This window comes from Bos mutus, chromosome 12, assembly GCF_027580195.1.
Source record: "Bos mutus isolate GX-2022 chromosome 12, NWIPB_WYAK_1.1, whole genome shotgun sequence".
Classification (NCBI taxonomy): Eukaryota; Metazoa; Chordata; class Mammalia; order Artiodactyla; family Bovidae; genus Bos; species Bos mutus.
In genome coordinates, this window is record NC_091628.1 from 18012724 (window position 1) to 18301081 (window position 288358).

At 39.4% G+C, this 288358-nt stretch overlaps 4 protein-coding genes, 1 long non-coding RNA gene and 1 other non-coding gene across 18 annotated transcripts; 1 reads left to right on the forward strand and 5 right to left on the reverse strand.

The window, feature by feature from the left end:
- Positions 1 to 30068: 30068 nt before the first annotated feature.
- Positions 30069 to 30890, reverse strand: LOC102279795 (large ribosomal subunit protein uL2). Its single transcript, XM_070380832.1, has one exon. It carries the CDS (start codon positions 30860 to 30862, stop codon positions 30089 to 30091), a length of 774 nt encoding a protein of 257 aa, XP_070236933.1. The 5' UTR covers positions 30863 to 30890; the 3' UTR covers positions 30069 to 30088.
- Positions 30891 to 35273: 4383 nt separating this feature from the next.
- Positions 35274 to 52831, reverse strand: LOC138990182 (uncharacterized). The gene is made up of 3 exons (XR_011466279.1): positions 52696 to 52831; positions 51868 to 51993; positions 35274 to 40790 (listed from the first exon to the last, which is right to left on the reverse strand). It is a non-coding gene; the product is annotated as an uncharacterized lncRNA (long non-coding RNA).
- TRNAS-ACU (transfer RNA serine (anticodon ACU)) lies at positions 42709 to 42781 on the reverse strand. Its single transcript has one exon. It is a non-coding gene; the product is annotated as a tRNA-Ser (tRNA).
- Positions 52832 to 53210: 379 nt separating the features above from the next.
- Positions 53211 to 173699, forward strand: RB1 (RB transcriptional corepressor 1). Of its 3 annotated transcripts, none has more exons than XM_070380301.1 (27): positions 53211 to 53506; positions 56256 to 56382; positions 78611 to 78726; positions 81063 to 81182; positions 90197 to 90235; positions 91243 to 91310; positions 93567 to 93677; positions 96057 to 96199; positions 98666 to 98743; positions 101199 to 101308; positions 102272 to 102349; positions 104712 to 104799; positions 110669 to 110785; positions 112217 to 112273; positions 112358 to 112389; positions 112475 to 112551; positions 113573 to 113769; positions 155634 to 155752; positions 158894 to 159039; positions 160502 to 160647; positions 161283 to 161387; positions 161861 to 161974; positions 162072 to 162235; positions 164504 to 164534; positions 167149 to 167291; positions 167809 to 167858; positions 171265 to 173699. In XM_070380301.1, exons 1-27 carry the CDS (start codon positions 53379 to 53381, stop codon positions 171333 to 171335), a joined length of 2775 nt encoding a protein of 924 aa, XP_070236402.1. In that variant the 5' UTR covers positions 53211 to 53378; the 3' UTR covers positions 171336 to 173699. The 3 variants fall into 3 exon arrangements, with proteins under 3 accessions (XP_070236402.1, XP_070236399.1, XP_070236401.1); XM_070380298.1 differs by having other exon boundaries at positions 53214 to 53506; positions 171296 to 173699; XM_070380300.1 differs by lacking the exons at positions 53211 to 53506; positions 56256 to 56382; positions 78611 to 78726; ... (13 more) ...; positions 113573 to 113769; positions 155634 to 155752 and having other exon boundaries at positions 158900 to 159038; positions 160500 to 160647; positions 171296 to 173699.
- On the reverse strand, positions 138829 to 140716 carry LPAR6 (lysophosphatidic acid receptor 6). Its single transcript, XM_070380313.1, has one exon. The coding sequence runs from the start codon at positions 140035 to 140037 to the stop codon at positions 139012 to 139014; it is 1026 nt and encodes a 341-aa protein (XP_070236414.1). The 5' UTR covers positions 140038 to 140716; the 3' UTR covers positions 138829 to 139011.
- A 2724-nt stretch (positions 173700 to 176423) lies between the features above and the next one.
- On the reverse strand, positions 176424 to 219907 carry RCBTB2 (RCC1 and BTB domain containing protein 2). 11 transcript variants are annotated; one of them, XM_070380306.1, is made up of 15 exons: positions 219749 to 219907; positions 208010 to 208102; positions 207275 to 207352; positions 205752 to 205802; positions 199641 to 199796; positions 199262 to 199412; positions 198070 to 198236; positions 197374 to 197532; positions 197138 to 197245; positions 196000 to 196142; positions 190588 to 190778; positions 189958 to 190084; positions 188194 to 188333; positions 183926 to 184056; positions 176424 to 177693 (listed from the first exon to the last, which is right to left on the reverse strand). In XM_070380306.1, exons 3-15 carry the CDS (start codon positions 207335 to 207337, stop codon positions 177553 to 177555), a joined length of 1728 nt encoding a protein of 575 aa, XP_070236407.1. In that variant the 5' UTR covers positions 207338 to 207352; positions 208010 to 208102; positions 219749 to 219907; the 3' UTR covers positions 176424 to 177552. The 11 variants fall into 11 exon arrangements, with proteins under 11 accessions (XP_070236407.1, XP_070236403.1, XP_070236406.1 ...); XM_070380302.1 differs by lacking the exon at positions 219749 to 219907 and adding an exon at positions 219392 to 219545; XM_070380305.1 differs by lacking the exon at positions 219749 to 219907 and adding an exon at positions 211076 to 211091.
- Between the last annotated feature and the right edge of the window lie 68451 nt (positions 219908 to 288358).

A 288358-nucleotide genomic window follows, 5' to 3' on the forward strand; every position in this document is an offset into this window, starting at 1 on the left:
GCTCAAAATCCATTTCTAAGTGGCATAAAACAAGGTAATCCTAGCTTTCTTGCTTATATTTGTAAATAACTTGATGGGGTTTCTATATTCAATTTTCAGCTTACATTTGTATTCACGTTTTTATTGTAAAAGTCGTGTTATATAGAAATGTTGATGTAAAAAGCGAATGCGCCCCTCTTTCTACCATCCTTTTTAGTCCCATTCCCACCATTGTTGACAGTTGAAAGCGAATGTAGCGTGTAATTTTTAGATGACCAGGGCAAGATGTAATTCTTGCCCTAGTGAGTAAGAAGGTGAGAACAGGGACTTCCCTGGTGGTCCAGTGGCTGAGACTCCACACTCCCAGTGCAGGGGGCCCGGGTTCCATCCCTGGTCAGGGAACTAGACCCCACATGTTGCAACAAATGATTCAGCAAAGACGGAAGATCCTGCATGCCACAGCTAAGACATAGCCAAATAAATATTAAAAAAAAAAAAAACAAACTTCTAGTCAGATGATGTGCTCTTGTCATGAACTGGGAGCGTGTTTTTAGAAGCCCAACCCAGAAACCCCATCCTTTCCCCAGTCACCAAGTCCTTCACCTCCCAGCATCTTCATGGTTTTTGCAGAGATGGCTCAATATCCACTTCACCCCCGCAATCTATTCTTCATACTGCAGCCACAACAATCTCTTCAAGACGCAAATTTGATGTGTGTGTATGTGTGTTTTAATAATAATACACGCGGCTTTAAAACATGTTCAAGGCTTTCCCTAGCTCTTAGAATAAAGGACAGATTCCTTACTGCTGCATAATACAGTGCTATCCCACCTCTGCAACCTCGTCTTCATCAAACTCCCCTTTTGCTCTTTGGAGTCTCTCACACTGGCTTCCTTACAGTGTAAATGCTGTTTTTCCTCCCTTGAAAATTATTCCTATTCATTCTTCACCATGCCCTGTAGTTGACTTCTAGTCAATCTGCAGAATCTAGTTCCCTTTCTCAAAAGAGACCTGAAACGTTAGGAAAAGTTTCACGACTTCATAGTATCACGTATTTCTCCTTTATGGTACTATGATTGAAAGTTTGTTTTGTTATTCTTGCTTATTTCCCCCACTGGACTCGTCAGTATCTTAACAGGCCGCTGGCATATAGTTGGAGCTCTTAATTACTTACTCAGTGAATCAATCATTCCTCCCTGTTCCACCTTCATTCCCTTGTCTTGCCCACCATCACCTTTACTACGTAATAACGTTGCCCACCCAGTTGTCTAGCTGTCACTTCCAAAATCTAAGTTGGCTTTCTCCAATCTATCCATTCTGGATCTGAATGAGTTGGGTTAAACGTAAGTCTGATCGTGTCTTTTTTGTTGTTAAATTTTATGATGGTGTTTTGCTACACTTAGGAGAAAGGTCGAAATCTTCCAAGCCCTAACATTCTGCACTCACTAGATTTGTCTGCACCACTTTTCTGTGTTCATGCTAACCTGTTCTGGCTATTGTATAATCTGGTGCCCCTGCCTAAAACAATTTTCTCTCTCCCTAAACCCCTCCTGATCCCCACAAACAAAACATTTAATTTCTATTCATCCTTTATATCTCAATTTTAAAATTTCCTCAGGAAAAGTCACTATAACTCTTTAATTCTTATATTAATAACTTCTGTATTTATTATCTATTTCCCTGAAACCTTCTAGTAGACTATCAGCAAAGCTTACCACTGTGTCCTCTATGCTTGGCGGGTAATAGGTCTTAACACTGAATGAAGGTAACTTCCTGATCAGTTGTATCTAGAAAACAAAAAGTTTTAACATCAATTTTATTATAACCAAAGTATTTGGGGCAGATAATCTTCATTCGAATGGACAGTTCAATTAATATTTATTGAATGAATGAGCAACATTTTGTGGGTTCAACTAATTCAGCTGCTGAGGATTTTACTTGCTGTTTCATTCTGGTAGGCTCATCGTGTAAAGACATAGCCTTGTTCTAAGTAAAATGCTCTGTGAGAACTGTATTCAAGTTTTTGTATGACAGACGTGGATAACTGATATTATATGTCCCCCAAATGTTTCCCCTAAACCAAGCTTATATCTTTTTCTGTGTCATGTGATTCCACTGAATTTGGGATCAGATGCTCTTCCACATTCAAAAGGATACCAACTTTGTTTTAAGCCCCAGTGTTTACTGAAAGGGGTGATGCTAAGTTTAAAAACAGAGCAGGACTGTTTGGTTGTCTTAAGGCTATGGATGCTACTTGTACTTCCTGAGTGGAGTCAAGGATGCTAAATGTGTTAAAAGCTGGGAGTCCTGAACAAAGTACTGTGTGTGTGTGCGTGCTCAGTCATGTCCGACTCTGTGACGCCACGGACTGTCGCCCGCCAGACTCCTCTGTCTGTGGGATTCCCCAGGCAAGAATACTAGAGTGGGTTGCCATTTCCTCCTCTAGTCGGTCTTCCCAATCTAGGGACTGAACCTGGATCTCTTACTGTCTCCTGCATTGGCAGGCAGATTCTTTACCAGCTGAGCCACCATGAAAGCCCTAACAAAGTACTTCCTGCCTAATTTTGTCAATTACAGCGCTGCTGGGAAGCACAGGAAGGAGTTGCAGAAGAGGTACCTAAATGCCAGAGATGAAGTTATCGATTAAGTCCCAACGAAGCAGACCCAGGCATGGTTTTCTATGTGGGTGTGAATATGGCAACTTCTTAGAACTTTTTTTCTTTTAAGGCTTTTTTTTTTTTTTTTTTTAATGGACCATTTTTAAAGCCTTTATTGTATTTGTTACAATACTGTTTCCATGTTTTGGTTCTTTGGCTGAGAGGCATGTGGGATCTAAGCTCCTCTGACCAGGGATCCAGCCTGTACCCCTGCATTGAAAGTCAAAGTCTTAACCACTGGACCACGAGGGACGTCCCAGAAAGGTTCTTAAACATATAATTAACCAGATACAAGTTCAGTAGCTGAACTCCACATATATGGTTTTAACCAACTCCAGAGAACATTCCACTTTAGTTAACCCCTAATTATCTGATATCCAACTCCTGTCACAAACCCAGCTGAGGCATGCAGAAAAGTGAGCTTATGAAATCTGAGAATCCTTTATTTCTCAAGAATGAGTCCCTAGATTATATCCTTGCAGCTAGGTGGCAGTCTAGAAAGCTACCTTGAATGCCTCCTTCAGGTTTCCCATAGAAATTCCTTCATAGTGAAAGTTGCTCAGTGTCTGACTTTTTGCAACCCTATGCACTGTAGTCTGCCAGGCTCTCTTTGCCCGTGGAATCCTCCAGGCAAGAATACTGGAGTGGGTAGCCGTTCCCTTCTCTGGGGGATCTTCCTGACCCAAAAATCGAACCCATGTCACCCGCATTGCAGGCAGATTCTTTACCACTGAGCCACCAGGGAGGCCCTCCTTCATGGACCCATAACTTAATATTCTCTTCCTTCTGTTGAGGACTCACAGAAATAAAAATGAGCCTGGAATGTTTCTTCAACTTTTATGAAGGTTTTATTGCAAAAAAATTGTAATATATTTTTATCTAAATAGTCTTTTTTGTTTTTTGACTGCACTTTGGCATGCTGGATCTCAGTTCCCGGAGTAGGAATGGAGCTCATACCCTCTGCATTGAAAGTGCTGAGTCTTAACCACTGGACTGCCAGGGAATGCCCCTGGATATTCTTTAAAATGTAGTGATAGGAAAATTTTTTAATTTTATACATGCTGATACTAGATAATAGAGCTAAATAATGCTTCCCTTTTGCTTTGATTGCTGGAAAACTCAGAGCTCCCAGTTTGTGCTCAGTTAGATTAATTGCTTTCTGCCCAGGTTTTTCAGTGGTATATAACCCTTTCAGTAGTTGGCTTATGTCCTGTTGTGTATTCTAGATAGAATTTACATTTAATAAAATGTACATGTATTCAATACAGTGAATTATGACAATTTTCTATGTCTGGGTTAACAATCATCAGAACAACTTCATTACCCCAGAGAGTTTCCTCGTACTCCTTTCCAATCAATTTTTCCTCCATCTGATGCAACTACTTGCTGAATTCTATGACCCTAGATTAGTTTTTGGTTGTTCTTGAAATTTACTTGAGTCATAGAACTTGTAATCGTTTAGTCTGGCTTTTTTCACTCGATATTTTTGACATCCACGTTGTTGCATGAATCAGTGTTTCTTTTTAGTTGCCGAGTAGTTTCTTTTTAATTGCTAGGGGCTTCCCAGGCTGTGCAGTGGTAAAGAATTCACCTGCCAAAGCAGGAGACACAGGTTCAATCCCTGGCTTGGGAAGATCCCCTGGAGGAGGAAGTGGCAACCCACTTCAGTGTTCTTGCCTGGAGAATTCTATGGACAGAGGAGCCTGGCAGGCTACAATCCATGAGGTTGCCAAAGAGTTGGACATGACTTAGCAACTGAACAACAATTCTACTTTTTAATAAATACTATAATTTATCATTTCTCCTGCATATGGAGTTATTTCCAATGCTTGGCTATTACGGATAAAGTTGGAACGAGCATTCATGCATAGTTCTTTGTGGATAGCTCATGTTTTAAAATCTTTGTTTAATGTTTTCATTGTGAAAGTATCTTTATTGTAAACCTCACATCTGGATGGGGAGGGGGAGTGAAAATATAGCAGTCCCAGTATTAGATTTATATCATAAACACTAAAAACAACTTATAAATTTTAGTTTCCGATTGTTTTGAAACTGAAGGCCAAGGCAAGTACATAACTTATCCCTTCAAATAAACATCTGTCATTTGGGAAACTTCTCATTTAAATCCCCCCTAAGCTAAAGGTTGGATAGCATCACCGATTCATGAACTTGGCCCATAGTGAGGGATGGGGAGGCCAGGTGTGCTGCAGTCCATGGGGTTACAAAGAGTCGGACATGATGTAGCAACTAAACAGCACCAAAGCTATAGTCGCTATCTTTTCACATCCTCATTTTATGTGTCCAGTAGGCATACCAGATTCAGCATATTCAAAGGAAAATTTTATCCACCCCACCCACCTCTGCAAAAAAAATAATAATCTAGCCCTTCCATATTCTCATGTCAACTCTTTTCTCAATTGCTCAAGCTAAAAATGTGTCTTCATCCTTGATACCTCTCTTTTTCAGAAACCTCACACCTAATCAAGGAGCAAATCTGGCGTGCTCTATCCTCAAAATACAGACTGTCAGGAAGCCAGCCCCTTCTCACTCCCTACTGCTAACATGCTGGTCAGAGCCACTGTCAGCTCTTGCTTGGATCAGTGAAGCAGCCTCCTAAGCAGTCTTGCTGCTTCTGTCTTTGGTCCCTAGAGCCTAGTCCCTTTGGTCCCTAGAGCCTTTGTCCCTGCCAAACAGGGCAGCTAGAGTGGTCCTTCCCCAGTCTCGCTTAACGTCAGTCACCGCAATCCATTTTCATTCAGAATAAAAGTCAAAGTTCTCACATGTTCTGCAAGGCCAGAAGTAATCCCCTGACCTCCCCTTCACTGGCTCTCTCTCCCCTTTCTTGCTCCTCTCGTCACGAGGCTGCCTCGCCTTTCTTTAAACTACCTGGAGCAATCCTGCCTCAGAACTTTAACACTTGCTATTTCTGGGTCAGGAATTCCACTCTTCCTACCTCCAGCCCCTACATACAGCCCAAGGCTCACTGCCTTACTTTATCCATGTCTTTCCTCAGCGTCACTTCATTGGATAGGTCTGGTCTGAGCACCTTTTCTAAAGTGAATCCCACCTCCACCCTCAACACCAGCAATGTCAATTTGTACTGTGTTCTTAGCCCAACCCAGGCCAGACCACGAAGACTGCTTCCAGTTAAAGGAAGGGCAAAAATGATGACAAGAACTTGACTCAAAGCTCTTAAAACAGCCAATAAGTAATGTAAAGAAGAAAGCAGTAAGAAAGTGACTGGGGGGACTTCCCTGGAGCTCCCAGTGCAGGGAGACTGGGTCAGGGAACTAAATCCCTCATGCCACGGCTAAGACCTGGAGCAGCCAAATATAAATAAATATTAAAAAGGAAAATTTATTTTTTAAAAAGTGGTTAGGAACACTCTCTACAGCCTCCCCTGTTTTCTCATGGAAGCTCCTCTGGGATTCTGTGGTCCGCTCAGGCCACCTGGAGTGTTGACTCGGGTCGAGGAGCACAGAACTGCGGGCTTTGCCTTCCCCGCCTCCCCTCACCCCCCGGCATCCAGCAGCTGGAAACCACCTGTCTTATCATGCTGCTGCACAGTGAGACCAATCATCAGGGCCTTGTGCGTGGGTGACTTTGTGGCTTTGATAATCTCCTTTTATCTCTGCCTGCACTCCACAGGGTCTAAGAGTTTTCTGATCTGTCCTCTTAGAAGCCATGAGTTACCATAATGCCTTACTTTTTCCATGATTCTTATTATCACCCGACCTATTATATCTTTATTTTTGTGCATATTTGTTGCTTGTTTCCCCAAGTGAAATGTTACGTTCCCTGACAACAGAGACTTGACTCTTTTTGTTCATGCTATATCCCCTCCCCAGTACCTAGAATGGCAGCTGGCACATCGTAAATAATAAAGATTTACTGAATGAATTTTGTTCAGTGCATTTAACATCGTTCTATGTAGTCTCCCCCCAAATTTGGTATCATTGTAAAGACTTTAGCAGCTATTATTGTCAAACCAAACCTCTCTTTTGGCTTTTTTCTTCCCTTTGAGTTTCAGAGTGTCATTTAGGGGTTGGAATGGGCTTCCTTGGTGGTTCAGACGATAAAGAATCTGTCTGCAATGCAGGATACCCAGGTTTGATTCCTGGGTCCTGGAGAAGGGCATGGCAACCCACTCCAGTATTCTTGCCTGGGGAATCCCTTGGACTGAGGAGCCTGGCGGGCTACAGTCCATGGGGTCGCAAGGAGTCGGACATGACTGACCGACTAACACTTTCTTTTCATGACCATGGGAATGCAAGCCACGTACACCTCAGACTTGGCCCTGGTTTTGTTGCCATGTTAGGACAGTGAGCTGGATACTGTGTCTTCAGCAGCCAGAGTATAAGAAAATTTATTTTCTTATTTAATGTCTAAAGTTCAAATTGCCTCTAATCTAGGGATCCCTTGAATGTGATAAGGCTGAATCACATTGGACAATAAAAGGCTGAAGTTCAGTCCAATTGACAAGTGAAAGGCCTCTTGGAAGCAACATTCTGAGAAAGGTCCTGCTTATTCAACTCTGAATATTCTGGGGTCTGAATGAGTGTGAGTGGTATGGAGACTCAAAACAGAAACCGTAACTGCTCATCGATTCAGTCCAACATATAATTTTATCAAGGGTCTAGTATAACAGAGACTCCCTTCAAATATGTAATCCTACTTGTGGTCTATTTTTTTAAGTCAACAGTGCCTCTATAGTAAACTATTTTTGCTAGATGACCCAGAAAATCCAAATCCCTGGTGGAAAATAAGTACATTCGTGAGCACTCTTGTGTGCAGATTACAGCACTAAGCTCTGACCTAAAGGAGTATGCAATTTCTGTCTGCCTGGAGGTACTGGTTGAAAGGAGCATGATAAGCTTCCCTCTCTTTCCCTATAAGTCTCACTGTTTCCAGCAGAAGAAAAGATGTTGACTAATAAAACTGTTTTATAGATCATCTCTTTTTGTATTTCAGAAACAGCTAAAATTTGTTTTGCAGATTTTGATAGGATTTATGAGAGTGATTGGAGAAGGAAATGGCAACCCACTCCAGTGTTCTTGCCTGGAGAATCCCAGGGACAGGGGAGCCTGGTGGGCTGCCGTCTATGGTGTCGCACAGAGTCGGACACGACTGAAGCGACTTAGCAGCAGCAGCAGCATGAGAGTGATATAATATCACTTCGATGGTGTATCAGCTCAGTTTGGAGCCAAGGGTGGATCTCGTGTCTGGGAGGGTAGTGAATCTTGTATACCTGACTCATCTTCCCCAGATACTCGGAGACCATGGTCAGGAAGATGGTTACTATGGCTTTTGTAAGAAAAGGGCATTCCACACCAAATTCTGGTCAGAAATAATAAATATGGAAAACAGAGTAATCGGCTTTTTAAGAAGCCATGTACATATAAAAACTGAAAGTGTAAAGTCAAATATTTATGTGGTTTCTGTGAAGGACTTTGCTAAATTAAACAAGTCTGGAATAGATTAACTCTAGGCAGAGGGGTCTGGCCAAGGATTAAGAGTGCTGGCTCTATTTGGTCACAGAGCCACACAAACAAGGCATTGCAGGTGGGGAGAACTTAAACCAGAGCAGAAAAATCACAGGGTGAAAGAGTTCAGACCAGAAAAAAACCCTAAACAAAACATACAATTAAACAAAAACCCACGAGGAAAACACAAGCTAATTGGTAGAAACTTCTTTGTTTCAAAGTTGATGACTGTCAATGCAGTTCACTTAGAAAGATGAGCTTGAGACCAGGTATGACTTGTTGACCAGTTATTTCACAAAGAATCAATCTTTAGAAAATGGAAGCTCCTTTTCTCTGTAAGTCATACCTTTACCCAGAAGTCACAGGCTTCCTGGAATGACTTTAAAAATCTAAGATCTCTTGGAAATGACTTTGAAACTCAGTTTTCAATATTATTGACCCAGCCAGCCCTTCTTAGACATACAGATTGTACAGCCACATGCTATGTGACTGGACCAGAAGACCAAGCCGAGAGAACAGCAAGGAAAGAGCAGGAACAGAAGAGACATTTTGCTGTTGACCACTACTTTTTTGTCTTTTAAATATCACATACATCTTTGACTTTTTTGGCTGTGCTTGGTCTTAGTTGCAGCACGCAGGATCTTTAATTTTCATTGAGGCATGTGGGATCTTCAGTTGTAGCATGTGGGATCTAGCGCCGTGACCAGGGATTGAACCCGGACCCCCTACATTGGGAATTTGGAGTCTCAGCCACTGGACCACCAGGGAAGTCTTCATCTTTGACTTTTAATTATGAAAAATTTCCAGTACAGATACAAAGATAGAAACAAAAGTATAATAAATTCTCATGAGCTCATCACTGAGCTTTCAGTTCAGTTCAGTTCAGTTGCTCAGTCGTGTCCGACTCTTTGCGACCCCATGAATCGCAGCACGCCAGGCCTCCCTGTCCAGCATCAACTCCCGGAGTTCACCCAAACTCACGTCCATCAAGTCGGTGATGCCATCCAGCCATCTCATCCTCTATTGTCCCCTTCTCCTCCTGCCCCCAATCCCTCCCAGCATCAAAGTCTTTTCCAATGAGTCAACTCTTCGCATAAGGTGGCCAAAGTATTGGTTTAAGCCTTAGCATCAGTCCTTCCAATGAACACCCAGGACTGATCTTTAGGATGGACTGGTTGGATCTCCTTGCAGTTCAAGGGACTTGAAAGAGTCTTCTCCAGCACCACCTGTTAGCAATATTTTCTTTATCATTTCATCTATCCCTCCCTTGTTTTACTTTTATTTCTGTTGGAGTATTTTAGTAAATCTCAAACAAGTATCATTTTACCCATCAATACTATCTTTTTTCTTTTTTTAGCAAAAATCAACATCCTCAACAAAATTAATGTTATTTTTTAATCAACTAATGTATGTTTAAATCTATGGCTTTTGATAGTTGGTTTGTTTGAACTGGGATTTAAGCAAGGTCCATACTTTGCATTTAATTGGTATATCCTTTTTAAAACTTTTTAATTGGAGGATAATTGCTTTATAATGTTGTGCTGGTTTCTGCTGTGCAATAACTGTTATATCCTTTACATCTCTTTTAATATATGATTTCATCTTCCCTTCTCCACTCTCCTAACATTCATTGATTGAAAAGTTGGGTCAAGTGTCCTGTAGTATTTCTTAAATTTTGGACTTCTCTGATTGCATGTCCATGAAATCATTTAAAATTCTCCTGTATCTCTTGTATTTTTTGTAAACTGAGTTAGATTTGGATGAGGAATTAAATTCAGGTTACTTATTTTGGCAAGAGCATTTCATTGGCTGTGCTGTAATCTTCCTATAACATCATGTCAATAGGAAGTGATGATCAGCTTGACTGATGGGTTCAGGTAGATTTTTAATTAAAATCTTGTTTTATTTAAAATTCTTTATTTTAAATAAAACTCTTTTAAAATTCTTAATTATGATATAATACATTCCCTGTGGAACAATTAGAAAATACAGATGGCAATAAATATGAAAATAAAAAATAAGTGCATTCCCACAATCTAAAGAAGACTACCATTTACATTTGGCATATGTCTTTCTAAGTTTTTTCTGTTTGATCAGTCTTGAAAGTTTTTCCCTTCTTTCCCTATTAGTCTTATGCTGCCTTTTAAAATATCATCCAATAAATTCTTCAGTTAACAAATATTTTGGGATACCTATTATTATTATTGTGAATGATATTAGAAAGAAGAAAGGAAGGCAGGAAGAGTGTAGTCTGAGCACCTGCTATGTAGCAGTGCTTTTACATTATTTTTTTATTGAAGGATAACTGCTTTACAGAATTTTGTTGTTTTCTGTCAAACCCCAGCATGAATCAGCTGCAGGTATACATATATCCCCTCCCTTTTGAACCTCCCTCCCATCTCCTGCCCCATCCCACCCCTCTAGATTGATACAGAGCCCCTGTTTGAGTTTCCTGAGCCATACAGCAAATTCCCGTTGGCTATCTATTTTACATATGGTAATATAAGTTTCCATGTTATTCTTTCCATACATCTCACCATCTCCTCCCCTCTCCCCATGTCCGTAAGTCTATTCTCTATGTCTGTTTCTCCATTGCTGCCCTGTAAATAAATTCTTCAGTACCATTTTTCTAGATTCCATATATATGCATTAGAATATGATATTTATCCTTCTCTTTCTGATTCACTTCACTCTGTGTAATAGGTTCTAGGTTCATCCACCTCATCAGAACTGACTCAAATGTGTTCCTTTTTATGACTGAGTAATATTCTATTGTGTATATGTACCACAGCTTCTTTCAGAGAAGGAAATGGCAACCCACTCCAGTACTCTTGCCTGGAAAATCCCATGGACAGAGGAGCCTGGTAGGCTACAGTCCGTGGGGTCGCAAAGAGTTGGACACGACTGAGCAACTTCAATTCACTAACTTCACTCACTTCATACTTTCTCACTGGAGAAGGAAATGGCAGCCCACTCCAGTATTCTTGCCTGGAGAATCCTATGGACAGAGGAACCTGGTAGGCCATGGTCCATGGGGTCACAGAGAGTCGGACACGACTAGAGTGACTAAGCAAGCACCACAGCTTCTTTATCCATTCATCTGTTGATGAGCATATAAGTTGCTTCCATATTCTAGCTATTGTAAATAGTGCTGCAATGAGCAATGGGATACATGTGTCTTTTTCAATTTTGGTTTCCTCAGGGTATATGCCTAGGAGTAGGGCTGCTGGGTCATATGGTGGTTTTATTCCTAGTTTTTTTAAGGAATCTCCATACCATCTTCCATAGTGGCTGTATCAATTTACATTCCCATCAACAGTGCAAGAGTGTTCCCTTTTCTCCACACCCTCTCCAGCATTTATTGTTTGTAGACTTTTTGATGCTGGCCATTCTGACTGGAGTGAGGTGATATCTCATTGCAGTTTTGATGGGCATTTCTCTAATAATGAGCAATGTTGAGAATCTTTTCATGTGTTTGTTAGTCATCTGTAAGTCTTCTTTGGAGAAATGTCTGTTTAGGTCTTTTCCCCACTTTTCGATTGGGTTGTTTGTTTTTCTGACATTGAGTTGTATGAGCTGCTTGTATATTTTGGAAATTAATCCTTTGTCAGTTGTTTCATTTGCTATTATTTTCTCCCATTCTGAGGGTTGTCTTTTCACCTTACTTATGGTTTCCTTTGCTATGCAAAAGCTTTTAAGTTGAATCAGGTCCCACTTGTTTACTTTTGTGTTCATTTCCATTATTCTAGGAGGTGGGTCATAGAGGATCTTGCTTTGATTTATGTTATTGAGTGTTCTGCCTATGTTTTCCTCTAAGAGTTTTATAGTTTCTGGTCTTACATTTAGGTCTTTAATCATTTTGAATTTATCTTTGTGTATGGTGTTAGGAAGTGTTCTAATTTCATTCTTTTACATGTAGCTGTCCAGTTTTCCCAGCACCTTTTATTGAAGAGGCTGTCTTTGCCCCATTGTGTATTCTTGCCTCCTTTGTCAAATATAAGGCACCCATAGGTGCATGGGTTTATTTATGGGCTTTCTATCTTGTTCCATTGGTCTATATTTCTGTTTTTGTCCCAGTACCATACTGTCCTGATGACTGTAACTTTGTAGTATAATCTGAAGTCAGGAAGGTTGATTCCTCCAGCTCCATTCTTCTTCCTCAAGACTGCTTTGTCTATCCGGGGTCTTCTGTGTTTCCATATGAATTGTGAAATTTTTTGTTCTAGTTCTGTGAAAAATGCCATTGGTAATTTGATAGGGATCACATTGAATCTGTAGATTACATTTGGTAGTATAGTCATTTTCACAATATTGATTCTTCCTACCCAGGAACATGGAATATCCCTCCATCTGTTTATGTCATCTTTGATTTCTTTCATTAGTGTCTTATAATTTTCTGTGTACAGTTCTTTTGTCTCCTTAGGTAAGTTTATTCCGAGATATTTGATTCTTTTTGTTGCAATGGTGAATGGGATTGATTCCTTAATTTTTCTGATTTTTTATTGTTAGTATATAGAAATGCAAGTGATTTCTGTGTATTGATTTTGTATCCTACAACTTCGCTGAATTCACTGATTAGCTCTAGTAATTTTCTGATACTATCTTTAGGGTTTTCTACGTACGGTATTGTACGGTATCATGTCATCTGCAAACAGTGAGAGCTTTACTTCTTCTTTTTCGATCTGGATTCCTTTTATTTCCTTTTCTTTTCTGATTGCTGTAGCTAGGACTTCCAGAACTATGTTGAATAATAGTGGTGAAGGTGGGCACCCTTGTCTTGTTCCTGATGTTAGAGGGAATGCTTTCATTATTCTCAAACCATTGAGAATAATGTTTGCTGTAGGCTTATTATATATGGTCTTTACTATGTTCAGGTAGGTTCCTTCTATGCCCATTTTTTGAAGAGTTTTAATCATAAAGGGGTGCTGAATTTTGTCAAAGGCTTTTTCTGCATCTATGGAGATGATCATATGGTTTTTATTTTTCAATTTGTTGATATGGTGTATCACATTGATTTATTTGCATATACTGAACAATCCTTGCATTACTGGAATAAACCCAACTTGATCATGGTGTATGAGCTTTTTGATGTGTTGCTGAATTCTGTTTGCTAAAATTTTGTTGAAGATTTTTGTGTCTATGTTCATCAGTGATACTGGGCTGTAGTTTTCTTTTTTGTGTGTTGTCTTTGGTTTTGGTATCAGGGTGATGGTGGCCTCATAGAATGAGTTTAGAAGTGTTCCTTCCTCTGCAATTTTTTTGAAAGAGTTTTAGAAGGATAGGCATTAGCTCTTCTCTAAATGTTTGATAGAATTCTCCCGTGAAGTCGTCTGGTCCTGGGCTTTGGTTTTTGGGGGATTTTTGATCATAGCTTCAATTTCAGTGCTTGTAACTGGGTTGTTCATAATTTCTGTTTCTTCCTGGTTCAGTCTTGGAAGATTGAACTTTTCTAAGAATCTGTCCAATTCTTCCAGGTTATCCATTTTATTGCCATATGGTTGTTCATAATAGTCTCTAATAATCCTTTATATTTCTGCATTGTCTGTTGTAACCTCTCCTTTTTCATTTCTAATTTTGCTGATTTCATTCTTCTCTCTTTTTTTCCTGATGAGTCTGGCCAAAGGTTTGTCAATTTTGTTTATCTTCTCAAAGAACCACTTTTTTAGTATTATTAATCTTTACTATTGTTTCTTTCATTTCTTTTTCATTTAATTCTGCTCAGATCTTTATGATTTCCTTCCTTCTATCAGTTTTGGGTTTTTTTTTTTTTTCTTTTTCCAGTTGTTTTAGGTATAAAGTTGGGTTGTCTATTCGATGTTTTTCTTAGGACTGCTTTGTCTATTTAGGTATAAAGTTGGGTTGTCTATTCGATGTCCTCTTAGGACTGCTTTGGTTGCAGCCCATAGATTTTTTTCTTTTTTTTTGAGTTGTCGTGTTCTCAATGTCACTTGTTTCTAGAAGTTTTTTTATTTCCCTTTTGATTTCTTCAGTAACCTGTTGGTTATTTAGAAACGTGTTGTTTAATCTCCATGTGTTTGTGATTCTTACAGATTTTTTTCTTGTAATTGATATCTAGTCTCATAGTGTTGTGGTTGGAGAAGATGCTTGATACGATTTCAATTTTCTTAAATTTACTGAGGTTTGATCTATGACCCAAGATACGGTCTATCCTGGAGAATGTTTCATGTGCATTTGAGAAGAAGATGTATTCTTCTGCATTTGGATGGAATGCCCTGAAGAAAACAATGAGATCCATCTCATCTAATGTATCATTTAAGACTTGTGTTTTCTTTTTTTTTTTTTTCTCAGGTGAAAAAAACAAAATATATTTACCAGTATACTTAAACAACTTCCCATCAAAACCTATTTTGTTTTTCCTGCCCAGCCCTTTAGAGCATATGTTCTATGAACTTACCATTTAGTCAAATATCTTCTAAATTTGGAAAAATGTTTATAACCTACATTTTAAATTACAGTTAAAGCACTTTCCTCTCTTGCCTTCTATCCAGTCTGAATTTTAGATAAACTTGATGTTTCTTTAAGCAAAACCTAATGTTGAAGTGAAGTGAAGTGAAAGTCGCTCAGTCATGTCTGACTCTTTGCAACCACATAGACTCAGTCCATGGAATTCTCCAGGCCAGAATACTGGAGTGGGTAGCCTTTCCCTTCTCCAGGGGATCTTGCCAACTCTGGGATCGAACCAAAGGTCTCCCACATTGCGGGCAGATTCTTTACCAGCTGAGCCACAAGGGAAGCCCCAACCTAATGTTATATGTGACCTAATGTTATATGAAACTATTATTCTGAATATTTATTTTCTTACTAAGGAATTTTTCTCTAGCCAAATATTTTCAGTTTTATAGCACTCAGTGTTTTCTTATTAATTTTCTGTTTTGATGATCTGTCCATTGGTGTGAGTGGGGTGTTAAAGTCTCCTACTGTTATTGTGTTACTCTCAATTTTTCCTTTTATGTGTAAGTGTTTGTTTTATGTATTGAGGTGCTCCTGAGTTGGGTGCATAGATATTTACAATTGTCATGTCTTCTTCTTGGATTGATCCCTTGATCATTATGTAGGGTCCTTCCTTATCTCTTGTAATCTTCTTTATTTTAAGGTCTATTTTGTCTGATCTGAGGGTTGCTACTCCAGCTTTCTTTTGCTTCCCATTTTCATGGAATATGTTTTTCCATCCTCTCACTTTCAGTCTATATGTGTCTTGAGGTCTGAAGTGGGTTTCTTGTAGACAGCATATATATGGGTCTTGTTTTTGTACCCATTCAGCCAGTCTGTGTCTTTTGGTTGGAGCATTTAATCCACTTACATTTAAAGTAATTATTGATATATCTGTTCCTATTGCCATTTTCTTAATTGTTTGGGGTTGATTATATAGATCTTTTTTCTTCTGTTGTATTTCTTGACTATATAAGTCCTTTTAACATTTGTTGTAAAGCTGGTTTGTGGTACTGAATTCTCTTAACTTTTGCTTGTCTGAAAAGCTTTTAATTTCTCCATCAATTTTGAATGAGATCCTTGCTGGGTACTGTAACCTTGGTTGTAGATTTTTCCCATGCAGTACTTTAAATATATCCTGCCATTCTCTCTGGCCAGCAGAGTTTCTGCTGAAAGATCAGCTGTTAAGCACATGGGGTTTCCCTCGTATGCTACTTGCTGCTTCTCCCTTGCTGCTTTTAATTTTCTTTCTTTGTGTTTAGTCTTCGTTAGTTTGATTAGTATGTGTCTTGGTATGTTTCTCCTTGGGTTTATCCTGTATGGGAGTCTTTGCACCTCTTGGACTTGATCAACTATTTCCTTTTTCATGTTGGGGAAATTTTCAACTATAATCTCTTCAAAAAATTTTCAGATATGCTTTCTTTCTCTCCTCTTGTTCTGGGACCCCAGTAATTCGAATGTTGGTGCATCTGATTTTGTCCCAGTGGTCTCTGAGACTATCTTCAGTTCTTTTCATTCTTTTTACTTTATTCTGCTCTTCAGAAGTTATTTACACCATTTTATCTTCCAGCTCACTGATTCATTCTTCTGCTTCAGATATTCTGCTATTGATTCCTTCTAGAGTATTTTTAATTTCAGTAATTGTGTTGTCTCTGTATGTTTATTCTTTAATTCTTATAGGTCTTTGTTAATTGATTTTTCATTTTCTGCATTTTGTTTTCAAGGTTTTTGATCATCTTTAGTATCATTATTCTGAATTCTTTTTCAGGTAGTTCCTATTTCCTCTTCATTTATTTGGACTTCTCTGTTTCTAGTTTGTTCCTTCATTTGTGTAGTATTTTTCTGCCTTTATTTTTTTTTTTTTAACTTATGTTTGAGGTTTCTTTTTCCCAGGCTTCAAGGTTGAATTCTTTCTTCCTTTTGACTTTTGCCCTCCTAAGGTTGGTCCAGTGGTTTCTGTAAGCTTCGTATAGGGTGAGATTTGTGCTGAGTTTTTCTTTGTTTGTTTTTTCTCTGATGGACAAGATTGAGTGAGGTGGTAATCCTGTATGCTGGTGATTTGGTTTGTATTTTTGTTTTGTTTGTTGTTTAGACGAGGCGTCCTGCATGGGGTGCTACTGGTGGTTGGGTGATGCCAGGTGTTGTATTACAGTGGTTTCCTTTGTGTGAGTTCTCACTATTCGATACTCCCTAGGGTTAGTTCTGGAGAAGGCAATGGCACCCCACTCCAGTACTCTTGCCTGGAAAATCCCATGGATGGAGGATCCTGGTGGGCTACAGTCCATGGGGTTGCACAGAGTCGGACACGACTGAAGCGACTTAGCAGCAGCAGCAGCAGCAGATTGGTCATAACTTTCCTTCCAAGGAGCAAGCGTCTTTTAATTTCATGGCTGCAATCACCATCTGCAGTGATAGTGGAGCCCAGAAAAATAAAGTCAGCCACTGTGTCCACTGTTTCCCCATCTCTTTGCCATGAAGTGATGGGACCGGATGCCATGATCTTCGTTTTCTGAATGTTGAGCTTTAAGCCAACTTTTTCACTCTCCTCTTTCACTTTCATCAAGAGGTTCTTTAGTTCTTCTTCACTTTCTGCCATAAGGGTGGTGTCATGGGCATATCTGAGATTATTGATATTTATCCTGGCAATCTTGATTCCAGCTTGTGCTTCCTCCAGCCCAGCGTTTCTCATGATGTACTCTGCATAGAAGTTAAATAAGCAGGGTGACAATATACAGCCTTGATGCACTCCTTTTCCTATTTGGAACCAGTCTGTTGTTCCATGTCCAGTTCTAACTGTTGCTTCCTGACCTGCATATAGGTTTCTCAAGAGGCAGGTCAGGTGGTCTGGTATTCCCATCTCTTTCAGAATTTTCCACAGTTTTTGGTGATCCACAGTCAAAGGCTTTGGCATAGTCAATAAAGCAGAAATAGATGTTTTTCTGGAACTCTCTTGCTTTTTCGATGATCCAGCGGATGTTAGCAATTTGATCTCTGGTTCCTCTGCCTTTTCTAAAACCAGCTTGAACATCTGGAAGTTCACAGTTCACGTATTTCTGAAGCCTGGCTTGGCATTAAGTGAGATTAAAACAAATATCCAAAAACGAGAAGCCAAAGATGAACCTAAGACAAATGGCATTTACAAAATCAGGCAAGTTTAAAATAATGGAAAATACACTACATATACATATGTAATATATATACATATACACCCATGAGCAAAGTAAAAACAGTGCAACAAAAATAAAGTACAGTAGATTGATTCAGCCAACAAAGTAAATAAAAAATTATATTTACCAGTTATGAACAAAACTAAAGCACAAAGTGGAAAACAAAACTAAAGCAAGGTGCCAAGTGGAGAATAAAGCAATGAAAACAAAACTAACAAATATGTTGAGAGGAAAGAAAAGAAAGAATAGATATGCAAAGTTAAACAGAGGTAGATGAAGAAGATTTACATACATTAAAGATTAACTGCAAGGGGAAAATAACAATAGGAAAGGCAAACAAAGGAATAAATGTAGAAAAAGTATACTAGGTTTAAAAAATTTTTAAATTTAAATATCAAAAAGAGGAAAAAAAAAGATGGAAGAAGAAAGAAAAAAGGAAAGAAAAGGAAAACTCCACAGAACTGCGAAAGCCCAATGTAGAGGCAGAGGTTTATAGCAACAATAAAAAGTGTGACTGAATATACACATATACATATACACCCATAAGCAAAATCAAAACAGTCCAACAAAAATAAAGTACTATAGATTGACCCGGCAAACAAAGGAAACCAAAAATTATATCTACTAGAACAAAACTAACTAAGCACAAACTGGAAAATAAAACGAAAGCAAGGTGCCAAGTGGGGAATAAAGCAATGAAAATAAAACTGACTAATACGTTGAGAGGAAAGGAAAGAAAGAAAGCATAGATATGCAAAGTTACATAGAGGTAGATAAAGAAGATTTATATATATTAGATTAACTGCAAGGGGAAAAGAACAGTAGGAAAAACAAACAAAGGGATAAATGTAGAAAAAATAGTAATAGGTTTAAAAATTAAAACTAAAAGAAAGAAAGAAAAAAAAACCTCCACAGAGCTGCAAAAGCTCAACGTAGAGGCAGAGGTTTATAACAACAATAAAAAAGGTGACTGAAATAAAAAAGCTCGAAAGCTTAATTAGATTTCATAGTTCCAATAAAATCAACAACTACAACAGAGGGGGTAAAAAAAGAAAAAAAAGGAAAAAAAATCCAGAAGAATCTACAGAACAAGTCAAAACATAAGAATAATAAGTGTTTTTCTGGAGTCACTGCTGTCAGAATCTCCCTCACCGGGAGTCACAGTCCACCTCCCTTCCCTAGGGTGACCGCCAACACTGCGCCCATCTCTGGACCTTCTGTGGGGGCAGCTCAGATTCTCATCTGTTCCTACTCCTATGTGTTCTTGCCTCCAATGTCCACAGCTATCAGAACTAGTGCATTTTCTTTTGTGGGAGCTTTCAATGACATTTTATATATTCTATAGACACAGAGTCTGCCTAGTTGATCATGTGGATTTAATCTGCAGCTTGTACAGCTGGTGGGAAGGTTTTGGGTCTTCTTCCTTAGCCACACTGCTCCTGGGTTTCAATTGTGGTTTTATTTCCACCTCTGGATATGGGCTGTCCACTGGGGTTTGCCCCTGTGAGGGCCAGGTGTGGAGGTGGTGCAGCTGCTTAGGTCGCAGGGGTTCTGGCAGCACCAGATACTCACGGGAGTTGGTGGCCAGGGCAGCAGAAGAAGGGTGCTCTAGAAGGGTATGGCAACCCGTATTGGCCAATATGCTTCAGTATTCTTGCCTGGAGAACCCCTCCCTGACAGAGAAGCCCGGCAGGCCACAGTCTACAGGGTTGCAAAGAGTCAGACACTACCGAAGTGACCCTGTGCGCATAGATCCAAGACTGTTTTTGCCTGTGGCAGCTCTGCCCCAGTGAGAATTGAGCATGAAGGTGGGGCATCTGCTTGACTTGCGTGGACCCTGGTGGCGCCAAGTGTGCAGGGACATGGACTGCCTCCGCCGCAGGAGTTATGGCCCTATCAGAGTCTTTTTTCAAGCCTCTTGTAGTTGGCAATCAGAAGGCTTCTTTCCTCAGTCTTTTTCTGTGCTCCACCTGTTCAGGTACTTAGAGGGCTCCCTTGCCTGGGGTCCTTCTCTATTGTTCAGCAAGTCAGGCACACAGAGGGCACCCCCTGGCTGGGGTCCTACTCTGTAGTTCAGTGCATCAGGCGTTTGATGGGCCAGCCTTTCTTGTTCAGCTGCTGATACTGGCTGTGGGGAGAGAGAGGCTATGGTGATGGCTCCACCCCTTACGCGTGACTCAGCAGTATCGCTTTGCTTCCATGGCTGCACAGCTTTCCTCCACAGGCATTTCCCACCACAGTCTCCTCCCTCACTTCCTTTTGATCCGTCTCTCCACAGTCAACAGCAGCCCTCGCCCTGGGATGGCTCCACAATCCCCAAACTCTGCGTCCCTGTCCGGGGTAGGTATGGCTGTGGCAAGGACTGCCTGATTCTCATTCTATTTAGGCTGCCACAGATCAGCTGTTTCACTCAGCCTTAAATGTTTCTCCTCTGACTCAAGTAATTGCCCCAATGTGGGAATCCGACCCCTGCTTCAGTTCTCTGACCCACTGAGAGCAGGTCAAGTCCTATTAACACTCCTATTTCTCCCCCGAGTTCCTTCGTGCTACCGAGTTTTGCGTGGTTCATTATACTCTTTTCCTCTGATCAGGTACTCCTGTCCGCTCTCAGCTGGTGTTCTCTACATTATTTTTTACTTATTGTCACAATGACCTTGTGAAGAGAGGTGTTAATGTTATACTCCCATTTAACTAAAGAGGAGATTGACACTCAGGCTTCCTGGAATCTTTAACTCTGAGCCCAGACTCTTGAAGTCTTCTGATTCAAATCCAAAGTCCAAACATTCATTTCCTTCCTCAATTTTGTGATACTGATATCAAACAGGGCCATTCTATCTAGTCAGTTAAATATGTACTTGATGGGCACAATAAAATATAATCATTGCTTAACATGTTTGAGAGATTTTATCTGATCTTTAGTAAGGCAAACCCATTTAGGCATACAGAAACAAAGTGCAGAAAGTTTTCCATTTCTCAGAGATTAGAAAAAAGTTTTACATGTTTTCTGTGTTCTTCATCTTTATTATTTCTTGCTTTTCTTGAGCTTCCCTGGTAGCTCAGATGGTAAAGAGTCTGCCTGCAATGCTGGAGATCTGGGTTTGATCCCTGGGTTGGGAAGATCTTTTGGAGAAGGAAATGGCAACCCACTCCAGTATTCTTGCCTGAAGAATGCCATGGACAGAAGAGCCTGGCAAGCCCCAGTCCATGGGGTCGCAAAGAGTTGGACACGACTGAGTGAGTAACACTCATCTTTTCTCATGATAGTCTTTAACTTAAAGTAGGTGAAAAGAATGGAAAAGTGGATAAAAATCTGTGATGGGGGAGACTGGGTTTGGGGTCATCTATAAATCTTGTCATATATAATATATAACCTGTTGCATGGTTTAATTCAAAGCACAGAATTTTAGAACTGGATGGTATTTTAAAGCTGATCTTCTGGAACATTCTTAATATATAACAAAGAGGCTAAAGCCGCAATGGGTTCAGTGACTTTCCTCGGGTCACTCTGTTACAGGGAAGAACTGACTCCTTGTTGCATCTGTTTCTTTTACTTTAACCTTTGCTTCTCCTTGCTTTTGTTTACTAAAAGGACATCGTCAATACATGAAGGCCTGCCTCAGGGAACCCTGCTTCTCTATCTGAGTGTTAAACCAAAATGCCTTTGTTCAGGACCCTGTCCACTTCTAGGTGGCTACAGGAAGGACAAAATTAACACATCCCCTCCCCAAGACTAGCCATTTCAGGAGATATTTGTAAGATTAATGCCCCTTTCTGCTTTACCTCACCTCTCCCCCTCTCTGTTCTAGGAAGGATGCTGGCATCCAGACCCTGATAAGATGGTTATTTTGAGACCACTAGTCTACCATCTTCTCAGTCAGCTAGCTTTCTGAATAAACTCATATTCCGTGCCTCAGCACCTTGTCTCTTGGATGTTACTGGCCTGTGTGGGGCAAGTAGAGCAAGCTTGGACTTGGCAAACAGTCTCAACTGCTTTGATATCAAGTCATGATTTGAACTCAGATCTTTGGCAGTGATCAAGACCATACCCAAGAAAAAGAAATGCAAAAAGGCAAAATGGTCGATCACCATTATGTGAGTTTAACCCATTTTGAAAATTTTTCCCTCTATGAACTGAAGGAAATGCTTGAACAATCTTTTCCTTACACTTGGGGTGGGCACTGGTTTTACCGGATTCTGAAGTGTCCTACAGTTGCAAAAACATGTGCCAAGAATGGCTTCCTACTATTGTGTAAGCTGAGGACCAGGATACAAAGAAGGACTTCAGACAGGGAGATAAAACATATTTAAATAAGGCTATGATTATATTTTTTTTTGTAGTTTCTTTAATCCTCTGCAGGAAAAGTTTAAATAAATGTGCCTTTTACAGCCATTTTAATTCCCAAATAAAAGTAGAAGAATATAAGTTTGTTTGTAATATTATGTATCATATTCTAGAAATACTGAAATATAGAAAAATATAAAAATGTAAAACTCATTAGGGAAAACTGAAGCAAAAATATTTTATTATGCTATACTTTAAAATGCAAACATGAAAGTTAAAAATAAATGGCAGGAAATAACTAATTGTTCACTCAATAACAAGCTCTTGGGACAATGGTTTGAAGCAGCTAGATGATGTGTTTCATATCCAGTTTCCTACCATTTTGTATAAACATCGCCTCTCTGTTTCCTTCATGGATAAATTTAACCTGAAAATCAGTCTTGGCGTCTCCAGCGCTGTCCTGTGTGTAGGGCAATGATCAGTCCACAGGTTTTTGACACTGTGGCTCACATGGTACCGTCAGCTGACAGACGTGCGTTACTTCCCCATTTTCTAATGATATTTCTAGACTGTGAACAGGGACTGGTGGTGCCATGTGGTATATAGCTATTTATTCTGGCTTCTAAGAAATTGGAATGTGGGGAACTATTTAGTTCCACAGCATTTGACAGAAGGGAACAGATTTGCTAGACGAGATTGAAAACAAGCCTGTCATTGTAAGGCTGAGAATAAATTGGCATAAATGTAGTATCCTTCCTATATGTATATCCAGTAGTAAAGAATAATATCAACTACCACCAACATTCAACTCAAAGAAGTATTTAAAAAAAATACATAATGGGGGAGAAGGAACACTGATGTACCTATCAACTAACTTCAACAATTATCGACTCTTAGCTGATCTATTTTGTCCCCAGCTATTCCCTTGCCTTCACTGTATTAAAGCATATTCCAGACATCAAATTATTTTATCCATAAATATGTTAGCACCTATCTCTACAAGACAGGAACTCTTTTTTTAAAAAGCAACCATAATACTATATCTCATCTAAAAATTGGATAATAAAAATTCATTAAATATACAGTTACTATTGAAATTTTTTTCTTTTTTTGGCTGCACAGCTTGTGAGATCTTTTTCATTACTTTTTTCCCCATTATATTTGTGAGATCTTAGTTCCCCAACCAGGGATGGAACCTGGGACCCCAATAGTGAAAGAGCTGAGTGCTAACCATTGGACCACCAGGGAATCCCTCCTCCTTTGTTTTAAGTTCATATGTATGGAACAGAATCCAAGTAAGATCCATACATTGCAGTTGGCTGTTTCTTAAATATTTTTTAAATTAAAATTAAAAAATTTTAATTGTGGTAAAATACACAAAACATAAAATTTACCATCTTAACCATTTTTAAATGTGCAGTTCTGTAGTATTAGTGTATTCATCTTGTTATACCACCATCATCACCATCCATCTCCAGAACTCTTTTCATCTTGCATAACTGAAACTCTATGTTCATTACACCAGCACTCCCCACTCCCTGTTCCCTTGGTTGGCAACCATCATTCTACTTTCTGTCTCTATGAATTCAACTACTCTAGGTATCTCAAATAAGTGCAATCATACAACATTTGTCTTTTTGTGGCTGGCTTATTGCACTTAATATAATGGTCACAAGGTTCATCCATGTTGTGGTATGTATCAGAATTTTATTCCTTTTCAAGGCTCAATACCATTCTATTGTATGCATATACCACATTTCATCTATCTGTTCATCTGTTGATGAACACTAGGGTTGCTTCCACCTCTTTGCTATTGTGAATAATGCTTCCATGAACATGGGTGGGCAAATATCTTCCAGACCTTGCTTTAAATTCTTTTGGATATATACCCAGAAAAGGAATTATTGGATCTTATGGTAATTCTACTTTTTTTTCTTTTCAGGGACCACCATACCATTTTCCTTAGGGGCCGCACCACTTTACATTCCAGCAATGACGCACAAGGGTTCCAAGTTCTCTACATCTTTGCCAACTCTTGTTATCTTCTGATTTTTTTTTTTTTTTTTTTTTTTTTTAGACTGTAGCCATCCTAATGGGCATGAAGTGGTAACCCATTGTGGTTTTGATCAGTACTTCCATAATAACTAATTGTAAGCATCCTTTCACTTGCTTTTTGGCCTTTTGTACATCTTCTTTGAAGAAATATCTATTCAAGTCCTTTGCCCATTTTTAAAATAGTTTGTTTTTTGCGGTTAAGTTGTAGGAGTTCTTTATATATTCTAAATATGAATCCCTTTTCAGATACATGATTTGCAAATATTTTCCTCCATTGCATACGTTAAATTTTCAATTTAATTGTGTCTTTTGATGGCTTCCCTGGTGGCTCAGCTGGTAAAGAATCCACCTGCAATGCAGGAGACCTGAGTTCAATCCCTGGGTTGGGAAGATCCCTTGGAGAAGGGAAAGGCTACCCACTCCAGGATTCTGGCCTGGAGAATTCCATGGACTGTATAGTCCGTGGGTTCGCAAAGAGTCGGACACGACTGAGTGACTTTCACTTTGATGTTGTAGAAGTTTAAAATGTTGATGTATTCCAATTTACTTTCACTTTTGTTGTCTGTGCTTTTGGTATCGTATCCAACAAACCATTGCCAAATTCAAGGTCATGAAGCTTTCCCCCTATGTTTTCCTTTAAGAGTTTTTACAGTTTTAGCTCTTACATTTAGGTCTTTCACCCACTTTTAGTTAATCTTTGTATTTGGTGTAAAGTAAAAGTCTTAAAATTCTTTTAATCCATAGATCCTTCACTTTCTTCTTTTGCTATCCTCTGCCTATCGCTTTCATTTCCCCTCCTGCAATTTATTTGTTGAAGAAACTGAGTTGTTTGTCCCACAGGCTGGGTTTTGTTACTAGAACCCTTGTAGTTTCGTTTAACAAGTTTCCCTGTTTCTCTTCACTGCATTTCCCTTAAGTTGGTAGCTCACTCTAAAGATGTGATTTGATTCTGGTTTCTTTCTCTTTTTTTAGCAAGAATACTTCACAGATGATATAAACACATCAGGAGACACATATTATCTGGTATCCTTTCTGATGTGATGGTAGTCACCACTGAACAATAATTACCAGGATCTATTCATTCATAAAGGGCTTCCCTGATAGCTCAGTTGGTAAAGAATCCCCCTGAGTCAGGAAGATCTCCTGGAGAAGGGAAAGGCTAACCACTCCAGTATTCTGGCCTGGAGAATCCCATGGACTGTAGAGTTCATGGGCTGGCAAAGAGTCAGACACGACTGAGCGACTTTCACTTCCACTCATTGATTAAGGTTACCAAAAAAGTGATATTTTAACTCTCTCACTCCCTTTTCTTATTTATTGGAAAAATTCTGTTTAGAGAAACTTATCATCATCAATTAATTAACTATCTTAGAGTTCATAAATAGGATAAATATTTGATTCTTTCCCTTAATTTAACAATTTTCAAAATGAGTTACTTCCTTAGTAACCTCCAATAGTGAAAAATATGTTTTCTTTTTTGTTTTACTATAAGCACATCATGAAAATGAAAGTGAAAATGTTAGTCGCTCAATTATGTCCAACTCTTTGCGACCCCATGGACTGTAGCCCGCCAGGCTCCTCTGTCCATGGAATTCTCCAGGCAAGAATACTGGAGTGGGTTGCCATTTCTTCCTCCAGGGAATCTTCCCAACCCAGGGACTGAATCTGGGTCTCCTGCATTGGAGATGGATTCTTTACCTTCTGAGCCACCAGGGAAGTCCAAGGACACCATGAATTCAATGGGAAAAAAATGGTTGATGTATCTCAATTCATTTTAGTTATTAATTTTATTTGTGCTCAAGTTGTCACATATTTTCAGTGGGAGACTTCTCAATTTGACTCTTGATTCCTTTTGAAATAGTCATATTAATCTTTGATAGCTTTCTTGCTTTCTGGAACGATAAGCTATTCCAGGCTTCTTTTATTAATATTTTCTTCTCCAGATCAAGAATTGGCCAGTTTCTAAGGATCTCTAATTCGTTTTACTGAGAAATTTGGAGATGAAAATCTAGGGTACAAAACATGCTCATTGCTACTGAATTGGGTATTATTTCTAGCTTGTGGGGTCTTAGTCTCTCAAACAGAGATCAAACCCATGCCCCCTGCAATAGAAGCGCAGAGTCTTAAACACTGGACCACCAGGGAGATCCTTCAAAGTATTTTCTAGTTTTTCTTGTGATTTCCTCTTTTACTGGTAATATAGGAGTACACTGTTAATTTTCACATAATTTTTAGTATCCCAAATTTCTTTCTATATCGATATCTATTTTCATTCCACTGTGGTTAGAAAACATACTTTGTGAGATTTCAATCATTTTAATTTTATTGAGTTTGTATTAAGGCCTAGCAGATATCTGTTCTGGAGAATGTTCTATGTGTACTTAAGAAGAATGTATTTTCTGTTTTTGTTGGGTAGAGTTGATCTATAGATGTGTTAGGACTAGTTGGTTTACAAAGTCCATGAAGTCTTCTGTTTTCATGCTGACCTTCAATCTAGTTGTTTTATCCATATAGAAAGGGGATATTGAATTCTCCCACTATTATTTTTGAATTGACTATTTCTCCCTTAAATTCTGCGGGTTTTGCTTCATGCATTTTGGGGCTTTGTTGTTAGAAGTATACATGTTTAAAATTATTACATCTTCCTAATATATTAACACTTTAATCATCATAAAACTCTTTATCAATAGCAAATAATTTTAAAGTGTCTTTTGTCTGATATTAATATAGCTGCTCCAGCTTTCTTATGCTTATTTACATATCTTTTTTAATACTTTTACTTTCAACTTCTTTGTATCTTGAATCAGAAGTACCTTGTAAATAGTATATAGTTGAATCTTGATTCATGGCCACATCTGCTCAGAGTGAATTTCTTTATACTGAACTGGAGAGGGGTGAAGAGGGGAGTGGGTTGTCACTCAAGTCCCATACACTCTGACTGTTTTTACTGAGGTTTAGTAGATTTTCTTGAGTAAACATTTCATTTGCTGTATGACTTTAGGACAATTTACAGAGATTTTTAATTTTTTTTAAATATATATATAATTTTTTTACCATTGAGGATTGTTTCACTAGAGAGCAGGTCTGTAGAACTCCTCACCCTGACATTCAGATCATCTCCTTATTTAAGTTCTGATTGTAAAAGATTTCAAACATATGAAAAGGAAAGAAAACACTATAATAAACCTTCATAAATTAAATATTCATTTTAAACAATTATGAAACAAGCGATCATGTCTTATCTTTTTCTCCTTCCTGTAGATTATTTTGAAGCAAATCTTTAGTATCATATAATTCTTCTATAAACACTGCTTTTTGAAGTTAGTTAGTCTCTTCTCCCACTCTCTCCCTCTCTCTTCTCTCTCTAACACACACACACACCCTTCCCTCTCTCCCTGCTCTGCAGTCCCACCTCTGTCACATATCAAATATCCATACATGTTTGGATTATTTCTGGGATCTCTATTCTGTTTCATTTGTCCTTTTATTCATTCCTGTGCCAATACCACACTGTTATAGTTATTTTAACTTTGTAATCTTTAACACCTAGCAGATGGTGATTGCAGCCATGAAATTAAAAGACACTTACTCCTTGGAAGGAAAGTTATGACCAACCTAGATAGCATATTCAAAAGCAGAGACATTACTTTGCCAACAAAGGTCTGTCTTGTCAAGGCTATGTTTTTTTCCAGTGGTCATGTATGGATGTGAGAGTTGGACTGTGAAGAAAGCTCAGCACCGAAGAATTGATGCTTTTGAACTGTGGTGTTGGAGAAGACTGTTGAGAGTCCCTTGGACTGCAAAGAGATCCAACCAGTCCATCCTAAAGGAGATCAGTCCTGGGTGTTCATTGGAAGGACTGATGCTGAAGCTGAAACTCCAATACCTTGGCCACCTCATGCGAAGAGTTGACTCATTGGAAAAGACCCTGATGCTGGGAGGGATTGGGGGCAGGAGGAGAAGGGGACAACAGAGGATGAGATGGATGGATCTCATCCAAGTCGGGATCACCGACTTGATGGACATGAGTCGGGGTAAACTCCGGGAGTTGGTGATGGACAGGGAGGCCTGGTGTGCTGCGATTCATGGGGTCGCAAAGAGTTGGACACAACTGAGCGACTGAACTGAACTGAACTGAACACCTAGTAAATCAAGTCTTTCCACAGTTGCCTTCTTCAAAAATATCTGAACATGTCTTGTCCCTTTTCATTTCCATATAAATTTTATAAACAGCTTGTCATATTGCTTTGAAGATTTAGGAAAAATTTGGCTAACTTTTATCAAATTCAAAAACAATAGCATGTATGCTATTATTTTAATACTACTAAGGTTATTTTAAATAACAGACGTGTAATCTAAAAATTAAACACATAAATATAGACTTAATAAATGTCCACTACTATATATAGTACATATATATGCTATTTGTTAGACAGTCATTGAAATCAGAATGCACATAGCTGCAAGTCAATCTATGGTCTTTGTGGAAGGGAAAATTGAAAGGTGCTTTATCTCCCTCTAGCCTCTAATTAAAAATCTGCAGGCTAGACATTTGCCAAAAAAAGCAACTAGAATCTTAAAATTTAGCATTGACTTATGGGATAGCTTAGGGCTCCCCAGGTGGCACTAGTGGTAAAGAACCTGCGTGCCAATGCAGAAGACGTAAGATCCACGGGTTCGATCAGGGCATGGCAACCCACTCCAGTACCCTTGCCTGGAGAATCCCATGGACAGAGGAGCCTAGCAGCTATAGTCCGTAGGGTGGCAAAGTCCCACATGACTGAAGCAACTTAGCATGTATGCATGCATGGGATAGCTGAATGAAGGGCCATATAAATACATAAATATAGAAGCTGATTCGGGAGAAGGCAATGGCACCCCACTCCAGTACTCTTGCCTGGAAAATCCCATGGACAGAGGAGCCTGGTGGGCTGCGGTCCATGGGGTCGCTAGAAGTCGGACACGACTGAGCGACTTCACTTTCACTTTTTGCTTTCATGCATTGGAGAAGGAAATGGCAACCCACTCCAGTGTTCTTGCCTGGAGAGTCCCGGGGACAGTGGAGCCGGGTGGGCTGCTGTCTCTGGGGTCTCACAGAGTCGGACACGACTGAAGTGACTTAGCAGAAGCTGATTCAAATGTGGCATGCATGAAGGAGTACAAAAGAACCTTGAAGGAGCCCAGAGAAGGATAGTGGAAATAAGAGTTCATTGCCTTATCTATTCCATCCCCTTTTCTTCGTTTTAAATCTGATTGAGTCCCCAATAACAAGTGAGATGTTCAGTTCAGTTCAGTGGCTCAGTCGTGTCTGACTCTTTGTGACCCCGTGGACTGCAGCACACCAGGCCTCCCTGTCCATCACCAACTCCCGGAGTTTATCCAAACTCATGTCCATTGAGTTGGTTATGCCATTCAGCCTTCTCATCCTCTGTTGTCCTCTTCTCCTCCTGTCCTCAATCTTTACCAGCATCAAGGTCTTTTCAAATGAGTCAGCTCTTCATATCAGGTGGCCAATGTATTGGAGTTTCGGCTTCAACATCAGTCCTTCCAATGAATATTCAGGACTGATTTCCTTAAGATGGACTCCTTGGATCTCCTTGCAGTCCAAGGGACTCTCAAGAGTCTTCTACAACACCACAGTTCAAAAGCATCAGTTCCTCACCACTCAGCTTTATTTATAGTCCAACTGTCAAATCCATACATGACTACTGGAAAAGGCATAGCTTTGACTAGACAAACCTTTATCGGCAAAATAATGTCTCTGCTTTTTAATATGCGGCCTAGGTTGGTCATAGCTTTTCTTCCAAGGAGCAAGCGTCTTTTAATTTCATGGCTGCAGTCACCATCTGCGGTGATTTTGGAGCCCAGAAAAATAAAGTCTCTCACTGTTTCCATTGTTTCCCCATCTATTTGCCATGAAGTGATGGGACTAGATGCCATGATCTTAGTTTTCTGAATGTTGAGTTTTGTGTGTGTGTGTGTGTGAAAAGAAACCAGTTTTATTGAGCCACAGCCCTAGTTCTCCTTCTCCTGCACAGTCTTGGTTCCCCGGAGACGGCCAGTCCGGCGGGCAGCAATGAGACCCACTTTCCGGCCAGCAGGGGCATCTCTGCGGATAGTAGAGGGTTTGCCGATGTGCTGGTGGTTGCCACCTCCGAAGGGATGCTCGACAGGGTTCATGGCCACACCCCGCACCAGTGGCCAGCAGTTCCTCTTTGCCTTATACTTGTGGTAGGCACAGCCGGCCTTCAGAATGGGCTTGTCAATGCGGCCACCTCCAGCCACCACACCGACCACAGCTCTGTTGGCAGAGGAGATGACCTTTTTGGAGCCCGAAGGCAGCTTCACTCGCGTCTTCTTTGTCTCAGGGCTGTGGGAGATGACTGTGGCATAGTTTCCGGAGGCTCTTGCCAGCTTGCCTCGGTCACCAGGCTTCTCCTCCAGACAACACACGATGGTGCCCTCAGGCATGGTGCCCACCGGGAGCACGTTGCCGATGTTGAGCTGGGCCTTCTTGCCACAGTACCCAGACTGGCCGGTGTGGATGCCCTCAGCAGCGATGAACAGCTCTGTCCGCTTCTTAAAACGGTACGGATCCCGGGAAACCACTTTGGCAAGGGGTGCTCCGCGGCCCGGGTCGTGGATGACGTCCTTCACGATGCCCTTGATATATCCGTGTCGCTCGGCGAAATCCACGGCGCGTAAGCGCGCAGCGCCGTTTCTGTGCTTCACATGTGCGCGGAACACGGAGCCGGCGCCCTTCCTCTGCCCATGGATCACGCGGCCCATGGCGGCGGTCTGCTGCAGAGCGCGGCCCAAAGAGCTGAATGTTGAGTTTTAAGCCAACTTCTTCACTCTCGTCTTTCACTTTCATCAAGAGGCTCCTTAGTTGTTCTTCACTTTCTGCCATAAGGGTGGTGTCATCTGCATATCTGAGGTTATTGATATTTATCCTGGCAATCTTGATTCCAGCTTGTGCTTCCTCCAGCCCAGCGTTTCTCATGATGTACTCTGCATAGAACTTAAATAAGCAGGGTGACAATATACAGCCTTGACGTACTCCTTTCCTGATTTTGGAACCTGTCTGTTGTTCCATGTCCAGTTCTAACTGTTGCTTCCTGACCTGCATACAGATTTCTCTGGAGGCTGGTCAGGTGGTCTGGTATTCCCATCTCTTGAAGAATTTTCCACAGTCTGTTGTGATCCAAACAGTCAAAGGCTTTAGCATAGTCAATAAAGCAGCAGCAGATGTTTTTCTGGAACTCTGTTGCTGCTTCGATGATCCAACAGATGGCAATTTGATCTCTGGTTCCTCTGCCTTTTCTAAAACCAGCTTGAACATCTGGAAGTTTACGGTTCACATATTGTTGAAGCCTGGCTTGGAGAATTTTGAGCATTACTTTACTAGCGTGTGAGATGAGTGCAATTGTGCAATAATTTGAGCATTCTTTGACATTGCCTTTCTTTGGGATTTGAATGAAAACTGACCTTTTCCAGTCCTGTGACCACTGCTGAGTTTTCCAAATTTGCTGGCATATTGAGTGCAGTACTTTCACTGCATCATCTTTTAGGATTTGAAATAGCTGAACTGGAATTCCATCACCTCCACTAACTTTTTTCCTAGTGATGCTTCCTAAGGCCCACTTGACTTCCCATTCCAGCTTTCATTCCAATCCCAAAGAAAGGCAATGCCAAAAAATGTTCAACACACACACACAGAAGTCACTCAGTCGTGTCCGACTCTTTGCGACCCCATGGATTGTAGCCCACCAGGCTCCTCGGTCCATGGGATTTTCCAGGCATGAATACTGGAGTGGGTTGCCGTTTCCTTCTCCAAAAAAATGTTCAAACTACCGCACAATTGCACTCATCTTACACGCTAGCAAAGTAATGCTAGTGTGTGGGATATTAGAAAGGTTTTGATCTCTTGTCTAGATTTTGAGTTTTGTCTAAATACCCACTAAATGGATGTGTTCTATTTTTTAAATTTTTACTCATTTATTACTTATTTGGCTGGGTCAGGTCTTAGTTGCATCATGCGGGATTTTTTGCTGCAGGATCTTCTGGACTCCTTAGGTGTGGAGTGTAGGCTCCAGAGCTCAGGTTCAACAGTTAGGCTTAGTTACTGCACGGCATGTAGGATCTTATTTCTCCAAGCAGGGATGAAACTGTGTCCTCTACATTGCAAGGGGGAGTCTTAATCACTGGACCACCAGGGAGGCCCTGATGTGTTTTATTTTTCAAAATGCCTACTGTTAAAGCACTTAATTCAGTTGAACTTGGAATGACTATGGAAAATTGGAATAGCTCTGTGTTGATTATTGACCTTTGCCCAGAGCATTCTGCAGTACTTATCTCCTCTGCTTCTTGGACAATAGACTGAACTTGCTACTTGCCTCTGTCTGTGATAGTTGCCTTCCATGCTGCCAGCTCCTGCTTCTTCCTAGGACTTACGCTGCCAACTCCTAGGTTTCTCCCCACTAAAATAATGGAGAAGCTAATCACATATCTAGCCACCGTACAGGCTGGAAAAATTCCATGTTGGCACAAAGAAAAGACTTGTCCGCAGGCCCCACAGTTCTGATGCAAGACTTCTTGGCTGTTCTGCCATCAGCCAAACCTTATGTAGAGTCTTGAGCAGTTTGCCACTCCCAGATTCCTTTATTTAGCTGACAGGTGGCCCTGCATCCTACAGCTGTGGTCAAAGTCTCACAATCAGCCTTTTGTTGGAGTGAAATGAAGACTGTTGGTTTCCTATGAAATAACTAGAGTTCCCGATAGAGCCCTTTACATAGGGTTTTCAGGAGTTTAGTGATCCACCAGAGCTGGTAAACATTCCATGCTTATATTCACCACAGTTCTATAACTTTCATCTCCCGGACACAAAAAGAGATTACCACAGACTTTACTATGTGAGTAGTTTCAAGATTAATTCATGATAGCTGATCCACGTTGTTGTACAGCAGAAACTAAAACAACACTGTAAAACAATTCTTCTCCAATTAAAATAATACTAAAAAAGAAAGGCAAAGGAGTGATTCATGGATCTCACCCACAGCAGTGGCAGCAACTTCCCTAATTGAACCCGGCAATAAAACCAGCTGCAGTGAAAGCCTGACATCAGTTCAAGTTTCCTTTATCCAGATCTCAAGTACTCAAGCCTGACATCCCTACCCCTCCGTCTCTGAGGATTCTTTCCCCTAAATCTGACACCCAGGAGTGAGTGAATGCAGCCCATTCATCCACAGGAGGCTCAGTCTGTCTCTGTCAAATGGCCCTAGCTCCAAAGGCAGAGCTCCCTGTCTCTCTTACCTCGACCCATTCTGTCTTTGGCACTGTGCTTCCTGCAATCCATTTGCAGAACTCTTGCCCCACACAGATCATCAGAGCTCTGGGTGCACTAGGGGACTTCACTGTCTTGAAAGACTTGTGGACAAGGACTGACCTGGGGATGGAAGGATCTTCTGAAAGGCTTCTCCTCTTTCATTCGGGCCTTGAGCTTGGAGGCCCAGACAAAAGAACAGTAGGATGCTCTTATCACATCAGGCACTAATGCAATGACTTCCTAAATGACCTCCTCCTGTCTGTTATTTTCCTCTTTTCAAGTCTCCACCCAGCAGTCAGGAAATTTGACTGTGTCCTTCCTTTATTTAAAATCCCTTCCTGTCTCCCACACTGTGGCCTGCAAAGGCCCTGTACACCCGTGCCAACCTCTCCAATTCTATCCCACGCCACCTTCCTCCTGTGCTGTGCTCCAATTTTCTTTTAGTTCTTCATATGCCACGCTCCCTTCTGCCTTGAGGGCTTTCCACATGCCATTCTCTTTGATTCTTTAATTTATTGATTCCCACTCATCTTTCAGAGCTCAGTTCAAATGTGACTTTCTCAGGAAAGCTGCCCTTCTGTCCCCCGATGAATTCCCTCATTTTACCTTTTACCCTACATCCCATTCCTTCCTAGTCTGTAATTATAAATCTGAGTAATTTTTAATGTCTTCCTCCCAATCAGCTGGTAAGATTCATGAAGGCAGAATCTCGGCCTATAAAGGCTCCCCCTCTGAGTATCCACATGGTAGGGGCTTGGTAAATATTTACTGGATGAATAAATTAACAAAAAAAATATGGGAAAGTTACTCTTGAAGGCCTCACCAGCTGGTGAATACACAGTTCTATCACATTTGTGATGAATCTTTTCTTGCATATGACATGCAGACACTAGACAGCTGCAGGAGTGGGTGCCTGGCTTCTCCTCTAGTTCTTTCTCTTAAGTCTCTCTCTTTTCCCCTCTGGCCCACTCAAAATACCAAAGCAAGCGTGGACACACACACACACACACACACGTATTCATACACACAGCATACAGATGGCAAAGGTAGGTTTAGAACTTTGGCTTCTTGAAATATACAAAAATACTTTTCCCTCCTTATTTCTTTATTTAGTGAGATCTGTTAACTAGCCCCTTCTGTTAAAAAATGTCAATCAAAAAATAACGTAGCCCTTCTTTAAGAATTGTAAATTTCTCAAAAGTCTAATTCCTAGAGATTCTAATAAAAACTCAGACAACTTGGAACGATCTTCTAAAGGCATGTTTTTCACTCATACCCTTCTCTTGCTATTTAACTTTCACTTATGGATTTTGCTTTATTAAAAGATCATAGGCTGCTTGAGGAGAGAGTTTATAGGTTTTCTTCTTTATATTCTTCCCATACCTGTGCATAAAGAGGGACTTAACAAATTTTTTCTCAATTGCTTTCAGAAAGAGAAGTTAAATTGAAAAGGGAAAGAAAATGAACTAATCCTTAGGAGAAGTTATTACAAAACTGTACATTCTAAAATTATATTTCTTGACATGACAAAGGAAAATGAAGGCTGTAACAAGAAGGTAAACCTGTACTCTAGCTAGTAGAAATAAAAGCCATGCTAACTGTGACTAAATAGAGTAATAAAGTAAATAAAAGTTACTATTCAGAATGGAAAGATGACAGATTCAGGAAGCACCTTTTTAATGGAAAATTTATTTTCGAAAGCTTCTCTGGATTAAAAAGTCCGTGAAGGAGTACTTCCTGGTAGTTAGGACTCTGCGCATCCACTGCAAGGAGTACAAGTCAACCCCTGGGCCGTGAAGTAAGATCCCAGGTGCTGCTCAGGGCAGCTAAAATAAAATAATACAATTTTTTAAAAAATTAACATTAATTTTAAAAAAGTCCCTATGACTTAACCTTCTATTATGGCCAATTTTAACTCATTCTTAAAAAAACCTTGTTTGGCTGCATTGGGTCTTAGTTGTGGCTCATGGGCTGTGCTCTGCCACACGTGGGACCTCCTTCCACATGTGGAATCTTTCAGGGGTGAATGTGGGATCTGGTTCCCTGCCCAGGTTTTGAACCCAGGCCTCTCACACTGGGAGTGCAGTGTCTTAGCCGCTGAACCACCAGGGAAGTCCCAACTCATTTCCCCAGTTAACACTTTTTTACTTGTCTCATGGAATTTTCATAAACCCTGAGAGGACTCAGGGCATAAGCAATTAAGTAGAAGAAGATAATGAATCAGAGAAAAGCTTCAGTTAATGAATCAGAGAAAATTAAAGATCGTTTGGGTTGAGAGGAAAGGGAAAGTCCAGATGGCAAATAGAACAAGAGAAGAACTTGCTCTATGGGTCACTGAAGACAGACTGATCCTGTTCCCAGTGGGGAGGAGCAGAATGACAGAAACATCGGGTAAGTTTATGGGATCCAAGAGGAGAGGCAATCTACATGTGTTCTTAGAAAGAGGCCCAAGGAGACCCAAGATTTCAGAGGCTGAAGGGCTGTGTGACAAGTCTAAAGTGTGGGACAGCTTATAGAGTCCCATCTGATGCAGTGTGGTAGATGGCTGGTTCTGTGGCCTGAGAGTGCCACAGGAGTGGATGGGGTTTCAGGGAGCACCCCACAGTTTCCTTGACTCAGCCTGGCACTGAAATGAGTTTTTTTGCACCCTAGAGTCTGTATAGAAGTTAAAAGAATAATTGTCAAACCTGCAGGGGCCTTTTTAATGGGCTCATGGGGATGATGCAGTGATCGCCTTATATGTCCAGTAAACAAAGATGAAACCAGATGATGGATGGCTAAATGGAAGCCAAGCCAAAGATGTCACAATACCCAATGCTTTGACACTCCACATGCACCCCAGAAATTAGATATATGTCTTGGATGTATGTTGACTAAATTTAAATTTTTGCCACTTAGAGGGTGGGGACTCTAACTAGAAAATAGTTCAGAGGAAAATAAAGTTATTATTTCTAACACAGCTGGGTTTGGGAGCTAAAAGTGAAACCATTACTTTTATTAATAGTATCCCCTAACCTAGTTTTGCAGTTGAGAAGCAGATCTGAGTGAGATGTGGGTCTCTACTGAACTAGCAGGAGAATAAAAGATGTTTGGGGGAATAAAAAAGGAAATAGGAAAGAAGGGTTGAGAAATCCTCTTTCTAACTGGAAGAGAGAGTCAAGAGGAAAAAGAAAGAAAATAGATGAAAATCCAACATCTCTTTTGTTTTCATTATGATATTCATACTGACTCCATGGGATTTCCTGTTTTTCTAGCATATTCAGGAAGGACACTTTATAGACCACTGAAACTGGAATTTTATCTGAGGTGAGAAAACAAGAATGTTAGACATGAAATCACAATCCAGGTTGAATTTCTGGCTTTGCCATAAATAGATGTGTGACCCTGGACAATCTCTTAACCTCTTCAAATTCAGTTTCAAATCAACTGTAAGTGTTAGTCACTCAGTCTTGTCTGACTCTTTGCAACCCCATGCACTGTAGCCCATCAGGCTCCTCTGTCCATGGCATTCTCCAGGCAAGAATACTATAGTGGGTTGCCATTTCCTTCCCCAGAGGATCTTCCCAACCCAGGGATCAAACCCAGGTCACCTATATCGCAGGCAGTTTTTTGAGCCATCAGGGGAGCCCTCAAATCAACTGTAAAAAGGGTTTAATAAAACACATAGCATTGAATTATTGAGAGAAGTGAATCACTATACATGAAAGAGCTTTGTGGGGCTTCCCTAGTGGTCCAGTGGCTAGGACTCGGCACTACCAAAGCAGGGGGCCCAGGTTCGATCCCTCCAAGGGGAACTAGATCCCACATGCTGCAACTAAGAGTTCAGATGATGCAACTGAAGATCCTGCCTGAAGCAGCTAAGACCTGGGCAAGCAAATAAACAAACAAACACAAATAAAACATTTTTAAAAGAGCTTTGTAAGTGGTAAAAACTGGACCCCATGGGGTATGATTTTGCAGGGGAGGTGACAATGGGGAAAGAAGTGTACAGGTGTAGACGACACATGGGGGTGAACACTGCTATTTTGGAGTCTCTGAACAGATAGTTCAACATGAAGAAATCAGGTTTACTGGAAAAACATGGTCCAGAAGAGGAGAAAACAGGAGAGGAGTTATATGGGCATCAGAGGCAAACCCAGGTATCCTGACTTGAAGTTCAGTAATTACATCAAACTCTTTACTTAGGAGTACCTGTCAGAGTCTCTTGCCCATTCATTTTAGAGATCTGACAGTTAATATATGGTACATTGTCCTATCTTATAGTTTTGAAATAGGACAATCACTTCTCAAGCTTTCAGTGTAAGAAATTTAATAGGAATTGGGGCTTTAGAAACCAAGAGTTAATCTTTTCAACCACTGGAAATTCTTAGTTACAGTCTTTAGGATGAAAGCCCCTGCTATTAGCTCAACTAGTTGTTCTTCCTTTGAGACATCTCTGGAAGCTCAGCACTTATATGTGAAAACTTTTGTTCTTACTCTGAAAGCTGAACATGAGGTTGGATGACATGCCGTAAGTTTAGAAACAGATGCAGTCTTCCTAATTTGGTGCAGTGTTGGAATCCTCTAGTTGCGACATGAGATGAAAATTCCATTCCCCAGATTTCTTTCAAAGTAGCATTTGGTGGGACTGTTTCATTGTGCTACCTAGGGTAGGGAGGACAGCTCAAAAACACATGCTCAGTTGCATATGATGGTTGCTAGACTGTCTTTTAGGGAAGGTAGGCCTTATCAACTAGAGACCCCTAGGTTTCACTGGAAATTGTGATGGGTTTAGGATTGTGAATTTGAGAATAGAAGCCAAGCAGAGGTAAGAAAGAGGAAACATATTTGAAGTGGGAGGGAGAAAGAAATCTTGGATAAAACACTAGAGCCATCAAAAGGATAGGGCAGGACTGGGGAAAGAGTATGCGAGAGAGATCCATTGAAGTGGGGAGCCAAGTGTGGATTTTGGAGAACAGATATATTAAAGGAAATTCCCACCAATGTTTTATTTTGAAAAAGACCAAACTTTTAGAAAAGTTACAAAAATAGTACAATGTAGTATATCCACTGCATCTACATGTATAGAGACAAAGAGTACATTTTATAAATGTATGTATTCACAAATTTTGTATATAGTTAGATAAAAAGTAGATACAGAGAGAAATATATATATATACATATGTATATACTTTTCTGAAACATTTGAAAGTTGTAGGTAGACAGCATGAAACTTCACCAGGAAATACTTCTGTATGTGTCTCCTAAGAATGAAACCATTCTCCTATATGACCACAGTATAATTTTTCCACTCGGGAATTTAAACTTGATACAATAAAATATCTAATATTCAGTACACACAAACACTTTCCCCATTATCCCAAAAACATCCTTCTAAATCTCCAATTTAAAGGGGATTTAAAAACTGTTTGCTGTGTTCAACATAAGTGCCTTCTCCATTTTCCCTATGAAATCACCAAAAACAACCACATTTCTTGTTAATAATTTTATGCCAGTAATTTATTTGGGGGAACATGCAGATGTTGCATATCCAGATTGGCAGGGGATAAAAACAGAAATCACAGCGGGTGCTAGAGAAGAGGCTGGTTGACGCTGACTACAACCGAAGCAACAATTTGGAGGAAAGGAAATGTAACAGACTCAAAACCACTGTTCTATTCCTGGGGTGCTACCCCATTCCTCTGATCCCATGTCTTCTAATCTTCTGTATGTGATCAGTCTCTTACAGTGCTTGTTTCCCAGATCCTATCATGATACAAAACTTCATTCTCATGGCTTTTTTCTTTTTAATAGATTTTAATTTTTAGTGCAATTTTACGTTTATAGAAAAATTGAGAAACTAGTACAGAGAGATCCCATATAGCCTTTCACCCCTACACACAGTTTCTCTAATTATTAACATCTTATACTAGTACATTTTTTACAATCAATGAACCAATATTGACAGATTACTATTAATGAAGTCCGTACTTTATTTAGACTTCTTTGGTTTTTAACCTAACGTCCTTTTTCTATTCTAAGATCCCATCTGGGATATGAAATTACATTTAGTTGTTATTTCTCCTTAAGCTCCTTAGATGATGCCAGATTCTCAGACTTCTCTTGTTTTTGATATCCGTGACAGGTTTTTGCTTCTAGGTCTTTTGATAACTTAATCTCTGTATATAGCTTGGCAGAGCACCACAATAAATATTATTTTGAATTAAGTATTACCTTTGATACTGGGTGAAAGTCAGATCCTGTCTGAAGTAACCACATGATAAAGTTATTTCAGGAGACTTGTTTGTGCATAGATCATATTATGAGTACTCATTGATTATATCAGAGAAGGCAATGGCAAACCATTCCAGTACTCTTGCCTAGAAAATCCCATGGATGGAGGAGCCTGGTAGGCTGCAGTCCATGGGGTCGCTGTGAGTCGGACACGACTGAGTGACTTCACTTTCACTTTTCACTTTCACGCATTGTGGAAGGAAATGGCAACCCACTCCAGTGTTCTTGCCTGGAGAATTCCAGGGACAGAGGAGCCTGGTGGGCTACAGTCCATGGGGTCACAAAAAGTTGGACATGACTGAGTGACTAACACTTGAAAAAGAAAAAAAAGTATACTCTGTTTTTTTCCTTTATTGCACTTACCAAGGAGAAGGCAATGGCAACTCACTCCAGTACTCTTACTCTTACCTGGAGAATCCCATGGATGGAAGAGCCTGGTAGGCAGCAGTCCATGGGGTCACAAAGAGTCGGACACGACTGAGCGACTTCACTTTCACTTTTCACTTTCACAATTTTCACAAATACATTGTGTGTATCAATACACACAATTTCTTTATCTACATTTGTATGGATGGAAATTTATTTTTCCTGAATTTTGGCTATTATGAATGAAGTTATGAATATTTGTATATGGGTCTTTTTTGAGGACTTATGATATTTCTCTTGATTGTAGAATATGTGTGTTTTATGGTGGGTTTCTGTTTAATGTTGTAAGAAAATACCAATCCATCTCCCAAAGTGGTTGTGCCATTTTATAGTCTGTATTAGTTATCTATTATTGCTTAACAATATTACCATGAACATAACAGCTTAAAGCAAAACACATTTATTATCTCCCAGTTTCTGTGGGTCAGGAATTACAGCTTAGCTGATCGTTTGCAAGGAAAGATGCAATCAAAGTGTTGAACAAGACTAGTTTCTCATATGGTGGCTCAACTGGAAAAGGACCTGCTTCCAGACTCATGTGGTTGTCCGTAGAATTCATGTCCTTTTGGTTGCAGGATCGAGGGCTTCATTTTCTTCCTGGCTCTTAGCTGCAGGTTGCCCTCAGTTTCTAGAGGCTGCGTGCAGTTCCTTATGTGGGGTTCCTTAAATGGTCAGCTGCTTCCTCAAGGCCAACTAAGGAGCAAGAGACCTCAGCAAGATGAGTGCTACAATCTTTATACTACGTAATCAAGTAATCAAATACATTTAACCACGTCTATCCCATCTCCTCGGAGAAGGCAATGGCACCCCACTCCAGTACTCTTGCCTGGAAAATCCCATGGACGGAGGAGCCTGGTAGGCTGCAGTCCATGGGGTTGCTAAGAGTCAGACACGACAGAGCGACTTCACTTTCACTTTTCACTTTCACGCATTGGAGAAGGAAATGGCAACCCACTCCAGTGTTCTTGCCTGGAGAATCCCAGGGATAGGGGAGCCTGGTGGGCTGCCCTCTATGGGGTCACACAGAGTCGGACACAACTGAAGTGACTTAGCATAGCATAGCATAGCATATCCCATCTCCTTTGCCACATTCTATTGCCATATTCCATTACAAGTTCCACTCACCCTCAAGAGGAGGGGGCAAACACAGGGCAGGGATACTAAGGGGTAGGGATCACAGAGGGCCACCTTAGGAGTGTGTGGACTGCATTCTCCCACCATAAATGAATGAGAGTTTTGGTTGCTTCCTATCTTTGTCAGCATTTGGTGTTGCCTTCTTTTAAATTCGAGGCATTTTAGTTGTTGGAGAGTATGGTTTTGAGTTTCCCTATGGCAACCCACTCCAGTACTCTTGCCTGGAAAATCCCATGGACGGAGGAGCCTGGTAGGCTGCAGTCCATGGGGTCACTAAGAGTCGGACACGACTGAGAGACTTCACTTTCACTTATCACTTTCATGAATTGGAGAAGGAAATGGCAACCCACTCCAGTGTTCTTGCCCGGAGAATCCCAGGGACGGGGGAGCCTGGTGGGCTGCCGTCTCCGGGGTCACACAGAGTTGGACGTGACTGAAGCGACTTAGCAGCAGCGGCAATGTCTAATACACTGAACATTTCTCCATGTGCTTATTGAACACTCATATATCTTCCTTTGGCAAATGTCTTTTCAAGTATTTTAAAAGTTTTTAAACATTTAAAAAGTTGGGTTGTTTGTCTTTTTATTGTTGAGTTGGAAGAGTTCTTTATACATTCTGTTCACAAAGATTCTCACAAATAGTACTGAAATCACTGAGCCTTTATATGGAAAAAATGAGCCATCACTCCTACATCACACTATATAAAAATGAAGCTAATTGATATTTAGACTATTATACCCATCAACTACAGAATACACATCTTTTAAAAGACACATAGAAGATTTCCCAAGACAGACCATAGGTTGGGCCATAATACGAGTCTGAATAAATCTCAAATGACTGAAATCAAACAGTATGTTTTTTGGGCTTAGCAGATTCAAATTAGAGATCAATACAAAAAAATCTAGAAAATGCTCAATTATTTTTGTGTACTTGTTTTTATCAATTCCTGTGAAATAAGTGCTATGATCACTAACCACAACTAAGGATTTGTCTATTTCTCCCTTCAGTTCAGTTCAGTTCAGTTCAGTCGCTCAGTCGTGTCCAACTATTTGTGACCCCATGAATCACAGCACGCCAGGCCTCCCTGTCCATCACCAACTCCCGGAGTTTACTCAGACTCATGTCCATCAAGTCGGTGATGCCATCCAGCCATCTCATCTTCTGTCGTCCCCTTCTCCTCCTGCCCCCAATCCCTCCCAGCATCAGGGTCTTTTCCTTAAGTTCTGTCAATTCTTACATCATGAATTTGAAGTTATATTTGACATATGCATATTTAAAAGTATTATATCTTCTTGAATGATTCTTTTATCAATATGAAATATCCTTTTCGTCTCTGGTAAAACTCCTTGTTCTGAAGCCTACTTCCTTTTTTTCCTAATATTTGTTTTTATTTGGCTACACCAAGTCTTAGTTGTGGCACGCAGGATCTTTACTTGCAGTGTGCGAACTCTTAGCTGCAGTGTGTGGGACCTAGTTCCCTGACCAGGGATTGAACCCGGGCCCCCTGCATTAGTAGTGCAGAGTCGTAGCCCCTGGACCATCAGGAAGTCCCAGTCTACTTTTTTTATATTAAAATAGAAGCTCTAACTTATGATTAATATCTTCATGGCATATTTATGTCCATCACTTTAACCTAGTCGTGTCTTCGTATTTAAAGTAAATCTCTTATATTACTTCCCTTCTGGCTCAGCTGGTAAAGAATCCACCTGCAATGTGGGACACCTGAGTTCGATCCCTGGGTTGGGAAGATCCCCTGGAGACGGGAAAGGCTACCCACTCCAGTATTCTGGCCTGGAGAATTCCATGGACTGTATAGTCCATGGGATTGCAAAGAGTCAGAGACGACTGAGCAACTTTCACTTTCACTTCCTTATATTAATAAAAAGCATATTGTCATGTCTTGCTTTTGTATCCTGGTTTCTAATTGAAGTGTATTTCTTTTTCAGTTATGTCTTTTTTTCATTTTTTAGAGATTGATTGCTCTGTGATTATAATATGTACTGTGATGAACTAATATTATACAACTTTACATATAATGTAAGAATCTCACAATAATGATTGTATAGATTTGTAAATTAAAATTATAGTTTTCTCGTATCATAGAACACCATACATAGAATTGCACAAGTCTAAACTTATTGTATAAAAATAAAGTGAATGAAGAGAGATAACCTGTGTCTACACATTATTCTTCATCCTACATGTATTAATATATGCACTTTATCGCTTCTTCTATGAACTGGACATTGTGTGAGTGTTTGTGCTCAGTTGCTAAGTCATGTCTGACTTTTACAATCCCATAGACTGTAGTCTGCCAGGCTCCTCTGTGGGATTTCCCAGGCAAGAATACTGGAGTGGGTTGCCATTTTCTTTTTCAGGGATCAAACCTTTGTTTCCTGCACTGGCAGGTGGATCCTTCATCACTGAGCCACCAGGGAAGCCTGAACTTGACATCACTGTATATTAAACACAACTGGTAATAACTGCTCAGTCTTATGAGAGCATCTTTCAAAAGACAATATAAATGACCCTAATCTCAGAACAAACTTCTGGGAAAAAGAAGACAAAGAATTTATGTTAGGGATTTCCCTGGCAATCCAGTGGTTAACACTCCATACTTCCAAGGCAGGGCACACAGGTTTGCTCACTGGTCAGGGAACTAAGAACCCACATGCCTCTTGGTGTGGTCAAAAGATAAAAAAGAAAAAAAATCTGTTAAATCCCCTTGTTTTTTCCTTTGTTTGATACATAAAATAAATAAGAGATAAAATTTTTCTCCTCAGACATTAAATCTCCCACATTTCTGGGTTATGCATGTCTAGGTGTTGTCTGGTCCCTCAACATCTCATTCCTCATTGCCAACTGAAAAACTCTGGGACCAGAACTTGCTGGGCTGTCCAAAGGTTAAGACCCCGCTCTTCCAATGCAGGGTCATGGGTTCCATCCCTGCTCAGGGAACTAAGATCAGGGAGTACAGATGTCATAGATGAGGGGTCAGGGACTATAGATGTCATAGACGAGGCAACTCCCATTTGGCTGAGGACAATCCCCAGTCAACACTCACATTAGCTGGGGGATGAGTGCCAGTAGAAAAAGGAGATTTAAGCAAAGCACCAACAGCATCCATCCACCTCACCCCATGGACTGTAGCCCACCAGGCTCCTCTGTCCTTAGAATTCTCTAGGCAAGGATACTGGAGTGGGTAGCCATTCCCTTCTCCAGGGGATCATCCCAACCCAGGGATCAAACCTGGGTCTCTTGGATTGTAGGCAGATTCTTTACCATCTGAGCCACCAGGGAAGCCCCATTCATCCACCACAAGGGGCTAATTCTATCTCCATTCTTTCTTTCTTATACCCTTATATTTTAGTTGTTGGGGGCCACAGCATCATATATGATCAGTCGGTTTGGTGCTTATACTGTATTTTGCAAGGAGGTTCCTGCAGTCTGGAATGTGCTAAGTCTGGAGTGTTCTGTTAATGCAATAAGATCTATCTAATATAGACATGTCCCACAGTAAAACCAGAGGGGCCCCTGGTCATGTGTTCATTGTTTCTCTTTTGTCATAAAATGGATTATTTGATCTGAGCCATTATTATGAGAGAAATCATGTCAATATATTGTTGTTCTTCAGTTGCTAAGTTGTGTCTGACCCTGTGACCCCATGAAGTGCAGCATGCCAGGCTCCTCTGACCTCCAGTGTTCCCTGGACTTTGCTTAAATTCCTGTCCACTGGGTCAGTGATACCCGACCATCTCATCCTCTGTCGTCCCCTTCTCCTCTCACCTTCAATCTTTCCCAGCATCAGGGTCTTTTCCAATGAGTCAGTTCTTCACATTAGGTGGCCAAAGAATGGGAATTTCAGCTTCACCATCAGTTCTTCCAATGAATATTCAGGGTTGATTTCCTTTAGGATCAACTGGTCAGTATATTAGGCTTCCATAAATTGAGTTGTGGTGCTGGCAGAGGCACTGAGGGCCAGGAAGGCAAGCTCATAACCACAATAGTCACCGGTTCTGATAAAGATGAATCACTATCTCCTCCTTCTCAGTGTAATCAATCTGCCATCAAGTGGCAGACAGTCTTCTCATGAGTAATGCCTCATCAAAGGCTCAGTTTTGGTCTCCGCAAATAGCAAGTTGGGAGTTCAGCAATGGCACCAACTAGTAATCTAGCTAGAACAGAATTGGTGAAGAGACCATAGTTTTGGACCCATGCCAAGACTTTCATCCCTGCCACCATGACCTTTCTATCACAGGCTCTTTGTGCTAGCTGATACCACAATTATCTTGTTCACCTGGTGCCTGAGGACCTCTGCTGTGGTAGATGCTCTTTGGTGAAAATGAACATGAGACACAAAGATAGAAATGCTTTATTCTCATTCCCTTAGATCCATCCACATTCTGTTTTCCAATGACTTAACCACAGAATGTGGTGTTGAGTCAAAACCCCATTGATCCCCATTCTAACTGGAGTTTAGCCTGGTGCCAAGTCTTTTAGCTTGGATTCTCTAGAAAATAGAGCCTTAGGGCCATTTGAAAGAAAAAGGAGTGAAGACGGGAGTGGGCAGGAGAGGAGGGGAAACTAATACTGGGTTGCCAAAAAGTTTGTTTGGAAGATCATATGGAAAAACCCAAACAAACTTTTTGGTCAACCCAGTATAATAGTGTAGTACTAAACTGGCTACCCAACTGACTGCTCAGTGTTGTGGACACATGCTAGTCATGGGGATATGCTACTTAGCGGAACAGACATAGATCTACCCTCATGGACAGACCTGGCTTTTGGGGCATGTAGACCATGCAGTTCTGTAACACTCCACGTTAGAAGGGCCTTGAACTTGATTTAAAGCTCTGTTGTCACCATCTTGGAAGTCTCAATAATTTTCGAACAATAGGCTCTACATTTTCATTTGACACCGAGCTCCATGAATTATGTTATCTGATCCTGTTAATATAAATTACAGTTTAGTAGGGGGATTGATCACGTTTTCTCTCCTGAAGAGTGTGAATTGGTAGCATGGAGAGAAGGTTCTTGTGGCAGGAGAACAGAACAAAGAGATGAAGAATAGCAGCGTTCACAGTGCCTGCTGCTGGATAGATGACAAAATACATGGATGCAGCAGCAGGGAATCTTTCTTTGGTCTTCTACTCTTTTTCCCTCTAAATTAATCATCAGTTCAGTTCAGTTCAATTGCTCAGTCATGTCCAACTCTTTGTGACCCCATGAACCGCAGCACGCCAGGCCTCCCTGTCCATCACCAACTCCCGGAGTTCACCCAAACTCATGTTCATCAAGTCGGTGATGCCATCCAGCCATCTCATCCTCTGTCGTCCCCTTCTCCTCCGGCCCCCAACCTCCCCAGCATCAGGGTCTTTTCCAATGAGTCAACTCCTCGCATGAGGTGGCCAAAGTATTGGAGTTTCAGCTTCAGCATTAGTCCTTCCAGTGAACACCCAGGACTGATCTCCTTTAGGATGGACTAGTTGAATCTCCTTGCAGTCCAAGGGACATTCAACAGTCTTCTCCAACACCAAAGTTCAAAAGCATCAATTCTTTGGTGCTCAGCTTTCTTTATAGTCCAACTCTCACATCCATACATGACCACTGGAAAAACCATAGCCTTGACTAGACAGACCTTTGTTGGCAAAGTAATGTCTCTGCTTTTTAATATGCTGTCTAGGTTGGTCATAACTTTCCTTCCAAGGAGTAAGCGTCTTTTAATTTCATGGCTGCAATCACCATCTGCAGTGATTTTGGAGCCCAGAAAAATAAAGTCTGACACTGTGTCCACTGTTTCCCCATCTCTTTGCCATGAAGTGATGGGACCAGATGCCATGATCTTAGTTTTCTGAATGTTGAGCTTTAAGCCAACTTTTTCACTCTCCTCTTTCACTTTCATCAAGAGGTTCTTTAGTTCCTCTTCACTTTCTCCCCTAAGGGTGGTGTCATCTGCATATCTGAGGTTATTGCTATTTCTCCCAGCAATCTTGATTCCAGCTTGTGCTTCTTCCAGCCCAGCGTTTCTCATGATGTACTCTGCATATAAGTTAAATAAGCAGGGTGACAATATACAGCCTTGATATACTCCTTTTCCTATTTGGAACCAGTCTGTTGTTCCATGCCCAGTTCTAACTGTTGCTTCCTGACCTGCATACAGGTTTCTCAAGAGGTAGGTCGGGTTGTCTGGTATGCTATCTCTTTCAGAATTTTCCACAGTTTATTGTGATCCACACAGTCAAAGGCTTTGGCATAGTCAATAAAGCAGAAATAGATGTTTTTCTGGAACTTCTTGCTTTTTCCATGATCCAGTGGATGTTGGCAATTTGATCTCTGGTTCCTCTGCCTTTTCTAAAACTAGCTTGAACATCAGGAAGTTCACAGTTCACGCATTGCTGAAGCCTGCTTTGGAGAATTTTGAGCATTACTTTACTAGAGTGTGAGATGAGTGCAATTGTGCGGTAGTTTGAGCATTCTTTGGCATTGCCTTTTTAAACCCTGAATAATTCAGGTAAACTGAGTAGGTTTCTATTCCTTGAAATCAGAAAGAATCTAAGCACACACACGTGGGAGGTGACTTAAATCATGGGAACGAAATAGAGCAAGAATAGAAGAGAGATGAAGATCTTCTAGGCCAGTGCTATCTCACAGCACCCATAAAGGAATGAACTTTCTAATTTTAATTTTTTGTGAAACATAAATTTTTGGAAAGTAAAATATGGAAAAGCACTAGAAAAACGAAATGAAACAAAAATGGCACACCAAACACAAGCTCACTCACACTTTCAAGTATTTCAGACATAAAACTGCATTTCGAAAAACAGAATTAAAACAAAAAATAACATAAGATAAAAGGAAAAAACTATAACAACTGCACTTTGTTCACTGAAAGTGTACAGATAGGTGATCAATATAGAGAATAGCTAATACACCCTTAATTTTCCATCACTCCACGGTCTAAACAAAAGGTTGGCAGTGAAGTGACAATTTCCTATATTAAATACTATAACAATATTTAATATTTTACATCTGTTAACATTTAAAGTTTTTAACATGATAATTGGATGTGTTTCTTCCTTGTTAAGTCCTCTAATGTAGCTTGGTTGCTGACAATGCCACTAGCATAATGTATATTTAAATTGTTTCTTTGTTGTTGTTGTTGCTATTTTCCGTTGTTTTTATTTTTATTTTTTGGCCACACTGTGGGGCAGTTGGGATCTTAGTTCCCTGATCAGGGATCAAACTCACACCCACTGCAGTAGAAGTGAGGAGTCTTAACTGCTGGACCACCACAGAAGTCCCTAAACTGTTTCTGTGTTGTATTTAAGAATACTAATAGCAGAGCAATCAGTCTCTTAAAGGTATGTTTAAGGAAATGGAAGAAAAGACTTTACTTTTTTTTTTTTTTTTCGCCACGAGGCTTGCGGGACATTAGTTCCCCAAGGAGGGATAGAAACTGGGCCCAGGAAGCAACAGTGCTGGGTCCTAACCACTGAGATTTTAAAGGAAATTCAGTAAGCTCAGATATTCATTCTTAACTTTTACTCCAAATGAAGCAAATGATGCTTTATTTTAAAAATTCATTTTCAATTCTTCATCAGTAGCCTGCTCCAAAGATTTATCCTATTACGTTAATAGTTACATTTAAATTATCTTTCAATGAAAGAAAGGAATTCTGGATTCATGAATCCCCTATGTGCGTCTATTTTCATAGAAAATAAAAATCCAAAATGTTTTCTCAAATTCATAGTTTTTTTATGTTTTATGTATAAATGCCACTGAAATTTGATGGCCTTGCTTCATCAGTCAGTTCATAGTTTCAGTACTTTGCTATGAGATATGGCTGTGAACTCAGTAGATGGGGAATTTCACTTCTAAGCAAAGTTAATACAAACACTCAGATATTTAATTCTTTGGAATTACTTCTCTGGTTATTATTCGGTTTACTACTATCATTACTAACCCACTACTGATGTGTCTTTTCTTGACAAGACAGAAAAGGCTTATTTCACCATCTGTAATTTAGGGTTAAAAATAAATGACACAAATTTTACTTCCCAACTTTAGCTGTGAATTTCAAAAACAGGCTTGATTAAAAATGAAAATGGCTGTAAAAATAAAATGACTGTAAAAATAACTAGTTGTAAACGGAAAAATTTACATTTCCACATATTTTTATTCACTTTTGGCTTACAGTTGACAAACTAACCTTAAAAATTTCACTCTTTCACTAATGTGGTCCTATAGCACGTGACAAGGACACAGACCTACAATTCGTGCCACACACCTACTATTTGTCACACAAGTTGGAGAAATCTGAACCACTCTATACTCTGTTTAACCAGAGGTGTCCAACGATCACATGCTTGGATGCTGCTGAAATGTTAAACTCCTATAAATGCTGTGAAACATTTACTCTTTTTTTTCATGTTTATAGAATGCTAATTATATTTTTGTGACCCTCATGGACTGTAGTCCACCAGACTCCTCTTTTCATGGAATTTTCCAGGCAAGAGTACTGGAGTGGGTAGCCTTTCCCTTCTCCAGGGGATCGTCCCAACCCAGGGATCGAACCCAGGTCTCCTGCTTTGCAGGTGGATTCTTTACTGTCTTAGCCAGCAGGGAAGCCTGAAACGTTTACTCTTAACTTCTGTCCTTATTTCCTTGTGTACTAAACAGAAGTAGTTTGCAGACTGGCACTGGTCCAAGAACCACACTTTAAGCAGCACTGCTAGAAGAACTAGTAGAGGCGTTTATGAAGTAACAGAAGAGAGGAGGGGAACAAGGAGACCACGAATTTGTGGAAGACTATGGAAGCTTTAAGAGGAAGTAGTTCACTGTGTTAACTGCAATAAAGGTCAAGTAGGTTGAGACCAAAAGGAAGCCATGAGTTGACAATTAGGACACTGGTGACCTTTGAGAGAGTGGTTTCAGTGGAGCGCTGGAGGCAACACTAGCAGGCTGAGGAGTTGCAAGAGAAGCGCACACGGGGACTACCCTTTCAAGAAGCTAGATGGGAAAGAAATGGAGACAGTGTGGCAGTTTACAAGGAGGTCGAGGGGCTTTGCTGATGGGCCAATGTGGTTAAGAATCTGCCTTCCAACGCGGGGGACAAGGGTTTGATCCCTGGTCCTGGAACTAAGATCCCGCATGCCACAGGGCAGCTGGCCTGTTGCTGCAACTACTAAGCCCTCCAACTCTAGAGCTGGTGCTCCGCAACCAGAGAAGGCTCACGCACCACAATGAAGAGGCTGTGCACCAGGACAAAGAACCAGCACAGCGAAAAAAAAAAAAATCAAAAAAAAAAAGTCAAAGGTAGACTTAGACTACGGAAGGCTTAAAAAAAAAAAAAAAGGTCTGATATCACTGAAGGGGCCTCAAACTGAAGAGAGTTCTGTCTCCAGGCAGAAAATCTAAGACAGAATTTTTTTTTTTTTTTGGTTTTACAGTAATCTTAAAACTACTATGAAGGTGCAGAAAGATCGGGGGAAACTTCCTTGGAGAATCTGTAGACTTTCTAACACTTCTTTGGCAATGCAACAGAAAGCTGTGGGAGGAATACAGGGATTTTTAATTGATTCAGTTTCTCCTGAGTTTTGTATAAGGACTTTATTTTGGCTACATCAAACAGTGTACATGACCTTAGTTCCCCAACCAAGGCTCAAGCCCGTGCCCCCTGCTTTGGAAGCGCAGAGTCTTATCCACTGGATTTAATGCTCAGAGACTTAACCACTGGGAATTCCCAGGACTTTAAATGTATCCATGGTAAGATACACATCGTTTTGTAAAGTGAGAAATCTCTGAGCTATCATAATTACAGTAAACTCAGGTATTGACAAAATGGGTTTAATAAAGCAAGTCATATCTATATATGAAGAGAGTTTACTTCAGTTCCCAGATTTTCCTCTACTTTGACTCCATCCCGAGTTTTAGCAAAGAAGCATTTACCGTGTGCCCAACACCATGTTAGGTACTAAGGCTACATTAATGACTAGTCTCTATATGGAAGGAGTTCACTGGAGCAAAATTATTGGTTTTGATGCTTTTTGGTGGAAACAACTGAAAAGCCCAGCTCCATCAAGGTCAGCTCCAGGGCCAGTCAAATCAGAGGCTCAGTCACGTCACCAAAGACCCAGATTTTCTGATATTACTACTGAGCTATCTTTAGTATTTCTGCCTCATCCTCAGGTCAGCTTGTCTTAAGTCACTATGGCTGCAGCAATTGCAAGTGACACATTCTCAAAATAGTTAAGGGGTAGAACTATGTCATCTGTATCTCATTTTAGAGGCTCCCAGCTGACTGTCTTTGATCTTGCAAAAACCAAAACTGCATCTTACAAAAACCAAAACTGTACCCTGTGTTCCTTACTACCCTACTTGAATCCTGGGAAAAATGAGTGGAATTACCGCTGTGATGGTATTTGGCCTCTGAAGTTGGGTCTGGGCATGGACCCTAACTCCTGATAAACTTTTGAGTCCACAAGAGAGAGTTTCTGAACTTAGGCAGAACTTGTTGTTGAGTAGGCCAATAACTGCTAACCCCTTTTCACATTCTGGCATACACCATAATATACACAGAAAATGATAATCCATTGTATGGCCCACAGGGATAAACCCAAGAGCTACCACTTGCCTGAAGGCGTTGGCTGCCTCAGCCCTGCTGAGCTGTTCCACGGATGAGGGAATTCACATCAGAGCACAGCTGTATTTTATTCATAGCACCTCAGTTTCGAAGCTCCGAGCTGGCAACCCATAGCATCTGCCAGTGAGACAAAAGCAGGTACTCAAACTAGGCAATCTATTAGCATAAGTAAATACCAAGAGACAGGAAACAGTTTCTAAGTCAGTGTTTGACCACAGTAATTCCTGCAAACTCTTTTCTGATGTCTTTGTGCCTTGCACATGCTATTTCTCTCCTCTTGGTGTTTTCTTTAACACAACGTAATGGATAAGTAGAGTCAAATATATCTGGGTTCAAAACCTCTACACCCATCGGCTCTCTGTGTGTGTGTGTAAGTCACTCAGTCGTATCTGATTCTTAGAGACCCCATGGTCTGTAGCCTGTCAGCTCCTCTGTCCATGGAATTCTCCAAGCCAGAATACTGGAGTACTGGGCAAATGAATTAACTCTTTTGAGCCTGTTTTCCCTATCTAAAGTGTAATACGACTACAACTCATTTTAAAGGGCTGTTTCTGAGGATTCGGTAAGATAATGAGGTAAAATGGCCAGAACAATCCCTTGCGCACATAGTAAGTCCTCCTTAGAGGTGAGGTCCGTCTGGCAAACTTCTATTCAAATGCCCCTGCTCCTGTGAAGATGTCCTTTAGACGTTTCGATGGTGCTTCCTGGTTTTACGCTACTATTAAAACCGCGCAGCACCTTGTCATCAGTTCTTTGCCCGCAGCCCCCACCCCTCTTCCCTCAAAGAACTCTCAAAAGGCCAGGTTCGTCGTCCCATACTTGGTCTCCGCTAGTAGTGGGCAATATCCAGCTCCTCATAGGTGTCCCAGAGGGTATTTGTTTTTGTTTTGGCTGACTTCGCTTAACGGATTGAGCGGGAGGAGCGCGGGCGAGCGGGAGGGTGCCGCCCACGGAGGAGAGGGGCGTGCCCGCCCCGGGTGCGCTCGCCCGATACTCCCCGGCGGGGGCCTCGGCTGCAGTCCCGGATCCACCCGGCTATAGCGAGGGAGCCCGCGCGTACCCACCGGGCCGGGCAGCGCCCTTACTCGGCCACCCACGCCCGCAGGGGCGAGTTTCGAGAAGAGGCAGGCTGAGGCGGCGGCAGCGGCTGCTGCCTCCGGGCGGCCGCCTGGGTTGCCGGCCCGGGACTCCCCGCCCGCCCGGCCCGCGCCTCGCCTCGCCTTGCCTCGCCTAGCCCAGCACCCCGGTGCCCTCCCGACGCCGGCGGGCCCGGGAGCCTCGCGGACGTGACGCCGCGGGCGGAAGTGACGTTTTCCCGCGGTTGGCCGCGGCGCTCGGTTGCCGGGCGAGGGAGGGCCGGCCCGGTTTTTTTCTCAGGGGAACGTTCAAATTATTTTTGTAACGGGAGTCGGCCGAGGACGGGGCGTGCCCGAGGTGCGCGCGTCCTCTCCCTTCCCCGGCCCTCCTCCAGCGCCCGCCGGCGCCTGCCCAGCGAGCGCGTCATGCCGCCCAAAACCCCCCGGAGAGCAGCAGCAGCCGCCGCCGCCGCCGCCGCCGCGGAACCCCCGCCGCCGCCCCCTGAGGAGGACCCCGAGCAGGACAGCGGCTCCGAGGACCTGCCTCTGGCCAGGTGAGCGGGCCGAGCCACCGGCGGCGGGCGGCGAACGGGGAGGGCGCCCCGAGGCTGCGTCGGCGGGCGCCGCGGCGTCTAGGCGGGGGCGCGTCCCCGCGGGGCGCCGGTCCGGGCGGGAGGACGGTCCCCCCTCCACCACCCCTCGCGGCGGAGCGCCCGGAGGGAGCTGACAGGGGTCTGGGTGCGGGCGCCGCCAGGGGAGGGCGGCCGGGAGGGGGTCTCGGCTCCAGCTTGACAGGTGTCGGGCGGGTGGGGCTCGGGTCGCTGAGCGAAGTGACAGGTGCCGCCTTTGCTCCGCGAGACGGCCCTGCGCATCCGGCGGGTGATTTCAAGACCCCATCACACGCAAAAGAGAAAAAAAAGAAAAGAACTAACTGGTGTCTGCTGGACAGGTTTTTCTCCCCGTTGAGATTTGTAGTCCTCCAGTGGTCTTTTGACTTTCTCTTTTGGTCTCTAACGATGCAACAGTTGGAAGTTGTTTTTTTTTTTTCCACCCCCTCTGGGCGCGCAGCTGTATCTGAAGCCCAGTCCTGGGAGAGACAGCCAGAAAAGCCTTGGATGCGGCGGCAGAGATGCCCGCGGACGTGAAGGGTAGGGTCCTGAGTGTCAGTTATCCCCCAGGAAGCTCGGCTGAGGCGCCTTGTGGCGTTCTCTTAGAAGGGGGTTTTCGGTCTTGAGGATTCACGGCCATCGGTAGTGACTGATGGAACGTAACTCTTTAGAAAGAACTCGTGCCTGGGCAAAAATATTGTGAGACGTTTAGCCCAAGAGCTTAAAAGTTCCTAAACTTTTCTCTTGTTTTCCAGAACTCTTGTTGCGTATTTTCATTGGCTTCAGCGTGCTTCGTTATTTCTTCCATTTTGCCTTTTGGCTTTGAGCCAGCAAGGATCCTGGTGTCCTTGTTGTTTTTTTTTGTTTGTTTGTTTCGTTTGTTGTAGTACAAAACGAGTGTTTTTGTGCTCACGTGGAATTATTTTTCTTCTCGTAAGTGGATTCTAAATTTAAGCAAGTCTACGATAATGCAGTGGAACTTGACAAGGGAGATAATGTATTGCAACATCTTATTTTTCTTGATTGTGATGCTTTATGGTTAGAACCAAAAATTGAACGAGTATAATTATCCATTATTATTGTCAGAGTTGGCCCTGCTTTGAGACTGCACATCAATTACAGTGAAATGAGACTCCTTTCTGTCTCCTTCCCACAGTTCTAGCCCATCAGCAGGTCCTATTTCTTTCACCTCCCCCTGCACTAAGAGAATTCGGGACAAATTGTTAAAGATTGGGAAAAGCTTTTGGAAATGGCTTGTGAAGGGCTATTAGAAATTCATATATGACTGTCTTATCAATTAAAAATCATTCTCACTAGTGGGGGAAAAAAAAAAAAGAAAGCCCAGGGATGTTCTAGGAGAAGACATTAGTTTCTGATTAAACTCTGATATGTCCAGTATTTTCCAGTTTCCCTTTGGTAAGAGCAGTGAAGTCTACTGCAAAGAACCCTGTTATCCACAGAGCTTGGAAGCATTCTTGAATATTGTAGAGTAACCAGAAATATTGAAGTTCTGACCATCACCTGGGAAAAGAAAGTCTTTTTTCCTTCTATTTTCCAACACTTAATTTTATATACTTTTAAATGACGAAACTATCACAAATTCTTTAAGTCAGAACCACGCAAGATAGTCTGTTCTTGATTATTCTTACCCATAAAATGTGTCCTTATGGGCTATCAAACTACAGGTTAACTACTTAACAGAGATAGAACCACTGCCTGGCAGTCTGAAGCCAAGAATTTTACCTGGGGTGGGTTCAGGGCCCAGTCCAACTGCATTTCCAGTGATGGAGCCCATGTCAGCTTTGAGAATTGAAAGTTTACTTAAGGGAAACAGCACACCATCTTCATTCTTGAGATAACCAAAAGTTAATTATGTTTCAGAGAAGGGTTGGCAGTCTGGAATAGTGCTCAAGGGCCAGGATTATAGAGTTAGATTATTGGGTTTCTATCAGGGTTTCTGACATACTGTCTGTGATTTCAAGTGAGTGCTTTAACTTCTCTGATTTAGTATTTATCTGTAAAACAGGGTAAGAGGACTTACCTAATAGGCCAATGTGGGGATTCAATCTACCTTCATCTAAGGTACTTTGTGTGGGATCATAATAAATACTAAAAAATTATAAGCTATTCCTTGTACTACTACTATTATTATTAGAGGTCAAGTAGACATTAACTGATTGAAAAAGAATTAGCCAAGAAGAATTTTTTGACTGCCTGTTTTGGTTAAGGAAAATCAGGAAGAAAAGGCTGAATTTATTCCTCATCTAAGAACTACTAGTAAGTAGATTAAATAAAACACTGTGAAGGGTAGACCGAATTTTAGCAAAAGTTAATGATATTAAATTGGTTTTGTAATATTATCTATTGCTTTCCTCTTGCTGTTAACCAACCCAACTTTCCCAAACAGTTTTAGCTCTTGTACTTACTTTAAGCTACTTTGCTGCTCTGAAGTATGTGATTCACCAGACCAGCAAACATTTTTCACTGTGTGGTATTACCATTCTGGAAAGACTGAAAAAGATGAATATATGTTTAAATTCTAAGTGTAATTTTTTTCAAAGATAAATAAGATTCTAAAGTATTTAGTGATGCTGTCTTTCAGGATAGTGCTATTCTGTGCAAACTATTGAAACAAATATTTATCTGATTAATTTGATTGAAATATGTGCCTATTATATATTTTTTCATTTGGTAGGCTTGAGTTTGAAGAAACTGAAGAACCTGATTTTACTGCATTATGTCAGAAATTAAAGCTACCAGATCATGTCAGAGAAAGAGCTTGGTTAACTTGGGAAAAAGTTTCATCCGTGGATGGAGTATTGGTAAGGAATGTCAAAATTTTTTGAAAACATTTTCTTAATTTCAGAAATAATTTTTAATCACCATAGAAAATTTGGAAAGTGGAAAATTTATAAAGCAAAGCTACTAATAATCCTATTACCCAGAGGTAGTTTATTTCTGATAACATTAAAAATTTTTAAAAACCCATCTCTCCATGTAAGCCCCTTACCAAAGTATTTTAAAACAAATCTTAGGTTTTATATTTTATTCATAAATAGTTCACTATGCTATAAAGACTTTTTAAAAAACAAAAAATGACTCATAAAATAATTTTAATATCATAATGCATAATCAGTATTGAAATTTCCTGATTCCCTTATAATTATTTATTTAGAATTCAGAATCTTTGATAATATTTTGATATTCCATTTTTACATACACATATATATTCAACATCTATGTATATAATAATATCACTAGCAAATAATTATTGACACTTTATATGTACTAGAGAATATTGTAAGCACTTTGCAAGTAACTCATCTGACAAGCCTTTAAGATGTGAAGCATAAAATCCTTATTTTACATGTAAAATGTAAAATCTTCGTTTTATAAATGAAGATACTGAAGCTGAGTGAGATTGAGTAACTTAGGATCTTGACTAATAAGATCTAAAACACAGATTTGGGATCATACATATAGTTATATATGTAATTACATGTAGTTTTTGTAAAATTAAAAAAATTTTTTTTCTTAACATGAGCATTTTATGTTGTTAAATATTTTTTGATATATTTGATAATGTCATTTCCAGTGGTGTTATAATATTTTATCCATTAGATGTATTCTGATTTGTTAGCTTTCTGTTATTTGACATTTCCCCCCCAACTTTTTGGAGCTGTATACACAATGTGATAAACATCCTTATTCATAAGAGTGATACCTGGCACAAATTAAGTCTTCAATTATTTGTTAAATGGATTAATGAACAAATCTCTGATTATTAAGATAAATTCTTACAATTTGAATTACTGAGTCAGAAGCTATGAGCATTTATAAAACTATTGGTAATTTTTGCTAAATTGCACTCTAATCACTTTTAATGAGTTTACGTTTTCATTCAGCATTGTATTAGAGTACACTGCTGACTTGGTTTTTTACTCATCCAATCAACGCAGCAAAATATGTTTATATACATCCCATAAAAATACTATTTATAACTGTTAAAAAAAATCTCTAGTGTTTTAGTCTGTTTGGACTATTAAAATAAATATCTTAGACTGGATAGCTTGTAAACAATAGAAATTTATTTCTCACTCTTCTGGAGCTGGGAAGTCCAAGATCATGGTGCAGGCAGATTCTGGGTCTAGTAAAGGCACACTTCTTTATTCACAGGGAATTCACAGATAGTGCCTTGTCACTGGCCTCAGTTGGCAGAACTGGTGGGAGCTTTTGCTGGCCTCTTTCAGAAGGGCACTGATTCCATTCATGAGGGCCCTTCCCTACTGACCTAATCACTCCTGAAGGCTCTACCTCCTGATATCATCTTGTTGGGCATCAGGTTTTCAGCATCTGAATTTGAGGGGAACACAAGCATTTGGTCTGTCAGTTCAGTCGCTCAGTCGTGTCCAACTCTTTGTGACCCCATGAATTGCAGCACGCGAGACCTCCCTGTCCATCACCAACTCCCGGAGTTCACTCAAACTCATGTCCATCGAGTCAGTGATGCCATCCAGCCATCTCCATCCTCTGTCGTCCCCTTCTCCTCCTGCCCCAATCCCTCCCAGCATCAGGGTCTTTTCCAGTGAGTCAACTCTTCGCATGAGGTGGCCAAAGTATTGGAGTTTCAGCTTCAGTATCTGGTAATAAAAAAAAAGAGAAAATAAACCTCACAATTTCCAAAGATTTGAACATATTCTAGAACTGCATACTAAAAAGGCATTCTTGAAGTATCTTGGATGAATGACTTTGGTATTATCATCCCAAAGCACCTAATATATATTTCCACTGATTTGGGTACATCATGTACAAAGCCATTTCTTTGTGTATGCTGTTAAAGAGAGTCATCACTCCTTCACTTCTCTATCTTCCATAAATACTAAGCTTTTACTTTTCAGAAAGTTGAAAAGGGGTAGTTGATTATAGACAGTATTGGTATAGTATTGGTAAGTGCAGATAGTTGCCAAATAAGTGAGTTGTGTTCCAGCTTTCTTGAAAGTGAAAGTCACTCAGTTATATGGAACTCTGATCCGTGGTATTCTCCAGGCCAGAATACTGGAGTGGGTAGTGTTTCCCTTCTCCAGGGGATCTTCCGAACCCAGGTCTCCCACATCACAGGTGGATTGTTAACCAGCTGAGCCACAAGGGAAGCACTGGAGTGGGTAGCCTATCCCTTCTCCAGCAGATCTTCCTGACCCAGGAATCCAGATCTCTTAGTAAGTATAATAATGTAGTTAGATTTGCAGGCTAGTTCACAGGAAACTTTTTTAAAAAGACTGAATTCTAGCAGTAATAGTTTTGGGCTTCGGACCTTCATATATACATATATAAATAAACAAATGTTACTGCTTTTTATCCTACCCTTTTCTTTCTCCTGGCTTTGTCCCTATCTTCCATGGGAACTGGCATAGTTTAAAACTCATCTCCTGATGATGCTCTTGATGGGGACTAAGAGATGAGAAGTCATTCCTGGTTGTGTGCTGAGGAAAATAAGAAAGGAACTTCATGTTACAGTTGGAATTTGGGGCATCTTTTCGTTGGGTATGACAGGATGATGTTGTATTTTTCTGTTACAGTTCACTAGACTCTTCCAAGAAATGTTATTTTCAGTGATAGTTAAGTTTTTGAGAGTTGGCCTGATAATTTAATCTTCATTTATGTGGTAATTTCTAAGGGAGAATGTGACACAGTGAATGCTGAGAAGCCAGAGAGTGACAAAATGAACCTGTTTCTGATGCAGCCATTCTAGTTGTACTTGGCTATCTTCTTTGAAACAAGAAGAATGTGGTAACTCAGGGTAATTTTTGGCAACTGAAAATAGATAATGTTTATTGAAACAAAGGATGGGTTAAGAGCAAGAATTTGTCATGAGACTGGACTAACTCAAGTTTCAAATCTGCCATTTACTGCCTCTGTGATCTTGAAAAGGTACCTAAAATCTCCAAGTCTCAATTATCTTATTTGTAAATGGAACTAACAATAATTTCTGGGTCTTGGAGTTATTTGGTAGATTAAATTCATGCATATAAAGCATTTATTAGTGTAAATGAGTGCTTATATTTGGTCATGACTAATGAGCTACTGCAGAAAATCTTATATTAATATTTTTTAAAAGAATTTAAGGATCAGTTAAAATGGTTTAAGTTTTAAATGGATGTATAGTGATTCTGATGTGGCACTTTCATTAAAATTCACATTTTTAGGTTCTTGAGAGTAAAAAAAAGTTGTTTATACGTGCAGGAAAGCATATATTAATCCTTTTAAAGGAAAGGTTTGTGGTATTTTGTCTAGAAATTTCTCCTTTTTGTATAAATGTTTAGTAAGTGTGTAATATGTGGTTGCTGTCATATGATTAAATTGTGTTCATGCTGCTTAACAGCATATGAATAAAATAAGAAATTGGTCAGATGTCCTTCTCATACTGTGACTTATGGTAAATCAGTTGTTGGAATATTGGTTCTCTTTCTGCATCTTGAATGACAGTGTGGCAGAGAAGAAATAAACCTTGGACCTCAGGGCAAAAAACTCTTATTGTAGTTGTAATGTAGCTATATGATTTTAGGCAAATTGGTTAATCCCAGTCTCAGTTTGCTCATCTGAAAAGCAGAAATGACATCTGAATATCATCCTTTTAGGCTTTTGCATAGGGGTGTGTGTGTGTATTTGTATGTTTGTATGTTTATTTGTGTGTGTATATATTCAAGGGCTTTGAAATATATTACCCTTGATAGAAGCATTTTAGAGGTAATTACATTTAGAAAGATAATTGAAGAGAATAGTTTGGAATTAGAGTAAAACTAGGCATTCTATTTAAGCTGTGCTGCAAAAATATGAAGAGGTTTCTTAATAACCTTAGCAGAATATATATTTTAAAATTATGTATAATGAAAATTTTCTTTACCTGTAATTTTTTAGTCCTTATACACCCTATCTACTTGAAGATGGTGCTTATATTCTGATTGCTTGTGGGTTTTGCTGAGCAAAATACATTTAAGAACATGTTTGTGTGTGTGTCGTCAGCCGCGTCTGACTCTCTGCGACCCTATGGACTGTGAACTGCTAAAGAACATGGACGTGAGTGTTACATTTGTATTACAGATGTAGGATATCTGCAGGTTCTTTTATTTCTGATTCTAGTTCTAAGATTAATTTCTAAAGACATTTTATTTTGGAGAGTTTCAGATATTTATATAAGTAGGTTAAAGAAAATAGTATGAACTCTCACATAACTCTTAACCAGCTTCAGTAGTATCAGTCATGGCCAAACTCTGTTTCTCCCTGACTCCAGATTATTTTAAAGTAAATCCAAGATATGATATTTCATCTATACATATTTCAGTATGTATGGGGGGAAAAAAAAGAACTCTTTAAAAAAATGACCACAAGAAATTTCCTGGTGTTCCTCTGATCAGGATTCCACACTTCCACTGCAGGGGTCATGGACTGAATCCCTGATTTGGAAACTAAGATCCTACAAGCTGCACCAGAAGACAATCCCCTCCAAACACAGAAGCACCACAGTTCATCATATCTGATAAAATTAATGAAAATTCCTTAATATCAAATATCCATTGTTTGAATTATCTTGTTTCAGAAATTCTTTTCAGTAAGTTCAGGATTTAAATAAGGCCTACACAGTGTGATTGGTTGATTTGTGTCTTAAATCTCTTTCAGTCTGTAGATTTTGCCTTTTCCTTCCCTCCCCCTTTTCCTTTCTTTTCTTATTCTTTTTTTTCAATGTATTTGTTGAAGAAACTGGAGTTTTTATCCTGTGAGATTTTTTACTGTGTGTATTTTACAGATTGTACCTCCTTCATTGTTTAACATATTTCCTAATTCTCTGTGTTTTCTAGAAATGATTCTAGAGGCCTGATCAGATCCTGGTTTGATATTTTTCAGAAGAAATGCTTCAGAGATGTTGTTGTGTATGCCTATTGGTAGACACATAATGTCTTGTTCTCTCTCTTTTAATGTAAGCTATTATTGATGACCATTGACTGGAGCCATTAGAGGAACTAATCTTTCCCTTTTCAATTATTAGTTGTAATTCTTCTGTAAATAGAAACTTTCCTCCATCAACTGTGTTTATTCTGAAGTATAGATCATTCAGGAAAGGTAGGATAAGTGCTTTATTCTTTGTGTTTATTGACTAGTTTTCAAACTGATGAGTTGGTCTTATAACATTCCCCAAAAGTGACCAATGATTATAATCATCTTTTCAAGTATTAATATTATCTTATAATACCAATAGACCAGTTTGACTATACATAGACATTTAATAAGATCTTTACTCAAAAATAACATTCAGGTGATCCTTGAATAGTGCTGGGGTTAGGGGCAGCAAACCTCCACACAGTCGACAATCTGTATTACTTATGGTTGACCCTCTGTATACACAGTTTCTTCATATACATGGTTCCTCCATTTCTGTAGTTTCACATCTGAGAGTTTAGCCAATCTCAGCTCATGTAGTACTATAATATTTACTATTGGAAAAAAAATGCCTATAGTGTAGTACTATAGTCTTGCAAAAGAGCTACCTCACTGGAAAAGACCTTGATGCTGAAAAAGATAGAAGGCAAGGGGGGCCAGGCGGCAGCACAGGATGAGACGGTTAGATAGCATCACCAACTCAATGGACATGAATATGAGCAAATTCTAGGAGATAGTGAAGGACAAGGAAGCCTGGCGTGCTGCAGTCTGTGGGGTCGCAAAGAGTTGGACACAACTTAGCGACTGGAAAACAACAGTAGCCTTTACTATTGAAAAAGTATATAACACACAGTTTGCAGCCATATTCTTCAAGAGTCAGCTGTATTTTGTAATTTCAAGAATGAAATGGAAATCAGATCATGTAGTATTTAACCTTAGGGATTGTCTTTTTTTTCCAAGCATAATTCCCTGGAGACACATTGATGTTAAATGTCATTATATTTGTTTGCTAAGGGTGCCATAAAAAATACCACAGACTGAGTGGGTTAGACAACAGAAATGTGTTTTCTCACAGTTCTGGAGGCTGGAAGTCCGAGATAAATTATGGGCAAGTTTGGTTTCTTCTGCGGCCTCCCTCCTTGGTTTGCAGATGGCTGCCTTCTCCTTGTCTTCTGGAATGGTTTTCCTGTGCACAAATCCCTGGTGCCCTTTGGGTGTCCAGACTTCCTGTTCATGTAAGGATGCTAATCAGATTCAATTAGGTTTACACTTCTGTCCTCATTTTAACTTATGTACCACTTGAGACCCTATCTCCAAACACAGTTATGTTCTCAGATACTTAGGGCTCCGGCTTCAACATAGGAATTTTGTGGAGGGAACACAATCCAGCTCATTGAAAATAGTTTGTTTCTTTGTTATTTTTTGGTAGTATTCCATGGTATGGCTGGACCACAGTTTTGTTTAACCATTCACTTATTGAAAGGTGGCTGTGTTGTTTGTAGGTTTTAGCTGCTATGAATGAAGCTTCTATATCTATATCATTTGTTATAGATTTTTATTGTGGACATCAGTTTTCCACTCTTTAAACACCAAGGAGTGTTGTTGTTGGATCCTATTGCAGAGATCCTATGGTAAGAGTATGTTCATTTTTGTAGGAAACCTCCAAAATGTGTCCAGAGTGGTGGTACCATTCAAGAAAGCACTGCTGCTTTGATATTTTTGCGAGCATTTGGTGTTGTCACTGTCTTGCATTTTGGCCATTCTAATAGGTGTGATATCTCACTGTTTTAATTTGTAATTCTCTTAACGGCATATTATGCTGAACATCTTTTCATATGCTTATTTGCCATCTGTACATCTTCTTTGGAGAGGTGTTGACACCTTGTGCCAATTTTTTAATCTGTTGTTTATTTACTCATTGTTGAGTTTTAGGAGGAGTTTGTGTGTTTTAGAAAACAGTCCTCTTTAGATATTCCTTTTGCCAGTATTTTCTCCCATTCTCTGGCTTAACTTCTCATTCTCTTGACAGTGTCTTTCGGCGAGCAGAAATAATTTTAATAAAGTCCAGGTTATAAATTCTTTCTTTTATGAATCATGCCTTTGGTATTGTATCATTATCATTGCCATCACACTTCCTGATTTCAAACTATTACACAGCTGTAGTCATCAGAATAGAATGGGATTTAGCATTCAGACAGACACATAGATCAAGAGAAAAAGAGAGCCCAAAATAAACCCCTACACATATATGGTCAGTTAATTTATGATAGAAGAAGCCAAGAATATTCAATGGTGATAAGACCATCTCTTCAGTAAAGGGTTCTGGGAAAACTGGACCAGTGTCTCACACTATAGATAAAAATAAACCCATTGGATTAAGAGACTTGCGCATAAGAAACCATAAACTCCTAGAAGAAAACATAGGTGCAAGCTCCTTGACCACCGTCTTGGTGATGATTTTTTGAATTTGACAGTGATGATTTTTTGAATTTGACACCAAAAGCAGAGCGAACAAAAGCAAAAATAAACAAGTAGAACTACATCAAAATAAAAAGCTTCTGATAGGAAAGGAAACATTGACAAAATGAAAAGGCAACCTACCAATTGGGAGAAAATATTTGCAAATCTTGTATCTAATAAGGAGTTAATATCCAAAATACTTAAAGAACAAATAATCCAGTTTAAAAAAAAAATGGGCTGAGGGACTGAATAGGTATTTTTCCATGGAAGACACACAGATGGCTAACAAGTACATGGTGCTTAACCTCTCAAATCACCAGGGAAATGCACATCAAAACCACAGTAAAATACCACTCCCATCTGTTAGAATGGTTATTATCAAAAAGACAAGAAGTAACAAGCGTTGGTGACAATATAGAGAAAAGGGAACTGTACATTGTTCCTAAGAATGTATATTGGTGCATCCACTGTGAAAAACCGTACCTGGGGAGGAGAGATCAAGATGGAGTAGACCTTCACTCACCAACACATCAAAACCACAACTACATATAGAGTGGTGCTTGGTAAAATTGATTTGGGAACCAGCCAGAAGGCTGTAAAGGAAGAACTACACAAAGGCTGGCAGAAAGGGAGGAGAAGCAGTCTGGTCTGGTTGGGACCTGCACCCGCTAGTGGAGGGTACGGAAGGGGAGGGAGATGGCACAGGCTTGGGGATTTTCCCTGGGGGGGTAAGGGATTTGAGCCACGTATTAGGCAACCTAGCCCACGGGTCCAACCCTGGGAAGACGACCCCTTTAGCTGGTTTGGAAACCACTGGGGCTTACCGGAGGGCTCTAAGAAACCAAGACTCGGCCCTTGAAGGACATGCACAGACTTGCCTCCTCCCGGTCACAGCACAGAGTCAGCAGATGGAAAACTTCCTTGGGCTCTGGCCGGCTTACCAGGACCATCCCAGTGTATCCCGCAGCCTGCTCAGGGCTCCTGCTCCAGCGCCTCTTGCCCTGGCGCTGCACCTACTGAGGCGCGGGCTGCTCCTGAGAGTGCGCACACTTGGAGGGCTGCGAGCCTGCTTGCACACTGCTCCTGACTCTGACCAGTGTGGAGGCAGACATTGCCAGCCTGGGTGTCAGAGTGTACACCCTGGAGGAAGCAAAGCCGCATCCCAGGCGGAGAATGTTGTCACTTGGTAGGCCGACCTTGCACACACTTGAGGGGGAGTAAAACTAGCTCTAGGGTGGGGCCTGCCATCGCAGGCTTGTGTGTCCCTGCGCACATCTGGAACGGAGTGAAACCGGGTCAGTGAGCGCGGGCGCCAGCTCAAGTCCTGACCCGGCCTCTAACAAGGCATGCACGCCCGGGGTTGGGGAGGGAGAGAAACCAGCACAGAAGTTCAGCCCCGTGTCCTCAGCACTGGACGCGCCCCATATCTAGACAGGGACTCCTGTCAGAAACCCACTTTTCTCCTAGCAGAAACCCACTTGCCTCGGTACTCTGGTTCCAGCCGCTGGAGCCCCGCCCCCACCCCTTATAGGGTGGAGACCGCCCTTGAGCAGAGAAGCCCCAGTTCGGACTGTAGCTGCTCCAACTTCAACCCATCAGAATGATGGCTGCCCGCACAGCCCGGGGGACGAGAGCCTGCGCTCGCTCGCTTCTGATCCAGCAGCTCGCAGATCAGAGCCACTGGGCACATGCAGACTTTACTGGGGACACCGGCTCTCCCCGCACCCCCCTCGTCCCATGAGGCCATGCCACCAAGACTGGGATAGGTAACTGTTTCACCTAATTTCATGGTGACGGAAAAGGCTGAACAAAATGAGAAGACTGAGAACTATATTTCAAATGAAAGGGCAAGAAGAAACCCCTGAAAAAAATCTCTGATGAAACGGAGGTAAATACCTTATAAAGAATCCAATAGTAATAAGAATGCTAACTGAACTGGGGAAAAGAATAGATGAACACAGAATTTTAACAAGGGATTAGAAAACACATTACAAAAGAACCAGTCAGAGCTAGAAAACAGGATAACTGAAATGAAAAACACTAGAGAGAAGAGCAGGTTAGGTGATACAGAAGAATGCATGAGGTATCTGATAGAATAATGGAAATCACCTGGTCCCAACAGCAAAAAGAAAAAAAATTTTTATTGAGAATTGTTTAAGGGACTTTGGGTGCAACATTAGGTGTACTGAAAATCACATTAATAGGGGTTCCAGAAGGAGAAGAGAGGGAGAAAGAGGTAGAAATTTGTCTCATGAAATTATGGCTGAAAACTTCCCAAACATAGACAGGAAACAGACATCCAGGTGCAGGAAACACAGTCACAGACAGTATGAACCCAGGGCATATCCTCAGTAAAATGGTGAAAGTTAAAGAGAATTCAAAAGGCAGCAAGGAAAAAAGAGGCACATGCGTTTCTATTATAATAATGTGTCTTCTCCTTCACTCTCTTTTTAAAAGTTAATCTGACTGTAGGCTTTTTAAATTTTATTGATCTTTTTAAAGTATCAGCTTTTGATTTCCTTGGTTTTTCTGTTGATTTTCTATTTTCAGTGATTCTTTTGTATTTAGCTGACCTTTTGTATTGAAATGTTTAAATTCCTTTCTTATTTCCTTTTGTGTATATTCTTTGTTTTCTTTGTCATTACCATGGGGATTACATTTAGCATCTTAAAGTTTTATACTCTAATTTGAATTTTTTCAAGCTTAACTTCAATAATATAGAGAATTATACTTCATTAGCCCTGTCCAAACTCCTTTCAGTTATTGATGTCACAAAAGTATGCCTTTTTATATCCAGAGTCCAAAAACATAAACTAATGATTTTGTAATGCATCAGTCTCTTAAATTATATAGAAACAAAACGTGGAGTTATACACTATTATTGTAATAGTAATATCTTTTCTATCTTTTCTTCGTCAGTTTTTCAGCACTCAACTTTCTTTATAGTTCAACTCTCACATCCATACATGACCACTGGAAAAACCATAGCCTTGACTAGATGGACCTTTGTTGACAAAGTAATGTCTTTGCTTTTTAATATGCTATCTAGGTTGGTCTTTTAATTTCATGGCTGCAATCACCATCTGCAGTGATTTTGGAGCCCCAAAAAATAGAGTCAGCCACTGTTTCCACTGTTTCCCCATCTATTTCCCATGAAGTGATGGGACCAGATGCCATGATCTCAGTTTCCTGAATGTTGAACTTTAAGCCAACTTTTTCACTCTCCTCTTTCACTTTCATCAAAAGGCTATTTAGTTCTTCTTCACTTTCTGCCATAAGGGTGGTATCATCTGCATATCTGAGGTTATTGATATTTCTCCCGGCAATCTTGATTCCAGCTTGTGCTTCTTCCAGCCCAGCGTTTCTCATGATGTAATCTGCATAAAAGTTAAATAAGCAGGGTGGCAATATACAGCCTTGATATACTCCTTTTCCTATTTGGAACCAGTCTGTTGTTCCATGTCCAGTTCTAACTGTTGCTTCCTGACCTGCATACAGGTTTCTCAAGAGACAGGTCAGGTGGTGTGGTATTCCCATCTCTTTCAGAATTTTCCACAGTTTATTGTGATCCACACAAAGTCCAAGGCTTTGGCATAGTCAATAAAGCAGAAATAGATGTTTTTCTGGAACTCTCTTGCTTTTTCAGTGATCCAGCAGATGTTGGCAATTTGATCTCTGGTTCTTCTGCCTTTTCTAAAACCAGCTTGAACATCTGGAAGTTCACGGTTCGCGTATTGCTGAAGCCTGGCTTGGAGAATTTTGAGCATTACTTTACTAGCGTGTGAGATGAGTGCAATTGTGCGTTGGTTTGAGCATTCTTTGGCATTGCCTTTCTTTGGAATTGAGATGGATGCCCTTTATTTCTTTTTCTTAGCTGATTGCCCTGGCTAGAACCTCCAATACATTGTTACCTTTTTCCTGATCTTAGTGGGAGAACATTCAGTCTTACTGTTACCTATGATGTAGGCTTTCTGGAGATGCCTTTTGTCAGGTTGAGGAACTTCCCTTTTATTCCAGTTGTGTTGAGTATTTTGTCAAATGGTTTGGGATTTTGTCAAATGATTTTTTTCTGCATCTATTGAGACAACTGTATGTTTTTTCTCCTTATTATAACGTATTATATTCTTCTGAGACTTTAAACCAACATTGTGTTTCTAGGATAAGTTTCACTTGTTTATGGTGCGTAATTATTTTTATATATATATATATTTAAATTTGGTTTCCTTGTATTTTGTTCAGCATTGTTATGCATTTTTTCATAAGAGATTTTGGTCTCTATTTTCTTTCCTTGCAGTGTTTTTGTCTGATTTTAGTGTCAGGGTAGTACTGACTGCTGAAGGAGATGGGAAATGTTTCCTTCGATCTTCAGCTTTTATGGAGCATTTTGGTTAATTGATGGGCTTCCCTGGTGGCTCAGATGGTAAAGTGTCTGTCTGCAGTGCAGGAGACCAGGGTTTGATCCCTGGATTGGGAAGATCCCCTGGAGAAGGAAATGGCAACCCACTCCAGTACTCTTGCCTGGAAAATCCCATGGACGGAGGAGCCTGATAGGCTACAGTCCATGGGGTCACAAAGAGTAGGACATGACTGAGTGACCTCACTTTCACTTGGTGGTGCTGCTGCTGCTAAGTCGCTTCAGTCGTGTCTGACTCTGTGCAACCCCCTAGACGGCAGCCCACCAGGCTCCCCCGTCCCTGGGATTCTCCAGGCGAGAACACTGGAGTGGGTTGCCATTGCCTTCTCCAATGCGTGAAAGTGAAAAGTGAAAGTGAAGTCGTTCAGTCGTGTCCGACTCTTCGTGACCCCACAGACTGCAGCCCTCCAGGCTCCTCCCTCCATGGGATTTTCCAGGCAAGAGTACTGGAGTGGGGTGCCATTGCCTTCTCTGTTCACTTGGTGAATTGATACTAATTCTGCTTTAAATGTTTGGTAGAATTCATCAATGAAACCAACTGAGCCTCGACTTTTCTCGGTGTAGAGATTTTAAAATTACTAGTCTAGTCTCTTAACTTTGTTACAGGTCTTTTCAAATTGTCAGTTTCTTTTTGTGTTGGTTTGGTCATCTCTCTCTTTTTAGAAGTTTGTCCATTTAATCTAAATCATCTGATTTGTCAGCATGCAGTGGCTCATAACATTCCTGTTATGATTCATTTTAAAATTTCTGTAAGATTGGTCTTAATATCCTCATGTCATTTCTAATTTTAACTAATTTGAATCATTTTTCTTGATCAATCTAACTAAAAGTTTCTCTTATCTTTTTTTCAAAAAACCAATTTTTGGTTTTATTGATTTTTCTCTACTTTTATACTCTCTAAATTTAATCAAACCATTTATTCCCTCTTCACCATTTAGTGTCTTAAACTTAATATATATGTCAGATAGCATTATTAAAGTTCATCATGAGCTTTCATCATGAACCACTCAGATATATCTAACATGTAATTATTTATAATTGTTATAATAATATATAATTTGACTGCTATTTTTACTGCAGCATATTTTCTTTTTTCTGAGGACCCATGGAAGGAATTTTACTCTCATCTCTGAATGAAGACTAGCGAGGCTTCTTCTGAGAACCAATTTTATTTTATTTTGTGGTCATTATGACTCTTGTAACTGTTTACGGATTTGAATGCTAACTTTCAAGACATAGCATGTAGTTTTTCTCACTAACATCTTTCTTGTCATTTTTCCCCACTTTTCTATATTTCCCTTTCAGTATTTCAAAGAAATATATATTTACATATGAACATGCATATATAAATGTATATTTATATATAAACACACATATATATTCGAAACTCAAATATACTTGTTTTTAAAATTTTTTATAGTATTAAAGTGAGAAGTGAATATCCATTGCTCTCTTTGTATTCCCACCTCTATAGAAATAACCACTGATAAATTTTTGTTCATTCTGCCCCTCCAACCCTTCCTCATTTCCCCCTTTACACACACACACACACACACACACACGATTTTTTTTTTTCCCACTGAGGTTTTATTATTTATTTACACTTTTTAACCAATTTAAGTAATTATTGATGCTTTTGGAATAGGCAATAGATTCAGATGGTTTAAGATTCAAAAGAAATAAAAATGTAAGCAATGAAAACCTCTGTCATTCTTTCCCCTAAGTTACTCACTTCTCCATAGGCAGCTAATAAAAGTTTCTAGTTTTTGTGTTTTTCTGTACCTTGCTTTTTTCATGTAGTGAAGAGTACCTCTCCTTCTGTGTTTAGCTTAATCTTTTTAGTGGATGTATTTTCCATTGTATGGACGTGTAATTTATTTATATATTCCCCTATTAACAAACATTTAGTTTATTTTTGAACATTTGATACTACAAACTGTTGCAGTGAATAGCTTTATATATACATTTGGTGCACAAAAAAGAGTACTTTTGTAATGTTGATTCCTAGAAGTGAAACCACTGGGTCAGAAGACATTCACACTTACAAAATTTAATAGATTATGTCTTTGCTCATAGGATAAAATCTTTGCTGATATCTCACTTTTCCAATAAGGCCTAGCACTGTTTAATACTGTACCTGTACTCTGCCCTACTTCTCCCTCAGATTTTCTCTTCACCTTTTCCTGCTTTTTTGTTTAATTGAAGTTCACAGTGTTGTTTTGGTTTCTGGTGTACAGCAAAGTGATTCAGTTATGTGTGTGTATATTCTTTTTCAAATTCTTTTCCATTATGGGTTATAACAAGATACTGAATATCTTGTTTCTCCCAAGCTCTTTCCCTTTTGGTAACCCATAAGTTTGTTTTCTCTGTCTGTGAGTCTTTTTCTGTTTTGTCTGTGAGTTCATTTGTATCGTTTTTTAGATTCCACACATAAGTGATATTATATGATATTTGTCTTTGACTTAACTTTGTATGATTAGGTCCGTCCATGTTGCTGCAAATGGCATTAATGATTTCCTTCTTTTATATGACTGAGTGACATTTAGTTGATTATATATACCACATCTTCTTTATTCATTCACCTCTCTTTATTCTTCATGTTAGAAGTAGATACCAGAAGAATGGTAGGTACCAGAAGAACATATCACATACTGTATAGCACCTTTTCCCCATCGGATTGAAATGACTGTGGAGAGTTACAGGCTTCCAGGTTTGCTAGGGTATCTTAAACCTCAATTTAATAGGACTGTTTGTTTTTCTGTACTTTAAACATCTTTATGCCCTATATAATTTAGATAAAACAGGTGTTGTTTTGAAAGAAATGATTATAAATACACTCTCAGTGAATCAATTTTTTTCCTTATGTACATTATAATTTTAGAGGCCTGACATTCATAATTATTGATGTTCAGATTGGTAGTTATTTCTATTACATGTTCAGCTATAAACAAGTAGTCAAGTTTATATGAGACCTAGATATTTAGGAGAGTTTTGAAGTGAGTTATTTTGTCAAAAATGCCTGTTCCTTTTCTGTTTTACCTCCTTTCAGTACGTGCCTTGATTTTTCTCATTCTGCAAACCATTTTTAAAATAAGTTGAATCAAATTTATATTGCAGTCAGAAACCACCAAACTTTCCCCCACCTTGGATCTCTTTTAGAAAGTGTACCAAACTTTGTTTATTAAATAATAATTTTTCCTAATTTTATTCAAGCCTGACAGCCATTGTTTTTTATCAGTATAAAGGTAAATTGTGTTACCTTGCTGCATTGATTTCTAGCAAAAGTGAAACACTTGCTACTTTAGTTACTGAGGCATTATTGAAAGTAAACATATGGGTTCGCTTAAGTTTTTAAAAATTTAAGCAAATTTGCCAAGGATTATCATTTTATGATTTGAACCCTAGAGACTCCCAGACCACAGGACTTCAGTGATCAATGATCTCTTTCATTTTCCCTTCCAACTGAGATTCTTTTATTCTAATGCCAACTCATTTATTCAGTAGTTGTGTTTTCTTTTTTTCAAATGATATTGGTGGAATGAATGGACATGCTAACTTTGAAAAATACCATTTATACACATAATTAAATCTGAGTTGTAGTAATTGACTCTTTGTTTCTAAGATGGGTAGACACTAGTTAATTAATTAGTAGTTGTTTTAATATGGTGGCTGTTTTCACTGCTCTATGGCTCTGTCTTCTTGGGGATCATTTTTTGGGCCTTTGATGCAATAAAGCAGAGAGCTTGACTAGGAACTAAATTCCAGGTCAGTTATGTTATTACAAGTTTAGGAAGTGAAGACTGTAATTCATTTCTTTGTGTGAATTAATCCTGCTGATCCTCAGTAGCTGATCAATGTGTGTGTGATCAGGAGATAAAGAAATTGTGGTAGGACCAATATTCTCACCTTAAAACTTTTTACTCATGATTCAGTTGCTGCTTAGTTCTCTGAGCCTACTAGGGGGAAAAACAAGAAAGTCAAAAAAAAAAGTCATTCTATCCTATACTAGGGTATGACTATTGATGCTGCTTTTAAAAAATATATACATTTAATGTCAAGTTAGTGCTGGCCATTGTACTAGGTTCTTGCGGGTTCAGCAGTGTACTTAGTGTGATTATGCCTTCAAAATGCTTACAAAATAGTTGAGATAGGGACAATTGAACAATCTAGTAAACTGAATTGAGTTTAGTTAGGTGCTTAAACAGTCCTAACCACTGAATTCTGTAGAAGTTCTTAGCTCCAAGTACTCATCTCTTGGGCAGAAGACTAGATGAATCTGAATTTGCCAAGAACATATTTTTCTGGGAGTAGAGTCAACTCTCCCCACAAAGGCATTGTGTAACTGGATGGCTAATTCAGTTGGTGTTTACCTCTGCATGTTGAATCAAAAATATGATCGAGCACAAGTAAAGTTAGCTTTTGTATTCTTCTTGGCTGTGCTACTCTTGCCTTCTGGTTCTTATGAGCACATCAAGAATTTCTTTAGCGCTCAACTGCTGTCAGCTAATATTATACAAGCGAGAGGGAGGATTTTCTGGCATATTAGCATGTTGTTTCTTTTGTTCTTACATATAACCTTGGTAAGGAAATCCCGAGGGGAAGATATAAAGGCAGCTCTTAGCCCCTCTACTTCTATAATACATTTAACTTGTAACTTTATTGCTAATCACTCATTACAGTCTCATGAATCTGGTGTAAGGATGTATCCTTTTGACCCTGAGATAAAGAGCATGTTTACTATGGCTTATTTCCATCATTTTCATGGTTGATATCTTAAAAAGTAAAGATAAGAGAGAGTAGTGTTTTTAACTTTTAAAATTTCAGGTTAAATTCATGCTAGTTATGTTAACCTACTTTTCAGTAAGATAACCTACTTTTCAGATGTTTCTAAGATGATTTATGTTACCACTTGGGGGAGCTCTTTTATAAGTTAGTGCATTGTAAAAGAGCAAGTGTTGGATTGGCCAAAATATTTGTTCAGTATTTTCCATAAAATATCATGGAGAAAAAAACTCAACAAACTTTTTGGTTAAGTCATATCACTAACTCAGGGTTACCAGTTGGGTGATTTAAGTAAACTAAACTAAATGATAGCTTAAATGAGTAGTCTCTTAAGTGTTGATTATAGATTATGATTTAAACTGTAGTATATGTAATTAAAGTTTGACTATTTTAAAAAAGATTTTTCTCAAGAATATTCATAATTTTTCCTCTCACCTGTTTTATATAAATTTAGTACTTCTTAATTGACTTATTTTCCCCTCTATTTTATAATTGTAGGTAATTTAGAAAATATATCTAGGATTAATGAAAACCATTTGTAATCCTACCACCTAGAGATAATAGTTAACATTTTGATATATTTTTGCATATCCTTTCTTTTAAATTTTTTCAACAAATTGGAGTCAAAATATACACAGAATTTTGTATTCTGATGTTTTTTTCTCGTAACATGTCTGGTTTTTTTCCCCATGTCCTTATAATCTTTGAAATGTTTTCTAAGAGTTTTATGTAGCTCTTGATACAGCTCTATCATAATTTATTTAACTATTCTATTTAAAGATGTTTGAATGTTTCCCATTATTTTTGCTGTTGTAATTCTTTGAACATTTATCATACTAAATCTTACTCAGTAATTATTTTCATTGGATAAATCCATAGAGATAAAACTGAACTCTTAAGGTTCTTGATGCAAATTAGCAAAATGTCCTTCAATTAACACTCTTCTGAGGTTCTTATATTCCAAATATGTTTATTGGAAATTACTGTCTTTTTCTTTTGTAAAATGCTTTTTCTTATCCTTTCCTCATTTTTTTCTTCTTTCATTTATTTTTTTGTGATTCTTTTGGCTGAGTAAAACTTTCTTTTCCTCTGTTTTAATGGTTTCAAAGGTGCTATTCTGAGCCCGTTACATAATTCTCAACTAAATTTTTGAGGAAACAAATCAGTTACAAATTTTTGGGTTGTAATTGCCGTTGGAAAATAGGGCCTAGATCTTGAGACAGCAGTGAGGGTTGGAAAGCAGGATGAGTCATGTGAAACAGCTGTGTCGAGGAGTTGGGGCTGCTGTAGAAGTGGATGAAGCTGCAGACGGCAGAAGGAAAAAGAAGGTGGTGGGGAAAAGTCTTTGGAATTAGGAAACTCTGAAAAAGTTGACAGAGATAAAAACGAGAATGAGGATGTTGACTGTGTTTGAAAAGCTGAGGAGAAAAGTTTCATTACAGTGGTGTCAGATGTCGTATAGAGGTCTTTGTAGATGAAACCAAAGAAAAGTCTGTTCAGTTTAGAGAGAGCTCTTTCGACACTTAGACAATAGCCTCAGTAGAATAGCACTTACATAGTAGAAGTATGTGTTCAGTGGGTGCAGTAGATGTGTACTGGGAGAGTGTGTCTGGTGAGTGTGCGTGTGAATAGTAAGAGGTTTGTATGTCTGGTTTGAACAGTGGCTTGATAAAGTCCAGGGATAGAAGGATAGCTTTTTTTTTTTTTTTTTTTAAGTGATGTAAGTTTGTTTGTGGGGCTTCCCTGGTAGCTCGGCTGGTAAAGAATCTGACTGCAATGCAGGAGACCTCGGTTCAATTCCTGGGTCGGAAAGATCCCCTGGGGAAGGGATAGGCTACCCACTCCAGTATTCTTGGGTTTCCCTGGTGGCTCAGATGGTAAAGAATCTGCCTGCAATGCAGGAGCGACCTGGGTTGGGAAGATCCCCTGCCTGGAGGAGGGCATGGCAGCCCACTCCAGTATTCTTGCCTGGAGAATTCCCATGGACAGAGGACCCTGGTGGGCTACAGTCCATGGGATCCCAAAAAGTCGGACACAACTGAGTGACTTAGCACACCACAGCACAAGCTGGTTTGTAGCTAAACAGAAGCATGTGTTTAGAAAGACCTGTAAGATAAATTATGTAAGACAGAGGGAGGAATTAATCAACTAGGTCTTGAAGGAGGTGATACAAAGTGGGAAGAAGTGAGGGAGTAGATTTACTGATTTAAGAGTGGAGGAGGATGTTCATTTGTCAAAGTCAGAAGAGAAGAAGGACCTGAAGCTAGATGCAGAGACATTGGGAGTATATGGTAATTAGAAATTATTTGATGTGGAGAAACATGTTGAGGCCTTTGGAATTGTGATTCTCTAACCTTCTCAACAAAATAAAAATGAAGAGTACAGAACAGTAAAATAGTTAAGAGTACAGGACTCTTAGTGGGGTGGTGAGATTAAGGATTTCAATAGTGAAAATGTTAGGAAATCAATGTAGAAATGTAGTAAGGAAATACTCTTAAATAAAGGGAAGAAGACTAATTTGAGTGTTAGGAAACTTGGGTTTTATAGGCCTGTGGCATTGATAGGCTGTGTTGGGCAAGTCTCCACGCTCTAATCTTCAGTTTCTTAATCTGCACAATGAGAACTGAATCAAATGTCGTTTTACGGATTTAAAAGTCTTGAATCAAACTGAACTAAAAAAAGAACAAAACGTAATCAAGTCATTGTAGTATTGGTGGAAAGAAAGACAAGTAGGTCAGTGGAACAGAACAGAGAATCAGAAAATAGAATTCACACATACGTATCAGTGTTTGCACACAGAGGGTAAGGTAGTTCAATGGAGAAAGGAGTTCCTCTCAACAAATGATACTGGAGCAATTCGACATCCATATGCAAAAAATGAACTTTAGTCCCTTTGTTGCACAATCATAAAAATTAATTCAAATGAAGCATAGATATAAACTTCCAGAAGATGACCAAGGAGAAAACCTTTGTGACCTTGGATTAAACAAAGATTTCATGGATAGTACCAGCAAGGGCATGATCTATAAAACAAGGTAATAAATTGAGCTCCATCAAAATTAAAAACTTATGCCCTTTGAAATACACTATTTAAGAAAGTGAAAAGCTACAGATCAGTTGAAGATTTTTGCAAAACACGTACCTGTTAAGGAGTTTGAATCCAACATGTTTAAGTAACTCTTAACAACTTTATAAGACAAACAACTGAAGAGAAAATTGGCAAAAGAAGAGATCCAGATGCTAAGTGAGATTTGAAAAAGTACTCAGTGTTGTTAGTCCTTGGGAAAATGTACCACTACACACCTACTGGGATGACTGGAAAACAGACGAACAGAAACTAAGTGCTGGTGAGGATGTGAAGAAACGTGAACTCTCATTTGTAGCTGGCGGGGGTGCAAAGCATTACAGCCATGTTGGAAAACAGTTTACCAGTTTCTTACAAACTTAAACTTACATTTAATACAGAACTTAGCATTCCCCAATGAGGTATTCACCCGAGAGAAATGAAAATATGCATCCACTTAAAGATCTGTAGTTGAATATTTAAGGCTAAGGTTAATAGCCTTATTCATAGCAGTGTATTCAGCTATTGGAATCGATAAACAAAGTGTGGTATATTCATACAGTGGAGTGCTACTCAACAAATAAAAGGGATAAATACTAATAGGTACAACAATATGGATGAGTTCTCAGAAGCATTATGCTAAGTGAAAGAAGCCAGACAAAAAAGGCTACAGCCTATATAATTCCATTTGTATGACTTCTAGAGAAGGAACTGAAATCAGATCAGTGATTGCCAGGGACTAGAAGTCAATAAAAATGATTTCTTACACACAAAACTCCAGTATTCCTCAGCATTCCCAGGGATGAATATTTTTGGTGTGGAGAAGATTGGGTTGTGGACAGTTTTTGAGACAGATATGATATAGAGGAATGAGTGCTAGATTCACTGATAATAGTGCTGCTGCTGTTTATTATTGAATGAGTATAATGCCTGGCACTGTGCTGATTACTTAAGAGCATCCTCACTGTTAAATTTTATAGTGACCCAGATAGGATACTATTATATTTCTATTTTAGTAAAAACTGAGGTTTAATTAGATTTAATCAGTTGCTTACAGTTATACAACTAGAGTATGTGTTCAAAGTCTTGAATGTTTGACACAAAAATTCATGTTTTTAACTTAAATAGAAGTGTAACTCCCAGGGAGACAGGGAATTTTTTTGTTTGTTCTGTTTTCATCACTGAATCCCCAAAATGACAAAACTGTGTTAGTTGCATAATAAATATTTCTTTAAAAATTATTCAATTCAGTTCAGTCACTCAGTCGTGTCCCACTCTTTGCAACCCCGTGAACCACAGCATGCCAGGCCTCTCTGTCCATCACCAACTCCTGGAGTTTACCCAAATTCATGTCCATTGAGTCGGTGATCTAAATTATTAGATATGTCCAATTTTAGAAGATACTAAAAAACGAATCGGAAGAGATAAAACTGTATGAAGATAAACATATGATTTTTAAAATTAAGGAAAAGTTTAGAGTTGGATAGTGATCAGCTTTGTATTATCCCTAAAATTTGATAATCTAGAATAATTCTTTTTCCTAAAACTTTTATATAATTGAGATTTCAAAACAATGTAAAATTGTATCACATATTTTTCAGCCCCATTGTACTCTACAATTAAGAGTAAGCAAGTAGTTCCAACTCTTTGATAGAACATTAGATAATTTGTTTTTTTGTTTTTAATTTAATATAATCTAATTTTACCTATAAAACACATATTTAAATAAAGATATATTTTTAGGGGAAAAAGTATTCTAATGATAATGAAAAAATATTCTAATAATAATGATAGCTGTCATTCATTGAGTACTAATTAAATGACAGGCATTGTGGTAAGGGCTTTATATAAAGTCTCATTTAATTCTTACAAAGTGAGGTAAGTATTATTATTTCCATTTTACAAGGAAGGCAGTTAGAGCACTGAGAGATATAAATTTCATAAGGTTAAAAAAATACTTGAATCAATAGATTGGTAAAAGAACAAGTGAATTAGAGCAAAAGGAGGATAATCAAGTGAGAAAATGGGCTTGTTTTTTAAAAACAATTTATTTTATGAAGTAAAATCTTTCACCTTGGCTTGGATGATGTTGTGTTATTGAGAACTGAAAATGTTTACCTCAGAGAACTGACTGGCTTCTAGGTTTTTTATAGAAAGTTGTAGTTTAACTTTTTGACTTATCTGGTAATTTTTTTTGCTTTACAATATAAAATTTAGTTACTAATTTTGTAACTAGTTTGTACTAGCCTAGAATTAAATACTCTCATAAAGACTTGGGAACAAATTTATTTTGTTATGCTCAATAAGAAAAAAGTTGCCTAGTATAGTTTTAACACAGTTTTTGTGTGTAAATGATTTAACGAATTACTTGAACCTTTTTGTTTTGTTTTGTTTGCAGGAAGGTTATGTTCAAAAGAAAAAGGAACTGTGGGGAATCTGTATTTTTATCGCAGCAGTTGACTTAGATGAGATGCCGTTCACTTTCACTGAGCTACAGAAAAACATTGAAACCAGGTAAAATTTCTTGCATTAATATAGGCCTCTGCCATTTAAAAAAAAAAAAAAAAACTATTCCTGAACTATCATTTTAATAGACTTCAGGGAATTGGTGGGAAATGCCAAAATTAACTAAAACATGGAGAACTTGGGTCAACTAGTGAACTCTCCTACTCTGTTGGGGCCCTTAATGTCTTTATGCTGCACTTTCTTTAAAATGTAGCAGTCTGTGTCCTGGGAAAATCTTCATTGTATCTCTCACTGTGTTAACTTTCTTAATTGTAGCTGTTGATAAAGTGGACAAAATAGGCAGATTTATTAAATAGGCTTTATTATATAGTAAAACCTTTGTAAAAGTAGTATGAGCCCATCTTCAAGGAATTTAGTTGATTTATTAAAGTTTAAGACTTTTAATATAATAGATATTGTAATTATATATGTTTTGAGACTGTGTGTTCAGTTAAGTATCTATTATCATACTTGCCCCTATAATTACTTAATGTCTGTATTGAGTTTATAAGCCTAATGAGAGTTTACTAATTGTTTCCAACAACTCAAGAGAAGCCTTCTGATCATTTCTTCTAGTCATTTCTTTTGCAGTATATTTACAATATCTAACAGCAAATAATTTACCAAAAAGATAGTAGTATGTTTCTTCTTAGATAAAGCCATCTAGAGTTAAACATAATTGGTGTTTTGTGTAAATGAGATAAAATTGTTTCACATTTTAGTAACTTTCTTACTACCTCTAAATAAAATGTGAAACAAAGACCTTCTAAAGGCAATGGCACCCCACTCCAGTACTCTTGCCTGGAAAATCCCATGGACAGAGGAGCCTATTAGGCTGCAGTCCATGGGGTCGCTAAGAGTCGGACACGACTGAGCAACTTCACTTTCACTTTTCACTTTCATGCATTGGAGAAGGAAATGGCAGCCCACTCCAGTGTTCTTGCCTGGAGAATCCCAGGGACGGGGGAGCCTGGTGGGCTGCCGTCTATGGGGTCGCACAGAGTCGGACGCGACTGAAGTGACTTAGCATAGCATAGCATGTTCATATTTAACTGATTAAATTAGAAGTTGTTTACCTCTCAGAGATTTCAAAGTTTAACTTTATTAAATAAAATCACTAAACCAAAATAGGTTTTATATAGCTGAAAACAATCTGAATATAGAGGTAAATTTTATATCAGCAAATGTTTTAGTTACCTCAGAGGATTGGAAAGAGAATCAATATTTGGGTTAAGATAGACTGGGTATATTTTACAAGATATATGACTTGAAATAGATTGCTTATCCTTATTAAGTCTCGGGTTCCTTTCCTTTCCTGTGAAATAAAAATTATTAGTGTTAGTCACTAATGGGGTCTACTCTTTGTGACCCCATGGACTGTAGCCTGCCAAGCTCCTCTGTCCATGGGATTTCCCAGGCAAGAACACTGGAGTGGATTGCCATTCCCTTCTCCAGGGAATCTTCCCAATCCAGGAGTCAAACCCAGGTCTCCTGCATTGTAGGCCAATTCTTTACCATCTGAGTTTCCAGCTATTTCCTTTTTCCTTCCCCTAAAACCACTGGTGGGGTAAAGAGAGAAGGTGTGTGCATCTGTGGTGAGGGAGAGCCATGGCTCCCTGAGAAGGCTGTTAGAGCCAAAGTGGGATGAGGAGGTCATCCCCCAAGGGTGTGGGAGGCTTCTTGACACGGGCTGCTTGGTGTGCAAGGGCAGACGAAGCAGGTGTGTGGACAGCTGGTATAGGGAGTCACAGCACATGTGAGGTAAGAGCTGTCTGGGATGAGCGGTCAGATCCCTACTTGGAGGAGTGAGGGCAGTTCAGGGTGGGGGAGTCAGTCTGAGCAGGAGAGGAGGGTGCCAACATGGAGGAGTGGGTAGCTTGGTCGTTACAGGGGGATTGATTAAATGAGTAAATTAGAGATAAGTGGATCCCAGATTTCTCACTGTCAAAGAAGAGTTATAAATATGTAAAGGAAAACATGGGAATGAAACAGGTAGTTTTTGTGTTAGATAAATGGATGTGAACTTAGGATTTTTAAAACATATAGCTAGATATAGAACTAAATATTTGTATATGTCTGTAATAACCCTTATTTTTTCTGTGTTCTTGTTGATAAATAGATGTAGGCTTAGGTGTATAGATACAGGGATATAGGTTGAGATTAGTTGATATTTTTTCCCTTTAAATTCTAGTAAAATGCAAAAACTAATTCCTTCCAAAGGATATAATAGTGATTTGGTACAGAGCTAACAGGCCTTTTGAATTGAAATGTCCATGCTTTGAAAATGAAAAAAAAATGAATTTCTAAAATTGTGGATTCACTTTTTTCTATGCTTTCTTTTGCAGTGTCTATAAATTCTTTGATTTACTAAAAGAAATCGATACCAGTACCAAAGTTGATAATGCTATGTCAAGACTGTTGAAGAAGTATAATGTGTTGTGTGCACTCTACAGCAAATTAGAAAGGTAAAGTAAAAATTTTATTAGGATTGCACCCTGCATTTTCATGTCACTGTTCATATTAGATTCCATCTGGGAACTGTTACATACTTAGTAAAGTTGTTAAGTATTGCACCTTAGATTTGTCCCATTAATAGTCTTGACTTTCTTATTTGTCCAGTCATATACATTCTGAATGTTTCTTCCAAAATTATTTGTTTTATTCATGTTTTACTTGTTTTAATGAACTTCGTTCCCACTTTAGCCTTCTCTGCCAGAAGACTTGTAGTTCTGAATGGAAGAGTCATCTAAATTTAAGATTCTTCCTAGTGGTGACCTTACTCCAGAGAGAATGAAGAGACGGAGCCAAAGCAAAGACAACACCCAGTTGTGGATGTGACTGGTGATGGAAGCAAGGTCCTATGCTGTAAAGAGAAATATTGCACAGGAACCTGGAATGTTAGCTGCATGAATCAGTGCAAATTGGAAGTGATCAAACACGAGATGGCAAGAATGAATGTCAACATTTTAGGAATCAGCAAACTAAAATGGACTGGAATGGGTGAATTTAACTCAGATGATCATTATATCTACTCCTGTGGGCCAAGAATCCCTTAGAAGAAATGGAGTAGCCATTGTAGTCAACCAAAGAGTCCGAAATGCAGTACTTGGATGCAATTTCAAAAATGACAGAATGATCTCTGTTTGTTTCCAAGGTAAACCATTCAATATTATGGTAATCCAAGTCTATGCCCTGACCAGTAATGCTGAAGAAGCTGAAGTTGAAAGGTTCTATGGAGACCTACGAGACCTTCTAGAACTAACACCCAAAAAAAATGTCCTTTTCATTATAGGGGACTGGAATGCAAAAGTAGAAAGTCAAGAAACACCTGGAGTAACAGGCAAATTTGGCCTTGGAGTACAGAATGAAGCAGGGCAAAGGCTAATAGAGTCCTGCCAAGAGAATGAACTGGTCATAGCAAACACCCTCTTCCAACAGCACAAGAGAAGACTCTACACATGGACATCACCAGATGGCCAACACTGAAATCAGATTGATTATATTCTTTGCAGCCAAAGATGGAGAAGCTCTATACAGTCAGCAAAAACAAGACCGCGAGCTGACTGTGGCTCAGATCATGAACTCCTTATTGCCAAATTCAGACTTAAATTGAAGAAAGTAGGGAAGACCATTGGACCATTCAGGTATGACCTAAATCAAATCCCTTATGATTATACAGTGGAAGTGAGAAATAGATTTAAGGGACTAGATCTGATAGAGTGTCTGATGAACTATGGACAGAGGTTCGTGACATTGTATAGGAGACAGGGAGCAAGACCATCCCCAAGAAAAAGAAATACAAGAAAGCAAAATGGCTGTCTGGGGAGGCCTTACAAATAGCTGTGAAAAGAAGAGAAGTGAAAAGCAAAGGAGAAAAGGAAAGATATACCCATTTGAATGCAGAGTTCCAAAGAATAGCAAGGAGAGATAAGAAAGCCTTCCTCAGTGATTAGTGCAAAGAAATAGTGGAAAACAATAGAATGAGAAAGACTAGAGATCTCTTCAAGAAAATTAAAGATACCAAGGGAACATTTCATGCAAAGATGGGCACAATAAAGGACAGAAATGGTATGGACCAAACAAAAGCAGAAGATATTAAGAGGTGGCAAGAATACACAGAAGAACTGTACAAAAAAGATCTTCATGACCCAGATAATCATGATGGTGTAATCACTCACCTAGAGCCAGACATCCTGGAATGTGAAGTCAAGTGGGCCTTAGGAAGCATCACTACAAACAAAGCTAGTGGAGGTGATGGAATTCTAGTTGAGCTATTTCAAATCCTAAAAGATGATGCTGTGAAAGTGCTGCACTCAGTATGCCAGCAGATTTGGAAAACTCAGCAGTGGCCACAGGACTGGAAAAGGTCAGTTTTCGTTCCAATCCCAAAGAAAGGCAATGCCAAAGAATGCTCAAACTACCGCACAATTGCACTCATCTCACACGCTAGTAAAGTAATGCTCAAAATTCTCCAAGCCAGGCTTCAACAATACGTGAACCGTGAACTTTGAGATGTTCAAGCTAGATTTAGAAAAGGCAGAGGAACCAGAGATCAAATTGCCAACATCCACTGGATCATGGAAAAAGCAAGAGAATTCCAGAAAAACATCTATTTCTGCTTTATTGACTATGCCAAAGCCTTTGACTATGTGGATCACAACAAACTGTGGAAAATTCCGAAAGAGATGGGAATACCAGACCACCTGACCTGCCTCTTGAGAAACCTATATGCAGGTCAGGAAGCAACAGTTAGAACTGGACATGGAACAACAGACTGGTTCCAAATAGGAAAAGGAGTACGTCAAGGCTGTATATTATCACCCTGCTTATTTAACTTATATGCAGAGTACATCATGAGAAACGCTGGGCTAGATGAAGCACAAGCTGGAATCAAGCTTGCTGGGAGAAATGTCAGTAACCTCGGTTATGCAGATGACACCACCCCTATGGCAGAAAGCGAAGAAGAGCTAAAGATCCTCTTGATGAAGGTGAAAGAGGAGAGTGAAGAAGTTGGCTTAAAGCTCAGCATTCAGAAAACTAAGATCATGGCATCTGGTCCCATCACTTCATGGCAAATAGATGGAGAAACAGTGGAAATAGTGGCAGTCTTTATTTTTGGTGGCTCTAAAATCACTGCAGATGGTGACTGCAGCCATGAAATTAAAAGACGCTTACTCCTTGGAAGGAAAGTTAAGACCAACCTAGACAGCATATTCAAAAGCAGAGACATTACTTTGCCAACAAAGGTCCATCTAGTCAAGGCCCTGGTTTTTCCAGTGGTCAGAGAGTATGTGAGAGTTGGACTATAAACAAAGCTGAGCACCTAAGAATTGATGCTTTTGACCTGTGGTGTTGGAGAAGACTCTTGAGAGTCCCTTGGACTGCAAGGAGATCCAACCAGTCCATCCTAAAGGAGATCAGTCGTGACTATTCATTGGAAGGACTGATGTTGAAGCTGAAACTCCAGTACTTTGGCCATCTGATGTGAAGAGCTGACTTATTTGAAAAGACCCTGATGTAGGGAAAGATTGAAGGCGAGAGGAGAAAGGGATGACAGAGGATCAGATGGTTGGATGGCATCACCGACTCAATGGACATGAGTTTGAGTAAACTCCATGAGTTGGTGATGGACAGGGAGGCCTGGCGTGCTGCAGTCCGTGGGGTCACAAAGAGTCGGACACGACTGAGCAACTGAATTGAACTGAACTCAGTGGTGACCTTACTACCAAGTTGTGACTTGTATATTAATGGTGATTTAGAGGAAGTAGTTTTTTTGGTCAATATCCTTTAAGAAACTTTAGGCTATCAGCTGTTTTAGTGCATATACATTAAGAAACTACACAGGCATTAATGAAATGACTATTGGTAACCACTATGTGTTAGATGCTCGTAATATGAAATCATATGATACTGTGATCATCAAGAAGTTTATAGTAAATAAGTAAATTATGTATTTCAATAAAATTACATGCAGTAATTGTTTGATGTCCTATTGTAGAGGGTTGTTTGTAAGAAGCAGAAATTATGTAGTGGGTAACAATACTGTGTATTTTTAAAGTAATAAGAATAATTATGGGGTGAAAAAACTGTAGAAGAAGGCAATGTCTGAGTAGAGTTTAAAGGATAATTAGAAACTTACCAAGCAAAATATGTGGAGACTGGGACTGAGCATCCTAGGCAGAGTGATCAGCATGTGTACAGAGCCAAAGCAGTACCATAAAGTACTTTGGATATTGCTAATGGCTAAAAGGTAGGAGGGGATGAGACTGATAGTGAGCTTGAACTTTGCCCAGCAGGCGATGGAGTCATTGATTTTAAGCTAGCAAGTGACAGAGTCTAATTTGGCCTGTAAAAAATCACTCAGGCCTTTGTTAAAGGGATTTGGAATTTTTATTGACTAGTTTATGAGATAATTTAATGTTTATTGGTCTTGAAGTGAATCAGGATTTTTTTTTTTTTTTCTATCTTATGTGTACCTTCTTCTGAAGAACTGCTGGGAAAATTAGCTGTGATACCAAAAGTGAAAGTCACTCAGTTGTGTCTGACTCATGGACACATGGACAAATAAACAGACCTGCCAAAGCCTGTTTATTTCTGGGTTCAGTATATGTATGTGTATGGCAGTGTGCTGTAGTGATTAGGATAACTTTTAAAAAGCTAAACAGATCTAGATATGATTATTAATTTTGTCATTTACCGACTTTGTAAGCTAGAGAAAGATACTTAACATCTTTAAACCTCAATTTCAATCTGTAAGATAGAGCTAATAATGCTCTCCTTGCAGAGTAATTGTAACAATTAAGTAAGACAATATTACTGGTTACCTCACCTCCTAGCACATACTAAATGCTTAATAAACAGTAGCTTTTAAAGCTATTACTAACTACATTAGTGCTGTTACCTAGAAATATAAAAATGCAAGCCATATATTTTAAATAGTAGCTGCATGACAAGTATAAACAAGTGAAATTAATTTTAGCATTTTATTTAACTCATATATCCCCAAACATCAAATTTTGATATGTATCATTCATCCATAACTTGTGTACAGGTGTTCATGGCTGTGTTATTTGTATTAGCCAAAAAATGGAAACATCCCAAATATCCATCAGCTGATGAAAGGATAAACAAAATGTGAACTATCCATATTAGAGGGCTTCCCTGGCAGCTCAGATGGTAAAGAATCTGCCTGCAATGCAGGAGACCTGGGTTTGATCCTTGGGCTGGGAAGATCTCCTGGAGAAGGAAATGGCAGTTCACTCCAGTACTCTTGCTTGGAGGAGCCTGGCAGGCTACAGTCCTTGGCATTGCAAAGAGTCAGACACGACTGAGCAACTGACACACATATCCATATGGTAGAATACTGTTCAGCCATAAAAGGGAATAAAGTATTGATATATACTACAGTGTGGATGAACCTTGAAATCATTGAGCTAAGTGAAAGATACCAGATACAAAAGGCCACATACTTTTATTATATGTTATGTCCAGAACAGGCATATCCATGACATGGAAGGTACTATTTCAGTGAGGTCTTTTCTCCCAGTGTGCTACCTCTGATTTGCTCCTCAGTGTAGCCTTGGACAGGTGCACAGTCACTGAGCTGACAGTGGATTTTTTCCCTTTAACCATCTTTCCCCCTGTTGTTAAGCTAACTGCCTCTGTTAATATCACACTTAATTGTTACCTCTCATTTATTGCTGATTACTTTCTTGTTTTTCACAACGCTCTGAGTCACAAATTGCTTCACAGTTTAATCCAATTAAATTTGGCTCCCTTTGCAGGAGTAGTCTTTGATGTCAGGAGAGTTATTCCTAGCTGTTTCTTTCCCTGGTTGTCCTCTCAATGATCTAGGATTTAGCTTTTTGCTCTCATAAGATCTGTTGGTTTTCTCTTTTTTCTGCCTTTACCAAAATTTGTGTTGCCTTCAACTGTGCTGTTATTCTTGAACATCCCCACAGCATTCTGGGTGAAGTTAATTCCCCTAGGGAGAGCTCAAGGCTCTGTGTTCTTGAGACCTGCTTCTCCCCTAGCTGCCACTTCTGTGCTGGTGGTTGGGAGAGCAAGATGACAGTGGTCTCGTCTCTTGCAGGGCTACCTCTGCTTTAAGAGTAGGGCACTGAGGAGAGACACAGTCTTAGCTCTAGTCTTCCCAGATCGCCTCTCTTGGCTGGAACCTCTGTCCCATGAGCCAGCTGAGACAAGACAAATCAGTATTTTGACGTGCTGTGTGCCTGGAATAAAACTTCACCCTATGAGTGGGTGCAAAGTGGAGGACAGGAGCCCCATGCTGCTCAGCTCCTCTTGCCTGGGCTAGACCTTCTGCAACATAGACCTGTGGGAGATGAGAAACACTGATAGCCTGCCCTCCCCAGAGAGAGTTCCAGGCTGAGAGCTGGAGAGAGAGGAGCCCTGTGTCTTGGCTACACCTGTCAGGCATAGAGCTTCCTTATGCTGAACTGGAGAGAAGGAAGAAACGAGTTTTGCATTGAATTCCTCGGACTCATTGTTCTCATCAAGATTTTCTTGAGGATATGTTCCCTTTTTTGTTGTATGCCCTTAGAAAAATTTCCAGAGACTTTAAATGGTTTTTCAGAAACAGTTTTTACCAATTATAACTTTTATTTTAGGGAACAGGTCTGTAAAGATCCTTACTCTACCCACCATTCCAGAAGTCACTGCCCTAAATAAGTAGGTTTCAGTTAAGTAGTACTTTTCAGTTGTGTTATTTCAGCAAGACTTTATTAAATAAGCTTTTATGACCTGGTGTGAGATTGTAACCAGATCAAGTTTCAATTACTGAATGTATACCAAGTTACAAATGCACACATGGAGTCCAGTCATTTTGTAACTAGATATTACAGGGATGTATGAAAGGGCATAAATTGGAAACATCTACTTTAACTTGGTTTTATAATGCTGTACTTAAAAAATGTACCCTTCTTAAAATAGAATGAATAAAGCATTATAAAATTTTTTTCTTTTTTTTTGTGCTTTTTTTTTTTATTTTTAAACTTTACATAATTGTATTAGTTTTGCCAAATATCAAAATGAATCCGCCACAGGTATACATGTGTTCCCCATCCTGAACCCTCCTCCCTCCTCCCTCCCCATACCATCCCTCTGGGTCGTCCCAGTGCACTAGCCCCAAGCATCCAGTATCGTGCATCGAACCTGGACTGGCATCTCGTTTCATACATGATATTTTACATGTTTCAATGCCATTCTCCCAAATCTTCCCACCTTCTCCCTCTCCCATAGAGTCCATAAGACTGTTCTATACATCAGTGTCTCTTTTGCTGTCTCGTACACCGGGTTATTGTTACCATCTTTCTAAATTCCATATATATGCGTTAGTATACTGTATTTATGTTTTTCCTTCTGGCTTACTTCACTCTGTATAATAGGCTCCAGTTTCATCCACCTCATTAGGACTGATTCAAATGTATTCTTTTTAATGGCTGAGTAATACTCCATTGTGTATATGTACCACAGCTTTCTTATCCATTCATCTGCTGATGGACATCTAGGTTGCTTCCATGTCCTGGCTATTATAAACAGTGCTGCGATGAACATTGGGGTACACGTGTCTCTTTCCCTTCTGGTTTCCTCAGTGTGTATGCCCAGCAGTGGGATTGCTGGGTCATAAGGCAGTTCTATTTCCAGTTTTTTAAGGAATCTCCACACTGTTCTCCATAGTGGCTGTACTAGTTTGCATTCCCACCAACAGTGTAAGAGGGTTCCCTTTTCTCCACACCCTCTCCAGCATTTATTATTTGTAGACTTTTGGATCGCAGCCATTCTGACTGGTGTGAAATGGTACCTCATAGTGGTTTTAATTTGCATTTCTCTGATAATGAGTGATGTTGAGCATCTTTTCATGTGTTTGTTAGCCATCTGTATGTCTTCTTTGGAGAAATGTCTATTTAGTTCTTTGGCCCATTTTTTGATTGGGTCATTTATTTTTCTGGAGTTGAGCTGTAGGAGTTGCTTGTATATTTTTGAGATTAGTTGTTTGTCAGTTGCTTCATTTGCTATTATTTTCTCCCATTCTGAAGGCTGTCTTTTCACCTTGCTAATAGTTTCCTTTGATGTGCAGAAGCTTTTAAGGTTAATTAGGTCCCATTTGTTTTATTTTGATTTTATTTCCAATATTCTGGGAGGTGGGTCATAGAGGATCCTGCTGTGATGTATGTCGGAGAGTGTTTTGCCTATGTTCTCCTCTAGGAGTTTTATAGTTTCTGGTCTTACATTTAGATCTTTAATCCATTTTGAGTTTATTTTTGTGTATGGTGTTAGAAAGTGGTCTAGTTTCATTCTTTTACAAGTGGTTGACCAGATTTCCCAGCACCACTTGTTAAAGAGATTGTCTTTAATCCATTGTATATTCTTGCCTCCTTTGTCAAAGATAAGGTGTCCATATGTGCATGGATTTATCTCTGGGCTTTCTATTTTATTCCATTGATCAGTATTTCTGTCTTGTGCCAGTACCATACTGTCTTGATAACTGTGGCTTTGTAGTAGAGCCTGAAGTCAGGTAGGTTGATTCCTCCAGTTCCATTCTTCTTTCTCAAGATCGCTTTGGCTATTCGAGGTTTTTTGTATTTCCATACAAATTGTGAAATTATTTGTTGTTGCTCTGTGAAGAATACTGTTGGTAGCTTGATAGGGATTGCGTTGAATCTATAAATTGCTTTGGGTAGTATACTCATTTTCACTATATTGATTCTTGCAATCCATGAACATGGTATATTTCTCCATCTATTAGTGTCCTCTTTGATTTCTTTCACCAGTGTTTTATAGTTTTCTATATATAGGTCTTTAGTTTCTTTAGGTAGATATATTCCTAAGTATTTTATTCTTTCCGTTGCAATGGTGAATGGAATTGTTTCTTAATTTCTCTTTCTGTTTTCTCATTATTAGTGTATAGGAATGCAAGGGATTTCTGTGTGTTGATTTTATATCCTGCAACTTTACTATAGTCATTGATTAGTTCTAGTAATTTTCTGGTGGAATCTTTAGGGTTTTCTATGTAGAGGATCATGTCATCTGCAAATAGTGAGAGTTTTACTTCTTCTTTTCCAATTTGGATTCCTTTTATTTCTTTTTCTGCTCTGATTGCTGTGGCCAAAACTTCCAAAACTATGTTGAATAGTAATGGTGAAAGTGGGCACCCTTGTCTTGTTCCTGACTTTAGAGGAAATGCTTTCAATTTTTCACCATTGAGGATAATGTTTGCTGTGGGTTTGTCATATATAGCTTTTATTATGTTGAGGTATGTTCCTTCTATTCCTGCTTTCTGGAGAGTTTTTATCATAAATGGAATTGAAAAATAAAAACCATATGATTATCTCAATAGATGCAGAGAAAGCCTTTGACAAAATTCAGCATTATAAAATTGACTTCTAAATTATGAAAAAAATTTAAAAGTAACTTTCAAAAAAGCCATGATGTTAACATAATTATTTCTTCCTTTCAGGACATGTGAGCTTATATATTTGACACAACCCAGCAGTTCGTAAGTACCTCAGAGCATGTTATTTTTCACTTTTTGGGTTTTTTAATATATGAAATAATCCCAAACACATTGATAATTTCAGGGTTGGTTTGATTGCTTATTTCACACTACTTCATAAATTAAGGTCATAGATTTAAGCCCTGTGCAGATTATAAATATCTTTTCACAAAGAAAGTGGTATGAAATACTGGCCTTTTACTATAAGGGAGAACTAATTGGAAACTAAAGGGAGAAGTTGATTCAGAGCAGTTTTTTTTACCAACTCTGAGAAAAATGCTAATTCGTTGACAGAATCTTTATTGAGAGTGTATTACAGACATTTTATTAACTAAGACTTAAAGCATAATTTTTCTGTAAGAATAAATATGAATGTCTATATTTAAATTTCCAAATAGTCTTTTTAAATGTATGATACATGTTCCAGCAGTATACCATTGTAAGAGCTCTACAGTTTGTTTTTTCAGAAAAAACTGAAAAAAACATAATGAGTAATATATGAGATTTTCTGCCCCAGTGAAATAATGATACTGAAACAATTGATACAAAGAAAAATTGTATATTTATTAATTAACTCTATTAATCTAATTCCACTTGTTAACTCCACCAAGTGAACGATTTAAAGTTTATGAGGGCATAGTGTTAAACTGGTAAACTAGAGTCACCCAGACCTCTATATTTTCTGCTTACATAAAATTGATTTTAATTAGAAAACAGCAGAAAAGAATTAATTGGAAACCAAGTATGTCATATTATACCACTTCCTGTGCATATTTTTAGATTACAATAGAAGGTATTCAGTATTTTCTTTAGAAAAGGTATACTACTCTGTGGGAAAATGTAAGTAACTTGGTAAAAACACAAACTAAATTGAGACAAAATTGAATTCATGTGTAAATTGTGCATTTAAAATGGGCTGTATTCTATTATGCAGTCAACTGTAGTCTGTAATTGTAAAACATGGGGAAAAAGGTATACTTAGAAAACTAATTTTTTTTTTTGTTTACTAGGATATCTACTGAAATAAATTCTATGTTGGTGCTAAAGGTTTCTTGGATCACATTTTTATTAGCTAAAGGTAAAGTCATTGTTACATGATAATGTTTCAAATGTAATAATTGATCCTTCTTTTGAGTAAGCTCAAAATTTTAATTCAGTTCAATGTTGCTCCTCCTTACCTCTAATTCTTGTGATTTTTTTAACTTTTAGCAAATTCATAATTCTGGTACTGGAAGCAACCTTGAAAATGTCTCATTTCACTTCTTTTTCTACTATTTTTTCATTCTTTCCTACTTTCCTATTTTTAAGAATAATGTTACTGTTTTTATAAAAATGATGTGTACTCATGATAAAGAATTCAATAATACAGTGAAATGCAAAGAAAAATAGAAAATTTACTGAGAACCCACCTAAAATAATAATCAAAATTATGCATATGCACAAAATACATCTGAAATGACATTCTGATTAAAATAGATGGGTGAATGAGTGCATTCACAAAGAGATATAATTTTCTAAAAATAAGATCATATTGTTGTGCTATTTAAAATGTAAAAATTAATTTTACTCAAATTTTATAGAAGAAAATAAACAGAAATGGAAGGAATTGCTTAAATTTATCTGAATGTTTTATCACTTAAGCAATATTATTTTCTCAAATATTTCTCAAGCATTATGAAAACATTTAAGAGGTTAGAGTCTACTTTATATACCTTTGTGTTATAAGTTAAAGCGATATATATTAGTCTGCTCTGAAGAAAAAGAATCCTCTCCATGTCACCTTCCTGTTTCCTCCTTTCTCCTTTGCTTATTTTTTTTATCATCATTACATTATACAAGAGTATATTTATATTCTGTTCTGTAATTATAGTTATCACACTTGTTTTATCTCATTTATGTGTTTAAATCAATTCTAAGCTTTTTGTCACTCCTATATCATAGCTTCTCCATTTCTGAGTTCTTTATTTTGATCTATCCTCAGCTGTCTAGATTTTACCATGGAGTTTTTCAAACAAGCTTTTTGGTACCATGTTTTCTATGTTTGGCCTGTTTATGAATCATGTCCTGAAGATTCTGCTCTTCATTTCAGGGAAATCTTAGCATGCTACATTTTAAGATATTATTCTGTTACATTTTGAAAACATCCACTGTCTTAGCTTAGATTGATTTTGTCCTCCCTATTTATTGTCTTCTCTAATGTTATTTTAACCTTTGGTCTTTTTCTTATGTACTATTTTTATTTCAAACTTTTCTTCTGTTTTGAGCTAAACTATGTTTGTAATTGTTACTTGGTCTTGAGTTTTTCCTTACCTTGTCTAGCTCCTTGTTTTATGTAATTCGTGTTCTTTTGAGTTCTCAGTGCAAGGACTCAGGACATTTTCTTCTGATAGATTGATTATCTTCAAGATGGGGTTCTCTACCCAGTTTTCCCCCTTCTTATATCGTGATTCTATTTTTTAATTTTCTTTTTTATTTTCTCTATTTTTATTTATTTTTATGTTTGTGTAACTACTGTGCTTCCCACCCTCTTTCCATCCACCTTGTTGCTAGGACTTTGTTTGGGCCTCTCTGACCTGATGTTCTGTTTTCTTTGATGTAGTGTGAATGCATTTCCCTTAACTCACTTTGCACTTCATGTGTGACTTGTTGTGTTCCCCAAAGAGCTATTGTATGAAAGCAGTCTTTTTAAAAAAATTATACTTACTTTTATTCAGAGGATGAGGGAAAAAGTCAGGACCTCATCTGGAATGATATGAGTCATTGTTCTGAGACTTTGGTTAGAATGACCTGTAAAACAGGCACTTGTCCTGTTTGCATAAAAGGAGTGTGTTAGGATTCAGATTGTCCCCTAATTCAGCATGTTATACTGGAGTCTTTATGCTTGTCAGAGTTGCTGTAGCTGTTTACTTCCTCCGTTTTTCCCTCTCTCATCAGTGATACCTATTCCTTCTAAGTAAAAAGAGGGGAAAGATAAGGATGCTCTGAGTCATTATCTCTCAAATTTGGTATTGTTATTAGCACTTAACCAGTACATATTTTTCTTTTCATTTTGTTAGGTATTGGAAGAGAGATTCTCTGATCTGACCTCACTCTACTATCTTTAGCTAGAGGTCCTTGATATTTTTTACTGCCATATTTTCTATGGCATTTCTTAACAACTTCTAAGTGTATTATAAATAAATTTTTGCACCATACCTAGGGATATAGAAAATGATTTTTAATATGCTCCTAGTGATTGTTGAATCATGAGTATATGAATACACTCATGTCCACAATTTTTCCTGACTTAATATCTCAATCTCTACCTTAAAATGTGGACCATTTTTGTTTTCAGGACAAGTATTACAAATGGAAGATGATCTGGTGATCTCATTTCAATTAATGCTGTGTGTCCTTGACTATTTTATCAAACTCTCACCTCCTGCATTGCTCAAAGAACCATACAGTGAGTATTTTAATTTATACCCCTCCTACTTCATCATTTAAAGTTGTTTATTGACTTCTCCTAGATCCAAAACAGTTCTAGAGCCAAAGGAATAATAAAAAAGAAGTCAGACATAGCCTCTGCTCTTAAGTAGCATAAGATATGGAAGAAGAGATTAGACAAGTAAGCAAGTTTTTAGAGTATATGGTTGAAAGTGGTCTGGGCCAAAATACAGAAAATACTATGGGAGTTTAGGAGATGAGAAAGTTTTCCCAGCTGAGAAAGACCAAGGAAGACCATTTCGAAGTGGTGGCATTTGAGTTGAGTGTTGAAGTGGTAGTTAGGGTTTGAGGGGTTGTGGTAAGTTCGGGGAGGGCATGCCCAGTAAAGAAAAAATCAATAGGCAAGGAACAGATATGAACTAAACTGTATGGAAAAGGGTGGCCCATCCTACAGGAACAGATTAACTACATTTTTTTTATTGGATGCTATAATGATTATGTGACTGATTTTTGTTTTTTGGCATGTGAACTGTAATTGGTCCACTTCAGAGGGTAATGAGATGGAAAGTGTAGTTAAATAATAACTATTACTGAAATAATTAGATAGCATTAAGCAAAGATAAGTATACTCCTCTTAGAATGAAATTGCTTCTTTTGGTGGCATATAGAGTAGGATTTAAAAAAACACTTCTTATACTACAGAAAAATGTGAACTTAACTTAGGCTTAACTGATTCCTTGCTCCTAAAATGATAAAAGTATTAATAATACTAGAAATAATAGAGGACAGATCAAAACATGTAAGTCTCAAAGTATTGTCGGAGTAATTGAAAAGCTGAAGCCTAACTAATCTACATGAGCAATAACTTCATGGAAAAATAAAAGTCTGGAGCAGAATTTTGAAAATGTGTTGAACATGATTTGACAGAAAAGGCAGGTCATTTAGCAGAAACCACATGCTACATGAAAAAAATACAAAATAATATATTCAAAAACTTCCTGAATCTTTAAAAATTTCCTTTATATGCCTTTTCCTCACTTTTAAAATATGTTATAACTGTAATAAGTTGATGAAGAATGTAATTTTAGGTTGACAGCTTTTGTGCTTTTGAATAATTCAGTTAATGTTCAGTTAATTCTCCAAGTGCCATGTTAAAGGAGAAACCAGGATAAGGTATCGAATTAACGTCTATGGTAAACTTTTAATTAGCTTTTTATTAAGAATTTCTGTGAACATAATTAAATCATATAATAAGCCCCCATGTATTTATCACCTGCCCTCAGTGTATAACTTGTGATCAACTCATAGTCCTATCTACTGCCCAGTTCTACCGGCAATATTATTTTGAAGCACATTTTTGCATACCATTTCATCCTTATAAATTTCAATATATAGCCCTGAAAGATAAAGTCTTTTTGAAAAGCATAATGACAATACCATTCTCACACCTAAAAACCAGTTTTAATAGTGATTCCTTAATTCCACCAAATATCTAGTAGGTGCCCATGTTTTCAATTGTTTTATAAAAGTAATTAAAAATGTTTGTAGGTTGACTAAATCAGAATCTAAATAACATCTATACTTTGTGATTGATTGATACGACCTTAAGACTTAAAATATTCCTCCTCCATCTATCTTTCTCTTTTTTGTCTTGTAATTTATTTATTAAATAATCAGGTGGTCTTTCCTGTTGACTTTTCCATGGTTTAATTTTTACTGATTGCATCCTATGGTGTAGTCTAACATGTTCCTCTGTCCTCTCAGTTTCTTGCTGGGCCTAGAGGCAGTTAATATTTTTTATACTTAGTCATCTGTAATCTCTTTAATAGCTCAATCCACATTCAGTTTGAATTGAAAATGCTCAAAATAATCCAGGGGATTTTTTTTCTAAAATCACAATTTAGTATCACATTATTGTATTTGTATGCTTATTTTTTTTAAATCATCATCATTTATATGGTATTTGCTAAAATTTTTAAAACTTATTTTTATACTTTACCTCGAAAGTGAATCCATAAATAATGCTTAACATTCTTAAGACTCTTTTAAGATAGGAAACATTTCCCCCCCACCAACTGAGTAGAATACACTTAAAATTAGTTTATAAGTTGGCTATTTCCCTTGCCTTTTTCATATTTATCCGTGGAGTTTTAGGTTTCTTTTTGGACCAGCTGGGGGCAGAAGAGAATAGGGATGGCAAAAACTATTACCAGTATATAATTTACAATAGATATTCAGTAAATAGATGAAGCTGTTAGCTTTTTCATGAAGCCTAATAAGTAAAAGTAGCAGAATGTTACCAAGATTATTTCCAACCTTCCAAGTTATAATTAGAATACTTCATTATTTTATACAGTGGAATGTGCAATTGTTCTTATCTAATTTACCATTTTTACAGAAACAGCTGTAATACCTATTAATGGTTCACCTCGAACACCAAGGCGAGGTCAGAACAGGAGTGCACGGATAGCAAAACAACTAGAAAATGATACAAGAATTATTGAAGTTCTCTGTAAAGAACATGAATGTAATATAGATGAGGTAATTTAACTTCATGATTTCTTTAAAATAGTTACGGTAGATTTAGATGTAAGTTCTTCCTAACAATATATAATTCTTTCATGATGAGCTTGCTTTTTTGTAATTAGTGCCAACTCTTTTGCAGTAGCAAAATATTTAGAAAAAGTTTAATTTTCATATTCAGCTACTTTGATTTTAAAGAGAATAATAGCTCCCTCATTCTGGAATCACTGAAATGTACATGATTAAGGCAGTAGTTTTCAAATATATTTGTTCTTTAATTCTTCTGTGGTTATTGATACTCCTAATGTTTTAGAGTAAGCTACTAAGAAAACCCTATTGTTTTGATTTTAGTGATAAGTGATACCAAGATTAAATTTCTGTTTGTTGTTTAGTCGCTAAGTTGTATCCAACTCTTTGCGACCCTGTGGACTGTAGCCCACTAGGCTCCTCTGTCCATGGGATTCTCCAGGCAACAATACTGGAGTGGGTTGCCATTCCCTTCTCCAGGGGATCTTCCCAACTTAGGGATCAAACCTGCGTCTCCTGCACTGGCAGGCAGATTCTTTATTGCTAGCCACCAGGGAAGCCCAAATTTCTGTTCAGTCTTGTATAATTACTCTAAGTATCACACCAGATGCTAATGACTGGAAGAACACCCAGGAATTACTTATCTTGTTAATAAAATCTGGAATGTTAGAACTGGAAGGAGTCTTAGAATTAATGTACTCGGCCTCCTTTTACTAATGAGCAGACAAGCTTCTAGAGACTGATGGCTGATTACTAACAAAGTCTGTGCTTTGGAACATCTGCTACCAGTGCTGCTTTCACTGTGCCATGCTCTTTCTCTCATAGATTGTTACATTGTCCACAATTCACTGTATGAAATGTTGCATCTTTGAAATTTCTCTGTCAACTCTGGGAAAGAATGGGGGTATGATATCAAAATCTAGTTTAATAAGTATTGGAGTGATTTATCAAGTCTGAATTTTGGCACTATGAGTTTTGTTAATTTCATCAAATATATAGATATAGACATGTAGATGTATCAACTTTACCCATATAATATACTCTTTTACTTTTCTAGAATGACATTTTATCTTCACTAATAAGGTGACAAATGTAGTTGAAATTTTTTAACTCCAGTCTGCTGTTTAGTCCTTCAAGATAAAGAATATAAATAAAGACAGCTTTCTAATTCCTGGTGGTTAAATCTCTGGATTTCAAAATTACTTATATAATTGCTTGCCAAAAATCAGGAATAAATCATGTTTTTCCTTTTTATTTTAAATAATTCTTTCATAATTTATGATGTAACAGTGACTTATAAAGTGTAGGTGATCAATAGCTTTAGTAATTTATATTAATTAATTTGATACTTATTAAAATATGTAATAATTTGATACTAATTATATTAATTAATTTGATACTTTATATATTAAAATATGTAATATTATTTGCATATAGCATTTATGATTATATAACTATTGGTTAGTTATATTTATGGTCATATCATTATTGGTTAGTCATACTAATTGGTTAAATAGAACTACCCATCTTATAATTATTCCAGTTAAGTGGGAATTAATTGGAAAACAATACTATTAATAAGTATTATAGAAGCTTAATTCTTATAGCTTATTTGTGAAGTAGAAGATAGGAACGTATTAATAGGCATATATTAAATTATTTCTACAAATGTAGACTCCAAAGTTGGAAAAGGAAGTTACATGAAGAAAAGTAAGTTGCTTACAATTCTGTGATAGTTTGTCAGTATAGAATAGTCAGAGATACAATTCCAAGTTTTCCAAATATGGTCTTTATTATCCTTGTTAAATGTAGGGGGAGTTTTTGTATGAAACTGTGTAAGTCCCAAACAAAGCATTTTCATTCAGTTTTGAAGAGAATTGTTAGGTATATGTATGTGAAGTTATTTTCTTATAAAAGCAGGTCCTTTTCCTAAATTTGTGCTAAAATAATTGACTCAATATACATTAAGTTTGATATGTGTATGAAATGGCCCAAAAATACTCTTTGGGGAGAAATCAGAGGCAGTGTAGAGAAGTTAAAGAGCCTTGGCTTTGATGCTGGGCAGATTGGGTTTCAATTCCATCTCTGTCGCTTACTAGCTATGTAACTTTGGTCAAGTTGCTTAATTTTTTTGAGCCTCTGATCTTTTCACCACTTGTTAAATATGGGATTTTGAAGTTGGTTTCAATGGATTTTCTTCTTGTAAATCTCATTTCATTAACAACTCCCCCCTGCACCTCCATTTTAGGACCTGAAATCTGCCTCACATAAATTAAAAAGTGAATAATTGTATTAATTATAAATAAACATCACACTGAGTTGAATGTAACTTATTGATCAAAATGTTAGTTCACTCATTCTAGTATTAATAGTGACAGTCAAAAAACCAGTCAAAAGCAGTTAAAAAACCAGTTTTTTAAAATTTCAATGGTCATGTTGTAACTTTATCTTTTTCAGGTGAAAAATGTTTATTTCAAAAATTTTATACCTTTTATGAATTCTCTTGGAATTGTAGCTTCTAATGGACTTCCAGAGGTAATCTGAAAGAAAACGTAATAAAAAGTTAATATGTTTTGGGACTTTGGGGAGGGAAGAAGAGTTGTCTAAATTTCATAAGGTTACTTTACTATATATTAAATATTTTTCACTCAAGGAAAGAATCTAAGTAGAATTATGGTGACTCAATTTTATATAGTAACAAAAAAACCCTTTGTAATATATGCTCAAACGTATATATATAAACAGCATTTTAACATTTGCACTAGACATTGATTTGTACTGAAAGTTTTCAAAAATCAAAATACAGGCTTTTGAACTTCTAAATGCCTTAAATATTTAAACTAAATTTCTGCAATCTAATTTATTCTGATTTGCTTTATTATGCTTCTTTAAACATAGAAGCCTTGATTAATGCCATCAACATATTGGCATTACTGAATTTTGGAACATCCTTTTGAGTATGTTTTTCTTGGCTGTACCATGCGGCTTGTAGGATCTTAGTTCCCCAATCAGGGATCAGATCTGGGCCCCAGTGGTGAAAGCACCAAGTCTTAACTACTGGACTGCCAGGGAATTTCCTCTTTTGGCTACTTAATTGGAAATAGCTTTGGTTGAAATGACTGTGATTATATTGTAGACATGTTTTAACTTAGTGGTTTGCCATCCATCTATTTCTTTTCCCATTTTGCCTCAAATGTCTTGCTCTTCAGTGAGAACAGAACAGCTGAGAACTTTATGTGGTAACTTGTGGAGAAAAGGATGCCTAAATGATGAAGAGCAAGTTCTCAATGGTGAAGCAGTGTTTTAGACACACCTAGCATCAGTCACCAAGACCAAAAGGCATGAAATCAGAGAGCTAGATTGCTGATTCTGTGACCTGAGTTGGTAGCTAGTCCTTGAGTTAATTCAGCAGTTACTCAGTGAGTGCTTAACCTGTGCCAGGCATCGTGCTACATGTCGTCACTGTAGAGGTTTAACTCACAGTCATCGTCCTTATGATGCTAGTGAATGAGAGAGACATACAGAGAACTTTACTAATAGGAGTCTACAAGAGTTTAATAGATGTATACACAGGGTGTGGTGACATCTCAGAGGAGGGCTACCTAATTCAAATTGGGCCAGGTAGATTTCGCACAAAATTCTTTGGAGGTGATGTGATTTCTGAGTGGAGTAAGATTTATGAGAAGTAGCATTTCCAGGAGTTGGGAATTATAGATTCCAGGGCACAATGATATGTGATAGTATCGTCTGTTCAATGAACTCCAACTACTCCTTAAAGTTGGGATACGGAGCTGCTGCTGCTGCTAAGTCGCTTCAGTCATGTCCGACTCTGTGCGACCTCATAGATGGCAGCCCACCAGGCTCCCCTGTCCCTGGGATTCTGGCCTGGGTTACAGAGCAGGGACTGGTAAGACATGGTACTAAAGAAGCAAGAAGGGGCTGGATGGTGTATTACTGAGTCCTGTTACTAACTTATATATCAAAAAATACGGTATTTACAACTCTAAAGAATCTTAGGCATTTGTAATTTTTTTCCCTTTGAAAGGATTACAAGGTTAGAAAATTCAAGGTAAACTGTACATTATGTAGCACTAATGGCTACTAGTCAATAACCTGTTGATATTTAGTACCTCGCTGAGACAGGGCAGGAACAATGATTAAACAAATAGAAATGCCTGCTTTGCCTAAAAAGCTTATGCAGGCAAGCACAAAGTTTACATTTAAATGAATTTCTTCCTACTACTCCTTTTAGAATGCAGTTTTAGCACTCTCAGATTAAAAAGTCACAGGAGAAGGCATGTTAAATAATTGTCTATCAGGCACTGGTTTTTATATTATGATTGGAAAATTATGAACCCAGGGCGGATAAAAGAATTATTGATTCTAGCATTTGGAAAAGTGTCTGAGATTGGAAATAAATTGTGCAAGTATGTTAAATAGAAAAAAAAAGTATGTTAATTAGGCTAATTAATTGAGATTATATGCCCAAAATATGTTACTAAAGAAAGTGTGAGTAAACCAAAGGATTTAGAAAAGATAGGCAAGATTTGTTAGTGTTTGAAAAATTATTTTATATTGATAAGTGGAGTAGAAGATTAAAAGTGAAAGATGTATAGAATGGAGGATCTTGGCAATTAAGTGGTTACCGCACAGAGTCGGACACGACTGAAGCGACTTAGCAGCAACAGCAGCAGCATATCTATTTTTATCTACATTTCCATCTCAGTATTGTTTTGTAGCGTTGGTGATTCTTGTCTAGATAAAGTATGGGATATTTCCATAAAACAAGATTTAAAATTAGAGTTGAAAAAAGTGTGCAATTTTTGCACTAAAGTACTTCACTTTTAGTTATATGCCTTTGTTTCTATTGCATGTGAAGTCTATGTAATGTAGAACTAGGTGATATTATAGGTACAAAAATTGTTTAAATATGTATGCTGGGATATAATGGCATGAAAAGGATAATTATCAATATTTTTTGGTTTTTGAGGTGGAAAATCTCTCTAAACAATATGAAGAAATTTACCTTAAAAACAAAGATCTAGATGCAAGATTATTTCTGGATCATGATAAAACTCTTCAGGCTGATCCTACAGACAGGTATTTCACATGATATATTAGTATTTGTTGATATGCTGGTTCATTTTTTTAAAAACTTAATAATACCAAAGTATATTCTCTTGAATTGTTGTATAGAATCGTAAAATAGGAATGGTTAAGATAACTGCAGACAAACCTGTAAGATATTATGGGTTCCATTCTACATCATTGCAATAAAGCAAATACCGAAATAAAGCAAAGCACACAAATATTTTTAGTTTCCCAGTGCGTGTAAGAGTTACACTTACATTGTACTATGGTCTGTTAAATGTGCGATAGCATTATGTCCCAAAAAATGATTGTACATACCTTAATTTAAGAACACCGTATTGCTAAAAATGGTAACTATCATCTGACAATGCAGGATTACAAGCTTTCAGTGTTTTAAAAAACCAATTCTGTGAATCACAGTAAAGCGAAGTGCGGTAAAATGAGATATACTTGTACAAAAATTTTGAATGATTGTATGATTATGTTGTTAAGCATGAAATCGTTTAATATTAGCTAAAATATATATATGTATATATAATTTGGAAATTAAACACAGGTAAAATACTTCTAATTTTATTTAAGCCAAAGTAAATTTTGGAAGGCATAATGATTGAAAAACTTGAGCTTTGGTGTTTTTTAATACTGAACAACTTGACTAGTAATATCATCAACATCTAACGTTCTGGAGAAAACAAGCATCTAACTTTCACTTTCAGAAAAATTCTTAATGATTGCACGCCTGTTTGTCCATAAACCTAGTGGAAAGAAACCTAACTTTAAAAAGATGATGAAAAAAAGAGATTTTATTTGTGTAAGCAGCTTTTGGATCATCTATTTCCTTTAACTTCTGTTATTTACTTAACCATTTTGTATGATGTCATGAGGCAACAGAAAGTATTATACTGCTTTTTTGACTCATAAAGCCCAAGTTGTAAATTTTCAGTCTGAATTACTTTGTTTATCACTATTTAGTTTTGAAATGCAAAGAACACCACGAAAAAGTAACCCTGATGAAGAGGTGAATATGATTCTTCCACAGACTCCAGTTAGGTATGACTTTTCTTACTTTTGATTTTCATTATAATTATTTAATCAGTGCTTTATAGTGCTTCAGGTTTAATCATTTGTGAGGGAAAGACATTAAAAATGGTTCTAGTCCTTCTGGGATATATACAGAGCAAATGATAACACTTTTCTCTTTTTTATTTACTAAAATGGAACACATTCTCATTCTAGGTTATACTCCTTAAGGGCAGACAGACCTATGTCTAATAATCATATTGTTGGCAATTAGTAGTACATCTGGCACACAAAGAGCACTCAATATATACCTGTTACATGTATATACAAATATATAATGCAGATGTCTTTCTCTCTGGAATTATTATTTTTCACAGCATCACGTTCTTCCCTTCATAGTGTGTATCACAATTTATAATTATGAATTCATCTGTGTATTTACTTGTTTCTGTCAATACCCATAATAACCTTTAAGTTTATACTGCGATGGAGCATGACTTTTTTGTTCACCATTAAATTAAATAATTAGGACCTAAGATAATACTTGATACATAGTTACCAATCATTAATTTTTTCAAATGACTACATACACGTATACAAATGCATTCTTGTTTGAATACAGTAATAGACTTAGACTTGGCACAGAAGGGACTTTATGAAGTGATGTTTAAACTGAATTTTGAAATGTGTAAGTTTGTGTCACAGAAGACCAACAGCATGTGCAGAGGAATGGACATATGAAACAGCCCAATGTGTCAGGGGAGCTGTAAGCAGCTTTGTACTGACGGACTAAATGGGAAAATGAAATGGCAGAAGAGGAGGTTGGGGACTAGTCATGAAGGGCCTTATTATTATTCCATGCTCAGAAGTTTGGACTTCAGCTTGTGCAGGATATAGTCTGTTGCTATACATGGATTAAGCAGGGGTAGGATAAAGTCAGACTTGGTTTTTGAAAATTTACGTGATAGTCACCTGTGAAGAGAGGGACTGAGGAGGGTGTGGTGAGAAATAGACCTATCAATCTGTCACAGTGGTTCTTAACCATGGATGCAAATTAGATACCCTGAGGAGCTTTTTTCCCCCCAAAGTACATATGCCTTGATCCTGCTGCCATAGACATAGTGAGTCGAAATCCCTGTCAAAATCCTGCATTGCAGTAATTCACTTGAGAGATGCTGAAGATCTAAACCAAAAGATAGGTAGTGGGAATGAAAGAGCAAGAAGAGATTTGATAAATAGTTGATGAATTCAAATTTAGAATATTATTCTTAAGGAATTTATGGGACATGAAGAAGATAATGTAATAAGTAGTAGGACATAAGGATCTTACATAATAGATTGGGGAATCATCAGGAAGAGTTAAAACCAGAAAAACAGATGAGGTTTTCTGAAGTGAGGGTTATAATGACACGGATGGATGACTAAGGACTGAACGCTAAGAGTGCTAGAATTTAAGGACTAGATAGAAGTTAGATTAGAAAGAATGAGGTGTGACTGGGGAGGCCAGAGAGTGGAGCCAAGGAAGCCAAGGCAGTTTCAGAAAAGAGCATGTTTAAGAGTGTGAGATGTCTCAAGAAAATCAAGTATCAGACCGAATAAGAAAGATCTTTTGGTTTTAGCAGTCGGTCATTTATGACTTTAGTCACTGTGGCTTAAGGAATTAGTACAACATGTCATAGAAGCGTTATATTTAAAAGTCGTGGAATTGTAGCTATCAGTTTCGAGAGGCTTGGCTGAGAACCAAACATGGATTATTAAATAATATTTAAGGAACCTTTTGGCCATAAACATTCTACAGCATTCTACAGTGCATACAGAGTAGCAATGTACTTCTACTCCAAAATTGGATTATTAATATTTACCATGTACCCCCCAATACACACAAAATTATAAGAGATTGACTTACATTTACGTTTTAGTAATGATGACTTCTAAAATCATGTATGCCTTCATCTTGAAGATCTCTGTAAAAGAGAGTCACTTGGTTCTTTACTTGAGTTATTAAATATCTTAGTCTTTATTTGACTAGTTTTAATATTTAATTGTAATAATGTTTTGCTTAAAATATTACTATTTTGATGCCCTTTTGTCCTTAAAACAATGTCATTACTTTTATCAATTGTTTTATTGATATATAGTTTTATTAGTAAATAAGCATATGTTTTTTAATTATAAACATATTATGAACATATCAGTTCTTAAAGATCTAACTAAAATGTTAATTCCTTATAAACAACAGTACACTAAGGGATTTGTAAAGTCTTATTTCAGAGAACTTAAAGATTAACAAGAGACAGTGAGATTGAAGATAAGCGTAACTTATGACATAGATACACTTCATTTGTTCTCTTTGTTACTTCATTTCTTAACATTTCTTCATATTTTTTTCTAGAACTGTTATGAATACTATCCAACAATTAATGATGATCTTAAATTCAGCAAGTGATCAACCATCGGAAAATCTGATTTCCTATTTTAATGTAAGCCATATGTGAAACACTTTATTATGATATCTTGGCAAACAAATTTGAAATTAGAAGTTAAAATACTGTTTTTTTAAACACCCATTTCCCAATAAGTTGTCTATTATCTTATTTCTTGCTTTCCTTTTTAACTCTCCAAATTAGGTATTAGTAGTAGTATTGTTTTATTTGGACAGTGTTATTTTCAGATTTTCTCATGTGCACTGTTTGTCTTGTTCACCATTCTTTCTTGCAGCTTAGACCTCTCTTCCATTTTTATTTTCTTCTTTCTTCAGATACATCATTTTTTTTTTAATTGGAGGATAATTGCTTTACAATGTTATGTTGATTTCTGCCGATCAACAGTGTGAGTCAGTCATAACTATATGTGTATCACCTCCTTCTTGAGCTTCCATGCCCCCATACATCTTTTAATAATTCCTTTAGTGAGAGTTAGTTTGATATGAGTTTACAAGCTTTGTGTTTTATTTCTTGTCTTAAAATATCTTTATCTTAATTTTTGTGAGGCGGTTTACCTGGATCATCTATTTTAGGTTGACCTTTACTTTCCCTTAGTAGTTTGAAGGTATTTACTACTTCCTGACTCTCATTGTTGCTAGTAAGAAGTTTTCTGTCAATTCAAATGTTGTTTCTTTACAGTTAATCTGTCTTTTCCCTCTGGCTGCTGTTAAGATACTTTCTTTGAATGTGACATTAGATAGGATTTAATATTTGTCATATCTCTGCAGTCTTTTTTATTTAGCCCATTTTCATTTATTTTTACTGTATGGCCCTGTGTGCATTACAGTATATACTCCTGATAGACCCTAAGTTTGATATCTGAAAGGCACCTGCTACCCTCCCTCCCCTTAAAAAAAGGGAGTGAGAAAGAAAGAGAATGAAAGCTAGTGTCTGTATTGCATGCTTGTTCCTTTCCTCCTTTAAAATTAGATGAGGCTTGGGGCTGACTGAAAGGCTCCTCTGTGGAAGCTGGATGAGGCTTGAAGACTTATTAAAGTTTGGCTTATCCAGTAACTGTGTGCTTTGTTTGGTTAACATTCTGTTTAATATCATAAGCTGCCTGTGGTTTTGTCGTTGTCTTCTTGCTTATATTCCCCCCCAGGGATTAACAAAGTATTTTTCTGTCATCATATTCATAACTGTGTTGGCTCAGAACTGATTTTCTTTGTCCAATTTGCATAAAGTTGTTTTTATTTCTGGGTAATTTGTAGCACAAGAATAGTTCCCAAACATAGGTACTCAGTTACTTAGAACTTTTAGAAGGGATAATGATATAAGTAAAAAGAACGATAATCTCTGTTTCCTTAAATATTGTTTTTGGTATTTCCTCCAACATTTAAAGTATGTAGGACCTCTTTTTTATTTTAAACTATTTCTATTGAGCAGAAAATTCTGTCTCAGAGATATTTTCCAGAACTTAGTTTAAAGTTTAACATTAAATGGAGTGCAACAGTTGGAGTGCAAAGTTTTGCGTGTACTACAAATTGCCTGTCTCAGAGGGGGCATATCTTGAAAATCATTAAGTTTTTCTCTGAATTTGTTTCTTGGTTTCTTCATTTTAAAAATCAGTGCCATTTTTCCTTCCTTGTATAAGTAAAATATTAGAAGCTATAGACATTTTTTCTTACCAATTTTATTGAGATATGACTGACATATTGCTCTGTATAAGTTTACGCATACAGCATAGTGATTTGACTTGCATACATCATGAAATGATGACCTCAATAAGTTTAGTTAACATCCATCATCTCATTTGGATACAGAATAAAAGAAACTGAATAAAATTCTTTTCCTTGTAAAGAGAACTCTTTACAAGGATTTACTGTCTTAACAACTTTCATGTATAACATACAGCAGTGTTAATTATATTTACTGTCTTAACAACTTTCATGTATAACATACAGCAGTGTTAATTATATTTATCATATTGTGTGTTACATCCCTTGTGCTTATTTATCTTATAACTGGAAGTTTGTACCTTTCGTCTGCCTTCATCCAGTTCCCCCTCCCACCATCCCCTGCCTCTAGTAGCTACAAATGTGATTTTTTTTCTATGAGTTTGTTTGTCTTTTGAAGTGTAATTGACCTACAAGACTTGGTTAGTTTCTGGCGCATAGTATAGTGATTCAGTATTGCTGTACATCTCAAAATGATCACCACAGTAAATCTAGTTACTTTTTGTCTCCATACAAAGGTATTACATAATTATTGGCTGTATACCGCACACTGTACATTTCATACCCATAACTCATGTATTTTGTAACTCGAAGTTTGTGCCTCTTAATCTTCCTCACGTGTTTCTCTCTTTACCCACGCCCTCCCTTCTGTTTGTTCTCTATGTCTATGATTGTTTTTGTTTTGTTACATTTGTTCATTTGTTTTGTTTTTTAGATTTCATATATAAGTGAAATCATATAATATTTGCTTTCTTTGTCTGATCTACTTCATTTAGCATAATATTCTCTACATCCATACTTGTTGTCACAAATGACAAGATTTCTTTTTTCTCTATGGCCAAATAATATCCCCTCATAGGGAATGGGTCATTCCTCATAGCTCAGTCGGTAAAGAATCTGCCTGCAATATAGGAGACCTGGGTTTGATTCCTGGGTCAGGAAGATCCCCTGCAGAAGGAAATGGCAACCCACTCTAGTATTCTTGCATGGAGAATCCCATGGACAGAAGAACCTGGCAGGCTACAGTCCATGGGGTTGCAAGAGTTGGACACAACTTAGGGACTAAACTACCACCAAATAATATTCCATTGTGTGTGTGTGTGTGTATATATATATATATACACATATATATACACATACATACATACTTATATGTGCTGTCCTATTCTTAGTTGCTCAGTCATGTCTGACTCTTTGTGACTCCATGGATATAGCCCACCAGACTCCTCTGTCCAAGGGGATTCTCCAGCAGGCAGATTCTTTACAATCTGAGCCACCAGGGAAGTCCAAGAATACTGAAATGGGTAGCCTGTCCCTTCTCCAGGGGATCTTCCCCATCCATAAATTGAACCAGGGTCTCCTGTATTACAGGTGGGTTCTTTTACCAGCCGAACTACCAGGGAAGCCCATACACCTGTATCAGTTCAGTTCAGTTCAGTTCAGTTGCTCAATTGTGTCTGACACTTTGCAACCCCATGGACTGCAGCATGCCAGGCTTCATTGTCCATCACCAACTCCCAGAGCTTACTCAAACTCACGTCCATCAAGTCAGTGATGCCATCCAACCATCTCATCCTCTGTCACCCCCTTCTCCTGCCTTCAATCTTTCCCAGCATCAGGGTCTTTCCATTGAGTCAGTTCTTCACATCAGGTGGCCAAAGTATTGGAGTTCAGCTTCAGCATCAGCCCTTCCAATGAATATTCAGGACTGATTTCCTTTAGGATAGACTGCTTAGATCTCCTTGCAATCCACGGGACTCTCAAGAGTCTTCTCCAACAGCACAGTTTAAAAGCGTCAATTCTTTGGTGCTCAGCTTTCTTTATAGTCCAACTCTCACATCCATGCATGACTACTGGAAAAACCATATTTTTGACTAGATGGACCTTTGTTGGCGAAGTAATATCTCTGCTTTTTTTTTTTAATTTTATTTTATTTTTAAACTTTACATAATTGTATTAGTTTTGCCAAATATCAAAATGACTCCGCCACAGGTATACATGTGTTCCCCATCCTGAACCCTCCTCCCTCCTCCCTCCCCATACCATCCCTCTGGGTTGTCCCAAGCTGTCTAGGTTGGTCATAACTTTTCTTCCAAGGAACAAGTGTCTTTTAATTTCATGGCTGTAGTCACCATCTGCAGTGATTTTGGAGCCCCAAAAAATAAAGTCTGCCACCGTTTCTTCTGTTTCCCCATCTATTTCCCATGAAGTGAGGGACCAGATGCCATGATCTTAGTTTTCTGAATGTTGTTTTAAGCCAGTTTTTTCACTCTCCTCTTTCACTTTCATCAAGAGTCTCTTTCTTTGCTTTCTGTCATAAGGGTGGTGTCATCTGCATATCTGAGGTTATTGATATTTCTTCCGGCAATCTTGATTCCAGCTTGTGCTTCTTCCAGCCGAGCGTTTCTCATGATGTACTCTGCATATAAGTTAAATAACCAGGGTGACAATATACAGCCTTGATGTACTACTTTCCCTATTTGGAATACCTGTATACCACATTTTTATCTATTCATCTATTGATGGGCACCTAGGTTGCTTTCATTCTTGGTTATTGTAAATAATGCTTCAGTGAACATAAGGGTGCATAATATTTTTTCAAATTAGTGTTTTCATTTTCTTCATATAAATACCCAGAAGTGAAGTTGCTGGATTTTATGGTATTTCTGTTTTTAATTTTTTGAAGAGTCTCCAAATTGTTTTCTATAGTGGTTGCACCAATTTAGATTCCCACCAGTAGTGTACAAGGGTTACCTTTTCTTTACATCCTCACCAACACTTAATTATTTGTTCTCTTTTCGATAATAACCATTAGACAGGTGTGAGGCGATATCTCATTATGGTTTTGATTTGCATTTCTCTGATGATTAGCCATTTCTCTTTGAGACCCCATGGACTGTAGCCCTCCAGGCTCCTGTGTCCATGATATTCTCCAGGTACAAATACTGGAGTGGGTTACCATGCCCTCCTCCAGGGAATGATTAGAGTTGTTAAGCATATTCTCTTGTGATTGTTGGCCATTTGTATGTCTTCTTTGGAAAGATGTGTATTCAGTTCTCTGCCTCTTTTTTAATCAGCTAGTTTTTTGTTTTGTTTGTTTGATATTGAGTTGTATGAGTTCTTTGTATGTTTGGCTATTAACCCTTTATCAGATATATCATTTGCAAATATCTTCTCTTATCCTGTAGGTGGCCTTTTCTTTTTGTTGATATTTCCTTTACTTTGCAGAAGCTTTTTGCTTTGAAATAGTTCCACTTGTTTATTTTGCTTTTGTTACCTTTTTTTGGGGGAGTCAATACCAAAATATCTCCAAGACTAATGACAGGGAGTTTGCCATCCATGTGTTCTTCCAAGAGTTTCATGGTTTCAGGTCTTATGTTCAAGTCTTTAATCCATTTTGTGTTAATTTTTGTGTGTAGAGTAAGATAGTGGAATTTCAGTTTTTTGAAACTGGTTTTCCAGTTTTAGCAGCACAGTTATTAAAGAAATTGTCCCATTCCTTACTTTATATTTTGTATTATTGAGTCTTTTGTGGTAATTAATTGATCATATGCATAGGTTTATTTTGGAGCTCTATTCTGTTCCACTGATCTATGTTTTTATGCCAAAGCAAACTGTTTTGATTACTCTAGCTTTGCAGTATAGTTTGATGCCTCCAGCTTTGTTCTTCTTTCTCAAGATTGCTTTGACTGTTTGGGGTCTTCTGTGGTTCTACATACAGCTGCTCTACTCTGTTAAATACCTTGAAATTTTGACAGGAATTTTTTGAATCTGTAGATTGCTTTGAGTAGTGTTAATATTTTAACAATATTAATTTCCTTGAGCATGCAGTACTTTCATTTGTGTCTTTTATGATGAGCTGTTTTTCTTTGGTATCAGTTGTAAAATCTATGAGGCTGTATTTTTTGATGGCTAAGGAAGGGCTAACAAATCTTTCCTAACTTGCCAGCAGAAAATTTAGATAATAGGGGTTTTTTAGTTGTAGTCTAGTAGTTTCTGGTCCCTATCATCCCAGAATGGAATGCTTAATATTTCTCATATTTTCAGTAGTTGTATTTACTTATTTTTTGTGAAGTGTTTTCACAGTATAAAAATTGAAAGTAATAAGTCATGCTGTTATAGAACAGAAGGTGTTAATTCTCTGGTTAGACAGTATCCTCTATCTTAATTTCTATTTTTCCATCTTAAAGAATTGTACAGTGAATCCAAAGGACAGTATCCTGAAAAGAGTGAAGGATATTGGGGACGTCTTTAAAGAGAAATTTGCTAAAGCTGTGGGACAAGGATGTATGGAAATTGGATCACAGGTAACTTCAACTCATTTTGATGAGTACCACTGTATAGTAAATAATTTCAAATGCAATATCTGTCCAAGTTGTGTAAATGCTATCTAATAGTATAAAATTTTGGCAGCTACCAAATCCTAGTCGGCTGTGTATGATGCTATTTGGAAAAAACTTGATGGGCTAGCTCTCCTTACTCTATATAGAAACCAAAAGGAAACATGCAGAAAATTTTGGAAAACTTATGTAAATTTTAGAAAGTACAAGTAAAAAAAAATCAAAATCTTGTTGATATTAAGTTTTTGGTGTATATTCTTTAATTTTTGCACGTATGGAATATTATGTATGCACATACTTATATGAATGGAATATTATACATGCCATTTATTAGTGGTATTATTGAATGATGTTACTTTTACTATTGCTGTTATTATTTCAGAAAATCTAAAACTAATATTTGGCAAGAGAATGGGCTCTGGATCCAAGCCCTGGTTTCATATCTGGCTCTTTCATATATGAGCTGTCAGGTTTCTATATTTGCTTTACTTTGTGGCATTACTGAGGTAATATATAAAATATATTTGAAAACTGTAATCTACTATACACATTTGCTTTAGTGTAGTGAGGTTATATTTTGATACCATCTGTATTTTAAACAATTACATTTAAAAGTTCTTTTGGTCATAATTTGGAATGAAGGATTAAGGTGTATATTTGTGTGTATTTAAAATTGGACTGTTTTTTAAACTAATGGAAACTAGTTATTTGATTAAAACTTTTTGCTGATAAGATCCTTTAGATCGGATTTTTGCCTTTGCCAGCTTTATGGAAAGGTACTATTCTCTTAATCCTGGAGAGCTATCTTAAATACATGTCACAGGAGTGTTATATTCATGTGTAAAATGGTTAGAACAGTACCAGGTTCCCCATTGGCTCAGATGGTAAAGAATCAGTGTGCAATACAATGGACCCAGGTTCAGTCCCTGGCTTGGGAAGATCCCCTGGAGAAGTGAATGGCTACCCGCTCCAGTATTCTGGCCTGGAGAATCCCCTGGACAGAGGAACCTGGTGGGCTACAGTCCATGGGGTGGTAAACAGTTGGACACGACTGAGCAACTAACACTAATATATAATATATTCTTAGTACATATATATCTGTTATGATGTAGACTGAAGTAGGAATGTAGGAAAACCATATACTGGACCCCTCCTCTTAAAAACTTATCGGGAATGTGAAAACCATCATTTTATATGGGGTCGCAGAGAGTCGGACTCAACTGAGTGACCAACGCTTTCAGTTTCCTCAGTTTTAGACAAGCTAGCTTTTGTGCTCTCTTGGTAGCCATATTTCTAAGAAGGGTCAGAGATGTGTCTCAGGGCAAAACTTTTAAAAAATTAGTAATTGTTATGTTTTCTAAAATAGTGGGATCTGATTTTTTGTTTGTTTGTTTGTAGCGATACAAACTTGGAGTCCGATTGTATTACCGAGTAATGGAATCCATGCTTAAATCAGTAAGTTTAAAAGAATATAATAGAAAAAAAAAATTCATTGCTAATGCAAAGAAGGCTTCAGTTAATTTTTTAAATCTGTTTTAGGAAGAAGAACGATTATCCATTCAAAATTTTAGGTAAATTTTTGTTTTAGTAAAACAATTTCTTTTTTTTTTTTTTATAAAAGTAAATGTTACAAAAATCATTCTTTTTTTCCTTTAGCAAACTCCTGAATGACAACATCTTTCATATGTCTTTGTTGGCATGCGCTCTTGAGGTTGTAATGGCTACCTATAGCAGTAAGTTAAATTTTAGTAAATAAACATTCTAGTTCAATTTAAAGTTTAAAAAAACTTATCTGAGGTGTTATGTGGGTTTTTTTAGGGGGGTCGGAGATGGAGAAGTTAAGGAGAAGAAATGCATATTTTAGATCATTATATACGAAAGAATGTAATTGGTCACCTTAGAACGGCTTGTGAACTTGGATTGTTTCAAATCATCTTGGAAATACTTTCACAAGGTCTCTATTTTGGTCTATACTGAATCCAGGAAATGTACCTATTAACCCCCTTTAAAGACTTAGGAGATTGTAAAATCCCTGAGAAGTACCATTGAGCAGCTTCCACTGATAAGGAAGCACTGCCACATATATATATTCAGTGGTTATGAGACCAAAGGTTGGAACTGAAATCTGCCAGATAAATGGAACAGAGGCACCAATAGGGGTTTTTTAAAATACGATTTTCAACATGTATCATTACTTTGCAAATAATCTTGCGACTGTCAAAAAAGTTTTGTTTGTAAAAAACAAAAGAAAAAAAATTGTCTAAGGATAAAAATATATTACATAACTAATATAACCAAGAAATACACAATTGAAACAGATTTTTCTAACCAAATTATCAAAATCTAAACAATCACTTCCCCTCTTAATCAATGATTAATGAGACAGTTAAAATGGATATGCCAGTGCAATCAATGATTAATGAGACAGTTAAAATGGATATGCCAGTGCATTACTGGTTGGATGTTAAACCTGTCCCTGATACAAGTGTAGAATATTTAAACCTTTGAAAATTTGATATAAGCTATGAGCCTTCTGTCTAAAAGAGACATACATGCATATGCCCTCAGACTTGGGAAGCCTATTTCCTAGGAGTCTGTGGACCCCAGAATAAAAAATTCTGTTTTAAGTAAATTTTTTTTGTTTAGCCTTTCTACTGTGTTTTAATTTTTTGTTTAATAAAACCTTTGAACTGAAAAATAATGTAATTCAAGACTTTCTGTTTCATTCCTAAGTTATTTTTCTTTCATTTTTAGGAAGTATGTCTCAGAGCCTGGATACTGGAACAGATCTATCCTTCCCATGGATTCTGAATGTATTTAACTTAAAAGCTTTTGATTTTTACAAAGTGATTGAAAGTTTCATCAAAGCAGAAGCCAACCTGACCAGAGAAATGATTAAACATTTAGAACGATGTGAACATCGAATCATGGAGTCCCTTGCCTGGCTCTCAGTAAGTAACTAGTTAAAGATATTCATATGCATATGGATAACAGTTATCTGTTAGTGACATATATTTGTTAAAATTTACCTCGAGCAAATATGTGATTTAATGAATAATATGATTTCCAAGTAGAGCCCAAGAATCAAGTGGAATATTATCAATTGAATGGTGTCTTTGAGCTCTCCAGACTATCTCATATAGGAATTTATTATGAATTGCTTTTTTTTTTTTTGAATTGCTTTTCTTAAAGCTTGGCACTTCAAAACAAAGCAGAATTCTGTAAAGTATTTGGGAACTTTATTTAAAGTAGGAGTGTCATGTTTGAAAATTTAAGAGCCTGGTCTTAAATTTCAACAGAATACTTAAAAAAAAAATTGACAGGCTATTGAGATGATTTAAAAGAACAGATTTTTATTTCAATTTAATTTGCTTTTTTTTGGTCCCATCGTTAAAGATAATCTAAAATCTACACAGGTGTAGTTATTGCTTATAGCATTGTATGGACAAAAAGAATATTCTAGGTAGTCTATTTATAGCATATAAGCTATTGATAAAGCTTTATTTAAATAAAGGTTATATCTCCTATATAGTAATAATAAAACATTTATATGAAGTTCTTCTGTTATGCTCTTTAAATCTTCATAGTTGGGCAATACTTTGTTAATCATCAGGTTTGTAGATTGATATACAGTTGGTTTCTTTTGAAACTGTTGCATGCTAAGCTTACATCTTTTCATTTATATCAGCATATAGAAATGACAGTGAAAAAATTAAGGCTTTAGTTATATTAGAATCTTAATCTTCATGTAAATGTAGTTTTAAATTTTTTTATATTTTAAAAATGTAATGGCTAAGAGATAACTTGTTTCTTCGTGCTTTTCTTGTATTGCTGTATAGACAGAGTGGATAGAAAAGGAGAGAAGTAGGGGAAGTTGATAGACATTGTATTGCTATGATTGAATTGGCTAAGTCTTTTATACAAAAGCTTCTGCTTTGTTAAAAAAAAAAAGGAGTACTTAGGAGAAAACTCTCAGAATCTGGGGGTTCAATGAAAGTAGCAAAAATAAATACATAGATCAATAAACAAAATAAATAGAGTACTTCTCAGAGGATGCCATGCCCGCTTTTCCTAGAAATTGAAATCAAGACATGACTGTATCATCTGAAAGTGACTATTCTTATTTCTTTTGGAGGACTTTATTTCTATCGATACACATCTGCTATATGCCAAGCATTGAGGTAGATATTGTGAGGATATATAAAAGACATGAGCTCTGAAAATTATGGAGGAAGTAGTAGAAATTTACTGTTGAAAATTGCTTGTGTTCAAGCCTGTTTAGTTCAGTTACTGGTATTCTAGGATTCTAAACAATATTCTTTTATTTTTGAGAATTTTTGGAGGAAAAGTAACATGTACAAAGTCTGGTCAAGGGTACAGTTTTTTAATAATAGAGTAGTGTGGACTTCATAAGCCTCTGAATTTAAATTCTAACTTTGGTATTTCTAGGGGATGAGATTATAGGCTACTTTTGGTTGAATTTTCAAAAAATCAATACAGACTGCTGTTTTAATCATAAACAGAACAGAGTGGTGGTGGGTAACTATGAACATAAGTCATGCCACACAACATAATATGTGAGTCTTTCCTGTGAGAATAATTTAACATTTTAGAGAGTAGGCATACTATAGATAAATTTGAGCTTTCACAGACTGTAGGATTTTTTTCTTTATTGAAGTATAACGTATATACAGAAAAGCATATATCACAAGTTGTAGTACAAAGGATTTTTTACAAATAGAATGTACCCACGTTACTAAATATATAGATCAAGAATCAGAGCAATTGAGCACACCTATGATACCAAAATCCAGATCAAGAATCAGAGCAAACCTGCTTCGTTTTTTGATTCTGTATTACAGTCAGAATCTCTCCTTGAACTGAAGATATTTATGAGAACATACTCACAGGGAAACATCAAGTGAGATACTACTTACTTTATTCATTGGTAATTTAATGAAAGAAAGAACATATTGTATTTTTTTTTTTTTACTTTACAATATTGTATTGGTTTTGCCATACATCAACATGAATCCACCATGGGTGTACATGTGTTCCCAATCCTGAACTCCCCTCCCCCTCCCACCTCCCTCCCTGTACCATCCCTCTGGGTCATCCCAGTGGACCAGCCCCAAGCTTCCTGTATCCTACATCAAACATGGACTGGCAATTCGTTTCTTATATGATATTATACATGTTTTAATGCCATTCTCCCAAATCCTCCCCCGACTCCCTCTCCCACAGAGTCCAAAAGACCGTTCTGTACATCTGTGTCTCTTTTGCTGTCTCGCTTACAGGGTTATCGTTACCATCTTTCTAAATTCCATATATATGCGTTAGTATACTGTATTGGTGTTTTTCTTTCTGGCTTACTTCACTCTGTATAATCGGCTCCAGTTTCATCCACCTCATTAGAACTGATTCAAATGTATTCTTTTTAATGGCTGAGTAAAACTCCATTGTGTATATGTACCACAGCTTTCTTATCCATTCATATGCTGATGGACATCTAGGTTGCTTCCATGTCCTGGCTATTATAAACAGTGCTGTGATGAACATTGGGGTACACGTGTCTCTTTGAATTCCGGTTTCCTCGGTGTGTAAGCCCAGCAGTGGGATTGCTGGGTCGTATGGCAGTTCTATTTCCAGTTTTTTAAGGAATCTCCACACTGTTCTCCATAGTGGCTGTACTAGTTTGCATTCCCACCGACAGTGTAAGAGGGTTCCCTTTTCTCCACATCCTCTCCAGCATTTATTGCTTGTAGACTTTTTGATCGCAGCCATTCTGACTGTTGTGAAATGGTACCTCATTGTGGTTTTGATTTGCATTTCTCTGATAATGAGTGATGTTGAGCATCTTTTATGTGTTTATTAGTCATCTGTATGTCTTCTTTGGAGAAATGTCTGTTTAGTTCTTTGGCCCATTTTTTGATTGGGTCATTTATTTTTCTGGAATTGAGCTGCAGGAGTTATATTTTGAATGGGGAAAGGGTTGAGTACCTTTACTGCACAGTCTTGAGAAATACTAAATCAAGAACAGAATAACTTTAAGAAGGCATAAGCACACTTCTGTTTTTTTTTTTAATCCCAGAGAGATTAGCAGGTGATATATGAATATAAAATGCTAAACAATCTATTGAAAAACCTAGTGAAATCTTGTCCTCTGGAAATCTGGAAGATTAGTTGTGGTTTAAAATGAACCATGCCTAAGGATTGGACCAAAAGACTTACAGACATTTAGGCCTCTTAAATCTGTTCAGCAGTTTATCATGCCAGTAGATGATGAGGTGAGATTTGGATATTTTACTTTCAATATATTCAGACTGTGTTGGATTTTTTTTCAGTAAAATCTTTGTCAACCAAAATAGACCAGGTAGTTTATTCTCTAAATGGTCTTTTTTGTGGACTTCTGTGGATTTTTCCTCTTGATCTACCCACTTCTGTGGCTACCTTAATACTGTTTCTCTCACAGCCACCAGAGAAATTTTTTTATAAATGCAGAACAACTCTCATGATGCTAATTCCTCAGATGAAAAATCTTTTGTAGGGGACCTGTGCCTCTGGTAATATGGAGGGAGACCATACCATATGACTCCTCACAAAAAAATACAACTATAAAACCTGTACACACTCAGTTGTGCCTGACTCTTTGAGACCCCATGGACTGTAGCCTACCAGGCTCCTCTGTCCATTAGATTTTCCAGACAAAAATACTGGAGTGGGTTGCCATTTTCTTCTTCAGGGGATCTTCCTGACCCAGGGTTCAAACCCACAGCTTCTGTGTCTCCTGTTTTGCAGGCCGATTCTCTTCCACTGAGCTACCAAAGGAATTACCTGAAGTCACTGACCTTTTAGAGCAAACAGCCTAGTTAAGAAATGGAGTAGGGGTGCTGTGGGCCTGGGTAGGAAGCTTTTAGCCTGGGGCTGGGAGGTATAGGGGGAAACAAAATGGCTGCCTGAGGAGGCCTTACAAATAGCTGTGAAAGAAGAGAGGCAAAGCAAAGGAGAAAAGGAAAGATATACCCATTTGAATGCAGAGTTCCAAAGAATAGCAAGGAGAGATAAGAAAGCCTGCCTCAGCGATCAGTGCAAAGAAATAGAGGAAAACAACAGAATGGGAAAGACTAGAGATCTCTTCAAGAAAATTAGAGATACCAAGGGAACATTTCATGCAAAGATGGGCTCAATAAAGGACAGAAATGGTAGGGACCTAACAGAAGCAGAAGTTATTAAGAAGAGGTGGCAAGAATACACAGAAGAACTGTACAAAAAAGATCTTCACGACCCAGATAATCACAAAGATGTGATCACTCACACTTAGCTAGAGCCGGACATCCTGGAATGTGAAACCAGGTGGGCCTTAGGAAACATCACTATGAACAAAGCTAGTGGAAGTGATGGAATTCCAGTTAAGCTATTTCAAATCCTAAAAGATGATTCTGTGAAAGTGCTGCACGCAATATGTCAGCAAATTTGGAAAACTCAGCAGTGGCCATAGGACTGGAAAAGGTCAGTTTTCATTCCAATCCCAGAGAAAGGCAATGCCAAAGAATGCTCAAACTACCGCACAATTGCACTCACCTCACATGCTAGTAAAGTAATGCTCAAAATTCTCCAAGCCAGGCTTCAGCAATAAGTGACCTGTGAACTTCCAGATGTTCAAGCTGGTTTTAGAAAAGGCAGAGGAACCAGAGATCAAATTGCCAACATCTGCTGGATCATTGAAAAAACAAGAGAGTTCCAGAAAAACATCTATTTCTGCTTCATTGACTATGCCAAAGCCTTTGACTGTGTGGATCACAACAAACTGTGGAAAATTCTGAAAGAGATGGGAATACCAGACCACCTGACCTGCCTCTTGAGAAACCTGTAAGCAGGTCAGGAAGCAACAGTTAGAACTGGACATGGAACAACAGACTGGTTCCAAATAGGAAAAGGAGTACATCAAGGCTGTATATTGTCACCCTGCTTATTTAACTTATATGCAGAGTACATCATGAAAAATGCTAAGCTGGAGGAAGCACAAGCTGGAATCAAGATTGCCAGGAGGAATATCAATAACCTCAGATATGCAGATGATACCACCCTTATGGCAGAAAGTGAAGAAGAACTAAATAGCCTCTTGATGAAAGTGAAAGAGGAGAGTGAAAAAGTTGCCTTAAAGCTCAACATTCAGAAAACTAAGATCATGGCATCCGGTCCCATCACTTCATGGCAAATAGATGGGGAAACAGTGGCTGACTTTATTTTTCTTGGCTCCAAAATCACTGCGGATGGTGATTGCAGCCATGAAATTAAAAGACGCTTACTCCTTGGAAGGAAAGTTAAGACCAACCTAGACAGCATATTAAAAAGCAGAGACATTACTTTGCCAACAAAAGTGTGTCTAGTCAAGGCTATGGTTTTTCCAGGGGTCATGTATGGATGTGAGAGTCGGACTATAAAGAAAGCTGAGCACGGAAGAATTGATGCTTTTGAACTGTGGTGTTGGAGAAGACTCTTGAGAGTCCCTTGGACTGCAAGGAGCTCCAACCAGTCCATCCTAAAGGAGATCAGTCCTGGGTGTTCATTTGAGGGACTGATGCTGAAGCTCCAATACTTTGGCCACCTGATACAAAGAGCTGACTCATTTGAAAAGACCCTGATGCTGGGAAAGATTGAGGGCAGGAGGAGACGATAGAGGATAAGATGGTTGGATGGCAGCACCGACACAATGGACATAGGTTTGGGTGAACTCCGGGAGTTGGTGATGGACAGGGAGGCCTGGCATGCTGCGGTTCATGGGGTCACAAAGAGTCGGAAGGGACTGAGTGACTGAACTGAACTTAACTGAGTGCCAGTGGGAAAATCTCAGGCTTTCTGACTAGGGAAACTGGAAAATTGAAACAACCATGGACTGTTGCCTGCCAGGCTCCCCTGTCCATGGAATTCTCCAGGCAAAGTTACTGGTGTGGGTTGCCATTCCTTTCTCTGGGGGATCTTCCTGACCCAGACATTGAACCCAGCTCTCCTGAATTGCAGGCAGATTCTTTACTGACTGAGCAACCAGGAAGCCTGTCTCAAAGTGGCTTTAGTGAAAAGCAAAAGGTGTGACTTGAAACAGAAGCTGCTGGTGAATAAACAGTTTACAGCTCAAGTTCAGTAAAAATAATCACCTGCTTTAAGACAAAGAAACAAAAAATACTCATTTGAGAAAAATAGCAGAATCCAGAATCTTTACAACTTAAACATTTACAGTGTTCAGGATACAGTTCTATAATTACCCAGCATACAAAGAGGGTCAAAGGAATCAAATGTATGTTTTTAGTGTGGGAATTTTAAGTAATTATTTGATGCCTGCAAGGCTCTCTTTTAGAAGCTTTGTCTCTTCCTTTTTTCTTATCAGCAGTTTAAAGTGTGGTCTGTGATCCCCTGGTGATCCCGGAAAACATTTTAGGGGATCTGGAATGTGAAAGCTATTCTCATATTACTGTTAAGATGTTATATCTTTTTTTCACTCTGTTGACGTTTATGCCAATGACATTAATTGCAAAACTTTTGGAACCTTTGCACCGGATTAGAGCAGTAGCATCAAAGTGTTTGTGGGGTTGTTTTTTTTTTCCAGCTTTTTATTTTGTGTTTGGGTATAGCTGATTAACCATGTTGTGGTAGTTTCTGGAGAACAGCGAAGGGGTTCTGGTGATCAGCCACATATATACTTGTATCCATTCTGCCCCAAAGTCCCCTCCCCTCCAGGCTTGTGGTCACTGTATTCTTCACCACCACAAACTCTCAGTTAAAAAGAACAAAGCAAAACATGCCTGTTGTCATTTAAAAACATCAATGATGAGCCAGTTAAAAGTATTTATTTTATATAATCTCTATTCTCAAGTACAGTGTGGTTGAAAGCAACTAACAATAAATGTTGCCAATGATAAGTTTTGAGTTCTCAAGGGAAAATTAGAATTTTGATAATCTTGTATTCACTGTAAGCAGAATAGCTTCCCAATACATCAAAGACTTTTCTGTAGTATTAGTACATGTGATTGTTTAACATTACATAAAGAGATTCATCAGCACTGTAAGATCTATGTAATTCAGTGAACTGTTATTTCCAAATGACCAGTGCATCATGCTATAAAATCATTCATGAGTAAGAAGTTTCTTCAGAGTTTAAGGTCTTTGATAGATAGATCAATGGTTTTTAAGGTCTCAGAATGTGGTTTAATTCATGAATTAAAATTCATGAAACTTAAAAATTCAATGAAAATTAAAATTCATGAATATTGCTTCCAATTTCACATTGCAATTAACCTTTAAGAAACTACTGCTTGTTGAGTTTTAGGGTAGTGTCAAAAAAGAGTATCCCTTATTATCTGAAAAGTCTATTAAAATACTCCTTCTTTTTTCAACTACATATTGTGTGAGGCCAGATATTCTTATACTTCAAACAGACAACACATTTCAGTGAAGCAAATACAGAAGCAGCTGTGAGAATTCAGGTCTCTTCTATAGGCTAGGTATTAAAGGGATTTGCAGGATTGTAACCTCTGCCACTGTTGTAATTTTTTGTTTATTTAGGGAAGTAGAGTTAGGCTTCATGAAAATGTTAGCTCTGTTAACACATAGAAAGCTTCAGTTCACTTCAGGTCAGTCGCTCAGGCACGTCTGACTCTGCAGCACTGGACTGCAGCACTCCAGGCCTCCCTGTCCATCACCAATTCCTAGAGCTTACTCAAACTCATGTCCATAGCAAGCTTATTTTGGTTATTTCAGATAAATTGCATTCTTAAATTTTTTCAGTTTTAATTACACTTGAGTTCAGTTCCGTCGCTCAGTTGTGTCTGACTCTTTGTGACCCCATGAATCGCAGCACGCCGGGCCTCCCTGTCTATCACCAACTCCTGGAGTTCACCCAAACTCATGTCCATCGAGTTGGTGATGCATCAGCCATCTCATCCTCTGTCACTCCCTTCTCCTCCTACCCTCAAATCCCTCCCAGCATCAGGGTCTTTTCCAATGAGTCAACTCTTCGCATGAGGTGGCCAAAGTACTGGAGTTTCAGCTTCGGCATCAGTCCTTCCAATGAACATCCAGGACTGATCTCCTTTAGGATGGACTAGTTGGATCTCCTTGCAGTCCAAGGGACTCTCAAGAGTCTTCTCCAACACCACAGTTCAAAAGCATCAATTCTTCGGTGCTCAGCTTTCTTTATAGTCCAACTCTCACATCCATACATGACCACTGGAAAAACCATAGCCTTGACTAGACGAACCTTTGTTGGCAAAATAATGTCTCTGCTTTTTAATATGCTGGCTAGGTTGGTCATAACTTTTCTTCCAAGGAGTAAGTGTCTTTTAATTTCATGGCTGCAGTCACTATCTGCAGTGATTTTAGAGCCCCCAAAATAAAGTCTGACACTGTTTCCACTGTTTCCCCATCTATTTCCCATGAGGTGATGGGACCAGATCCCATCATCTTAGTTTTCTTAATTAACTTTAAATTAAGATTTAATTATTAGCACAGTAATATTGCATGTGTACTAAGTCATTTCAGTGGCGTCCAACATTTTGTGACTCTATGGACTGTAATCCGCCAGGCTCTTCTGTCCCAGGGGTTCTCAAATATTGATAGACACACTCACATGAACAAAAACTTTTGGGTCCTCAATAATTTAAGAATGTTACAAGACGCTGAGTCCAAAATATTTTGAGAATACTTTCCTTATATTCTCTTCTCGATTCTGACTTCTGTTTACTATTACTCACACATCCATGTTTGTCTCTGCCTGTCTCTGAGTCTTTGTTTACTTCACAGGCTCCACCCGAAATGCTTTCCCCTTTTTATTTACCACATTTTCAGGTCTACTTCCACTTTGCCTTTTGAGACCATCCTAAGTCTATAGTCATTCTTTCCTCCTTTGCAGTCTTACAGTGTTGATCAATACTACTTCCTGGTCATTTATAAACTTTGTATCTTATTACATGTGTGTGTTTCATTTTAAATGAGTTAATGTATGGGAAAAGCACTTGGAACAGCATCTCTGGCTTTGTATTATAAAATATGGCAGTTAATTACAGGAGTGAGAATGAAGGACAGAGAAAGGGTCAACTTATGACATTAAGGTAGTGTCATTCATTAAAGATAGCTGGAATTGAATGAGATTTCCTTAGGAAGTGAAATTTGATTATGTTGAGTTTGAATTGCCTGTAGATCATCTAGTAAAGGTGTCAAGAGGCAGTTGGGTATGTTTGGAGTTTAGGAAAGAAATTCTAGGCCAGGAACAGAAACCTGAGAGCTGCTGGCACATATATAATAACAGACATTACCACCTTTTATTGACAATTTATCTTGTGTCGCCCACACTATGGTGAGTACTTATCATCTCATTTGACTTTTATAATAATCCATGAGGTATTATTATTCTAAATGAGGGAAATAATGCTCAGAGAAGTTTAATAACTTGCCCTAAACCATATAAGCTAAACAGCGGAGCTTAGGGCTCGAACACAGGTCTCTCTGGCTCCAAAACTATAAATCCCTGTGTTTTACCAAATGACTAAAGTTTAGGAAATAGAATAAGGTCACTTAACAGGAGAGTGTAGTACAAAAAGAGAACGTAATTTAGGACAGAATCCTAAGGAGCACCAACAGTTAAGGGATAGACAGAAAGCAGAGGCTACAAAAGAGATCAAATCCAGGAATCCTCCTGTCACTAAGGAGAAATATCAGAAGTGGTGTCATAAAGAGAGAATGAAAAGGTCTGAGTGCTTGCTATTTCCAATACTGTGGGAGAAGTCAGTAGCAACTGAAGAGTGGCTATTAGTTTTGGCAACAAGGAAGCCACTGGTAAAGGTAGCAAGGACTGTCAGAAGAAGTGATATGGGAGCAGGAGTAGATCTCAGTGGAATTTGGCTGAGGTATGAGTGAGAGATAACGTGGAGACAGTGGTTATAAATAGTTTCTACCTGTTTTAACTGTAAAGGAAAGTAAAGGTATAGCTGGAGGTATGTGAGGCAGCGGGATAATTATTTTTCAGGATGGGAAAGGAAGGATTAAATGTTGATAGAGACAAGTTATCTATTGCTGAATGGCACATTAGTGGCTTAAAACAATTATTTTATTTTGCTTATGATTCTGTGGGTCAGGAATCTGGGAAGAGCTAGACTGGACAGTTCCTCCCAGACCATGCGGAGTCAGCTGGTGTCTGGGGCAAGATTCACTACTAAAATGTTTCTTAGAAGTCTAGTACCTTGCTCCTGCCTGGTATGTGCTGACCTCTCCCTCCCTTTCTTTTTTTCCCCCTCCTCATCTTATCCTCCTGAGTTCTCATATGAGAAATGGTGCATCTCATAGCATTTGACTGAAGTGACTTAGCAGCAGCAGCTTAGCATTTTTGGTTTTAAAGTAGTTGCCCTTCTTACAGAGCAGCTCTTTATCTCTAGTTTTAAGCAATTTGATTAAGATGTGCCTTAATTCAGTTTTTTTCCTGTTTCTCTTGCTTGGTGTTCTACTTTGAAATGTGGGCTTATAGATTTCATCAAATCTGGGGCTGTTATTTTCTCAAAATGTTTTTGTTGACTCCTCTCACCCCTTCTGCAGGGATTCTGGTCACACATATATTAGGTCACTTAAAATTGTTCCATTGCTCCCTGATGCTCTGGTTGTTGTCCCAAATGTTTTGTTTCTGTTTCACTTGAAATTGTTTCTGTTACACCTATATCTTCATTAATTTTTTTCTTCTGAAATGTCTTATTTGCTATTAATTCCATCTATTCTGCTTTTAATCTTAGGTATTAGATTTTTCATCTCTAGACTCTGATTTGAATCCTTTTCTAAATCGTTCATATGTCTTTTCAGCATGTCTGTGCTTTCCTTTACATTTAACGTCTGGAATATAGTTATAATAATTATTTTAAAGTCCCTGTCCACTAATTCTTACATCTATGTCTTTTTAGTACTGTCTATTGACTGATACTTCTCTTTTGAATGGTCTTTTTTTTTTGGCTGCTTGGTAACTTTTTATTGGATGTCAGGCCTTGTGAATTTTACCTTAGTGGTCCTGGATATTTTCATATTCCTTTCACTATTCTTGTGTCTTGGGACACAGTGTAGTTACTTGGGAGTGTGTGATCCTTTAAAGGCTTTTCTTGTTTCTAGACAAAGCCAGTCTTTAATCTTATGACTAATTTTTCCCCCCACTCTTGAGGCAGTCCCCTTCTAGATGCTCTACCTGATGTCTCATACATTACAAGGTTTTTCCAGACTAGCTGGTGGAAATCAGAACTCTCCTTGGCCCTGGTACAGCTCCTGGAGTGGTTCTGCTTCTTCCCGTGCTTCTTTTCCTGGCCTCCAGTAGTTTGCATGTGTTGATCAGGACTGGGGTAAAGACCGAGAGTAACTCTCTGCAGACTCCTGGAGCACTCTCTTTGCAACTCTCTCTTTTCTGTGTAAGTCTCTCCTCTGCTACTCTGTCCTGCTAATTTTCCTAATTTCTCTGTCTTGAATTCTCAATTCTGTTTCTTCAAGCAGGGAGACCACTGAGTTCTATTTCCGTTTCTCCTCCCTGACTTGTAACCTGGGAACTCTCTCCAGGCAAAGGTGGAGCTTAAGCATTTGCTTCCCCCCACCCCAGGAATTACTGTCTTATACTGCTTGTCCTATTACTAGCCTGTACTCAGTGTCTGAAAACTATTATTTATGTTGTTTGATTTTGTAGTTAAGACAAATCTGGTCTCTGTTCCTTTATCACAGCCAGAAGAGTTATGTATAGTATTTAGTGATTGATAAAGATTTTTGAATATGTATACTTAAAGAATATTTAGGGTTTCATTTCTATTTTCCTGTATTAAATGCATCATATCTTCTGAATAATAGTATTTCAGAGGATACTTATTGTACGGAGAATGTAGAAGTATTAGTAATTAATTGTTGTATTAAATTTTAATAAGTCATAAGAAAGCTGAGCCTCCTCTAAATGTTGTCAAATATAGCTGACTCATTAAATTGGATTCTATTTTTTTTTTTTTTGTAGTCACTACACATCAGCAAGTTTCTTCATTCAGTTTCAAAAATATTGGACCAGAGCACTTTTATATAAGAAAAGATCAAAAATGTTTCCTTTTTTATTATTTTTCCAAAATTTAAATGAAGGTCTTTTTTATACATCAGTACAGTTGCAATGAATAGCTTTTATTTTTAGAGTCCTGATTTAATGACACACTTGTAAACAAATTTTTAAGCTTCTTTGGTATTCTTTTGAAATGTCAAACTTGACAGGAAATGAACACAAAAGGGAGAAAAGCCTGTGGCTCTGAAAAAGCCAAAAAGGATATCTGTTGTGTATTTGGATGGTAGATCATTAACCTCTGGTGCACTTTGCACAATGGTTTTAGTATTTACCATTAGACGTTAGTTTTTTTCAACAGTTATATTTTACGAAGAGCAATGTCTCAGGAAGGCAAATGAATTGTAAGATAATGATTAAGCTGTATTTAACACTTAAAAAAATAAGGATGGTGAGGTAATATGATGTCATATACTATATTTATATAGCAACCATGCTACTATAATGAAAAATGCTTTATGTTGGGTTTTTTAAAAGCTCCTCATGAGTTTTTTTAAGTAAGCATATATTTATCTTTTTTCCAGTAAAACATTTTAGTTTTTAAAAATCTGATTCTTTCTGAAAACATCACTGTGGTTTTATAATGTTTCTCATTCTGACCCAGCATACTCCTAATTTCTTGCCCTTAATTCCCTTGTTTAAGTAGGCGCTTTCAAGTGATTTAGAATATTTGACTTTACCTTTCAAAGCTAAAATTATTTTGTTCTACATACACCTTTGCTTCCCAATATTTGTATTTTTACATTTTACTTTTCAAGTCATCGAGGCTTGAATACTGAACATTTTTTTCTTATTTTTCTCTGTAGTTTTATAGTCTTAATATAAAATGTTGTTCAGTCGCCAAGTCGTGTGCAACTCTTTGCGACTCCATGGACTGCAGCACGTCAGGCTTTCCTGTCCCTCACCGTCTCTTGGAGTTTGCCCAAGTTCATGTCCATTGAATCAGTGATACCATCCAACCATCTCATTCTCTGTTGCCCTCTTCTCCTTCTGCCATCAGTTTTTCCCAGCATCAGGGTCTTTTCCAGTGAGTCAACTGTTTACATCAGGTGGCCCAAGTATTGGAGCTTTAACTTCAGCATCTTTCCTTCCATAAGATTATTCACGGTTGATTTCCTTTAGAATTGACTGGTTTGATTTTGCTTTCCAAGGGACTCTCAAGAGTCTTCTCTAAGAAGTTCTCTAACCACAGTTCAAAAGCATCAGTTAAAGTTGATCAGTAATTATAAATACAAAAACCAAAAAAAAAAAAACCACATGTCATATTTATTTAGTATGTTAAATATCTATTTTCATTTATGTTTTCCTAGATCATATCATTACCTTCTTACCTTGACCATGCTATTATAGACTCCTGCCTGGTCTCCCAGCTTTGGTACTACCCTGCATTCTATAGTTTGGTGCTGAGTGAATATTCTTAAATGCTTTTTCATGCAATATTCCTGTTCAGAAACCCACAGTAGCTCCCCATTGCCATTAGATAAATGCAGCCTCTTTACTCTGGTTGTGATAATTGGACCCTGCTCTGCTGCTGCTGCTGCTGCTAAGTCGTATCAGTCATGTCCAACTCTGCCACCACATAGACGGCAGCCCACCAGGCTCCCCTGTCCCTGGGATTCTCCAGGCAAGAACACTGGAGTGGGTTGCCATTTCCTTCTCCAATGCATGAAAGTGAAAAGTCAAAGTGAAGTCACTCAGTTGTGTCCGACTCTTAGCGACCCCATGGACTGCAGCCTACTAGGCTCCTCTGTCCGTGGGATTTTCCAGGCGAGAGTACTGGAGTGGGTCGCCAGTGCCTGCTCTGGACCCTGCTCTAGCCTTCTGCTATTCTTCAAGCACTCCCTATGTTTATTGTTGTTTTGGTTTGTTTTTCTTATTTTTTTTTATTGGAGTATCCTTCCTTTGCAACATGGTGAACCACTGTGTTCAGAGAATTCTTTGGTCTCTGGAGCAAACCACTTTGACATAGTGAGAGTGAGTATGGCCTAATGTGGGAATCAGAAGACCTGACATTTAGAGCCCACTTCTTCCACGTGTAAGTTAATGTCTTTGTCTTAGATTCTTGCTTTGTAAATTGAGACAGACCAAAAAGATTTTAGTATTTCTAGCTCAAATATTTTATGATTCTACAAAACTATGTAAATGTTGAGAATTAGTTGCCACTGCTGAAGCTGTGCCACTACTTTAGATTGCTTCACAATGTGTAAAATGTTGAAGAAACATTTTTCAAAAAAGGATAACAGAGAGGTCTCATTTCCCTGCTCTCCTTTACCTCAGTTTTTCCCAATTCTCTTTGGATCGTATCTGATATTTGTATATCAGTTATTTGAAAGGAATTATACTTTCCCCAGCGAGGTGTCTAATGACATGGGAAATAGCCCCTACCCTTAAAGAGGCTTGGAACCTATAGGAAAGTAAATCATTGTGATATACTGTGAAATAAGATAAGCCATGAGGGTCAAAGGAGGGAGTGATCAATTGTAAGTGGCTGGGAAAAAACTTAAACTGGGTGTGGAAATGTGGAAAGATATTTGGGGGAAAATTATGAACCACATTGGCAATGGTACATGAGTCCTGATTTAAGACTAGTAAATTAGTCTCAAAAGTCTGTTTTTAATCCTTTAAAAGTGAAGAGCTAGCTCTCTTGGTAAATGAGATATTGTACAAAAGATATTGTACAAAAGATATTATACAAGATAATTTTGTTGTTCAATCGCTAAGTCGTGTCTGACTCTTTGCAACCCCATGGATTGCAGCACACCAAGCTTCTCTGTCCTTCCCTATCTCCTAGAGTTTGCATAGATTCATGTCCATTGAGTCAGTGATGCCATCCAGCCATCTCATCCTCTGATGCTCCCTTCTCCTTGTGCCCTCAATCTTTCCCAGCATCAGGGTCTTTTCCAGTGAGTCAGTTCTTCCAATCAGGTGGCCGAAGTAGAGTTCAACTTTAGCATTAGTCCTTCCAATGAATATTCAGGGTTCAATTTTTTTTATGCACTACTTTAAAATATATGTGTGTATATGTGTGCATGTGTGTAAACACACAGGTTTTTTGAGGGAAATAATTTTGAAAGAGAATATATATGCTTTCTTGTCTTCTTTGGCAGAGTATATTTAAAGTAATTTTACTTTTTGAGCTAGGGACATCATTATAGACATTACTGTATTATTCATGGGTGAGAGTGCCATTTGCTTCTGGAAAATTTTGTGCTCTTTACCCAGTGTTTTAATTTTTTTTTTCCTGCCTTCCCCCTCCCTTTCCTTGTGAATTATTCTGTATTTCTCACAATTTCAGATTCTGTCAATCCGTAATGCCTGTTTTCTCTAACTTGCTCTCCTGAGCTAATTAAATCAGTATGTTCTATTGTAAATGCCCTTTGTGCTTTTGAGTTTTTGGCACAGTTGATATTGATAAAGTTCTTTTCTTCCTTCCAGGCGGAGGATTATTTTCTTAGGAGTATTTTTCAAACTTTACTATGCATGGAGGTCTTATTAAAATAAATTTTCTTATCACGTGGTTCTAGGGCAGGACTTGAGATTCAGCATTTCTTACAGGCCCCCAGGTGGTTCTGATGTTGCTAGCCCGTGGACCACTCTTTAGAGTGGCCAAATCCTAGTTGACTTTACATGATTTTGACTTTAAAGTGAAGTGCTCTGTTGGTTCTTTACACTGAGTCCACAAAGTAGGTATAGGCGTGAGTCTAATTTCCCATATGAGGAGGAACCTAGGAATCTGTGTCCCAGCTAGCAGCTCATTAGCCATAGATGGAAGGCAGCTAATACTCCTTAACTAGTTGCAGTGTGCTGTGCACCAAAAGTGTTTGTCTAATTTAATTGTCATAATAATCCTGTGATGTTGTTAATACTGTTTTCGTTTTTCAAAAGTGGAAGCAGGCTCAGGAAGGTTAAGCAGTTTGTCTAGAGTCACCCACTTGGCATATGAACCCAGATTGGTTTGATTCCAAATTCCATGTTAGTCTAGTAAAGTTCTCCTTTCATTGTACCACATTATTTCTGTTTATTCATTCACACTGTTTTTATTACCACTGTAGCATGTAGTCCAGCATGCTGCTGCTGCTGCTGCTGCTGCTGCGTCGCTTCAGTCGTGTCCGACTCTGTGCGACCCCGTAGACAGCAGCCCACCAGGCTCCCCATCCCTGGGATTCTCCAGGCAAGAACACTGGAGTGGGTTGCCATTTCCTTCTCCAGTGCATGAAAGTGAAAAGTCAAAGTAAAGTCGCTCAGTCGTGTCCGACTCTTCATGACCCCATGGACTGCAGCCTACCAGGCTCAGAGCTCTGTCCATGGGATTTTCCAGGCAAGAGTACTAGAGTGGGGTGCCATTGCCTTCTCCGTAGTCCAGCATAGGAGACAGTATAAAATTTTATTCTAAATGAAAAAAATAGCATGTACGTTTTTTATCTCGAGTAACAAGGTGGACTGTTTTGCCCTGGAGCTAGTCGGTACTGGAAACGGGAGAAAATGCAGCCCTTTGTGAGGCCCTCCTTTGTGTGGTGTGCTGTCGCTGTTGATCTACTAGATTTCCCAGGAAGAAAAGATTAGAAGACTTCACAAAAGGAGAAAACGAGATTCTAAAAGAAGTTACTAGTGCATCTGTATGTTCCATTTATGTAACTCTCTGAATGATATTTTAGTATAGTAATATAAGTATTTTTTAAATCTGTAGTTATATATATAGTTTAGGGTTGAGAAAATTAAATATTTGAATCAACTCTCAGGGAGATTGAAGGGAAGGGTGAGAGTGAGGTGAAATGGAAAACTAGATCTCTTTATAGATTGAAATGTTAAAACTGAGTTCTTTCTGAGTTTTAAACGAAAAATTTCAGGTATGCCTAACATCTTCTGTAAGAATGAAAAAATGTAAAGTCCAAGAATGAAAAATAAAGGAAGGCAATATCTTAGAAATAAAATTTTTGATAGAGACCTTGTGTTCTACTAGTGAAGTAATCTAGAGAGAAGTTAAAAAAAATACAAATATACAGAAAAAGCACAAAAATAAGGATAGTAACTTAGTTCATATGAACAATTATCCACTGAAATTCGAATAAATTATTGCTTTATAAAGCTCTAAGATATAAGTAAGCTCAATTTAATAAAATAACTCTTCTTTATAATTGAACCATTGAAGAAGCAGTGAGGCATTAAATGGTTTATTTATGTGGTTCTTCATATGTTAAAAAACAACAAACAGAAAACCCAAAGAAACTGAGACAGATAACTGTTATAAATTGTTCCACATCTTCTCCTGTATTGAATGTTTTTGTGAACCTGAGTTCTTGATCCAGATCTGTTTATGGTTTTAAACGTAAAATTTTTTCCATTTCTAGACGTTTGTTCAAGTGCCATCTTGTCTTGAGCCCAGGGCTTGACTCCTCAGTGTGTTCTTTTCTCTATGTACTTGTCTCTTTTTTTAATCTTTGGAACACCCTGACACACGTGAGAAATTGCTCGAGTTCACTGTGGAGGAAAAGTATTCGTGACTTGTCCATTCATGTCTCCCTTCCCCTCCCCCATTGTCCATATGACACATTCTCCTTGTTCATGAATTGGCACAAAGGACTAAAGAAATTCAAGAACAAAAAATCTCAAACTCAGAAATGTGCCTTAGGTAGCTCACAGAAACTTGCTTTAGGAAGCAGTGCTTGTAAGAAGCTCATCACTAGCTTCTTTGGAATCTGATCATCATGCAGACCTACATCAAAATGACCCTCACTTATGCATATTACATTGCAGTGTAGAAGTGACGATAGGTAACATTCAGCACTGTTAAAAGTGCTGAAATGTGTTCACTCATTTACTTCGCACAAATGTATGAAGTAGATACTCTCATTATCACCACTTCATGGATGAAAAAGTGGAGGCACAGAGAGATTAAGAACGTTTCCCCTATCCACAAAACTAAGTTGATAGCAGAGCTAGAATTTTGATCAAACTGTCTTGGTCCCAGAGCCGGTACTTTTAACCTTTGTGCTGCCTCGTGGTGTATATTAATTTACCACCAGGTATATGCACTGTTGTGATTAGTTTCTTTATTCATGTTTTATCTGTGTTTGTGTCACTGTGCTATAGCAGATCCTTCTGTCTGGATTTTGGCGTCACCATATCCCATTTAATCTTCCCAGAAGATAAACATTGCTGTTCCTGTTTTATAGACAAGAAAAAGCTGAGGTTCATTCAGAGATGCCATGTAACTTTCTTGGTGTGATTCTCAGCAAGTTATGTGCCTGTAGCTCAGACTGTATTTTCATCATCTGTAAAATGGGCATGATAATACTTATCAGGGTTGCCATGAGGAATAAATGTACATTTATGAGAATGGTACCTTTTAGAAACATCACAATTAATCATTAGTTTTCTTTAGTTCATTTTCTCTACTATACAGTGATTTCCTAAGAACAGAGGACTGAGAACACAGTTAAACAGTATTGGATCTGTTTGTCCTGGCTTACAAGTATGTAGAAATTTTCTCTTCCGACGTACCTCTGTCTCTCTCACTGCCTTCTCAGAATGGAATAAGTTCAGGGAAAAACAGGTGTAACTGAACTCCAGCATTGTTAAATATGGGCAGTGTTCTCTGTTATACTGCCGTTGGAATTTGTTGTGGTGCTTTAGTTGTGAATCATGTCACTAATTACCCTAAGGTCAGTGCTCATTAGTCAAGTACAGACAAGAGAAATGGCAATTGTAAAAGAATAGCATGGAGATATCCTCTGTACTTAACCTGTTGAAATGGAAGCACTTGTACTCTTGTTCAGAGAGTCTTCTATAAGGTCATGATGTTAGAAAATTACCTGAATATAGTCCAAGAATTTTCAGTCTCTAAACTAGTGTCATTCATATCCTAACTGTAATAGTGAGGAGGGACTTTGGAATCTGGATGTGCAAGGAACACAAAAATAGAGGTATCTTATGAGATCTCAGTTCTGTTTAATGGAGTTTCTGAATTCCTCCAGCAAAATCAGAAGCTGTTATTAATAGTTTAATAAAATTTTAGAACCACTCTAGGGCAATTGTTTTTAAATCGTGTAAGTTCAGTTACTTTTAATTAAAAATAGAACCAACTTTTTGACATCTATCTTTTCCAGATTTTTATGTCATGTTTTAAAAACTAAACTGTCACAACCTAGTCTGTTTTAAAATGCATTCAAGTGGCCTTTGCATATGTGGCTCTATTAATTTGCATATTGGTTCTTAATCTTTTCTGCTACTATCAGAAATAGACAAATATCAAAGGTGTTTTTGGTGTCTTCCTGTACATGCTAGATTTAGAACACAATAAGAAAACTTAAAATAGGAAACAGCTGTGTTTTGTGTCTCACTCTTTCAAAAAAAATTTTTTTATTGTTCTTGCTCAGCTTCAGCCTCCATTAAGTTACAACAGATAATTTCTCTTTAAGATTTTTATTATACTCTTTAAGAATTCTCAAAAACTAACATACTGCACTGTGTACATGTGCTGTAATTTATTCAACCAATTTTCTGCACTTGGACATCTAGGGAATTTTCAGTGTTTTCCAGTTTCAAATAATACTGCATCCTGTACATATATGTATTTTTATATTATGAATATATTTATATTAATATATGAATATAAATAATATATATTCATATATAATAATATATTCATATGAATATATGAATAAAATATATATTTATATTATTATATGAAAGTGTGTCTTCAAGGTAAATACCTAGAAATCAGAATGCTGGGTTAAAGGATAAGAGTGAGTGAGTGAGTGTGTGTGCGTGTGCGTGCATCAAATTCCCACCCATTAGCGTTACACCGTTTTGTTTCCCACCAGCAGTATATGAATGTTATCAATTTCTCCACAGGGCTGCTAACTTAATTTTTCCAAGTAACACACATTAAAATAGTCTTCCTACTCATCATCACCATCATTTCAAAAAGAAAGCATTTTAATAAGGGGGAAAGGACATAATCAAAATAGAGGATAAGAGAATCTCTTTAAAATTAAATGAAATAAATATAGCTCCTATTGTGATTGTTTTTTTCTTTTTCCTGAGTTTAAATGCATCTCTTCACTATAATCAGAGGGATGGGAGTTTTTTGAAATGCATACTCGTGTCTTTCCTTCTACTTGGAATCCTTCAGCGCCCCACTCCTCAGAGCTTGCCATGGCTGTATCACGGCTTATGAGGGATCTCAGCCCTCCATCTCCAGACACTGTGGATTTGGTTTAATCATTTCAACATACTAGGTTCTCTCCAAGGAGGCCTTTGCATCTGCTACTCCCTTTACCACCATTAAAGGAGTAGACAAGTCAAAAAAAAACCAAAAAACTCTTACCTGACTCTACCTTAACTTGTTATGTGACCTTATGAAGTTACTTGGCCCTTTACTTCTTCCGTTTCTTCTACCTAAGATAAAGAAGTTGTATAAATGACCCCTGGACTCTTTCAGTTTTAAATTATGAATTTCCCACCAGTCATTTTGATAGGAACATAATGAAACTCAACACATTCACCCTATGACTAATAACTGTAACTTGGCCATAAAAGCACATATTTGTTTCTCATTCTATTTTATTTCCATAGGTTATTCCTATTTTTATTTAGGTAAAATTGGTATATAACATTATATAAATTTCATGTGTGCCCCACTGCAGTCTGACAGCTGTATACACTATGAAAAAAGAGATCATCACCAAAAACCATTGATCACCATACAATAGATGCCCTTTACCAATTCACCTACCCCTTAGCTCTTATGTTCTAGTAATCACTATCTGTTCTCAGTATCTACAAGTTTTTGTTTTTTAAATTCATTTGTTTTGTTTTTTTAGATTCTACACAAGTGAAATCATTTGCTATTTTTCATCTGACTTATTTCATTTAGCATAATGCCTCCTGGATCTATCCATGTTGTTGAAAATGGCAAGGGTTTCTTTTTTTTTTTATGACTGAGTACCATTTATTCAAACAAATATATAACAGACTCTTTATTCATTCATCTGATGATGGGCTGTTAGGTGGTTTCCATATCTTGGCTATTAAAAATAATGATACAATGACCATAGGAATGTATATATCTTTTCTAGTTAGTGTTTTCATATTCTTCAGATAAATACTCAGAAGCGGAACAGCTAGATCATGTGGTAGTTCTATTCATAATTTTCTGAGGCATCTCATGCTGTTCTCCACAGTTGTACCAATTTACATTCCCACCAGCACTGTGGGAGGGTTCTCTTTTCTTCTCATACTCACCAACACTGTTAGTCCTTCTTTTCTTGAGAATAGTCCTCTAACAGGTATGAAGTAATATCTCATTGTTGTTTTAATTAGAGATGTTGAATATATTTTCACATTCCTGCTGGCCATAAATATGTCAATTATTTTCAAAAAGTATTGGTTGAATCTATATAAAGCAAATTTTGAGTTTGAAAACCGTTAATTAAATTTGTTAATTATCTCTACTTCTGGGGTCCTGCATCTTGAATTCTGTTTTGGCCACTGCTTTTAGCACTGGTAATTTTGTTCCCCTTTAAGGAGTTACTGAAATAAATCTTTTTAAGAGATGGAAGAAGGAGAAAGACTTGTTAGAAAAGTTTGCCTGGAGTTAATTTCATATTCTTTTATTATCCTGGTTTATTGCCCTGTTTAAGTGATATTCTTTATACTTTTATAAAATTGTCAAAAAAATTGGTAGCAGATGTCATGAAAAAAATGAGATAAAAGAAATTTAAGAACTAGTGATTTTAGGATAGTGTAATGTTGACCTCTGGAAAATGTTGCTATTTAAGAAATATTGTTGATCATTAAATATTCTGGTTGATTTAAATATGTTCTGTGTCTTTACATTTATCCATTCATTCTTTTAGATTTGGAGTTTATTTTTTAAAAGTCATAAGTGGATTATTTGGTTTTCAGGACAGCTCAAAAGAACTTTTTAAAAATAATTTCCCTTAGAATTTCCTTAAGATTCATCTACTAGTAGGCACTGTTTATAAAATGTTATATATAAAAGGGTCATATCTTCCCTCATTTGTGATATCTGGGGTTGGATGTGGCATGCAGGTATTAAAAAGTTCTTGAGTATTGAAAGTGAAAGTGAAGTCGCTCGGTCATATCTGACTCTTTGGGACCCCATGGACTGTAGCCTACCAGGCTCCTTCCTCCATGGGGTTCTCCAGGCAAGAGTACTGGAGTGGGGTGCCATTTCCTTCTCCAGGGGATCTTCCCAACCCAGGGATCGAGCCCAGGTCTCATGAATTTCAGGCAGACGCTTTAACCTCTGAGCCACCAGGGAAGTCTTGAGTGTTGGGAGATAGTAAATAAAGATCAGTCCGCAGGGCAGAAGTTAATACAGTGACGAAAGACTGGGTACCTTGTTCATCAGAGGTCTAAAATTGCAGTTGCCTCAGATTCTTGCTAGCTGCATACCAGTTATAAGTTAAATGTTTCTCAGTTGGGTTTATGAAATTTGCTGATCTTCCATTTTCTATTCCTCAAGTGAGTCACTAATTCTTTCAATACCAATCCCATAATTAAGGTTTATACGTCAGATTGACTCTCAGTATTTTGAATGCAGGATATGAAGATAAAACTCCTTGATAAAGTAGTGCCTTAAGTTCCTTTTAATTTTCTGTGGATATAATACATATATTTTCATACATTCTTTTGTTAAACAAGCTACTTGGTTGATTTGCTTAGAAAAGATCACTTCTAAGTTTGAAATCAATCCTTAGGATGCTGGAAAGTGGTTTTACACACTTCAAAACTTTTCATCTTACTTCTTTTACTTTAATACGGAAAGGAAGATTAGATAAATCATCTACTCTTTTATAAAGATGTAAAAAACAGTGGGCAGTTTGGGGGGAGAGAGGGGCTAGTATTGTCATTCTAAGGAAACAAAAAGTAAATTCTGAGTTTTCTTAATACAGATTTTCTGGGTAAAAGGGAAAGAGATAACCCTCTGAATGTATAATTTACTTAAAAATGCAAAACCAACAGAGAAAAATAACTTTTGTACCCTCTTTGTCCCTGTAGTTAAGATTTACCTAGGATTTGAAGCTGTAGTTGAGGAAAACTAATATTTGTCTGTTATGTATTCAAGGAGAATCTTATAAATTTTTTGATTCATCTTCCTGTTGACAAGCAGGCAACAAAAATTTCTCCAGTAGTAACAACTATCTGATGACTATTTTTGCTTATATTTTAAAATAATATGAATGCTTTTGAGGTCTTGCTCACAGATACTTAATCCAAGAAAACTGAGAAATCTCAGTTACAAACTCTGCACCTTTCTTCTGTATTATTAAATTGTTAGTTGCTTTCCAACTCAAAATTATATGTTTAGAGTGCTAAATATATTTGTTTTTTTCTGAAGAATGGTATCAAATAAAGGCACTTCAGGGTCAATTGAAGAAAACATCTTTATAACATATATACTTCTCTTGGCATATAAAGAGCTACGTTTAATTTCTTCACTAGTTTTCTTTTTTAAGGGTTTATTTTGTTGTAGGTTCATTTAAAGGAGACTATCACTCACTAACAAGAAAATCCTCCACTGTTATTTTTTTTGAAATGAGTTTATTTAGCTTACTTCTATGATTTATTTGAAACATTGCAACTCAAACCCAGAAACAGCAAAATTCAAACTTAAACCTTAAAACAAAGAGTGTTTTGTTTATCCAAATTTGTATTCAGGACTTGAAAGATTGAAAATGTGAAAATCAGATAGATTGCTAATAAATAATTTTTTTAGTTAACTTTGGAAAACTGCTTGAATTTGGGGAAAGAAAAGATATGTTGGAAAATGAAAGCGTTTCAGTGTAGATAGTGCTTCATATCTAAATTTTAGCTCAACGCGATACCTTATTTATGTTTAGTAAAATGAATGTAATTGTACTTAGTTATTTGACCCTCTAGTTTTGCTACTTTTTAGGGAAGGACCTATATCCTTACTTCACAAGTTATTTTGACATACAATAACATCTTGTCTACTTGAAATAATATTCTTCAGCTATTCAATATTTGACTTAACAACCTTGCAATTTAAAGAAAGATGGATCAAGGCCTCCAAAGTTCAGAAAGATAATGATTGTAAACCTAGAATTCTATATGGAGAAAAGTTCTAATTGACTGTAAAGGGAAAATACAAATTTCTAGACATTTAAAAATTTGTTTGGCTTAAATGATCAAAACATATGTACTGATCACTGTCTTAAGTGTCAAGTATTATATGTTATTTCTCTGAGCTAAAATACTTAAAAAACAAGTTACTTATTGTGACATAAATATGCCTTTAAAATATACCTGTAGTAGTATTTTTTAAAATTTACTTAGCAAAATAACATTTTGTCGGTTTCCACATCACTTTTTGTGGCATATATCGTTTTTTAAATTGAGTGCTGTTAAATGAAGAAAATGAATCAAAAGAGTAATTTTAAAGTGTACTATTCTATATATACAGTATCTGCTTTTTACAAATCACACACCAAGACAAAATCCTAAATATTATCTGTAAGAGTTGGACATCCTCAAGTAGTGTCAGTGTGTCATTCTACAGAAGGCATTTTTACTGCGTTTTTGAAAAATACTCTAAAGACACTTATAGATTCTTTACATGACTCTTTCTCATTTATGTTATTATAGTTTAAGAAACATGATTAGTAGTTTCAATTAAGACTGAAATCAAAATTAGGTGTATATTGAATAAAGGTATTAAACACTTAAATGAAAATTTTAATTTGTTAATTATTTAGTATAAAATCACTGTGATATTCAAAGACCATACAGATGGTTATCACATGACTTAAATCATGATTACTTTTATATTTTGAACAACTTTTCTAGAGATTTTTTTTTCTAATGAAGAGAAAGGTACAAATCAAAGTGGCTCAGAAAAATAAAACTGAGTGTATACAAGAACAGAATACATTTTAATGCTTAACACATCAAATACTTTTTTAATACTAAAAACTTTAAAATGTCCACATGTTTATTTTCTTTCTGAGGTGGAAAAATTGTTGTCCAGGAAAACACTTTTCACAGTTGAAGGACCTTGGAGGTTCTGTAAAGTCCTGGCGTTCTTATTTCAGACAGCTTATATTGTAGATTCATTATCAGGTATCTTATTTTTCAACGTCTGTAGGTTATGTTGAATAAAGTTCTCTGTGCCTTGAACTTCAGAGAATCTGGAGTCACTTCTCCTGGTAGACCAGTTTTTCATTTTTATTGAATTCTGAATCGTGTCCGACGTGAAATAGTAAATGATAGGGTCAAAGCAACAGTTTAAAACGGCAATGCAGAGAGTGATTGGGTACATGGTCCTTACTGCTATTGCTGCTGAGCAATTGACAAATGTCTGTGTTCTCATAAGAGAATATAAAATAAGGTTGATATTGTAAGGCACGAAGCAGAAACAGAATATAACCAAATGTACAAATATCATTCTTAAAACCTTAGTTTTATTTATTTTACTTCTACTTAATGTTACAGGTTTATTTAAAGTTCTCAGCACCATACTAGAACAAGTTACGTTTAAAATGAGAGGAATAAAAAACCCCACTATTTCTATGAAAATTACAATCCTTGAGAGAAAGGTTTTCCATGTAGCTGCTGGAAAATTTTCAAAGCAGGTTGCTGAAGTATTGCTGCCCGGAGATGGAACAAAAACTGCTGGTGCACTTCCTCCCATCACAGTTAACCACACAGCAATACAAACGATTTTTGCATTTCGTTTAGTTCTCAGCGTCTTCGACTTAAATGGGTAGACGATGGCCAGAAACCGGTCAGCACTAATACAGGTTAAGAACAGAATGCTTCCATACATGTTGGTATAAAAGGACATCACTGAAATCTTACAAAGTAAATCCCCAAAGGGCCAGTTCCTTGTTGCAAAGTAAAATATCCTGAAGGGTAAAGTAAAAACGAAAAGCAAGTCTGACATTGCCAGGTTAATCATGTATGTTGTTGTTTCATTCCGCACTTTGAGAGTACGGATGAAAATATATATGGCGACACAGTTGGATATTAACCCAAGCACAAACACCATACTGAACATGCACCCATACAAGGTGTACTTAAAGGAGTCATTATATATGCAGTCAGAGCTGTTATTGCTTACCATTATAAAGGCACGTCCAGTTTACAGTGTTGAAGTCCTTTGGTTAGCAACAGTCTCCTTTGATATTCAGATCGTGACTACTTTGTAACCTCCAATGTATTTGCAAATCCTTTGGATCTTTGCAAAGTTTTACAAATATTTCTTTTTCTTCCAAAAGAAACATGAAGTTTGTTGCTATAAAGTTTCCACTTGATTCTTCAACAAGAAAAAATGTTCATTTTCGAGTTTCCAGAAAATCTGTGATCCCAGGGCTTCGTATTAAAAACACAATGAAGCCAATCCATTGGATTATAAAGTTTAAATAAAAACTGTGTTCTGACACAGAGTAAAACTCCTCATCCTGTAAACTTCTGTTTCCGTGGTCAAGATGAATATTCCAAAATGAAAGTTTCTTTATGCTGCAGAATGTTTAAGCTGAAGTTAGCAATCACATTTTGCTTTTCAGTGCAAAGTTTCTGAGACTTAAACATTCCCAGTTCAATCTCACTTACTTCTTACACCTTTTAAATGAAGTTTTCCTTTTCGGTATTCCTGCAGTGGATCCCAGATGGGGTAAGCAGAGGAGTCTTTCAAAGGTTCCGAAATAAATTCCTAAGCGTGTTTGCTCCTGCTGACTTGGAGGCCTTTTCCTCAGTTGCCAGCTGTGTTGCGAGACGGGCTTTCTCTGAAGAGAAAAAGAGAGGCTTGCTTGATTTGTAATGTGACATCACAGGAAGAAGAGGCTGGGCTTGAACAAAGAAAGGTTTCTGCCCAGTTTGTTTGCAGTTCCTTTAATCTGATACCCTATCTGCTGGGGATATACCTAGGAGGCTTGCAAAGGGCCTCTGACTGTTTAATTAAGCAGTCTGCCCTTTAACTCCTTTTTTGCAGAAATGCCTTCTGGAATGTTGGCTACCTCTCAAGGAGGTTTTTTAAAAAATTCTTTATTTCTTTTTGGTAGTAATCGAGAGAGAGGGAAAAAATCTGTATGTGATTGCTTCTGTGTTTGGGATTAGACTTTTTGGGGGCTGGGGGGAACTAAAATGTGTAAGTATATTTATAGATTGAAATTGTTGGTGGTAACTTAATATAACGTTAAAAAATCTGTTGGCTCTAAAAGAGAGAAATTTCATTTTTAGTCGTAAAAAGGATTTGAGTTGAGAGACCCAAATTTTGCCACCCTTGGCTTCTGTTTTCCATAATTGCTCCTCAAGATTTAATTTAATTGCCATGGTTGTGAATGGCTCCAATCCTGAATCTCTTTACTTTTTCATAAACATTTTTTCTCACATTCTTTGCTCTTTTCTAGAAACTTAAATTAATATTTTATAGCACTTCCATTTTTTTTTAATAATCACTTTTACTGAAGAATAAATTCTAAAATGTTTCTGTTTGGTGTGTAGTATTAAGCTTACAGAACAAAATTGCATCTTTGTAAACAAAGATATTTTTTCCCTATATTGCTTGAAATAAATTTTGGAAAATAAAAGTTACACTACTTGGCTAAATTTTAGGTTCAGAATTTTATTTTAAGCACCTTCCCCCCCGCCCCGCCACCAGCCTTCCCTCTACCCCATTTCTTATGACATTAACTATATATTGGACTATGGGTCAGATTTTGTTTTCATTTAAAAGCTCTTGTGAGTGTTTTCTCGCTGTATATTTAAAGTGTACTCATTTTTAAAGCCCAAAGAAATCAGAAGAAAGTATATGTGGGAAAGGGGTAGTTGAATATAGATGTTACTTCCTCAAAGAGTGATGATATCACAATCTATGGACACATTTTCTTATTTTTTCTTATTTTATATTGCCATTTTTACTAGATGTAGAAGGGCTGAAATTCTTCCTTTAGGGTATCAGTGAAGGAAATTTAAGAGCAATTTATTTTTCTTTCATGAATTACGTAGCTAATTTAAAACTGATGTTTTGCAGCATGTTTTATGCTGATTTTTAACCTTTTTAATTTGGACTGCACTGTCACCAAGATCAGCAACTTTTGTTGTTTGTTAATGAATATCCCCTGAATTATAGTCTGCTTTTGTTGTTTTGACTAGGAAATTTATAATCAAGTGACACACAAAAAAATAGGAATATTACTTGCACTCAATAAACTTAGAACTTTAGAAGGCTGAATTTCTTTGTATCACATTGGTATGGAAGAGAGGCAGTATGTGTTCATAAAAGAAGACAGGTGGAAACTTAGAGTGAACAGCAATAAGGAGAGTAGTTAATAAGTTTGTATTCTCATTGGGGAAAAATTTCTGTTACAGTTTCTCAGTAATCTACTTTCAAATTGACAATCTTTTTAGGTATATCGTTAAATAATGAAATATAATCAGTTATATGCCCTGATCTTGTTTGCTTTTCCTTTCATTTTGAATATGGCATTGTCCGATAAAATGAACTAATGAGACATTGGAATATTCTTCCACATACTGATGTTATTCACTTGACTTAATATTTAGTTAACTGTTCATTTGTAGTTTTTTCATGTTTCATTTGCTTAAAAATGGATAGATCACTATTCATTGAATTAAACTTTCTGTTATTATCAGTATATTAGTATATGTTTGTATTTCCAAGTTTTACACAGTGCTTGGCCCTTAGTAGATACTCACATGTTTACTGAGGCATGAATTATACTGATAAACTGGTATTTATTGAGAATTATTTCTACTGAGGAAGAGCAACAGCAGAATGACTGTTTGAATGGGAAGATCATTGAATGCTAGATGTTTCAAAATATTTAATTTGACTTCTAATTAAGGAATCAAAGTGAAATTAGACAACTTTAAAATTCCTTAGATTAATATATGAAAATTGTGAAATAACTACTTACAAAGGCAGTTAAATAAGTCTAAGTACTCGAGTATATTTAATAGATGCTTTTGTTTTGACAGACTTAGGAGACCAAACAGTTTATTATGAGATCTGTATGCTTCTGAAGGGAGGCCTGGTGTGCTGCCGTCCGTGGGGTAGCAAAGAGCTGGACACAACTGGGCAACTGAACAGCAACAGACTTCTCAAAGTTAAATCTGGGAATCTCTTGGTTTCTTATATGGGTTTTTTAAGAGCTGATTTGAAATTTTATGAATCTCATTACCTTTCACTTTTCTCATCACTTTTCAAATTTTTATTTTATGAAGAAGTCAGGTCAGTAACTAGCTAGCCTTCAAAGTATATATATTATTTATCACTCTAGTAATGATATAGTTGTGTTTTAGTTGTATAACTATTTTTTTTTTGTTATCAGTTTGAGAGAGAATTCTGTTAACTTGTAAGGATTTGAGTAACTTTTGAGTTCTTGACTAAATTTCTGCCATAACTGTGGTTGTGAGAAGGCAAGAAATCTGACTTTTTAATGTTGTTGTTTAGTTGCTAAGTCATATCTGACTCTTTTGTGACCCTGTGGACTGTAACCCACCAGGCTCCTCTGTCTATGGGATTTCCCAGGCTAGAATTCTAGAGTGGGTTGCCCCTTCCTTCTCTAGGGGGTCTTCTACTTTTTCATGCCTGATTCAAAATAGGCTTTCTTGAACACCGCTATAAACAAATAATGTGTAAAGTGGGCTCCTCAGCTATTCTTCCTTTCTGTTTTTTCATATTGGTTATTTCTAGCCTTAATGGTAATATCAGTTTTATCTTGTACCTTCTTTATTCTCACTGCTGTCTTCTTAAACTGACCCCACTGCTCTTATCTATATGGTTGTTGTAGTGTCTTACTTGTCTTATCTCCAGTCCTACCAGTTTACCCTGCCAGATAGTCGTAGATCAAGTTATGAATGAATCAACTAATTATTTATTCATTTATACCTTTCATTTCATCCAAAAAGGACTTAAAGCAGGTTATAATTTTAAAACTGTCAAAACTGATAGAACTAAATATTTAAGATTTTATTTTATATAAATTATACCTACATTTTAAAAGTTTAAAAAGGGAGTTGGTGTGGCACAGTTAAAAGTTTTTAAATGTGAGAAATGTGAGAGAAATTATTCTGAATATTAGTCATATCCATTATTCTAAAAATTATTCCTCTTGAATGCAATAAATGTTTGCAAAAGCAAAAAATAAAAATCTTAAAACATAAATTTTTGAACACATTAGTAAAAGAATAAAAAATAATACACCATGGGAAAGAGAAGAATGGGAAGGGCAGAAAAATCTAGGTGAGGGGAAGCTGCTGCATTTGGCACAAGGGAGAAAAGGAAAATAAAGTAGATTGCATAGTTTTCATTTAGTGAAAGAAAACAATCCCGGATGTCAAAGAAAGAAATTTGCTTTATCTCAGAAATACATTGTGAATCTTTACACATGAACCACTTCAAATTATGATCTAATGGTAGAAGGTATGCCATTTCTTGTTGACTCTCAATTTGGGAAAACCGCCCAATGTCAAATTTTGGTTCTGGGAAAATGTATTATTTGTTGGAAGATTAAGATAGTCCAAATATATGCAAAAAATTGAATGAGAAAGTATGTGAAATAAATATATTCAAGTTTAAAAGAGAGTGTGAGACAGTTAAGTTTTTAAATGTAAGAAAAACATTCTAAATTTATTTTATTCATTTTGAATACAAGAAATGTTTGCCTTGATGAGAAGTTATTCTTCAGGGTCCTTTTCCATCTCAAATTTACACCTATGAAAAAAGCCAAAGTTTTCTCATTTTAGATTTTTCCATGATAGTTTCTATTTAGATTTAGAAGCAAAACTTCCTCACTTTGAAAAAAGAACATTTATAACGTATGTTGATAGAATATATTTGTTTTATATAAAAAATATTTTAGCCTAACAGGAACATTTGTTAAATTTGTGATAATTGATATCATTTGAAAATGATTCACCTTTCTGTTATTACTGCAGACACATAACACTTTATGTTACTCTTTACTGGAGCAAGAGTCATCTACACAAGTTCAAACAGTGCAACCAGCTTATAGGGATGGGTGGGATTAGAAGAAAAATGTAAAAGCTAATGGATGGTGATTTATAACAAAGTAAAAGTGTATAAGAATGATGGTTGTAGCAGGTTCAAGCAAAGAGATGAAGTAAAGAGAAGCAAGAATGTGGTGTAAGACTTTACTTGGGTGAGCATGTTTATCACTGTTAACACTTGAGTTGTTCCCTTCCTCCTTTTTTCCTATCTTCCTGCTCCCCATTCCTTCATCTGCCCCTCTTAAAACTTTATCCCATTTTTCTGTGAGGCCTTTCAATCTCATCAATTCCTCTTCTCTACTTCCACGATACTTAAAGTGTCTCACTTTTAAACTATATTCATATAACTGAATTAGGTTAAAAAAAAAACAAGGAAATACTTGTAATATAGAGTATAACAATAGCTTTTGTACAATATGGAGATGAGAGTCAATCAAGTCAGTTAAAGGGCATCCAGAGCAGATGATGTCTAGAGAAGGCTAGCCTTTAAAGTTGAATAAGTTTCAAATTTCAAGACTTGATGACTAGAGCCATGCCTGATAATAATGTCTTAGTGTAGTCCATGGGGTTGCAAGAAAATTGGATGTGACTTAGTGACTAAAACAACAAAAACAGCAGTAGTCTCACTAGAATAGTCATGTCTTTCTCAACCAAAAACACAGAAGATAATTTGAGTGATTGTCTCCTCAGTTCTCTGAAGAATGCCTCATAACTAGTTTCATTCTAAATTCCTAGAAGGGCAATGAGTATATACATTTCATTTCTTTCTTTCCTTTTTTTAACGAATGATGTATTTTTAAGATCTAATACTGTGAACATGATTGCAAATACATTTAAAAGCAGAAATACATTTGACTTTAAGCATTAATGTAGATGTTTTGCTTTTAACCTAGCCTAACCAAGCCAAAATTCAAAGGAAAAGATTTTTCTCTTTAACATATATTAAATGCAAAGGCATATGGAAGAATTAATCACTAAGATTCTAAGCCACTACTAATCCATTCCCAGAACAAAATTTTCATGGTCACTTCTTTTTATTGGTTTGCCAGTGTGTTCATTTTAATCAACTGATTTCACATTCTTGGAAATTTTGAGGACTTCCTGTCAATACCAGCTGTTACCAGTGCTGCCTCAGAAAGGTTACAAACAAAAGACCGGAAGGACTGACTACAAAAGGGCCCCCTTTAAAGCCAAACCTTTTGTTTTGTTGTTGTTTTCAGTTAAACAAGAACGAACTGTTTCAGGCTGATCAAAACAAGAGAAAGATTGCTGGATTGTTGTCCTGGTTATATGGATAGGGAACTAGGATAAGCACATTTAAATTATTTTTCCTGGTTATGCTATCTTTATCTCTGGTATGCTGAATTTATTTGTTTATTCAGGAACAGATATTTACTGAGTGCAAACTGTGTGCCAAGAACTCTTCTAGGTGTTAGGAGTATAGCAGCAAATGAAAGAGAATTCCTGGGCTTATATTTTACTGTGGGAATACAGGCAGTCAATAAGCAAACAGTTGTATGGTTAGACATATGGTAATAAGTTCTCTGGAAAAAAAACCCCTACGTTTATTAGGAAAAAGGAGGTTCTAGTAGAGAGTTATAGGAAGGGTAGGACATATGGTGATAAGTTGTCTGAAAAAAAAAAAAAACTACATTTATTAGGAAAAAGGAGGTTCTATGTAGAGAGTTTTAGGAAGGGCTCATTGATGAGGGGGCATTTGAAGGAACACTTGAAAGAAGTGAAGAATAAATCACATAGCTGTCTTAAAGAATTACCCTTTAACTATTAAACAATCTCTTTTTAAAATTTATTTTTAACTGGAAGATAACTGCTTTACAATGCTGTGTTGGAGGGAGAATTAAGAGAAACAATCTTATAAAAAGCTCTCCTCAGTCTCTATTTCCCAGCTTTATCTTCCATGACTTTACTCACCAAGTTCCTGTCCCCAAGATTTTCATGGCAATTGGAAATCTCTAGATAGTGTTTAAATTTGACGAAATTCTGTGTGTCTGCTTCTGATTTTTGTTTGGCATGGCACATCATAAACTGGAGCTTTGTATTGTTTTGGTTGTGGCTACTTGAAAGTGTTCTTCAAGCTAAATGCTTCTAGGAGACTTAACTATCAAAAGAGCCCCAGGTCAGTAGTTCAGTTTCAAGTCAGATCTACCCTGACTTCTGTGTCCCTGTGCAGTTGTTATTTTATCTTTTTCTCTTCGTGCTTTGTCTAGTACCCCGTTACCTCAAGGGACTGAATTTTCTTCTGCTGAGTTCAGTTTTCCAATAAAGCAGTGACATTTGACAACCTGTATTAACTTGTTGATACAAATGCCAACTAAAAAATGTCTCTTGCTAGCAGTTTCTGCAAGAATTAAGTCCTTGGTCAGTGCAGTCACTGAAGTTTAGCACCCCCTGAAAGGAATTCAGGGCAGAATGTGCTCTGGGAAAACTGGCAGAAGAGGCCTTCTGATAGGCATTTTCAGGAGAAATTTTTTATGAACCTGGATTCTTGCATCTTTCTGTGCTTAGAAAAGCACTGACACCATTAACCTTCTATCCAGATGGATGCTTGGTTGCAAGATTCACCTTCACCGAATGCACATATATACCGACCTCCCCCGTGACCTCTTCCAGCCTACAGTCCTCAGTAAGATACTAAATAAGCTTGACTCAACTTTAACATTGTGCTTTTGTTTGTTGGTATGTTTTGAAGTAGGCACAACTAGGTTAGCTTTCTTGACTTCTGTTAATTATCCTACGTATGGTTGAATGAGCATCTGGGATCTTAAAGGTAGTTCTATCCCCTTGTCTTTTTTTCCTTGATAACATAGTACCCTAAGTTTGAATCTACCTTCAGATTCTGGTTACCATGTCTGTCCTTCACAGTCAAGTCTTGGCCTTACTGTCATTTTCCGACATATGACCATTATCCATCCCTACTTGTACCTGGAATCATGACTTCAGTTTTCTCTGACTAAACTCTGCTACTTTCTAAACACATGTGATATCATTCTGTGAGGTTTAAGGTTTTTCTAGGAATACATTTTTTATTTATAATGTAGGAAAGATATTATTAAGGTTCTTAGCAATAATAAGAGAAACAGAAAAAGCTTAAAAGTGAACAGATGATATAACTCTACTATTCTAATCAGCTGTTTATAATTTTCCAGGTTAAAAAATGTTTTTTAATTGAGATACAGTTGCCCTATCACAGTGTATTAGTTTCAGGTGTATAACGTAATGATCCAATATTTGTATATATTGTGAAGTGGTCACCACAGTGAGTCACATCACCAAATGTAGTTAGAATTTTTTTCTTGTGATAAGAACTTTTAAGATTTACTCTTTTAGCAACTGTCAAATATTCACTGCAGTGTTATTAACTATACTCACCCTGCTGTATCTTCTATCATGACTATTTTATAACTAGAAGTTTTTACTTTTTGACCCCCTTCCCCCTTTTTGCCCACCCCCTGGCTCTGGCAGCCCTCAGTCTGTTCTCTGTGTCTGTGAGCTCTTGATTTTATTGCACATATAAGTGAGATTTTACTGTAGAGTCGACCCTTGTCTGCAAGGGATTGGCTCCAGCACTCCTGCAGATACCAAAATCTGTGGATGCTCAAGTACCTTATATAAAATGGCATAGCCCAATCAACCGTCTATATCCACAGGTTCCACATACCCTGATATGGAAGATGTATTTGTCTTTGTCTGACTTATTTCACTTACCATAAAGCCCTCAACTAAGAGTTTACCTGGCAGCCTGTCTGGGGACGATGTGCTGATTCACATAATCACCCTCACAGACAAGAAACTGAACAGTTCCATCTCACAAGGAACTATATTCATATTTCTCTAGCCTGACTATACCTGCCCTAACCCCTGGCCATTATTAATTTGTCCTTTATGTCTAAAATTTTTCTTATTTCAAAATGTTATATAAATGAAATCAAATAGGATTATCTTCTGAGCCAGAGTCTCTGGAGATTCATTTAAGATATTGTATATATCAATAGTTCATACTTTTTTATTGCTAATATTTCATAGTATGAATGTACTGCAGTTTCTTTAACTGTACACATATTAGAGAATATCTGGGCTGATTCTAGTTTTTGACTATTACAAGTAAGGCTGCCATAAACTTTTGTGTACAGGTTTTATATAAACATATGAGTTTTCACTGTTTTGGATAAATACTCAAAGAGTGCAGTTGCAAAGTCATGTAATTATTGTGTTGTATGGACTCCCAGATATTTTCCAGAACAGTTGTACCATTTTGAATTACCATCAACAATACATGGGTGATCCAGTTTCTTTGCATCCTTGCCATTTTTTGGTATTGTCTCAGTTTTCTTTTAGCCATTCTGATCATGTAAGGATAGCTCATTGACATTATAAATTACATTGCCCATCAGGATGATGGCTAACAGTGTTGAATATCTTTTTCTGTTTACTTGTGATCTGTGTTTTCTCTCTGGTGAAGTATCTCTTCAGGTCTTTGCCCATTTTCTAATTGAATTGTGGGTTGGTTTGTTTGTTTTTTACCACTGAGAGTTCTAGAATATATAAATATTCTAGATTCTAGTCTTTTGTTGGATATGTGGCTTATAAATAATTTCTCAAAGTTTCTGTAGACTCTTCCCTTCGTGTGGTCTTTCTCAAGGCAAAAATTTTAAATTTTGATGAAAGTGCTGTTTATCAGTTTTTTATTTTGTGGATCATGTTTTTGTTGTCAAGTCTTAAGAACCTAGATCCCCAAGGTTTTCCCCTATGTTTTAAAAGTTTTATAGCTTCACATTTAATATTTAGATGATCCATTTCCAGTTTATTTTTACAAATTTGAGATTTAGGTCAAAGTTCATTCTTTTTCCATTGATTTGCTTTTGCACATTTGTCAAAAGGCAATAAAGAACAAATGGGACAAATAGATGTAGAATTTAAACTAACCGTGTCAATGACTACATTAAGTGTAAATAGTCCAAACTCCAATTAAAAGGCAGAGATTCTCAGAATGGATAAAAAACAAGACCCAGCCCTTTGCTATGTACAAGAAACCAGTTTTAAATATGAAGGTGTAAATATGTTAAAATTGACATGAATCAAAAGGATAAGTGCAGAGATGGCACTGAGGGTAATTCTAAGACTTGTTCTGTGGGTAATTAAGTGATAGATAACAGATAACCAAAGAGGATATGGAAGAAGTCTTAGCTGATTGGTGGTGAAGGTAATACGTTCATGTTAATATTTGAACATGTTGGCATTTGAGATACTTGCCACATATATGTGCGGACATCTGAGGTGTTTAGTTGGAAGCACTAGATCTGGAATTTGAAAGAGTAGTTTTAGTCAGAAATGTATTAATAGATTTAGGAGTAAGCAGAGATAGAACTAAACTCATGATCATGGCTCAGCCAGCATATATATTAGCAGAAGAATCCTGAAAAATATCAGTGTTAAAGAAGTAGTGAAGTTAAATGGGAAAGAACTGTCAGGTCAAGGCCTGCCCACAATTTTGTGTTTTGTATTCTAATTTCCTTTTGCAAGGTAAAATGGTCTTATAATGATTTGGCTTAGGATAGTACAAAAACATTTCCTGTAATGTAGGGCCAATAATATTTCTTAAAATGCCCAGAAAACAATAGCAATTCCTGTCTTCCACTTCCCCTATTGTTAACTTTTCTACTAGCACTGGAGACCTTGTACTTACTTAGATAATCAGAATCTCTTTTAAGAATACCTTGACCTGATAGCCTTGAAGTCCTTTACTCTCTGGAGACGTTCACTCTTGCTTTAGATGTATGTTAATATGAAAGATCAGGTAGAATAGACTTACAACTTCTACTTTTTCTATCCATATTACTTATTAAGTGGGATTTATACTAATATTGCTGACAGGGAGAATCTGGTTTCCTTCACATGATTAAGTGGCAAAATGGAGTGAAATGTCCAGAGAGTGATTATGCTAAGAGTTAATTTAAGTAGGTTAGCAGTGACATAAAACAGCTTACCTGAAACCCAAGAGTAAACTTCTGAATCCTGAATGCAAGCAGTGCTATAGATACAAATACATAAATTTTCAAAAGTTAAATATTCCATTAAATATTTTCTTTAGATTAAAAAAGTCAGATTCTGTATTAGTTATCCATTGCTGTGTAAGAAATTATCCCACAGCTTAACAGTTTAATAAAAGAACTAATGATTTACTTCGCACATAATTTCTGAAAGTCAGGAATCTGGGAGTGGTTTATCTATGTAGTTTTGGCTCCAGTTCTTTCAGGAGAGTTGTTCAAGTTATCAACCAAGCCTGCCATCGGGTTTGGTCTTTCCTGGAGTTGGAGAATCCACCCCCAAGTTCACTCACATGGTTATTAGTAGCCCTCATTCCTTTATTTGTTGTTGGTCAGAGGCTTCATTTGTTTGCCACGTAGACTTCCCTATACGGTTGCTTGGTCCATGGCAGCTGCTTTCCCCTAGAGCACGAGGAGATCCGTGAGAGAGAACCTAAGATAGAAACTGCAGGTTTTTCATAAGCTAATCTCAGACCTGGCATGCCATCACTTCTGCTATATGCCATGGACCACACAGACTAACCCAGGTACAGTGTACAAGTGTACAAGGGTATAAATACCCAGTGGGAGGAATTAATGGGGTTATCTTGGAAGCCAGCTGCTACAGTTGATATTTAGTTATCAATTAGAAAGCAAATCCTATCATCCACTTTCATCTTTATGCTTTGCTGTATTTAATTAAACCCATGATAGGGTTTTGTCATATAACATTCTAGAAATATTTATTGAGTGTCCACTATATGCTTGGCACTGGGATTTTAAGAACTCTCTAAAAGTCCCACCTGGAGAAGAAGTTAGACTTGGGATATATTTTGAAGTTTGAGCCAATATAACTTCCGTGGACTGGATTCCAGTGGAGAGTGAGAGAAAGAATAGGTGATTTCTTTTTGCTTTGGACAACTGTATATAAGTGATAATGATATGGGGAAAAGTGGATAGGAGTGGGAAGTTTTTGTGGTAGACGATGATTAAAGTTTATTTCAGATGAACATGTTGAGTAAGGCGGAAGAGGACAGAGGTTTCTGAAGTGACCCTATCAGTAGCTGACATCTGGAGGATTGCTTACTGTTATGTTCCTACTTCCTAATATAGCACCTGTTACAGAGCAGACGTATGGCAAAGTGGATAGGAGTGGGAGGTTTTTGTGGTAGAAGATGATTAAACTTTATTTCAGATGAACATGTTGAGTAAGGCGGAAGAGGACAGAGGCTTCTGAAGTGACCCTATCAGTAGCTGACATCTGGAGGATTGCTTACTGTTATGTTCCTACTTCCTAATATAGCACCTGTTACAGAGCAGACGTATGGCAAACAGTGGGTGGATGGATGCATGATAACTAGGCATTATTGTCATTAGTATCTCCACTTTACAGTATAGAAAAGTGAATCATAACAAGGTCAAGCGACTCTCTCCAAGGTCAGGCAGCCAGTACATAGTCAAGACTTGAACACCTGTGGTGTGACTCCAGAGTCTGTGCTTCTGTGCATTGCGCCGTACTTATTATTATTCTCATGGCATACTTCATTCTCTGTATACCTCTGTGTCAGTCGGGCTGGGAGAGATGGAGTAATAAAAGTGATACTTGGGTGAAACATGAAGACTGTTGGTGAGTAGAATGGCACTTCTTAGAAGAAGAATTCACTTTGGTATAATCCTATTGTGATAATTCAACCAGGTAAACCATCTATGGGTTTAAACCATATTGGAAGAGAAAGTAAAATGCCCATCAGCCACATACCTATGTCCTATTAAAGGCTCAAGTTTACCTGCATATCTCTGTGAGTCTCAAGGTCTTCTGAAAGGTCTTTGTTTGAGAAAAGAATGGGATAAGGCCACTCCTGCTGAATATATGTAGATTCATCCCGTATGAAAAGATGTTCAGTTCATCAATGACTAGAAAATGTAGAACACTGACTATGGCATGCATGCATTAGCTGGTTTTCATTGTTAGCCTTGCTTTACTCAGCTGAAAGCCATTATTGAGACTGCACTTCAGAGTGCCCCTAATGAATATAAAGAATGACTTGACAATAGGAATTAGTACAATTAGAATAAATCAGTGTTGTTTACTTTTTGAAGATTTTGTTTAACTTAGTTTATTGCTGTTTTAGTCACACAGAGGTTTTCAGGCTTTATGTAGTCGGGTTGTTTTGTGTTTTTCTTTACGACTTCTGGGTTTTGGTCAAACCTAGAAAGGCCCTTCCTTATCAAGAAGTTATAAAGGAGAGGAAGGGATGCAAAGAGAACAAAAGGTAACTCTGTGAGGTAATGAATGCTAACTAGCTTGATTGTGGTGATTATTTCACAATGTGTGTTTCTATGAAACCATCACATAGTACACCTTAAATATATATGGTTGTTGTCAATTATACTTCAATAAAGGTGAAAAAAGATTAAAAAGAAGAAGTTATAAAGATATTCTTTTGTATTTCTAATACTTAAATTTTGTTTTTTAATGTAATTGAATTTTTATAATTGTGAAAGTATAATAGCCTTTTTTTTCAAATTGTTAGCTAATTTTTCAAACACATTTTATTGAATAGACATCTTCATATTTTCACAAAATCTACATTCTACAGTGTTTTGTATTTTTATTTACAGATGCACCACTTTTCCTTTTTATATAAACCTATCATCTTGGCAATTTGTCTGCTTTCCTTTCTTTCTTAGTTCAAGCACTAAAAGAGTGAAATAAGTATGTCCCCAGGTTTTATGGTCTTGCAAGGTGTCACCTCCAAAAAGTTACAATTTTTGAATCAGTTATTTTAATGGCTCTTACTTCTGGTCTTACATTTTTATAAATGATTTTTAAATTATGCGTTTTAAACTTCTTGCTTGATATATGGAAATATATTTTGTATTGGTTTTATAGCAGTACTGAGACCTTGCTAATCTCTTTCATTCTAATAATTTCTCTGTAGATCCTTTTGAGTTTTCTTTGTTGTATCCAACTCTTTCCTGACCCCATGGACTGTAGCCTGCCAGGTTCCTCTGTCCATGGGATTCTCCAGGCAAGAACACTAGAGTGGGTTGCCGTTTCCTCCTCCAGGGGATCTTCCTGGCCCAGGGATTGAACCCGCATCTCCTGCAGTGGCAGGCAGATTCTTTACCACTGAGCCACCTTATTGACATAAATCATTTGTGAATAATGGTATTTTTGTTCTTTTTTCCTTCCTGGTCTTTTGATCTTTAATTTCTTTTCTTTATCTTTTGAACTGACTGGAACCTCAAGTATAATACTGAATAGAAAGCCTGATAATGGGACATCCTTCTCTTACCTCCAATTTTTTAAGGGGAATGCTTTTAATGTTTCACCATTACACATGATGTTTGCTGTGGGTTTTTTGTTTATTTGTAGATGTCATTTATCAAATTAGGAGTGCCCTTCTGTTCCTGATTTATTAAAACTTTTCTTCTTTTTTAACATAATAAATGGGGTTTAAAATGAGAGCTTTTTCTGCATTGATTTTGACAATATTTTTCCCCTTAGATTTATTAGTAAGGTGAATTGCATTATAGATTTTCTAACATTGAACTAATCTTGCAACCTGGATAAACTCATCTTGGTAAATGACATACTCTGTTTTTAACACTGCTGATTTGGATTGCTAATTTTAGAATTTTTATATCTCTGTTTATGAGTGAGAATGGGCTATAGTTTTTCTTTTTGTAATATCCTTGACAGTTTTTAGTATCAGTGTTGTACTAGCCTCAAAAATCAGAGAATGTTCTTACTTTTTCCATCCTCAGAAGAGTTGAAGTAAAAGTGGAATTATCTATTCCTTGAATGTTTGGTAGAATTTACTGGTAAAACCAGAGGTACTTGAATGTTTTCTTTATGGAAGTGAAGTGAAGTGAAGTCGCTCAGTCGTGTCCGACTCTTTGCGACCCCATGGACTGTAGCCTACCGGGCTCCTCCATCTATGGGATTTTCCAGGCAAGGGTACCGGAGTGGGTTGCCGTTTCTTTGTGGGTAGATTTTTAATTACCGTTTCAAATTCTTTAATATTTTATAGGATTATTGAGGTTTATTTCTTATTGAGTTCTGTTAATTTTTATTTTTGTGGAATTTTCCACTTGGTCTACATTTTCCAGTTTATTGACATAAAATTATTTATAACTGTCCCCTATTATCTTTCTGATCTTTGTAATGGTGGCCCCATTTTTGTTCCTAATATTATTTATCTGTCTCTTCCTTTCTCAGTATGATTGGAGGTTTGTTTAATTTTATTAGTTCTTTCAAAGAAGCAGTTATTAGCTTTGTCTATCAGACCGTGTATTTTATCTTTGTTTTCAGTTTCATTAACTCCTGCTCATATCTCTATTATTTTCTTCCTTCTACTTTCTTTGGGTCTTTTCTGTATCTCTTTCTCTAACTTTTAATTTCTTTTCTAATATAAGCATTTTAAGTTATACATATTCCTAATTTATTTTGTGCATAGTACAAAAATTGGCAATCATTTTCAAAATGGAAACAAGAACCTTATTCTGACTTCAGAATTGCCGTTGTCAATTACGACTATATTAATAATGCTCACTATGTCAAACATTATGATTTTGATACATATATAAGAAGGTCACGCTTACCAGTGTTATTTTAATGTCATCTTGTTTCATGTAGGATTCACCTTTATTTGATCTTATTAAACAAGCAAAGGACCGAGAAGGACCAGTTGATCACTTTGAACCTGCCTGTACTCTCAACCTTCCTCTCCAGAATAATCACACTGCAGCAGATATGTGAGTGAAATCTGTTGTCCATCCAGCTCACAAAAGGATTCTGAGCATAGTGTGATACAAGCTGTTATGCAAAAGCTGCAGGGAATAGAATTTTGCATAAGACGTTCCTGCTTTCAAGAATCAGGAATATAAGATACAAGACCCAAATAAAGGTCATATACAGAGGTACAGAGTGCTACTGAAATCACTCCAGTTTAGTGTCATGAGGACAGTTTTCATGCAGGGATGACAATTTAGATAGTCCTCAGATGTAGACCAGGATTTCAACATGGAAACCAGAGAGAAGGGAGAGGACGGAGGAGACAGAAAGAGCATGAACCTCAAAGTACAACAGCCGGGAGAGCAGGAAACATTTTTCACAAGTGCAGCTCAGTGCCTTTGTAATGCAGCATAGGATGGGCTGGGAAGATCCCCTGCAGAAGGAACTGGCAGCCCACTCCAGTATTCGTGTCTGGGAAACCCCATGGACAGAGGAGTCTGGTGGCTACAGTCCATGGGGTCGCAAACAGTTGGACACAACTGAGCGACTAAAACCACCATGGGATGGGCATAGGGAGTATGCAGTGCAAACAGAAGACTAAAATGGTTGATGAGTGCCTGATGACATGCTAGAAGAAGAATGCAATCACTAACCTTTATTGAGGGCCCACTCAGTGCTGGAGAATTACCAAACAGCCCTGTAAGGCAATAGACACTGTAGCAGCCTTCATTATCTATGAAAAAGGAATTAGAGAAATAAGGTAACTTACCCAAAGCCAACAGAAATCAGATCCAAGCGGTCTGACCCCAAAGCCCATGCTCTGAAACATTCCAGCTACATTGCCTTTCACAGGAATGTGTGTAATGTTATGTTTCTGTTGTTCTGTGTAAGAATTGACATTACAAAGCTCTGTGATGAGTGCAGGGGCTGTTTTCCAGAGGTGCCATTTCCATGCTAATTTGTATCCAGAGTATTTCTAGTGTGTGGAACCTCTGCCTTCATGTATAACTTAGCTTGCTAGGTCATACGTTAATATAAATATGTCAAGCCTTATCTTTTTCTTTAATTCAATAAGCAGTTGACTGTTGGGTGCCAGGAAGCGTTTTAGGCACTGGGAATACAAAGGCAAGTAAGATGGATTAGGTCCTTCCCTTCACAGAGCTTACATTCCGAAGAAAGGCAAGGAACAGTGAACAAGGAAACTAATATGTAAGGTGATCTTAGAGTGTAATAAGTTCTGTAATGGAAAAACACAGAATGATGTGAAAGAGAGGAGCTGAGAAAGTGATAGAATGTTTAGGGAAGCTTTCTCTATTGAAATGATGTTTGACCTGAGACTTCAAGAACAAACAGATGCTGGCCTGCCAAAATCTGTATGGTATGCATTCCAGGCAGAGCAAACAGTGAGTGCAGTGTCCCTGGGTGATCACACTTACCTGGTCTTAGGAACAGAAAGAAATCCCAAAGCAAACAAGAGGAGAGCAATGCAAGATGAGGCTGGAAAGGCAGACTGCGGCTAGATCTTGTAGAGTCTCATCAGAGAGGAGACTCACAGAGAGGAGTTCAGATTTTAAAAAGCTGTGGGAAAACATTAAGGTTTTAAGCAGAGGGGCAGCTTGCTATAATTTGTATTTTTAAAGGGCCACTTTTTGGCTGCCATTTGAAGTACAGACGGGGTAGGAGGAGAGAAAAGAACAGGGCAAGGAAGAAAATAGAAAGACCCAGTTTGGAGACAATTTCAGTAGCCCAAATGAGAGATGTAAATAAATGAGTTGGTCTAAGATATGTCAGTAGAGATACAAAGAAATGGAAGATATCTGGGGTATGTTTCTAGAGGGAGAACTTTCTTTTCCATTGAGTTTGAAGATTGGGAAAAGGAAAAAATTTAAAATATCTCCTAAGTTTTTGACTTAAAAAACTGGTTGTAATACGGAGCCATTTCTTGAGATTGGAAACATGGAGAAATGAAGAGCTCCACTTTGGCCTTCTTAAGTCTGAGATTCAGGAAGTGAAGTAAGTATTATCCTGATTAGGTTATAGTTATTACCTATTATCCAGCAGGTAATATTTTCACCTGGATTTCGAGGGAGACTAACTTCTACCCAAGTTAAGTCAGTCTACAGTATTGCTAGTAAATTGAAGGGAAATTCAAGGGTGATAGATTAGACCCTGGTACTTATAAAATCATGATACTGGTTCCCTTTTTCTAGTGTTCTAGTTAATGTATTACATGTAGTAGAAACATCCATAGTAAGGTACAAATCCTACTTCCTGCTCAGAATTATTTCTCAGCTGTACTGAGTCACTCAGTCATGTCTGACTTTTTGCGACCCCATGGACTGTAGCCTGCCAGACTCCTCTGTCCATGGGGTTCTCCAGGCAAGAATACTGGAGTGGGTTGCCATGCCCTTCTCCAGGGTATCTTCCCAACCCAGGAGTCGAACCCAGGTCTCCCACACTGCAGGTGGATTTTTTTACTGTCTGATACTAAAACAGAAGGTAGACCTGGACTGTCCCCTGAAATAAAGGGCAACACAGAGCAGTGATAGGTCAGAAACTGAGAGTTCATATGTACTCATATCTCCGTCTCGATTTATGCCTTACATGTCTAGTATATGGGTGTAAACCTGCCTTGTTAATGTTACCTGAATATTAATTCATATAATTCTGTACTATATAATTTAGGAAGATGTATGTGTATGTAACTTCAGTCTTATGTAAATGAACCGTAGTTATCAGTGAAACATTTTTAAGAGAAGAATCAGAGAAATTGATATTTTAATATCAATGGCTTGTTCTTTTAAGCTGGAGTCATTTTTATTATCTCAATTTCACTTTAATTATTAAAATTGAACATATAAACATATATAGCTATTTTTTCAATAAGGCAGTAATTTCTAGGAAAGGCCGTTTATGAAAATAGGGTTAGAAATGATAACAACAAGCCTTTGATAACAAGCTTTTGATAACAAGCCTTAAGCTTTTCCTCTTAAGCTCTCTTTTCCAACTTGTATTTAAATAGGACTTTGGTGTAAAACAGTAGATTAAATAGACAAAATGTGTTTGGATGCATGTGTACAGCTGTGTGTGTTTGTGTATCTGTGAAAGAGAGAGATTCTGAGAAAACTTCACATGAAGACTTTTACTTTGAATATATCTAGGTATCTTTCTCCTGTAAGATCCCCAAAGAAAAAAGGGCCAACTCCACGTGTAAATTCTACTCCAAATTCAGAGGCACAAGCAACCTCAGCCTTCCAGACTCAGAAGCCATTGAAATCTACCTCCCTTTCACTCTTCTACAAAAAAGGTTAGTAGATGATTACTTTCATGAGCGTGGACTCTGGAACGAGGCTGATTGGATTCAAATCTTGGCTCTTCGGCTTACTAGGTATGACTTTGGGCAAGTCACTTTAAAAGCTCTATGCCTCAGTTTCCTCATCCGTAAGATGGAAATAATAATAACCTACCTTATTTGGGTTTTGAGATAATTAAATGAATGAATACATAAAATGCTCCCAAGAGTGTCTAGCACATAGTAAGCACTCAAAAAGTGTCAGATGTTGTTATTCTTGCTGCTTACTGTTACGCTTTCAAATTTATGCTTGGAAATATTTGCCCCTAACATTACTTCTTCTGTTGAGGTGTGTAAGTTGAGATTATACGATGGGCTGTGGCCTAATGCAGATGCCTTTCCTGGTGACCAGGTTGTACAGCATTTTCTGATTGTGTGTGTGACGGGGTGGGGAGGTCATTTGGGTGTCGGTGCATGTACACACAAGGGCACACCCACTTGAAACTCTTAGAAGAAAAGTAGAAGGCCAGATTCCTCTGTGATAAATCTTCTTTCTGACTTGAATAAAGTGAATATACTGAGCTTTATAGGCGTGTTATAAGTCCTTAAATTAGAGCAGTGGTTCCAAAGTGTGGTCCCCAACCAGCAGAATCCACCTCACTTGATAAGTTGCAGAAAGGAGAATTTTTGTTTAAGCCCCAGTGCTAGAACTACTCAATCAGAGACTCTAGTAGGATGAGGAAAAAATCCTTGTTTTAACAAGTCCGCAGTGCAAGTATGAGGTAAGCCAAAGTTGAAGACCAGTGGGATAAATTATTAACTAAAAAATTCTGATTACTTTATGCAAGTCTTTGACAGGTGCATTAAACCAGATGGAGGAAAATTCAATTTTGTGGATTACTTTTCTCCAACCTGTGTGCCAGTAGTATTTTTAGATAAACTCGCTCAATATGTTTAATATCACAGTCATATTACCATTTAAGTAATCTACAAGTCTAGCATTTTTATAGAAAAATACACTATTTGTTTTTTGTTTTCAGGATTGAAAAAATTAAGGGAGTTTGGAAATTCTCTTGTTTTTAAAAATAATTACTCTCTTGAATATTGATAGAATATTCAACATCTGTAATGCATGATTACCAGTGAAACTGAAACAAACTGTATTTGGGTTGTCTAATTTCACAATATCTTAGGATCTTTCTTCCTCTAATTTTCACCTCTGCCTCAACTTTGTGCTATAATAATTCAGCAAAATAATTATTTTTGCTGAATAGTATTTTCAGCAAAGTATTGTTTTGCCTTCTATGTATGTAGGACAATCCTAAGACTAGAAATCATAAGGAAAATAGTGGGAGAAATGAAGTTAATGTTAAATGCTATTTAACAGCATTTCGTTATAACAGTTTAATATTTTGAAAATATCTACCTGTGATACAAAATTAAGAGTAAATATGATTAATTCCCCTTATTTTTCCAGTGTATCGACTAGCATATCTTCGACTGAACACCCTGTGTGCACGCCTTCTGTCTGACCACCCAGAACTAGAGCATATCATCTGGACCCTTTTCCAGCACACACTGCAAAATGAGTATGAACTCATGAGAGACAGGCATTTGGACCAGGTAAGGAAATTATGCACTTCTCTTCTCCTGCTTACTTGTTAGCTATGTACTGATTTCTTAAGAAAAGTTTGGATTCAAATGAGAAGCTGCATCAATTTAGTTAACATATATTTGCTTACTGGCTACCCTTTATATTTTTGCTGTATTTTTTACAAATGAGAACTTTAGAGTTTGAGAATATTTCAGTATTTACTTATTTAATGACATGAAAGTTCTTGTTGCAGAAACCACTGAAGAAACTTTATCATAGGCGTTTTCTGTGTTGTTGTAAACTAGAATTCATTTAGTGTGGAAAAAGCATGAGACATAAGAATAGTTGATCTAAAACAGTGCCAAATGAACTCAGGATAGGAAAAGATAATTCTGTAGGAGATTAAATTTCCTTTTTTTTTTTTTTTTTTTAACTAAAAGATAGCAGTGTGTTTTAGAGCACAGTTCAGTTCAGTCGCTCAGTCGTATCTGACTCTTTGCGACCCCATGGACTGCAGCACGCCAGGCCTCCCTGTCCATCACCAACTCCCAGAGTTCACTCAAACTCATCATATCCATTGAGTCAGTGATGCCATCTAACCATCTCGTTCTCTGAGCACAACCGTGTAACAAAACCCTGTTTTTGTATCACATTTATTTACTAGATTATGATGTGTTCTATGTATGGCATATGCAAAGTGAAGAATATAGACCTTAAATTCAAAATCATTGTCACAGCATACAAAGATCTTCCTCATGCTGTTCAGGAGGTAGGTAATTTTCCATGATAAGAATTTTCAAAATATATCCATATCTATAATATGGATAACTTTAGTCATTAATTGTACCATATGTTCTGACTGATTTGTATAAATTTACATATCTACTTTTTATTTTCATATTATTAATTATTTGTAGTTAAAATGTAATTGGGAAGCTAACAATTTAATATTCAAATTCATATTATAAAATAAATAGGCAACACTGTATTGTGCCAGTAAGCAGAACATTTGTAATAAACTTTTATATATATATATAAAACACATACAGTATATATGTTTGACTTTTCACTTCCAGTGGAATAGCTATAACCCAAGCCTAAAATGGCTTCTTTAGATTGTTTTTTCCTATAAAATAATGTGTCTTTTTACTGTTAAAAAGTATCATGAACTATTAGAATAGAAACTCTAAAGAGATAAATTCCCAAATTCATTTAACAAGTATTTTTGCTCTTCTTCCTCAGACATTCAAACGTGTTTTGATCAGAGAAGAGGAGTATGATTCCATTATCGTATTCTATAATTCGGTCTTCATGCAGAGACTGAAAACAAATATTTTGCAGTACGCTTCCACCAGGGTATGTTGAAGGCATCCTTTATTTGGGCAAATCTGCTTATAAAGCAGTGGATCTCACTAAAGTGTTAAGTAACCTCCTGCTTTTGTTTTTGCTGTAGCCCCCTACCTTGTCACCGATTCCTCACATTCCTCGAAGTCCTTACAAGTTTTCTAGTTCACCTTTACGGATTCCTGGGGGGAACATCTATATATCACCCCTAAAGAATCCATATAAAATTTCAGAAGGTCTGCCGACACCAACAAAAATGACTCCAAGATCAAGGTTTGTGTTTTCTTTTTAGGAAAGCGGTAAAGAATGAGAGGGTTTGTTTTTTTTTAATCCAAGCATAAAACCATAAAGCTTTCTTCATTTACTACAAGCTAGTCCCTAATTTCCTAATTTATAGTAAGTGATATGATAAAAAATAAAAATCGGGGGTTTTGGGGGTGAGATCATCTGTTTACTTAGATGAGTTTGCAAATTTAGTCATCAACTTTCCTGGCTTCTTGGGTCTTTTGTAAACAATCTGAGTACTAGTTTGATCCTAAGTTTCAGATCACTCTCAGAGTTTTTTAAGTAGCTACCCTGCTAAACAAAGTAGGTTCGTTTTGTTAAGAATTTTTATTCTAGAATTTATTGAATGTCCTGTGAACTCTTTCTGTGCATCTGTTCATCTTGCTTATGAAAATGTAGATGACTGAGTAAATGTAGATGATGGTAAATGAAGTCTTTAGAAGCCCATCCCTACTTCTGCCCGCGGCCTCCTTGTATTACCTTGGCAGGTCTCTGCTTCAGAAGGTTGCTGTGGCTCAGGTAAATGATGAGTGTGAAGCTGTTTTAAATTCTTAGATGAAAGGCTCTGTGCACCTACAAATCATTATGTTATCTTCTGCATTCAACACTGGGTGCTCTCTGGCTTTGAGGTACTTCAGCTGACTTATTATATGCTATCATGGGCTATTTGAAACGGACTTTATTTGAATAGTGGAGGCAGATTAATTAGTAAAGTTAATGTAGTCTCATCTCAGAAATTGTTAGCCCATATAGTTGCACTTAATGGGCAAGAAAAACAGACAAGGAGAAGGGGATATAGTAATCCTATGAAAACATAAGTGTAGTGTGTTTACTTATATAAGCAATGCACACTCATAAAAATTTCAAACTGTACAGTAAAAGAAAAAGTAGAAAATAACTGGCAAATGATATCAATGCTCTCGTGTGCCCCTGTGTTATTTTCTATATATTTGGTGTTTTTATGGTTGAGTATCTATGTACTAATATCTACAATTTACATTCTAAGCTGCTGAGGTGCACACCATGTCTAATTTATACATTGCTACAGGAAAATGTATACGTAGGTAAATTTCTAATGATGATAATTAACCCATATTATGCTGATAATGATAGCTCCTTGCTGATCTTAGTTAATTCACTTCTGGGTTGGAATTGTTTAGCAAAAAAGTCACATTCTGAAAATCCTGATCAGCTATTAAGAGAGCATCTTAACACTCTCCGTATTCACCATATTTTGGTAAATCATATAGAACTATGGCTACTTATCAAAGAATTGGAGAACAATAAAATCCGTATATCTATTGATTCCATGTGCATATGATCAAATCTTTGTCATATCAGGCTAATGTTGTTCTTCAGCTTTATTATCAAGTGCATAAATTATATGATTCAAACAGGGACAAACTAAAAGAGATTTCTGATTCGAGGATATGTGTTAAATGTTGCTTTAGTTGCTAAGTCATGTCTGACTGTTTTGTGACTCCGTGGACTGTAGCTCACCAGGCTCCTCTGTCCATGGGATTTCCCAGACAAGTATACTATAGTGGATTGCCCTTTCCTTCTCCAGAAGATCTTCCCAACCCAGGGATCGAACCCGCGTCTCCTGCACTGGCAGACGGATTCTTGGTCACTGAGACGCCTGGGAAGCCCACATGTTAAATAGCCTTTACCATATATCAGTGTAGTTCCTAAACAGAACTCAGGTTATCACTTATACAGTTTTACAAATACAACTTGAATTTTTTTTTAATTGTATTTTAATTTTTAAACTTTACACAATTGTATTAGTTTCACCAAACATCAAAATGAATCCATCACAGGCACACATGTGCTCCCCACCCTGAACCCTCCTCCCTCCTCCCTCCCCACACCATCCCTCTGGGTCGTACAACTTGAATTTTTAATGAGAAAATGTGAAATGAATTTGAATTGTTTCCTTACTCATTGATTTATGAAGAATTAAGTATGAGTAAACTTAAAATTTTCTTTTACCCTCTTTCCTTGTGAGCAATGGCAAAATATATTCTTGTAGACATGCAGTTCTTGCTTTAAAAATCTAAGGAACGAGCTTATTGTGTAACTAGACTAGCACTACCAAAATTAGCCTTTAGTGAGTATAATTCGTCAGTGGTTCTAGGGGTAGAAGAAACCTTTGATTTGGTCTTCCTGTGAGTTCAGAATAACTTGTGTATGTTCATCTCTGCATAGCTATATATGATTTGCATTACTAATTTGTATTTTATATTAACTTGACAGAATCTTAGTATCAATCGGTGAATCATTTGGGGTGAGTATTTTTTCTGTGAATTACTATAGCATGATACCATAATTAAAAAAGAATTTGAAATTTTCTGTAATTGAATTTATAAATGCTACTATTCAAGTACCTTATTCAAGCATGTTGCATAAAATTTAGAAGATATATATCAGATTTATTTTCAAATCAGGTCTAATTTTAAATCATATTTATAATTGGTGTATTTCAAAACTGCTTTCTAAACATCTTTGAGCTTATATGTGTGTATACATTAATGTATATACATACAAATATATATGTGCATTATACAGTCTCAAAGGAATGTTTTAGAAAACAGCTTTGAATTTCACTAATTGGGAGTATGATTTAAAATACTCCAAAATGTAGTCACCACGCCCACTTGTCACCAGCCAGTGCCTACTGGTCTCTTTCTGTACATATATACACTTTTGCTTTTCCTTCTTCTCCAACTTCTAGGATATTCTTCCCTGGTAAATTGATTAGGAATTGGTTACATGCCCCAGTGTAAGTGACAGGCTATGTGGTGGTCTTTGTTGCAGTGGAATCCAGGGGGAAGTTAAGCTTGGAAATGGTTATTCTAGTCTGGGAGCCCACTACTTTAGCTGGCCTTTCCTTACGGTCAGTAATTCACAGTCCATATTCAGTGAGCATACTGAATGTTTCACCCCACCACTCCCACCTATGTTTGTTAATTATTGCTGCGTAACAAACCACCCCCAGACTTAGGCACTTAAACCTTTTTTAATCTCATTCCTTGTGGGTCATTGAGCAGGCCTGGCTCAGCGGGTCCAGGGTCTGTCTGTACGAGGCTGCAGTCAGCATGTCAGCTGGATCTGCAGTTATCTCCAGGTTCACCTGGAGGACCACCTTTCTCACTTAGACTCACTCGTATGGTTGTTGGCTGATCCTCGATGGCTGTTGGCTCAAGCCAACATCAGTTCCTTGACACCCGGGTTTCTCCCTCGAGTGGCTTCTCACAACAGAGAGGAGGGGAAGGGAAGAGGGAGATAAGCAAAATTGAAGTCAGTCTTTTTGTCATATTGGAAGTGACTTGCCATCACTTTTGCTGCATTATTTTGTCAGAAGCAGGACAACACTATGTCCAGCCCCACATTCAAGGAGACAATTATTGAAGGCCATTCTAGCCTCTGCCTACACACTGCCCCTCCAATGAAATAACTAGAGAGAGATACATGTTGTATACTATGAGACCAAATATTAACATGTGTGTTACAAAATAGTAAATGCGATGACATTTAGCTAAACACAGGCTACAGCTGTCAGGCTTCACAAAGGCGATGTGGACCACATAAATAGGATTGGATCCAGATTAAGTATAGAGTGGAAAGAAAGAAAGTGAAGTCGCTCAGTTGTGTCTGACTTGGGATTTTCCAGGCAAGAGTACTGGAGTGGGTTGCCATTTCCTTCTCCAGGCGATCTTCGTGACCCAGGGATCAAACCCAGGTCTCCTGCATTGTAGGCAGATGCTTTACCATCTGAGCCACCAGGGAAGTCAAGTATAGAGTAGTGGTCTTCAAACTGTTTTGCTTGCCATAAACTCTGAAAGAGCTGAAAGAATGTTATACATACTTCCATATTTTAAAGCTGATAACTGGAAATCCATTTAATAGGTGTACAGAATTTCATTTCTATCATATTATACATGCCCTCTAAATATATTTTCCATCAAAATCTGGTTTTGCATTTAATTTTTAGAAACTTAGTTCATTTAATTTTTGGTAAATTAGCTAATGAAAATTAGCTTTGCATAATTAGCAAAGCTAATCCTCAGTGTCAAATCAGTCAAATCAGATTTAACTTCTATTGGAAAGTCTGATTTCATGCTAGAATCCAAATAAGCATGTTAATACACATCACTGAGATAATCACCTCAGTCTCGTTCTGAAATAGATAAGACACAGTTTTTCCATGTGTTTGTCCTTTGGATAAAATAAGGTATTGTGCCCTCTTCAGCACTTTTTACCAAAGTTTTCTTTACTGTGAAAGGATTCTTCCTCAGGAGATATATAAATCAAATTATCTCTAATAGTACTTGGAAGGACTCAAATACTTTGATTTTTTCAGATATTTAATATTTTATTTTAAACCTTTAAGAGTTAGGAATATCAACAAATACTACATCAGTGATGATTTCAAATTTATAAGCTGTGTGACTTGTCAGCATGATATTCATAAAGTGAGTCCAAAATTATTCTTCACTAGACACCTCTTATTGAATTCTTGTAACATTTGCTCCAGTTATGCTGTGCTTAAAAAAAAAAAAAAAAGGTTCCAGAAAGCTCTTCCAGCTTTGCATGCTTCTGAGAAATAGCCCTGGTTTTGTGATTGAGTAAGTTCTGAAAATGAGGAACCAGGACTTTTGAAGTAGTAGTCAGAGTTGTTGGGAAGACACAGGAGGGTGTGAGAAGAGCAGGTATTTATTGGGACAGAGTTAGGTGCGGTTAGTCTGATTTTAACATTTTTCGTATCTCCCGTTTGGTCCAAAAAAGCAGGAAGTTAAATGCAGATATTACCTTTGCCTGATTTTTGACCCACCTCAAACCTACAATTTGGGGTTGCTAACTACAAAATGATCTAAAATAAAGAATTCCATAATTTGTAGACTTCAGAGAAGTTCCAGAAAATAAATCAAATGGTATGTAACAGTGACCGCGTGCTCAAAAGAAGTGCTGAAGGAAGCAATCCTCCTAAACCACTGAAAAAACTGCGCTTTGACATCGAAGGATCCGATGAAGCAGATGGAAGGTAGGGACAGTGCTAGCACGTGTCTCAGGAGCTGAGCTGGTTGTCGGGAGAACCCAGAGTGGCCGCTCTGCTCCTGGCTTCTGCCAGTCTCTCTCATGCCAATAATATTTTGGAAATTATGAGGCTTGCTCAAAATAAAAGATGTGACTGCATCCCAAAGTTAAAAAAGCACCACGTAAATCTACTGAAATTCATTGAAAATATCAGATGTTTACAAATCTAATCAGGCTTTACAATGCCATGGATAGAATTTTGTTAGTTTTGATTAACATTAGATTTTAAAATGCTCACTCTTGAAAAACGCTACCCTACTTTATAAGAACCACGGATAAAATATCTAGGCTCATAAATTTATGACATTTGTATTTTAGATGTTTGATTTATAATCCTTTGACAATAAAAGCTATTTACTAAAGTAAGAGCATAAATAGTCATTGAAATTGCCAAAGTTTTTGGAAATTTGAGTTTTTCATTTATACATATACATATGAAATATGTTGAATTTTTAAATCTGCAGTAAACATCTCCCAGGGGAATCCAAATTTCAACAGAAACTGGCAGAAATGAGTAAGTACTTATTTGAGTAAGTAAATAAATGAACAATTGTTTACATTGCAAAAAGCCTTTTCATTATAAGGATAAATTGATAGAATAGCAGACTTTTATGCATTTAAAATATAATTCAGTCAACAATATGTTATTTACAAGTATCTGTGGATTAAATGTATGATGCAAAGTTCAGGTCATCTTCATCCATCCGAACATCTACTGTGCAGCAGGAAGACCAAGAAGTGAAACCACATCTTCATTACGGATGGCTGTGGCTGGAAAATATTTTGGGATAGCAGAACTATAATGAGGAACTCTCTGAGTGCTGGATATAGGGAGAGTGTTAGAAACTTAGCATATATAAATACCATCACCCTTACTTAAAGAATAATCTTTTATTCTGCTATTACCGAATTTTCCTAATTTGCAAGTTTTAGAACTGGATTTCAAACAAAAGTTTTCCATTACTAGAAATCAGAATTTTGATAAAGAATACTAAATCATTTTCCAAGTTAGACTGATGTCAGTTTGGAATGTTAGTTCAGTTCAGTCACTCAGTCGTGTCTGACTCTTTGTGACCCCATGGACTGCAGCACACCAGGCTTCCCTGTCCAGCACCAACTCCCGAAGCTTGCTCAAACTCATGTCCATCAAGTCGGTGATGCCATCCAACCATCTCATCCTCTGTCGTCCCCTTCTCCTCCCACCTTCAATCTTTCCCAGCATCAGGGTCTTTCCCAGTGAATCAGTTCTTCACATCAGGTGGCCAAAGTATTGCAGTTTCAGCTTCAGCATCCATCCTTCCAGTGAATATTCAGGACTGATTTCCTTTAGGATGGACTGGTTGGATCTCCTTGCAGTCCAAGGGACTCTCAATAGTCTTCTCCAACACTACAGTTCAAAAGCATAAATTCTTTGGCACTCAGCTTTCTTTATGGTCCAACTCTCACATCCATACGTGACTACTGGAAAAACCATAGCTTTGACTAGACGGACCTTTGTTGGCAAAGTAATGTCTCTGCTTTTTAATATGCTATCTAGATTGGTCATCACTTTTCTTCCAAGGAGCAAGTGTCTTTTAATTTCATGGCTGCAGCCACCATCTGCAGTGATTTTGGAGCCCCAAAAAATAAAGTCTGTCACTGTTTCCATTGGAATGTTAAGGCAAATGGAATTCTCTCCTAAACTAATCAGAGATTGTGAAAGATTAACCCTAGTAGAGTCAGATGGACAGCACATTAAGAACAAGGTCAGGGGACTGCCCTGGTGGTCCTGTGATTGAGAAGGCACCTTCCAGTGCAGGGGGTGTGGAAGCTAAGACCCCACATGCCTCACAGCCAAAAAACCAAAACGTAAAACAGAAACAATAACAAAATCAATAAAGACTTTTAAAATTGGTCCACATTAAAAAAAATAAATAAAGGAAAAAGATCAGTGTGCATAAATTGTTTGTTGTTGTTTAGTTGCCAAGTCATGTCTGACTCTTTGAGCCTACTAGGCTCCTCTGTCCATGGATTTCTCCAGGCAGGAATCCTGGAGTGGGTTGCCATTTCCTCCTCCAGGGAATCTTCCCAACCAAGGGATCGAACCCGGGTCTCCTGCATTGGTAGATGGGTTCTTGACTACTGAGCCACCAGGGAAGCACAGACTGTTATTGGACTGTCTTAGAGAGGTAGGCACGTAATGTCACCAGGAAAAGGTGACATTTCCTGATAATCTGGTGCCAGATCCATTAACAGGAAATAGAAACAGGGCTTGGAAAGAAGACAAATATTCAAGAGATAATAAGAATTATAACTGTCACCCTTAGGTCATAAGACATATCGATAAGAACAATACCAATTAAAATGTGACTTTTTAAAAAGAAGCTTTCTCTCAGTACATCTCTGTGTATACTAACATTGAGATACAAAGTTTTTAAAATTACTTTTGATTTTAAACCATTTTTCTATGTATATTATTTGAAGATACTATTGAAACTAAATGTAACAAAAGTTTAAGTTCTTTGCTTATAAATTAATCTTTTTGGATTTTACATGAATTAATATACTACTGTTTTTGTAGCTTTTCTTCCCCAGTGCATGAAAATAGACATGAAGCTTATAACCAAAATCAGGCCTTAAAAATATGTGGAAGCCTTTTGGAGCCCACAAATATGCATTTTAAAAGGAGTAGAAAGATGTAAAAATATGTGTATTTTCCTAGAGAGGAGCTCAGTTGCTGTAGTCAGTCCATTTCACACTGACACGCTTAGCAATGACTGTGAATTCCCTCTGCCAGACTGAAGTCCAGGGCCTTCATACAGCTAGACACTGGAGGAGAAGTGGCAGGAGTTTTAATCCATAAGGGTAAGGAATTCTCCAGGTCGCTCCTCAGCTTTCCTCAAAAACAGGCCATCACACAGTGCTGGACTGCTCAGAGTGGAAGGACCAGAAGAGGAGACAGAGTCACTCTTTCTGTTCGTTACCAAGTGTGAATGTTCTTTGTGCTTATTTATAAAGAACTCTTGCCCACCTCTAAAATCAAGTTAAGAATTTTGAAATAATTTAAAAGAAGCTTTCTGTTTTTGTCTATGTTGTAATTAATAATGTATTTTAAAATGTCCACATCCAAATTAAATAAGCTGTAAGCTGGACTTCCCTGGTGTTCTGGCCGTTGAGAGTCTGCCAGCCAGTGCAGGGGACATAAGTGTGATCCCTGGTCTGAGAAGATCCCACATGGTGAGGAGCAAGGAAGCCCGTGCCCCGCAACTGCTGAGCCCGTGCTCTAGAGACCGCGCACCGCAACTAGCAGCCCAGGCACCTAGAGCCTGTGCTCGGCCACACGGGGGCCACCGCAGTGAGAAGCCTGCGCGCTGCAGCTAGAGTAGTCCCTGCTCACCGCAGCTGCAGAAAGCCCTCGCAGCAACAGACCCAGTGCAGCCAAATTAATTAAATTAAAAAAAATAATAAACCAGCTGTGAGCTGATGTGTTTGCAGTACTTGCGTGCATCTCCAAACACAAGGGAATTCTGAACTTCATGAAGAATAACACTCACTCCAGCAGATTCTGGACCAGCCCAGGATTCTGCTTTGCTTAGATGCCAGACTTAACCACATCACCTCTAGAGCAGTGGTCTACAAAGTTGGGCACACTTGAGTGTGTGTAAGATCACCTTGTGGAGATACATAAGACAATATTAGAATGCTTATTTATCTTTATCTCATTGATTTTTAATGCTTGGGGTATATGTGTTTTATAATTTATACACATATACATAAATACATACATACTTTAATGGTACATATTTTGGGAGAAAGCTGGCTGATAGGGGTATATGATTTTAAAAATTGGAAAGCACAGCTTGTGAGGTTCTGGGCTCCATCAGTTTGGTGTGAGCATAACAAATAGAGTAGCCCTTTGCCAACTTACCCCACACCATCAGTGCTGTTCACATTTCTTCATCCTTTTTTTAGCATCTACTCGAACACGAATGCAAAAGCAGAAAATGAATGAGAGCGTGGATACCTCAAACAGGGAAGACAAGTGAGGACCCCACGACCTTGGCGGGCACCCTACACACGTCCGGCTTCATTGTCTTTGTCTCCTACAGATCCGATTGTAGGGCTCTCCCAGGTTCTGTTTACAGCCACAGTTAGTGAAGAAGATAATACATATCTTTTTGTGGATAGCACAGTTGAGTATTTGTGCAGGGGATTCCTAAGCCACTGGCAACATTGTACTCACTAGAACATGCATTGTTTTTGTACAAGATTGAAAATCTTGTGTCTGTCGATCAAATCTTATGTCGATCCTGCCATTGAAAAAGCTGTACCAGATGTTTCTATTTCCAAAGTACAGTAAGGCCCCTATGTACAAACCTTCAAGATGTGAACTTTCAAAGATGTGAACAATTGAATCCAGCGAGGAACCAGAACTTGTGCCGTCAATATCAGGCATGAAGTTGCAGCTTGCCTTCCGTCTCCTGTTGCTGACGACCCTTCAGCTCTGCCGTCTCCCTCCTCCTGTCCCTTCACCATCAGTAACTCTTCTTGCTGTTCACTCAGTGCCAGCCTGTGTGCCAGCTGTTGTACTGTACTACTGTAGTTTTCAAGGTACTGTACTGTAAGACTGAAAATGTTTTATTTTTGTGTTTTTTTAATGTATTATTTGTGTGAAAAGTATTATAAGCCTACTATAGTACAGTACTATATAGCCAATGTGTTTGTTGGGTACCTAGGCTAACTTTGTTGGACTTATGAACAAATTGGACTTAAGAACGTGCTCTTGGAATGGAACTCGTTGATACGTAGGGGTCTTACTTAATAATTGTTCTGCTTTACAAATGGTGGCAGGATCCCCCAGGAGTGAGTCTCACAACCTGTGCCTATCCGAGTACTTTGTCTTCTCTTGTGGCACGTATGTGATGTTTGCTGTTATTTTTATTAATTTATATTTATTTTTTTAATTTAACATGAATACCCTTAGAAAATGCGTCTTGTCTTCCAAATGCAATTTGGCTGACTGCCCCCATTCACCCAAATGACCCTGAACTCTTGCGCTAAAACAGATGCTAGAAACTTAGGAGAAAATGATTTTTTTACACATTAGAGTTTAGTTTACTAATGGAAACTAAATGGGTGTACTGTGTGTTTGTTTTATAAATTTTAGTTTTAAAATGCAAACAGAAAACAAAAGTATAAACCTGAGATACTGTCATACTACTGATATAGGTTTCATACCTCAGGACTTGTAAGAGTTTATTGATCCTTTTCTTTATCCAACTCATGCTTTAAAAATAAAGAGTTATTAATAGTACTTTTGGTTTTTATACCATTCAGATCACTGAATTCATTAAGTACCTGTCTAGTACTTGGAAAATAAAGTGTTCAACTAGAGCTTTGCTGTCGAGGATCCGGATCCAGTACATCCCAAGGACACTTTCTGATGTTTCTGGGTCCCAAAGAATCAAGATACAAAGTAATTTTACTCTACAAACAGACTGTTAACTATAGGAGCTTTTTTTTTTTTTAGTTTTTTTTCTTAGAGTTTCCTAATTGCATCTCACCAATGATTCTCCTCTCCTTTGGGAAGAGGGCTTTTTTTTTTTTTTTTCCCTGGAATGGTACATGTCTCCCATGTATCTTTGGAACTAGCAGTTGTCTTTTTTTTTTAACTTCAGCATGGTCTTACACTGGCACCTTCAAAGCCACATTATTTCTAGGCCACAGTGCGGGTGATGAAAGGTCTTTGGGTTAGGCATTAATGTTTCTCTCTCTGATTTTGTGCAGAAGCTTCAAATAAAATAGCTACAGTAGAAAAAGAGGCGCTTTCCCCCTCCCCCGACACCTAAAGGTGTAATTTAAACTATCTTGTGTGATTAACTTATTTAGAGATGGTATAATTTAAAATAGGTGGTATTTAAGGTAGCATCTACTAGCTTTTAGAAAATTACTTTGTTTAAACTGAGAGTTCTTTTTAAAAAGAAATCTGGTCTTATTTGTTAGAAAGCAAAATTTTATTTTGTGCTCAATTAAGTTGCAATTTTATTTTTTGACAGTTATCTTGGTAACACAGGCACTAGAAAGCTTTATCTCACTTCCTCATTCATTTTTGCATGAATATCATACAAATCAGTTAGCTTTTAGGTCAAGGGCTTACCACATTACTGGGTCTTTTGCTAATAAGTTCATGTTAGAATTAGTGTCAGAATTTAAGGAACTTCAGAGATCGTGTATTGAGATTTCTTACATAAGACTTCAGATACTGCTTTATTGCTTTTTGTATTGGTTAAAACTGTACATTTGAAATTGCTACATTACTATTTTCTACAATTAACAATAGTCTGTCTATTTTTCAATAAATTAGTTAAGAGTCTCAGTGGTCCAATGTGGTCTTTGTATTAAGTGCAGTAACAGTCTCTTCTGTATCTAAATTCTCTCCTAGTAGCTCGTCCATTCTTAGCATTTGATGGGCTTTGTATGCTGATGAATCCCAAATTTATTTCTCCAGCCCTGACCTCTTCATAGAAGTCAGAGTTCTCACCGCCAAAAGAACTCAATTCCTACCCCACCCAGCTTCTCAAAATGTAAACCAAAATCAAACAAACAAAAACACCTTGTTTCTACCCTGGTTTTTCCCCATTTTACTAAACACATACTTGCTCAAGATAAAAACTTGTCTTCTGATAGCTCATGTCTGGACCACTCTTAGAGACTTCTAACTGGTCTCTGCCTCCCTCCTCACCTTTCTACTCCTTGAAGAGTGAAAGTGATCCTTTTAAAGTGAGAAAATACTAGCAAATGAAGCAACTGACAAAAACTAATGTCAAAAAATATACAAGCAACTCCTGCAGCTCAATTCCAGAAAAATAAATGACCCAATCAAAAAATGGGCCAAAGAACTAAACAGACATTTCTCCAAAGAAGACATACAGATGGCTAACACACACATGAAAAGATGCTCAACATCACTCATTATCAGAGAAATGCAAATCAAAACCACTATGAGGTACCATTTCACGCCAGTCAGAATGGCTGCAATCCAAAAGTCTACACGCAATAAATGCTGGAGAGGGTGTGGAGAAAAGGGAACCCTCTTACACTGTTGGTGGGAATGCAAACTAGTACAGCCACTATGGAGAACAGTGTGGAGATTCCTTAAAAAACTGGAAATAGAACTGCCTTATGACCCAGCAATCCCACTGCTGGGCATACACACTGAGGAAACCAGAAGGGAAAGAGACACGTGTACCCCAATGTTCATCGCAGCACTGTTTATAATAGCCAGGACATGGAAGCAACCTAGATGTCCATCAGCAGATGAATGGATAAGAAAGCTGTGGTACATATACACAATGGAGTATTACTCAGCCATTAAAAAGAATTCATTTGAATCAGTTCTAATGAGGTGGATGAAACTGGAGCCTATTATACAGAGTGAAGTAAGCCAGAAAGAAAAACACCAATAGAGTATACTAACGCATATATATGGAATTTAGAAAGATGGTAACGATAACCCTGTATGCGAGACAGCAAAAGAGACACAGATGTATAGAACAGTCTTTTTGACTCTGGGAGAGGGCGAGGGTGGGATGATTTGGGAGAATGGCATTGAAACCTGTATAATATCATGTGTGAAATGAATTGCCAGTCCAGGTTTGATGCAGGATACAGGATGCTTGGGGCTGGTGCACTGGGATGACCCAGAGGGGTGGTACAGGGAGGGAGGTGGGAGGGGGTTCAGGATGGGGAACACATGTACACCCATGGCGGATTCATGTTGATGTATGGCAAAACCAATACAATATTGTAATTAGCCTCCAGTTAAAATAAATTTAAATTAAATAAAGTGTAAATGGACTGGCTGCGCTCCTCTCCTAGGGGCACTCACAATGGGGGTCACTGCCTCCTCCTCATGCCCACTCTGCTTTGCCCACACTGGCCTTTTTGTCTTGTGATGCCAAGCCCGTCCCTGCCGTGGGCTTTCACATTTGCTGTTCCTTCTGTCCATGAGTGATCTTCCCCCACAATTTTGTTTAGCTTGTTTCTTATCTTTCAGGGTTCTCAGCTCAGAGGTTTTCCTTGACACCCAAGCTAAAAATCCTTCCTCTGTACTGTGCCACTCTCCTTTGAAAGTGTAACAGCATCACCACCATCAGGAATGACCTTACTCAGCTTGCCTATTGCTTGTTTACCCATCCTGGGATCAACCTGACTGGTCTTACCCGCTACTGTAGTTCTAGCATCTAGAAGTCCATATGTGGGGGGCGGGGGGTGGTGGCACAGAAGGTATGTTTTCCAAGTATATGGAAACAAATCATAGTCTCTCCCTCTCTGGAGGAAATCTAGCTAGAACTCCATCCACCCCTTCTTACTAACATGTACTCTGGCAGAGTGGTGACCCACTATGGAGCCTCATGAAGGGTAATCTATTTTTCATCCCTAAATAAACTTACCTTTTTTTCTCTCTGGGTGGTCCCATGTTTCCATGAAATGGGTTCATAAAAGAAAAAGGCCCTGAGGAACTTAGAAGACTGTCCAAAAAGGGCAAGAAAGAGGAAGAGAAGGTTCGGGAAGACATTGTAAAACATAAAGGCTTTTGGTCAGTGACAGCAAGCATAGCAGGGTAAGGCGAAGTCGGAAGTGAGTGAAGCCTGTGGACATCTGACTGTGAGAACTGAAGCTGACTGGTAACACCCAAGCCTCAATGTTTCTTTGCTGGAGAGAACAGTAAACCTACCAGAACATTCAGACACATGGAGTGAGGCTATTTTAAAATAACCCATACTGTATAGTTCCAAAAATGGGATTCTGCCTTAATTAGAGACACCCGGACTCCTTGGCCTCTACCAGACCAGGTCTGTGAAAACATAAATAAAAACAAACAAGGATTCGAGTGACCTCACCAGTAAAGACCATTCACTCATAGGTAAGTGGATGAATAGTAATTAAACTGTTTAGAAGTCATCTATGTTTTAGGGTAGGCTTTGCTATGATGCCTTATCTGAGTGACTGCTTTAAAAAATTAGCTTATGTGAAACAATCTTGTGTGTATCTAAGAGACATAAGGCTGGTAGAATCTTGCTGCTTCTGATGAATTAAAAAACACACGCATTTGTTCTGTTACCTACAAATGAGCACTTTATTATCAAACAGTTCAGCATCAGAACAAGGTTTCTAACTCCAAAAGAGGTTTCTTCACATGGTATCATATTGTGAAATACACGTTAGGAGCCTGACGCTACAGCCTACATCCTGTTTCAGTTTCTCATTCGCAGTTGGGTAACTTGGTCTAAAAAGTATAAATTTACCTCCTTCTTGCTAGTGCTGCCCATGAAATGTAAGTATTAGTTCCTTTTTGGCTGCTACTTTTATAATCACACTGTGCCAAGTTAAAAGACCTGTTTTGTGGTGACATAAAAGTCAACTACAAGAGAAAACCATTTTTACTTACAGAGGCAAATCTCTTAACACAAAAGTAAAAGGACATTATGCAATTACGTAAGGCAAATGAGCCCAGGAATCACACTCACTCAAAGATAGTATTTCATACTCAATAATTTCATACGAGAAATTAAGGACTCAGAGTAAAACACAGAATTACAATTAGCCCTTGGGTCTTCAACAATTTAATTGCCAAGGCCTTTTGTGAATTCTAATTAACGCTCTAAATTAGCCACTATTCCTCAGAAAAATGTACCATAAAAATAGGAACCTCAGTTGTTTTAAATCTGTTTTGCCTAAGTTATTCCTTCATCCAGTGTCCCATAAATAAAACGCTGTTCAGGCATGATTAAACTTGATAATAAGCTGAGTGCCTACTATACGCAAGGCAGCGCGCTGGATGCTGAAAGTGCCAGTGCCAGCGTTCCTGGTCACGCTTGTCCGTGTGGCACCAGCTTGTTGAATATGGAAATTTGGCCAGAATAGCATGCACTTAGAGCCCTGTACCAAAAGTCTCCAACTTAAGTGACTCGTAAGAGGAAATGGTAAATATAGTAAGACATTTCAATTTTTTCCCCTTGAGCTTAGTCCCATCTGAACAGAGCACTTAATGCCTTCTCTTGTAGACTGGATTTCAGAAGGTGGGGAAGACTCACCACCATCCCCTTGTTTTGACAGAACATTTTCAGCCCAAATGTAGCTCATCATCAACACTATTAAGGAGAAGTTATTCTCTGGCTGTTGCACGGAGAGTGGAAACACTAGAAATTCTTTCCTGCAGGTGAGGGTCAGTTTTTAAAGGCTCCAACTCTGCTTGCTTTGCTGATAAAGTTCTTCAAGAGATCATGGTCCATTTCTGCGAAGCCTGAAGTCTGTGTTACTACAGTCAAATGGTTTATGCAAAACCGGAAGCAGAATTCTTCCAAGTCCTAGGGACGACAACAGAAACGTTTTAGCAAATTCGCATATCCTGATGCAATGCAACACAGCACAAAAATTCCTAAAACACATAGGTGAGGAAAGAGGATTTGACGGCCAACAGAGAAATGCTGGGACAGCAGTACCTAAAGAACAGCTATAAAACTCTACAGCTGGTATGAGTCTATGCTTGGAAAAATGTAAGTAACAGGAAAGCATTCAAATTCATCCACAGTAACCAATGCAAAAAATGAGACTTTTTCTTCCCAGAGATAGGCACCAGTGTGTATTGTTCATTCCTCTTTCACTATTTATTCAGAGTACAACACTCTTTTTTGTTTGTGTAATATTTCTTTATTGTGTGAATGCACAGAGTAAATTGATTAAGAGATTTTATGTTGAGCCCAACACTCCTCTTTTATATTCTTCTGGGGCTTAAATAGTTCTACCTGTAAAGAATTTGTGAGGAAAGCGTATGCCATGAAAGAGTCATCTGGGGAACTGCTGCTCTGAAGTCATGAACAGACCACTGCTCTTTCTCCTTCACAAGAAGACAAGGCTGGGATGGTTAGGCGTCATCGGATCACACAGAGCTTCAGTAGTCTGAAGTGGGAAAGTGCTTGGAAGAAATCACAACTTTCTGCTGAGAGAAACTCCACAGATTGGTGATTTCTGGCTTACTGTAATGTACGCTAGGCCAAAAAAAAAAAAAAATAGTCCCATAGTGATTCCCTTGATTAGATCTGCAAACTTGAGACTCAGAAATCAGGTGGCTGGACACACTTCCGGCCCCAGAGAACTGAGAGCGAAAGGCAGGCCAGCCTGGAGACGCTGATGGCCTCGGGCCCAGGCTGCACGGCCGGCCGCGTCTCCTTCACATCTGTGCTCAGCTCTGCTTGGTGAGACCTCCCTTCCTTCCTTCAGATTTAAACCTTCAGATTTCATCTCAGTCTGGCCTCCTCCCACTGCCCTTCCCTAACTTACTTTTTTATATCACTATCACCACCTAACAACGCATATTATATTAGTTTATCTATTGCCTCACCACCAGAAAGTGCCATGAGAGCAGAGACTTGGTCTGTTTTGTTCACTTCTTGGACCCTCAAGTGCCTAGAACGGTGTCAGGCATTTAATGGGCACTCAGTGGATATCTGCTGAGCCAGTGCATAAACACTGCTGATTTTAAAATATGGAGACAATAGAGAATTGTGGTAGAACGTGTGCTTTTGAAATTGGTCCAATCTGGATTGCATTTCACCTTTAAAATTATTATTAATAGCTTACTAAGAATTTAATCTCTCAGATTCAAGCTCCCTCACTTGTAAATTAGAATAATAATAATACCTATATTCTTAATGGGTTCTTTTGAGAATTAAGCATGATATGAACTGTGCTTCGAACAATCCCTGGCTTGTATTAATGTATTAAGTATGGTCAAGCATGAGGAATAATTTGCTGAAAATGTCCATTTCTTTTTTTGTCCATTTCTTGCTTACTAGAGTCAGCAAGTAAGAATACTAGTCACATCAAATGCACTGTTCTTTATAAAAACTTTTATGTGACGTATGCACTGAGTCAATTTTATTTGTGGTCTGTCGTACTAATTTAGGGCACAACAGTCAGTCTACCTCTAAAGGCAAAGTTGGACATTCATTAAACAAACATTTAGCGAGCACCTACTGTGTGTCGGGCACTATCCTACGCACTAGGGGTCTGGCGGAACAAAGTCCTTGCCATTCCTCAAGGAGCTTGCTTTCTAGAAAACAAAGGGCTGGATGGTAAGCATTCAAATAATTCACATAAATAGGAAACGTGAAGAAGTCTTGCAATTTAAGCCTAGTTCAGAGGGAAGCAGTATGTGCCTGCCATCTCATGATTTGACGCAGTCCAGAAGAGTCCAGTATTATCGCCGTGACTGTAACAAACTCTTGAAACCAAGCACATAGCTACTATTTGGCCATGAAGCATTCTGCATGTTGTAAGTGCCCAGTGTATTATTACCTTGATGAAAGACAGATATTTACTATGGTTTTAAATGTCCATGCTTTAAGGCAGGGAAGTTTTTGGTTTTTTTTTTTTAATGTTAAGTGAAAAAAATCTAGTATTTAGAGATATACACATAACCTAGGGGAAAAATCAGAAGGAGCTGTATGAAATGTTTGTGTCCTCTGGTTGATGAGGCATTTCCTTCCTCATACTTTTTGTATTTTCTGAATTTTCTTTAATAAGCATGTTATTACTTATATAAGCAGAAAAGAAGTTATAAGCTTTTTTCTGCTCACTGCTAAAATGTCCCTGTTCTTTGACAAAGGAAAGGATATCCTTAAGGAAATCGACTCCAAGGAGTCTGGCCTGTTTCCTCAAGATTTAACTCTAAGACAAGTTTTATTTATTATCAAAACAATACATGGTCACTATAGAAAATTCAGGAAAAACTAGCAAATATAACAAAATGAAAATCATCTACAATCCCACCAATTCAAAGATAACCACTGACTATATTTTTCAGTCTTTTATTCTATGTAGATAATAAATTTTGGTCTTTTTCAATTTAGCTACTTATACTTAAAATTTTTAAATATTTTTATTCAACAAATATACTTATTAAAAAACAGGACCATAGTTTTTCAGTCAGTGATATATCTTGAATGGTATTAACATTGTTGTTGTTCAGTTCAGTTCAATTCAGTCCCTCAGTCGTGTCTGACTCTGCGACCCCAAGGACTGCAGCACGCCAGGCCTCCCTGTCCATCACCAACTCCCGGAGTTCACTCAGACTCATGTCCATTGAGTCGGTAATGCCATCCAACTGTCTCATCCTCTGTTGTCCCCTACTCCTCCTGCCTTCAATCTTTCCCAGCATCAGGGTCTTTTCAAATGAGTCAGCTCTTTGCATCAGGTGGCTAAAGTATTGGAGTTTCAGCTTCAACAGCAGTCCTTCCAATGAACACCCAGGACTGATCTCCTTTAGGATGGACTGGCTGAATCTCCCTGCAGTCCAAGGGACTCAAGAGTCTTCTCCAATACCACAGTTCAAAAGCATCAATTCTTTGGCGCTCAGCTTTCTTTATAGTCCAACTCTCACATCCGTACACGACTACTGGAAAAATCAGCCTTGACTAGACAGATCTTTGTTGGCAAAGTAGTATCTCTGCTTTTCAATATGCTATCTAGGTTGGTCATAACTTTTCTTCCAAGGAGTAAGCGTCTTTTAATTTCATGGCTGCAATCACCATCTGCAGTGATTTTGAAGCCCCCCAAAATAAAGTCTGCCACTGTTTCCACTGTTTCTCCATCTATTTGCCATGAAGTGATGGGACCAGATGCCATGATCTCAGTTTTATGAATGTTGAGCTTTAAGCCAACTTTTTCACTCTCCTCTTTCACTTTCATCAAGAGGCTCTTTAGTTCTTCACTTTCTGCCATAAGGGTAGTGTCATCTGCATATCTGAGGTTGTTGTTCAGTTGCTAAGTTGTGTCCAACTCTTTGTGACCCCAAAGACTATACCATTTTTTAAACAATTTTCTCCTACCTTTATGCTGTGTTTATGGTGTTGGAGAAGGCTCTTTTGGACTGCAAGGAGATCAGTCCTAAAGGAAATCAGTCCTGAATATTCATTGGAAGGACTGATGCTGAAGCTGAAGCTCCAACCCTTTGGCCACCTGATGCAAAGACTTGACTTATTGGAAAAGACCCTGATGCTGGGAAAGATTGAAGGCAGGAGGAGAAGGGGATGACAGAGGATGAGATGGTTGGATGGCAACCCTGACTTGATGGACATGAGTTTGAGTAACTCTGGGAGTTGGTGATGAACAGGGAGGCCTGGCATGCTGCAGTCCATGGGGTTGCAAAGAGTCAGAAACAACTGAGCAACTGAACTGAGAACTGATATATTTATGCTGAATTTTTTAAATTTTTTAAAATTATAAACAACACTGCAGGAAATGTCTTTGAAGCTAAATCTTTGAATCCATGATTACTTAAGATAACTTTTTTTTTTTCTCTAATTTTATTTTTAAACTTTACATAATTGTATTAGTTTTGCCAAATATCAAAATGAATCCGCCACAGGTATACATGTGTTCCCCATCCCGAACCCTCCTCCCTCCTCCCTCCCCATACCATCCCTCTGGGCCGTCCCAGTGCACCAGCCCCAAGCATCCAGCATCATGCATCGAACCTGGACTGGCAACTCGTTTCCTACATGATATTTTACATGTTTCATTGCCATTCTCCCAAATCTTCCCACCCTCTCCCTCTCCCACAGAGTCCATAAGACTGTTCTATACATCAGTGTCTCTTTTGCTGTCTCGTACACTGGGTTATTGTTACCATCTTTCTAAATTCCATATATATGCGTTAGTATACTGTATTTATGTTTTTCCTTCTGGCTTACTTCACTCTGTATAATAGGCTCCAGTTTCATCCACCTCATTAGAACTGATTCAAATGAATTCTTTTTAATGGCTGAGTAATACTCCATTGTGTATATGTACCACAGCTTTCTTATCCATTCATCTGCTGATGGACACCTAGGTTGCTTCCATGTCTTGGCTATTATAAACAGTGCTGCGATGAACATTGGGGTACACGTGTCTCTTTCCCTTCTGGTTTCCTCAGTGTGTATGCCCAGCAGTGGGGTTGCTGGATCATAAGGCAGTTCTATTTCCAGTTTTTTTAAGGAATCTCCACACTGTTCTCCATAGTGGCTGTACTAGTTTGCATTCCCACCAACAGTGTAAAAGGGTTCCCTTTTCTCCACACCCTCTCCAGCATTTATTATTTGTAGACTTTTGGATCGCAGCCATTCTGACTGGTGTGAAATGGTACCTCATAGTGGTTTTGATTTGCATTTCTCTGATAATGAGTGATGTTGAGCATCTTTTCATGTGTTTGTTAGCCATTAAGATAACTTTCTACAAGTGAATTCCTTAAAGAATTAAATTTTTAAAGCTTTTATTGCATATTATACCAAACTGTCCCAACTGATTACACTAATTTGCATTGTCCTCAGCAATTTAGGAGAATACCCATTATCCTGAGCCTGTACTATTTCTAAAAATAGATTTCCCTATTGACAACTGAAAAATTATACTTTATTTTCATTCTTAGTTTTCATTTGTTCATAAATCCATTTGGTCCATTTTTTTCCATCAAACTGCTCATATTATCATTTAGAGAATTATACATTAACTATGGCAGAAAGTGAAGAGGAACTAAAAAGCCTCTTGATGAAAGTGAAAGAGGAGAGTGAAAAAGTTGGCTTAAAGTTCAACATTCAAAAACTAAGATCATGGCATCTGGTCCCATCACTTCTTGGGAAATAGATGGGGAAACAGTGGAAATAGTGTCAGACTTTATTTTTTTGGGCTCCAAAATCACTGCAGATGGTGATTGCAGCCATGAAATTAAAAGATGCTTACTCCTTGGAAGGAAAGTTATGACCAACCTAGATAGCATATTCAAAAGCAGAGATATTACTTTGCCAACAAAGGTCCATCTAGTCAAGGCTATGTTTTTTCCAGTGGTCATGTATGGGTGTGAGACTTGGACCGTGAAGAAAACAGCACCGAAGAATTGATGCTTTTGAACTGTGGTGTTGGAGAAGACTCTTGCGAGGCCCTTGGACTACAAGGAGATCCAATCCATCCATCCTAAAGGAGATCAGTCCTGGGTGTTCATTGGAAGGACTGATGTTGAAGCTGAAACTCCAATAGTTTGGCCACCTGATGCAAAGAGTTGAGTCACTGGAAAAGACCCTGATGCTGGGAGGGACTGGGGGCAGGAGGAGAAGGGGACGAGAGAGGATGAGATGGCTGGATGACATCAACAACTTGATGCACATGATCTGGGTGAACTCTAAGAGTTGGTGATGGACAGGGAGGCCTGGCGTGCTTCGATTCATGGGGTCGCAGAGTCGGACATGACTGAGTGACTGAACTGAACTGATGGTAAACTTGCTTCACTGTTAAAGATATTTTTTCCAGTGTCATTTACTTTCTATTTGTGTGTGTGTGTGTGTATGTAAACATTTTAATTTTTTGAGATCAGATCTATCAATCCTTTCCTTCATGGTTTCTGCCTTTGAGGTCCATCCTAACTTTATATAAAAATTCCCTTATATATTTTTTCTTTTAGTACTTTATTTAAATTAAATCTTTAAGCAGACTTTCAGTGCAAGGCGTGAAGTAGATAGCTGTTTCTTCCAGAAGGTGAGCTTGTTGAAAGGATGCTTTTCTTACCTGAGCTTCATACTTCACAGCAGCCGACAGCAGCGCGATGGCATTCTCCTCGCAGATTCCTTGCTTGATAGTTTGTTGGCAGAGTTTTTTCAAACGATTTTCTCTATAAAATGTAGCCAAATCAAGCAATCCTGGTAGAAAGAGATGTTTATTAGGGGAGTGATCTCAAGTATCCTGATTTAAACTCACTCAACCCATCAGAGATTATTTTAAATACTGTGTTGGCCAGAACTTTCTGTTCAGATTTGCCTGTAACATTGTATGGAAAACCCCAAACGAACTTTTTGGCCAACCCAATATAATCCTCAGCGAAGGGGTGTGGGAATTGAAGCTTAGGCTGACTTACACACTCTGAGTGTGTGGCTCAATCTAAGAACACAGCTGCACTGAGCAAATGCAACACACAAATAAGTAGCTGTGGGGAAAGAAGCAGCAGGTGAAAACGGCTTGGGTCTTTTCCTCTGGTCATCCCTCCCCCTGAAGCATCAGCACCTTCTCCAGCAGCATTCACACGTGCTGTGAGAGCACCCAGCTTCTTCAAACACTTGCTCAGGTTTTCTTTTCCTTCAGAAGTTACTCTTCAGTCTCGTGGCTGGACCATTTTTCCTGACTTCTGAGTACTCGATTGCCCCAGAGTTCAATATTCAGACTCTTATTTTACCTATTTCCCTAAATGATCTCCAGCCTCACAGTTTTAATACTATCTGGTAAAAACCTGATGATTCTTGTTATATTATCTGTCATCTACTTTCAAATAATACAACATAGAGTGATTTAGATGTTTAACTGCTGGAGAAGGAAATGGCAACCCACTCCAGTATTCTTGCCTGAAATCCCATGGACAGAGGAGCCTGGAGGACCACAGTCCACAGGGTCGCCAAGAGTTGTACACAACTGAGTGACTGAACATGCACACAAGGGATACTATGAAAAGCACTCTAATCAAGAATGGTCAGTCAGGGGATTTCCCTGGTGATCCAGTGCCTAAGGCTCCAAGCTTCGACTGCAGGGGGCAAGGGTCCAATTCCAAGTCAGGGAACTAAGATCCAACATGCTGCGCAATGCAGCCAAAAAAAAAAAAAGAATGGTCAGTCAGTTAGTATTTGAAAGACCCTTGTCAAATGGCTTCAATTATGGTTATTTAAATCTCCATTTGAGGATTTGTTAATTAGCATAAAGTATGTCACTGGTGAAGTGAGCGGCACTCGAGTTATGTCACTCAGCTAGAGATACTGTGAGAGTCCCCTCCACCCCTGCATGAATGGGACCCACGCCATGGGCTCAGCATCCTACACCCTGAGAAGAATGGAACACTTGCTAGGTCCAATTCAGTCCTGGTTGCCACCTGATCAAAAGCCAGCTGAATCCTGACTCGACTGTTGTCATGCTTACTTCAAGATAACCTTTTCATGGAAGGTACTGCATAGAGGGCCCAAAGGACACAGAGCCAGGATTTCTTCAACCGTACAGTAAGTTTTACACAATGTGGTAGATTTTAGTTGGAAACTTGCTTTCATTGTAACATGACAAATATTATCATAGAAGAAAGGCCTATGGCCCACTGGGGAAAACAAACTGAAATCTTTTGAAATCTTGAGAGCTGCGAATGACCTGATTGTTTCTAGTCAGTTCTCAACAACTCTCAGATTCACATCGACAGCTCCCCACACCCCAGGCACCAGACTCACATATGCGTGTGCTCACAGGTACTGGCTGGATCTGCCGCTCAGGAGGGCCCAGCTCTGCACCTGGTCCAGGCAGCCCCTCTCCACAGTGGCCAGTGAGCCACGTGCCCGCTCCTAGACCACACTTCGTGCACCCGGGACTCTGGCAAAGTGTGAAAGTGCTAGCTGCTCAGTCATGTCCGACTCTGCGCTCCTGTGGACTACAGCCCGCCAGGCTCCTCTGTCCATGGAATTCTTCAGGCAAGAATACTAGAGTGAGTAGCCATTTCCTGCTCCAGTGGATCTTCCTGACCCAGGGATCAAACCCGGGTCTCCTGCATTGCAAGTGGATTCTTTACCGTCTGAGCCCCCAGGGACCCTGGGACTCCCTGCCTAATCAGCCCTGAGGCCACACACGCAAGTGTTTCCTCCCCTTGACCCTGTCACCAAGGTACAGAACCCCAGTCCCAAGGGGTGGCCAGGGCGGGATGGACGGAGCGTGGAGATGCAGGCTGGGTGCCCGCACACCTCTTATGGTGCAGGAGGTAGCTGGTGGTGGGTAAACAAAGACGGCAGATCCCAAGCTGGAGGCCAGGGGCCTGACTTCTTGTGCAGTGGTGTCCTAGCACAGAACTCCAAGAGACCTACCACTCTAAATTCCAGATGAAATGCCACCCTGGCCTCTCAGTTCTTAATGAAGATGTATTTTTCAAGGTATGAGGATTTAACACATTTTATCTGATGCTTTTAGCTTGACACATAACTTTCAATTTTTAGACATGTGGTATGTAGGCCTCCTTTAGACTCTTGCCCAGGGGCCTATAGAAAACCTGCCACACAGATGTCTAAAAGGCAGCTCAAACTCGTTTGATTTTTCAAACTCCAGAGCAAAACCTGGTGCTCTCCACACTCAGGCCAAATACCCCATCCTTCTCTTTCCCTCACACCCCACAACCACCGCCAACAGATTCCGTCAGCTCGCTATGTAAGATGTGTCCAGACTCTGATCTCTTTCAGCACCTCCACGCTAGACCACCTTAACCCAAGGCACCACCACCTGACATCTCAACCATTACAGTTCCTCATCTTTTCACTCCTGGAGTCAAAGCTGCGGGTGCCTCCTCCCTCCATAAAATACACAAACCCATCCTCCTTTTCTCCCCAAATCCTAGACTATGTGGCCGAGCCATGGCCATCTAGAAGTGACCACTCCCTGCAACTTCCTATGCAGCTAATTAAGGCCTTGGTCATCTCTGGTCCCTGGTTTAAAAGAAGTGGGACTTCCTCTACAGACACCAGGGTCTGCCCTGGCACCTCGCCACTGTCCCTTCCTCTGTCCCACTGTCTGCAGTGCAGATGTGGCCGTGGCCATGAATCCAGGGGCCACACGTAAGGATGCCTTGCACTGTGTCCCTGGGTGACAGACAGAGAAACCACCTCGTTTAAGCCACTTCCTTTTTCCATTTTACTATTAAAGCAAAAACTAAATACACAACCCCCATTGTCAAAATCTTCCAAGGCTGTCTATCACATCAAGACTAAAACTCGAGCCCTTCACCGCGACCTCCAAGGCCGCATCTGGTCTTGGCCAGACCCAGCTGCCTGGCCTCAGTTACCGCCACTGCCCATCTCTCACTCTCTCCCCCTCCTCCTCTTCCAGGCACTCTCCGTGCTCCTGTCTCAGACCGTCACACCATCTCTCGTTTAGCATGCTCTGCGCCTGGGTGTCTGCTTGCTTTCCCCCTGGTCTCTGCTCAGCACACTTCCTCACGGAGGCTTTCCCTGACCTGACTGACCACTTTGATTTCTTGTTACTGGCTGGCCTCCCGCCCCTGAGCACCAGCTCCACGGGGCAGGGTTTGGTCTGTCTCCCTCACAGGTGCCAAGGGGAGCATGGCACACCGTGGGCCCTGGCCCTCCAGCACTGTGGGAGAAAGGAAGGAAAACTAGAAAACTTCAGAAATCAGACTTCTGTTCACCCAAGGAAAATTAAACGCTGATCTGGTAAAAAGTGTTACTGGCTTTACACATGTAAAATGAATACCGAATTTAAAAATTTGAGGGTTAAACTCTTTGGTTCCTTACAGAAGCAATTCTTTAATTCTTCTGTCCCACTGGCCAACGATACTGACTGCTGTAAGCTGAAAGTGAGTATGTGTCTCACCCTGTGCCCAAATGGACGCCCTGTGTTGCTTTCTTAACGTCAGTAGCCCTGAAGTGCCGTGAGGCGCTGGACCACGGCAATCCGTCCCAAAGAGACAGTCAGTTACGGAGGCCAGCAGGGCTTATTACATGCATCTTACCATTTTTATAATGTAAATATCTTGAAGGCAGCAGGTTGTGGAAACTAAAAAGTTGTGTACGGTGTCTAGCAATTCAGGAGGAATGGCACCCACCCCACAGTGTCGACGGGTTGATAATTCACCCACCTCTCATTTTATCCATCAAGTCAACCTTTGTATGAGGTGGGAAGAAGGAAAGAGAGCTTGGGTTCAGCACACAAAAACAGAACTACTTTTGTGACTACCCTCATAGAGACTTCCTTTCAGGCTCTACACAAACCACCTTTTTGCCAAACTCTTGGTCAAGTCTGGTGGGAATTACCTACTGCCTCCTCGGGGGACAGGCTGATGCTGTCTGTGTACAGGTACTCCAGGAAGGCTCGGTAAACAGGATACGAAAATTCACTCATTTCTACAATATCATCCTCATTGTCTTCCAATGAAGAGCGAAAATGCTCACACCTGAAGGAAGAAAGATGTCAGGTCCTGGCTTCTGGGCAAGAGCCGATAACCTTCCCGAGGAGCACGTGCTCGTAGTGGTTAAGAGGAAACAACTACCATGCAGAGAGGAAAAACGCACACCACACGCCTTCATGTCCTGGCCTGGGCCCCTCGCTTCCTCTGCTGGCCAGAAGTCTGCAAACAGTGGTTTATTGGAGGAGGCTGCAAATGCTAGCCTGCTGTGGGGCGGCCGCCTCTGTGGCCACAGATGGGTCCCTCCCACACCATGTCCACGGAGCAGCATTTATAGAAATCAGGTGGCTTTATTTTTAAAAATTCTGAGTAATTTTGTTTCTTCTCCTCCTGTTATGGGTTGAATTGAATCCCCAAATTGACAGACTGAAGTCCTAACCTCAGAATATAACCGTATTTGGAGAAGGGATCAAATTAAAAGGAGGTCATTAGGGTGGGCCCTAAACTGACATGACTGGTGTCCTTATAAAAAGGGGGGTTTTGACACAGGGAGAAAGCCACGTGAAGACTGGAGTTATGCTGCCATAAGGCAAGGAGGGCAAAAGAACTGGCAGCAAACCACCAGAAGGTGGGACGGAGGAGGGAACAACCCAATTCATTCAACAAGATCTTGAATTTCTAGCCTCCAAAACCATAAGAGAATAAATTTCTGTTACTGAAACCAATCAGTCTACAGAACTTTGTTACAACAGCCCTAACAAACCACAACCTCCTCATTTTTATGAAGGTTTACGGACAACAGGAGAAGTGAGCAAACACTGCACAGCCTGGCCTCACTAAGAAGCGAACTTGAGACTGAAATACTATACTGTGTGTGATTCACTGCAGGAGGATCTGGATATCTGTTACATAACAACAAAATGAATTTCAAAATCATTAGGCTAGAACAAAGAAGACAGTCAGAGAAGAATACGTACTGTATCATTACATTTACATCAACTTCTAGAAAACGCTAACTAATCTATACTGACAGAAAGAAGACCAGGGCTTGCCCCAGGGCCAGGGCCTGAGGGATCTTGGAGAGGGGCGATGCCAACGTTCTGTATCCTGGTGTGGAATGGTGGTTTCCAGAGAATATACACATGTCAAAACGCCTCAGGCTGCACATTTTAAATGGATGCTCAAAAACTACCTATTAATAAAAGTGAATTTTTAAAAGTCTGCCTGTTAGTTTTACCCCAAACCTTGCTGCTCTTGTCTTTTTTCGAGGTCTAAACCTGTGGTATCCCACAGCTGACTAAGGAGAGTGACTCTCATGGGCTGCACTCAGCTCCTGGGCAGGGAGGTTCACTTAGGGCAAGCAGCCCCAACAAGGCTCAATAGATGTTCACCGCTGGCTAGATGGCTGCTCTCCGGTGCCAAGGTGGACAAGCTGTCTACAGAGTCTCTGAGGAAGCCAACTGTGCCTGCCCTGCACCACACCCCACCCACTGCATACCACGGCTTCTGTGATTTCTTGTTTCACATATAATGTGTTTTCCCTGCTGTACCGTCTGCTCATAAGGGCGAAAAGAGCCTCACATTTTTTCAGAATCACTGAAGTGCCTGACATAGGTCTTTGCAACTAGAAAATAACAAACATATTTATTTCAATTCTCAAATGATGCCTTACCTGATTTTGAGAAGGACTTTATGCACATAAATGTACTTTCCATCCACCAGAAATTTCAGGTCTGCAGTGTTGGGGTTGTCAAATTCCCTCTTCAGGGACTCGGCCACTGTGAGGTGGTCGTCAGGTTCTAAGGGAATGACACCAGTGTTTTCCAATGAAAATGCAGGCCAAATATAGCATCACTTTGCTCACACTCATGAAAATACCAATTTCCCAAAATAACTGACCAACTAAGCAGTGTGCTTTTTTCCCTAAATACAGATTTCCCGCTGCTGCAATCGTTTTAAGAACCTCAGACACATCTGCTTGTAAATCTGGCAAAATAACTAAAGCCCCAACCACCTCACTAAATAAACATGTTGAAAGCTTGAGTAAATATACCCGCTAAAAATAAAAGCCACGGTTTCCCAGTCACATCAAAAAGCCATCCGAAGTTCTTTGAATTTTAGTATGAGATTTCTGATACTTTTAAGGAAAATGAATTGGTCTGGTGAGCTCTCTTTCATAGGAGCCTGTGAGAGGGAAGTGAATTGCCTGATACCACACTTAACAAAAGTCCTCACTATTGAAAAACAACAGCACCAGAGTTTTCTTCCTAGCTCTCAGGCCATCACCCGACAGACAGCTCACCCACAGACAGGAGGCGCCACGTGACGGCAGGCGTGGCGAAGCAGGCGAACACGTCATCGGTGGAGGAGAAGTGTGTGAGGTGTGGCAGGGTCACCGACTGGCCACGGCACTGGCCCCACATGTACACGTGGCCGCCCTGTGTCTTGGCAGCCGATGTGTGCGCTGAGTGGCAGGCTGCAATCTCTATAATTCTAGTTCACAAACACACACCAAGTAAACAGGAGAAGAAACAAGTCGATTTTTCCTTCCCTTAGCATTAACTGATTAAAAAAAAACAAACTCTTCATTAAGCCTAAACTTGTAAATTTTTAGGGACCAAACCATTATCTACATTTAAGCAATGTCTCATTTAAGCACTTATACATCATGAAGGTCTTCTTGTTACCACTTCTAGCCAGTAGGCCAATAAAAATATGCACCTATTTTGAAACTGAAGTACAAGCCAAGGGAACAGAGACTAAAAGACCAAAAAAAAAAAAAAGGTAATTTAATTTTTTCTTAAAACATTGCTTACGAAAGCAAATCAAAAAGATGAGGGGCATCTCCACCCAGGGTCAATAAACATTTTTATCAAAACTTCACCAATTTTAGGGTTCCATGGAGCATGCTATGGGGCACCCCAACTCACTCTGCACGCAGTAAGTGCAGTAGTTCTGACTCACTGAATGGTATCATCTAGAGCCCCAGAGAACAGTTTTCTGGGACCAAACATGTTAGACCTGACGTCAGTAAGTTCATGGCTGACAGGCAGATAGTTCTCAGCACACTTCCTAATGGAAACCACTGTTTTGTTGACTTCAAACTAATTGTCTTCTCTAAGACCAAGCCACCACACAGACTTAAAATAGTATCTTACCCCAAGTGAGGTGGCATCTTGATTCTGCCTCGGGCAATGGTACCAGCATTCCCAGAACTTTAGGGTCATCTCTGACTTCTCCTCCCTCCTCACTTAGCACTTTCTTCAGAATATCCAGTTGGCAAAATGACAACAAATTCTTTCTTTGTAATATCTCCCACTTGTCAGAGCCTCATCAAGCACACCCTATACCCAGACCGGTCTCCCTGTCTTAGACTTTCTCTCTCTTCTGACCTAAATCGCACAGTGCTGTCAAGTTCATGATTCTCTTGAAAACCCATTCTCATGACTCCTTTCAAACCTGTCACTGACTTCCCACAAGACAAAAATCCAGACACGTGTCCTTAAGGCCTCCTATAATTTGCCTACCATCTATGGCCAGCTTTTTGTCATATCATCTTTGCCCACATACCCTCTGTTTGAACAAACAGAAAGTACTCACTGCCTCTCAATGTCACTAGGCACAAAGTCCTCGGTCAGGAATGTTCTTTGGTGGACCTCTCTTTTCCCTGATAACGAACGTTCCATGAAAAATGTAACTGACTGGAACACAATCGTGAACTTGTGTGCTAAACTACCCAACACCAGAAAACCAAAATAACTTCACTCCTACATTCACTTTGGAAATGCTTACCATGACCCTCCAAAAATGGGGAGCAGCCTCTGCCATTCATTCGAGGAGGCAGGATGCTGCTTCCACAGTCAGGGGTTAAAGATACAGAGAAGCTGGGAAGGCTGGCCCTCCCTGAGCATGGCTAGGGCGTTTACCTGGAGCACCCAGTGCCACTAGGGAAGTCAGGGGTGGGGCTTGGGCTTGGCTGACAGCACCAGCTGCTGCAGCAACGAGAAGGGAGAAAGTTTAAGGGAACCTTCAGGTCTGGGCTTGGGACTCCAGCACCTGCCAAAGTGCCCTGCCTTTGTCTGAGGTCATCTGTCCTTCGTCTGATTCATACCAAGAAGCAAACATGGAAGTTCAAACTGTCCAGTCATACATGCAGTGGACGATAAACTGAGCTAAGGTTTACTGTCAGGAGGTCTGGCATTGCTGTTGTTTAGTCTCTAAGTCGTGTCTGACACTTTTGTGACCCCACAGACTAGCGTGCCATGCTCCTCTGTTCATGTGATTTTCCAGGCAAGAATACTGGAGTAGGTTGCCATTTCCTTCTCCAGGGGAATCTTCCTGACCTAGGGATAAAACCCATGTCTCCTGCATTGGCAGGTGAATTCTTTACTGCTGAGCCACCAGGGAAGCCCAGGAGGTCTGGAGTACTGCATACTTTATTTTGTAGCCAGCCATTTTTACTGGAAAAAAAATTACTATATGTTGAAAATACATGGATTTGGTGTCACCTCAATAAAACTAGATCCACCACAATGGCATGGCTTAATGGCTAAGAGGTACTAGAACTGAAACAGCAGAGAGTGAGAGAATGCAAAACAGAAAACAGCCAAGAGCGAAAATAAGGTAATTTGTGAAGAAGAAGAATAACAGAGAAGAAATCATGACCATTACAAGATCCAGAGCAGTGCTTCTCAATTCTGGTCCTGTGAGGCCAACACACTACTAATTATTAACACCTCAAGAAGCTACAAATTAACAAAAATTCAAGGCAAAGTGAGTTTTGAAATCAATTTAACCCAAAATATGTTTTTTATGGAACTTTAAATGCTGGTAAATCAAAGTATTGAAAATTCAGAAAGACTAGGAATGACTAAGTTAAAGAGAATCATTTTAACTATTAAAATCACTTCTCTATGAACATAAAATGTTAGCATTCTTCATTACAAATAGGCTTCTGTGAAAACAAAATTTTTTAATCAGGTTTTTCTTGGGTTGTTATTTGAGCAAATAAACCACGCAGCCAGATTTTCACTTTCCGCTTCTGGGAACACGCAACCAAGACCTGATGCTCCATCCCGGCCAGAGTTCAACCCTGTTCTTTCTAATTAGCTCAGCCTCCCCACAATGAGCCCCAAGAATCAGGAGTTCCTGAAAGGTAAGTCATAATGTTCCTGCAAAGCTTCAGTCACTGAAAAGGGCGGGGAGGTGCAGAACAAGTCCTAGCAAACCTAGAGGTTCCTCCCTTGCAATATTCGTGTGACAGAGAGCCCACAAGCTCAAAATCACTGCACGAAATTCAAGCACAGGAAACTGAGAAAAGCAGGAACATCTCATTCAAAACACTCATCCTTGATATTCTAGCCAAAATCATGTTTAGGTGGACAACATCAAGCATGGACGTGTTTAGCAATTTCTACTTTTACCTATATAATTTAAAAAAACAAATGTTTTTAAGTTGTGAAGATTTTTTAAAAAGAAAGGAACAGGTAACTCTCCAGTGCCAGGTATCTGGACACTCACGTAACTCCCATGCCTGCGTCTCCTCTCTCTGGCTTTCTCCCACTGAGTCGCCCTATATTCTGTCCGTCCCAGAGTGACTACAGTGAGAAGACCCGACACTCGCTCTGAGCCCATCAGGACCAGTGGCATGAGGTGGGGCAAATCGCAGGTGGGCGCATGGCAGCCGATTCCATGAGTCCAAGGACAGAGGAGTGCAACTTTATATGAAGCGAGGAAGCATGAGGAAAATGGTAAAGCGCCATGCAGATATAGCTTGTTTTTCTATCCATGCTAACTCTGGCCCTGTCACACTTCTGTGCTGTGTTGTTTAAATACTAAATGTCCCAAGTGACTGGATTTGCTGCCTGAGGCACTTTTGTGATTATTCAAAGCCTCAAGACTGTCTCTTCTCCTTTTACTGAGTGGCTCTGAACTACCTCTAGGAGAAGTAAGAGTGACACGGCTGCTTGCATCTGCTGTGCCTGTCAGCACAGGACCTTCAGTACCTGCCCTCCTCCCCACTTCTTTTTTGTGCTTTTTTTTCCTGCTTGAATGGTTCACTGCAGCAACTGGAAACCAGCACCTGGTCCTGGGCAGGCATGGGGCAGGGGGAGATCCCGATCACCTCCTGTGGACCCCCTCACTGGTGTGATGCCAGGTATACTTCCGAGCTCAGCAGCAGACCCCCGCCAGTGGCCCTCTAAGGGCCCTCAGCCATCAGGCTGCAGGAGGCCGATGCAGATGCAGGACAGGGGTGCCTGCTGTGATCCCGGGGTGCCCGCACACATGGCCCTCGCCCCGTCTGCCTCCAGTCTCTGTCTCCCTGTGGTGTTTAGTCACTAAGTCTAGTTTGACTCTTTTTGCAACCCTTACCCACCAGGCTCCTCTGTCCAGGGGATTGCCCAAGCAAGAATACTGGAGTGGCTTGCCATTTCCTTCTCCATCCTCCCCAGTTCTTAAGGAGTCTAGGGTCTTATGATATGATCAGCGGGGGGCGGGGAGGGGGCAGGGAGGACAATACTCAAATGAAAATCAAGAGACTGAAAATGACTGGTTCTTCATTTTCACTGTTAAATATTCCAACAGAAATACAGAAAAGAACTGCATACAAATGCAAAATAACTTATCCATATATTTAAAAATCAGATATTGTAGAAATTTATATGTACACTAAAAATGAAAATAGCAATATTGATTTCTACAATGATTTCAACCCTGGTTTAATAGAAAAGATGAAATGTTCGTGTTCCATGCTTCTGTGTCAAGAAATGAAGAGTGAAAAGGCAGTGATAAGGCCATGGTTGAGAAGTTCAAGAGACCTTCAAAAATAGTAGGATAATTTGGGGAAAAAACTCTGGGGTTATGCTAATCACTCATCACAACTTTGCAGTTCGATTCCTGGGTTGGTAGATCCTCTGTAAAAGGGATAGGCCACCCACTCCAGTATTCTTGGGCTTCCCGGGTGGCTCGGGTGGTAAAGAATCCACCTGCAATGCAGGAAACCTGGGTTTGATTCCTGGGTTGGAAAGATCCCCTGGAGCAGGGAACAGCTACCCACACTAGTTTTCTGGCCCAGAGAATTCCATGGACAGACAGGCCTGGCAGGCTACAGTCCCAGGGGGTTGCAAAGAGTCAGACACGACTGAGCAACTTTCACTTCAGTAACACAACCATGCACACAAGTGCACAAAACGAAGTTTTCATTTTAGAACCATTTCGCTCTTCCCCATAGTGAGAGCCTAGGAGCTGAGGTCATGAGAAACAGCCCTATCCTTTTCAACTGGCAAATCTGATAAGCAGCTGGGTGAATGGCATTATACTCCCATCGGAGGTACTTTCATCTTCCTAAATCTCAGAAGACAGACCTCAAATGTTATCAATTCCTTAGGAACGTGAAACAGAGAACAATGGGAATGGGGGGAAAGGAAATTTCTGAGTGAGAAGAATAATGCCAAAAAGCTGTTGGAGGTCTAGTCATTGTAGTTTGTATAGAGTAACTATTACAGGTATAGATGAAACATGGGTGACGAAAATAGAATATTTAACGTACACTCAACCTTCCCCCAAATTCTAAAGCTAATTTTAAAAAGGAATGGATGGTCTTGTTCAGGAATATTTTAATACTAGCAATAAATTGCCCGTAATTCTGAATCATGCCTCAGTTTTATTTAATCACTGAAGAACACTGAATTCATTTTGAAAATATGCATATTACCTGTCCTTTTCCACGACGACAGGGGTAGGGTAGGACTGGTTACTTTTATTGCCAGTACCCAACTGGCCGTAAGAATTTGCGCCCCAAGCATACACTTGACCTTCATCTGTTAATACTAACGTGTGTGCATAGCCACAGGCAACCTGGAAAGAGAAAAACCAAACCCACTCAAGCCGCAAACAGAGAGAAACACGCTTTCCACAAGACAGGTTAAGAATCAAAAATGAAAAAGGGGAGACGGCAGACAGAGAGGCAGGCACTAAAGTTAGCCAATGCCCCTCCAGATGCAGCTTAGGTCCCACGTGTGGTGAAAACTGCATTGAGATCAACATGAGTCCTGCAGTGACCAGAGTCCAGTTCAGCCACCTTTACTGTGGCATTCATCATGCTCACAGAGATCAAGGCATGTGAAAGAAATAAGAAATAGACTCTTCTCTTTTTCAAGAATTACTTTCTTTTTATTATGAAAGTAAAACATAAATTCAATGTGAAAAAGATACAGAAAAATATAATTATGAAAGTCATCTCAAGGTCAAGATTGTTTATTTATAAAAATATATAGAAATATGCATTGAAAGCTTTTTTAAAAATGATCATACTGTATAAGTAGTCCTGTATCTTTTTACTCAACAGTGCATATAGCACTATTAAAATCCCTTGTAAGCATCATTTCTGTTAATAGAGATTTATATCACTTATTTAACCATTAACTTACTGTCTGATTGGATAAATTATGCAACATCTATTATTTACCATTGTTTTCTTTTTCTTTCATTTTTTTTTGTTTTGTCTGCTCTAAGAACTATACCTTCTCTAAGTCACTTTCTCTTTGGTGCCTTAGGATATATGCCCTAAGAGCAGAATTACAGATCAAAGGGGATGAATATTTTTAAGGGTCTTGATACATACTGCCAAAGTTTCCTTGGAAAAGACAATAAAAGTTTACATTCCAAGAGCTACGTGTGAGAGTGCGTTGGAGATAAAATTTTTCTGATAAATATTACAACTAAATTCAGGAAAAGAACTTTAACTTCTACCTCAACTTTTCATCTGCTAAGAGGACTGATTTTTTTAGTACACTGGCATGTCTGCCACCGTAGGTTTAAAAACAGGCACACATAAACCCAAGGGGACGTACCCGCTGGACACGAATGCCTTGGAGAGCTGCTACCCTGCAGGGGGTGGGCTGGTTGCCACTGCTGCCGAGTCCCAACTGCCCATTTCCATTGTAGCCCCAGACAAAGACCTGAGAGAAAACGAGAGACGCGATGCCCATAAAAGCCGAAAAACAGTCACGGCCTCTGTCGTGAGGTCAGCAGGACACTGAGAAGGCAGACGGGCTTTTTGAAGTGACCTGTGAAATGCCTTTCTTACCTCCCCGGTGTTCACCACTGCCATGGAGCACATCTGCCCACAGGCTATGTTCACAACCACTTTACTCTGTAAGCAGCCGGTGACTCTTCGCGGGATCGGCTGATTGGCTGTTGATCCAGACCCTACCTGCCCGGAGTTATTATAACCCCACGCAAATACCTATTTGAAAGAAGAGATCAGTAAATGAAACACGCTAATATACAGAGTGTCTCAGTGGTACTTCTGGCCTCATCTTTGCCCTCCAAGTGCTTGATATCCATAAATTCTCAGAACATAGACAGGGAAGTTTCACAGGATGCATTCTCATAAAATATATTACTTTATAAAATTAGGTTATTGGCATTATCTACACAAACAGCAATAATCAAATGTCATATAATCCTTATAAAAGATCTATTTTGCCTCAGCCATAATTTCTAGTATTTGGGGAATTTTTCTTTTTAATAACCCCCTTGAGTATAGCAACAGAGAAGTAACAATACATCCTTCAACATTGTGCAGCTACACAAATCCTTACCACATACAGGTACATGTCATGATATAAACACCATGACTATGAACTGCTAACAAGAGTAAGATGAATGTGAGGTTGGTGGTTATTTTAATTAAATGATCATAGTTCCATGTCTGCTACAGGAATCTATATAATCTTACTGAAACCTTATGATCAGTGAGATTTAGACTGACTATTCTCACCTCTCCATCAGATGTTAGCACCAAAGAATGGTAAGACCCACAGGCCACTTCAATGACTTGCTTGTTTGACAGATTAGTAGAGATATGATAGGGAACTAGACCAGCATTAGTTGTCCCGTTGCCCAGCTGACTGTAAGCATTATGACCCCAGGTAAAGACTTCTCCTTCTGAAAATAAAAAGAAACATAACCGACTTTCAAAACAACTACTCATTATATGAAAGTATATGTATTACACACTCCCACAGATGGAAACTAAAAATTCACATGTGAAAGATAATCAACTTCCCTATTCCACAAAACTCATTTTGTAAAAGAAAACATTCGGAAAGTTAAACTACATTCTGCCTCAAAGCAACAAGATGAAATTTAAATGGATGCAATTAAAATAACTGGAAGATAGGTTTTTGATAAATAACAGAGAAAAGGCTACTGAGAAAAAAAAAAAAACAACCCAGATTGAAATTCAAGACTGTAAGATTCTCTGAATCTTAACTTCCTTATTTATAAATGGTTACCCAGTTAATTTTTTAAATCTTTATTATATTACTTATTGTGCAGTACAATACATATTCAGGGCTTTGGGGGTAATCCTAAGATTGTATCTCTTGATCTGGGCAGCAGAACATGGACGCATACTTTGTAATTATTTATAAAACCGTGTATATATATTTTATGAACTTTTTGGAATAAGGTATGTTTTAATGATAACGTCTTATCAGTCTGAATGCATGAAAAAGCCATGAGAATATTTAAGTCCTTATACTACTGACACCAACTAGAGCCATCAGTCATTATTTAACATCGGAATCACAGAATGTTAAGAGATAGAGGGGATCTTAGAATCTGGCTTTAATCTCTTTGTTTGTAGATCAAGAATCTCAAGTTCAAAATGTCCAAAGTGAGGTTCAGCATTCTAATGCAAAATAATTACACTCCTAAAGTAGGCTTACAGCACTGTCATTCTGATAACCAAAGTGCCAATAACTGCTAGATTCCATCGGCTACCTTTTCTTACTCTGATATCCAGATATGTTCATATTTCATACAGTCCAAAGCATAGACGAGTTCACAGGGCAGAGGCAGAAAGCCCTGCCCAGTCAAAGAGTGTGTTCTCAGTGTAAGGGGTGGTCCCAGGCTTGCTCCTCAACAAATGAAGCAACGGCTAAAATTCTACCCTGTTCCTAGGTTACCTGTTGTTGCAAGGACAATGTGTGGCCCACTCCCATAGCTGAGGCAGGCGATTTTTTTGCCACTTAAAGAATCCAGTCTCCGAGGTTCAATGGTGCTCTGGACATCACCTAATCCCAAACAACCACAGCAGTTTGTGCCAAGCACAAAAATCTGTGGGGAAAAACCACCGTTAGCTCAAGCAGTTCTACTTCCGACAAACCTATAATTACATTCAAAACAGGCATAGTCCCCTTACAGGAAAACTGCTTCATTATTTAATAAATAAGGATCTACTCTGTGCATTTTTTTAAATCTTAATGCCTTAGTTCCCCCAAGATCTTCAATTTAGCAAACCCATTACTAAAAATATAATGGCTGAATATTTTTCTTCAACATTACCTCATCATTTACCGTAGTATACAGAAGCTCATTGCTGGCACTGCCAAAGACACAGGCCTGACGAACTAACTGCAGTTCTGCCTCAGAACAAAGGGAGAAAATTGGCCACTTTCCCACATCTAACATCTTCAAAGATGACAGAGTAGCCTGGACTGGCTGAAAAAGAATTTTTTTTAATTATTAAAAAAATGATTCATAGAGAACACATTTTCTCTGCCCCCTTCTGTGTAAGAGTGTGCACTGGTGTGAGGAGAAACAAACCCTGTCTATTTTGGGGAATTGCTTTTACAGGTTTGACCACTTTGGACTGTTCTCACCACAACCAAGAGCCAGAGTCCCAGGATAGAATCAGATCTCACCTATTAATTTTCCTCAAAGACACTGGAGCCATCCAACGCTGAACTCTGGGGAGCTGAACGCCTGGCAAGCACTTTCTGTGGCAGTTATGTCTTTAAAGTAGCTTTGGAAAATAGGCTGGGGGTAAAAGCAGGAAAGAAGAGGGAATACTGCTGTTTCATCGGCTACCTGAGTCTTAGCAAAAGCAGCCCTTGGGAAAGGACAATGCCAAAGGTGACACCAAGGAAAACGTCCAGAAGTTTCAGTTCACGGGTCAGTTCTGACCATTCAGCTGGAGCAGTTGGTGGGTTCCCTCAAGCCCCTACTCAGATCTGGGGGCTGGTAGGAAGAAACACCCAGAAAGTATGTGCATACACTTGCTATGACTGCTGTAACAAAGAACCACGAACTGAGGGGCTTAAACAACAGAACTTTATTTTCTCACAGTTCTGGAGGCTAAATTCAAAGTCAAGGTATCAGCTGGCTTAGTTCCTTCTAAGGGTTGTGAGGGGAAGATCTATCAGGCCTCTCCCCCAGGCCTGCAGAGGGCTGAATCTTCCAATATCTTTCGCATCATCTTCCCCAAGTCTTTCTCTCTCTGTGTCTAAATTTCCCTCCTTTTATAAAGACACCAGTCATACTGGGTTGGGTCACCCTCGTGACCTCCTCTTAACTAAATGATTTACATATGCAGTGACCCCATTTCCAAATAAGGTCACCTTCCAGAATAATGAGGTGTCTTAGTTCCTTTGGGCTGCTAAACCAAAATATCATAGAACGAGTGGCTTATAAACAACAAAAATTTGTATTTTACTGTTCTGGAGACTGGGAAGTCCAAGATCAAGGCACCGGCATGACTGTGTTCTGATCAAAGTGCCCTTCCTAGTTCAGAGCCCGTGTATTCTATGTCCCCATGTGGTGGAAGGGACTGGGGGTCTCTCTGGAGCCCCTTTTATAAAGCACTGATTCCATTCATGAGGTTTCGCCCCTCATGACTTAAGCAACTTCTAAAGGCCTCACCTTCTAATATTAAAACCATTACCTTTGAGGGTTAGGATTTTAGCATATGAATTTGGGGGGGATAAAATCAAACCCAGCACAGCACCCATTAAGGTTACAAGCAGCCACACTCCCATAAGAGCATTCAATGTGGACATGATGAAGCTTCCTTAAAGAGAGCTTTTACATATTTGCTATGTGGTAAGTCATTTCAGTCATGTCCGACACTGTGTGAGCCCATGGACTGTGGTCCTCCAGGCTCCTCTGTCCATGGAATTCTCCAGGCAAGAATACTGGAGTGGGTTGTCATGTCCTTCTCTACTTGTTATACTGGAAATATATACACTTACACACTTTTCAACTTCCAAAAATGCTTAAGATTACAGTAAAATTACATAATGGCCAACAGGGCTATCAAATGGCATTTCCCTCAATAATCACCATGTCCTATGCTGTGCTTAGTCGCTCAATCACGTCTGACTCTTTGCAACCCTATGGACTATAGCCCACCAGGCTTCTCTGTCCATGGGGATTCCCCAGGCAAGAATACTGGAGTGGGTTGCCAGGCCCTCCTCCAAGAGATTTTCCTAACCCAGGGATCAAACCCAGTCTCCCTCATTGCAGGCAGATTCTTTACTGTCTGAGTCACCAGGGAAGCCCAAGAATACTGGAGTGGGTAGCCTATCCCTTCTCCAGGGGAACTTCCTGATCCAGGAATCGAACGAGGGTCTCCTGCATTGCAGGAGGATTCTTTACCAGCTGAGCCACCCAGGAAGCCCCAATAATCACCATACTCTACCTTTAAAGGAATAAAGAATTTTCTAAGGCCTGTCTTTTCCATCAGATATTAAGTCCATCTTACCAGATATATGTTCTAGTAGAGAGAAGATCAGACTAGCTAAAGGAGTCAGGGGAAATTAACTTATTTATTATAAGGACTTGGCTCACAAGATTATGGAGGTGCAGAAGTCCTACATCTGCATTTGCAAACTGAAGACCCAGGAAAGCTGATGACATAATTCAATCTAAGTCCAAAAGCCTGAGAACCAGGGGAGACCATGATGTAAACCCCAGCCTGAGGGCAGAGGATGAAATGAGATCTCCCAGATAAATCAGTGAGGCAGGGAAAAAAGGATGAATTCTTCCTTCCTCTGCCTTCTGTTCCATTCAGGTTCTCAACACACTGGAGGAAACTCGCCTACACTGAGAAGGGCAACCCATTTACTAAGTCTGCCAATTCAAGTGCTATTCTCATCTGGAAACACCCTCACAGACACACCCAGAGATGATGTTTAACCTGGGCACGAGGGGCCCACTCAAAGTTGACACATATAGTGAGCTGTGTGAAGACACACAGTGAAGAAGGCCATGTGAAGACAGAGGCAGAGACCAGAGTGGGACAGCTACAGTCCTGGAACACCAAGGAGTGCCAGGAGCCAGCAGAAGGGGGAGGAGGCGGGAGGACTTCTTCCCTTGAGACTTCAGAGAGCGTGGTCCTGCCGACACCATGATTTCAGACTTCAAGCCCCCAGAACTGTCAGAGAATAGACTTCTGCTGTTTTAAACCACCTGAATTGTGGTGCTTTGTCAGGGCGGAAACTAATGTGAAGAAACCAACACAGAGGGGAAGCAGTTTGTCAATGCCAGCAGCATCACTCTCACGAGCAGCAGAGCCTCCCCTAGTGCCAAATCTGGCCACTGCTCCCCACTATGCCACTCAAACTGCAAGATCCTGTCCGGACAGTGATGTCTCCTATTATCTTTGGGGGCCCTGTGGTGCTAATGACAGAACCTTGTTATGTCAGCTTTGAATCTAAGCTTCTAAATTACCCACCTCATTATACTAGGACGGAATCTTATTTACTATGAGCCTCCTCTTAACTTCCTCCATTTTAATGTTTTTTCCTTTTTAAGTCTTTAATTTTCAGAAAGAACAATGTTTGGGATATGGCATGAAATATTTCATGGAGACACGCTAATGTGCTAGTTAAAGGGGTTCTTACATATTCTTGATACTCCTCATCTTCACAAGTGAAGGACACACACAGCGCTGTCCTCATTTTACCTGGGAGGAGCCTGAGGGTCAGAGGGACTAAGAAATCTTCCACATCACTAGCTTCTGAGCGGATGGACCAGATTTCTTTCCACACATCATGTGTGGCTGAGTAAAAAGTTCACATACAAAGTGACACTCCTGGCAGACCCAGTGTTTGCTCACACTTGTAGGGTCTGGGCTGTTGTGCTCAGGAAGTCTTTAGTGAACAAGGCAATGCCCACCACAGGTTGTCTTTCCAAGAACAGGACAGACAGTGACATACAACAAGAACATAAGTAGTATACAGTGATTGACTGCTACCTCATTTTTTCCTTTCAAGCAGATTTTTGGATTTTGATTGCTACAAAATCAAGTGGTTTCTTAGATGCCTAGACAGCATATTAAAAAGCAGAGACATTACTTTGCCAACAAAGGTCCATCTAGTCAAGGCTATGGTTTTTCCAGTAGTCATGTATGGATGTGAGAGTTGGACTATAAAGAAAGCCGAGCACTGAAGAATTGATGCCTTTGAACTGTGGTGTTGGAGAAGACTCTTGAGAGTCCCTTGGACTGTAAGGAGATACAACCAATCCATCCTAAAGGATCAGTCCTGGGTGTTCATTGGAAGGACTGATGTTGAAGCTGAAACTCCAATACTTTGGCCACCTGATGCGAAGAGCTGACTCATTTGAAAAGACCCTGATGCTGCGAAAGATTGAGGACAGGAGGAGAAGGGGACGACAGAGGATGAGATGGTTGGATGGCATCACCGACTCAATGGACATGGGTTTGGGTAGACTCCGGGAGTTGGTAATGGAAAGGGAGGCCTGGCGTGCTGTGGTTCATGGGGTCGCAAAGAGCTGGACACGACTGAGCGACTGAACTGAACTGAACTAGAAGCCTAGAATCTGGCTGTCAATCTAGCCAGCTCCTTAACACTTATCTACAAATCATTAGTTCTGAGCTTTCCTCCTGGCCCACTTCTACAAAATCTATGGTACCCAATCCATAACTCTACTGACCAGTGGGATTCCGGTGTGTGGATCTGTGACATCACCTGCAGTGGTACATTTGGTAAAGAAGGCTACTGGGTGAGAGAACACTGGGTCTGATGGTATCGATGAACATTTACCAAGTATCAGATACCAAGACAAAAATACGTAGTTATTGCCTTCATGGAGCTCACAACTTAATAGACAACAAATAATTACAATATAACCTAAATACAACACAAGTGTGAATATTGCTTTTTAAATCTCTGCCAGAAGGCTGGTTGCTGGAGGTGAGTCATCAAAATTCATTTTTTTCTAATTCTGTGGGGAAACTTTTTCATAGAAAACTGATGATTTCATTTATAAAATGCACTTTTTAAATATTCTTTTCTGAAGTAAATGTTTAACATCACTCTCAAGGAATTGAGCATCTTTGTTCTTTGAAGAAAAATACATTCTTCTGTCTGGCATAATCATGAGCATATATAGTTACATCAGATCAGATCAGATCAGTCGCTCAGTCGTGTCCGACTCTTTGTGACCCCATGAATCGCAGCACGCCAGGCCTCCCTGTCCATCACCAACTCCTGGAGTTCACTCAGACTCATGTCCATCGAGTCAGTGATGCCATCCAGCCATCTCATCCTCTGTCGTCCCCTTCTCCTCCTGCCCCCAATCCCTCCCAGCATCAGAGTCTTTTCCAATGAGTCAACTCTTCGCATGAGGTGGCCAAAGTACTGGAGTTTCAGCTTTAGCATCATTCCTTCCAAAGAAATCCCAGGGCTGATCTCCTTGCAGTCCAAGGGACTCTCAAGAGTCTTCTCCAACACCACACTTTAAAAGCATCAATTCTTCGGTGCTCAGCCTTCTTCACAGTCCAACTCTCACATCCATACATGACCACAGGAAAAACCATAGCCTTGACTAGACGAACCTTTGTTGGCAAAGTAATGTCTCTGCTTTTCAATATGCTATCTAGGTTGGTCATAACTTTCCTTCCAAGGAGTTAGCGTCTTTTAATTTCATGGCTGCAGTCACCATCTGTAGTGATTTTGGAGCCCAGAAAAATAAAGTCTGACACTGTTTCCACTGTTTCCCCATCTATTTCCCATGAAGTGGTGGGACCAGATGCCATGATCTTCGTTTTCTGAATATTGAGCTTTAAGCCAACTTTTTCACTCTCTACTTTCACTTTCATCAAGAGGCTTTTGAGTTCCTCTTCACTTTCTGCCATAAGGGTGGTGTCATCTGCATATCTGAGGTTATTGATATTTCTCCCAGCAATCTTGATTCCAGTTTGTGTTTCTTCCAGTCCATACCCTGTGTGTGTATATATATACATACACACACATACTTCAGGCTGCAGCCCATAGGGTCACACAGAGTCGGACACAACTAAAGTGACCTAGCACCTATGCACGCATACACTGTATATAGTAAGAGTGTACGTAAGGATACACACACTTTAGGAGCCTCAATCACACCATGGCCAACCTGCATGACAGCAGGCATCTCTGCAGAAGGCACCCAACCACCTCTGGATCCAACTGTTAAGTTAGGGATTGGCTGAGCAGGAGCCAAGAGTGGGCAATTAAAAAAATCTGTAGGGGAAAAATACACTATGAGGGCATGAAAGCTTGACATTTACATCATTAAGATCCTGTCCCCGGAATCTGCATCCTGGCCTGGACCCTCCTTTTCCCACACAACTCACCAACACAGCTGAGAATTAACCCTAAGCCAGCTCACCTTCACTACTTTGCTCACATCCAGGTCACCTCTCTCATCTTTCACGGGCATCTGTTTGGAAAGGCAAAGTAGTGAGATTTTAATATTAGCTCAAGGAGAACATAATTAAGGAAATACATCTCCATAAAGTTAGATACCAAAATGCATTTTATTATTCCTTTGAGTGTGTGCTCTCCGTATTAACTCTGCTCCTGCATGCATACAAAGAACAAGCGAATTATGATACTTAACTATGGACAATTATTAAGTTGCCACAATGCAATTTTACAATACAGCATATAAAAACAGAATTAAGATTACATAGCAGGCATGCATAGTCAAAAAAAAAAAAAAAAAAAAACCTTCAAAAACAACAGCAGATACCTCACCCTTTAAGGATTTCCTGGCAGCATAACACCATGTAATAAAGTAATTTCGTTGCTAATGCTGTGAGCCTGTTATTTCACCAAATCTGTTCCCAGAAAACAACAAAGAAATCTTCTATGAATATTCTGTAAGACTTTCAGGTTCTACAGACTGCTTTTCAAGCTACTCTCCTACAGAAGCTCATAAACAAGCACTTCAACTCAGCGCACAGCAGGACCACAGCTCGGGCTGCTGTCTGTGGTCCACAGTGCTGTCTTGTACACTGTGCCGGCTGTTATAATGATTTACATCTTTTACAGCATTTTGACTATATTTTCTAAAAAGTGGAAAACAGAAAAATGAAAGTTAACGGTGGCAGTTAACATTAAGCTGTTAACACTGAAAAGATGTTTCATAAATTTAATAAAATCAACACAAGATGGAGATGGATGTGCCTGCTGAAAGATGTGAAACTTTCAACGTCAGTTGGGACACTGACCAGAGTTAAGCTGGTTGACTGTAATGTTTGGATGTGACAGAAATGAAATAAAGAATATCTGCAATGAATTAAGGATGTGTCATCCAAGATTAACTATTTTGAATTTATTATTATTTTTTTAATCTCTGGCAGTGGAGCAAACATTGTTCAACCCAGACCCTTCTGTAGGACAGCATTATCTGTGGAGGGCTTCCCTGGTGATTCAGCAGTATAAGAATTTACCAGCCAATGCAGGAGATGCGAGTTCCATCCCTGTGTCAGAAAGATCCCCTAAGGAAGGACATGGCAACCCACTCCAGGAGAACTTGCCTGGAGAATCCCATGGACAGAGGAGCCTGGTGGGCTACAGTCCATGGGGTTATAAACAGTTGGACTCAACTGAGAGACTAAACAGCATTATCTGTGGAAGTAGGGGTGGCCTCCTCCTCATCCAGCTCAAACGTCACCACCTCTGGGAACCCCTCCTCTAACCCTCGGACAATCCCCACATTCCCTGCTGGCCCCCAGGCATTCTGCACATCCACAACAGTGAGCTGCCAGCATCTTAGCCACTACACTGTGAGCCCCGCAAAGAAAGACACTATCTCACTGATCTTCCTATTGAATGACCAACAGATGTTTGACAAAGTTTCTTTTACATGACAGAAAATACATGCTCCACGGGCATGATTTTTCTAACCTTGCCACTTTTTCCATAGAGAGCATAGAGAAGGAAAAGTTCATCTTCCACATAGTCCTCCATGGTTCTGTGTAGTCCCTGAGGAAAAAGTATGTAGTAAAATCAGGATACCATGTGTCGAGTGAAACTGGATAGGTTAAAATTACTTTACTTCTAATTAATGCTTCCCTGATAGTTCAGTTAGTAAAGAATCCGCCTGCAATGCAGGAGACCCCGGTTCGATTCCTGGGTCAGGAAGATCTGCTGGAGAAGGGATAGGCTACCCACTCCAGTATTCTTGGGCTTCCCCTGTGGCTCAGCTGGTAAAGAATCCGCCTGCAACGTGGGAGACCTGGGTTCAATCCCTAGGTTGGGAAGATCCCCCTGGAGAAGGGAAAGGCTACCCACTCCAGTATTCTGGCCTGCAGAGTTTCATCGACTATAAAGCCATGGGGTCGCAGAGTCAAACACGATGGAGTGACTTTCACTTTTCACTTTTCTAGTTAACAGAGAAAAGAAGCTAAGTTTCAAATATAGTGAAGGGAATTAAGTTTGGGGCATGGGCGTTAACAGCTATAAAACATAAAAATGTTTTAACTGTTGTTCTCTGATGAGAATCCTTCAGCAGAGGTATGTAAAATAATCCCAGGATAAACGTATATTCCCTAGTAGAAGATAAACATCTACTAGGGAATGAGTAGAAAATTTTCATTTCAGAGTTTACTTCCTAGAGATAAGAAAAAATAAATTTTGGACCTTGGTCAAACTTCCTCTGGGACTGGAAAGTTCCAAATCTCTGTGAAGAGCAGACTTATCAATTCTCAGCTTCACTGAAGAATATATGATTTGCTAAGTGGGGAAAAAAAATGAATGAATGAAAAGGACAAAAGGATGAATGAACAAATGTGACTGTGTTACCTTAGACCTTAACAAAAAATCTGATAAAACAGCCGCCAAGCATGTAGCCATTGCACTGAATGTTTTTGCCTTAATTAACTGTCTCCACAATTACTACCTTCTACCACATACAAGTAACAGCAGAAGCAGCCCTGTCACAAAATATGCAGGATGTCTGGGATCTGGTTAAACTGTTACACAATTATCACTAAAAATAAATAGGAATAAATATTCTCTCTCCCCCTAAAAGCAATTTAATATAATCATGTCAAACAATGTTGACACTCTGATTTACTAGGTTGGCTTCTATTTACTCAGATAAAACCCAGAATTCAAGTGCTAACATCGGAACATCTTTCTTGAAGTTTGTTACCTACAAGCAGTTAGAGCCTAGCAATAGATAAAAGCAATCATCAAAATAAGAGTAACTCTTAAAAGTGTACTTATCGATGTTTTATATTCACTTGAGGATACTGGTAAAATTATGTTTTCTTCAGCTGTAAAAAGGTCTCTTAGCATATACAGAATAATAAATGATACCTTCAGAATAACAGTTACTCAAACTATGGCAATAATACAAATCATTACTTCTCATGTTTGGAAAAAATACACTTGTTGAGAAAAGGATCACTTAGACTTTCCTCACTTATAAATTTATAAAATTTGATCTGGCTGCCAATATGGAAAAAATCATTTCATGTGGCAGTTATTCCTATATCATCTATCTTCTCTATTAATCTGCAAGCTCCTTCCGAGAGGGGACCATGAGCCCACACACTGTAACTAGAGAGTAGCCCCTGCTCTCTGCAACTAGAGAAAAGACTGCGCAGCAACGGAGATCCAGCACAGCCGAAGATAAATAGGTAAGTTATAACAAAATAGAAAAAAAGGGAGGGGATCATGACCCAGTCACTGCTATTACCACCACAACACACGGCTCAGAGGAAAACATAAGATATTTGTTGAAAGCATCTTTTGAATACACCCTTTTGTTGACTGCAGACAGTCTATACTGGAGTTTCTTCTCTTTTTGCCTCATCCTAACTGGAAAGATCTTTTCCATAGCTGCCCCCAGTTTATTGGAATAAAAGATAAAAAGATAGGTGAGGGAAGAGAAGACAAAGGAGAAGAGCAGAGGAAGGGAATTCAAAGGCAAAAAAAAGAAACAAGAGAAAGAAACCAGATCTAATTAGAGAACTGACTGCCTCTTGCTGGACTTCAGGACACCTTTGTTCCTAGTAGAAGGAAATCCTGCTAATATGCTGAGATCACGCCACAGTAATCCTGGGGTTTGTTTTGTTTCCCCACCACATCCCTCCACCACTGTAGATAACTAATTTCACTGGTTTCTGGTTTGCTTCTGTTTCTTTTTGCAAAATAAGTATATATATTTATGTGTTTTTATTTCCCAATTCCTCCTTATACAAAAAATAGCATACTTCACATACTCTTTTGCAATCTATTTTTTTCACCTAACAATGTATCCTGGAAAGTACTCTGTATCAGCTAATAGAAAATTTTAAATACCAGCATATCCTGGGTGCTCAAGGAAACAAAAAAATAGCTCTTCTCAGTGTCTTTGATTAATTGCAACTATCTTAACTCTTTAAAAATTGGAATGGTGTAAAACAGGCCATTCCATTTATTTGACTAATCAGGTTAAGACATAATTACATGTATGGCAGATGAAAATTACCATACTCAAAGAAATCACATTCAGTAAGATTCAATTAACACTAAATATAATATTAACTTCATTTTTGTCAGAATGCCTTTGAAGATTTAAAAATGGTTCACAATTAATTACTATTATGCAGTACTATGAAAAAAAAGTCAAAATCTGTAGCACTGTGGAAAATGGGTTTTGTTTTTCTTTTTTCTGGTCTTGTTGCATATTACAGCATCTTAGTTCTCTAATCAGGGATTGGACGCACACCCAAGGCAGTGTGTGGAGTCGCAACCACTGGACCACCAGGGAATTCCCTGGTTGGTTTTTTAACATTATTCCGATGTGATATAAATATAATAGAGAAAACTAGCTTCCCCAGTTTACACTACTTGAAGAATATAGTTTGTGGAATATATGTGCAGATTATAATCATCTCATCTTGTTATCTATTTGATTTCACCTAGCTATTATTAATAACAATGTTATAGTAATATATCAACATATACATCTTAAAATTCATTAATACACATATAGAATACCACATCAATGATGGGATAAATATGAATTCTAAATAACAGGAACAATAATAATAGTTAAAATAAATAGTTACCCAAACTATTGCCAAACACTAAGTGCCTTATCTCATTTAATCTTTATAATAGCCAAAAGAAACAGATATCATCATTGCCTCTGTTTAACAGACATATTTCAATACTTTGACCAACAGTCACCAGCCAGGCAGGGTTGGAGCCAGGATTCATTTCAATGCCCTCGATCTTGGGACTTTCCCCTGTACTGCAGGGATATTTTAAGTTTTCTTGTGTACATTACAGATGGTTTCATTTTGTACTGACTGGTTGGGAATATTCCCTCCAAAAATGTTTGTATCTGATTGTTTTAAATTTCTGGAGCCCAGTATTCAGTCATCTTTAATCCCCTTCCTTCTAGATTTTTGTGAAGTTGTATTCTAGAGTAAGGTTAATGTGACTGAAAACAGAAATACATAAATAAATTCTATTACAGAAAAATAGAAAAGAAAAGGAACATACCATCTTGCATAGAACATACCACTGGCTTCAAAAAGCCAGTATTTATCTGAGAAAAATATAGTTTAAAAATCGTATCAGTTAAATTTACTATTAGAAAGTCAGCAATTGAGGTGCTCAATTATAAAAAGAATTAATATTATAAAATATAACTTTCAGATATTATAAGTTTGGGGACAAGGCCTCAACAATATGGACACTGAAACTTACCAAAAGACACTTAAGGTTTAATCTACAGTATTTCAACACAGAAAGTGCAAGGGAAACCATCTGGAAAAGGAAAAAAGCAAACTTTTCAAATTTTGGAAGAAGGTATAGAAAATATCTTTACGATCTTAGGGCAGGGAAGGATTTCTTAACTGAGACACAAAAGCACAAACCACGAAGAAAAGACTGGTAAATTTTACCACACTAACGCTTAAACCTTTGGCATTATAAAAGACAAAATGAACAAAAGGAAAAACATGCCACAGAGTTGTAAAACATATTTTCAACATATATAACTGATAGCTGGCAAATAATTTGTATCCATAATATATAAAGAATACCCAAAAGCAGAAAAAGAAAGACAAACAATCCAATTTAGAAATGGGAAAAGGACAGAGGCAAGGCACAGAAGAAGAAATTAACAAACATATCCACAGAATGTATCATGGAAATGTAATCACAATGAGATAGAACTCACCAATCAGATCTGCAAAATTAAAGGGGATAATACACAGTGTTAGTGAGGATAAAGATCAAAAGGCACATTTTACTCATATTACTGGAAGGAATGTAAACTGGTACAATTACTTTTAGAGCAACTTAACAATATTTAGCGGAGAAGGCAATGGCACCCCACTCCAGTACTCTTGCCTGGAGAATCCATGGACGGAGGAGCCCGGTGGGCTGCAGTCCATGGGGTCGCTAAGAGTCCAACACGACTTTCACTTTTTACTTTCATGCATTGGAGAAGGAAATGGCAACCCACTCCAGTGTTCTTGCCTGGAGAATCCCAGGGACAGGGAAGCCTGGTGGGCTGCCATCTATGGGGTTGCACAGAGTCGGACACGACTGAAGCGACAGCAGCAGCAACAATATTTAGACCAGAACAGTATCTTTCAAGCTTTTTTGATACATATCTGTACCTGAAACAAAAGTTTCACAAAATAATTCTTACCCTTGCTACATGAGATACTAAGGGATATCCTCTTTCCTATTTTTTTCTATTTTACATTATTCTATTCTACCCGGGAGATAGTGAAGGGCTCCAGGAGATAGTAAAGGACAGGGAAGTCTGGCATGCTACAGTTCACAGGGTCACAAAGAGTCGGATACAACTCAGCGACTGGACAACAGTTCTACTCCTACCCTAATTTATCCTTTTCTATTTAATTTTACAATGTTGGTTTCAGCCCACTAAGATAACTTCAAGATCATTAACAAGTCACGTCCTGGAAAACATTAGGCTAGATGAAATTCTAGAGCATATACAAAATTGTTTGCAATAGGAAAACATTAGAAATAGTGCATAGAACTGATCAACAGGCTCCATCAACAAAATTTACAAATTGTACATACTGCACAACAATTAAATTATCTAGAATCAACACAGATTAGTCTCCAAAACAATTCTGATCAAAAATCACTGTCATAGAATAATGCATATGATACACTATTTGATAAAGTTTTAAACATGCAGAAAACAATACTATTTTAATGTGTAATGGATATTGACATACCCATGGCTGGACTTTGATGGAAATGTTTTCATAACAAAGTTCAGACCAGAGGTAATGCCAAAGGCAAAATTTGCCACGTAATTCTATCAATGAATTAGTGTAATTTGGTTTTTCCAATTGACAAGAAAATCTTCAAGATTTTAAGCTTAAGTTAATCATCGGAGTATGAAGGAAGGATACAGTTACCCAACAGTAAGGAAAACAAAATTGCAGAATCAGAATAAACCACTCTAATACTGTCTTTACCATGAACATAGGAATTCAATGAAGGCTTGATACTGACAATTCATAAACCACAATTTCTTTCATCATAAGATAAAATTCTACCAACAGCACAGGAAGATATTAACTCAATAACATAGAAAAAGGAGAGTATCTTAAAACGCCAGGGAAGAAGGATCTGAAATAGGAAAAAAGTGCATTACAACGTGATTTTACTTCTGCTCTCACTCTGCTTGCAAATTTCCCCCGTTTCTGAACAGGAGGGAGCCCCAGGGCAGAGGCTGGCATTTGCACCGGGAAACTCTTCTTCACAGTGACAGTGTCATGGCAAAAGATCATCCCATATGATACCCACAATATATGCTGCTTTACTGTTTTCTCCTTATGTGTATTTTGGGATACATAACTTGGCTCATGTATTTACTGAATTACTCAAATTAAAAAGTGCCTTGTGCTTTGAAAAATAGTTTCTTATGCATTTCCTCATTTTGTTGAAATGTAATGAAAGAACAATGTTATTATGGAATTTTAACATACTGATATTTTGCCTTGCAATATAAAAAGAAATAGAAGAATAAGTACCTTTTCCAGCCAGAAGCTCCTGCTACTGACATCTGCCTTCAGAGGTTCCAAACAAGACACTCAAGAGCCAATGTTCCAAGTTTTTTAAGAGTAATTTTCGTTTTTTCCGCCACACCACATGGCATGTGGGGTCTTAGCTCCCTGACCAGGAATCGAACCTGTGGCCCCTGCAGTGGAAGCACAGAGTCCTAACCGCTAGACCACCAGCGAATTCCCATAAGAGTAACTTCCAAAACCAAATATATATCAACTTAGGTAATCTTTTGCATGACATTTCCTACTTTGGCTGTTTCTCTTAAACTTGTATAGTTCAATAATTTATTTCTAAACTATCCCTGTTTGGGACAGATAACTCCTTTCTGTACATACTGTATTTTGAGAGTTTTATCTGTACTTTTAATAATAACACAGTTAAAGATCAGTGGACAGGACGACAGTCTTTCAGTAACTGAACACAATAAACATACTCATTCCTAATCCTCTTGAAGAACAGATCAAATAATTCATTTTTCTGTACAAAGCATATAATAAGCAATCTCTACATGTTATTACTGGTAATCAGTATTATTCAGTGTTTGTTAATATGGCAATGTGTCATATTACTTGATAATACCTCTGACCTAATTAATTAAACTGATAAATGGACATTCATTTGCCTAATTCATTCAACAGATATTGATTTAGTGCCTGCAGGAGGCACTAAATTGAAAGCAAATATGTAAAAAAATAAAAATAACATGGAGCAAAAGGATATCCAGCTCATAGCTGCCTGTGTCAATATTACCCCAACCCAGTAGTAAGCATGGGCCTTAAGCACTAATAAACTAGACACACTATCTATCAGAGAATGCATTTTCCATGGGAATTGTTATTGTGCAGTTAATTAGAAGCTCCTAAATGCCGGTACCTGTTCTCTAGAAGTGATCCCAGAAGAAAAATGAAAAATAAGAAAATTATTTTTTTGCAGAGAAAGCCTCAAAGCTCAGTTGGTAAAGAATCCGCCGGCAATGCAGGAGACCCTGGTTCGATTCCTGGGTCAGGAAGATCCCCTGGAGAAGGGAAAGGCTACCCACTCCAGTATTCTGGCCTGGAGAATTCCATGGAGAAGTCCATGGGGGTCACAAAGAGTTGGACACGACTGAGAATAAGCCCAGTGTCATACATTTTCAAAATTCAACTTCACAGTATGAAATCAACTCTAAAGCTATGCTGGAGAAACTTAATATATAAAAAAGTTTTCTTGCAATACAACGCTCAACGCTTTTTCAACAAATCTGCCTATCTGGGCAACACAGCTGATGATGCTTTTATAATCAAAGAAATAGGGCATGAAGGAAAACCAATGTCTTTTAGGACACCAGCATACAGCTTACAGAATCAGTGTGTTAATGAGCTCCAGACCAAGTAAATGTCAATGGAGTAATGATGGTGCCCACCTGCATGCTTACCTGAGCCCTTAAATGGTACGTCTTCTGAAAGTTAGAAGTAATATAAAAATGTATAAATGTAATATAAGATAATTAAACATGATCCCAATTATCCCTTGCCAAAAAGAATGGTAGGCATAACTTACCTCCACTTGAATGAGGTGTCATAAACCAATGACAGTAAGATCCCTCCTATAAAACTGCCAACTAAAGTGGGTCAATTATAGACAGGATGGACAAGACTGAAAAACTAAAGGCCCAACTAAAACCAAAGCACAACTTCAAAGGGAATGGTATTGCCACATGTTTAAGATAAACAGCAAAATGACTTATGAAACACAGAAACACAGTTGCCATTTTAATGATTTCACTGTAAACAGTTTCCAAATTTCACAAAGACTGATGAAGCAGATCTTCAATCCAAAGCAAAGTTGCATTTAGTTGGAAGAGATTACCGAGCTCATCAGCATTGATCTTTTCAGAGAAGCACAGCAAAAGTGCCACTTTCAAATATGAAAAATCATCAACATTAACTATACAAATATTTTTAGATTGCAGCTCAAGACGGTAAAGAATCTGCCCACAATGCAGGAGACCTGGGTTTGATCTCTGGGTCAGGAAGACCTCCTGGAGAAGGGAATGACTACCACTCCAGTATTCTTGCTTGGAGAATACCATGGAAAGAGGAACCAGAGTCGGACACAACTGAGCAACTAACACTTTTACTTTCACACACTAGCTAAAATGAACAGGTACTTGAGACATTTGTAAATCCATTTGAAATTTAGATCCTTATAGATCTAATATAATTTTTTTAAGCCCTTTAACATGCCTATTAAAAAGCATCCTGTTAAAGATCTCTGCCCCACAATGTAACTTTAACATGGCCTTCAACAAGGCCAACAACCCTTAGCCTTGGCTCATTTCCATTTGCAATTCACACTGTTCAGTCAAATACACTCAGCATAATACAGAATATATTATAATGTGATCACAATTCATGATTTACTCACATACTATCATCCACTGGTACATGTCAGCTCAAAATGTCTTCCATGGGGACATATACATACTAGATATGAGTTCAGGTTAGATCAGCAAGGCTGAGATATATAAAAAGTACACTCCAATGTCAGATTAATGCTGAAAAAAACTATTATGTCTTAAATTCCCTGGAGACTTTCATGTTAAGATGAGCTCGCCACGTGAATCAGACAAATGTCCCTTCTGAATAATGAAAGCAAGGAGGATCCTACCAGCCTTCCATTGAAGGACACTATGAATATCCCTTTCAGAGAAGGAAGTTTACCTGCTCCTTTTAAGTAAATATCCGCATTTAGGGCTGCCCTGGTGGCCCAGTGGTTAAGAATCCACTTGCCAATGCAGTGGACACAGGTTTGATCCCTGGTCCGGGAAGAGCCCACACGCCACGGGGCAACTCAGCCTGTGCATCACAACTACTGAAGCCGGTGTGCCTAGCAAGAGAAACCACGGCCGTGAGAAGCCTGAGCACGGTAACAAAGAATAGCCTCTGCGCAACAGTGAAGACCTGTGCAGCCAAAAACAAACAAGCAAACGTATTAAAAAAAAAACAAAACCTCATTCAGCCCTCCATGTTCAGCTTTGAACAGGAGTCCCTGATGTCACACTGCAACCCTGATCATTCCATTCCATAATTCCACTCCCTTTCAAAGAGATTCTCAAATCTTTCCTGGTCAATTCTGATTTACAGGAAGTCAATTTCAGTAAACCTCAAAGGTAACAGCATCCTAGGGGCATTTTAATTTCACTTTAGCCATGTGATAAATCCAAAATTAAATATGACAAACTCCTAGAGTCATCAGCAAATCCCCTGGGTACTCTACATTTATAGTTCTAGATTAATAGCTTTTGATGTTTAAACACAGTGTCTGTAATCCACTTAAGTAAAGGACCCAAAGGGAAAAACACTTCACTTTCTAAAACTGTTCCTCTCTATCAGCCTCTTTCTCTAAGCATCCTTTAATTATGTACTGCAATTTGGCCAGGCTTGTCTGGTTCATTGAGAAACCTCTAAGAGCAATAATTTAGTACCTTAAAGCATGACGTCATATCAGGTGACTCTGCAACACAGTTTCAAATAAAGAAAATCAATGACTACTCATACAAAACAACTTCACCTGGTCATCCATAGTCAGAGGGACATAAAGAAAACAACTGCAAAGTGCAGTAAAATGTGAAGAGAATACACATTTTTTCCTCCACCCATCTGCAGTATTTGTTTGGTTCATCTTATCCATTCAAGAGCCCACTCTCTTCATCTGATGTGCTGCATTAAACTGTAAAACCATGAATATTGTGAAGTTTTTGGAAAAGATTTTTTTTCACCTATCACAAAGGACAGTTACATTAGCCACAATGGACATGCTGTGGGGTCCCATGAAATACACAGTAGAGAATGGTGGGGAAAAAAAGTTTTCCCAGAAAGATAATTCAATTCTAAAAACCAGTTCTCCACCATGAATGTCACCTTCAGTCTATCCTTCAGACTTAGCATAACCACGCTGTTTAAAACTGCAACCCACATCTAAATTCTCACTTCCTTTTCTCTGCCCTCCTTTTTTTCATTTTTTTATAGCCCTTACAATTTTCTAGCACAATAAATAATTAAATCATTCTCTGCTAGAATTTAAGCTCCAGAGGAAAGAGATCTTTGTCTATTTTGTTCACTGACTTACTCTAAACACCTAAGACAATCTTATACAAACCAGTCTCTCAGAAAATGTTTTTTGAATGAATGAATGAATTTACATTGCGGCTTCAGTATAAAATATTCTAGAGCTAAATACCAATTTCATGTGCACAGTTAACAAAATCTACTGGGACTTCCCTTCTGGTCCAGTGGCTAGGACTCCATGCTTTCAATGAAGGGGGTCCATGTTCCATCCTTGTCAGGGAGCTACATCTCACACGCCTCCACTAAGAGATTACATTTTGCAACTAAAGATCTCACATGCAGCAACAAAGACAGACGATCCCAAGTGCCACAACCAAGACCCAGGGCAGACAAACTAATAAATAAATGTTAAAAAAAAAAAAAAAAGACAGTGATAGGTGCTACAAAGCCAAATAGAGGATTAAAAAAAAAAAAGCCTAAGGGGATGGTGAGTGAGAGAAGTGCCTTTGTAGATGAGGTAGTCACCTTTGAAGTGATGGCAGTTAATTGGGTGCCATGCAGATTTGGGTAGAACGGTTAAGTGAACTTTGAGTATGGAGAAAATGCTGAGGATGGAGGCAGATTTGGTAAGTCCAGAAACAACAGTAAGGCCTGTGCAGAATGAGTGGAGTGTGCAAGAATGTGGTATCCATTACTTCTTCGTGCATGGGTGCTAAGTCCCTTCAGTCCTGTCAGACTCTGCGAACCTATGGACTGTAGCTAGCCAGGCTCCTCCTTCCATGGGATTCTCCAGGCAAGAATCCTGGAGTGGACTGCCATTTCCTTTTCCTTCCCCACCCAGAACCAGGGTCTCCTAGGTCTCCTGCACTGGCACATGGGTTCTTTACCACCAGCGCCACCTGGGAAGCCCCCTATTGCTTTTACCCACACTTAATACCGTGTATATCGCCTAACGCCCTGGAAAAGAGATTACATTTCACCTAGAGTACTCAGATTCTCTGATAGTAAATGCTTCTATTCCAGCCTCCAAACAGCTGTATCAGCACATCATATCAGATTACAAGGCACACAGCAATATTGTTAAAAATCATTTCAAGAACAGCCACAGGAGTCACGAAACTGACCTAGGTACTACTGCCCCGGAAGGTGCAAAGCCAAGTAGGAACGTAGTACTAGAAAGGTGTGAAGCTAGGAGGCTCAGTGAACATCAAACAGTGACTGTCACTTCCTAGTTAGGGGGAAAGATCTTCGTGGCAAAGCACTGTTTGAGAACTCTACTCCCTTTTACTCAGCTCTGACAAAGATTAAGTCGCCAAGCGCAGTACCAGTCAGTTCTTCGACATGCGTTTTGTTACAGTCCTGGGCTCGAACTGTTCAGACATATTATGTAATTTCCCAAAGAACAAAAAGCAAAAAGTTCCCTTTGAACTCGCCTTCCAACTCAGGAAGTTCTTTCTCCACCTGGGCGGAGCACTTGGAAAGTTTTTAGCGTCTCAAAAAATCTCTGCTTCCAGGGCAAGTATCTTCCAGCTTAAAATAAAGACTGAAGGCTATTTCTCCCCACCCCCCCAAAGCAGTTCCCAAACAGCTTGGCCTAGCTTTTAGTCAGACTTCCTGCACTATCCCTTGACCGAATGTTGAAGGCAAAGTGAGTTTAGCGCGCCGGTTCGGGCCCGGAAGCTGGGGGAAATAGAGATGTACAGGACGGGAACCCAAGATTGAGTGACGGAAACGAAAACCGCAGCTTCAAGGAGGTGCGGAGAGCGGGAAAGAAAGGCGAAGCCCCGAGGCAGTTGCCTCACCCGCGCTAGCCTAAAGAGAAAAAGCCTCCAGGCGGGTGACGAGCCCTGGCGAGACGCCACACGCGACCCTCCCGGGGCCGCGCCACTTCCGCTAGTGACTCACGCATGCGCACCTCACGCCGCCTCGGTCTGAGACCTGGGTCGGGGTACGATCCCAGGGCCGCGCGCCGTGCCACCGCCCGCGGCTGTGCGCACGCACGCCGACACCTGAGCCCCAGTACCGGGCAAGAGTGTCGCCCCCGAGCCCCGCGCCCAGGCCTCGCCGGAGGACTTGCGCACGCGCAGACACGCCTAAGCAAGCGGCCCCGGGCGGGGCTCTCGCCCCAGGGGCTACTCTCACAGCTGCCGCGCCCCGAGGTCGGGCAGCGGGGGGCAGGGAGAGGTGGCTTCCCGCTGTGGGGATCTGCGAGGGGCCGGATTCGAGCCCGGCACCCCCTCCTGACTTCCTGCGCCATCCCCTCTGCCCTTACCTCAACGCAGGCCCGAACCACATCCGCTTGGCCTCCCGGGTCGCCGTTACTGCTCGGTTGGGGGACCGGCGCAACAACCAGCTGGCGCCTCCCCCAGAAGCAGCCGGGCCTCGGCGGGATGCGCCCGGATGCCCGATCGCGGAGGGAAGAGGGGGGAGCGGACCCGAGGGGAGGGGAGGGGAGGGGGCCGGGCGATGGCGCCTCGCCCCTCCTCCCCGCTGCCCCCCTGCCGCCCCCGCCCCCGCCCCCTTTCTCGCCTGTGAAAGGACCCCTAGTACTGGGCACCGGTTACCCCGCTGTGTGCACCTCTGCCCTTTTCTCAGGGATTCCCCTGTGGACACACCCCACCTTCTCCAGGCTTCTGGTCCCCAAAGTCTTGGGAATTCGGAGATGCCTGACCCGGAAGGATGAGGCGCACAAAAGATGCTGGGGCAACCTCTTGTAGAGTCCCTCTCCCCAAGCCAGTGCTGGCTTTTCGACTGGTGGTCCCTCCATTAGGGAGTTCAGATCACTTCTACACACGGTTTCCCTGCTTTCCCTTCACTGCTGTGGGGCTGAAGTCCTGTACCTTTCTAATCCAAAGGCCGAAATAATGGGTGATGGGAGCTGAGGCGGTGACGTAGGTAGGTTAAGGTTACGTTGGGTCCTTTGGAACAACCGTGCTCTCCGTTTATTGATCTGCAGTCATTTCTTGTATTACACTGCACTTCTCTTGGTCTTCGTAGATTTTCGTAAAATGCATCACAGCTTTATGTGTGTGCTGTTAGTCGCTCAGTCGTTTCCGACTCTGCAACCCCATGGAGTGCAGCCGGCCAGGTTCCTCTGTCCATGGGATTCTCCAGGCAAGAATACTGGGGTGGGTTGCCATTCCCTTCTCCAGGGGATCTTCCCCACCCAAGGACTGAACCCCGGTCTCCTGCACTGCAGCCAGGTTCACAGCTTTATAATGTGCAATAATTTCTTCCACCTTTCTACAGTGACTTTGGGCCTAAGTGGGTTTTGGTATTGATGAAATGCGCTGTAACTGATGTTGTTAAGCTGTTCCTATGAAGTAAACTGGTTTCTTTTACACTGGTTTTTTAACACAGATTTTGAGGTAGGAGATAGATGGGCTCCAGGTTGGAAATTTACAATCAGTCACACTTCTGCTTACAATTTTTGAGATAAGGGATAGATGGGCTCCAGTTGAGGAATTCACAGCCAACAAAAACAGGATACATAGCTGCCGGGGACCAACCCCAGCTGATCCAGGGTATTCGAAGGAGAGACGGCCTAGGCGACTATTTATATGCTAATTAGAGATATAGAGAACAATAGAATGAAGATAGCTCAGTAGGAAAATTCAGTGGAGAAAAGAAGCTGAGTAGCTTGGTTTACGCGGGAGACCAATAAAACTTCAAGACAAGAAGTTTGCACCACTTACGTAGGCCGCAGGCGCCCTCTCGAATAGCGGAAGGTGTCTCACCCTAGACACCTTCTCGAGTGGGTCTTAGAAGCCCAGGCATGATTAGTAAGCGTGGTGGGTTCCGCGCTCCAGATGGAGACTCAGCTGGAAGTTAAAGGGAAGAATGACATGGGGAGACCAAGCGCTGGTGAACAAGGCCCATAGCTTTATTTTTAACAGGGGCTTTTATACCCTAAGTTACACATAGAGGATAATAGGGGATGCAAAGTCAGCAGTCTTTGGTTCTTATCAAAAACCAAGGTTTCTTTCCTGCAAATGTATCGTATACAAATGGTTTAGGTGATTTACATCATCTTCTGGCCAGAAGGCCTACTAACATTTTATGACTCTCGACAAGGACTTATCAACAAAGACTTATTTTCTCTAAGAGTAATTATTTCAAGGTTTGGCACCATCTTCCAAAGATAAAATTGCATTCCTATAGGGCGGATGTGTAATGGGTTTACAACAAAGAAAGAATTTATTACCTTAAGGGTCTAAAGTTACTAACACCAAGGCCACTACTTATTTTTTCTACATACCCACTATTAATTGATACATATTCAAGGATACAATTCAGGGGATGTGAAAACTTGGCAACAAGCATTGACTCATCAATGAAATCCTTTACTAGTTTATTCTGACAGTTTTTAACTCTCTGAGAGGCTCTAAGCTATTTGAATATCTTAAGCTTCCCATGCCTCTCGAGGCTGGGAGACTGTAAACAATCGTATGCATAGCTGCAGGAGTCCGGGTAAACTTGTCAGGCGAGTTAGAGAGCCATCAGAGGGGTTTGGATTTAAACACTCCTAATTGCCCAGGAACTTTATTAATTGGAGCTGTAAGTTAACTCTTTGACAGAGAGAGAGAGATGGTGGTAGGGGACAGCCCCCAGTAAAGTCAGAGGTGAGAGCACAAAGCAATAAAGTAGGCAGACTCTGGTTTTTTGGGGGAAAATGCTCGAGAATATCCGGGGGGACTCCTGAGGCTCGATCCCGCCTTTGCGTATGCCGAGCCTCCTTCCTCATGACCTTTGTCACGAGTGCAATGCCTCACCGGCTCCCCGCACATAGCCAGTCTTTGTCTCTCACCTCAGGGGAATAATCATTGCGAGGACAAAGAAAGGAAAAAAAAAAACCCTGTCTGATAAGGGAGACACTGCACATGTGCAGAAAGGCTCCTTGTAGTCAAAAGTCAGAGGCTAATGAGTCTTCAAGGCTATAATGAGCCTTGCTCCTCCCAGAAGCCTTCATTTCAGAAATCCATCTTGGCTAGGCTGCGCATGGTCACCCCAGGGAAGGGTCCTGAGACAAAATAACCAGAGAGGGGCAGAGCAACGTGACTGGTCTGAGACCCGGAAAACTGCCCCTTTATGAAACTGCCCCTTTATGAAGGATTTAAACTTCCCAAAGGCGTGATTCTTTCTCTCAGCTCTCCATGTACCTTTCCACATGTATTTTTCTTTTCAATAAACTTTTTAATTTACTCTTTACCTTCTGCCTCCTCATCTGAATTTGTTCTTGACTAGGCAGGCAAGACTAGGGACTTTTAGCCCTAACTCCTGGCTCCTGTGGTCCGGTGGTTAGGGCTCCCGGTTTGGGAAACTCAGACCTTGCTTCCAGCCACCGCTCACTGCTGTTTGCTTGCAAGCTGTCACTTACTGCTGCACACATCTGAAATGTTTGACACAGGTTCGAAGTTCAAATGATTTACCAAAAGCAGCATAGCCTCATGGAGTAATTGAGATTTCAACTCAGAATGACCATGTCAGTCTTTTGTGTGGTTTGGCTTTTGTCATATCATTGAAGAAGCATCATTCTGGAACATCTAACCACTTTTATGGCAGGTGCTATAGTTGGCAGGCATTACGTCTATCATCAGATCATAGTCCTCTGAGCCCCACGGGGCTTGCATTTATTTGATTTTATGGGATATGAGCTGAACAGAAGTGACGAAATTGCATAAGACAAAGTCCCCCCACCCCACCCCACCCCACCAAACAACTAATTATCCTTTGGCTTGCTTTTTTTGGGTGCACTGCTCAGCTTGTGGTATTTTAGTTCCCTGACCAGAGGTTGAACCCAGGCCCTGGCAGTGAGAGCCCAACATCCTAACCACATTCCATGCCCTGGAATGATGGGGAGTTCCCCCTTTTGGCCTTTTGATATAAACTAATAAAACTGTAAGTGAAAGTTCAGCTTGGAATTTTTATTTGAAAAGGATAATCAAAAGGAACTCCTTCAAGAGTGTTTATCTAAGGGGGAGGGTGGCCAGATGAGGTGGGGTTATCACTTAAACTTACCTTCCTTATACAATTACTTGTGATGTTTCTATCTCACTAGATTGTGAAACTCTTGAGGGCATAAGAAAGAAAGAAAATGAAGTTGCTCAGTCGTGTCCAATTCTTTGCAACCCCATGGACTGTAGCCCACAAAGCTCCTCCATCCATGGAATTTTCCAGCAAGAGTACTGGAGTGGATTGCTATTTCCTTCTCCAGGGGATCTTCCTGACTTAGGGATCAAACCCAGGTTTCCTTCACTGCAGGGAAATGCTTCACCGTCTGAGCCACCAGAGAAGCACCCTTGAGGGGATAGATCTTGCCTTATTATGTATGTATCATAAAATGCTTAAGAATTGTTTGTGGAATCAAATTAACCTTGATTATGTGCCTTTTACTTCTCTGTAGCTCAAACGGTAAAGAATCTTCCTGCAAGGCAGGAGACCAGGGTTTGATCCCTGAGTTGGGAAAGTTCCTCTGGAGAAGGGAATGGCAATCCACTCCAGTATTCTTGCCTGGAGAATTCCATGGATGGAGAAGGCTGGCAGGCTACAGTTCATGGGGTCCCAAAGAGTCAGACACGACTGAGTGACTAACACAGTATGTGCCTTTGGGTCCTCAAATATGCTTTGCTACTACATGAAAAGACCTAAACATAAACGTGAATCCATAGTCTACTTTCATTTGGGATGGTTTGTGCCAGTTCTCCTGGACCTGATAGCCTGGTTAGACACACCTCTTAAGTGTTCAGTTCAGTTCAGTTGCTCAGTCGTGTCCAAGTCTTTGCGACCCCATGGACTTCAGCAAACCAGGCTTCCCTGTCCATCACCAACTTCTGGAGCTTACTCAGACTCATGTCCATCAAGTCGGTGATGTCATCCAACCATCTCATCCTCTGTCGTCCCCTTCTTCTCCTGCCTTCGATCTTTCCCAGCATCAGGGTCTTTTCCAATGAGTCAGTTCTTCCATCTGGTGGCCAAAGTATTAGAGTTTCAGCTTCAGCATCAGTCCTTCCAATGAATATTCAGGACTGATTTCCTTTACTATTGATTGGTTGGGTCTCCTTACAGTCCGAAGGACTCTCAAGAGCCTTCTCCAACACCACAGTTCAAAAGCATCAATTCTTCAGTGCTCAGCTTTGTTTATAGTCCAACTCTCACATTCATACATGACTACTGGAAAAACCATAGCCTTGGCTAAATGGACCTTTGTTGGCAAAGTTATGTCTTTGCTTTTTAGTATGGTGTCTAGGTTGGTCATAGCTTTTCTTCCAAGGAGCAATTGTCTTTTAATTTCGTGGCTGCAGTCACCATCTGCAGTGATTTTGGAGCCCAAAAAACTAAAGTCTCTCACTGTTTATATTATTTCCCCATCTATTTGCCATGAAGTGTTGGGACTGGATGCCATGGTCTTAGTTTTCTGAATGTTGAGTTTTAAACCAACTTTTTCACTCTCCTCTTTCACTTTCATCAAGAGGCTATTTGGTTCTTCTTTGCTTTCTGCCATAAAGGTGGTATCATCTGCATATCTGAGGTTATTGATATTTCTCCTGGCAATCTTGATTCCAGCTTGTGTTTCATCTAGCCTGGTATTTCACATGATGTACTCTGCATATAAGTTAAATAAGCAGGATGACAATATACAGCCTTGATGTACTCCTTTCCCAATTTGGAACCAGTCTGTTGTTCCATGTCCAGTTTTAACTGTTGCTTCTTAACCTGCATATAGATTTCTCAGGAGGCAGGTCAGATGGTCTGGTATTCCCATCTCTTGAAGAATTTTCCACAGTTTGTAGTGATCCACAAAGTCAAAGGCTTTGGCATAGTCTTAAGTGTGATTGATACTAATCCGAAAAGGCTTTAAGTCACATTTTGTTTTTGTTTTTTTTTAATACCTGGTCAACCAGTTTTCTCCCTCCTGCTTTCCTTGTCGCATATTACCGTAACACGGAGTCTTCATTAAAAATCACTTATTTTTCTGTTCAGGAAAGGACTTTTCCTTTGATCACCACCAAAGCTAAAATTCATCATTAAACAAGTTTAGAGTTGATTCATGAAACAGGAATTCTTTGTTACTCAAACACTCGCCGTTTCCTGCCTCTTTATGCCTGTATCCATACTATATTTAAGGCATTTAAAGGGATTCAGGGACTTCCCAGGTGGCACTAATGGTAAAGACCCACCTGCTAGTGCGGTAGACTTGATTAGCAGTAGGTTCGCGATCCCTGGGTGGGAAAGATAGCCTGGAGGAGGGCTTGGCAACCCACTCCAGTATTCTTGCCGGGAGAATCCCCACGGACAGAGGAGCCTGGCGGGCTACAGTCCATAGGGTCGCAAAGAGTCGGACATGACTGAAGCAACTTAGCACACATGCAAGGGATTTGAGTCACTGTTTAGAAAGCAAAGTTATAAAATTAAAAAAAAACTTTCATACGGAATGTCATACAGAATTTACAAATCAACCTATATAACAATCCTTTCTCTGCAGAAATAATACTGCTGACAAATTAGTAACTAATTTTTAAAAGATAAGGTATTTTTAAAATAAGATACATATATCTTTAAAGTCCTGAAGATTTTAGTCCTGAGATTATTCCTAAATGATGAAAAAATAAAAGACAGTATATAGTAGAGACCGTCTGTGATTTCAGCACTGAAATATATTGCTAATGGGGAATTTGATGTTAAGATGAGATTACTGCAAGAATGATTAGAACAGAGGATGCAAGCAAGTGTTGATTATAGAATATATTCCTAGAATATAAAGTAGGAACTTTCCTGCAACAAATCTGACACATAGAGCAGTTGGATTGCGGAAAGAAATTGTTAGAATACCTCTATTTTTGTCTAAATTAAGAACTCAAACTTTTTTTTTTTAACTTTACATAACTGTATTAGTTTCGCCAAATATCAAAATGAATCCATCACAGGTATACATGTGCTCCCCATCCTGAACCCTCCTCCCTCCTCCCTCCCCATACCATCCCTCTAGGTCATCCCAGTGCACTAGCCCCAAGCATCCAGTATCGTGCATTGAACCTGGACTGGCATCTCGTTTCATACATGATATTTTACATGTTTCAATGCCATTCTCCCAAATCTTCCCACCCTCTCCCCCTCCCCCAGAGTCCATAAGACTGTTCCATACATCAGTGTCTCTTTTGCTGTCTCGTACACAGGGTTATTGTTATCGTCTTAAAAAATTCCATATATATGCGTTAGTATACTGTACTGGTGTTTTTCCTTCTGGCTTACTTCACTCTGTATAATAGGCTCCAGTTTCATCCACCTCATTAGAACTGATTCAAATGAATTCTTTTTAATGGCTGAGTAATACTCCATTGTGTATATGTACCACAGCTTTCTTATCCATTCATCTGCTGATGGACATCTAGGTTGCTTCCATGTCCTGGCTATTATAAACAGTGCTGCGATGAACACTGGGGTACACGTGTCTCTTTCCCTTCTGGTTTCCTCAGTGTGTATGCCCAGCAGTGGGATTGCTGGGTCGTATGGCAGTTCTATTTTCAGTTTTTTAAGGAATCTCCACACTGTTCTCCATAGTGGCTGTACTAGTTTGCATTCCCACCAACAGTGTAAGAGGGTTCCCTTTTCTCCACACCCTCTCCAACATTTATTATTTGTAGAGTTTTGGATCGCAGCCATTCTGACTGGTGTGAAATGGTACCTCATAGTGGTCTTGATTTGCATTTCTGTGATAATGAGTGATGTTGAGCATCTTTTCATGTGTTTGTTAGCCATCTGTATGTCTTCTTTGGAGAAATGTCTATTTAGTTCTTTGGCCCATTTTTTGATTGGGTCATTTATTTTTCTGGAGTTGAGCTGTAGGAGTTGCTTGTATATTTTTGAGATTTATTTAGTTGTTTGTCAGTTGCTTCATTTGCTATTATTTTCTCCCATTCTGAAGGCTGTCTTTTCACCTTGCTGATAGTTTCCTTTGATGTGCAGAAGCTTTTAAGGTTAATTAGGTCCCATTTGTTTATTTTTGCTTTTATTTCCGATATTCTGGGAGGTGGGTCATAGAGGATCCTGCTGTGATGTATGTCAGAGAGTGTTTTGCCTATGTTCTCCTCTAGGAGTTTTATAGTTTCTGGTCTTATGTTTACATCTTTAATCCATTTTGAGTTTATTTTTGTGTATGGTGTTAGAAAGTGTTCTAGTTTCATTCTTTTAGAAGTGGTTGACCAGTTTTCCCAGCACCACTTGTTGAAGAGATTGTCTTTAATCCATTGTATATTCTTGCCTCCTTTGTCAAAGATAAGGTGTCCATATGTGCGTGGATTTATCTCTGGGCTTTCTATTTTGTTCCATTGATCTATATTTCTGTCTTTGTGCCAGTACCATACTGTCTTGATAACTGTGGCTTTGTAGTAGAGCCTGAAGTCAGGTAGGTTGATTCCTCCAGTTCCATTCTTCTTTCTCAAGATCGCTTTGGCTATTCGAGGTTTTTTGTATTTCCATACAAATTGTGAAATTATTTGTTCTAGCTCTGTGAAGAATACTGTTGGTAGCTTGATAGGGATTGCATTGAATCTATAAATTGCTTTGGGTAGTATACTCATTTTCACTATGTTGATTCTTCCAATCCATGAACATGGTATATTTCTCCATCTATTAGTGTCCTCTTTGATTTCCTTCACCAGTGTTTTATGGTTTTCTATATATAGGTCTTTAGTTTCTTTAGGTAGATATATTCCTAAGTATTTTATTCTTTCCGTTGCAATGGTGAATGGAATTGTTTCCTTAATTTCTCTTTCTGTTTTCTCATTATTAGTGTATAGGAATGCAAGGGATTTCTGTGTATTGATTTTATATCCTGCAACTTTACTATAGTCATTGATTAGTTCTAGTAATTTTCTGGTGGAGTCTTCAGGGTTTTCTATGTAGAGGATCATGTCATCTGCAAATAGTGAGAGTTTTACTTCTTCTTTTCCAATTTGGATTCCTTTTATTTCTTTTTCTGCTCTGATTGCTGTGGCCAAAACTTCCAAAACTATGTTGAATAGTAATGGTGAAAGTGGGCACCCTTGTCTTGTTCCTGACTTTAGAGGAAATGCTTTCAATTTTTCACCATTGAGGATAATGTTTGCTGTGGGTTTTTGTCATATATAGCTTTTATTATGTTGAGGTATGTTCCTTCTATTCCTGCTTTCTGGAGAGTTTTTATCATAAATGGGTGTTGAATTTTGTCAAAGGCTTTCTCTGCATCTATTGAGATAATCATATGGTTTTTATTTTTCAATTTGTTAATGTGGTGTATTACATTGATTGATTTTGCGGATATTGAAGAATCCTTGCATCCCTGGGATAAAGCCCACTTGGTCACGGTGTATGATCTTTTAATGTGTTGTTGGATTCTGATTGCTAGAATTTTGTTAAGGATTTTTGCATCTATGTTCATCAGTGATATTGGCCTGTAGTTTTCTTTTTGTGGGATCTTTGTCAGGTTTTGGTATTAGGGTGATGGTGGCCTCATAGAATGAGTTTGGAAGTTTACCTTCCTCTGAATTTTCTGGAAGAGTTTGAGCAGGATAGGTGTTAGCTCTTCTCTAAATTTTTGGTAGAATTCAGCTGTGAAGCCGTCTGGACCTGGGCTTTTGTTTGCTGGAAGATTTTTGATTACAGTTTCAATTTCTGTGCTTGTGATGGGTCTGTTAAGATTTTCTATTTCTTCCTGGTCAAGTTTTGGAAAGTTGTACTTTTCTAAGAATTTGTCCATTTCTTTCACATTGTCCATTTTATTGGCATATAATTGTTGATAGTAGTCTCTTATGATCCTTTGTATTTCTGTGTTGTCTGTTGTGATCTCTCCATTTTCATTTCTAATTTTATTGATTTGATTTTTCTCCCTTTGTTTCTTGATGAGTCTGGCTAATGGTTTGTCAATTTTATTTATCCTTTCAAAGAACCAGCTTTTGGCTTTGTTGATTTTTGCTATGGTCTCTTTTGTTTCTTTTGCATTTATTTCTGCTCTAATTTTTAAGATTTCTTTCCTTCTACTAACCCTGGGGTTCTTCATTTCTTCCTTTTCTAGTTGCTTTAGGTGTAGAGTTAGGTTATTTATTTGACTTTTTTCTTGTTTCTTGAAGTGTGCCTGTATTGCTATGAACTTTCCCCTTAGGACTGCTTTTACCGTGTCCCACAGGTTTTGGGTTGTTGTGTTTTCATTTTCATTCGTTTCTATGCAAATTTTGATTTCTTTTTTGATTTCTTCTGTGATTTGTTGGTTATTCAGCAGCGTGTTGTTCAGCCTCCATATGTTGGAGTTTTTAATCGTTTTTCTCCTGTAATTGAGATCTAATCTTACTGCATTGTGGTCAGAAAAGATGCTTGGAATGATTTCTATTTTTTTGAATTTACCAAGGCTAGCTTTATGGCCCAGGATGTGATCTATCCTGGAGAAGGTTCCATGTGCGCTTGAGAAAAAGGTGAAATTCATTGTTTTGGGATGAAATGTCCTATAGATATCAATTAGGTCTAACTGGTCTATTGTATCATTTAAAGTTTGTGTTTCCTTGTTAATTTTCTGTTTAGTTGATCTATCCATAGGTGTGAGTGGGGTATTAAAGTCTCCCACTATTATTGTGTTATTGTTAATTTCTCCTTTCATACTTGTTAGCATTTGTCTTTACGTACTGCGGTGCTCCGTGTTGGGTGCATATATATTTATAATTGTTATATCTTCTTCTTGGATTGATCCTTTGATCATTATGTAGTGACCTTCTTTGTCTCTTTTCACAGCCTTTGTTTTAAAGTCTACTTTATCTGATATGAGTATTGCTACTCCTGCTTTCTTTTGGTCCCTATTTGCATGGAAAATCTTTTTCCAGCCCTTCACTTTCAGTCTGTATGTGTCCCCTGTTTTGAGGTCGGTCTCTTGTAGACAACATATGTAGGGGTCTTGTTTTTGTATCCATTCAGCCAGTCTTTGTCTTTTGGTTGGGGCATTCAACCCATTTACGTTTAAGGTAATTACTGATAAGTATGATCCCGTTGCCATTTACTTTATTGTTTTGGGTTCGAACTTATACACCGTTTTTGTGTTTCCTGTCTAGAGAATATCCTTTAGTATTTGTTGGAGAGCTGGTTTGGTGGTGCAGAATTCTCTCAGCTTTTGCTTGTCTGAAAAGCTTTTGATTTCTCCTTCATACTTGAATGAAATCCTTGCTGGGTACAATAATCTGGGCTGTAGGTTATTTTCTTTCATCATTTTAAGTATCTCTTGCCATTCCCTCCTGGCTTGAAGAGTTTCTATTGAAAGATCAGCTGTTATCCTTATGGGAATTCCCGTGTGTGTTATTTGTTGTTTTTCCCTTGCTGCTTTTAATATTTGTTCTTTGTGTTTGATCTTTGTTAATTTGACTAATATGTGTCTTGGGGTGTTTCGCCTTGGGTTTATCCTGTTTGGGACTCTCTGGGTTTCTTGGACTTGGGTGATTATTTCCTTCCCCATTTTAGGGAAATTTTCAACTATTATCTCCTCAAGTATTTTCTCATGGTCTTTTTTTTTTTGTCTTCTTCTTCTGGAACCCCTATGATTCAATGTTGTAGCGTTTAATATTGTCCTGGAGGTCTCTGAGATTGTCCTCATTTCTTTTAATTCGTTTTTCTTTTATCCTCTCTGATTCATTTATTTCTACCATTCTATCTTCTAATTCACTAATCCTATCTTCTGCCTCTGTTATTCTACTATTTTTGTTGCCTCCAGAGTGTTTTTAATTTCATTTATTGCATTATTCATTATATATTGACTCTTTTTATTTCTTCTAGGTCCTTGTTAAACCTTTCTTGCATCTTCTCAATCCTTGTCTCCAGGCTATTTATCTGTGATTCCATTTTAATTTCAAGATTTTGGATCAATTTCACTATCATTATTCGGAATTCCTTATCAGGTAGATTCCCTATCTCTTCCTCTTTTGTTTGGTTTGGTGGGCATTTATCCTGTTCCTTTATCTGCTGGGTATTCCTCTGTCTCTTCATCTTGTTTAAATTGCTGATTTTGGGGTGTCCTTTCTATATTCTGGCAGTTTGTGGACTTCTCTTTATTGTGGCTTTTCCTCGCTGTGTGTGGGTTTGTACAGGTGGCTTGTCAAGGTTTCCTGGTTAGGGAAGCTTGTGTCGGTGTTCTGGTGGGTGGAGCTGTATTTCTTCTCTCTGGAGTGCAATGAAATGTCCAGTAATGAGTTATGAGATGTCTATGGTTTTGGGGTGACTTTGGGCAGCTTGTATCTTGAAGCTCAGGGCTGTGCTCCTTTGTTGCTGGAGAATTTGCTTGGTGTGTCTTGCCCTGGAACTTGTTGGCCCTTGTGTGGTGCTTGGTTTCAGTGTCGGTATGGAGGTGTTTGATGAGCTCCTGTCAATTAATGTTCCTTGGAGTCAGGAGTTCCCTGGAGTCAGGGTTTGGACTTAAGCCTCCTGCTTCCAGTTATCGGTCTTATTTTTACAGTAGTTTCAAAACTTCTCCTTCTATACAGCACCGTTGATAAAACATCTACTTTAAAGATGAAAAGTTTCTCTACTGTGAGGGTCACTCAGAGAGGTTCACAGCGTTACACGGAGAAGAGAAGAGGGAGGAGGGAGTTAGAGGTGACCCAAATGAGATGAGGTGGAATCAATAGTGGAGAGAGTGGGGTAGCCAGTAGTCACTTCCTTATGTGCATTCCACAACTGGACCACTCAGAGATGTTCACGGAGTTATACAGAGAAGAGAAGAAGGAGGAAGGAGACAGAGGTGGCCAGAGGGATAAAAGGGGGGAATGAAAAGGAGGGAGACAGATCCAGCCAGTAATCAGTTCCCTAAGTGTTCTCCACCATCTGGAACACACATAAACTCACAGAGTTGGGTAGAGTAGAGAGGGGTTAGGGAGGAGACACAGGCAACCTGGTGGAGAAAAAGGAGAGTCCAAAGGGAGAGAGAGCAGTCAAGCCAGTAATCTCACTCCCTAGTGAAAAATGGGTCCTGAAGATTGGGTTCTTAAAAGTACAAAATTGGTAACAAATACATAAAAGCAAAAATTAAAAATCTAGAGTACAGTTTGGAATTTCAAAAATACGATGTTAAAGAAAAGAAGAAGGAAAAGAAAGAGAAAAAACGAACAAAGAAAAACAAACAAGGTCGCGAAAATTATAAAGAAAATACAGGTACAAAATTGATAACTAATACCAAAAAGCAAAAATTAAAAATCTAGAGTAGAGTTTGGAATTTCAAAAATACAATGTTAAAAAAAAGGAAGAAGAAACATAAAGAGAGAAAACAAACAAAAACAATGTCACAAAAATTATAAAGAAAATATAGGTACAAATTTGATATCAAATACAAAAAAGCATAAATTAAAAATCTAGAGTAGAGTTTGGAATTTCAGATACAATGTTATATGAAAGAAGAAGAGAATGAAACAGAAAAAAAAACAAAAATTCACAGAAATTATATATAAAAAAACTGTAGGTACAAAATTGATAAGATATACCAAAAAGCTAAAATTAAAAAACTAGAGTAGAGTTTGGAATTTCAAAAATACAATGTTAAAGAAAAGAAGAAGAAGAAAAAAAAAACAAGGTCAAAAAATTATAAAATATATATATATATGAAGTTTGCTGAAGAAGAAAAAAATAGGGTTTTTTTTTTTTGCAAAGTAATAGGTTATAAAAGTGAAAATTAAAGGAACAATAGAGGACTTAAAAAATTTTTTTAATTAAAAAAAAAAAAAAAAGAAAGAATGATCGTAAAAATAGTAAAAATATATCTAGGACTTTCTCTGGTTTTGTTGTATTGTGGGTTCAGTTCATTTTTGGCTAATTCCTTGGTCCTACTTATATTTCTCAAGATCTATAGGCCCCTTCCTATGTAGTCCGTAGTAACCATGGGGTTTTAATCTATTGCCTGTAGCTTCCAAGGCGTTTCCCTCTGTTATAACTTCTTCTGTTTGCTGGTCTCTTCAGTGTCTGGCTTCCGCCCTGACACAAAGGGGACGGTGGGGGAAACTTTTTTTTTTTAGGCTCACTTGTTCAGTCGCACTCCTTTCAAAGAGTTGGGTTGCTTTTCTGGGTGCCTGATGTCCTCTGCCGGCATTCAGAAGTTGTTTTGTGGAATTTACTCGACGTTTAAATGCTCTTTTGATGAATTTGTGGGGGAGAAAGTGTTCTCCCCGTCCTACTCCTCCGCCATCTTGGCTCCTCCCCCCAGAACTCAAACTTTACTAGTATTTAACATGGAGATTGACAATAGTGCGTATTTTTGGTGGTCATAGTACATGATCAAAAACGCGTAGAGGGCTTCCTTGGTGGCTGGGTGGTGAAGAATCTATCTTCCAATGCAGAAGACACAGCTTCAATCCCTGATCTGGGAAAATCCCACATGCAGCAGAACAACTAAACCTATGTGCCACACTACTGAAGCCTGTGCACCCTAGACCCCATGTTCCACAACAAGATAAGCCACCACAAAGAGAAGCCTGCGCTCTGCAACTAGAAAGTAGCTCCTGCTTGTGCAAGTAGAGAAAAGCCCAAAAGAAGACCCAACACAGCCAAAAGTGAATAAATAAAATTATTAAATATGTAGAGACCAACTTCCTTAGAGTACCATTAGCTCTGTAGGCAGGCATCTGATTTCACCACATGTTTTGAATCTGTGTAATATTTTAAATGGGCTTCCTAAGTGGCACAATGGTAAAGAATCTACCTGTCAATGCAGGAGACACAAGAGATGCATGTTCGATCCCTGGATCAGGAAGATCCCCTGGAGAAGGGAATGGCAAACCACTCCTATTCTTGGCTGGAGAATACCATGGACAGAGGAGCCTGGTGGGCTAGAGTCCATGGAGTCGCAAAGAGCTGGACATGACTGAGTAACTAACACTTTCACTTTCTCAGGACTTTAGGTTTTTTCCAGCAGTCTGGTTAGAAGAGTTGAACTCAGTGTGACAGTGGGGTGGGCTTAAAGAGAGAGGAAAAGATGAATTTGAGAAGATTTTGAGAAAATATTGGTTAACCTATTTCTCTATAATAATAGGTCAAAAGACTGCAGTATAGTGTAAACATGGCTTTTTTGTGCACTGGGAAACCATGGAATGCATGTGACTCACTTTATTGCAATTTTTGCTTTATTGTGATGATCTGGGAGCCAACCTCCAAGGTATGCCTGGGTGGGTTGCATGTTTTTTGGTTTCTCATTGCATATAAGGGTTGTGTTTGTGCCATACTGTTGTCTATTAAGCATGCAATAGTATTATGTCTAAAAATGTACATACCTTAAATGCTGCTGCTGCTGCTAAGTCGCTTCAGTCGTGTCCGACTCTGTGCGACCCCAGAGACGGCAGCCCACCAGGCTCCCCCGTCCCTGGGATTCTCCAGGCAAGAACACTGGAGTGGGTTGCCATTGCCTTTTCCAATGCATGAAAGTGAAAAGTGAAAGTGAAGTCGCTCAGTTGTGTCCGACTCCTAGCGAACCCATGGACTGCAGCCTACCAGGCTCCTCCGTCCATGGGATTTTCCAGGCAAGAGTACTGGAGTGGGTGAAAAAGGACAAAAACTCCTAAATCTCATCTGAGCCTCCAGTGAGTCATAATCTCTTCCTCGTGGAGGGTTTGAAATATTGTGAGAATTACCAAAATGTGACACAGAGGCACAGAATGAGCAAATGCTGCTGGGAAAAAAAAAGTGGTGCCAAAAGAGTTGCTCAACACAGTTGCCACAAACTTTCAATTTATAAAAAAACAAAAACAAGGTATCTGCAAAAGCACCATAAAGGTGTAGTGCGATTTTAAAAACAGGACAAAGGAATAGGGTATGTTTTGATTGATGCTGAAAATATCTTTGATATAATTCAATCATGATATTCATTTTTGATAAAAAGAAATTTTAGTAAAAGGCTACACGCACACACTGAAAACTAGCTTCATGTTTAATGGTGAAATCCTAACAGCATGTCCGTTAAATATAGTAATAAAACAATGGTTACAATTAGATAAGAAAGTAAAGTAAGGAACTGAAGACTGAAAAGGATACAGAGGAAAAAAAAAATTTTTTTTAAACTGTGTCTCACAGCTTGCAGGATCATAGTTCCCTTACCAAGGATTCAACCCAGACCCTGGAAGTGAAATCACCAAGTCTTAACCACTGGATGCCACGGAATTCCCAGGATACAGATAATTTATCATTATTTATTGATGATGAAGTTAGATTTTTTGGCTGAGGGATACTCACAGCCTCTTTTCCCTACCCTATTCAGTTCAGTTCAGTTCAGTTGCTCAGTCATGTCCTACTCATTGTGACCACATGGACTGTGGCATGGCAGGTCTCCCTGTCCATCACCAACTCCCCAAGCATTGGAGCAAATGCTTTAATGCTCTAGTACATGCTTTTCTTGACCAGGTGCTCTGGCTTGTGTTTACCCTGCATTGCAGAGGCAAGAGCCAAGATCATGGTTCCATGCTTGTTTTGTTTATGTCATGTAGGCACATACAGTGGGTTGCTATTTCCTTCTCCAGGGGTTCTTCCTGACCCAGGGATTGAACCCAGGTCTCCAGCATTGCAGGCAGACTCTTTACCATCTGAGCCACCAGGGAAGCCCATAGTGTGACAGTGTAGCCTAATCTGCTTGAGTTCAAGGCTCCTGGCGAAAGTCATCAGAGTGTAACAGGGCCCTGCTTTCTTTGTGTGTTTGTGCTCATGTACTCTTCTTGGGGACCTTAAAGAAAAGCAGGTTCAGAATAGGATTTGAGTTTTTCTGGTTCTCCTTGTCAAACACCACCTTAATCCTTCATACTTTTGGCTTAACTGAAATAGATCTTGAACAGCCAAGAATAGAAATTGAAAAACTTTTAGAAATAATAGTTTAGCAACATAGCCAGTTACAAAATCAATATACAAAAATCAATTAGAAAACTATAAAACTACTGAGACAAAGGAAGGCAAAATAGAGAAGAATATTGTATTGTTTTTAGAGAGGAAGATTCAATAATGTAAGGATGTCAATTTTCCTAAAATTAATTTGTAAGTCTAATGCTATCCTAATAAAAGTCTCAATATTTTCATTGAAATAACTTAAAAATCCATTTGAAAGTGTATTTCGGCAGAGCCCTTTTGAAAGCAGTTTGACTTTATGTATTAAATTTATTTTTGGCTTAATAAACCCACCTTTAGGAATCTGTTGGGAGAAGGCAATGGCACCCCACTCCAGTACTCTTGCCTGGAAAATCCCATGGACGGAGGAGTCTGGTGGGCTGCAGTCCATGCTAAGGGTCAGACACGACTGAGCGACTTCACTTTCACTTTTCACTTTATGCACTGGAGAAGGAAATGGCAACCCACTCCAGTGTTCTTGCCTGGAGAATCCCAGGGACGGGGGAGCCTGGTGGGCTGCCGTCTCTGGGGTCGCACAGAGTTGGACACGACTGAAGTGACTTAGTGTGTGTGTAGTGTGTGTGGGAACCTGTTAATGTGAAAAGATGTATGCAGATGGCTATAAATCACAGTATTTGGGTAGGGGTGGGCAGTGGAATATGCAATCTTAATTCCCCCACCAGGGATCAAACCCCCACCCCCTTTAATGGAAGCACAGAATCTTAACCACTAGACCGCCGGGGAAGTCCATCACAGCATCTTTATAATTAGGAGAAAAGGAAAAACAGCCTAATTAGAAAAATTAGAGTAAAAGAATACTATTGGTGGCCTACCTAAAAGCCACCTTCCCTTCCTTCCTTCTTTTTTTTCTTTCTTTCCTCATTTCTTTCTTTCACTTTGTACTAGGAAAAATTTCAAACATGTACAAAAATGGAAAAAATGATTAATAAGCCCCCATGTATTCATCATTCAGCTTCATCAATTAGCAATCCACAGCCAAAATGGGTTTTATCAATATTTCTCTCCACCACCATATGATTTTGAAGCATCTTGTTGTTTCATCTGTAAATATTTCAATTTGAATATTAGATATTTCAATACATAAGTATGTAAAAGTTCTTAAACGAAAAGAACTCTTTTGTAAAAAATTGTAACTGAAATATTATCATCCTTTCACAGATTTCTTGATCAGAAGACATCCTTTCGGAGTTCAAATTTTTAATTACCTCAAAAGTGCCTTATATACTTTTTTAACAGTTTGGGCGACTCAGGAGTCAAAGTCTGCACACTGCAACTGGTTGATACGTCTTGTCTCTTTTAATTCACAGGTTCTCTCTTCAGTTCCTTTCATTTCCTTGAAATTTTAAAGTTATTTGTCCTCTGTTGTTGCTGTTGTTCAGTCGCTGTTTGTGACCCCATGGACTGCAGCAGGTCAGACTTCCCTGTCCTTCCTTGTCTCCCGGAGTTTGCTCAAATTCATGTCCACTGAGTCAGTGATGCTATCTAACCATCTCATCCTCTACTACCCTCTCTTCCTTTTGCCTTCTCGTTTTGTCCTCTAGATTTTCCAAATTTTGGATTTTCCTGAATGCACTCTTCATACTTCCCATAAATTGGTCACTGATAATCTAGAGCAGCAGTCCCCAACCTTTTTGGCACCAGGGACCAGTTTTGTGAAGGACAGTTATTTCACAGATGGGTAGAGGGGATGGTTTCAGGATGATTCAAGCACATTAACATTTATTGTGCACTTTATTTCTTTATTATTACATCAGCTCCACCTCAGATCATCAGGCATTAGATCTAGGAGGCTGGGGACCCCTGATCTAGAGTCTTGGTTAGATTCAGGTGTTTTTTTTTTCCCAGCCAGATGACTTCTTCTTAGATAATGTTGTGTCCTTCCATCAAGAGGTGTGTGAGGTTAGTAACTGTTGATGCTCAGTGTATATATTCATACTATACTGAATTCAATCTACTGATTAGATTAGCATCTAGTGTTATAAATGGTGATAATCCTAACGCCATCATTTCTCTTCTATTAGTTGGAACACTTTTATAAAAGGAAACTACTTTCCTCAATGAGTTGGTTTCCAAGTGATATAGGAAGACCAGAAAGGCATTTAATTCTTTTTCTTAATTTGCTAGTTTGCAAAATAATGAGCTGTTTCACTCACAGTCTCCAACGGTGATCAAATGAGTTCGTCTGTTGGTATCATTGTGAATTCATGGATTTAAGCTTGCTTCACGTGTTTCATTGCTCATATGTTTTCTTGCCCACAGAACCCTGTTTCATTTAGGTAGCAATGCAATTAGTCACAGAGAAGAAATCTTGGCTTCTGTGAGCACTTTTTATCAGTGCCTTCTCATTGGCAGTGTTTGGGGTGGGCAGGTGGCTAATCCTGGATGTAGACACTTATGAGAAAGTTCACATTAAAGAATGACCTCTCCACCCACTCAGCTGCCCCCTCTTCCCTTCAGGCTTTTCTCATATTGTCACCTGAGGACTTGATGTTTGAAGAGCTGCTGCTGAAGCTTGGAACATCCCAATGGATACATATGATATTCATGCACACTTATGAATACACACTGCAGTTATAGACTTATTGACAGGGAAAGATATCTATGTATGTTGCTGATACACCTATTATTATATATATGCACCAAGACCTACCTGGTCTCGGTTGTTGTTCAGTCACTAAGTCGTGTCTGACTCTTTGTGACCCCATGGACTGGAAGGTTTGCTCTCCCAGAGCTCTGGGACTCTCCGCCATGGCCTGGGCTCTGATCACACTCTGCACAGGAAGGAGACTGGCTGGCAGCCCCAGGCTGACCCTTTTCTCCCACTGTCCTGAACTCCCCTGGATTCATGACCTTGACCTCTCGTCTTTGCACAGCTTCCTCCTCTCAGGGTCCTGGCCCCAGTCAGTCCTGACACAGACACTCAAGAATCTCTGTAGCACACCAGGATCCTCTGTCCTCCACTATCTCCTGGAGTTTGCTCAAATTCACATCCGTTGAGTCGATGATGCTATTTACCATCTCATCCTTTACTGCCCTCTTTTCCTTTTGCCTTGAATCTTTCCCAGCATCAAGGTCTTTTCCAATAAGTCAACTCTTCGCATCACGTGGCCAAAGTGTTGGAGCTTCAGCTTCAGCATCAGTCATTCCAATGAATATTCAAGATTGATTTCCTTCAGGACTGACTGGTTTGATCTTCTTTCAGTCCAAGGACTTCCCAGGTGGCTCAGTGGTAAAGAATCTGTCAATGCAGGAGACTCAGGAAACATGGGTTCGATCCCTGGGTCAGGAATATCCCCTGGAGGAGGAAATGGCAACCCACTCCAGTATTCTTGCCTAGAAAATTCCATGGACAGAGGAGCCTGGAGGGCTTCAGTACATGGGGTCAAATAGAGATGGACATGACTGAGTGACTAAGCATTCACACACTTGGAATTATGTTCATTTAAATATTAAGATAAATATTAAGAGTGGCTATCTCTGAGTGGTGAGATGGTGAATTTCCAATTTGAGGTTTAGATTTTGATGTAAATAATAAACTTTTTTAAAAAGTGTGATTCTGAGCAACTCTCATTTATCTCATGTTATTTGTAATGATTTTGCTTCAAATAAACATATCTCATCAGAAAAATTCTTTTCATAGGACCCCATAACTGGCATCACATGATTTTTCTCCATGGCATAATCACTGGACAGGAAATGTTTTGATTCTGGAATAACATTTCCTGATAAACATTTGTTGGAGACTTTTAAGCATTTCCTGACCTTTTTTTTTCCTTTGTGTATCTTATCATTATAATTAACAGTACTCTGTAGCCTAGGGGGACACAGTTATCCTGCTGAAGAAAAAAAAAAAAACTTTGAGAAAAACATGTGTTTTATTATAGAGACATTTCCCAGTCACCAAGAGAATAAAATTGGCACAATTTTCACTTAGTGGTAAAAATAATAAGTAGTCTCCTGTTAACCTACATGTAAGAAATTTATATTTGTTAAGTTCGGTTCAGTTCAGTCGCTCAGTCGTGCCCAACTCTTTGCGACCCCATGAATCGCAGCACGCCAGGCCTCCCTGTCCATCACCAACTCCCGGAGTTCACCCAAACTCATGTGCATCGAGTCGGTGATGCCATCCAGCCATCTCATCCTCTGTCATCCCCTTTTCCTCCTGCCCCCAATCCCTCCCAGCATCAGAGTCTTTTCCAATGAGTCAACTCTTCTCATGAGGTGGCCAAAGTACTGGAGTTTCAGCTTTAGCATCATTCCTTCCAAAGAAATCCCAGGGCTGATCTCCTTCAGAATGGACTGGTTGGATCTCCTTGCAGTCCAAGGGACTCTCAAGTCTTCTCCAACACCACAGTTCAAAAGCATCAATTCTTCGGCGCTCAGCTTTCTTCACAGTCCAACTCTCACATCCATACATGACCACAGGAAAAACCATAGCCACGACTAGACGGACCTTTGTTAGCAAAGTAATGTCTCTGCTTTTCAATATACTATCTAGGTTGGTCATAGCTTTTCTTCCAAGGAGTAAGCGTCTTTTAATTTCATGGCTGCAGTCACCATCTGCAGTGATTTGGGAGCCAAAAAAAAATAAAGTCTAACACTGTTTCCACTGTTTTCCCATCTATTTCCCATGAAGTGATGGGACCAGATGCCATGATCTTTGTTTTCTGAATGTTGAGCTTTAAGCCAACTTTTTCACTCTCCTCTTTCACTTTCATCAAGAGGCTTTTTAGTTCCTCTTCACTTTCTGCCATAAGGGTGGTGTCATCTGCTTATCTGAAGTTATTGATATTTCTCCCAGCAATCTTGATTCCAGCTTGTGCTTCTTCCAGCCCAGCGTTTCTCATGATGTACTTTGCATATAAGTTAAATAAACAGGGTGACAATATACAGCCTTGACGTACTCCTTTCCCTATTTGGAACCAATCTGTTGTTCCATGTCCAGTTCTAACTGTTGCTTCCTGACCTGCATATAGGTTTCTCAAGAGGCAGGTCAGGTGGTCTGGTATTCCCATCTCTTTCAGAATTTTCCACAGTTTATTGTGATCCACACAGTCAAAGGCTTTGGCATAGTCAATAAAGCAGAAATAGATGTTTTTCTGGAACTCTCTCACTTTTTTGATGAGCCAGTGGATGTTGGCAATTTGGTCTCTGGTTCCTCTGCCTTTTCTAAAACCAGCTTGAACATCTGGAAGTTCATGGTTCACGTATTGCTGAAGCCTGGCTTGGAGAATTTTGAGCATTACCTTACTAGCATGTGAGATGAGTGCAATTGTGCGGTGTTTGAGCATTCTTTGGCACTGCCTTTCTTTGGGACTGGAATGAAAACTGACCTTTTCCAGTCCTGTGGCCACTGCTGAGTTTTCCAAATTTGCTGGCATATTGAGTGCAGCACTTTCACAGCATCATCTTTCAGGATTTGAAATAGCTCAACTGGAATTCCATCATCTCTACTAGCTTTGTTCGTACTGATGCTTTCTAAGGCCCACTTGACTTCACATTCCAGGATGTCTGGCTCTAGGTGAGTGATCATACCATCGTGATTATCTGGGTCATGAAGATCTTTTTTGTACAGTTCTTCTGTGTATTCTTGCCACCTCTTCTTAATATCTTCTGCTTCTGTTAGGTCCATACCATTTCTGTCCTTTATCGAGCCCATCTTTGCATGAAATGTTCCCTTGGTATCTCTATTTTCTTGAAGAGATCTCTAGTCTTTCCCCTTCTGTTGTTTTCCTCTATTTCTTTGCATTGACCACTGAGGAAGGCTTTCTTATCTCTTCTTTCTATTCTTTGGAACTCTGCATTCAGATGCTTATATCTTTCTTTTTTTCCTTTGCTTTTTGCTTCTCTTCTTTTCACAGCTATTTGTAAGGCCTCCCCAGACAGCCATTTTGCTTTTTTGCATTTCTTTTCCTTGGGAATGGTCGTGATCCCTGTCTCCTGTACACTGTCATGGACCTCATTCCATAGTTCATCAGGCACTCTGTCTATCAGATCTAGTCCCTTAAATCTATTTCTCACTTCCACTGTATAATCATAAGGGATTTGATTTAGGTCGTACCTGAATGGTCTAGTGTATTTGTTAGGCACCTTTAATTCTCCCAAGAAATTACATATTCTTAAAGCCGAAAAGATGTTAAAATCTTTTTGGTTTTCAGAATATTCTTGGCCTCCAGAGTAAAATGGAAGAAGAGCCTTTTTTCCTTTAGTTAATTACCCTTTGTGTGATTAACTGATTACTGATTCCACCAGGCCTTCAACACAGGGAGCCAGGGCCGTGCTGACTATGACAGTGGACAAAGGAAATAGAATCCACATGTATCTATGACCCATGTGCTGTGTGCCCTGTGTTACCGTAGATGCTGTGGCAAATTCAGTGGACGAGCTAACCTTGCTCTCACAGACCTCATGAGCTAGTGCAGACACACCACGAAGGCATGCGGGGAGACTAGCTGGAGGTGAATCTAGAAAGGCAGTTCCTTGAGGTCACAGGTGAATTTTTAACAGAGATCAGATATGGTCTGGGGATGGCATGAAGGGGCAGATAAATGTAGGGGGACGAATTGAGAAGCGCCCCTGGAGTCTAGAGTAGACAATGCAAGCATGAATTTGAGAGGTCATTTGGGGATGGAGAGGAGAAAAGAGGGATTAAGCAAACACTTACATTCTATGGTCTCTGGGGTCATTTCTCCCTTGTTCTCTCTCGACACCATGGAGCCTTTGGCGGAGCTGAATTTACTTCATCTGTGGGAAGGGTAACAGAGAGCAAGCATTTTTCTGTCCATCCTCAGGTCAGAGCTCTAAAGGAGGAGCAGCTTGCTCCTGGCAGGCAGCATGGAAGTGATGAAACTCTGAGCCAGGTTATCTGCAGATATCTGCAATAGATCCACGTTATCACCAGATGATTGGCAGTAGAACTCACCTCCCCACAGACACAGGGCTGTGGCCCTGACCCCAGGACAAATACAGCAGGCCATCTATCCAAGGACCATATTACAGCCTTGGTGTCTTCTCCCTGTCCTGCCCTGAGTCTTCAGTGAGGTGACGTTGCTCATACTCTCCCCTGGGAGCATTCTTTTTTTTTTTTTTTAATTTTTATTTTATTTTTAAACTTTACAATATTGTATTAGTTTTGCCAAATATTGAAATGAATCCGCCACAGGTATACCTGTGTTCCCCATCCTGAACCCTCCTCCCTCCTCCCTCCCCATACCCTTCCTCTGGGTAGTCCCACTGCACCAGCCTCAAGCATCCAGTATCGTGCATCGAACCTGGACTGACGACTCGTTTCATACATGATATTATACATGTTTCAATGCCATTCTCCCTGGGAGCATTCTTATAGCTTCGTGATGGGCCTGGTTGTCTGGGGTCTTCCTATACCACTGGCTCTTCACTCAACTTGCCTTTTAGGGGACAGGCTGTTCTGAAATCTGGTCAGAGGTTAGACAAGGCCTCCCTAAGGCTTTTCTGGGGTTCCCTGGTGACTCACCGGTAAAAAATCCGCCTGCCAATGCAGGAGACGCCAGCTGGATCCCTGGGTAGGAAAGATCGCCTGGAGAAGGAAATGGCAACCCACTCCAGTATTCTTGCCTGGGAAATCCCATGGACAGAGGAGTCTGGTGGCTACAGTCCATGGGGTCACAAAAGAGTCAGACAGGACTGAGCAACTAAAACAACAAACAAGGCTTCAACAGCAGGGACTCAAAACTGACATTTCCACAGCAGTCAGAGTCAGTGTGCCCCTGGAGAAAATATTGTAGCAAATTTGGAGGAAAGGCTTAGACTGTCTTTCTGCCAAGCCATTCAGGATTTAGGATCTCAGGTCTACTTTGGGTCAAGAATGCCATCCCCTCAGGTAAAAACACAAGGCATGGGTCAGTGGTGGGAGAGTTTAAGAGTCCCACCTAGAAGTCAGGTTGTGGAGACTGTATTATTTAGTACCAGTGTCTACTTAATCCCCTTCCCTTCTGAGATTTCTATCTAGTGTGCTAGTTCCTAGCTCAGGTTTGGGACCTCAGATCCAAGTCACTAGAGAAAACTTGGAAACCAATTCATGATCTCATTTTGCAGGGCCTGGTGTGATATTTCCAAGGCTTGGTAATATAGTCTGACCTGATGATCTCAAATATATCATAGTGAAATGAAGAACACAACGAAATTTCTAACTCTTTTTTTTTTTTTAGCTTTTTTAAAAATTGAAAATAGGTAATATTCCATTACATAAGTCTCAGGTGTACACCACTGTGATTATATTCTGTATCCATAACAGAGAGATCACTACCAAAGGTCTACTTTCCATCCATCACCATACAACTGACCCCCTTCACCCATTTTCTGACTCTTTTTGCACATTGAAATAAAATTACCCATGTAATGGGCTGTGATAAGGCCACCTTCAGGGTTCCTAAAATTAAAATTAGGAGAGGGGTTTGTAGGAAAATTCTGGCCCTGTTCCCTGGATCTGCTCAGCCTGGGTTATGGATGAATTTCTGAACTCTTGTCTCAACATGACCAAACCGAATGGCTATCCGTCCTTTCCCCAGTGGACTCCTGCAGTGCGGGAGATCCGGGTTTGATCCCTGGGTCTGGAAGATGCCCTGGAGAAGGGAATGGCAACCCACTCCAGTATTCTTGCCTGGGAAATCCCATGGACAGAGAAGCCTGGCAGGCTACAGTCCCCGGGGTTGCAAAGAGTCAGACACGACTGAGTGACTAACACACACAAAAGGAGAAATGAACAGTGAGGCTCTAGGCAAATTAGGAATCGGTTGTTAGTCAGTGGTTAACAACAGGGGTGCAAAAGAAGCAGGAGATACAGCAAGAAACTAGGAATTTGTGGTACCATGCTGCCTGCCTCTGGCTGTGACCCGTGATCTCGGAAACTCCCTTCTCACCTCAACCTACTTCTAACTCCGATCTCTTCGCTCTTCTCTCTAATTAGGATTTGACAGTAGCTCTTCTCTGGCTCAGCTCTGGGCTTCAGTATCCTTTTGGTCTCTCAACACTCATTTCTGACAGCAGTGCTGACTCTTGTGACCTCCATCTGTGACCAAGCTCTGTCACCTACTAAATTCATCAGAATGTCAGGCCCTGGTTTAACCAGTCTTCCTGGTTCCCTTGACCTCAAATCCTCCTTCCCTTTCCTTTCCATAGTGGGGCCACTCAAACTAGCTCACAGTTCAGACATGCCTCCCACGTCTCCCTAAAAGCTCAGAGAAATTGCTGCCCCAAATAGACAATCCTGAGAAAAGCCCACAGCTTCCCTATTTTGGTTTCAGTACATGGGGCTTGAAGATGATTGTTCTGATGGGCTTCCATGGTGGCAGCAGTGGTAAAGAATCTGCCTGCCAATCCCTGGGTCAACACAGCTGAAGTAACTTACCACACACATGCACATATGGTAGGGAAGAAATAGTGAATTTTAGATATGAAGAAATAAAATTAATTCACATTTGTGGTATTGTTGCATTTTCTCTTTATCACTAAGAACTAGAGGACATATTTTTAAAATCTCATGTATGGATCACTAACCTTGTGAGCAAAGAAAAGAAGGGGAACAATAAAAGTGAATTTGTCAATCTTAATCTTTACTTAAAATAAGTTTAGGATTGATATGATATACATAGGAATTTCTAGAAACAAGTGGAGCATCTTGTAATAAAGATTTTCAGTTAATGGTGGTGGTTGGTGGTTTAGTCCCTAAGTTGTGTCCAACTCTGTGGTCTCATGGACTGAGCCCGCCAGTCTCCTTGGTCCATGGGATTTCCCAGGCAAGAATACTGGAGTGGGTTGCCATTTCCTTCTCTGTTTCAATTAATAACATCTATTTATTTTCTACGGCTGGAGAGTTTTCAGTCTTCTACATAGAATCATTTACTGTCTTCTCTTTGGATTAATATCCAGTAATGGATCACCTAGTAAATATGAAATAAACTGAAATAAAGTAAGGGACTAGAATAGTAAAGTGAACATTTGTAACTTGGGGCCACACAGAGCCTGTTTTCTTGTCTAACAATGCTATGGTTTCCTTCAGGGGAACCACTACTTTCAGTGTCAGCATAAACCATACAGTTCTCAATGAACCCTTTCGCCATCTTCAAAAATCTCTGAATTTTTGAAACACTTCTAGTTATTTTTATGCATAGATCCTCTATCTGAAAGATGATAATTTTTACCTGAATGTGCTTGTGATCATACCATAAATACTATAGCGTGAATTTTTAACTTAGTATTTTGTTTTAGGGGTTTATCCATGGTGAATCAGATTGGTTTAGTTCACTCGTTTTAGCTCCTGTATAATACTCAGTTTTATAAATTTATTAAGTTGAACAATATCCAAATGGTTGAATAGCAGCAATTTCATGTGCTTCAACTAGATATCACAATTATCTATTTTCCAATTATGAATATTTAAATATTTTCAATACTGCATTATTACAAACAATGATGTGATGAAAATCCATTTATATACCTCCCTGAATACTGTGCAAAATTCTCTCATGGTTATGTACTGAAAATTAGGATTGCTGTATTTAGGGTATATGAAAAAAGTGAAGTGAAAGTGTTAGTTGTTCAGTCGTGTCTGTCTCTTTCTTTTTTGTAACCACATGGACTGTAGCCCTCCAGGCTCCTCTGTCCAAGGAATTCTCTAGGCAAGAATACTGGAGTGGGTTGCCATTTCCTTCTCCAGGGGATTTCCCGGACCTAGGGATCAAACCCAGGTCTCTTGCATAACAGGCAGACTCTTTACCATCTGAGCCACCAGGGAAGACCTTTATGGTATGTACAACTTTAATTTATCAGACAACACAAAATTATTTTTCAAAGTGTTCGCATCAGTTTCTCATCAGTTAGACACTATATGAAATGTCCTCATCTTGACCAGCACTTGGTATTCTGAGAATTCTTGCCAATCTGACAGACCTAAAAAGACATTTCCTTGTTCTAATATGCATTTCCTTCATTACTGATCAATTGGAACATCCTTTTGTATTTATGTTAATACATTTCTTTGAATTTATTCTTTTAGCATCCTCAATTATCCAATTGTTATTTGACTTTTCCTCTTGATTTTTAGAAATTCTTCATATAGTTTGACTGTTGAATTATTGTTAGACATGCATTTTAAGTATCTTCTCCAAATCTCTGACCTTTCAATACCATGTGTTACGTTTAAATTTAAATATTCAAATTCAATTTAAATGTATTTTTAAAATTTAAATATCTTGTTTTAAATTTGAAAATACTCAGATTTAATTATACTTCCTTTATGATTTGTGGTTTCTGAGTCTTGTATAGAAATACATTCTACCTTGTGGTAACAAAGATGTTCTCTTAATCTTCTGTAAGTTTTAGAGCTTTGCTTTGCGTATTAGAGTCTTTTAGTTCAGTTCAGTTCAGTCGCTCAGTCATGTCTGACTTTCTACGACCCCATGGACTGCAGCACACCAGGCCTCCCTGTCCATCACCAACTTCTAGGGCTTACTCAGACTCATGTCCATCAAGTCGGTGATGTCATCCAACCATCTCATCTTCTGTTTTCCCCCTTTTCTCCCACCTTCAATCTTTTCCAGCATCAGGGTCTTTTCCAAGGAGTCGGTTCTTCACATCAGGTGGCCAAAGTATTGGAGTTTCAGCTTCAGCGTCAGTCCTTGCAACGAATATTCAGGACTTATCTCCTTTACAATTGGTTGGATCTCCTTGCAGCCCAAAGGACTAAGAGTCTTCTCCAACACCACAGTTCAAAAGCATCAATTCTTCGGTGCTCAGCTTTCTTTATAGTCCAACTTGCACATCCATACATGACTACTGGAAAAGCCATAGCTTTGACTAGATGGACCTTTGTTGGCAAAATAATGTCTCTGCTTTTTAGTATGCTGTCTAGGTTGGTCATAGCTTTTCTTCCAAGGAGCAATTGTCTTTTAATTTCATGGCTGAAGTCACCATCTGCAATGATTTTGGAGCCCCAAAAAATAAAGTCTCTCACTGTTTCCATTGTTTCCCCATCTATTTACCATGAAGTGATGGGACTGGATGCCATGATCTTAGTTTTCTGAATGTTGAGTTTTAAACCAACTCTTTCACTCTCCTCTTTCACTTTCATCAAGAAACTCTAGCTTTTCTTCTCTTTCTGCCATAAGGGTGGTGTTATCTGCTTCTCTGAGGTTATTGATATTTCTCCTGGCAATCTTGATTCTAGCTTGTGCTTCATCCAGCCCTGAACTTCACGTGATGTACTTTGCAAATAAGTTAAATAAGCAGGGTGATAATATACAGCCTTGACGTACTCCTTTCCTGATTTGGAACCAGTTTGTTACTCCATGTCCAGTTCTAACTGTTGCTTCTTGACCTGCATACAGATTTCTCAGGAAGCAGGTCAGGTGGTCTGGTATTCCCATCTCTTGAAGAATTTTCCAGTTTGTTGTGATCCACACAGTCAAAGGCTTTGGTGTGTTTAATCTGTCTATAATTGAGCATGTGTACAAAATGAGATGAAGTTCTAAACATTTCCCTCCCTACAGTAACATATTGTTCCTGCATCCTTTATTAATTAGTCATCTTGTCTACACTGAGTTGTAATGCTTCCTCTGTTAGCTATCAAATTTCCACACTTGCCAAGCTCTTTTTCTGGACATTTTTTTTTTTCTGATTAATTGGCCTATTTTTTTGCCCCTTTGTCAATGGTACATTGTTTTCCTTTCTATGGTTTTATAATAAATGTTGATATTTGAAAAGGTGATATATTTTTACATATTTTTATCCTTTCTTCTACTTTTTCCTTCCAAATTTTTTTAGCTGTCCTGAAGAGCCTAGTCTTGTTGCTCAGATGGTAAAGAATCTGCCCACAATGCGGGAGACCTGGACTCAATCCCTGACGTTTAGGCTCAACTTGTCAAAGCCCAAGATAAAGCATTAAATCTGTAGATTAATTTGGGGGAAAAACTGACATCATTGTGGTGAGTCTTCCAAATCATGAGCATGGTCTATCTCCCTATTTATTTAGGTCTTTTATGTTTCTAGGTAATACATTATAAGGTTTTTCATATTTTTTTCATGTATTTCATGTTAGTTGTATTCCTATTGCATTTTGTAAATGGACATTTTTAAAAAAAATTATAATCTGATTGGTCATTGCTAGTCTCCTGGAATGCCACTGACTTTCTAATACTGCTCTTGTAACACACCATCTTATTAGCTTGAAAAATTTGTAGATTCTCTTGGATGCACTGTTTGAACAATTAAGTTCTTTGGAACTAATTTTTTTCCCCTTCCATTTTATTTCTTTTTCTTTTTTTTTAGCTCTGACTAAGACTTCTAGAACTGAGCTGAATGGAAATAGTAATGGTGATATCTTTGTGATTTTCCTGACTTTAAACAAAATGCTTCTAATGTTTCACTAAGTATGATAATTGTGGCAGATTTTTTATAATTACCCTTTATCACTTGAAGAAATTTTCTTTCTGTTCCTAATTTCTAAAGTATTCTTTTCAATTATTTAAACATCATAGATAAATGTCTAATCTTATTGAATTGGAGGAGAACATATATAGAGATTATCCCTTATTTTAAATTTTATTAAGGTGGAAAATTATCTTAATAGGGTTTCATGTCTTAAACCATTCTTGTATTCCTGGACTAAACCCTCATCAGTCATGATAATTTTTGATAAAAGCCAGGAAGACACTTTTATTGAAGAGGTCATCATCATTTGCCATTCAAGAAATCCACATGAAGACCATGATGAGATATCACTGTACACCCACAATAATGGCTAAAATTAAAAATACTGACAACACCAGGTGCTGGCAAGGATGCGGAGAAACTGGATCACTGATACATTGTTGGTGGGAATTACAAATGGTACAGCCACTTGGAAAACAATTTGATGTTTTCTTGTAAGTCTAAATATGCAGTAACCATCTGATCTAACAATTGCACTCTTGGACAAACATAATGAACACCTGTTTATGAATGTACATAGCAGTGTTCTGTAATAGTTAAAAACTGGAAACAGCCCAAATGTCCTTCAACAGGTGAGTGGTTAAACAAACTATGGTTCATACGTACCATGACATACTACTTTGCAATCAAAAGAAATGAACTACTGATACAAGGAGTAACTTGGATATATCTCCAGGGAATTATGCTCAGTGAAAAGAGCCAATCTCAAAAGGTAATTCTGTATGATTCCTTTAGACAATAATTTTGAAATGACAACATTTTAGAAATAGGACATAGATTAGTGGTTGCCAGGGGTTATTAACAGGGTGAGAGGAAAATTGGATGTTGCTAATAAAAAGCAACAGGATAGATCCTTGTGATGATGGAATGTTCTATATGTTGACTGTGGTGATAGATACATGAACCTATATGTAATGAAATTGTATAAGATTAAGTACACATTAAGTATACATGTTAAGCTAGGAAAATATGAATAGTGTCAGTGGATTGTATCAATGTCGATATCCTGGTTGCGATATTATACTACAGTTTTGCAAAGTGTTGAGGGAAACTGAGTTGAAGATACTTTCTGTATTATTTGTTATAATTGTATGTGTATCTACAATTATTTAAATAAGACATTCAATGAAAAATGGTTTGATAATCTAAATTTCTTTAGTTTTTCTACTAAAGTTCCGTTCTTTATTCTTCACCTGATTTATCTTGCACATAGTTGCAAGATAAGCAAATAATTATGCACAATAACAAGATAAACTTATTTTGTAAGTATTTTGATTACTTCTTAAAGATGAAAGAAAACAGGAAGATGGATACACATGCTCCCCACTAACGATAACTGAACATTCTTGGATGTAGTGTTTTTTTCAAGTGAGTCAGTAACATTAAGGATCATCTTCTTTAATTAAAAGAGTAGAGTTGCAAAGAAGACACGTGTTTGGATGTGGTCAGGCAGCACTTATCTCTGATAATGAAGTACGTAAGCCCTTCTGTTCTTAGAATTCATAAACTGCACAGCCTTCCTTGTTCAGCTCTATCTGTTCCATCATCCTACCACTGCAGAATTGTTCTGTATGCTGCACTCATAAGAAATGATGATTACTATGATTAATATTAATAACCCCAACAACATTATACACTATAATGTCTCCAGTGATTACACTGAGAACTTTGATAGGAATTATTTTCCTGAGCTCATCCTAAACTTTCTTCTTGCTCAGTATTATCTTGTTATTTCTATTTATTTCTCCCCTAAAATACCCTCCCCATTACTTCCCTTGTAATTATAAGCTCACTAAAGTGAGGTCTTTTCATTTTGCTTTCCTCTCCACTGCCTGAAGCATTGTAGGCTCTCAGTAAATGTTTCACTTTTGATGTTGACATCTTCAAATGGAGACAGGTGGCTTCACAAGCTAGGACAGTCATTGCATCAACCAAGATTAATTAGATAATTTGCTTCAAGCTCATTATAATTTTGGCTGTCCTTCAAGCATCCTGAGTTTTAAAAGATTACTGCTGATAACCCAAGCTTTTTTATTCCTTTCAGATTTGAAAAATCTGACCCAAAATGTTCAGGAATTTTTTATGGTTCCATTGTTTACAGTGATACTTAATTTAAATATATATATATAAGGTTGACTTTAGTCAGTTAAACATTGATAAATATTAATATACTATTTTCAGATTTATTTTTTATTAAATAACACAGATCCATAGCAGATTAGCATATGAATTGATTAGTTTACAAATTCATAAGCAGAAGAATAATGTGCATAAAAAAATTTACTAAGCAGCTATTGCCCTACTTATTGCTCTGATGTTTTAAAAAACCGAGAAATGGAAGATAAAATGAGCAAACTACAGGAAACACATCTAAATTACAATAATATGACAAGTTAAATAAATTAGATTCTATTGCCTGAAGAGACCGTGCTTTCTACAGTGCCTGTTAGAATAGTAAGCTCAATGAAGGTGTTTAGTGAGTGTTCATTGAAATGGAGTTAATGACCCACTGGATAGATGAATCTGCTGTTGAAAGCAAATCCATAATTATCCTGACACTGAAGATGATAAATCAGAAGCCAAATCCAATGCAAGAGGCATTTATATTGACCAGCGTGCCTTGTTTGCTGAATGTGACCTGTAAAGCAAGAAGAGTGATGTACTCTGACTTGAGATGTTTAGTGCCTTATCTAAAGGAAGCACCACTAACCTGAGAGAAAAACAAAGAGAAAACATACATGAGAGAGATTCAATAAGAGGCAGTGAGAACTAGGTGTGAACCTCGGAAGTGGTTACTCACAAGGAGTGTGGCTTCATATTTAGACTACCTGGAGAGGTTCCAAGTGTGGGTTTCCATTCTGCAATGTGGTCAACTGGTCTACCTTATGGTTACAAATTGGCGGACCCAAACTTGGTACAATTTCTCCAAATCAACTAAATAATTGATAACAAAAGTAAAACACAAATGAAGAGCTTCCTATATGCCCAAATTTTGACAAAGTATGGGAGAACACCAGAATAATTATTTTTGGCTGCACCATGTGGCTTACTGGATCATAATTCCCCAACCAGGGATGAACTGGGTCCCTACCAGTGAAAGCACCAAGTCTTAGCTATTGCACCACAAAGAAATTCCCCCAAATGATTTTTTAATGGTTCTGTCACGCGAGTGTATGTTCCTTGGTTCTTTGTCTCGGCACAACAAAGATTTGGAGCGATGGACATTAAAGCCCTCGGCGCATCACAGCTCTCAGGTCTTGGACAATCCGTGCTACAGCTCTTAGGCAAATCAGTGTTACATCTCCATTTTATTTAGAAGATAGCAGGAGAGAGAGAGAGTGAGAGAGAGAGAGAGAGAGAAAAGAAAAGAGCGCACGCAGGTGGGGGAGAGAGCCCGTGAGAAAACGCTTTGGCTCCTCCTTTTATATGTTTTTTCCTCCACCTGGGCCTGCCCTATGCAAATTGGGCTTAGCCAGGAGTGTTGTTTGTTCTGCCTGAAGTCTTCACTCTGGTCCTTGGACCTTCCTTTGACCTTCCTTGTCTTTTAGCCACCGCCATTTTGGACTCCTTTTCCCTATTCTACCTACCTAACAGTTCCTTTTACTTGGATAACAGGAGAAGCCTGATGATGGTAGTATTAATATAATAATTAATATATTAATATAACACAGGAGAAGACGGGTAAGGTTAATATACAGAGGGTGCAGAATGAGGGCTCCTGACCACAGTTCCTGGCCTTGCCAGTGACTTAGATATTAAGAAATATCATTTTCCATCCGTATCCAGAATGGTTGACCTCTTAACCATAATGATCTCCATGCCTTTAATTCTTCCCATAGATCTCATTTTCAGTGACATCTCAAGATGGCTGAAACTAAGAGCAACTGGCAGAAAACGTTTAGTTCCCAGCTATACCTGACTGTCTCCTCTCTTGGCCAAGGGGCTTCCCAGGTGGCGCTAGTGGTAAAGAAGTGAAGTGAAGTGAAAGTATCTCAGTCACGTCAGACTCTCTGCGACCCCACGGACTATACAGTCCGTGGAATTCTCCAGGCCAGAATACTGGAGTGGGTAACCTTTCCCTTCTCCAGGGGATCTTCCCCACCCAGGGATTGAACCCAGGTCTTGCGCATTGCAGGCGGATTCTTTATCAGCTGAGCCACAGTGGTCAAGAATCCTTCTACAAATGAAGAGAGGCGGTTTTGATCCCTGGGTCAGGAAGATCCTTTGGAGTAGGAAATGGCAACCCACTCCAGTAAACTTGCCTGGAAAATTCCACGGACAGAGAACCCTGGTGGGCTACAGTCCATGGGGCCACAAAGAGTTGGACATGACTGAACACACACACATCTGTTAACCAAAACAGTTTCTATCGCTGCCTATTCTTCAAAGAAATTAGAAAATGTCGACTATGATTTCTTCTGAATCCCTTACTGAACTTGAAGGCACTTAAATATTCCCAGAAATCAGTGTTTAAGGCCTAGAGCCATATGCCCTTTGGTTACATTTTTCTAGAGACCTTTATGATATTCAGCACTATGATTATAATATGGATGCAATTTAATTAACAAACATATTTCTTTCTTGTCTAAAAGTCCAAAAGTAATACAAATCCATGATTTAATGGAAAAACACTGGGTCAAATTTGTTTTGTCCAGCAGCTAATCGCTAGCCTTCAATGAGGCATCAGAACTCCCTGGCCCCCAGCCTCCTCATCTATAAAATTAAATCAAATTAAATTAAAATGGACAGCCCCCCAAAGTCCCTTCCTGCTCTAACACTCCCCAATTCTATAGAGAACTGAGAGAGAGTAATCTTTTCCCTGATTATTTTGTAAGGTTTCCAATGATCAGTTCCTTCCTTTGTAGCCAAACCCAAATTGCCTGAATTGTTTAAGGGTAATTGTCATATTAAACATCGCTTGAACTACCAGGGATAGTGGCCAAAAGAATTTTAACATAAAGACATGTGTGCCTTCACCTAATTAAAAAAACTTCCTCTGTGTTTCATCAACTATTAAGTCAACTGCACTCACACTGGCCTTGAGATGCTTTTAATAAACTGTGTGACTCACCAGGAAGACAAAAGTAATAGATCCTCTTAGTGTTGCTGGTAAAAGTGTCCAAGGGTGGACATGATACATGGTGCCAACCAGTATCTTGGAAAGAGATTTAAAATGGTTGTGACAAGAAAGGCAGAAAGTAGAAAGAGTGATAAATAAGTGCTATCCTATTTCTGGGCTAATTGGTGATAACAACTCACGAAAAAAATATTCATGCTATTCCAGCAAATTAAAGTAATGATAATAAGAGGCCACGACAAATAAATAAGGATGTTTATGCTAGTTTAAGAAGATCATCTTTCTTCCTCTGTGTTTTACTTCCTTTTTGGGCTGCTGACCTAGTCTATTTTGATAGTGATAAGAGTCACTTTGAGAGGTTTTACAAATACTGACTCTGCACAAGTTTGCAGTTATCTGTAAGCTTGTCCCCATGCTCCTTACATAGACAAAAAATAAAAAAGAAAGAAAGAAAACAAATGGTGCTATGCAGAGTTTGCCTTGGAATTGAGTATTCAGGGAAGAAAAGGGGGAAACGTATGTGAGTGTGTGTAAATGTGAGTAAGGGTGTGTGGGTGTGTGCCCTAGATGAGGCACACCGGTGAGGAAGTTATTCTTCAGAGGACCATATGATTTAGCCCAGGAGCAGCGTGAGGCTTGAATTTCTGTAGGTTTCAGGTGATATTTCATCTCTACATCTTCTGTAGACACCTTTACAACTGGGACCATGAGAGATGGGCTCATTCGATGGGGCCCATTTGACTTCACAGTAAATAAAAATGTCCCCTTCTCGGAGGCATTACAGGTGGGTTCTAGATTTCTGAATAGGTGCAAGCAGAGTGACAGCCTCATCAATGATATTCTGGCCTTTCATGCCCCAGGGTCTGTGACATATAGGTCCCTTACGTTTTATGAGACTTTTTTTTGCAGCAGTGGGGTAGGACATGATGAAGAGGGAAACTCTGTGTTTTTAATTCAGTTGTACTTGTTCTTGCCTGGAGAATCCCAGGGACAGGGGAGCCTGGTGGGCTGCCATCTATGGGGTCGCACAGAGTCAGACACGACTGAAGCAACGTAGCAGCAGCAGCAGCACTTGTTATTAAACTTCATTCAGTCTATTTACAATTTAGTATGAAACTTTCCCTGGTGACTCAGATCGTAAAGAATCTGCCTGCCATATGGGAGACCCAGGTTAGACCCCTGGGTCGGGAAGATCCCCTGGAAAAGGGCACAGCAACTCACTCCAGTATTCTTGCCTGGAGAATCCCATAGACAGAGGAACCTGGTAGGCTACAGTCCATGGAGTTGCAAAGAGTCAGACATGACTGAGTGAGTAACACTTTCTCTTTTCCATGGAACCTAAGGTGATGTCTGAATCAAATGAATCAGTCTATTAAACAAATTGCAATATGTATTGAAACTTTATTATACTCTATCTCCCAAGATATTGCCTACATGCATTTATAAACCCTGCATATCAACACTTGCAGTTTTCAGTTCTTCCTATATATTCTATAATACATATATATGTAAGTATATTGTGTTCTTTCCTTTTAGAAAATTCTATACAGTAAAGTCCGAAGTTGGAAAACAGATAAGTCTCAAAGTGATTTTTTGTGTTGTAAAAAAATTCTTTACTTTTCAGAATAGTTTCCCTGTGTTTCACCTATTCAGTCAATCTTCCCCACCCTAGACTGCTCTGTTTAGCCTCTCTATAGCTTTGCATTTTTCAGAATATTACATAATGTAATTATACAGTATTTATGCAGTATGTAGCCTTTTCAGACCAACTTCTTTCACTGACCAATATGCACTTAAGACTCATGAATGTCTTTGTATGATCTTGTCTTTTTTTTTGAAATTTCTCAGCCAAGCTGTGTCGCATGAGTCATCTTAGTTCCCTGACCAGGAATCAAACCTGTGCCCTATGCAATGAAAGCGTGGAGTCTTAACCACTGGACTGCCAGGGAAGTCCCTGAATGATATTTTTTATGAATACCTGCAAGTCTTTGCTTTTCTACTTTCTGGCATATCATAGGCTTATCTTGTATTCCCTTCCCCAGCCCTGAAACTGTTCCTTTTCATTACAAATCCAGGGGAATGGCATTTAGAAACCAATATCCAGGCACATGGTGTGTTTATTGTTACTGAGGTGTCATTGTTTCTAGGGCCCTTCAGTAGGGAAAATTATAATATATGTTTATTTAAGTCATGACTGAATCACACTGACTCCTCTCTTCCTAATCCAGAACCGCCTGGTTCTTCCTTTGATGGAAAAGCATTCTACATTCATTCATTCAATTCAGTACCATCTAGTCAGAGGCACTTCTTGTTTTACATTCAAGTTTAGAACCATTTATTTCTTATTCTGCTCCCAGCCTGACTCAGTAAGAGGAAAGCTGATCTGAAAACTGATTCGCTTTTGGGGTGACCACTTTTCCCAAGCAGAATACAACAGTTTCCACCCCTCTTGCCTGGCTCTGAAGGTGTAATCTGTCATTTCTTTCAGTATCAATTTTAACCAAAAAAAAAAACAGTTTGAAAATACAAAGTACTTCACATGTCTCCAAGGTTCTGAGAACAGCCCAAATTGTACAGCTTTCTTCAAGGAAGGCAGAGGAGAGGGAACAGAAATGACAGGAACTGACGTCTAGTGATCCTTTACAGCCTACATTTGTATTTCTTAGTATTTGGAGTCCTGAGACCAGGAGAATTTATTTCTGTTACCAAATAATTCAGATATGGTATCTTAACTACCCTTCTATTCTGTGGCAGGTCAAGGGTGTGCTGTGCAGAATATTGCCAAACTATGTGTCTTCATTAAACTTGCTTTTCATGACAAAGCTGGCTTAATTTTCAAGTGTCATGGCCTAATTAAAGTGACTAACTATGACATAAATGCAAGTTTCCAGCTTCTTCCCTTTCTATGAAGTCAAAGAAGGAAACAATATAAAATGCAAACAAGCAAACGGAAGATTTCTTTGTTTCAGGTTCCAAATTCAACAGGCAACTAATGTGAGGAGGGTGAGGCAAGTTTTCCAACAGCCACAGGCAGGATCAAGAGCAACTTGCTCGTTTGCCAATTCCACCTCCGAAACAAACATGAAACAGGCCCTGAACCTTCTTACTCCTTGGATGCAAGGCTGAATACACAGTGCAGAGAGGGTTGTGCTTGGGCAAACCTCAACTTGCAGCTGGTTTTACCGCAGTGGTTTCAGCAAAGCGCTGTTTCACCCAGAGCTGGTTTCCTTCTCTGCAAAAAGAGAAGAAAAAGTCACCGCCTTGCTTACCTCATACAGGCGTCTGAGGCTCAAATTAAATGCGATAATGTCAAAGAGCTTTGTGAACTCAAAAGAGCTATAAATATAAGGTGTTATTAGAAGTGATTGGAAGGGAATGATGAGACAGCTTAATTTAAGTAATTTCAAATCCCCCGGGGTGGAGAAGAGCTGTGTGGGGGTTGTTGTTTAGTCCCTTAGTCGTGTCTGACTCTTTGTGACCCTGCGGACTTTAGCCCACCAGGCTCCTCTGTCCATGGGATTCTCCAGGCAAGAATACTGGAGTGCATTGCCGTGCCCTCCTCCAGGGGATCTGCCTAGATCAAACCCAGAGATCAAACCCGAGTCTCCTGTGTCTCCTGCATTGGCAGGTGGATTCTTTATGACTGAGCCGCCTGGGAAGCCCTATGTAAGGGTTGTTGTTGCTCTCTGGTAAGGCGGGGGAGGGAGTGTGGAGTATGGATGAGTGGGGGAGAGGGCAGCGCTGGCAAGGGGAGGAGGGTGATTTCTCCTCTCCCCCGGGAAGCAGGGCAGGTTGAATCCCTTTTAGAAGAAGGCAACAAATATCACCGGGGGTTTGAGCTGATTACTATGATGATAAACCAGGATTTAACTGACAGGAGACAGAAAGATGGTAAGAGGGATGACATGTGCTCCAGAAATACCAGAAGTGGACCAAAAGACGGCGGAGGGTGGTGCCTAGAAATGGAAAGAAAATAGAGGAAGTCAAAACTAGTGAGGACAAAGGAGGGAGAGCCGCTCAAGGCACTCAGGGGAAGCCATGCAACTGAGCTGAGGTGAGAAGGCATTTCCAGGCTCAGGACCAGAGAACCTGGGGTGTCAGCGTTAGCAAACCCAGGGGCCAACCCAGGAGACTCAGCTGGAAAGGGGCTCCATATCCTAGATTAGTGGTTTGCAGACACATAGAGTTTTACTTATTTACAAGTGTCCACTGAGTGCCAAGGGATTCCCAAGTGGTGCAGTGGTAAAGAATCTGCCTGCCAATGCAGGAGATGCAAGAGTCGTGGGTTTGATCCCTGGGTCAGGAAGATCTTCTGGAGTAGGAAATGGCAACCCACTCCAGGTTTCTTGCCTGCGAAATTCCATGAACAGAGGAGTCTGGTGGTCTACAGTCCAAGGGGTCGCAAAGGTCGGACAGTGAGCAACTGAGTACACTGAGTGCCAGGTCCTGGAAAGGGGACTCTGCTTTTAAACAAAATACTACACAGAACTCCACTGTGTGAAACAGAAAAAAAATTGAAGCTGCTTTTAAAAAAAACAAAACAATTATGATTGATTCTCTACAATACTTTGTTAAAGAGTTCAATGATTTGCACTCAGATGTTATATAGCTGAGAGGTAACCAAGTATAATACAAAGAATTGGTCCAAAGTCTTTGCACTGATGGCCATAGAGTCTCATGTGAAGCTGCTCTGTTGAAGTGAGGCTCGGAGAAGCCAGGGCCTCCCAGATTCCCTCTGAACCCTGTTGGCAGCTCCTATGTCACCTCTGCAGGTACATAGGTTTCTATTGACAAATGGAGATAAGCTCTCTCAACCTTGTTTTAGCTTTGGTGCCCAGCACCTGAAAGGTACTGGTGCATGCATCCTCAGTCGTTAAGTCGTGTTCAACTCTGTGAGCTCATGGACTGTAGCCTGCCAGGTTCCTCTGTCCATGGGATTTTCCAGGCAAGAATACTGGAGTGGGTTGCCATTTCCTCTTCCAAGGGATCTTGCTGACACTGGGATCAAACCTGTGTCTCTTGTGTCTCCTGAATTGGCAGGTGGACTCCTTACCACTGAGCCACCAGGGAAGCCCCTGAGAGGTACTCAGTATTTCTCAAATGAATGAACATGATAGAGGATAGGTAGTCTGCAGGAGAAAACTCAGATAATGGGTTCAGGGAACTCTGTAACTGTCATGAAGCTATAACTTATTATCCACACGTATACATGAAAGCTTCTCAAACTTTAGACATGGGATGTGGCTGACTCGTCACGGGGTGTGGGAGCCCCCTAGTTAGGGATGTGTGTCTAACCACAGGAGCCAAAGTTGTAGCAGATAAGACAAGCCAGAACCAGAAGACACATCTATGGAAACAGTCTTGGTTATTTTGTGACAGGAAGTGGGGTCTGGCTGCTCAACACTCAAAAGCCTTCCCAGGTTGGTGGGAAGGAAAGTTTGTTTATTTTGGCTGCTGGCAACCAAGGAGATGGAGAAGGAAATGGCAACCCACTCCAGTGTTCTTGCCTGGAGAATCCCAGCGAAGGCAGAGCCTGGTGGACTGCTGTCTATGGGGTCGCACAGAGTCGGACACGACTGAAGCGACCTAGCAGCAGCAGCAGCAGACTTCTGTCCAAAGGCCAATTCCCTACCCTGACAATCAGGGGGCAAAAGCTTTTATAGGCTCAGGGAGGGGGCTACGTGCAGAAACAGTACCGTCAGCTCTGACAGTCATCTTCAAATTGGTCATCGGTGGTCTGACCAGTGTCATCTTGATTGTTTTAAGTACAGTTAGTCTTCAGTTCCATGGTTGGTTTGTTCCCATTTCTTTGAAGCCAGTTCTCAGAACTGCAGCAACTTATGTCATGGCTTGTAGTCTGGTCATCGTGTAGTGAACTTCTTTGACCTGGTGGGGGTTTCAGTAATATCTACAAGACAGCTCACAGGACATAACTCAGAATCTTATCTATAGCCTTTGAGGAGGAACCAAAGGTCCTTGACTTTGCTTAATGACCAAACTATTATTATTATTTAGTCTTGTTGGACTGTTTTCCTTTGCTTCTGCATTTTCTCACTTCTCTGATTAAACTTATTCTTTGGCTAGAGTTTTTCCACAGACAAAGGGCAGGCTGAGGACGTGGAGGACAGGGCCCGTAGGGTCCTACTCTGTTTCAACTTCATCATTAAAACACAGCCATTCCACTGCTCTGCTCCTATAAAACAGGATAAAAACACCTAACATTTATTGAGTGTTGACTACTCGCTGGGCACAGTGATAACTCCCTAATGCCATGTGGTAGCCAAAAAACTGCCCCCTAAAGATGTCTGTGTCCCAATCCCTGGAGTCTGTGATTATGTTACATTAGACAGCAAAGGAAGAATTAAGGCTGCAGATGGAATTAAGGTTACTAATCAGTTGACAGTGAGATGGGTTGATTGTTTTGGATTATCTGGTGGGTAATCACAGGAGTCCTTATAAGTGAAAGCAGGAGGCAAGAGGCAGTGTCAGAGAAGGAGATGTAATAGCAGAAGCAGTGGTTGGAATGATGTGATGTGAGGGCTTGACTGACTATTGCTGAGATTGAAGGTGGAGGGAGCCATGGCTCAAGGAGTATGGGCAACCTCTAGAAGCTGGAAGCACAAGAAAACAGATTCTCCTCTGAGCTTCCTTGCCCTGCTGACACCTTGGTTTCGGCCCAGTGACACCCATTTCAGGCTTCTGATCTCTAGAACTGTAATTTAAAAGTGTTTTTTCCTTGAGCCACTAACTTCGGGATAACTTACTATAGCAGCAACAGGAAAAAAATACGGATTTTTTCATCTATCCCCCTCTCTACAATAGCCCCATCAGATAGAAACTTAATATTGCTATTTTGCAAATGAGTAAACTAAGGACTTCCCTGGTGGTTCAGTGTTAAATAATCTGCCTGCCAATGCAAGAGACACAGGAGATGTGGGTTCAGTCCCTGGGTTGGGAAGATCCCCTGGGGTAGGAAATGGCAACCCACTCCAGCCTTCTTGCCTGAGAAATCCAATGGACAGAGGAGCCTGTCCCATGGGGTTGCAAAGAGTCGGACTTGACTTAGCAACTGAGCACAGACTAAGGCTTGTGGGGGGTTGACTCATTTGACCCAGAGGTGAGTGGTTGGCCTGACTCTGGAGCTACCTGAGGATGGTTTTACTTCTTCATTTCACAAATGAGAAAACTGAGGCCCAGAGGTATGTCCTGACCTGCCCCAGGTCATACGTGAGTTGGTAACAAGGCTCAGCTGTACCCTTATGAAAATAGTGTAGACCAGCCCTTTACAAACACACATGCCCACAAGTCACCAAGGGTCCTGTTAGGATGCAGACTCCATCCAGCAGGTCAGGGCTAGGTCCCAGGATGCTGCATTTCTGACCAGCCCCCAGGTGAGGCCAATATTGCTAGACAGGGAATAGCAAAGTTGTGCCCCACTTTGGGGGTTCTGAGCAACCCAGAGCCATCAGGGAGTTTTGGGGCATCGAGTGGGATGAGGGGGCCCTAGGGAGGGAGACTTAGGAGCAGATGCCTCACCGTTCTGTAGCCAATGAGATTTAGGGACTCAGAGGGAAAGGTCAAAGACAGGGCTATCATTCATTGGGCTCCCTTTGAGAAAGATGTCTCCAAACATGATGATCATTTTTTTAAATAGTTTCTATGTTACTTTAAAATTTTTACTTATTTATTTCTTATTTTTGGCCATGCTGTGCAGCACAAAGGATCTTAGCTCTCCAACCAGGGATGGAACCCACATCCCCTACAGTGGAAGCATGGAGCCTTAATCACTGGACCACTAGGGAAGTCCCCGTGATGATTACTGTTGTCCTTTGGAAAATCCCAGAGCTGGTGCTCTTTGACAACCTGGAGGGATGGAATGGGGAGGGAGGTGGGTGGGGGGCTCAGGAGGGAGGGGACACAAGTATGCCTGTGGCTGGTCATGTTGATATGTGGCAAAAAAAAAAAAAAAATCACAATGTTGTCAAGTAATTATCCTCCAATTACATTAATTAATTTCTTAAAAAGTCATTCGAGGTTTGCCAGCATGGATCTGGCATCATGATTGCTTCTACTCTTTTATGGGACAAGGCATACAGGTCTTCAAGGACCTCTTCCTGCCACGGAGACTGAAATAGCTACATGTGATTGTGTGGGAAAAAGTAACAGTCTCCATTGCCTGACATATGTTTTATATATATATATCGGAGAAGGCAATGGCACCCCACTCCAGTACTCTTGCCTGGAAAATCCCATGCATGGAGGAGCCTGGTAGGCTGCAGTCCATGGAGTCGCTGAGGGTCGGACAGGACTGAACGACTTCACTTTCACTTTTCACTTTCATGCATGGGAGAAGGAAATAGCAACCCACTCCAGTGTTCTTGCCTGGAGAATCCCAGGGACGGGGGAGCCTGGTGGGCTGCTGTCTATGGGGTCGCACAGAGTCGGACACGACTGAAGTGACTCAGCAGCAGCAGAATATATATATACATATTTAGAAAACGAAGACAATCTGCTTATTCTTCCAGAAACATCTCTAAAGCTTTGGTGTAATCAAAGGACTCACGGTCCTGGCCCCCTCCTCTATCAGCCCCCAAACCACTTGTCCAGTGAATCACAAAGTCAGGACAGGAAGGTAGTTCAGTGTGTAACCGCAGTTGTGCTTCTCTGAGTCTACATTTTGTGCTTCACTAAAAAATATGTATAAACATGCATACACAGCGGATCTGTGTGTGGGACCTAGTGGGAGTTTCCCCTAACCTCTTCACTGTGGTTGCAGAATTGCCAGCTGTCTGTGGCTACTAGTGCTACCCGAAGGCTAAGAATCTTCCGGTTTCGTTTTGAAACAACAACCAGGCACGCAAGCAAGAAATATCAGCTTTTGTTTCAGACACCAGAACTCAGAGAAGGAAGCCAGTGTTTGGGTGACAGTTTCCCAAGATATAGAGTGAAAATATGTCTCTATAATATTTACAATAGCTTCAAATTGAAAGGATTTTTTGAAAAAACTCATCCAACTCAGCGTTATTAACCTTCAAAGCTCCCTAATCTGTGAGCTGAAAATGAAAATTTTAACTATTTCTATTAATAAAAGAAGTTTTCTACAACCTTTCTTAGTTCTAGGGCTTGCTTCTGAGGATAGGGGTAATTCTTCAGAGAAAAGAATAAAATCTATCAGTTAGTTGTCAGGATCAGTCCACAAGCTCTGAGCAGCCCTGTAAAGGACAAGATAGGTTCTTTGCTTTGGTCAGGGTCCAGATGCTCAGAGCGTGACAGGCCTAGACACCAAGCCCTTCAGTGGGGAGGACACTGACCAGCCTGGGGACTTGATATTATGGGTGGTTTTCAGTGATCAGTGTGAGGTGGTGGGAAAACACAGCCTGGGAGTCAGACAACCTTTGTGTTATCTTGTTCAGACCCCGAACATTTTAATTTTACCCTGGGCTTGTGTCCTTCTCTGCAAAATACAACTAATAGCACCTCCTCTCAGGATTATTGTGAGATTAAAGGAGATAATACAAATGGCACAAATTAAACCTCTAAAAATGTTTGTTCCTCCAAGAGCACGTTCAGTCATTAATTTGTGCCTGACTTTTTGCAATCCCATGGACTGTAGCCCACCAGGCTCTTTCATCCATGGGATTTCCGACAAGAATACCAGAGTAGCTTACCATTTACCTTCTCCAGGGGATCTTCCTGATCCAGGGATTGAACCCATGTCTCCTGCACTGGCAGGCAGATTCTTTACCACTGAGCCACCAGGGAAGCCCTTTATTCCTCCAAGAGCCAGAAATAAACAGACTTTCAAGAATAATATCTGTTTGACTGTAGAATATATTACCTTCTGTCTGAAATCATCTTCTTCATCATATTTTCCTTGGTCTACCAGTAATATCCTTTTATATTTCTTTTGCACGTACAATTGATGACAAGAGAGACAGATCCAAAGTACAATTGATGGCAAGCTGTTGTTGTCACAGTCCACAGAATGAACACATTCAGCCAAATACAGGAGAGATGCATTGTTTGCAGATGACATGATCCTCTACGTAGAAAACCCTAAAGACTCCACCAGAAAATTACTAGAGCTAATCAATGAATATTGATTAGCAGGATTAGCAATATTGATTAGTTGCAGGATATAAAATTAACACACAGAAATCCCTTGCATTCCTATACATTAAAAATGAGAAAACAGAAAAAGAAATTAGGGAAACAATTCCATTCACCATTGCAATGAAAATAATAAAATACTTAGGAATAAATCTACCTAAAGAAACAAAAGACCTATATATAGAAAACTATAAAACACTGATGAAAGAAATCAAAGATGACACAAACAGATGGAGGAATATACCATGTTCATGGATCAGAAGAATCAATATAGTGAAAATGAGTATACTACCCAAAGCAATCTATAGATTCAATGCAATCCCTGTCAAGCTACCAACAGTATTTTTCAGAGAACTAGAACAACTAATTTCATGATTTGTATGGAAATACAAAAAACCTCGAATAGCCAAAACAATCTTGAGGAAGAATGGAACTGGAGGAATCAACTTGCCTGACTTCAGACTATACTACAAAGCTACAGTCATCAAGACAGTATGGTACTGGCACAAAGACAGAAATGTAGATCAATGGAACAAAACAGAAAGCCCAGAGATAAATCCACACACCTATAGACACCTTATCTTTGACAAAAGAGGCAAGAATATGCAATGGAGAAAAGACAATCTCTTTAACAAGTAGTGCTGGGAAAACTGGTCAGCCACTTGTAAAAGAATGAAACTAGAACACTTTCTAACACCATACACAAAAATAAACTCAAAATGGATTAAAGAGCTAAATGTAAGACCAGAAACTATAACACCCTTAGAAGAAAACATAGGCAAAACACTCTCTGACATAAATCACAGCAGGATCCTCTATGACCCACCTCCCAGAGTAATGGAAATAAAAGCAAAAATAAACAAATGGGACCTAATTAAACTTAAAAGCTTTTGCACAATGAAGGAAACTATAAACAAGGTGAAAAGACAGCCTTCAGAATGGGAGAAAATAATAGCAAATGAAACAACTGACAAATAATTAATCTCAAAAATATACCAGCAGCTTCTGCAGCTCAATTCCAGAAAAATAAATGACCCAATCAAAAAATGGGCCAAAGAACTAATCAGAAATTTCTCCAAAGACATACAGATGGCTAACAAACACATGAAAAGATGCTCAACAATACTCACTATCAGAGAAATGCAAATCAAAACCACAAGGAGGAATAGTCTCATGCCGGTCAGAATGGCTGCTATCAAAAAGTCTACAAACAATAAATGCTGGAGAGGGTGTGGAGAAAAGGGAACCCTCTTACACTGTAGGTGGGAATGCAAACTAGTACAGTCACTATGGAGAACAGTGTGAAGATTCCTTTAAAAAAATGGAAATAGAGCTGCCATATGACCCAGCAATCCCACTGCTGGTCATACACACTGAGGAAACCAGAATTGAAAGAGACACGTGTACCCCAATGTTCATTGCAGCACTGTTTACAATAGTCAACACATGGAAACAACCTAGATGTCCATCAGCAGATGAATGGATAAGAAAGCAGTGGTACATATACACAATGGAATATTACTCAGCTATTAAAAAGAATGCATTTGAATCAGTTCTAATGAGGTGGATGAAACTGGAGCCTATTACACAGAGTGAAGTAAGTCAGAAAGAAAAACACCAATATAGCATATTAACACATAAATATGGAATTTAGAAAGATGGTAACAACCTTATATATGAGATAGCAAAAGAGACACAGATGTAAAGAACAGACTTTTGGGCTCTGTGGGAGAAGGCAAGTGTGGGATGATTTGAGAGGATAGCATTGAAACATGTATATTATCATATGTGAAATAGACTGCCAGTCCAGGTTTGATGCATGAGACAGGGTGCTCAGGGCTGGTGCACTGGGATGACCCTGAGGGATGGGATGGGGAGGGAGGTGGGAGGTGGGGTTCAGGATGGGGAACACATGTACATCCGTGGCTGATTCATGTCAATGTATGGCAAAAATCACTACAATATTGTAAAGTAATTAGCTTCCAATTAAAATAAATATGGCAACCCACTCCAGTATTCTTGACTGGAAAATCCCATGGATGGTGGAACCTGGTAGGCTACAGTCCATGAGGTCGCAAAGAGTCAGACATGACTGAGCAATTTCACTCACCAAAATAAATTAATTAATTAAAAAATATTATAAAATATTTTTTTAAAAAATATGCTCTACCCCTTAAAGAGTAATTCAAGGGGCATGAACAATAAATATATTAAATATATTGTTTCAAAGAAAAAAAAAAAAAACAAATACAGGAAAGATGGCTGTCTTCAGAAAAAATGGTAATAATCAATGAATTGATTATCCTAGTGATGTGAATCAAAGATCCAATGCCAGAAGAGACTTTCTCTGGTGCCTGCTAGTAATTGTTAGGGACCAGGTTTTCCTTTCTTTCCTGCCTTCCCTCAACACTCCCCACCCTGCCTCCTCCCCTGCCACCTGGCAGAGAAAGTGCTTCCAGGGTGACCTCCTTTGTCCTCTGCTCACATCCCTTAAGTCACACAGCCAGGGTCAGCTCAGGTGAGCCAGGCATGAGCCCTACCTCTTCACCTGCCCCAAGTCCAAACCTCCCCATCCCTTGGTCTCAGGGCAGAAGCTGTGACATTTCATGTCAAGGCAGAAGGAATGGAGTGCTGGCCATTTTCCTGCCTAATTGCCAGTCAGAGGGAGTGAAGCTTCAACTACAGGGCATTTCCTTTGCACTGGGCCTTCTAAGGCTCTAGAAATAGAGCTTCATGGTCATATGGTTTTTTAAAAAAATAAAATTTGCAAGGCATATTTTAACCAGTCATTAAAGACCTTGTTTCTTCTCTCATTTCCTTTCCATCATTCTTTCCCATCTGGTGGGGACATTGTGGCTTTCCCTGGGCTTTGTGGAGGAAGTTGAGCTGGAGATACATGTAGTTTGGGTTTAGTGATATATATTGTTGAATGTTGTGGTCTCTGCTGAGTATGTCTAAGGGTTACTTCTATTGTTCACTGGCTTGGAGTCGTGACAGTAAGATGCAGGGGACAGAGGCCATTTCATGACATGGAAAGTCCTGTGGCATTTGGCACTGGAAGCATGAGAACAGTGAAGGAGAAACAAGATTTTAAAGGTTGGAACTGAAAAACATCTTTCAGTTGGGAAGATGTGAAATGGGGAACATTCTTCCAATCTCCAGTAAATGCAAGATTCAGCTCTCAAACAAGTTTAGTCAAAATGCATGCTCTTTCTTGTCAGGAATATACTTGAAAATGCAGTGTAGAGAATTATGATACCCTGTGTGTGTGTGTGTTCATGCGCTGTGCGCACTAAGTCACTCAGTCATGTCTGACTTTTTGCAACCCTATGGACTGTAGCCCATCAGGCAACTCTGTCCATGGGGATTCTCCAGGCAGGAATACTGCAGTGGGTTGCTATGCCCTCCTCCATGGGATCTTCCAAACCGAGGTTTCCCGCATTGCAGGCAGATTCTTCACTGAGCCACCAGGAAAGCCCAAGAATACTGGAGTGGGTAGCCTATCCCTTCTCCAGAAGATCTTCCCCACCCAGGAATTGAACCGGGGTTTCCTGCATTGCAGGTGGATTCTTTACCAGCTGAGCTACCAGGGAAGCCCATATATATATATATATTTTTTTTCCCTTTCCTGTATTGATGGAAATCTCATGCAACAACATTTATCAGAATTCCTGTGTTTGCAGGCAACAAGTGTGAAGTATACCACAAAAGTAAGGTGTCTGAAGTAGTTCATAAATAAAAAGAACAAAAAGACATTTCAATATTCAAGACGACAACGTTAAACGTGTACATGGCTTTACCAATAATGATTTAGATAGCAGAGAAAACATTTTCTAAGCAACCAATTAAAAAAAAAAAAAAAAAAGATTTCTATCAACCTTGCTAGAGAGAAGACTGAATTATGTTTCTATCTCTCCATAAAAATATGATAAAATTTTGTTATAGGGATCAAAGATTATGCATCCAAAACAATATAGGAAAAAAATTATTTTAAGGGTGTGTCAGGAAGCTAATTAATAAATGTAACAGCACTTCTCTGGATTTTTAGCCTTTGGGTATTCAACAGCTTTAAACATTTTGAATTGTGATATATTGTCTCATTCTAAATAATAATGAGTAAATATTCCTTTGTAATTATTTTTCTTAGCGAGGATCTCCAAAGTCATATAAGGTTTAGGTCCCATAAAATGTGTATCTGTCTCTCTTGCTAAGGTATGATTGCAATATTTTCAAACCTGTGAAGGATTCAAAGTCAGAGAGGCAGAGAGCAAAGACCAAAAATGATGTTGCTGATGTACTAAAATGAGTCTACTACTCGACCCCAGACACAATCTGGATTCTGTGTCCCAAAAAAGGAATTTGGGATGGACAGATCACCTGTACACTACCTCTCCATCCTCATATAATCAGCAGACAGCCCAAAGGACCCTGCTTGAGTCCTTAAAAAAAAAAAAAAAAAAAAAAGTTTATTTTAGGTCCGTATAGTCAAAGCTATGGTTTTTCCAGTAGTCATGTATGGGTGTGAGAGTTGGACTGTAAAAAAGGCTGAGCACTAAAGAATTGATGCTTTTGAATTGTGGTGTTGGAGAAGGGACTCTTGAGAGTCCCTTGGATTGCAAGGAGATCCAACCAATCAATCATAAAGGAAGTCAGCCCTGAATATTCATTGGAAGGACTGATGCTGAAGCTGAAGCTCCAATACTTTGGCCACCTGATGCAAAGACCTGACTCACTGGAAAAAACCTGATGTTGGGAAAGAGTGAAGGCAGGAGGAGAAGGGGGACAACGGCATCACTGACTCAATGGACATGAGTTTGAGCAAGTTCCGGGAGATGGTGAAGGACAGGAAAGCCTGGTGTGCTAGAGTCCATAGAGTCGCAAAGAGTAACTGAATACAACTGAGTAACTGAGCTGAACTCAGAGTATAGACAATTAGCAATGTTGTCATAGTTTCTGGTAGATGACAAAGGGACTCAGCCATACATGTACATGTTTCCATTTCTCCCCCAAACTCGCCTCCCATCCAGGCTGCCGCACAATCTTCAGCAGAGTTCCCTGTGCTGTACAGTAGGTCCTGGTTGGTTATCCATTTTAAATATCTGCTTGAGTCCTTTTGGAGTTACTACTACAACTTTTCTTCCTCTTCTTTTTTTTTTTAACTGAATTTGTGTTTTGAAGATATAACACATGTCATAGCTTCAAAAGACAAAGAACATCATAATATTTCTTTCTAATGAGAGACAGCTTCCCCATCCAGAGGCCTCCTCTCTACAGGAAACTGATGGTGTTTTCAAAGTAATAACCTCCATATTTTAACCAAATGGGTTGTGTTGCTTTTTATCAATTTTTCAATCATAAGCATTACATGTTGACTTTTTACTATAGAATGAGAGAAGGCAATGGCACCCCACTCCAGTACTCTTGCCTGGAAAATCCCATGGACAGAGGAGCCTGGTGGGCTGCAGTCCATGGAGTGGTGAAGAGTCGGACATGACTGAGAGATTTCAGTTTCACTTTTCACTTTTCACTTTCATGCATTGGAGAAGGAAATGGCAACCCACTAAAGTGTTCTTGCCTGGAGAATCCCATGGACGGAGGAGCCTGGTGGGCTGCTGTCTATGGAGTCGCACAGAGTCAGACACGACTGAAGCGACTTAGCAGCAGTAGCAGCAGCAGAGAGACTTTAGTTCATTTCCACCTTCCCACTTTCACTCTCTACCTCCCTATATGGACATTTCTGAAATTGGGGTTAAATCAACATTTTGTATTTACATGACCATGAATATGTACATACTTAGAAAAAGATAGAGACCCCTCTGTCCTGGCTCTGATTGGGACTGGCTGCTCACTGGGTCTGCTCTCCAGTGTGACTCGACTTCTCTTCGTCAGCACCTGGGGAATTTCCTTTGTCCACAGTCTGTGTTGAAGCCTCTGTTTCCTAAAATCTGTGCCTTCCTCTTTCATGGTTTAATTCCTTCCTTTGGTGGAGTACATCCTTCTGGAACTTTCTGAATAGGAGGTACTCTTTGCCACTGCGTGGACTGTAGATCGTCAACCTCCTCTCTCATGGGATTATCCAAGCAAGAATACGGGAGTGAGTTGCCATTTCCTTCTCCAGGGGATCTTCTCCACCAGGGGATCAAACCCGAATCTCCTGCATGCAGGCGGATTCTTTACTGCTGAGCCACCAGGGAAGCTCCCGGGAAGGAGTTGGTGGAGGGAAATTTTGAAGCCCTTGCTGGTGTGAAAAAGACTTTATTTTATCTTCATATTCAATTAATATTTTAACAAGGCAGAGAATTCTGGGTTGGAGACTTCCCTCAAAATTTGGAAGATATCGCTCCATTCTCATAGAGATTTTGGTGTTGTCGAGAAACCCAATGCCAAATCTTTCTTAGTCCTTTCTGTAAACTTTCAGGATCTTTTCCTTATTGTGGATTTTCTGAAGTGGCAGGTAACATGCTTTGTTGGCCCTCTGGTCCCTCATTTTTCTGTTTCAGAGGATACTTCAGTTCTGAGAAATGTATTATTTCCTTAATAAATTTGTCCTCTCCATTTTCTCTGCTTTTTCTTTCTGGAGTACCTAGCATTGTTTATATATTTTAATATATATTAAATATATTTTATACAGCATTGTTTTATACCTAGCTCTGGTATACCAGAATCAGTTCTAGGCTCTTGGGACATAACGATGAACCAAAGAGATAAAATCTCTCCAAATGCTGAACTTGCGTCCTTATAATGGTGGGCCAGATGTTGAATTTTCTGAATTAATCCTTCAATTTTCGCATCATTTGTACTTCCCCCTTTTTATAATTAAGACTCCCTGCCGCTTTTTTTTTTTTTGACCACACAACAAGGCACCCCTCACCAGGGATCGAATCTGTGTCCCCTGCAGTGGAAGCACAGAGCCCTAATCACCAGGGAATTCCCAAGACTTTACTTTTTAAAAAACTTTCATCATTTTATTTATTTATTTATATTTTTGGCTGTGCTGAGTCTTTGTTGCTGCACGAGCTTTTCTCTAGTTGTGGTGAGTGGGGGCTGCTCTCCAGATGTGGTGTGCAGGTTTCTTATTGTGGTCGGTGGCTTTTCTCTGTTATGGAGCACAGGCCCTAGGCACATGGGCTTCAGTAGCTGTGGCAGATTAGCTCAGTTGTTCAGTGGCGTGTGGATCTTCCTGCACCAGAGACTGAACCAGTGTCCCCTGCGTGCCAAGGCTGACTCCTAACTACTGGACCACCAGGGAAGCCTGACTTTACTTTTTAAAGCAATTTAGTTACTGAAAAATCAAGCAGATTGTGTAAAGGTTCCCATATGCACCCGCCTTCCCTGTTCCTCTCTGTTTCACTTTCCTCCATAGTTAATAGTTCTCAGTAGTGTGAAACATTTATTATAATTGATGAACCAATATGCTAACTAGAGTCCATAGCTTTCATTTGAGTTCATTCTTTGTGTAGTACAGGCCTGTGAGTTTTGACAAATACGTGTCATATACCCACCATTATCATATCATACAGAATCAGTTCAGTTCAGTTCATTCACTCAGTCGTGTCTGACTCTTTGCGACCCCATGAATCGCAGCACGCCAGGAATAGTTTGTCCTAAAAATCACCTGTGATCCATTTATATCCCTCTCTCCCTCCAACAAGCACTGATTTTTTTTTAAACTAGATCTTTAGTGTTGCCTTGTTCTACAGTGTTTTATAGTTGGAATCATATAGTATGTAGCCTTTTTAGATTGGCTTCTTTCACTTGCTGCTGCTGCTGCTGCTAAGTCGCTTCAGTCGTGTCCGACTCTGTGCGACCCCATAGACGGCAGCTCACCAGGCTCCCCCGTGCCTGGGATTCTCCAGGCAAGAACACTGGAGTGGGTTGCCATTTCCTTCTCCAATGCAGGAAAGTGAAAAGTGAAAATGAAGTCGCTCAATCGTGTCCGACTCTCAGCAACCCCATGAACTGCAGCCTACCAGGCTCCTCCGTCCATGGGATTTTCCAGGCAAGAGTACTGGAGTGGGGTGCCATTGCCTTCTCCGTTCTTTCACTTAGCATATGCATTTAAGGTTCTGCCTTATAAAGCTGTTTATGGCTCTATAACTCATTTCTTAACACTGAATAATATTCCATTATCTGGATATATCACAGTTTATTCATCTATTCATCTGTTTAAGGACATCTTGGTTGCTTCCAATTTTTGGCAATTATAAATAAACCTGCTATAAATATTTGTGTACAGGTCTTTGTGTAGAACACAAGTTTCCAACTCATTTGGGTAAACATGAACATGATTGCTGAATCTTGTGGCAAGACTGTTTTCCCCGCAGCTTTATTGAGAGAGAGATGACATATGAACTGTGTTTAGCTTTTTAAGATACTGCCCAACTGTCTTTGAAAGTGGCTGTACTATTTTGCCTTCCAACCAGCAACGAAAACAAATGGGGGGGTCCTGTTGTTCTGCATCTTTTCCAGAATTTGCTGGTGTTGGTTTTTTTTTTTTTTTTCTTTTTGATGCTAGCTATTCCTAATCAATGTACAGTGGTATCTCATAGTTATTTTAATTTGCAGTTCCCCAGTCACATATGACATGGGGCATCTTTTCATGTTTGCCATCTGGATATCTTCTTTGGTGTGGTGTCTGTTCACCTTTTACTTTTTAAAATTGGGTGGTTTGTTTTCTTATTGTTGGGTTTGAGCTCTTTGTATATTCTGAATACAAGTCCTTTTATCAGATACACATTTTGCAAACATTTTCTGCCAATCTGCGACTTGTCTTCTCGTTCCCTTAACGACGTCTTTTGTGTAGTAGAAGATTTTTATTTTAATGAAGTTTTGACATTGGTTTGGATTGTGCCTTTGGTGTTCTATTTTAAAAGTTATGCCAAACCCAAGGTCACCTAGATTTTCTCCTGTGTTATCTTCTAGAAGTTTTATAGTTCTACATTTACATTTAGGTCTATGACTCATCTGGGGTTAATTTTTGCCAAAAGTGTAAAATTTATACTTAGATTCAGAGAAGGGAATGGCACCCCCACTCCAGTACTCTTGCCTGGAGAATCCCATTGAAGGAGGAGCCTGGTAGGCTGCAGTCCATGGGGTCGCTAAGAGTCAGACACGACTGAGCAACTTCACTTTCACTTTTCACTTTCATGCATTGGAGAAGGAAATGGCAACCCACTCCAGTGTTCTTGCCTGGAGAATCCCAGGGACAGGGGAGCCTGGTGAGCTGCCGTCTATGGGGTCGCACGGAGTTGGACATGACTGAAGTGACTTAGCAGCAGCAGCAGGCTTAAATTAATTTGGGGTGTTATTTTTCTGCCTGTGGATCTCCAGTTATTCCAGCACCATTTGTTAAAAGGACCTCTTGTCTCTCCTACTTTCTGAGAGATTTTCTCATCAGCAACAGATATCTCCATCTTGGTTTAGAGTGTTTTTAAACAAAACAAAACAAAACAAAACCCTGTCTTGGCCATGGGAGGACTGGACCCGTGCCCTCAGTATCCTCCTTTCACCCCAGTGTGTGTTTCTGTCTGTACCGCGTGGTCACTCAGTGGCATCCATTCTGCTGGGCTCCGCCTTTTCCCTGCTTTGTGGTTGATCATACTGGGTTGGCCAAAGAATCAAACATTTTGGCCAACCCAGTATTTGCAGGTCTTCTGTAGGTATGAAAATTCCAACTTGTGGAAAAAAAACAGATTGTTTAAATTCAGTCCAGGAATAGGGACTGACTTCCTGATGCAGAAAAATGCTTCACAACACAGAAAAGAACACTCACAGAGTCACTGTCGGAGAAGGAAATGGCAACCCACTCCAGTATTCTTACCTAGAGACTCCTGTGGACAGAGGGGCCTGGTGTGCTGCCGTCTATGGGGTCACACAAAGTCGGACACGACTGAAGCGACTAAGCACGGATGCATGCATTAGAGGAGGAAATGGTAACCCACTCCAGTATTCTTGCCTGGAGAATCCCAGGCACAGAGGAGCCTGGTGGACTGCTGTCTACGGGGTGGCACAGAGTCAGACATGACTGAAGCAACTTAGCAGCAGCAGTAGCAGCAGCAGCAGCAGCAGCATCACTGTACTTTAGGGGTTCCAAGTATAGATAGCTTGGGTTCAAAGACTGGCTCTGCCTCTGCCTGGCCTTGAAAGCTTGCGTAAGACAGTTAAACCCTTTCTGCCTCTGTTTCCTTATCTCTAAAGTAGGGGTAATAATAGAAATTGCTTCCTAGGGTGGTTTAAATGACTTATTTCATGCCAAGGGGGTAGAACAATGCCTAGCACACAGGAAGAGGCATAAACATATTTGCTACGGTCATTACTGCCTGACTAAGCATATGAGTCACCAAGAACTCAGAATCAAAACTTTAATCCCCTTGTGCAACTTGTCGCTGGAAACAAGGCAAGCTGGGGCTGGAATCACAGGGGTAGCTGACTCATTCCAGCTCTTCCAATCCCGACCAGCTTTCACATTTCAGGGCTCATTTAGAATGAGGAAGTACCAGCACGGATGATAAGTGAAAGGATTAACACTGCTTTAGCAAACTACTCTATTTTATTGGTGTCCCAGAAATATCAAGACCCCAATTAATCTAGTCCTGGGAACTGGAACTGTATATAAGTCCCTATTGGGTTATACCAACTCAGCACTGGCTCAGGAACACTAAATCTAGGTACCAAGGAAACTTCAGGTTCTTCTCTGATAACCCTATTTTCTTGGTGCTGCTCCTATCACTTCATCACCCATACTAGCTCTGCTCCTAGCTCCCACTTCCAAAAGTAGGATGTTGTCCAAAGCCTTGTCAATCTCCCTGGAAGGACTCTAGTTTTCACATCAGAGTTTGACCTTTTCAGAGACAGACAAGCTCTCTAGAACTTGGGATCCAGCCCATGGTACTAAGTTCAAAGGAAATAATTGTGCCTCTGCATGTGTGCCCAGTCGTGTCTGGCTCTTTGCAACCCTGTGTGGACTGTAGCTTATCAGCCTTCTCTGTCATGGGTTTATCCAAGCAAGAATACTGGAGTGGGTTGCCATGCCCTCCTCCAGGGGATCTCCCCGACCCAGGGATCAAATCCGCCTCTCCCGCATTGGCAGGCAGATTCTTTACCACTGAGCTACCTGGAAGAAAGGATATAATACTCTTTCTTATAATGTCATCAAGTAAATAGAAAAGGTCAATATATGTAGTTAGATGTCCTGTGAGGAAAAAAAAATGAAATAATTTTTTGAAGAGTTCCGAGATGTTTTAAAAAGTTTCTCTAAGTGTTTTCCCTTCCCTTGTCTTCTGATCTATCTCTTACATCTGGATTCGGGGAGTGGTTGAAATGGTATAGTCTCGATTGCTGGGAGAAAGTCATTGTCAAGTTGGGGTGTGTGAAACACAGGTCTCTAAGAAATGAGGACTAGCTCTCATTTCCTCAGTCCTTGACAGCAAGGTCAGAAAGAGGGGGAAAGTGGGTTAGTTCTTTTTAAAAGTGTAGAGGAGGAGATTGAAAGGTTAGAAAGGTCAAGTCTCCTGGAAACTTTGTGTGGGAATTCCATCACTTTATCTTCAGGACCCAAGGTAATAATGGTCATGATGATGATGATGATGTTCACATGAAAGCCTTTCATCTGTAGACAAAAAGCGCAATACAACCACTAATTAATTCTGAGGGCAAGGTAGGCAAACATCATTATCTCCAATTTACAGGTTAGGAATCCAGGCAAGAGGAAATTAAACCCTTTACCCAAGGCCAGAAATGAAGAGTGCCTGCCTCCTTGCTTCCCACTGGCTGCCCTAAAGGTGGCTTCAGAAGGCCTTTGGTTTATGCCGCAGAACAAGCTAGCTCCTTGTCGCGTCTGACTCTTCTCTTTACAGAGTTTGATGAGGACAGGATATCTGGTAGAATGATGTCTCTACCAGAGAATGATTTTGAGGGTGGCTACATCTCCTAACCATGGAAGTGTAAGTGTAGAAGGTGTACACGAAGCACTGTAATCCGCTTGAAGGCGAGAACTGTCTAACTCATCTTTTTGTGTCACCTACAGTACCCAGCATAGAGTCCAGCCATAGATCTTCACCAATTCTGGTTACTTTTGGAGTGATTGGTTCTTTGGCAAGGAGAAATTTCCTTTTTATCTAGAGTCTATTGAGTTAGTTTAATTTTCTTATTCCAAGAACAATTTAGGGAGTGTGGCAGAGAAAGGATAGCCGACCATCAAGGATTCATGTTCCTTCCCATATAGAGTTGCTTGGAGGAAGAGAATGCCCAATTGGGAAATATATTTCCAAGAAATTTTGCATCTGTGTGACTAGTGTTGGCCAATGGAAAGTGCAAAGAAATGGTGTGTGCTTTCCAGGTTGAAGCAGTCAATTTTCTGATATGCTTCCGATCTTTCTACCTCATGGTGAAAAGGACTTGGGTTCCTGAGGAGGGGAATCACCACGTAATAGCTGCATTAGACTCAAGTCAAGTGAGAAGCCGTGTGTGTGTGTGCCCAGTTGCTCAGTCGTGTCTCACTCTGTAACCCTGTGGACTACAGCCTACCGGTCTCCTCTGTCTATGGGATTTCCAAGGCAAGAATACTGGGGTATGTTGCCATTTCCTTCTCCGGGGGATCTTCCCCACCCAGGGATCAAAGCCATGCCTCTTGTGTCTCCTTGCCTTATCAGGTGGATTCTTTACCACTGAACCACCAGTGAAGCCCAAGTCAGAGGTCATCCTCACTTACTGCTTTGAGATTTTGGAGCCATTTGTGATGTTAGTAGGCCTACTCTGACTAATACAGGGAACCTTTAAAATATATCCAATGTGATCAACAACAACTAAGAGATGAAGCAATTAGGGCAAAAAGAAAGCAAGAGTAGGAAAACAGGATGAACACAAGTGCAAAGAGCATACAGATAATACATGGCCTGTGGGACTGTGCAAGTTTTTGGAAGTAGGCAACGTATTTAGCTTTGAATTTCCCAACATCCAACGTAAAGAGAGAAATTCTGTAAGTTACCAGATTCATAATGCCCGGAAAAGAAAACAGGCTCACATTCAGGAGAAACACACATTTTTCTGGTTATTCAAACCATCTCTCTTAACAGGCCTGAAAAAGGGGATCAATGCTGTCAGCTGGATTGGGCCACATCCTTAGTAGCACCAGCTTCCCAGGTGGCATTAGTGATAAAGCACCTGCCTGCCGATGTAGGAGACATAAGAGACGTGGGTTTGATCCCTGAGTCGGGAAGATCACCTCAAGGAAGAAATGGCAACCTACTCCAGTACTCATGCCTGGAGAATCTCATGGACAGAGGAGCCTAGTGGGCTACAGTCCATAAGACTGCAAAGAGTGGGACACGACTGAACCAACTTAGCACTTAGTGGTATCACAGAAACGGTCCTACAGCTGGCATAGTGTTCACTAATGCAAAAGGGGGCAGTCTATGAAAGGCTAGTTCAGAAATGGCCCTTTTAGGAGAGGCTAAGAAAATACAGTGCACAAAGGCGGCTGTCTGATTGTCTGGCTTAATCCAACGTTCAAGAACCCAACGGGGTGGCTTCTTTGCTCTAGCACAGGCTCTGGGAGTATCACTAGAGAATCAGAACCATCTGGGACTTCCCTGGTAGTCCAGTGGTTAAGAATCCGACTTCCAATGCAGGGGACACTGGAAGTCCCTGCATTGGACAGGTTCGATTCCTAGTCCGGAAAGATCCCACATGTCTCAGGGCCACTGAGCCACAACTAGAGAACCCCACAGGCTGCAACAAAGACCTGGAACAGCCTACATAAATGCATAAATACCATCTGCTTCCGGATGAGCCACAAAATAGAAGCCCCACCACACCATCCTGCAAGAAAACAGCCTGACCCACTGCCTGGATGGTCTTGCCCTTTGATCAGATGTGCCAGGAGGCGGCCCAACACCTGCCTTACTGGCCATAAAGCGAGGAAGTTCTCCACCCTGACCCGTTTGCTTGAGCGGACGGTCCCAGTGTGGATTTTCATTCAGTTCCCACATCTCAGGGGTGGTGGTGGGAAGGAAGTCAAGGCTGCACCTACTGAGGTCACCCTAGGTTTCCTAAGGTCTGCAGGTGTGGATGACAAACATCTGGCCAGGAAGCTGGTCCCTGGAGTGAGGTTTCTCGGCCACGCCATCAGGAAAGAGGAAGGCTCCTTGGCGTCATTCTGGCTGGCATTCAAATCCTCAGGGCTTGTGGAGCAAGGAATGGCCTTCTAAAGGCTGCCCTGCCCAGGTCTTTAGAATGAACTGGATTACATCTCCGAGTGTCTCATCCTTCCTGAAGCCAGGTGCTTCACCCTGCCAGCAGGAATCACACGCCTCCCTCTGAAGGAGGTAACCAGTTGTTCTTGGGAGTGATGTGCCGTGGGGAATGACTTGACTTTTCTCCCAGGAAGTGTGCTCTCCACTTGCCTAGTGGGACAAAGAGTAGACTCGTCAAAGATTTCAAAGCTGCTTTAATTCTTGTCCTCCCCTCCCCGTTTTCCTTCTCCCATTCCCTTCCTCCCTTTAAGCCACAGTTGGAGGGACTTCCCTCGTGGTCCAGTGGCTAAGACTCTGTGCTCTCAATGTAGGGGGCCTGGGTTTGATCCCTGGTCAGGGAATTAGATCCCATGTGTCCCAACCAACACCCAGTGCAGCCAAATTAATTAATTAAAAAAAATTTTTTAAAGATACAGATGGAAACAATGTTAACTATAAACCATGGATATTGTATTTACCAGCAATAGTAAGTAAGTAAGTGTTAGTCACTCAGTTGTGTCCGGCTCTTTGCAACCCCATGGACTGTAGCCCACTAGGCTCCTCTGTCCGTGGAATTCTCCAGGCAAGAATATTGGAGTGGATTGCCATTTCCTTCCCCAGGGGATCTTCCCAACCCAGGGATCAAACCTGGGTCACCTGCATTGCAGGCAGATTCTTTACCGTCTGAGCCACCAGGGAAGCTCTGGTAAGCACCAGTGATACTTACAAAGGCTGATACCAATCAGATGCAATAGCCTTCTATTCTTTCTGAAGATCTTCATGAAACCTTTCTTTTTCCCACTTTGAGTATGACCAGAAAGTTGGTGGAACAGAGTCAGCTAAGAACACTGGCTTCTGGCTCATCAGATCTAGATTTGATCCCACCTGATTTCATCAGCTGCCGGATCTTGGCAAACCCCTGGTTTCCTCATGTGATTGTCTAAGGTTTAAGGGAGGTGATGTTACAAAATGCCTAGCAGGAATAACTGGGGTCCTGCTTATTAGTATCCTTTCTCTTCAGGCTAGACAGATACAGATACATATTGTTGCTGTTTAGACACTCAGTCCTACGCAACTCTTTGCTACCCCATGGGGTATAGCCTGCCAGACTTCTCTGCCCATGGGATTTCCCAGGCAAGAATACTGGAGTGAATTGCCATTTCCTTCTCCAGGGGGTCATTCCAACCCAGGGATCAAACCTGGGTCTCCTGCATTGCAGGTGGACTCTTTAACATTGGGCCACGGGTGAAGCCCAGATATAGCTATAGATATACACTATATATAATACATATAAATAACTGATAGATGGTTTTTAATGAATTCAATCATTTTATTATTGTTATTTTGTGTAGAAAGATCCTTCCCTATCTTCTTCTGAAAATGTCAGACATACAGTAATTTTCCTAAGTTAAATTGGATTTATTTTAAGAATTTGGGTGAATTTCAGACTCCCTCTGAGACTGTAAAGGAAGCCATGACTATTTGAAAAAAAAGTAAGAATCAAAACACTAAGCTAAAGCTCTCTGTCTGGTCATTGTATTCTTTAGAGACCTTTCTAAGACCTTTCATTCTTTGGGGTGGTGGGGAGGGGTGTGTGGGGCTGACGTCTTTCCTCTTCAACTAATTTTTCACAAGCTTCAAAGCCATTATCACACCCAAGGGTCACCAAACATCCTAGGATCTGAGTCACAGAGGAAGTGCCTGGAAGGGTGGACTCCTGGGTTCCTGGGGCAAGCGATGCTTCTTCCAAAAGTTAAAAAGTGTTAGTTGCTCAGTTGTGTCTGACTCTTTGTGACCCCATGGACTGTAGCCCTCTAGGTTCCTCTGTCCATGGAATTCTCCAGGCAAGAATACTGGAGTGGGCTGCCATGCCCTTCTCCAGGGGATCTTCCTGGCGCAGGGATCAAACCCAGGTGTCCTGCATTGCAGGTGGATTCTTTACCATCTGAACCACCAGGGAAGCCCCCACTTCTTCCTAGGGGTATGTGTTATCTTGGGTAGAGCCTGGCCTGATGCTGCTGAGGTTTAGAATGTGGTTTTTAACCTTGAACGTTCCCCCTTAAGAGTCAAAGATGCTGTCTTCCTGGCATCTCTGGGGTTAATCCCCTGGAATAGTCTTATTGAGGGTGAAGAAATGCAAGTAAGAGTCTCAGGGAAAGGGACTATAATGTCTTTTGTTCCCTCCTTCTCCTTGCCCTCTTGACTTAGAGACCACTCGCAACAGCTCTATTTAAGGTGGGCTAGGACTGAGTTTTCCAGTTAATGGTAAGCTAGAAGCAATTTTCCAGTAGACTTCCAGTTCACCAGTTTCCTGGGTCCCTTTCTTCAGTACCCAGATGACAATACTAGTTTCTGGGACCCTGAAGTCTATGCATAATACACATGGCCTTTACCTTGGGTCTTAGTCTGTTCAAGCTGCTATAACAAAAATACCTTAGACTGCATGACTTAAACAACAGAAATGTGTCTTTTACAGTTCTGAAGTCTGGGAAGTCCAAGATCAACCTGGCAGATTTGATGTCCAGCAATGGCTCACTTCCGTGTCCTCACATGGTAGAAGGGGTGAGGCAGCTCCCAGGGGTCTCTTTCATAAGCCTCCTAATCTCCTTCCCGAAGACTCCACTCTCATAACCTTTCAAGAAAAATGCCATCTCTCAAAGGTCCTAATACCAACACCCTGAGGGTTAGAATTTCAACACAAGAAGTTTTGGAGAGCGTAAATATTTATTCTGTGTATTTGATGTTGCCATCTGGAAATAGGAAGCCAGTGGTTTAGTCTGCAATAAGCCAGAACCTGAATAAGCCAGCTTACCAGTAAATCTGGATCATCACCTTCTCAGGTGGCTTGGTGGTAAAGAATCTGCCTGCCAATGCAAGAGATTCAGGAGACACCAGTTCGATCCCTGGGTCAGGAAGACCCCCTGGAGAAGGGAATGGCAACCCACTCCAGTATTCTTGCCTGGGAAATTCTATGGATAGAGGAGCCTGGTGGGCTACAGTCCATGGGATTGCAAAGAGTTGGACACAACTGAGCAACTGAGCATACACACACATCTGGAAACAGGAAAACAGTGGTTTAGTCTGGAATAAGCCAAGACCTGAATAAATCAGGTTAGCAGTTAACCAAGATCATAAGTAGTATGTATTAAATGAAAAAATAGGGCCCAGCCAAGGCCAGGATGTCATGCAGTCCTCATGCTTGTCTCCACCAACCACAGAATGTGTTTATATTAATTTGATCAACTCCTGGTCCTTGTTGTTCATTTCTGTCTGCCTCTCCCTCTGTGGAAGGGCCCACACTGGTATTTAACACAATGGTAAACTCAGGGAGAGCTGCAGGAGGTTTTGTATGCTCAGGAAAATGCCATGTGAACATGGACGTTTAATTAATAACTGTTTGCCTTTGGTGGTGGTGATGACAGATTCCTTCCTGGTAGGGTATACAGTTCCTGATATAGCAAGCATTATAGTTTTGCAGTTAATTGTGTGCTTAAATACATGTATACCCAATATATCGTATACAGTATTGATATGATATTTATGCGTGTGTATATATACATGCAGGGGTTTCTAGGTGGCTCAGTGGTAAAGAAGCTGCCTGCCAATGTAAGAGCCACAGGAGCCGCAGGTTCAGTCCCTGGTCTGGGAAGATCCCCTGGAGGAGGAAATGGCAACCCACTCCAATATTCTTGCCTGGAGAATTTCATGGACAGAGGCGCCTGGCGGGCTACAGTCCATGGCATTGCAAAACGGACCTGACGTGACTTCAGTGACTGAGCATGCACGCACATATACACACATACATGTATATACACATATATACACACACAGACACAGGCACGCATATCTTGTGTCTTTGGTTTTGTGGTTTGATTGTTGTAGACTATATTTGAAACTTTCCGTGCCTTGAAAGCAGCAGATCCCTTGACCTGACATTCTGTTTTGGCGGTGCCAAGGTGCTGATGAGATGTCTGAAGGGCTGTGTGGAGTCTGAGGGCTCCTTTCACACCTGCCCAGCCATCTCAGCAACAGAACTCACCCTCTGGAAAAGCTACCTCCCACACCTGTCTCTGATGCTGGAATTCCTTCTACTCGGAGAAAAGTCATCTATTTCAGTTCCATTTAATATTCAAATACCCTAGTGGAGGCAACCAACACTCACAAGTTAAAACTTGCCGGAAGGCAGTTTTTACATCTAGAACGAGAAGTGTGTAGCCACTTAGCTGGGAGTGGACGCATCACTGGAAAAAGGAATTGAGAAGAAACCAACACAACCCTGCAAAACAATTATCCTCCGATTAAAAATAAAAATTAAAAAAAGAGGAATTGAGAGCCTGAGAGTCAGAACTCATTACTTCACGCTTTTTCTTTCAACTTCATCTTGCTTCCCCGTCTCATCTTTGAAGAAGCTTCCAGTTCCTGACAGGGTAGTGTTCGATGTGAGCCATGGATTATCTGTCTACATGCTTTATCTGTGCTTTCAGTGTAAATTTTTGACCATCATTTATTCAAGACCTGGCAATAATTAACTCCCCATAAGGAAACCACATGATTTTCTTAGTGAAATGACATCAGAACACAATTTCCTGGAGACATCGAGAACTGTAAGCAGCTGTAATCATGTTTAGCCATTGCACGTCAGCCAGTGCCAAAGTCCTCTTTAATTACACACTGTGTCTGACCTCTCCGGGCACTGCTAGGCTCAAGCAATCTGAGTGAGGTGGGCTTTCAGGGGACGTGGGTGAGCCTTGCCTGGGAGTCATGTCGACACAAAATTATCCTGTGTGTTTAACCAAAAACTTCCCTGGAGTTGGAGGTAGCCTGACTGTCCAAGTATCAAACAGTTTTTTGAGCTGTGCTGTGCATATTCACTCAGTTGTGTCCAACTCTGCAACCCCATGGCCTGTAGCCCGCCAGGCTCTGCTGTCCATGGAGATTCTCCAGGCAAGAATACTGGAGTGGGTTGCCATGCCCTCCTCCAGGGGATCTTCCCAACCCAAAGATTGAACCCAGGTCTCCTGCATTGCAGGTGGATCATTGCAGGTGGATTCTTTGCTATCTGAGCCACCAGGGAAGCCCAAGAATACTGGAGTGAGCAGCCCAACCCTTCTTCAGGAGATCGTCCCGATCTGAGAATCAAACCAGGATCTCTTGCATTGTGGCCAGATTCTTTAGCAGCTGAACTACCAAGGAAGCACTTTTTTGAGCACCTATTTGCTATTAGAACTCAAGAAAAAAAAATTTTTAAAGCAAAAAAAAAAAAATAATAATACTATTTCAGTCTTGAAAAAATGTGCTTGACACAGATGCCTTTCTGTTCTGAAAAGACAGCTACTCTCTCCTCAAGCCTTCAAATGCTTATTATCTGAAAGCAAATAAGGAGAGTTAGCTTCAGTTCAGTTCAGCTCAGCTGCTCAGTCATGTCCAACTCTTTGTAACCCCATGGACTGGAGCACACCAGGCTTCCCTATCCATCACCAACTCCCGGAGTTCACCCAAACCCATGTCCATTGAGTCGGTGATGTCATCCAACCATTTCATCCTCTGTCGTCCCCTTCTTGTCCTGCCTTCAATCTTTCCCAGCATCAGGGTCTTTTCAAATGAGTCAGCTCTTCGCCTCAGGTGGCCAAAGCATTTCAGCTTCAGCATCAGTCCTTCCAATGAATACTCAGGACGGATCTCCTTCAGGATGTTAGCTTAGAGAGAACCATTAGGAAAAATAGTTTTTCAGCTCTGTAACATTTTAGCAATGCTGCCCTCTTCAGGATAAAACTAGAATTTCAGCTCAGCAGTTTATGTTAATATATTTCCCAACACTGGTTAGTTTGAAGAGAACTTGAAGGTCTAGGGATCTTTATCCATAGAAATCACTAAAACTGAGATTTTTATCCATTTTATTTTACTTTACTATTTTATCTCATTTCATTCATTTTTATTATTTCAATTTTTTTTTTTTTTTTTTGCCACACTGCACGGCATGTGGGATCTTAGTCCTTTGGACAGGGTTGGACCCGTGCCACCTGCAGTGGAAGTGTAGAGACTAAACAGCTAGGGAAGTCCCTAGATGTCAACTTTAAAATGTGCAGGGGGCACATAACAGCTCACAACTATTTTATGGGACTTAGGAAGGAAGCTTGAGGATCCCTGTGTTAGTCCCTCAGTCATGTCCGACTCTTTTTGACCCCACGGAGTGTAGCCTGCCAGGCTCCTCTGTCCATGGAATTCCCAAGGCCAGAATACTGGAGTGGGTAGCCATTCCCTTCTCCAGGGGATCTTCCCCACCCAGGGATCCAACCCTGGTCTCCTGCTTTGTATGCAGAGTCTTTACCATCCGAGCCACCAGGGAAGATCCTGAAGATCCCTCAGTTCAGTTCAGTTGCTCGGTCATGTCTGACTCTTTGTGACCCCATGGACTGCAGCACGCCAGGCTCCCTCCATCTTGGAGCAGCTCTGGGAGTTGGCGATGGATGGGGAGGCCTGGTGTGCTGCAGTCCATGGGGTCAACGACTGAGGGACTAACACAGGGATCCTCAAGCTTCCTTCCTACGTCCCCTAAAATAGTTGTGAGCAATTATGCGCCCCCTGCACATTATAAGGTTGACATCTAGGGGCTTCCCTGTTGGTCCAGCCATTTAGCCTCTACGTTTCCACTGCAGGGGGCATGGGTTCCAACCCTGGCCAGGAAACTAAGATCCCATGCAGGCTGGCAAAAATTTAAAATATATATATTTTGAAATAATAAAAATGAATGAAATGAAATAAAACAATAAAGTAAAATAAAATGGATAAAAAAAATGCCCCCTGAATCTCCTCATGGGCAAAGTCAGCCCCCACTGTCAAGCCAGTGGACAAATTAAAATTGCATTCTGACAAGGAAAAAAAAAAGTTGACTCAATCATTTTCCATTCAAGAAACTGTTTTGTGATGGCGACCATGGCACTCTTGTCTTGGATACCGAGGCAGGTGAGTGGCTGGGGCAGGGCAGGCTGGTGGCTGCTCTGCCCGGCTAGGATTTCCTTCCAGAAAGCTCCTTCTGCTTTTCTCTCATGGGACTTTCCTCTCTCGGATCTGAAGTTTCCTTTTGCTGGGTTATTTGGTGCATGCTTTCACACGCTGGGACCATGTATGTGGTAAGACATGTGGGATGGTCGGCGGTGTCTTTCTTTTGTTAAGTGGGAGAAGGGTGACGAGGAGACGTAAACAAGAGTGAGGGCACAGGCTGAGCTCCCACAGCTACTTCTGGGGCAGTACAACAGAGATGTTGAGGATGTGGGAAATAGTTTCCGCGGCCTGGCCCAAGGGGTAACGTCCTTCAGTGTGCAGACAGTTGACCTAATTCCCCTGAGGAGCACAGTCACTGGAGAGCCACACTCTGACCACAGCCAGGCTCTAAGAAGTCGCTCGTATTCAAGTGGCTCCTCTTCTCCCTCCACTCTTGCTCTGGCCTTTACAGGCAATGGCTTTCCTTCGGGGACACCTGGAGAGCAGGCTTGTGATGTGCCTCTGTCATTGTTTAAAAGCTGTTGCTGTTGTTCAATTGCTCAGTCGTGTCTGACTCTTTGTGACCCCATGGACTGCAGCACACCAGGCTTCCCTGTCCATCACCATTTCTCAGAGCTTGCCCAAACTCATGTCCTTCAAGTCGGTGATGCCATCCAACCATCTCATCCTCTGTCGTCCCCTTCTCCTCCTGCCTTCAATCTCTCCCAACATCAGGGTTTTTTCCAATGAGTCAGTTCTTCACATTGGTGGCCAAAGTGTTGGAGCTTCAGATGCAGCATCAGGTCTTCCAATGAATATTCAGGACTGATTTCCTTTAGGATGGACTGGTGGGATCTCCTTGCAGTTCAAAGGACTCTCAAGAGTCTTCTCCAACACCACAGTTCAAAATCATCAATTCTTTGGTGTTCAGCCTTCTTCACAAGCCAACTCTCATTATCCGCACGTGACTATGGCTTTTCATAGCTTTGACTAGATGGACCTTTGTTGGCAGACTAATGTCTTTGTTTAAAGATTATGTTTCTAGAAAGAAACTCTTTCTTCTCTGTCTCTCTTGAAAATTTGATGATAACTTTTGGTCTCTAGCTACTTAGCAAAAATTAATGCCACTGTCCAGCACCTCTCTGCACATATGTATGGGACAAGAGCCTAGGCTGGACATAGATGATGGAGCCAGAGGGCCTGGGTGAACGTGAGATTGTGAGGATAATCTACTCTCTGCCTCAGGGAACTTGAACACCAGACTAAGCCATTCCAGGCCCGGCACCACCTGACCCCAGCCTACCTTTCTAGGCTCAGCTACTTCTGTCCTCTGCATCCTACTGATAAGACTGAAGTGCGCTTCCTCACACACCCTATACCGTCCCCTGTTAGAGTCTAGCTTGCCTGGATCCTCGTCTTGTCATCAAAAGCCACTTTCAAGGCTAAAATACTGTTTTCTGATTATTCCCTGGTACAATCCTCTCTCCTTCCTCCTTTTTTAAAAAAAATTATTTATGTATTTTAATATTTATTTATTTTTTATCTTATTTGGCTGCACCACTCCAGTATTCTGGCCTGGAGAAGTCCATGGACAGAGGAGCCTGGCAGGTTATGGTCCATTGGTGTTGCAAAGAGTCAGACTTAACTGAGCAACTTTCTTTTTTTTTTTTTAAGGTCCTTGTTGGGACATACAAGATCTATTTCTCTGACCAGGGATTGAGCCTAGAGCCCCTGCACTGGGAGCATGGAGTCTTAGCCACTGGACCACCAGGGCAGTCCCTCTCCTTCCTCTTAATACTATGATATTCTGTGCTTTTTTAGAACACGCTTTGTATTTTGCCTTGTGCTATAATTAATTAACTACATGTCTCACGGTCCTTTGAGAAGAGAGAGACAAATTCATCTTTCTATTTCCCAAATGTCTAGCTCAATATCTGGTATGGAGCATGGGCTGTGAAAGTATTTCGGTCCCAGGGCCATCCCACACCACTGCTGTGTGAGTTTATAAAATACACCTTCCACGTAAATGCCCAATTCTGTTTTCTCAGATCCAAGCAAGCACTTCTTCTCATCACACATTTCAAGGATGACATAAGTTCTGAAATTTGGTAGTTTCTTCTGGAATTCCAGCCAAAGGCATCTG

What these genes read in the sequence shown, in the direction of transcription:
- LOC102279795 (XM_070380832.1), bottom strand. Translation starts at nt 30,862, where the DNA reads ATGGGCCGCGTGATCCATGGGCAGAGGAAGGGCGCCGGCTCCGTGTTC.
- RB1 (XM_070380298.1), top strand. Translation starts at nt 53,379, where the DNA reads ATGCCGCCCAAAACCCCCCGGAGAGCAGCAGCAGCCGCCGCCGCCGCC. An exon ending in ATCTGATTTCCTATTTTAAT is followed by an intron (nt 104,800 to 110,668) that starts GTAAGCCATATG and finishes TCCATCTTAAAG; the next exon opens with AATTGTACAGTGAATCCAAA. An exon ending in AATCACACTGCAGCAGATAT is followed by an intron (nt 155,753 to 158,893) that starts GTGAGTGAAATC and finishes GAATATATCTAG; the next exon opens with GTATCTTTCTCCTGTAAGAT.
- LPAR6 (XM_070380313.1), bottom strand. Translation starts at nt 140,037, where the DNA reads ATGGTAAGCAATAACAGCTCTGACTGCATATATAATGACTCCTTTAAG.
- RCBTB2 (XM_070380307.1), bottom strand. Translation starts at nt 207,337, where the DNA reads ATGGAGGACTATGTGGAAGATGAACTTTTCCTTCTCTATGCTCTCTAT. An exon ending in CAGTGGTGAACACCGGGGAG is followed by an intron (nt 197,246 to 197,373) that starts GTAAGAAAGGCA and finishes GTTTTCTCTCAG; the next exon opens with GTCTTTGTCTGGGGCTACAA. An exon ending in CTGTGAAGTATGAAGCTCAG is followed by an intron (nt 177,694 to 183,925) that starts GTAAGAAAAGCA and finishes TGTCGTCCCTAG; the next exon opens with GACTTGGAAGAATTCTGCTT.